Source organism: Staurois parvus, unplaced genomic scaffold, assembly GCF_062004578.1.
Source record: "Staurois parvus isolate SC_StPar_1 unplaced genomic scaffold, SC_StPar_1.0 ptg000153l, whole genome shotgun sequence".
In the NCBI taxonomy this organism is placed as follows: domain Eukaryota; kingdom Metazoa; phylum Chordata; class Amphibia; order Anura; family Ranidae; genus Staurois; species Staurois parvus.
In genome coordinates this window covers 21,570,740-21,859,097 of record NW_028317949.1, presented here as the reverse complement: position 1 = coordinate 21,859,097, position 288,358 = coordinate 21,570,740, and positions in this window count along the sequence as shown.

Genomic DNA, 288,358 nt, shown 5'->3' with positions numbered 1-288,358 from the left:
TCTTTTTTTGTTGGCGTCCCCGCTGGGCTATTAAACTCACCCAGGTTGCAGGACCGTCTTTGCTCTTTTGCTTCTCCATGTTCTCTGTTCTTCTCCTACTCTTCTGGACTCAATCTAAGTCCTCAGGGCTGTGTTGAGTTGCTTTGTGCCACTATAGGGAACCCTCTGTCCAGGAGCTTGGCTAGTGTGCACCCATACTCCTCCGCTGCTGGCCACGCTCCTCCTGACCTAATATATTTTGACATCTATGTGGATGGGGGAATCATGTCAGTTTTTTTTTTTCATGCAATGACAACATGTTTTGTGCTGAAAGCAGAAGTGATGTAACATTCTTTTGCTTTTGCTGTGTGATGAGACACCAAGCTAACAGGTTGGAAGCCCCACTTTAGTCATTCGCTGTGTGTGCTGCTAGTAATACAGAGTCATGTCAGAGCTTACTGAAAAGTATTGGTGGCAACTTAGCTGGTGCCTCTGTGACAGAAGTTGTCAAGTTATTTGGGGTCTCACGAGGTACAGTATCAAAGGTTATGAAGGCAAATACAGTTTCCAGGAAAACGTCATGTGATAAGCATAAGCACGGTCTACATGGTCAACTGATTGAAAGAGACAAAAAGGGCATTGTGCAGGATTGTGACCTGGAATAAGAAACAACTGCTGCAAAAATTACTGCAGAGCTCAATATCAGTCTTCCAAAGCCACCAAAACTGTACAGAGGGAACTCCATAAGCAAGATATTCATGGGCGAGCTGCAATTGCCAAACCATTAGTGACCGATATTAATGCACAGAAAAGGAGAGAGTGGTGCAACACCCATTAATCATGGACTATCAATCAATGGAAGACTGTAATATGGTCCGATGAATCAAGCTTCACATTGTTTCCAACCACGAGACGTGTTTACGTGTGGTGAACACCATCCCAAGCTTATGACCAGGACCGTCTTGTGCCAACGGTAAAGCATACTGGTGGTGCAATCATGGTTTGGGCAGCTGTTTTGGTATTCTGCAGGGCCAATCATCACCAAAGGTAGAGTCACTGCCAGTGACTATGTACAAATTCTAGCCGACCATGTGCACCCCATGGTGCAGACATTGTTTCCAGAAGACAGCACCATTTACCAAGACTATAATGCTCCAATTCACACAACCGATGTTATCAAATTGGGGTTTGAAAAGCATACACACAAAGTCTTGCACTGCACTGCAGTCCCCGGACCTCAATATCATGGAGCCATTATGGTCAATTTTGGAAAACAAGGTTCAGGCTCATTTTCAGCATCTCTGTGAGAACTGGAATTATTTTTTCTTGAGGAGAGGTGTCAGATTCCATTATCCACAATCCAAGACTTACATTTGTCAATTTCCAGGAGAATTCATGATTTCTTTGGTACCAAAGGAGATCCAATACCATATTAGCTAACAATGGTTTCAAAATGTTGTCAAACCCCATTTCTCCACAGTGCCTGCAGGTACAGAAATGAGTAAGAGCTTATGTTACCCTGTCCTTACTGCAGCTCCATCCTGTATTTGTTGGCAATTCCCAGCTGTAACAATGACCACCTGTGGTTTCTGTGTAATTATACTTGTTTTTAGAGGAGCTGCTGCTAAAAGCATACATTTTTTGCACAGTATTTTTAAGCACTGTTCAGATGTGGGATAGAGATAAAATGTAAACTTGCCAGTGTAATGTCAGTTACAACTCTCTACTAACCCTTGTGATTACTCAGATAAGACCTGCACTATGTGAGAAATTCTGTTATGAAAATACGTTTGAAAATAGAAAAAAACCAGCTGCCGCTCTGCGTGCATCCTTTTTTGCGCTGTAGTGACTAAAAAAGAACTAAAACAGAGCAGTACTTGACCTTGTAGCCTCTTAATATAACACAAGTACATATCCAAAGTGCTCTGTGCAGTAAATGTTATAAATACCTGGTGACAACCATATGAATATATACAAACATTAACATATATAAAATGTACCACAATTTATCACTTCAGCTCTGGAAGGTTTTACCCCCTTCATGACAAGGCCATTATTTGCTATTTGGCACTGTGCTACTTTAACTGACAATTGCACGGTCATGCAATGCTGTACCCATACAAAATTTATTTCACATTTTTTCTACACAAATAGAGCTTTTTTCGGTGGTATTTATATCACAAAAAATAAAAACCCCAGTGGTGATTAAACAAAAAATAACTTTTATTATACGTATCCAATAAAAAAAATTTACAAATTTAATTTCTTTATAAATTTTGGCCAACATCCATTCTGCTACATGGCATAGTATTACACTCACATATGGAGTGCCTTCCCCTGCCACCTGAAATGACTAGCCAACCAGATTTTAGGAAACTGCAATAACACAGAGCCAGCGTGTAATCCAGCCAGTGGAAGTGATGTCATCAACTGGCTGTCCTGCTTATACGCATTTCTTCAGTTTCCTGATGTTTAGGTAGTTCTACTGTATTAACCATTAGCTTATATTTTGTTTGTTTCTTTTTTCCAATCATTAATATTTATTACATAAAATATGTTTTGTTCAGTTATTGTCTTAGTGTCACATAAAAAAAATCAAATTGAAATAAGTTTAGAAATAACTGTGCAACGCTTTGTACCAGAATCATTTAGGTTGCATTTTAAAACGGGACAAATGGATAAAATGGATATGAAAAAATATACTTTTTATCTAAAGTAACACCATTTTTTAAAAAAACACTAATGATCAAAGTAAAGAGTCAGAAACAGAACTCTCTTATAGGAGAACAAATAAAAAATTAGAAAAGCTACAATTTCTTGGGAAATTGTGTGAAGTGTTCTTGCCTCCACCAGTAGTCTACAACTGGAGTGGGCAGAGTAACTGGGTGGAGTGGCTTGAGTAACTAGCTTTTGTCACTCTGCTGCCTGCTCACACACCTGGGTTCTTATGGCAACTCACTCTACAGCAAGGGCAGAGAAGAGCGGTTAAAAACAAACTGCTCCAACTTGCTCACTTCACTGGCGGTTGCCATCTTCAAACGGTTGTAGTTTAAAAATTATAAATCCTACACTGAAGAGCTTTATATTGTGAGAATCACAAGACCCAGACCTACATTTTGATGCATAGTCTGTCTCTCAAATATTAAAAATGAAGGCACAGTCGCTGTTTAGAAATTGTTCTTCAAATTTAAAAGGTGGCTAGAGTGGAGTTTCAATGAATGTCAATGGCCGGTGTGAGTTGCAATCAAATGGTCATATTGTGAAAACTATCAGGACTATGGCTTAGCCGTGGACAATTTTAGTGGCAGCAGGGATAGCTGAATGTTTTGATATAAGATTTGTGTTGGTGGGCTTGAAAATGAGGGAGTGATGGCAGTTTAGAAGTTGTGTCCTGATTTTTCAGCTCACACTCTAGCTTTTGTCAGCTCCCACTCTAGTTTTGAACATTCCGCCATTCATTCCTATGGGACCAATTTCACCACAAAAACGCCGATATTTCGTGAACCTTTCTACGAAACATTCCACAAAGTAATAGCACACCAATCGGGAACAATCCGCACGTTTCGGTATATTACTTGTCTATGTAGTTTAAAAACTGTGGGAGGAGTTAGGGTGGTAAAATTGGCTATAATAATAAGGATATATATGTGAGATAACAGTAAGTGGTCTTGCTATGCAAGAACACTTAAAAAATATATATTTTAAAAAATTTGCAAAGTTTTAAAACTTCCAAACATTCATATTTGCTTTTTTTGCTTAAAAACAAATAAATAAATGCAAGGAGGTATGTACCAGCCCAATAACTATATAAACCACAGAATTGATTCAAAAGCTATGATAAAAAGCTTAAAACACTGAAAAATATATTCGATATTCATAGTGTAATCATAATACATTTCCACAAAAAAGTACCATCAAAAGTTAAATTTACCATCATAAACAGATGTTGTAAACAGCTGTGCAATCTGTTGCCACAATATAAATTCTGTATTATAATAATAATATTATTATTATTAGTAGTAGTAGTAGTAGTAGTATTTTTATTATTATTATTATTAATAATAATAATAATAACATATATTCTTTCAGTTAATTTTAAAAAGTGACCAAAAATATAGTTTTAAATATAGGGTCTATTTATAAACATTTTCCACAAGAATTGCACCCAGGATTCATATGTTTTCAATTGAATTAAATTAGAAAATTATGTGAATTCTGGGTAAAAGTTGTGAAAAATGTGCAAAACTATAAATAGACGTCCAGAAATGTTGAAATCCATTTTTACAAAGTAGGGAGTTGAACTGTTTCTAATATGATCACGGTCATTAAAATTAAGAAACCTGAAAAATCTTAATGGTTTGCAACAGGTTGTTTTAAAAACATTCTATTTGGTGACAGGAAAAATTCAAATTAGTCCTTTTTTGGCCATAGTTTATATGGGACCTAACACAGTTTTACCATATACATGGTAATTCTCAGTATTTATTATAAATTGAAAATACATATTGACTGAAGCTTTTTAATACCAAAATAACTAGTATTATTTATTGACATCTCCAAAGTTTTAATTTTTACTTTAATACCAGTATAAATGTGTGATATAAAACCAAAAGCAAGGCAAAGACATACTTTTTTTATGTTTTGTCTCTGTGAATTTTCATGGACTGCTGCCTGTATGCCTAAAGATGCTATCAGCTTCACAGAATTGATTATCTTCAATGGGTTGCTGCCATTAAGTGGACTCATAAAGAAGTCCTTTGAACTCCTTACCAATCCACTGCTGTTTTATGCTTCAAGTCTCTCAAAACTGATTAGAGGATGGGCCTCTGGTTGACTCCCTTACCAGTCCTCTTAAGAAGGGAGGGCAATCTGTATGCAGGAAATAAATTGGTAAGGGATACTTTATTTGTAAGGGGTACGCTTGTTTACCAGTTTAAAAGTGAATTGATTAACCCAGTAGAGTGAATCATGGCTTCATGGCAAACATCTGATTACTGCAGACTAGTTAGGTTAATACTAAATCCAAGTTTAGACAAAAATGTTTCAGATCACTAAATATGGCAGAGATTTCAGAGGAGGGAATGACTCCAATTGATGACTGTCAGCAAAACAGGTGTTTATGCAAAATAAGTTTAAAATATCGCCGGTATTGTTTTCTAAATTGTTTGTTTGGCTCAAATAAAAGTGAGTAAATATGATTGTGAATCCGTCAAGTGCCTGGTATGTTGTCTTAACTATCTATGTCTTTAATTACTTAATTTTCCCATGTGTAGGTCTTCTGTAAGTGCTTTATCGGTACTTATTCAAGGTTTCACACTGAAAAAATACTGGACGGTCAAAAACAGAATCTCCAAGGCTGCCCAATTAATGTTTAGTTTATTCTCTGTGTGCTATTTCACTGGGGAAATCACAGTTAATAGTGACATAAAGCTTGTTTCCCTGCATTTATTAATCCCCCCATGGACTAGTGCAAGGTCAGAGACACAGACTACTAAGCATTATTTGACAAAATAACAGGGTAATAAGAATTTACAGTTATGAGATCAGGAAATGACATACAAATGTACCGTACACAAGGAAAGAATAAATAATAACAATAGTTTGCAAAGGGATTATTTTCTAAGAAAAGATTAGTGGGCATGACCTTTAGAGCACAGGAGTAACATAATACTAATTGTAGCTTTATATAATACCTGTGAGAAGCAAGAAAACCCAGAAAATCAAAGGTGAACTCTGAAGTTAGAGGTGATATACATAAAATTGAAATACGAAAGTGGTATTGCATCCAGTATCATCTATTTAGCTCTCATTGTTCTGGAGCAGGTTAGGAAATAAAAGAACACTTCACTGGTTCTATAGTGAGCATTGTCACTTTCATCATTTTCATAGTGCACACCAATTTAATAGTTAACACAGAGGTAGGAGAGGTTCCAGTCTTGGGTGCTGTGTAGAGTTGGAAGGCAGCTAAAGAGGAAGCATATAAAATTATAATATAAGAACGAGCGCTGGAATTGTGTGCAAGGAGAGCTGACATGAAAGGTAAAACCCCTGAACCTTCTAAAAGACATATAGATACAACATGCAGTGCTAAAAAAGATTTGTAACACAGTAGTAAAAAATGTCAGGGTGACACTAGTGGTGTATCATAAAAACATCATTGTCTCTGGGGTGGATAACCCAAAATTATGTAGTAAGTACTGTATATATATATATATATATATATATATATATGTATATATATAAATATGATATTAAGCAGCACAAAAGCAGATTCATACCGGTGTATATCGTGAAGTGACAGTCAATAATAAATCATTAGTTGGCAGCAGTGACTTCGGTGGTATGGTGAGTAAATGTAGATTGTACTAACCAGATAGCGCATACAAAAGCGCATTTGAGTGTTTAGACCAACTCCTGGTCATCTGCGTCTAGACATCTGGAACTCAGGATCATCTGGTGGGCATCAACAGGAATTACAGTGCACCATAGGGACTTCCAGATAACCGGAGTGCAATCAAAAAACACCAAGGAAAGCCAACGCTTAAAGCTGTCATCAATGGTATCCTTGAAAGGAAAGGCTCATAACAAAATGAGCCCAAGCACAAAGATTTCCATTTTGTTATGAGCCCTTCCTTTCAAGGATACCATTGATGACAGTTTTAAGCGTTGACTTTCCATGGTGTTTATTTATTGCACTCTGGTTATCTGGAAGTCCCTATGGTGCGCTGTAACTCCTGTTGATACCCACCAGATGATCCTGAGTTCCAGATGCCTAGACGCAGATGACCAGGAGTTGGTGTAAACACTCAAATGCGCTTTTGTATGCACTACCTGGTTAGTGCAATCTACATTTACTCACCATACCACCAAAGAGGAAGCATCTTTTGCTAATTTTCAGCTGCCTGTCTTCTGCACTCTTCTGGATCTGAGTCTAACTCTACAGATTACACTAGGAGAGAAAGTCTCCTCTTTTAGCATGATAGCCAGTACCACTTTATTCCATATACTGTATGCTGACAGGGCTTAACACACAGAGGATTGTCTGTCATAGATGCTCTCCTGGTGTAACTTGAAAGTATGGACTGTCAACGTGACAGCCAAATGATTATATTTATTCATTAATGGAGATGGAAGAACACATTTTGGATATTTTGAAATTTTAATAAAAATCTGGTTCTGTTTCACTGTGCTCATTATGACTAAATCACATTGGTTTGACAACCCCCCAACATGTTCCCCTATTTTGTTTGGTCTTACATGGTCTTTCATTATGAGATGTAATTTACACCATTAGTTTAGGGTTGGGGGGCATTTCAGAATCTGATTATTTTTGATGTAGGTGACACTTTCCCTTTTCTCCTGTCAGCTGCTACTTGGCAAACTTGCCAAGTTTGTGTAAATAGGCTTTCAGGCATGAGCGGAATTTCTGTTATATGCCCTCTTTGCTTTCCTTCCATCAGAGTATACAAGTAGGGTCACATACTGAGTAATTTTGACCTCATACAGTTACATAAAGACCATCTTTATTTAAAGGTTTTGCATACAGATAGAAATGTTACTCAGACAAGCTCAGGGTAAGACAAGTATGCTGCAATATAACAGACTAGACAAAGCAATAATCTTTCCTGAACAATGAATTTCTGACTTATCTGTCAAGTCAGGATTAGATGACGAGTTGAAGAAAGATATGCATCATATCTGTGCATTTTAAGAAAATAATGCCACAGAAGCTAGATTCTTAAAAGAAGCAAGTGAGAAAGAAAGAGGGGTAGGGAGAAAGAAAAAAAAAAGGGGTGACTTTAGGGGAAGAAGGGAGGGGACAAGAAGCAAAGCCATTATATTTCCCATTGAATAAACTTCATTAATTTTATTCATCCACATAGAGAGAGATGGGGGTGGGGGGTTTCAGGTTTCCAGAGAGGTGGTTTGCAAGCCTGAGCAGCATATACAAGGTGAACCAACATGGAATTTTTATGCCATTTCCTAGAATGTTCGAAGTAGTATGGTAGATACCTGGCTAGATCATCTCCCATGTCAAAATCTGTCAAACATTTAATAACTTCCCCAACCCCGGACCAAAAGTTGGTCAGCTTTCTACAAGACCAGAAAATATGGAGGATAGTGCCCTTTTCTGCTTTGCAGCACCAGCAGGTGTTTGTCGCTTCTGGGTAGAGCTTTCGTAGTAGGACCGGAACTCTATACCAATGGGTGAGCACTTGGTAGCCCAACTCCTGATATTTTCTTGTGACAGAAGAATTATGGGTGAAGTACATGATGTATTCCCATTGTTCAGATGAAAACTTAACCAAGTCTCTCTACCATTTAAGCAGGTATAGAGGCACGAACGATTTGGCAGGTCAGCTTAATAACTTATAGGCATCTGAGACTGTGTGGGAAGTGGGTTCTGGGATTAGACAAAGATCCTCAAAGGGAGTATTAGGGTGCATGTTAATCCCCCAATGGGATAAGGTCCTTTGAAAGTGGATAAGTTGTTGTAGCTGCCAGTCATCTGAAGGTGGGGAGAACGTCCCCCATATAGCCAACTGAGTTTTTATCTCCCTTTCTGACATAACATTTACATAGATGAAAAGTGCCATGGGATAAATGTTGTTTGAATCTCACATCTAACAGCCCCAGCAGAAAAGAAGGGTTATATATCACTGGGTATAATCGAGTGATGGTAGAAGCTGACAAGCCAGTTCCCTTGCAGCGATGCAGGACCCCCAAAGTGGCTCATATGAGCGGGTAACCTTTGATGATATGCATATTGATGGGTTTAAGCCAAGGTACACATTGTAGGCGGACATCGGTGGAACATTGTTCAAGACCAAGCCATTGTTTGAGGCCTTTGTCTGTGCAACAAGATAGTGGTCTGGAAAGGTGGTTTGCATAAAAATAGCAAAAAGGGTCTGGGAAGGCCATGCCTTCATGACTCTTCGGCAAGGATAGGTATATATAAGAGAGGCAAGGGTGGGATTTCACCAATATGAAGAGGATTACTTTTTTAAGGAAGGACATGGGAATCACGACAGGGAGAGACTAAAAGAGGTAGAGGAGTTGGGGCATGATGTTCATCTTAAGAATGGCATTTCTGTCTATCTAGAAGTGAGAGTTTTTGGCCCAATTGCACAGATCCTCCAGAAAATGGCACAATATGGGAGGGAAATTGGCTTAAAAAATCTTGTTGAGGGTGGGAGGGATTTTAGTTCCCAAATAAGTGACAGAAGAAGTAGCCCACTGAAACTGGAAAGAAGAATGAAGGACCTGAGATCTGGTCAAGGATAAAGAAATATGATTTATCGGTGTTGATTTTAACGTTTGATAGGGTGCCATATCATTGGCATTCCTCTAGGGGGTTCAGAAGAGTAGTGGAGACATCCTCAGCATCATTTTCTTGAAAACTTTGTGACAGGGCATGGGCGAATTCACGCTGTGTAGTGCCTTCTTGCACTAGGTTTTCATGACCACGCTTTAGGGCGTATCCGTCCCAATTATAAGTCTAGAATGACTGGTGCACGATCCAATATACAGTAGTTTGAGTGTCCCTTGTGGCATGACTAACCTAAGGGAGCAATGACTGGGAGATTAGGAGTCTATCCTGGAATAGCTATTGTGGGATAGAGAACAGGAAGTATAATCCCAATTATTTAGGTGAAATATACACCCTGCATCTACTAGTCTGAGGGACAACAGTGCTTTTTTTTATATCTTCTATTACATTTTACTTTATACATACAAAAAAAACCAGCCATATATCTTATCACAACATATACATCCACTTTAACACCCTACCCACCCCCCCTATACCCTCCCCTCCCTGTCCAATTGAATCTTACCATCTCTTTCCCCTTCCTGTTTATCAACCCGCATCTGTAAACTTATTTTCTCTAATCTAGTTATCTAATTTAACCAACTAAATTCTCCTTCTCTACTACTAGGGGCCCCCTCATTTTCAGATATTTTTCCAATGTTTTAAATTCATACCAACTACTCCATTCTTTTCTACGTTTATCCATTTTATCTTCCTCTATATGGCATTGCTCCTCCATCCTATTAATATAGTCAATTCTAACTATCCAGTCCTTCATTGCTGGGGGGTCCTGGGCCTGCCAAAACTTAGGAATCAAACTCTTTGCCGCACTGATCAGATGGTATAATATACTATTTTTATATTACTTCACTGACATCTCAGTCTTATGAAAAAGACATATCCACGGATCTTTCTGAACAGATATCTCCCAAATCTCCTGTATGTATTGGATTATATCCTGCCAAAACACCTGTATTTTTGGACAATCCCACCACATGTGGGCCATTGTCCCTATTTCCCCACATCCCCTCCAACACAATGGTGATATTTCTCCTTGTTTGTGTGCCACACTCGGTGTACAATACCATCTAGACAAACATTTATTATTAATTTCGACTGTGTTCATATTCATCACTCCGTGCACTAGCTTAAACATTTTAATCTTCTGTTCAGTTATTTTTGTACACAATTCTCTTTCCCATTTATCCAGGAACGATGGAGAATCAGTTCCCATCAGTTTGTTTAGGATCTTTTAAGTCCTAGAAGTGATATGTTTACATGCTGTCTTGGAACTCAACATTTTTTCAAAAGGAAGCATATCCTCCGCCGTCCTTAATTTGTCAGAAGTGCATAACTTCCCTCTATCCACTATATCTCCCAAATGTGTGTCCCTATCTTTAAACCATTTACTCAAGAAATTCCCTCTCCCTGGGTGGGAAAAAAAATCTGTATCCAGCACCTGCAACAATAATCAGTTATACTTCCACCCCATAGACTTGTGCAAACCATCCCAAATTCTCAACACTTCCCGTGTCAGTGTATTACTATTTTCATCTAAACCCCAAAACTTATGTGGAATCCAAATGATCCTCTCTAATTGTGAATTACTTAATATAGCTTCCATTTTAACCCAACTTTTCTCTTGGGAGTTGTATGTCCAATCAACCACCCGTGATAATAACACTGACATGTAATACTTCTTCATACTTGGCAGGTTTAATCCTCCTTTCTCTTTGTTGTGACATAAAGTTTCATATCCAATTCTTGGTTTCTTATTAGCCCATATGAACCTCGATATCAGTTTTCCTATTATTCAAAAAAAAGATCCAGGTAATTTTATTGAAAGCATTTGAAACTTCTATAGAATTTTTGGGACTATTACCATCTTGACCAGATTTATACGCCCGATCCATGAGATGCACAATGCACTGTGAGAGCCATGATTGGCCAAAGTCACAGTGACTTTGGCCAATCATGGCTCATTGCCCCACACTATATAAGGCTGCTTCCACTGCAGCCTTATGCAGTGTGTTGCTGAACACTTCCGAAGACAGAAGAGAAAATACTCTCCCCCCCAAAAAAAATTAAAATAAATAAATAACAATAATTAAATATATAATATAAAAATAAAACAAAAAATACATTTAAAAAAAGAAACAGCTTGGGTCCCCCCTAATCCTTACCAGGCCCTTTAGGTCTGGTAGGAAGGTTTGGAAGGACCCTACAGTAAAAATTTTATAGAGAAAGTGCATAGGGTTCCCCCTAAAAGCCCTACCAGGCCCTTTAGGCCCTGATTCTAATGAGCCTCCCTGCCCACAGACCCCCACAACCATTGGGCCAGGGTTATCGGGAAGAGTCCCTTGTCCCCATTGGCATGGGGACACTGTCCCCATGCTGAGGGCACGTGGCCTGGTAAGCTGCAAGGAGGGGGGCTGCTCGATCGTCCCCCCCTTTCTTGCCCTGCGAGGCTTGTGCTCGGATCAAGGGTCTGGTAGGAATTTGGGGGACCCCACGTTTTTTGCCTCCATTTTTGGGGGTTGGGATTCCTCTTAAAAGTCCTACCAGGCCTAAAGGGTCTGGTATGGCTTTTACGGGGAACCCCACACACTTTTAAATTATTTTTTTTTTTACTGTGGGATCCCTCCTAACCTTCCTATCAGACCTAACGGGTTTGGTAAGGATTGGGGGAGGGACCCCATGCTGTCTTTTTTTTTTTAAATAAAAAAATGTCATTTGAAAAAAAAATGTCAGCCCTTCTGCAGCAGATTCTATACACTGTACTTTACAGGCAGCTTAAGGGGACTCCCCCCCGAACATATTTAAAGTAAGTTTTCAAGTTTTTTTTTTACTTTAGGCAATAAAAAATGACAAGTAGTGCAGTGTCATAAATAAATACATAAATAATAATATAAAAAAAAATTAAATGAAATTTTTTGTTTTAAATTATAATTTTTGTTTATAAACTAATTTGGGTTATTTTTTTTACTAAAAATATAACCAAATAAATTTTGGCCAAGATTTATAAAGAACGATTATTTATTTGCAGAATTTTCTAAGAAAAATACTTTTTTTCCAAATTTTTTAACTTTTTCATTTATATAGCAAAAAAATAAAACTCCCAGTTGTGAATAAATACCACCAAAATAAAGTTTCATCTGTCTCAAAAAAGTGCTAAAACAGTCATATTGGTACAGTGTTGCATGACCGCGCAATTGTCATTCAAAGTGTGATAGCACTGAAAGCTGTAAATTGGCCTGGACAGGAAGGGGGTAAAAGTGTCCGGACTTGAAGTGGTTAAAACAGTACTTTTTTATTTTTTTATTTTTCCACTGATTCATGTCCCTCAGGGCAGTACCAGAGTCCCCATACCCCTTTTATGGCCAATACCTTGCTTATAAGCCTTCAAAATGGGCACTTTTGAATTTACAAGTTCAAGTCCCATAGACTTTCATTGAGTTCGAAGTTCACGGTTGAACTTTCATTAGGTTTGAACGTTCGACCGCAAACCGAACACTGGGGTGTCTGACCCATCACTAGTTTTCATACACTCATTAATTGTAGGACAGAAGAAAATACTTCAAGGCAAACATAAAACTGCGTGCATGACTTACACAGCTTACTTGTAGTGTTTCTTGCAACCAGCCAGGGGCGGACTGACCATTTGGAAACTCGGGCACTGCCCGAGGGCCCAGGGTCAGTAGGGGGCCTCATGAGATGTCCCTGGTACCTTTTTCATAGGCTTTTTTGAGTTTGGGCAACGACACAGGGGCCCCATGATCCCCTATTGCCCGGGGGCCCCATGAGTTGTCAGTCCGCCCCTGCAACCAACCTTAGACTTCTAGAATATACAGTATGCTTGAGGTATAAGTGAGCAGCATTGATGTAGCAAATAAACAGTTTGGTGAAAATCACTCAAGTAACACGGCTAGAAGAGTAGATGTCTACTTACAAGATAAAAAGAACAAAAGAACATGCCAGTCCTTGTAATATACCTCTTTAATTGATTTTTCTTTACAAGAAACTTCAGCATTATTTTTTAAAACACTTTTTTTTCAAGGGTGCATTATTATTTTTTACTGTTATTATTTAAAAAAGAGCAGAATGTTGCACCTAAACCTTGTGTTTCTCGTTTGTATGATCGAGCAAAAGGTTAAACTGCTCTCTGGGGGGAACTAAGAGGTATGTAATTAGCACAGCAGGTCCACTTCTGAACAGAAATGCTTTAAAATGATTGTTGCAGTACAGACATCAATGTTCTCTTAGAACCTCTTTGCATTATTTTAGAAATAGTAGGTATTAAATATTGATTTTAAAACCGTATTCCAGGTTTTTCAGGTATAGAAAAAATATGCTTCTTAAAACGTGTTTAGTGTAACATTTTTCTCTAATCTGTTATCCTATATTGATACATATATGAAATAAAAAAAAAATGATCCCATTGTGCAGTTTAAGATACATTTTAAAAAGTCTGATTGATAAAGAGAAATGAAAGAAAGCTATCAAAAAGGGAGTACTTGAAACACTCAGGAGGGAAAATATTATTTACAAGAATAAAGATCAACCATTTTGGAGACCAATAGTTAATGGTACCGAGTCCTTATATTCATGTTTTGGAGAATATCTAGTCATTTTTTTTCAACCTATTGTTGAAGTGAAAAACTTGAAGGATACAAACCATCTACTTATTTATTAATTGTATGGATGCCCATGTAGTCTTGGCCTTTTCACAAAAGTATTCATTTCCTTTAGTATAAAATGGTTAAGTGGGGAAGCTGTAGAATTTGCAGTTAGCCACAATTATTTTTGATCTGAAATTTTTTTTACATTCAGATGACAGGGATGGTGGTGGGAGTCAAGCCTCGCTAATATAATTATGAAAGGGAAGAAGAGATCATCTTTAACCAGATAAATACCAACATGAAAAAAACCTTCTTTTCCAGGACAATATTTTCCAGTTTGAATAGTTGTGATAGTTTGACTGACAATTACGTGGTCATGCAACATTGTCCCCAGATTATTTTTCTAACATTTTTTATACAGATAGAGTTTTCTTTTGATACATAATAACCACTGGATATTTATTTATTTATTTTTTACTATTTAAGGGGGAAAAAAACTAAACATTTAAAAAAAAACAGTCTCCCTTACTTTCTATTATAAATCATATCCAGTAGAAATTATATCACACCTCCCCCCCCCAAATGCCACCTTTTGGGAAGTGGGCACCCCTTAGCCTTTAAAAGTTGCTTTCTGAAGCCAAGTGCAAGCCTTCCATTATTGGTGGAAGAATGTTCTCTGCATGATAAAATTGCATTGCACTGAGATTACATTAGGTGCAATTACTGGATGTTATAGATACACCCGAAAAACTTTACACCACCTCAAGTCAATCCCACAAGTATCTAGAAACAAGCGCCCCAAAACAAGCGCACAGTCATTGGTGGTGAGTGTTAGTGGCTGTTTAAACTCCCCATCATTGGCAATCAGTGATAATATAAACCCCTAAAACAATTCCCAATCATTGGTAGTCAGTGGCATTTTAGAAAAGGTGGTTGTGAGAATTGCATTTCTCTCCCAAAACAATTCCAAAACATTGGTTGGTTAGTGGCAGGTTAAAGTGGTTGTAAAGGCTGATTATATGCATGAAGGTGAAAAAACCTTTTGTGTGCTACTCCCCCCAAAACCCTCTTCATACTTACCTGAGCCCCCTCTTGATCCAGCAATGTGTAAAGGAGGCTCAGCTGTCCCGGGTCTCTCTTTCGTCGTTTGCTGAGACACAGCAGCGGGAGCCATTAGCTCCCACTGCTGTCAATCACAGCCATTGAGGAGAGATTGGGGGTGGGGCCGAGCCATGGCTCCATGCGTCTTATGGTAGTATAGATTTGGGCTCGGGAGTGAGCACACACCAGTGCCCCCATAAAAAGCAACTTGATGTTGGGGGCACTGGTCAAGGGGGGAGCCAGGAGAGGATGATTAGGGCTGCTCTATGCAAAACCACTGCAAAGAGCAGGTAAATATGAGATGTTTGTTTTGAAAAAAAGAACAATTAATACCACTTTAACCCCTGTCCCACAACCTAAACTTGAATTTCAGGCTTCTCTTATGCAGCCTGGACAATTTATTGAATGGATTTAATAATTCATCCCTTCCCTCCTTACCCAGCTACAAACATGAGCAGCCAGGAATCTTCTTCCCATCTTCTAGATTATAGGAAAAAATATGAAATGACATATGACATGAATATCCTAAATTAGCACAGATTTTTCAGGGGAGAGGTGAGGAATTCACAAAAGAGACTATGCAGGTAAACACCAGATGCACAGGTGTTGGCACAGGGCACTGGGACTAAAAACCATCCCCAAGAAATTACCGCTGGAATGAGACAAGCAACTGCACTGATTGGATATCCTAAATTAGCATGCCCTGGTCAATGGCATCACAAGGGGCTGTCAATCAGTGGGAGCCAAGCATCAGGTGAAGACCAGGCTTTTTTTTCATGCCAGATGGTGGCTATCATTCATCGTGATTGACACTGGATTAACTTCAGGGAACATTTTCTTTTTTCTTTTTTGTATCTATGTTTTTATTTACTTTGCCCATTTTTTGGGTGAATGAGTAGAGGTACTGTGTACCCCACACTCATTTGCATAGAAGGGGGTCTGGATATGGGGACCTCCTTGTTAAAGGGGGCTTCTAGATTCTGATAAGTCACCCCCTACACCCACACTGGGCTAGGGTTGTAAGGAAGAAGTCTTTGCCCTTATCAACATGGGAACAAGGTGCTTTGAGGGGGAAGTCCCCCCAAAGCCTCCCCCCATGTTAAGGGGGTGTGACCTGGCATTGTTCAGGAGGGGCAGGGCACCCACTTTAAAAAAAATTGAGCTGTTTTTTCCTTTGTTTACATTCTGCTGTCAGCGGGGAATCTAAATGACAGCAGAGGAGTCATGGTTGTTAAGGACATGGCGGGTGCGGGCTCCTTAACAAGCAGCTATTCCTTGGTAGTTAAGAATGCTGGAAGATGCCGGTGTTAAAATGCTGCATTTGTTCACTACTAAAATACCACATCTCTTCAAGAAATAGTGCATGAGGTATTTTAGTAGCATTTTTTGTGAATTTTGTGAGTTGTGAATTGCAAAAAAAAATTTAAACACTATGAGCTATTTTACTGAGGAATGTGATTAGGTAGATAAGACATGGACGTAGCTAAGCAGTATAATTGTAACATAAGTGCTCCAGGAGGTTTTGTAATGTTCTTGAAACACCTTGCAGCATGAATAACTGCTAAGGTGTAGGACAAGAATCCTCTCCAGGTATGCACCATACAATATGACATGTATGGATAATTTGTGAAGTAACAAGTTCAGCTTAGAGCAGGGGTGGGCAAATTGTGACCTGCGGGCCACATGCGGCCCACCACAGAGTTTTTTGTGGCCCGCCAAAACAGTCAGAAAAATCCACCTTGAACCAAGATTTCCTTCCTGTGCGCGACCGAAGATCCGTCTCCTATTTTCCACTAGGTCGGCTACATCAATACACATGCACATGCGCAGTGTAGATATGTGCTTTTCCAGTTGATCTGGTTCATTTCAATTTTGTCTTTTCAACAGTAAATCTATAAATTTCCAACTTTAGTGAAACCATGAACCCTCCGAAAAAACGTATATTATTATTATATTATTATACAGTATTTATAAAGCGCCAATAGTTCGCTCGGCGCTGTACATTACAAAGGGGGACAGAACATGTGACAGAACAATACCAATACAATGCAAAACACAAGGGGATCGAGGGCCCTGCTCTTTCGAGCTTACAATCTAGGAGGGAGGGGGTGGTGGCACAGGAGGAGATAGCTGTGGGGGATGGAGTGGTAGGAAGAGTGGAGGAGGTCGGCAAGTTAGCAGGGGGTGGGGTAGGCTTCCCTGAAGAGATGGGTTTTCAGGGTGCGCCTAAAGGAGAGGAGAGTAGGTGATAATCTGATGGGTTGGGGCAGGGAGTTCCAGAGGATGGGTGACACCCTGGAGAAGTCCTGGAGGCGTGCATGGGAGGAGGAGACCAGGGAACTAGAGAGAAGGAGGTCTTGTGAGGAGCGGAGTGTGCGTGCTGGTCGGTACTTGGATATTAGGTCAGTGATGTAGTTTGGGGCAGTATGGTGGACAGCTTTGTACGTCAGCGTTAGGATTTTGAATTTGATCCGTTGCGCAATCGGAAGCCAGTGGAGGGATTGGCAGAGGGGGGTGGCGGAGACAGAGCGGTTGGAAAGGCGAATGAGTCTAGCAGCCGTATTCAGGATCGACTGAAGCGGGGATAGCCAGCGGTGAGGCAGGCCAGTGAGGAGGGAGTTGCAGTAGTCGAGTCATGATATGATGAGGGAGTGGATGAGCTGTTTAGTGGTTTCTGGGGTTAGGAACGTGCGGATTTTGGCGATGTTGCGGAGGTGGAGTCTGCACGAGTTTGTTAAAGATTGGACTTGGGGCTGGAAGGATAGGTTGGAGTCCAGAATGACACCCAGTACTCTGGCCTGCGGGGCGGGTTTGATGGTAGCGTTGTTGGACGTGACGGAGAAATCAATGGGGGGTGGTGTCCGGGCTGGGGGGAAGATAAGAAACTCGGTTTTGGAGAGGTTCAATTTAAGGAAGTGGAGCGACATCCAGTCTGATATGTCGCTCAGTAGGTGTGTGATTCGGGCTGAGACCAAGGGGGTGAGGTGGGGGGTTGAGAGATAGATTTGTGTGTCGTCGGCATAGAGGTGGTAGTTGAAGCCGTGAGAGTGTATGAGTTGGCCAAGGGAGGAGATATAGATGGAGAAGAGAAGGGGCCCGAGGACAGAGCCTTGAGGGACCCCAACAGAGAGGGGGAGTGAGGGGGAGGTGGTAGCATTATAGGTAACGCTGAAGGAGCGTTGTGACAGGTAGGATGAGAGCCAGGAGAGAGAAGAATCTCTGAGGCCGAGGGAGTGTAGTTTTTTGAGGAGGAGGGGGTGGTCGACTGTGTTGAAGGCCGCAGAGAGGTCAAGGAGTAGGAGCACTGAATAGTGGCCATTAGCTTTGGCGGTTAGCAGGTCGTTGGAGAGTTTGAGTAAGGCAGTTTCGGTGGAGTGTAGGGGACGGAAGCCGGACTGTAGGGGATCGAGGAGGTTGTTGTCGTTGAGGTGAGAGCATAATATATATATATATATATGATATAGATATAATATAGATGCTCTTTGACAAACATTAACTTGCAGGCTGTGATGAGAATCTCAACGAGCAATCTCACTCCTGATTTTAAAAAAATTGTAGAAAAGTGTGTACATTTGTCTAATTAAACTGATTCTAAAATTAAATGTGCTTTCAGCTACAGATGATATGAAATTAGCACAATATATAAACTGAATAAAACTACCACTGTTTTGTTTAATTTATATTTATTGATTTTTATGATACAATGTATACCTTTTCTGAAATGCAAAGTTAACTAATGAATGCAATCATTTTAAAAGCTGTGGCCCTCTGCGAACCTTCGCTCCCACAAAGTGGCCCCCGAACCAAAACAATTGCTCACCCCTGGCTTAGAGAATGTAGATGGCTGAAGAAGTAAAGTTGAGTCATGAAAGGGGGACACCTCTGGTATCTTGAGATCAATGCTCCCAGTTTTTACGAAATGTTGTAAGTTGCCACTGAGCATTCGCGAATGCAATTCCATGAGGTACTGGTTGCCAACTTACATTATTATTTGTTTAGATAGATAGAGCTTTCCGTGAGGACGTCCTTGGTGACGAAACGCGTAGGGTGTGGCCTGCTGGATGCTGACGTCTGGGAACAGCTCTGGGTCTGTGAGCTGGAGATCCGCGGTGAACGATGGTGTGCCTACTTACCCTTGCCTGAGTCTATGCCTGTGATACTGGTGTCGGTGTAGACACCTTAAATTGTGAGTGTTATTCATACATTAAAGCGGTTAATGATTTTGAAACTTGCTGCACCATGATCTCTTTCTTTTGCCTTTGAATATGGTTCCAATTAGAGATGAGCGAAGTATTCAAAAATTCGATTCGACTGATTCGGCGAATTCGTGGAAAAATTTTGATTCGAGTCGAATATATTCGCTGTGAATTTAACTTAAAAAAGGGTGTTTCTAGGCTTCAGAGAGACTTAATATTAGTGCAGAACACTGTACCTTTAATTTAAATGCCCTTGGAGTCTGCTGGGGAAGAGAAATAATACTGTCAGTCAGTATGACATGCAGATGAGTGCCGTCGATCTTAGAATCACCGCACACTTCACTCATTTGGGCAGTCACGGGGCCAAAACCAGAGTGTGGAGCCACAGTGTGGCGGTGGAGGCAGCAGCAATGGGAGACCATACAGCACCCTATGACAAAAATGGAAACCACCAGCAGTGTGAGGAGACCTGAAAGTGGCACATGGCAGAGTGTGGCGATAGAGACAGCAGCAATGGGAGGCCGTACAGGGACCCATGACACACTCTGGACCTGGCAGCAGCATGAGGAGGCGGTACAGGGGCCCATGACAGATTACGGGCCTGGCAGCAGCATGAGGAGTCGGTACGGGGGCCCATGGCAGATTACGGGCCTGGCAGCAGCAATGGGAGGCCGTACAGGGACCCATGACACACTCTGGACCTGGCAGCAGCATGGGGAGGCGGTACAGGGGCCCATGACAGATTACGGGCCTGGCAGCAGCATGAGGAGTCGGTACGGGGGCCCATGACACACTCTGGACCTGGCAGCAGCATGAGGAGGCGGTACAGGGGCGCATGACAGATTACGAGCCTGGCAGCAGCAACTTGGACAGGAGGACGTTCAGCTTCTGCACCGTCGGGTGCGTGCTCGCAAACTGTTGTCTCTTGGAAACGGATTCCAAGAAAGACTGCTGACGGAATCCGTGAAGAGGAGTAGCAGGAGAAGGAGCATCTGAACGAGCGGAATATGCCAACAAGCGACAACAGGGGCCCATGACAGATTACGGGCCTGGCAGCAGCATGAGGAGTCGATACGGGGGCCCATGGCAGATTAGGGGCCTGGCAGCAGCTATGGGAGGCCCGTAATCTGCCAGCACCCTATGACAAAAAATGGAACACACCAGCAGTGTGAGGAGACCTGAAAGTGGCACATGGCAGAGTGTGGCGATGGAGACAGCAGCAATGGGAGGCCGTACAGGGACCCATGAGAGACTCTGGACCTGGCAGCAGCATGAGGAGGCGGTATAGGGGCCCATGGCAGATTAGGGGCCTGGCAGCAGCTATGGGAGGCCCGTAATCTGCCAGCACCCTATGACAAAAAATGGAACACACCAGCAGTGTGAGGAGACCTGAAAGTGGCACATGGCAGAGTGTGGCGATGGAGACAGCAGCAATGGGAGGCCGTACAGGGACCCATGAGAGACTCTGGACCTGGCAGCAGCATGAGGAGGTGGTATAGGGGCCCATGGCAGATTAGGGGCCTGGCAGCAGCTATGGGAGGCCCGTAATCTGCCAGCACCCTATGACAAAAAATGGAACACACCAGCAGTGTGAGGAGACCTGAAAGTGGCACATGGCAGAGTGTGGCGATGGAGACAGCAGCAATGGGAGGCCGTACAGGGACCCATGAGAGACTCTGGACCTGGCAGCAGCATGAGGAGGCGGTATAGGGGCCCATGGCAGATTAGGGGCCTGGCAGCAGCTATGGGAGGCCCGTAATCTGCCAGCACCCTATGACAAATAATGGAACACACCAGCAGTGTGAGGAGACCTGAAAGTGGCACATGGCAGAGTGTGGCGATGGAGACAGCAGCAATGGGAGGCCGTACAGGGACCCATGAGAGACTCTGGACTTGGCAGCAGCATGAGGAGGCGGTATAGGGGCCCATGGCAGATTAGGGGCCTGGCAGCAGCTATGGGAGGCCCGTAATCTGCCAGCACCCTATGACAAAAAATGGAACACACCAGCAGTGTGAGGAGACCTGAAAGTGGCACATGTTTGGGGCATGATTCATGGCGGATTTAGTCAGTTGTGTCAGGAACTGGTGGTTTGAAATCCAGACTAATCCACGCCTGATTCATTTTCACAAACGTCAGTCTCTCCACACTTTGGGTGGACAGTCGTGTCCTCCGCGGAGTTGCAATACCTCCTGCCGCACTAAACACGCGCTCCGATGCCACGCTACTGGCCGGGCATGACAGCCTTTCAAGGGCAAATTCAGCTAGTTGGGGCCAAAGGTCAAGTTTCGTTGCCCAGTAGTCAAGGGGATTGTCTACCTCGGTTGGCAGGGTGCTGTCCAAGTAGGCCTAAGCCTGTTGTTTGAGGTCCTGCTCCAGGTCCACCTGATGCTGCTGCTGCTGCGGCTGGTTAGTAGTTTCCTCACTGCGCTGGTGAAGAAAGCTACTCATCATCGACTGCAGACTGAGGCAGCCGCTGCTGGTGGAGCTGCCACTGCTCCTACCACCCCACCCCTCCCCTGCTGCCATGGCAGCGGAACGCGAGCGCACAGGGCCCACAGTGTCTGAGGATGGACGTTGGCGCAGACAGGCAGAGACCAGCTGACTACATAGGTGGTTTTTATAGTACGTTATTTTGGCCTCCCTCTCAGCAGGTGTGAAAAAGGCCACCATTTTTGAACGGTAGCGAGGGTACAACAAGGTGGACAGCCAAAAGTCATCCCTCTGTCTGATGGTTATTATTCGGCTGTCGCTACGCAAGCAAGCGAGCATGCTATGGGCCATTTGTGCCAAGGAATGCGAGGGACTCCCTGCCTCCATCTCCACAGCATACTGCCACGGTGCGTCTGGGTCCTCTGTCTCCTCTTCCTCCTCCTCTACCAGATGCTCCTGCTCCTCCACTCCTGTCCGCTGAGTGGAAAAACCACCCATTTCACTCAATAATTCCTGAGCACCAATGTCCTCCTCTACCTCCTCCTCTTCTTCCTGTCCTGCCCCCACAGGGGTCATGTGGCGTTGAGATCTGTGCGCCACGTCTACCGCACCCTGACCAGCCATTGTTAACAGCATTTGTTCCAGGACGTGCAACAGAGGAATGACGTCGTTCATCCCATAGTCCTGCCGACTCACGAATAGCGTGGCCTCCTCAAAGGGCCTGAGCAAGCGCAGGTGTCACGCATGAGCTGCCAATGGCTGACATCTAAGTTACACAGGGAGTACCTTTATCCGCTTTTAACATCAGGAAATCTGTGATGGCCTTTTGCTGTTCGTAAAGGCGGTCTAACATATGTAGGGTTGAATTCCACCTTGTTGCAACGTCACAGCATGAGGAGTCAGTATAGGGGCCCATGGCAGATTAGGGGCCTGGCAGCAGCTATGGGAGGCCCGTAATCTGCCAGCACCCTATGTCAAAAAATTCAACACACCAGCAGTGTGAGGAGACCTGAAAGTGGCACATGGCAGAGTGTGGCGATGGAGACAGCAGCAATGGGAGGCCGTACAGGGACCCATGAGAGACTCTAGACCTGGCAGCAGCATGAGGAGGCGGTATATAGGGGCCTATGGCAGATTAGGGGCCTGGCAGCAGCTATGGGAGGCCCGTAATCTGCCAGCACCCTATGTCAAAAAATTCAACACACCAGCAGTGTGAGGAGACCTGAAAGTGGCACATGGCAGAGTGTGGCGATGGAGACAGCAGCAATGGGAGGCCGTACAGGGACCCATGAGAGACTCTGGACCTGGCAGCAGCATGAGGAGGCGGTATATAGGGGCCTATGGCAGATTAGGGGCCTGGCAGCAGCTATAGGAGGCCCGTAATCTGCCAGCACCCTATGTCAAAAAATTCAACACACCAGCAGTGTGAGGAGACCTGAAAGTGGCACATGGCAGAGTGTGGCGAAGGAGACAGCAGCAATGGGAGGCCGTACAGGGACCCATGAGAGACTCTGGACTTGGCAGCAGCATGAGGAGGAGGTATATAGGGGACTATGGCAGATTAGGGGCCTGGCAGCAGCTATAGGAGGCCCGTAATCTGCAGCACCCTATGTCAAAAAATTCAACACACCAGCAGTGTGAGGAGACCTGAAAGTGGCACATGGCAGAGTGTGGCGATGGAGACAGCAGCAATGGGAGGCCGTACAGGGACCCATGAGAGACTCTGGACTTGGCAGCAGCATGAGGAGGCGGTATATAGGGGCCTATGGCAGATTAGGGGCCTGGCAGCAGCTATAGGAGGCCCGTAATCTGCCAGCACCCTATGTCAAAAAATTCAACACACCAGCAGTGTGAGGAGACCTGAAAGTGGCACATGGCAGAGTGTGGCGATGGAGACAGCAGCAATGGGAGGCCGTACAGGGACCCATGAGAGACTCTGGACTTGGCAGCAGCATGAGGAGGCGGTATATAGGGGCCTATGGCAGATTAGGGGCCTGGCAGCAGCTATGGGAGGCTCGTAATCTGCCAGCACCCTATGTCAAAAAATTCAACACACCAGCAGTGTGAGGAGACCTGAAAGTGGCGCATGGCAGAGTGTGGCGATGGAGACAGCAGCAATGGGAGGCCGTACAGGGACCCATGAGAGACTCTGGACCTGGCAGCAACATGAGGAGGCGGTATATAGGGGCCTATGGCAGATTAGGGGCCTGGCAGCAGCTATAGGAGGCCCGTAATCTGCCAGCACCCTATGTCAAAAAATTCAACACACCAGCAGTGTGTGAGGAGACCTGAAAGTGGCACATGGCAGAGTGTGGCGATGGAGACAGCAGCAATGGGAGGCCGTACAGGGACCCATGAGAGACTCTGGACCTGGCAGCAGCATGAGGAGGCGGTATATAGGGGCCTATGGCAGATTAGGGGCCTGGCAGCAGCTATAGGAGGCCCGTAATCTGCCAGCACCCTATGTCAAAAAATTTAACACACCAGCAGTGTGTGAGGAGACCTGAAAGTGGCACATGGCAGAGTGTGGCGATGGAGACAGCAGCAATGGGAGGCCGTACAGGGACCCATGAGAGACTCTGGACCTGGCAGCAGCATGAGGAGGCGGTATATAGGGGCCTATGGCAGATTAGGGGCCTGGCAGCAGCTATAGGAGGCCCGTAATCTGCCAGCACCCTATGTCAAAAAATTCAACACACCAGCAGTGTGTGAGGAGACCTGAAAGTGGCACATGTTTGAGGCATGATTCATGGCGGATTTAGTCAGTTGTGTCAGGAACTGGTGGTTTGAAATCCAGACTAATCCACGCCTGATTCATTTTCACAAACGTGAGTCTCTCCACACTTTGGGTGGACAGTCGTGTCCTCCGCGGAGTTACAATACCTCCTGCCGCACTAAACACGCGCTCCGATGCCACGCTACTGGCCGGGCATGACAGCCTTTCAAGGGCAAATTCAGCTAGTTGGGGCCAAAGGTCAAGTTTCGTTGCCCAGTTGTCAAGGGGATTGTCTACCTCGGTTGGCAGGGTGCTGTCCAAGTAGGCCCAAGCCTGTTGTTTGAGGTCCTGCTCCAGGTCCACCTGATGCTGCTGCTGCTGCTGCTGCGGCTGGTTAGTAGTTTCCTCACTGCGCTGGTGAAGAAAGCTACTCATCATCGACTGCAGACTGAGGCAGCCGCTGCTGGTGGAGCTGCCACTGCTCCTAACACCCCACCCCTCCCCTGCTGCCATGGCAGCGGAACGCGAGCGCACAGGGCCCACAGTGTCTGAGGATGGACGTTGGCGCACAAAGGCAGAGACCAACTGACTACATAGGTTGTTTTTATAGTACGTTATTTTGGCCTCCCTCTCAGCAGGTGTGAAAAAGGCCACCATTTTTGAACGGTAGCGAGGGTCCAACAAGGTGGACAGCCAAAAGTCATCCCTCTGTCTGATGGTTATTATTCGGCTGTCGCTACGCAAGCAACCGAGCATGCTATGGGCCATTTGTGCCAAGGAATGCGAGGGACTCCCTGCCTCCATCTCCACAGCATACTGCCACGGTGCGTCTGGGTCTTCTGTCTCCTCCTCCTCCTCCTCCTCTACCAGATGCTCCTGCTCCTCCACTCCTGTCCGCTGAGTGGAAAAACCACCCATTTCACTCAATAATTCCTGAGCACAAATGTCCTGCTCTACCTCCTCCTCTTCTTCCTGTCCTGCCCCCACAGGGGTCATGTGGCGTTGAGATCTGTGCGCCACGTCTACCGCACCCTGACCAGCCATTGTTAACAGCATTTGTTCCAGGACGTGCAACAGAGGAATGACGTCGTTCATCCCATAGTCCTGCCGACTCACGAATAGCGTGGCCTCCTCAAAGGGCCTGAGCAAGCGGCAGGTGTCACGCATGAGCTGCCAATGGCTGACATCAAAGTTACACAGGGGAGTACCTTTATCCGCTTGTAACATCAGGAAATCAGTGATGGCCTTTCGCTGTTCGTAAAGGCGGTCTAACATGTGTAGGGTTGAATTCCACCTTGTTGCAACGTCGCAGATCATGCGATGCTGTGCAATTCCGATCTGCCGCTGCAGCTCAAGGAGGGTGTGCTTTGCGGTGTAGGAATGGCTGAAATGCATGCAAAGTTTACGTGACATTTTAAGGATGTCTTGCAGTGGGATGGTGGATTTTAGGAACCGCTTGACAACCAGATTGAACACGTGAGCCATGCATGGCGCATGGCACAACCTTCCTTGACGCAGAGCAGACAACATGTTCTTTCCGTTGTCGGTCAACATGGTTCCGATTTTGAGTTTGCGCGGAGACAGCCATCTGTCGATTTCTCTGTTCATTACACTGAGAAGTTCCTCCCCTGTGTGACTACGTTCGCCAAGGCATACCAGGTGCAGCACAGCGTGACACCGTTGCGCCCTGCACATGTGATATGCCGGTCGGGTAATGGGACTTGGCACGGGGGTGGCGGCTGAGGACACGGCGGAAGAAGAGGTGGTAGAGGCGGACATCTTTGCCCGACCAAGGACGTGCAAACGTGGAGGCAAAAGCGGCGTGACCTGTCCAAGTTGCTGGTGCGGCTGTGACGGCACCACGTTCACCCAGTGGGCCGTAAATGACATGTACTGTCCCTGACCGTAGTTACAGCTCCACACGTCGGCGCTGCCGTGCACTTTGGCAGAGACCGACATGCTCAAAGACTGGCCCACCATCTCTTCTACATGTGAATGCAGGGCTGGCACTGCCTTTTTGGCGAAGAAATGACGGCTTGGCACTCTCCACCGCGGCGCGGCACAAGCCATCATTTCTCGGAAAGGTGCTGAGTCCACCACTTGGAAAGGGAGGGACTGCAGCACCAGCAACTTGGACAGGAGGACGTTCAGCTTTTGCACCGTCGGGTGCGTGCTCGCAAACTGTTGTCTCTTGGAAACAGATTCCAAGAAAGACTGCTGACGGAATCCGTGAAGAGGAGTAGCAGGAGAAGGAGCATCTGAACGAGCGGAAGATGCCAACGAGCGACAACTCCCCTCAGCAGAGGTGTTGGAGCCTTGACTGGCTGATGGAGGGCGATTGACGTCAGGTGACGGAGCAAGTAACGGAGCGGGTGATGGAGCGGGGGCTGGGGCAGGCAGAACCGCCGTATCTTTATCACGGTTTTCCCAGGCCACCAAATGGCGATGCTGCATATGCTGCCGCAACGCTGTAGTCCCAACATGGGCCCCCTGGCCACGCTTGACTTTCTGGCCACATAGTCGACATACGGCTACGTTTACTTCCTCGGGCGGCTTGACAAAAAATTGCCACACCGCCGAGTAGGAAACTTTGCCCCCGATACTCCTCACTGGCTGACTGCTGCTTCCTCCGTGCACACCGGCACCACTACTGGCCGTGGTGGTAGGCTGCAGTGGAGCTGGTGCTCTACTCCGTGGCCGTTTGGCTCCACTGACACTGCTGCGACCCTGCTGCTGTCTCCTGGGCAACCCACCAACTGTTTTGCTCGCTGCCAAGCTGCCACCCTCTTCTCCTGATGATGCGGAAGCAATAGCCTGATGACGACGAGGCTGCCAAGTGCGATCAGCCTCATCATCATCAATTAGGGTCTCCGCCTCACTACTAGCCCCCTCGGCTGCGTCTGGGTCAGGAGACAGACCTGTCTCTAGACCGGCTACCGAGCCACTCTCCTCGCCACTACTTCTTCGCCTGGCTGCTGAAAAGGCGGATGTCTCCCCCCGTTCCTGAGCTCTGTTAGCTCTTCCTCACTGTACAGTGGGGCTGAGCCCACAGCATGCGATACTTCGCTTGGTGAGGGAACACCAAAGGACAGGGGCAGGTAGAGGACACGTGATTTCAGTGGGCTTGGTCCCGGGCCATGCCAACTAACGGTTGTGTCTGACGTACCCACCGACCGTTGGCTGTAGGTGTCAGAGGTGACCTGGGAAGAGGAAGACGACCGAGCCAACCAATCGACGACGGCAGGGTTGTCGGTGGAGACACGACTGCTGGATGACACCGGGAGCACTGGCCTCTGGCTGCGAATAGTGCTGCCTCGACCCCTTCCTCTGCTGCCACGTCTGCTCGCTCCTAAAACATTGCCTCCTCTGCCACTCCTCTGCATGTTGTCTGACATACTCTTTAATTCAACGATTCTGTGTCCCTGAGTAACAATTCTGTGTCCCTGAGTAACAATTCTGTGTCTGTCCCTGAGTAACAATTCTGTGGCCCTAAGTAACGGTTCTGTGGCCCTCAGTAACAATTCTGTGTCCCTCAGTAACAATTCTGTGTCTGTCCCTGAGTAACAATTATGTGGCCCTAAGTAACGGTTCTGTGGCCCTCAGTAACAATTCTGTGTCCCTGATTAACGTTTATGTGGCCCTAAGTAACGGTTCTGTGGCCCTCAGTAACAATTCTGTGTCCCTGAGTAACAATTCTGTGTCTGTCCGAGTAACAATTCTGTGGCCCTAAGTAACAGTTCTGTGGCCCTCAGTAACAATTCTGTGTCCCTGAGTAACAATTCTGTGGCCCTAAGTAACAGTTCTGTGGCCCTCAGTAACAATTCTGTGTCCCTGAGTAACAATTCTGTGGCCCTAAGTAACGGTTCTGTGGCCCTCAGTAACAATTCTGTATCCCTGAGTAACAATTCTGTGTCTGTCCGAGTAACAATTCTGTGGCCCTAAGTAACAGTTCTGTGGCCCTCAGTAACAATTCTGTGTCCCTAAGTACCAAATCTGTGGCCCTAAGTAACGGTTCTGTTGCCCTCAGTAACAATTCTGTGTCCCTAAGTAACAATTCTGTGGCCCTAAGTAACGGTTCTGTGGCCCTCAGTAACAATTCTGTGTCCCTAAGTAACAATTCTGTGGCCCTAAGTAACGGTTCTGTGGCCCTCAGTAACAATTCTGTGTCCCTCAGTAACAATTCTGTGTCCCTCAGTAACAATTATGTGTCTGTCCCTGATTAACGTTTACGTGGCCCTAAGTAACGGTTCTGTGGCCCTCAGTAACAATTCTGTGGCCCTGATTAACGTTTATGTGGCCCTAAGTAACGGTTCTGTGGCCCTCAGTAACAATTCTGTGTCCCTGAGTAACAATTATGTGTCTGTCCGAGTAACAATTCTGTGGCCCTAAGTAACAGTTCTGTGGCCCTCAGTAACAATTCTGTGTCCCTGAGTAACCTTTCTGTGGCCCTAAGTAACAGTTCTGTGTCCCTCAATAACAATTCTGTGTCCCTGAGTAACAATTCTGTGGCCCTAAGTAACAGTTCTGTGGCCCTCAGTAACAATTCTGTGTCCCTGAGTAACAATTCTGTGGCCCTAAGTAACGGTTCTGTGGCCCTCAGTAACAATTCTGTATCCCTGAGTAACAATTCTGTGTCTGTCCGAGTAACAATTCTGTGGCCCTAAGTAACAGTTCTGTGGCCCTCAGTAACAATTCTGTGTCCCTAAGTAACAAATCTGTGGCCCTAAGTAACGGTTCTGTGGCCCTCAGTAACAATTCTGTGTCCCTAAGTATCAAATCTGTGGCCCTAAGTAACGGTTCTTTGGCCCTCAGTAACAATTCTGTGTCCCTAAATAACAATTCTGTGGCCCTAAGTAACGGTTCTGTGGCCCTCAGTAACAGTTCTGTGTCCCTCAGTAACAATTCTGTGTCCCTCAGTAACAATTCTGTTTCTGTCCCTGATTAACGTTTACGTGGCCCTAAGTAACGGTTCTGTGGCCCTCAGTAACAATTCTGTGTCCCTGATTAACGTTTCTGTGGCCCTAAGTAACGGTTCTGTGGCCCTCAGTAACAATTCTGTGTCCCTCAAGAAACAATTCTGTGTCTGTTCGTGAGTAACAATTCTGTGGCCCTAAGTAACGGTTCTGTGGCCCTCAGTAACAATTCTGTGTCCCTGATTAACGTTTATGTGGCCCTAAGTAACGGTTCTGTGGCCCTCAGTAACAATTCTGTGTCCCTCAGTAACAATTCTGTGTCTGTCCCTGAGTAACAATTCTGTGGCCCTAAGTAACGGTTCTGTGGCCCTCAGTAACAATTCTGTGTCCCTGATTAACTTTTATGTGGCCCTAAGTAACGGTTCTGTGGCCCTCAGTAACAATTCTGTGTCCCTGATTAACGTTTCTGTGGCCCTCAGTAACAATTCTGTGTCCCTCAGTAACAATTCTGTGTCTGTCCCTGAGTAACAATTCTGTGGCCCTAAGTAACGGTTCTGTGGCCCTCAGTAACAATTCTGTGTCCCTAAGTAACAAATCTGTGGTCCTAAGTAACGGTTCTGTGGCCCTCAGTAACAATTCTGTGTCCCTAAGTAACAATTCTGTGGCCCTAAGTAACGGTTCTGTGGCCCTCAGTAACAATTCTGTGTCCCTAAGTAACAATTCTGTGGCCCTAAGTAACGGTTCTGTGGCCCTCAGTAACAATTCTGTGTCCCTCAGTAACAATTCTGTGTCTGTCCCTGAGTAACAATTCTGTGGCCCTAAGTAACGGTTCTGTGGCCCTCAGTAACAATTCTGTGTCCCTGATTAACTTTTATGTGGCCCTAAGTAACGGTTCTGTGGCCCTCAGTAACAATTCTGTGTCCCTGATTAACTTTTCTGTGGCCCTCAGTAACAATTCTGTGTCCCTAAGTAACAATTCTGTGGCCCTAAGTAACGGTTCTGTGGCCCTCAGTAACAATTCTGTGTCCCTCAGTAACAATTCTGTGTCCCTCAGTAACAATTCTGTGTCCCTGATTAACGTTTATGTGGCCCTAAGTAACAGTTCTGTGGCCCTCAGTAACAATTCTGTGTCCCTGAGTAACAATTCTGTGGCCCTAAGTAACGGTTCTGTGGCCCTCAGTAACAATTCTGTATCCCTGAGTAACAATTCTGTGTCTGTCCGAGTAACAATTCATTCTTCTTTTCATTCTTCTTATTCTTTTCATTCTTCTCATTCTTCTTTTCATTCTTCTTTTCATTCTTCTCATTCTTCTTTTCATTCTTCTCATTCTTCTTCTCATTCTTCTTTTCATTCTTCTTCTCATTCTTCTTTTCATTCTTCTTCTTCTTTTCATTCTTCTTTTCATTCTTCTCATTCTTCTTTTCATTCTTCTTTTCATTCTTCTTCTTCTTCTTTTCATTCTTCTTTTCATTCTTCTTCGTCTTTTCATTCTTCTCATTCTTCTTTTCATTCTTCTTCTTCTTCTTTTCATTCTTCTTCTTTTCATTCTTCTTTTAATTCTTCTTCTTCTTCTTTTCATTCTTCTCACTCTTCTTTTCATTCTTCTTTTCATTCTTCTTCTTCTTCTTTTCATTCTTCTTCTTCTTCTTTTCATTCTTCTTTTCATTCTTCTTCTTCTTTTCATTCTTCTTCTTCTTCTTTTCATTCTTCTCATTCTTCTTTTCATTCTTCTCATTCTTCTTCTCATTCTTCTTTTCATTCTTCTTTTCATTCTTCTTCTTCTTTTCATTCTTCTTTTCATTCTTCTCATTCTTCTTTTCATTCTTCTTTTCATTCTTCTTCTTCTTCTTTTCATTCTTCTTCTTCTTTTCATTCTTCTTTTCATTCTTCTTCTTCTTCTTCTTTTCATTCTTCTCATTCTTCTTTTCATTCTTCTTCTTCTTCTTCTTTTCATTCTTCTTCTTCTTCTTTTCATTCTTCTTCTTCTTCTTCTTTTCATTCTTCTCATTCTTCTTTTCATTCTTCTTTTCATTCTTCTTCTTTTCATTCTTCTTCTTCTTCTTTTCATTCTTCTTCTTCTTTTCATTCTTCTTCTTCTTTTCATTCTTCTTTTCATTCTTCTCATTCTTCTTTTCATTCTTCTCATTCTTCGTCTCATTCTTCTTTTCATTCTTCTTCTCATTCTTCTTTTCATTCTTCTTCTTCGTTTCATTCTTCTTTTCATTCTTCTCATTCTTCTTTTCATTCTTCTTTTCATTCTTCTTCTTCTTCTTTTCATTCTTCTCATTCTTCTTTTCATTCTTCTTCTTCTTCTTTTCATTCTCCTTCTTCTTCTTTTCATTCTTCTTCTTCTTCTTCTTCTGGCAACTCCACCACGCAGCTCATTTTTGTTCCAGTATTACTGTATTTTGCTCCTTCAAAATCCTGAAACTTTCTTTTGGCAGGTGTACAGACTCAGGTACTCAGTGCAGGAATGGTGGAAATCCCTCACAATGGACACAGCAGGTGTACATATAGACCCAGGAATTCAACACAGGGACAGTGGGAACCCCTAATAATGGGTAAAGCAGGTGGGCAGACCCGGAATCTCAGCACATGGATGGTAGGAACCCCTCATAATGGGCACAGCAGGTGTGCATACCCAGAACCTCAGCACAGGGATGGTGGGAACCCCTAGTAATGGGCGCAGCAGGTGTGCAGACCTGGGACCTCAGCACAGGGATGGTAGAAACCCCTCATAATGGGAACAGCAGGTGTACAGACCCAGGAATTTAGCACAGGGGTGGTGGGAACTCCTCCTAATGGGCAGAGCAGGTGTACAGACCCAGGAACTCAGCACATGGATGGTGGGACCTTCTCATAATGGGCGCAGCAGGTGTGCAGACCTGGAACCTCAGCACAGGGATGGTGGGAACCCCTCATAATGGGCACAGCAGGTGTGCATACCCAGAACCTCAGCACAGGGATGGTGGGAACCCCTCATAATGGGCACAGCAGGTGTTAGGGGGTTTAACTCTCCAGCATCCATTAGAGACTGATATAGTAATATCATAAGTCAAAAAATGTAGCGCTACAAAAACACAAATATACCAATGAAGACAGATAGGTGATTCACATGAGTAAATGTCTAAATAAATAAATATGACAGTTCATAAAAGGGGTGACTTTTAGTGATTTCTTCTCTGTCCTGCACTGCTGGTGCTCAGGCGTTGTGCAAAATAGTGCTGAGAGAATGCACACTCACCAGAACACCCAGGAAAATGAGCGTTTAGTAATTATATATTCCCCTTTAGAGACATCAGCCGGTCAGGATAGGATAGTGTACTAGCCTCCCTCACGAGCTCCTGGAGGATTCTGTGTGGTCCCTTGATAGGTAGCCTGTGGACTTCTCCCTGAGGACCGCATACGTTCCTTACCCAGTGATGGCTGCAAATGAATACTCCCCAAGGGAGTCAAAACAAGGACGCCTCCATAGTGTAGTAGGTGATAACAGAGGTTTTATTACATCTAGCATCGAAAGTACACAGCGGTGTATACAAAAACGGACTGACCGTCCAGTGGTAAAGATGGCCGCCGGAGCTCCACGATGCTCCGGCGGCGTGACGTCACGGCGTTCCTGGCTCCTCCAAAGGAGGAGCCAGGAACGCCGTGACGTCACGCCGCCGGAGCATCGTGGAGCTCCGGCGGCCATCTTTACCACTGGACGGTCAGTCCGTTTTTGTATACACCGCTGTGTACTTTCGATGCTAGATGTAATAAAACCTCTGTTATCACCTACTACACTATGGAGGCGTCCTTGTTTTGACTCCCTTGGGGAGTATTCATTTGCAGCCATCACTGGGTAAGGAACGTATGCGGTCCTCAGGGAGAAGTCCACAGGCTACCTATCAAGGGACCACACAGAATCCTCCAGGAGCTCGTGAGGGAGGCTAGTACACTATCCTATCCTGACCGGCTGATGTCTCTAAAGGGGAATATATAATTACTAAACGCTCATTTTCCTGGGTGTTCTGGTGAGTGTGCATTCTCTCAGCACTATTTTGCACAACGCCTGAGCACCAGCAGTGCAGGACAGAGAAGAAATCACTAAAAGTCACCCCTTTTATGAACTGTCATATTTATTTATTTAGACATTTACTCATGTGAATCACCTATCTGTCTTCATTGGTATATTTGTGTTTTTGTAGCGCTACATTTTTTGACTTATGGTATTTTCATGGTGTATGGTAACCTGATGTATAGCTGCTGCAATTAGGTGCGCTCGTATACACATTTTTTCTTTATCTGATATAGTAATATAGTTCATTCTTCTTTTCATTCTTCTTCTTCTTCTTTTCATTCTTCTTCTTCTTTTCATTATTATTTTCATTCTTCTTCTTCTTTTCATTCTTCTTCTTCTTCTTCTTTTCATTCTTCTTTTCATTCTTCTTTTCATTCTTCTTTTCATTCTTCTTCTTTTCATTCTTCTTCTTCTTCTTTTCATTCTTCTCATTCTTCTTTTCATTCTTCTCATTCTTCTTCTCATTCTTCTTTTCATTCTTCTTCTCATTCTTCTTTTCATTCTTCTTCTTCTTTTCATTCTTCTTTTCATTCTTCTTCTTCTTCTTTTCATTCTTCTTTTCATTCTTCTCATTCTTCTTTTCATTCTTCTTTTCATTCTTCTTCTTCTTTTCATTCTTCTTTTCATTCTTCTTCTTCTTCTTTTCATTCTTCTTTTCATTCTTCTTCTTCTTCTTTTCATTCTTCTTCTTCTTCTTCTTTTCATTCTTCTTCTTCTTCTTCTTCTTCTTCGTCGTGCCCCGTGACTGCCCAAATGAGTGAAGTGTGCGGTGACTCTAAGATCGACGGCACTCATTCTGCATGTCATACTGACTGACAGTATTATTTCTCTTCCCCAGCAGACTCCAAGGGCATTTAAATTAAAGGTACAGTGTTCTGCACTAATATAAAGGCTCTCTGAAGCCTAGAAACCCTTTTAATTAGTTAAATTGGCAGCGAATAAATTTGCATTGAATCGAATTTCTCCCGCAAATTCGGCGAATCAGCCGAATCGAATTTTTGAATAATTCGCTCATCTCTAATGACAATAGTAATGTGTGTCATGCCTTACTACATTTATGGTGCCTACACAACATCTTTGGTGGGGTTGAGGCCTGTTTCTGTTGAAAGGATAATATCTGGGAAATGTCTCTCATGCAGCCTGCTGACTGCATCAAAATAAAGGTAAATAAGAACTGCTACATTTTCTTCTTGATAGTATAGGAAGGAGTCAGGTCTTTCTGTGGACTCATGACAGATGAGGTAGGAATTGAAAACAGCCACTTAAAACTGGTAGATAAACACTTTTTTTTAACAGTAAAAAACTCTATTTAAAGTTTTAAAAGTACAATACATCAAGTAGTACTAAAGATTAAGTATCATTACAGCAATACAAACAGGGAAATAGAATTCACAGGAACCTCACAGAATGTACATATTAGTAAATGAAGCATGTAGTAAGAGAGTAGTAACATATACCATTTCAATAGAATGGTCTTGAAGGCACATACGTGAAAAGGGAGGAAAAGGGGGAGGAGGGGATATCAAGTAGAGCTCAGCCATGCAGAACATATGTTATCATATGTGGCCGGACAGCTTCTGCTCACTTAGGTCAGGTACATTAATAATTGTGAGAGAGTGGTGTGTAAAGTGTCCATGTTATGGGAATCTCCCTCTTGGCATAGTACAGTGTGTAGAACAACAGCAGTTTAGTATGTTTTGAAATGTGGAGGGAGTTATAGATACCTAACTGCAAAACAATGAAGTTCAGAGCCAGCGATAATTTCAGTATCTTAGCCAACTTAGATGTAACATGTCTCCAATAATTGCATATTAAGGGGGAGCTTCATACCATGATAAAATGGCATTGAAACACTTATTACAGAGCGAGGGGATACAGGAATTGATACGGTGCAATCCCTGAGGTGTATAAAAAACAGTATATTGTGTAGAAATTTCAATTGATTACATGTATCCCTAGAGGACATCATCAGTTTAATATATTGAGCAACCACATCTTCCCACTCCTCTTCATAGAACGTAGACATATCATTTTCCACTTCTCAAACAATAGAGAAGTCTAAGGACTAGTTCACATGCGTGTGGTTTATGAAGAATGAAGCAATGCTCAATAATGCCTCTTTAGATTTGATGTATTTATGATGTTTTTGAGGTGTGGTCAGGTTGTGGTGTGATAGCAGACATTTTTTGTGAATTCTCTGCAAGATAGAATCATATACTTTGATCTCTTTGACACTTGGCTTGGTCCAGCTCATCTTTGGTGAAACAAAAAGCTTTGCCACTGGAAATAATGCTCAATGACTCTTACCTGGCACTGTCAATATTGCTGGCTGGCTTGATGTTTTTGTCCACACACAGAAGTGAAGTGGTGCTACCACATGGCTGCTCTGTAAAAAGAGGAAGTGGCTGGGGCTGCTCAGTCCTAGTTCTCTGTTATTTTCCAGTGCATTCTGGTATACAGGAACCTCCAATATCTCTCCCCCAATGCCCAGCTAACAGTTTATAAATGTTTCACTAACATGTCATAAATGTTCTAGATGCTGTTAAGGTGTGGTTACAGAGCATTACCTTTGAAATCAATGGAGACGGTGTCAATGCCCCATGAAAGTGACATGCTGCTTAACTTTTAACATGACACGCTACTGTTCCTGTGTGAACAGCACTGTGTGGCAAAATTGTAATATTCATGGAAGGCATTATAAGGCATTAAACATGCTTAATAAATGCTGTATAAACATATGGTATTGACACATGTGAACAAGCCCTCAGCATGAAGAGTTATAAAGAAGGCAGAAGAAAGGGGCTTGTCAAAATCAGAGTTCTTTACAAGTAATTCTAATGAGTTCTATTGAAAGATAAGAGACTGGGAGAATTGGGCCCTAATAGCGTGTCGAAAAAGCAGGTACCTGAAAAAGTACCAATTAGGATGGGCAAATACATCTTTCAGTTCTCCTGTTAAGAAGATATGCATAAGAGAGTGAATAACTGCCCTTTTCCAAAGCAGGGGTCCGACACAGTGTTATGATGAGAGAAGATGGGCTTGTCCCAGAGGGGGTATTTGGAAAACAAATCCCAGGAAAAGAGGACTATTTAAGGATCATAGTGCAAAGATTGGAGCAGTTGTGGGGAGCCAACTATAGTCAGGGCTGGGCTCCCATCAGGGAGGGTGAGCCACCAATGCAGGGCAACTAAAATTGAAGCCAAGTAGTAAAAATACAAATTAGTCAGAGCTCAGCTGCTTTTATCTACAGAGAGCTGGAGTTTAGCAATAGTTGATCTAGGTGGTTTGCCTGACGACTGAAAAGACGTGAGGATTTATTATTATTAATTTTGTACAGGATTTATAATGCACCAACAGTTTATGCAATGCTTTACAACATAAGGGCAGACAGTACTTTTACAATACAAATGAATGCAGGAGGATTCAGAGAGCCCTGCTCATTAGAGCTTACAATCTAAGAGGGAGGGTCGAGAGATACAAAAAGGTAATAACTCTGGGGGGATGGGCTGATGGACAAAATACATGTACAGTTGTTAGGTGGGGGCAGGATAGGCCTCTCTCAAGAGATGAATTTTCAGGGGTTGGATTAGGGAAGGGAGTTCCAGAGGATGGGAGCAGCTCTATAGAAGTCCTGAAGGTGAGCATGGGAGGAGGTGACAAGGGAGCTAGAGAGCAAGAGGTCTTGGGAGGAATGAAGAGAACGCTTTGGTTGATATTTTGAGACCAGGTTAGTGATATAACTAAGGCCTGAGTTGTGGATGGCTTTATAAGTTGAGTAGTATAAGATGAAATCTTGTGAGCTTGTATGGTGCCTAATTAACTATTTGTGCCAATCTAAGTGAAAATTAGTAGATCGCTTGCACTGTACACATACCCATACAAATGTGTCGACACTTAACAAATACAAAAATTAGTGCCACTGAAAAAACAAATATGTATATACAAAGCTTCCAAAATCATATAACTCTTTCAAAGTTTATCACAATGTCCATGTCACATCCATGATAGTTTGCTCTTTCACGTGGTGTGAACAAATCAACTGTTGGTTGATTCACCTCTGCTGTATTAGCATAACAACCACTCGTGCACCTTCACCAGTTGTGCTCTCACCTGGTAAATATGACCAAACCATTAAGTGAGGTCATATAAAGCTTGTGTCCCTTATATGGACTGTGGATAGATGGGATTGTTATCCTAAAGGGTCTGGATCCCCTCACTTTTTAATAGTCCTCCAAATACAAAACATAATTAAAACATAATAGAACATGGTTATATAGATATAAAAAAAAGGGATAGTCCCAAAATCCTCAAATTCACACCCATAGTAGTGTGGACACAGCTCTTCACAATGGGGTTAACAAAAAGCATCCACCAGCCTATGGGGGCCTCACAGAGTGCTCAAAGATAAACAAACCCAAAACAAGAGGCATGAAGGCATGCCATATGATAGGCATATACAAGTAGCAGGGTTCCAATATGTTTTAATGAAAACTGGAGCTTACCTAGAATAAAAGGATGCGTGCACTATGATGGTAACTGGAAGGAGTCACAATGGGCTGAAAATATGCTTAACCCCCCTGGCGGTATTCCCGAGTGTAGCTCGGGGTTAATTATCAGTGCCAAAAGCGGTAACCCCGAGCTACACTCTGGAATACCCTGCAGCGTTGCTCTGGGATTCCCTCTTGTCCTTTGCTCCTGTGATGTCCCTCCTGCAGCGTCCCCTGGCCATCTCCTTTGGCCGATGCGGGCATCCGTCTTCCGGGTTCCAGTCTCTGCGAGCGCCGGGATGTACGGGACGTATGGGGGCCGGAACCGGCGGGAAATTTAAAAGTTTTAAAAAGTGACATTCACTCAGTACACTAAAATCACATAGTAAAACATTACTGTATCAAACCATTTCACATACATTTTGTCCCGTGTGCTTTGTCCTGTGCCCTGCCTGCATTTTTACCGTTCTTTCTGCCTTGAAACTGAGAAACGTCCATGGCGTCCAAAAAGCGTCCCTTTAGGTCAAAAGCGGTTTTAGACCAGCTAGAGAACAGCGATAGTAAATCAGAACCACTTGCAGAATTGAGTGATAATAATTCGTGGGGAAATTCGTCATCAGACACTGAAAGCGATTCTGCGACTAAGCTCAGTGATGTGCGGACTTGGCGCTCTATTTCAAATTTCAGTGTTTTTGGTTTGATTATAGTATTGAATTAAATGTATTATTATATTATTATTTTTTATGAATATTTATTATATTATAATTTATGATTTTGTGTTTCAAATTTTAGCATACCCGGGATGTTTACTAGACTCTTGTTCGGACAGATTTCAGTGAGTTATTCCTAAGAATTACAGGCCTTCAATAAAAAAAACATATTTCCATGCAAAAAAATGTACCGCTTTGAGCACAGAAATATTAACATAATCAGACCGCTAGGGAGGTTAAAGGATCTAAAAGTAAAATGCAGTCACCCTAGTTACAAAATATTACCAAATATAGCCTATGAATGAAAAAAAGAAGCTAAGAATAATAAGGGGAGTATCCAACTTGGTAAAGAGGACACATAATACTAAGCCCAGTATCCAAAAACAGTACATGTGAGCATATAGATAATGGATGAAGTTCAGGGAGCAGTAGCATGGCAGCCCACAGGCCATTTAATATGCCAGCAGCTTGGGAGAGAGGGAGAGCACAGGTCACACTCACCACTGTCAGTATGTAAAAATGCATCTGGGAGAGATAGAGACGAGCGATAGGTCACAGCAACAGGGACAGCCCAGTTAGGAGATATTATAGGCTTTTTTTTGTAGAGAGGCAGCAGAGCTTCCAAACTAAGTGTCTTGGGCATGCCCCAGATTGACACTTTTTCATACCAGTGAATGGATCGTCTGGCTGCAAGGTATGTCTGCATTATTTGGTCATTATAATCTACGCCTCCCATGAATTGTCAGAGTGTGATTTGTCACTCCAGAGAACACATCTCCACTGCTCTAGAGTCCAGTGGCGCCTCACTTTACACCACTGCATCGAATGCTTTGCATTGCACTTGGCGATGTAGGGCTTGGATGCAGCTGCTCGGCCATGGAAACCCATTCTATGGAGCTCCCTACACACTGTTGTTGTGCTAGTCTGAAGGCCGCATGAACTTTGGAAGTGTTTAACTATTGACTCTGCAGACAGTTGGCGACTTCTGCATGCGCTGACCTCCCACTTTACATGGCCTACCACTTTGTGGCTGAGTTGTTGTTGTTCCCAGTTGGTTGCTTCCACTTTGTAATAATACCACTAACAGTTAACTGTGGAATATTTAGTATATTGTGAGTGTTCACGGAGAAGCGTATATATAAATACTACACAGAGTGTTTCACTATCACAAGTGTTTTCACGTTTTGTGTGTTTTTGTTCACGAAAATAATGAGTATTTTTTGGGGGGTGATTATTCATGAATTTAATAATTTTTTGAGGATAATACCTTATTGAGTTTTCTTTGTTTTGAGGTACACGGCAATTATTGGAATCATATGGCGAGTGGGTAATGGCAACAGAGTCTGGCAGCACAGCAAACAGGATACAAGTCGGGAGCAACCAAAACACTGAAGCAAGGAGCCATAGCTGAAATGGAATTTAAGTACCCTACCAGCAGGTGAGCCCAGGTGGAGCTGATTGCTGGGAGACACCTGTTGGTGGACACTAAAACTGCAGCTTTCCTCCCAGAGAAGCACAGTGCCACCAGCAGGAGAAACAAGTCGTGACACAAAATGTCTTCATTCCACAAACTTGCTGACCTTTTCAGCTTTGTGGTTCCCAGTCTTCGTGGAAAGCCCTTGCTATTTGGTCACACTGTACCACAAACTACAGTTTGCTACAGATTAAGATGGCAGGTGGGTATAAAAATCGATCACATAGAGGTGGTATCCTGGATAGAACAGGGATGACAAAAGGTCCCACACAATTTTCCCACTGCTGCCGATATAAGTTGGGCACACTGGTACAGATGTTGCTGGCTGTACATATGACACTAGGAGAGGTGTAGTTTGCAATGAGGATACTGTAGTTGGCTTCACTGGAGTGTAACAGTACACTGGTGTGGCTAGCAATCAAGACACTGTAGTTGGCTTCTCTGGTGTGCAAAACTGTTGTTTAACTGTAAAATCACTGTACACTCACAGACCGGCTCTCCTTCCTTTCATGCATGCTCTCTGTATAAGAGGAAGGAGAACAGAGAGCTGTAACATGCAGCCTTTGTTTATGTTTGTGATCGCCATGATTGGTTACAGCTATTATATGGTACAGGGCCAAAGGACACAAGAACCACAGGTTGTGTTGCTGTGCCTCCCTGAGGGCACTCACAAAAGGCCAGAGCTGGAAGATATACCAGTATGTGCTCCTGAATTGACACAGCTCCTATCCGACTGTATATATATACAGTTGTGTTCAAAATATTAGCAGTGTGTTGAAAAAAGTGAATAAAGCTCAAAATCCTTCTAATAGCTTTTATTTCCATACACACAAATGCATTGGGAACACTACACATTCTATTCCAAATCAAAACATGAAGAAAAATAGATCAAATTTGTGTTGTTCCTCTAAAAAAATTTAAGAAAAGTGAATATTAGACTGTTCAAAAAAATAGCAGTGTTTGTATTCTTCTTTACAAACTCAAACATTCACTATATAAACTGAAAAATGTTTGAAGATTTTGCTTTCCTTTGAATCACTTAATTAATATTTAGTTGTAGTCGCACTGTTTCTGAGAACTGCTGTACATCTGTGTTGCATGGAGTCAACCAACTTCTGGCCCCTGTGATCAGGTATTCCAGCCCAGGATGATTGGACTACATTCCACAGTTCTTCTCTATTTCTTGGTTTTGCCTCAGAAACTGCATTTTTGATGTCACCCCACAAATTTTCTATTGGATTAAGATCCGGGGATTGGGCTGGCCACTCCATAACGTCAATCTTGTTGGTCTGGAACCAAGATGTTGCACGTTTACTGGTGTGTTTGGGGTCATTGTCTTGTTGGAACACCCATTTCAAGGGCATTTCCTCTTCAGCATAAGGCAGCATGACCTCTTCAAGTATTCTGATGTATTCAAACTGATTCATGATCCCTGGTATGCGATAAATAGGCCCAACAACGTAGTATTAGAAACATCCCCATATCATGATGCTTGCACAACCATGCTTCACTGTCTTCACAGTGTACTGTGGCTTGAATTCAGTGTTTGGGGGTCGTCTGACACACTGCCTCCGGCCACTAAACCCAAAAAGAACAATCTTACTTTCATCAGTCCACAAAATGTTGCGCCATTTCTCTTTAGGCCAGCCAATGTGCTCTTTGGCAAATTGTAACCTGTTCAGCACATGTCTTTTTTTCAACAGTGGGACTTTGCGGGGGCTTCTTGCAGATAGCTTGGCTTCACATAGGCATCTTCTAATTGTAACAGTACTCACAGGGAACTTTACACCTTCTTTGATCTTCCTGGAGCTGATTGTTGGCTGAGTCCTTGCCATTTTGGCTATTCTTCTATCCATTCGAAAGGTAGTTTTTCGCTTTCTTCCACGTCTTTCAGGTTTTGGTTGCCATTTTAAAGCATTTGCCATCATTTTAGCTGAGCAGCCTATCATTTTCTGCACTTCTTTATATGTTTTCTCTTCTCCAATCAACTTTTTAATCAAGGTACGCTGTTCTTCTGAACAATGTCTGGAACGACCCATTTTCCTCAGAATTTCAGAGAGAAATGCAGTGTAACCAGCATGTACAACATTTGCTGCCTTCCTTCCTTAAATAAGGGCAATAATTGCCACCTGTTTTTCAAAGAATGAATGACCTCACTAATAGAACTCCACACTGCTATTATTTTGAACATGCCCCTTTCAATTAGTGATTCAATTACACAGAATCAGCAGCATGCATGTCATGACCGTTGGGTCTGTTGGATTTCTATTACTCTACTACACCTGCTAGTAAATTATTTGCCATGTAGAAATATCATTAGTGATGTCTAACTGCTAATATTTTGAACACAACTGTATAGATAAATAAATAAATATATTTATTGAATGAATGGACATGAAGTGGTTAACATGTTTATTAATTCTACTTTTACTAAAGGTGACCAACCATTGGACATCAGAATACGTGAGCAAAAAAATATCTATTTTTAGGGTGTATACTATTAATGGGACAATTCCTAAAAACTAGTGCTGCCCTTAACTATGTAAACTTATACACAGCTAGAGGGCAGTATATAGGCTTCAATAAAGATTTCATTTACTGGAAAATATGAGAAACCAAAAATGTATTCAGGACAGGATTTGGATGCCTTTGTAAGAGTATATTTAGGTCCAAACAGCATATACATGTGTGTTAACCCAATATCCTTTAATTATATGGGGGGTTTTATCATATAAAAATGTACACATTCTTTGTGAGAAAATGTGTTATTAGCAATAGATTTGTCACAAAATTAAATACAAAATGGCAAAATGGATTATAGTGTTCCCTTGGCCCCCTTGCCTTTCATTGGAGGCAAAGAGTAGGTTTAAAAAAGAATACTGGTTAATATATTTATTATATACATACGAGTTTCTTTTTATTAAAAGACTTTGTCTTGAGTTTAAGTTGTGAAAACTTAAACAGAAATTCATTAACCCTTACTTAAACCATATAAGTATCAGTTATATGCGTCCAGTAGCAGCCTCAAGCAGATCAAGACATCTGGAAAGTAAACTCCTAGAGTTTTCAGAGAAAACAATTAAAGAGTATGGGGGAAAAAAGCAATCCTAATGAAAATGTTAATGTGTTCATGGTAGACAAAGCTATTATTCAGATAAATTGTTCCAAGCAACATGAAGTAAAATCACAAAGAGAAATCCTTCATAGTCTATGTTCTCGGGGTTTTCAGTATAGCATCCCCTGCAATGTCAATAGCTAAGAGAAAACTCAGCATGAGGCCATATGTTTATTTTTAAACTTATCATTATGCCTGCTGAGCAGCACTCCGTATATATCCAGTGACAAAAGTTCCTGAGACAAAAGCGGAAATATGGCATCATGAGATTGTATAGAAATGTTATCTTGTCTTGTTGAACTCTCTATAGTTGGTAATATTGATATAGCAATAATGTTTCACCTGCAACATTGAAGTTGACAACCAGCATGTTTCATACTCCTCTCTTTTTACTGTTGTCATTCAAGCAATCATCTTTTCATTGGAACTTAAACATACTTATCTCACTCTGCAGTGATCATATTTTGCAATGCAAATTAACACACAGTCTACTGGCATACCATTCATAAACAAAGTTTGGATAAACCAGAATTTGCATTTTTTTAAAAGCATAACACCCGTACATCGAGTTCAACCATAACCGCACTTTGCTTTCTCAGATTCCTAAATTCACAAATTATCAAGAGAAAGACAAAAAAAAATCCATTATCAGGGGAAAAACCCTACCTGATACCAAAGGCAATTGGGCACTACCTGAATCAACATTTTACAAAGTTATATCTTATAAATATTGATAGTCATTTATATTTTTTGACTTTTTGAAACTATATCAGCCCTATATTGAAGCAGTTTACTGTGATGGCTAGAACCAGGTCCAGTGAAAGACTATTACACTTTTTCACAATCCTTACTGTAAATAACCTTTTCTGTATATTGAAGTTAAACCTCTTTTCCTCCAAATATAAAGAGTGTCCTTACATCTTTTATTAAGACTGTGCGGTTCTCCATTCTAAAATAATATGGGTTAGAAAATGTGGTCATCATCCAAGTATATCTAAACCAGAATATTTAAACAAAATATGTTGCCTATATTCCTGTAAAATCCTGCAAAACAATTCCTTTTTATTTCTCTTCATTTTCATTAATTTGACTCTTTTAGTTAATCATTCTGTATTCCAAGGTGTATCCACGTGTACTTTCTTTCCTAGGGTGACAATACTTACTCATTTGAGCGGGAATATTGTCACCTTTTCCTGATCAAGTAAGTAAGGGAAACATAAAAAATACAGTTAATATAAATATTACAATCTTCAACAAAACTACATACTCTGTCATGAGACTGTAGATCTACTTTATAGGTTATAATGTATTCACTAAAAGTCTTCCAGCAGAAAGGTACAGAGCTAGAAGTGTGTATCCTATATCATTGGTTTTCAAACAAACCCTTTCAAGCCCTTTTTTTATAAAGAATACTATTTATAGTCATGAGGTTTGAAAAGATTTTCATATCTTTTAAAAATTTTTTACAATTCAATTCAAATAATTTGTGTAATGAGTTTTGTTAAAATGCAATGTTACATGTGCATGATGCTGACCCCACACGAAAGAATACAATCAAGAATGAGTAAATCTGAGTAAATCATGAGAATGAGTAAATCTTGGCAAATTTGATTATGGGTTTTGCTACACGATTTTCTTGTTCCTAAATCTGACCATTCAAACTGATAAGGTTTGGTTGAATGTTACATAAATGAAAAGGTCTTACAGTCAAAACAGAACCAAAAAAGAGAGTATATTGTGTATGGCCAACTTTTTACATTCACTTAGCCTGTGTTCACATACATGCGGTGCGGTATATTGCATGTGATTCACACAGGAACCGCATCGCATTCCTGTGCAAATCACATGCGATTTGTGTGCGGTGCGATTGGAGCCATACATTTTGTATTGCTCTATTCGCACAACACCCGTACCAAAAAGGTGCAGGATCCTTTTTTTGGTCCGCACTAGAATCGGATCGCATGGGTATTCACACCTATGCGATCTGATTCTGCAGATCGCATCGTGTTTTGCGGGCTGCTTTCGGGGAGTTGTTAACTTACCATACACACCCGCAGTGGTTTGCATGAACGGGGTGCGATTCTGATGCAGTGCGGAATTCGCACTGAAACCGCTGCAAATTCTGCACCGCATCAGTGTGAACAAGGGCTTAATCTGATGAACACAGATCAGTGTTCATACCAGGGGTGGACTAACAACTCATGGGGCCCCCAGGCAATAGGGGATCATGGGGCCCCTGTGTCCTTGCCCAAAATCAAAAAAGCCTATGAAAAAGGTACCAGGGGCATCTCATGGGGCCCCCTACTGACCCCGGGCCCTCAATAGTAGATCATGGGGCCCCTGTGTCCTTGCCCAAACTCAAAAAAGCCTATGAAAAAGGTACCAGGGGCATCTCATGGGGCCCCCTACTGACCCCAGGCCCTCGGGCAGTGCCCGGGTTTCCAAATGGTCAGTCCACCCCTGGTTCATACCATCTCCTCCAATTTTTCATACTGCAATTAATCCACTATGAGCCCACACATATTATTATGCTTAATCTACTGTACAAAAAGATTTTAGTGTGACCAACTTGTAAGTTATAAGCATTACTTTTCTTTGATAATAAAATAGGTGAAACGGCATGCCATCTATGAAAAGAAACTACAGCCTTCACAATTAATATGTGACTGTGCGCATTATAGAACATTTAGATTTGTAAATAATAATCAACATGTCATTTTGCTAAATATTCCTGTAGATTATTAAAGAAAAGTGTCAAAGAAGAATATGTATGATATTACATGTTAGAAATAACATTTCAAAATTTGTTTGTAGATCTTTAACCACTTTTGGTGCAGACTTTGAGAGTAAGTTCATCATAAATTCATAGTTTTTAGCATACGTTTATTTCAAGAATTTAGAGCATAACTTTAATGTTTCTAGGGTGTATTTTATGTGCTGAAGTGGGTTCCCTCCCCCCAGCACCATTATTACCTGTGATTATTGGTTATCAAAATGACATTTGGGAATTACTTTGTATTACACAGTGGTAGTGGCTGTCAAAATGCAGCTGCTCCTGTGTAATATGACATTTGCAGATAGCTTTCAACTGGTATGGAGCAAATACAATGTATTGTCTTTAGCATTTAATTTATATGTAGATTAAAAGTGTGGCCTTTGTTCTATATATGACATCTCTCAAAGAAATCTGAAGCATGGTATACTCATATCCAAATTTGTCAGATTCAGCAGAACTGGCTGAATTTCAGTACATGGGTACCCCTGTTTGTTCAACAGAAGGCAGTCATTAGACCAGCTTCTGTCAAATGGTCCTGCTGGAAAACCAACATTCAATCAGCTGCTGCAGTGAATGGCTGCATCACTGATCAGTGTATTTTGATGGTGAGAGTCCTTATTAAGAGAATACAATAGTGCAGCAGGGGAGATCCCTGCATCCACATCAATTGTATGGATGTTGGGATTTGTCAGTTTTCTTTTTTTTTTTCATTTAACCCTCTGGTTAAATGCCAAAAAAAAACCTGTCTCTGTATACTCTGCTTTACAAGTAAAATAAGAATGTTAAAATAAAACGTATTCGTATTTAACGGTATTATTAATAGTAAATCAGCCCTAATTAACCCCTTCTTCCTCTTTTCAACTTTTTTTTTTTGCTGATTTGCTTTTTATTTTTACTTTAGTACCATTTTAATGTTTTATTAAGTTAACATTTTTTGCAGAACTGGAAAAAATACTTTTATAATGTGCAAATAACTATTCTTTGTATCAGAAACGTAATTTTAGTGTCACTTTAAATAGGAAACATTATATATATATTTTTTCAGAATGTAGAGGCCCTGGAGAATTAAATGGTGGTTGTTGAAATGTTTGTGTCATAGGATAATTGTGCAGCTGTTTGTTATGTGCAATAATTTTAATTTTAGTGCACACAAATACAAAATAATACCTATTTTTAGATAAAATATATAAGATGAGGTTGTTTCGAGTAAATAGATACCAAAAATGGCATGTCTCAAACCTGTGCATGCCCGTGAAATGGTGACAAACTGCAGTACCTAAAATTTTTCATGGGTGATGCTTTAGTTTAGTAGTTTGTTGTAAATAGTGGCCCTAGAATTATTGCAGTCGCTCCTCACATGTGTGGTGCAATGGCTGTTTACATATCCCACATTTGCATTTGAGTGTATACATGTGGAGGACAGTGATGCTTTCACGTTTGAAATTATTTTTATATATTTTATTAAAAATTAGTTTTTTTAAACTTTTTTTTTTCCATTAACTTTATTGGTATCAAAAAGGAGCTAACACGCCCCCTATGTTATAGCTTTCAGCAAGTGTCAAACAACCCTTTATGGAGACATCAGGGGTCTGATAGACACCAAATATTTCCCTTGTCCACCAATGCAGCCAATCAAGTACAGATTGTGCTTGATTAGCTGCTTACCAGGCTGTATCAACCAGGGAATGTGAGCTCTGAAATCGGCAGTGATGAAATTATATTTGCTCCTGGGTTCTTTAGCAACTGAGGAATTCAGGGAATGAACCTCTCTTGATTTTCTTTGCAGCTTGCTATTCTGGCCATTTATCAGGGACCTGGGCTCCCTGGAATAACTGTAGAGTCTGGGAACCACTGCGAGCAGTGATGCGAGGGGGGGGGGGACCCTTTTCACTACAGTAAAAGTGATTGGGTGGCTATAGAGCTTCTTTGATCACTTCTTCTGAACAGCTCACTGGCTGTAAAAAAAAACATACCAAGCACAGGGCTGCAGCCATGAGCTTGTTATAACCATAATTGTACAACATAAAGGTTAAATATTCTGTAGGCCAAGATAAGAACTAGAAGGGCTTTTTAAGAAAACACAGGAAACATGCAAAGGACACAGGATAGATCTCACATTGACTATACATTAATCAAAATTTTAATCAGTGTGTGGATTCCCACTGTAGCAGAGTGTCTTGTAGGGAGCCTGGAAAAGTCCTGTTCAGGATGTACATATCTCCCAGACTCCTCTCATACACTTTTAGAAACCTCTGATCCTCTGTCCAATTTGGGTTTTGCAACTCTCCCTATGTAATTTAGACTCACCTGGGGCACACAGTCTGTGCTCTAGAGCCTGGGGAACAGACAGATCATGTCTGTGAAATCTGAAAGGTTGGTGAGAGCTGGAAAACTGTGTACATGGAGGCTGAAAAGTAATAGGTTCGGGCAACTCAATAGTCAGGATTCGGATTGTGAAAGTCGTGCTGGGACACAGCTATATTTTAGGTTTTGGACGTTTTTAAAACTCTTTCTATTAGGAGCACTGTTTAGTACCTGTAAATAGCCTACATAAACACACCACTGTTTGCCACTGTATCATTGGACTGACATGTGTGCTCACCCTAGGGAGCATTGTACCTGCTACCTATCCCCAGCTCACACCCCACTTAACAGAAGTCAATTTTTCAAATGACTTCTGTCAAAAGCACATAATGGATAATTTTCTGATGATCACAGGCTGCAGCCAATCGGCTGCAACCACTGATCCATGTATTCCAACAGTGGCACCTGTTTGTTGCTATCAGAATACAGTGCCCCAGCCGGGGAAGGAGATTCTTCATCCAACTCATTTGTGTGACTGAAAAAAACTAACCATCATCAGCTTTAATTTATATCAAAGTTCATCTTATTTTGCACTTATCAAAGACATACAATATAACAAAATGTTTTCAACAGTATATTAAACAGATCAAAATGGAACAAATCATTTAGGTTTGTTGTTAGGGTATATATACACTTTAAGTACTGTATTATTTTACTACAAAAATGAAGATTTTAGACTCACAAATTAAAAAAAAAAAATGAAGTGAATATTCTTTTTTATTTTAGCAATTGAGCAGTGTAAGCAATTGTGCACCTAGATCTGCAGATATTATGGCGCCACAAAATACAGCGTTGGTTTATTTATAAGGAATCATATGTATTGCCCCAAATACAACCCTAAAATGATCAATAAGTTCTTACTAAGGTGTACTAGGATGAGTGACATGTAAAATACCTTTTGTGGTAGTTAAAGCAATAATGTGTTGAAATATATTTTATGTACTGAATACAAATATTATCTACCTATATAAATGAACTTCTTACCAAAGTTTCTTGAGATTCGTATTTTAAATATTATAAATGAGCAAAGAATTTTCTGCTGACTTGAAAATTATTCTTAGAAAAATTCATATCATGTAGGTAATGACTCAAGACTGGAATTGAACATCTGTATACTTTATGTTTTTATATACATACTTATAACATAAATAGTCCCTTTTACCAACATCTTTCAAAATGTATACTTTAGGGAAGTGTTTATTATAGTTTTAGATAATAACTTGGTTTTAAATTTGCTTTGTCCTTTCGTTCACCTTTTATCATGCCCCAATTAGTTTTTTTTTTCTTGTCAGCTTATTTTTGCTTTCTAAAATTGGTGACAACAATTTATAAACTACTTGCACTGTGAAATTCAAGTGTTTTTTTTTTTTCAAAAAAAGAAAAAAAAATGTCAGGCAAATGCCATTTAGTGGCAAATGCATTTTTTTCCCCCAATGTCACCTTTACAGTAAGTAAATCTTACAGATGCTCTACTTCACAGCAGATTTTAAAAAATCCATCAAGCATGATATTTAAAGGAATTGTGCATTTTTAATGTTTCACTTTAAGCTTTGTTATAAGTGACTCCTGCTCAAGTGGTATTTTAAGAACCATTATTTTACTTTGGTACATGTCCCTCCCTGGCGGTTCCCAGCTTCTCGTTAGAGATAAGCAAATGATTCAGTCCGAACCTAGGTTTGGACCAAACTTTAGCTGGTTGACATTAAGATGAAAGCCTGAACTTTAGCATGTTCCACCCCCTGTTCAACAGGAGCAGTGCATCCCCCAGTGTAGAAGGGGTATTTCGCCCCTTGAAGACGTCATTCATGACGAAACTAGTAGGGCTTGCTGGATGCTGACGTCTGTGGAGAAAATTGAGTCACGAGCGCTGTAGTGAGTGTGCGGGGAACAGGAGACTGTTATACCATTTGCTGTTTTATGCTGTTATACTGGTGTCGGTGAAGACACCCTTTCTGTGAGTGTAAATCTTTATTAAATTGTTGGATACTTTTATAAAAAAAAACTGGCTGCACCATGATTTTCTCTTTCATTCCCAAACATGACCTCGGTGGAGAGATATAAAAAGAGAGAGTGATATAATGCTCCTGGAACCATTATATTGAGTGGTGGATACCTACCTTATGGATGATTGTGTAGCTATTGATCATCACACCTGAGAAGTTGATTCATTGCATCTGCTCCCAGAGCAAAAAGCGTTTTTTGCTGACCTAGAGATTGATCAGCATGGAGCTCTGGTGAGTTACCCAACTTTACTTTGGTGGTGGATTTTGGCACAATTTCTTTGAGAGCACCTGAATTTGAGAAGGATTTGTTTGGACATTTGAAGAAATTCAGAATTGGACATTTTTTTATATTCACAAATTTAATTATTTAAATTACTTATGCACTAAAAAATAGTTTTGCACATAATTTTGATATTTTTTTGATATTGATTGAGAATAGATATATATATCTTTTGCACTAATGTTTCTACACTAAATTAGGAATAGTTTGTGGTTTTAGCGCATTCCTTTATTTAAGTTATAGCACTAAGAAATTTATTTGGTTTCTTTGAGGTGGAATTGCTGCTTTAAAGTATTAAGGGTGTGGCGCTTTTATTACACTTGTGATATCTTTGGGGGATGAACTGGTTGGAAGAGTAGTAGATTCCAGTATTAGCTGAGGGCAGGATAGGCTTCCCTGAAAAGATAGGTTTTCAGAGATCGCCTAAAAGTGAGCAGAGTAGGCAATAGTCTGATAAATTGGGGTAGAGAGTTCCAGAGGATGGGGGAAGCTCTGGAGAAGTCCTGGAGATGAGCATGCAAGGAGGAGACAAGGGAGCTAGAGAGTAGGAGGTCTTGTGAGGAGCAGAGAGTATGGTTCAATCGCTTCCTGTAACCATCAATGAGTTTCTTCCACCTCTCTACTGGAATTTTGGACCACTCTTCTTTTGCCGTCTGCTCCAGGTCTCTCAGATTGGAAGGGTTCCTTTTCCCAACTGCTGTTTTGAGATTTCTCCACAGGTGCTCTATGGGACTGAGATTTGGACTTATTGCTGACCAGTTCAGTACTATCCAGGACTCTGTCTTAAACCACTTCTGGGTGCTTTTTGACGTGTGCTTTGAGTCATTGTTCTGCTGTAAGACCCATGACCTCTGACAGAGATCCAACTTTTTGACAATGGACCCTACATTGCATCCCAGAATTTCATAATGCCATGCACACGGTCAAGACATCCAGTGCTTGAAGCAGCAAAGCAACCCCAAAATATCAATGAACCGCTACCATGTTTGACTGTATTCTTTTCTTTAAAGGCCTTATTGCTTTTTTCTGAAAACAGTAGAATGATGAGCTTTACCAAAAAGCTGTAATTTTGTTGGTCTGTCCACAGTACATTCTCCCAAAATGATTTTGGCTTCTTCAGGTACATTTTGGTAAACTCCAGTCTGGCCTTTTTGTTTCTGTGGGTCTCCTACAAGTGTCCCATACTCATTTAAGTTGGAAAGGCTGGTATCTGGGGCCACCCTTATTATTAAAGGGGGCTTCCAGATACTGATAAGCCCTCCTGCCCACAGGCAAGGGAAGAGTTGTAGGGAAGAGGCTCTTGTCCTTATCAACATAGGGACAAGATGCTTTGCCAGGCAACTACCATATTGAGGGCATTTGGCTTGGTGTTGTTGAAAAGGGGAGCACACACTTGTCCCCCACCCATTTCCTAGCCAGCCAGCCAGGCTGCATGTTCAGATTAAGGGTTTTTTAAAGGAAGTGGAAATGTTTTATGTTTCACTTTAAGCGTGTAAATAAATCACTGCTCTTGCAAAATTTATTGTTTAACCTTTTTTTTGGCTTTGGTATAGATGGCAATAAAAATTTTGTGAACGCCTTGGAATTTACTGCTTTGCATTCACTGATAAAAATACAAGACTTCTCCTGAATGGCTGGGAGCATCCATAATAAGGTTGTGTTATGAATTTGGAGTTGTAAGCTTGTAAAAAAAAAACAAAAACAAAGAAATCCAATGTGATTTCTACTCAAAACTCATACCAGAACAATATCCTTGAAAAAGGTTTGGTGTAAATTTAGAGGGAGGACCAGACATAAAAACATGCAAATAAAAACATGCATAAAATGCAGCCTTATTGAGGGACTGGGACCTCACTGGGACTGGGACCATGGGGAGGAATCATTGGAACCTGGACGATTCCTTTAAAATAAGGGGCCCTGAGATATTCTCCCCTGTATTGTCAGTGAAAATGTTAATGTCCTATTTCTGGCAGTTTATGGAGTTAATACACTGGCTAGTATAACCACAGGTCTGCCAGAGGATCTACCACTTGGTCTCATGTCCAGGGCTCCCTGTTTTCAGGGCAGTTAGTAGGCTTCAGTGTGAGGAAAGTGAGAGACACTACTTGCGGACAGATAGATAAGAGCAATCATGTGGTGAGCAAAGTGATGTCATCACAGGGGGCAGAGGTGGGTGAGTTGTATAGAAGCAACTATGGGAAAGGGGTACAAAAGCTAGCTGTGAATGAGGCATGAAGGGGAGAGATGAGCTTATTAGAAAAAAATGAGTGAGGTATGAAATAGGGGAGCAGATGCAAATGGTGGATGGATTGTGCAGAACAGTGTTGTATATGGAAAGTGAAGAGGTGAGTTGTGGATGAAGGTGCAGAGGCAGCCAGTGAAAGAAGTGAGCAATTAAAAAAGCTTGAGGTTATTACGGCTCTCACTTATGCTGGGGATTTATTACTGCACTCACTGACACCAATACTGAGGGTTATTACTGCACCCACTGACACTAATGCTGGGGTTATTCCTGCACCTATTGACACCAATGCTGGGGGTTATTAACGCACCCATTGACACCCATGGTGGGGGGCATTATTGCAGCCAATGCTGAAGGTTATGATTGCATCCACTAACAATCAAGGGCCCTACTTTATTCCTACTTTCTCTTAAGTGCACCCTTAGGCACTATTTTGTCTAAAACATAGCAAAGCAAATGGTACATTACAAGACAAACAGTAAAGTGATACCTACTTTATTGTCCATTGTCACTTTTTGATTAATCTCAAACTGTATATTGTGGGTTAATATGAAAAGGAATGTGGTGGAATCTGAGTCCTTTTTATAAACGCGAGACCAAATAGTACAGGGGGACATTAGTACCCCTTACTGACTCCTGCCCTCTCATCTTTTTCTTTATTTAAAAATGTAAGGCTAACTTTAGATGAGCAGATATCTCAAAAGGAACCATGGGTAGATAAATATCGTATGCTTTCATGAATTACCTTGTAGTACCTCCAGTTGCCTGAAGCACTTGTGCTTTAGTATTAAGGAAATGGTATCATAATTGTGAACTATGTTCAATATTAGAAGCTTTGTTTGCTTTTAACATGTGGTCCATGGCCAGCTTTACATTACAAATTTTGGTGCGAATAAAAACAGTGTGTTCTAAATGCAATCAGATGAAACATTTGTGGAGTCCTTTTGTCCCATGGACTTTATCTTTCACTAATTTAAGAGATGTACTACTTCCCGCATTACATTATAAACATAACTTAAGAATGAATGCATTGTCCTTTGCAACCATTTAAATATGAATGTGGTTACGGGAAGGTCCATACTTATTATTCACAGACGTATGTTTGATTTAGGCAATATATAAATGAAACAGGGTGTTTTTATAGCATTTTTCAAACAGACTTATGGAAGCATGCCATCACATCAATCCAAACCCCAACAGGAAGAGAGGGTGAAGTCAATAGAGAGAACTGCTATTAGAATTATTGATCATTATTATTGCTCTTTCCTTTAGCCAGCTTTTAATAATACGTGATCGTTATTGTATTTTTTAATGTGCTCTGTGATGCTTAATTCTCCACTCTGTGGCATCTGCTGTTGAAAATACTCTATCTGCAATTTCTCTTCAATGGAAAATAAGCCAACACTGCACATTTTCTGCAAGCTAAAAATACTTAGAGAAGAACTTTGCAATATATTCATTTATAATTTTATAGCATCTTTACTAAAAACAACCAATGACAGCAGAAACGCTTGATAAGTGCTTGGCAAATTTTGATTTTGGATAACAAGTCAGATAAAAACAAATACGAATATTATTAATATTGCTATTATGATTACTATTATTAATGTTTCTATGTCAGTTGCCTGTGGTTTAGCCATTGACCCCACAAAATACTTAGTAGGTATTTCCATGCCATGTTATTTTTTCTTAAGCAGGTTTATATTGTTTCCTAGAACAAGCGGCGAGTGGTCGTATCACGATAGTGGTGTGTTAATGATTTCACAATGTCCTGTTCACTACACTAAAATCCATGTAAAGTCCACTAAAACTGTGGCCAATCTATGAGCATTCAAATATGTGCATATTCCCAACATGACACTGTAACCACGCACAGAAGAAGAGAAAGGTATTAGTTCCCTGGTCTCCTCCTCCCATGCCCGCCTCCAGGACTTCTCCAGGGTGTCACCCATCCTCTGGAACTCCCTGCCCCAACCCATCAGATTATCACCTACTCTCCTCTCCTTTAGGCGCACCCTGAAAACCCATCTCTTCAGGGAAGCCTACCCCACCGCCTGCTAACTTGCCAACCTCCTCCACTCTTCCTACCACTCCATCCCCCACAGCTATCTCCTCCTGTACCACTATCCCCTCCCTCCTAGATTGTAAGCTCGAAAGAGCAGGGCCCTCAATCCCCTCATGTTTTGCATTGTATTGTTATTGTTCTGTCACATGTTCTGTCCCCCTTTGTAATGTACAGCGCTGAGCGAACTATTGGCGCTTTATAAATACTGTATAATAATAATAATAATACTTATGTTTCTGTCCCCGTGTCTAAACTCTGCTGTTTTGCTGCTCCCCAGGCGCTACAGGAATTTCACACTTTTGTATGTATCACATACCTGCCCCTTCCCCTGGACTCTGTGGTTCCTCTTGCCAGCTTGTCAGTTACTACAGTGACAAAAAGGAGCATACATGTTCTTCTTTAACAGGTTGAGTTATGTTTATAAGTGACCCTAGGGGGACAATAAAATAAGCCCTCACTAATTATTGTAGTTGTCACTGTGGAGCAATGCTTCTTCAAAGATCACAAGGGAAGCAGTGAAGTAATTTAGGTCAGTTTTCAGTACTTTTCTCTCTCATGTGCATTTACTCTGTTTTAATATTAGAAGGCTGGCAGGCTGCAAATTCACTGTTAGAAAGGAAGAACTGAGCTAGCAAGATAAAGGCTCCATTCACATCAAATCCGATTTTGAAATCATGAGACTTACAGTGAAGATGAGATGCCGATTTCCTTGCGATTTGCAAGACATCTGACACAGATGTCTATGCAAATCGCAACAAAAGTAGTACATGTACTACTTTTGAAATCGGTGCAGCTCCGATCAAGTCAGAAACGCACCGATATGACAGCGGACAATAGGGTGCAACTTGGCATGCAATTTGCAAGTCGCAGGGCAAGCAAATCACATTCCAAGTCACCTCCAGTGTGAACCAGCACAAAGTGAAATTAAAACTGAAAGGCTGCTGCTTCAAATTTTGTGATAAATTAGTTTACAGTGGCTGCAGCTACAGAGATCAGTGAGGGCATATTTCAAAGCTTATTTACTGCATGTTAGGAATACATAAATATTTAAATGTCCATTGCCTGTCCACAGTTTTGCTTTAGATCTGGTCATTTGTTTGCAGAATTCTAATCTCTCATAAATGAAAAAAAATTCCAACAGGAAACTGGTAATGAATGGCATTTTCAGAGTTCACATGAACGGGGTGCAATTGTGATGTGGTGCGGAATTCACACAGAAAACACTGCAAATTCCACACCGCATCAGTGTGATCCCAGGCTGACTGTATATGTCAAGTGAAATCTGGAATGTATGTCCTATTTATGTGACTGGCTTGCCATTCCCAGAACAATGTCAGTAAAGTGCAGTGAAGCTAACTATTGTGTGGGCATTCCATCTTTTGGATATAATGGTCTTTGGCTAGGAATGTCATCTGGAGACCTATTGTGAGGAGCAGAACACAGGATGGCAGAGGGGTTGGCCTCAACAGGTGGTATTGAGTTCTAGCAGGGCTGGAGCAGTGGTAAGGACTTGTCCTAGGTGACAAAATTGGCCAACCAAGAAACTCCTCTTACATACTACCTGATCATCTTGCTAGTGAAAACTCCATAAAATTAAAAAACAAATGCATTTGTAAGTGTAAGAATAAAAAAGATTTTCCCTGTTGCATAGAGGTCATGTGCGGCTATGAGGAAAGATATTTTCTGCTGTCCAATTTCCACTCTCTTTTTATTATTTTTGGGGATTTTGTCTGCATAATAGAAGGTCATTGGTTATTAAGGGCAGCAGTGGAAAAGATCACACCTGAATGTGTGGCTGTTACAGCAACAGTGTTTACTAGTCAGCTGTATTTTTTTAGTATTGGAGGTGTAAGTAAAAGATCCTCCCTAAAGGATGCTAGACCTTTCCGTTTTGCCAATGTAAACCAGGACTTGTTCCACCTCTTTTTGCACATACAGTATTTTTAGCTTTGGGGATGCAGTTTGCTGTCACAAGCTGGTATCTTTGTATATAACTGTCCTGTCTGTCAGGGAACATCCACAGAAAGTATGTGATTAAATTTCAAAACAACATTATAAGGCTTTTGTCAAGATTCACAACTACAACAGTCCTTTGTGTGCAAAAGTAATTTCCCGATATAGTACATTTATTATCCACACCAAGCTTTGTACTGTATCCAGGTCTGCATTCCTTAATCCTCACAAACACAAATGAGGTGGCAGTATCAGGACTGCTGTAGGTGAAATTCTTATTTTTTTGTAGCTTAGACATAACCCAAAAAGTAAGGTGTCTCAGAAATGTTATCCGATATGTTATCCGAACGTAATCCAATTAGGCTCCAAACATATACTTTCATGTATGTGTTCATGTTGCAATATTATTATTATTATTATTATACAGTATTTATAAAGCGCCAATAGTTCACTCAGCGCTGTACATTACAAAGGGGGACAGAACATGTGACAGAACAATACCAATACAATGCAAAACATGAGGGGACTGAGGGCCCTGCTCTTTCGAGTTTACAATCTAGGAATATATAAAGAAAAGTAGAAATCACTGGAATATCATTTTTTGCGGGCTAACCAAAATGATATGTGTAACACAGAATCCTCCATAAATAGCATTTATTAAAATATAAACAGATAAAACTGGCACCAATAATAGTAACCAGATACAATGTTAAGAATAAAACTGAATATACATATAATTACATAGTTCATTAAAATTAGACTGGTACTATTTCATGTTAGATATATAATCTGGCTTTATATTTATCAATATTGCTATTTCTTAGATGTATATTGTATTCTGTAATAGGAAATAAAATTGAAGCACGTGTCCTGTTACACTTAAACAGTATTCATCATTCCATTTTACGCTGCTTGGAATACCAAGGAATTAATTAGCATATTCCAGTGAATGAACTCCATTTATCTGTGAAAGACCCTTGAGATAATCAGTTACAATAATTATATGCAGAGATCAGAATGCTAATGATTTAAAGTAAGCATATAAGTAATGGGATATAGGCAATGTTCTGGATATGTCCCAGCATATGCATGTGTGATATTAAAATCAGTTTCCCTTTATACACACCATTTATTACAACTGCAAAGCATTCCATGCTATAATAGTCATAGTAATAGATATATTTAGACCACCATAATGTGGCCACCTTGTCACTGTCTTCTATGGTGAAGTTTATGCCGTATTAATAATAAGGTGATATAGGACTGTAACTATATACTGTGTGTATATATATATATATATATATATATATATATATAAAAGAAAAATAGAATGCTGCACATAAAAGAACTTTTAATGTTGAAAAATCACCATACAAGAGAGTTTATCAAAAATGGCAAAAATGGACAAAGTCATGGATAATAGTGTGAACACTATTATGCATGGCTTTGTCCATTTTTGATAAACTCTTTTGTATGGTGATTTTTCAACATTAAAAGTTCTTTTATGTGCAGCAATCCATTTTTCTTTTTTCTATATATGGCCTTTTTGCTATGCACTGTGATTGATCATCGTTGTGCACTCCACCTATACCATTGCTATATACAGTTAGGTCCATATCTATTTGGACATAGGCAGAATTTTAGTTTTTTTTTCAGGTATTTACCAGAACATGTTCAAGCTATACTTGTATAATGTATATGGGATAAAGTGCAATTTGAGGGTATGCATATCCACATTGGAGAAAGGGTTTAGGAATTACAGCTCTTAAAAGTAGCCATTCCTCCTTTTTCAAGGGACCAAAAGTAATTGGACAATTGAATCAAAAGCTGTTTCATGGCCATGTGTGGGCTACTCCTTTGTTATTTCTTCATCAATTAAGCAGGTAAAAGTTGATTATAAGTTGTGCACTCCACCTATACCATTGCTATATACAGTTAGGTCCATATCTATTTGGACATAGGCAGAATTTTAGTTTTTTTTTCAGGTATTTACCAGAACATGTTCAAGCTATACTTGTATAATGTATATGGGATAAAGTGCAATTTGAGGGTATGCATATCCACATTGGAGAAAGGGTTTAGGAATTACAGCTCTTAAAAGTAGCCATTCCTCCTTTTTCAAGGGACCAAAAGTAATTGGACAATTGAATCAAAAGCTGTTTCATGGCCATGTGTGGGCTACTCCTTTGTTATTTCTTCATCAATTAAGCAGGTAAAAGTTGATTATAAGTGTGGTATTTGCATTTGGAATCTATTGCTGTGAACCTACATCATGCGTTCAAAGGACCTGTCCGTGCAAGTAAAATAGGCCATTGTAAGGCTTCAAAAATGAAACAAATCCATGAGAGAGATAGCAGCAACATTAGGAGTGGCCAAATCAACAGTTTGGTACATTCAGAGGAAAGAAGAATGCACTTGTGAGCTCAGCAACATAAAAAGTCATGGACGCCCATGGAAGACAACAGTGATGGATGATCTCAGGATCCTCTCTATGGTAAAGAAAAACCCATTCATAACATACAGACAAGTGAAGGACACTCTCCAGGAGGTGGGAGTATCATTGTCAAAGTCTACAATAGACAGAAGACTTCACAAGAGCAAATACAGAGGGTTCACCACAAGGTGCAAACCATTCATAAGCCTGAAGAATAGAAACGCCAGATTGGACTTTGCCAAAAAACATCTAGAAAAGCCAGACCAGTTCTGGAAAAGCATTCTTTGGACAGATGAAACTAAGATTTAATCTGTACCAGAATGAAGGGAAGAAAAAAAGTGTGTAGAAGGCTTGGAACAGCTCATGATCAAAAGCACACAACATCATCTATAAAACATGGTGGAGGCAATGTGATGGCATGGGCATGCATGGCTTCCAGTGGCACTGGGTCTTTAGTGTTTATTGATGATGTGACAGAAGACAGAAGCAGCCGGATGAATTCTGCAGTGTTTAGAGATATACTGTCAGCCCAGATTCAGCCAAATGCAGAAAAGTTGATTGGACCACGCTTAACAGTACAGACAGACAATTATCGAAAACACATTGCAAAAGCAACCCAGGAGCTTCTGAAGGAAAAGAAGTGGAATATTCTGCAATTGCCAAGTCAGTCACCTGATCTCAACCCAATTGAGCATGCATTTCACTTGCTGAAGGCAAAACTAAAGGCAGAAAGACCCACAAAGAACAACTGAAGACAGCTGCAGTTAGAGCCTGGCAAGGCATCAGAAAGGAGGAAACCCAGTCTTTGGTAATGTCCAGGCTTCAGGCAGTCATCGCCAGTAAAGAATTATCAACAAAGTATTAAAAATGAACATTTTATTAATGATTATATTCATTTGTCCAATTACTTTTGGTCCCTTGAAAAAGGGGGGGGGGGGGGCGGCTATAATTGAGAGCTGTAATTCCTAAACCTCCAATTTGGATGTACATACCCTCAAATGAAACCTGAGAGTGTGCACTTTCAGCCCATATCCATAACATAACTATAGCTTGAATATGTTCTGGTAAATACCTGAAAAAGCTAAAAATTGTACGTGTGGCTAAATATATATAGACCTAACTGTGTCTGTATATATATATATATATATATATATATATATATATACAGTGAGGAACAGAAGTATGTGAACACCCTGCGATTTTGCAAGTTCTCCCACTTAGAAATCATGGAGGGGTCTGAAATTCACATTGTAGGTGCATTCCCACTCTGAGAGACAGAATTTACAAAACAAATTCAGGAAATCACATTGTATGATTTTTAAAGAATTTATTTGTCTTGCACTGCTGAACATAAGTATTTGAACACCTGAGAAAATCAGTGTTAATATTTGGTACAGAAGCCTTTGTTTGCAATTACAGAGGTCAAACGTTTCCTGTAGTTCTTGACCAGGTTTGCACACACTGCAACAGGGATTTTGGCCCACTCCTCCACACAGATCTCCTCTAGATCTGTCAGGTTTCGGGGCTGTTGCTGAGCAACACGGAGTTTCAGCTCCCTCCAAAGATGTTCTATTGGATTTAGGTCTGGAGACTGGCTAGGCCACTCTAGAACCTTGATATGCTTCTTACGGAGCCATTCCTTGGTTATCCTGGCTGTGTGCTTCGGGTCGTTGTCATGTTGGAAGACTCAGCCACGACCCATCTTCAATGCTCTGACTGAGGGAAGGAGGTTGTTGCTCAAAATCTCATAATAATTGGCCCCATTCATCCTCTCCTTAATACAGTGCAGTTGTCCTGTCCTCTTCGCAGAAAAGCACCCCCAAAGCATGATGTTACCACCCCCATGCTTCACAGTAGGGATGGTGTTCTTGGGATGCAACTCATCCTTCTTCTTCCTCCAAACACGACGAGTGAAGTTTATACCAAAAAGTTCTACTTTGGTCTCATCTGACCACATGACTTTCTTCCATGCCTCCTCTGGATCATCCAGATGGTCACTGGCAAACTTCAGACGGGCCTGGAAATGTGATGACTTGAGCAGGGCAACCTTCCGTGCAATGCATGATTTGAAACCATGACGGCGTAGTGTTCTACCGACACTGACCTTTGAAACTGTGGTCCCAGCTCTCTTCATGTCATTGACCAGGTCTTCCCTTGTAGTTCTGGGCTGATTCCTCACCTTTCTTATCATCAGTGATACCCATGAGGTGAGATCTTTCATAGAGCCCCAGTCCGAGGGAGACTGACAGTCGTCTTTAGCCTCTTCCATTTTCTAACAATTGCTCCAACAGTTGATCTATTTTCACCAAGCTGCTTGGCAATTGCCTCGTAGCCCTTTCCAGCCTTGTGGAGGTCCACAATTTTGTCTCTGGTGACAGCTTTTTGGTCTTGCCCATGGTAGTAGTTGGCATCTGACTGACTGTGGGGTGGACAGGTGTCTTTAAAGAGGTCAGGCAGGTGCTACTAAGTTAGATTAATGAGTGGAGTAGAGGGGGACTTTTTAAAGGCACAGTAACAGGTCTTTGAGAGCCAGAATTTTTGCTGTTTCTTAGGTGTTCAAATACTTATGTTCAGCAGTGCAAGACAAATAAATTCTTTAAAAATTATACAATGTGATTTCCTGATTTTTTTTTTAATTTTGTCTCTCAGAGTGGGAATGCACCTACAATATGAATTTCAGACCCCTCCATGATTTCTAAGTGGGAGAACTTGCAAAATTGCAGGGTGTTCAAATACCTCTGTTCATCACTGTATATATATATATATACACACACACACACACACATAGTTGTGCTCAAAAGTTTGCATACCCTAGCAGAAATCTTCAAATTTTGGCATCAATATTGAAGATATGTCTGATCATGCCAAAAAACTGTATTTTATTCAAGGATAGTGATCATATGAAGCCATTTATTATCATATAGTTGTCTCGCTCCTTTTTAAATGATAATGATAACAGCAATCACCCACATGGCCTTGATCAAAAGTTTACTTACCCTGGAATATTTGGCCTTGGTGCAGACACACAAAGTGGCACGCACGGGTGAACATGGCAATTAAAGGTTAATTTCCTACATCTTTGGCTTTTTAAATTGCAGTTGGTGTCTGTGTATTGTGACAGTGTGGCAATCTGTCACCCAGGATTCTCAACAAGGCAGGTTGAGGGGCTCCAGGGTAAGTGTTTGATACGGAGGAAAGTGGCTTTTCACTTTCCTCCTTTGTTTGTAAGGTCTGTTTTGGGATCTGGAGCCTGGAGATTTCAAAGAGATCTGGGAGGGATGAAATCTCCAATCCTGGGACCAGGTTTTGGGAATGGCCAGGAGACTGATTGAACAGGTGTGTGCAGGCCTCTAGATAGAGTCAGGACCAGGGTTCTGGGCTCCACCCCGGCAAACGGAGTCAGGAGGGCTCCACCCCGGCAGACGGGAGGTCTCTGCCTTGGAGTCAGGTGGAAGCCAGACTAGCTGTGTGTTAGTGACATATTTTGGGAAGAGTCTGCAGGAGACAGACAATGAACTGTGTACAAGCCAGGAGGCTGAAAACTGTTAATTTGCTTGATGGTGGATACCCCTGCGTGGGAAGCATTTGTTACTTGAACTTTCATTTAAATAAAAGTGGGCTAAAAAAGGCCTTGAAAAATAAGCAAGTAGCTGTGTGCGTTTAAAAGCTCTACCACGTTGAAGCGAGTTCCCACAGTATAAATGGTCAAGGAGTTTTTTAGCTCTCACATGGATGCACTAAGCAGGATAGATACTGATCCGTGGGAGCAGAAAAGAAATGTCAAAAGCACTGTGTAATAAAAGGTTAAAAAGATGTAAAAGGATATAAAAAGTTATCCAAAGACTTGAATATGCAAGGCAGTACTGTTCAATCACTTATTAAGAAACTGAAACTTTAGGGATCTGCTTATATCAAGCCGATGTCAGGTAGACCATTAACGAATGCAACCACAACTGCCAAAATAATTGTTTGGGATACAAAGGAAAACCCACAGGTAACCCCAAGAGAAATACAGGCTGCTCTGGAATAAAAACTGTGTGGTTATTTTAAGGAGCACAATATGTCAATACTTGAACAAACGTAGTACATGGTCAAGTTGCGTGGTCAAGTTGCCAGAAAGAAGCCTGTACTGCACCAATGCCACCAAAAAAACTGGTTACAATATGCCCAACAATGCCTTGTGGGATTGGTGCAGTAAAGGCTTACTTAGAATTACACCTGAAAACCCATTCTGCTACTCCTCCAATGTGAGAGGTCATACCAGTACATCCACCCACATCAATGCTGCTCCTGTCCAGCCATATATATATACATCATCAATCATGTTGTACAGTAGTGCAAATCATGATCATTTGCATTGCTCAATGCCCTCCCAACCCCATGACTTTTTGTGGAGTTTGTTTTATGTAGGTTCCTGATTAAAATTTATACATGACCTGAAGGGCCTGGTATAAACTATTGGGGAACCCAACTCCTTTTTTTTTTTTTTTGTTATCCTGGTCGCTTTGTTTAGATGGTTAGGATTTCACAGCCAGCAAAGGAATGAGTCAGTTGATGTCACTGGTTGTTTAGGGCATGGTGGATGTCAGTACCCACTGATTCTTAAAGAACCATTGACAATAGAAGAAGGAAACTGTCATATATAGTAGTAGCAGCAAAACCTGCAACTGAATATAAAATTTTGATCCTGTCAAACAGGCTAAAATTCCAGAGATTGGACAAACACTAGAAAAAATAAAATTCAGACGAATCTTGAGTTCCGATTGAATTGTGAGCTCATTCCTACTCTTTATATTTTCATCCACTTAGAACTGGCAATATTGTTTTCAGTTAACATCAGAGTACAGAGGTGCATCAAGTCCAAAAGGGATGTCCTTGGTATAACTGCAATAAGGGTACCTGTTATATTAGAAATTAGGATTAAATATATTACACACAGTAGTTATTAAGGTTCAAATTTTCATACACTGAGCACAATTACAAGTACTGGTGACTAATTTCTTCATTAAGAAGATTGTTTAAGCTGGAGAACATGACAGTTGCATGATATCCTCAGCTTGAGAATCTAGATGGTTACAGTGGTGACAAGTTTCTAAAATATTCTCATAAAAAGAACAGACAAATTTTGGAATAATCACCGTAATAAAGGGAGTGTACAGTAAAAGTTGTTACATAATGGAAATTGGAATATGAGCTGCTTACAACCTGATTTGAACTCCAGGTTGCCAGGATCTTACTTTTTTAAAGAGATTTTAAGTGATAAGGTAAATATGTTTTTAAAAATCCCTTTCTAAATTTAAAATCCAAATCTAAGCAATATAATGTCTCAAACGGACCATTTACACCACTGTGCTGCAGTGTTTGGTGTGCTTTGGTGTGCTAAAAACCATTCATTGTGTATGGCACCTTGATGCACCTTCCCAATGAACCTATATTGCCAAGCACAATAACATGTGCTAACACACTACTGTGAATTGTGGTGTGCTACTTGCAAAATTTGATAAAGTGTTTTTGGGTATTTGTGGTAAGTTAGGCACCCCAAAAAAATGAATCCTTCTCTTTTAAGTTTAGGATAGAGTAGCAAGGGTTTGAAACTCTAGGTTACTTGACAGGCAGATGGGAAGTACAAGAAAGGTGTGGGCATCTTTTAAAGCAGTGTTCTCAGTCAGGTATTATTATTATACACCATTTATAAAGCGCCAACAGTTCGCTCAGCGCTGTACATTACAATGGGAGACAGTACATGCGACAGTACAAAACAATACAATGTGATACACGAGGGGATTGAGGGCCCTGCTCTTTCGAAATTACAATCTAGGAGGGAGAGGAAATTGGTACAGGAGGAAATGGCTGTAAGGGATGGAGTGGTAGGAGGGTGGAGGAGGTCGGCAATTACCAGGGGGTGGGGTAGGCTTCCTTGAAGAGGTGGGTTTTCAGCAGGTATTAAGCAGTATTGAGGAAATTATTCTCCTTAGCGATTGTTCAAGATGGGATCTTTTGTATGAAACAGGACTAGATGTGCAAGGAGGAAAAAAGTCAAAACTAGTATTTGGAGTGATCACATTAATTACCTTCAGAATCCCTGCAATTTTATTAATCCAGTCTATACCTTGTACAGCAATACTAAGCCCTGATGAGGGGGATCCCTTGAACCCCCAAAACACAGTAGAATTTTATGATAAAAAATAGTTTGAAAAAAATTGAATATGGACTTTATACATTTTTGATTTTGTTTTTCTCCTCCTTGCACTCCCACATATTTAATGCTGTCTCCAGTGAGGAGGTTCTCCTCACTTCTCTTGTGGTCATCAGTACAGAAGGTGAGGGAAAAATCTGCCTGGCAGAGAGTGATAAAAACCTGATAGAGTTTTGAATTCTTAGCCATTCTTCTAAATTAAATTTAATTGGGGATGACCATACAAAGGTGATAGAAGCCATTGCAGTAGAATAACCTTTGACCTAGTAACATTTAGTAGATAGATATGCAAGGTCAAGTGGATATGCAAGGTCATATGTGGTGTGAATATTAATAAACTCCTTTAAAAAGAGCGGGTCTTACAATGAAGGTTGCATTTGGTTGCATTCATGTTGTTTACCATACCAGTCAGGGCTGATTGTGTTCAAGTGGGCACTACTTACAGTGGGGATTGAAAGTTTGGGCACCCCAGCTAAAAATTTGTATTAATGTGCATAAAGAAGCCAAGGAAAGATGGAAAAATCTCCAAAAGGCATCAAATTACAGATTAGACATTCTTATAATATGTCAACAAAAGTTAGATTTTATTTCCATCATTTACACTTTCAAAATAACAGAAAACAAAAAAATGGCGTCTGCAAAAATTTGGGCACCCTGCAGAGTTAATATGTTGTACTGCCCCCTTTGGCAAGTATCACAGCTTGTAAACGCTTTTTGTAGCCAGCCAAGAGTCTTTCAATTCTTGTTTGAGGTATCTTTGCCCATTCTTCCTTAAAAAGTCTTCTAGTTCTTTGAGATTTCTGGGCTGTCTGTCACTCACTGCTCTAAGGTCTATCCATAGATTTTCAATTATGTTGACGTCAGGAGATTGTGAAGGCCATGGCAAAACCTTCAGTTTACGCCTCTTGATGTAATCCCCCGTGGATTTCAAGGTGTATTTAGGATCATTATCCATTTGCAGAAGCCATCCTCTCTTTAACTTCAGCTTTTTCACAGATGGCATCAAGTTACCATCCAAAATTTGCTGAAATTTTATTGAATCCATTTTTCCTTCTACTCGTGAGATGTTCCCTGTGCCACTGGCTGCAACACAACCCCAAAGCATGATTGATCCAACCCCATGCTTAACAGTTGGACAGAGGTTCTTTTCATTAAATTCTGTGCCCTTCTTCTCCAAACGTACCTTTGCTCATTCCGGCCAAAAAGTTCAATTTTAACCTCATCGGTCCACAGAACTTGTTTCCAAAATGCATCAGGCTTGTCTATATGTTCATTTGCAAAGTTCAAACGATGATTTTTGTGGTGAGGACGTAGAAGAGGTTTTCTTCGGATGACTCTTCCATGAAGACCATATTTGTACAAGTATCTCTTTATAGTGGAATAGTGTACCACAACTCCAGTGTCTGCCAGATCTTTCTGGAGGGATCGTGCAGTCAAACGTGGGTTTTGAATTGTTTTTCTCACAATCCTGTGAGCTGTTCTGTCTGATATTTTTCTTGGTCTTCCAGATCTTGCTTTAACTTCCACTGTTCCTGATGACTGCCATTTCTTAATTACATTCCGAACAGAGGATATTGACATCTGAAAACGCTTTGCTATCTTCTTATAGCCTTCTCCAGCTTTGTGAGCGTCAACTATTTTCAGTTTCAGTTTTCTAGACAACTGCTTAGAAGAACCCATGGTGCTGATTGTTGGGGCAAGGTCAGATGAGTCTGGGCATTTAAAACCTTTGAGATTGACATCACCTGGTCTTCCCAGACGATGATTGAGAACAATCCATGACACTGGCAGGTCTCAGCTTTGCAAAGGGGGCAGTGCATGCTATAAATTCTGCAGGGTGCCCAAACTTTTGCAGACGCCATTTTTTTGTTTTCTGTTATTTTGAAAGTGTAAATGATGGAAATAAAATCTAACTTTTGTTGACATATTATAAGAATGTCTAATCTGTAATTTGATGCCTTTTGGAGATTTTTCCATCTTTCCTTGGCTTCTTTATGCACATTAATACAAATTTTTAGCTGGGGTGCCCAAACTTTCGATCCCCACTGTACTTTTATCGAAGAAAAGTAATGTAAGTATAGTACAGACTGTTTATGATAGTTTTAAAGATGCTCCCTTACTATAGCTATAGTATCACTTTAGTAAGAATATCTTATCTAAATAGTTGAAAGAAATAAACAATGAACTGCTCCAGTGTACATATGATAATCACAAGTTTTTTTGACACATAAATAGCATACAATCTATATGATTCTTTAAAAACACATTCAGACATTTAAAAAAATAACTAGCATTATCAGTAGATAATGACAATGTAAATGTGTTTCTTTGTTATTAAAAGCATTTATTGCAATTAAAGGCACTGAACAAATGCATTTATCTAAATGGATTTACTAAGTAGGCATTGTTATATTTACTAAGCCTTTAAGTGAGCATTATTTGGTATAACACTCTAAATAGCTGTTATGTTGTTTTCTGCTACTGAATTATAATGAAAGTCAAGCACCTGGCTACAAGGTCACATTTACATACATTTATCAAGCTCAAAGGTGGTTTATGATATGAACCAGAAAAAGCTTTTAACTGCATGGCTATCCCGCACATGATTGCCAGTATATTTACACGTTATAAATATTATTTTCAGTTTTAGCATGTCTAGTGCTGCTGAATTTGCAGTATTTTGGAAAACAAAATGCATTGCTGTACTTGAAAATATGATGGTGGAGCTGAAGGGCTATGATGCCAGCTTCATTGTACAATAGAACAAAATTACAAATAGGAATAATCACTTGAATACTGACAAATATGAAATAAAATACAGCCAAATAATATAACGATGTACATTACATCTGCAAGAAGACCATTACAGGACTGAAAATATTCAGCAAAATGATATTATTAACCTAATATTAAAAAAGCATATTAGTTACTAAGAATTATTTTCTTAGACTAGAACTTGCACCAAATAGAGCAATTTACATCAAAACAACTCCCCTTTACTACTAACAGTTTAATGCAAATTAGCATATTATCCACTTGCCCTTCAGAGGATTTACCCCCTTCCTGACCAGGCCATTTTTTGCGATACAGCGCTGTGTTACTTTAACTGACAATTGTGCGGTCATGCAATGCTTCACCCAAATTAAATTTATGTCCTTTTTTTCCCCACAAATAGAGCTTTTTTTCAGTGGTATTCGACTGCCTGTGCATTTTTTTTGTACTGACACTGGGCAGGAAGGGGGTCAACATTTGGGGCGATCAAAGAGTTAACTGTGTGCTGTTTTACTATGTGGGCTGTGTGTATCTCACCGTAAGCACACTTCTTTGTATGGCTCTGCGGAATGGTAGGGCGTGTGCCCGGCACACGTGCCCCCTACATAGAACTTCAAAATCACGTGATTTTGAGCACCTATGCTGCCCTGTATTTCTGCTATAGGGCGGCGCAGAAGCGGTTAAGGCAGAGCTCTAGAAGGAACAGAGGTATATATAACTTTTATTACAGTTTTATCTCCCTCTCTACTTCAGGAACTGGCTAATGAGTGGCTTGCAGTAAATGACAACCAATTATGTGACAGCCATATGCATTTATCATTTTAATCAGCTTTAGTACAAGGTCATCTCATCTCATTTCATTCCCAATGAGAAAGTTATTTATGAAAAGGATAACTTAAATTAGATCAAAGCTCAAATACTAAAATCACATATGACCTTTAACACGTTCATTTCATTTCAAAAGTTGTTTTCAATCTTTTTAAATATGCAGCTTACATTAAAAAATACCAGGTGACACTGCCATATGGGCATTTGCTCAGAACCTTCTTATTATGGGGGTCAGTAAATATATCTCCTAACTGTGCTTCTGCTTTACCACCCTGTCACCCACACTGCTGGTTTTTACTACAAAGAGCATTGCCAAGATTCATTGTGCAGACATGCTCATCATTTAGGAAGCCGGTTGAGAACAATGATTTGCAGTTGATGCTAGTGCAAGCTCATGTAGACAGAAAGTAGCTAAAACAAACCAGAGAACATCAGCAGCACTGAGATGGAAAAAAGATGAAGGTAGTAAAACAGTCACTTGTGGCACATAGTGCTTATGAAAGATAAATGTTATTCACTTAGAATTTAGATTTATTTTAACCCTATCACTGTGATTTTGTAATGTTTTTCACACATGAAATCACACATTTGAGGTCTAAAGATTACCCATCCCCCCCCCAAAAAAAAAGTCATGCAATTTCTAACATAAGAGTCCCTGCACAATAAACTGGTGGAAGTTGCAATTTATTAATCACTTGCCAACCTCTCACAAAAAATATACTGCAAGTAGGCAGCAGGTACAGGCATGATCATGTACATGTATGTGATCAGCCTTTTTCTGATCTGAGTTTGGGGCATGTGCATGTGTTTGGTAGCTGATTACAGCCAATGATTTTGTCTGAAATCAGCTGATTGGCTGTGTCCAATCCTACAAACACACAGAACTTTGTGTACTGTGAACAGTGATCTGGCTATTTCTTCTCCCTGAAAAGCAGAGAAAAAATAGCCAGATAGTAAAGTAACAGCAACACACATTAAAAATTTTTAAGCACACAGTTAACCCTTTGATTGCCACTAGATATTAATCCCTTCTTAGCTAGTGTCATTAGTACAGTGTACAGTATTAGCACTGATCACTGTGTTAGTGTCACTATTGATGTCAGTGTCAGTTAGTGTATTTCAAGCATCAATTAGCGCCAGAATGCTATACTATCAAAATCCCACTATAAGTCACTGATCCCCGCCATTACCAGTATAGAGTCATAGCTGTGTATATATAGATATAAATAGTTTTTAGACACACAAACTTTCACACAAACCAATCAATATTTTTTTTTTTACTAAAGACGTAGCAGAATACATTTTGGCTTAAATTTATGGAGAAATTAGATTTTTGGACATGTTTTATAACAGAAAAGAAGAAAATATTGTTTTTTTATTCCTTGGAATTCCTCCTCAGCACTCTGTTTATGATGACACCATCCAGATTAACTCCGTCCCTCCAGCCCATAACTTCATCAGTCCTCCTGATGAAGTGACATGACCCTGTGACACATTTGTAGGGACAGGGCTAATCTGGATGACATCATCACACATGGAGTGCCAAGGGGGATTGCTGTCTGCGTAAATACAGCAATATAAATTAGAGGAGTTCTATTCAGATATACAGTATATGTATGTGAATACTGGTGCAGTTGTGCACCTATAAATCATGAATTATATTCTGGTGACTCCACCATAAACTGGTTATAACTGGTGTGAATAAACTGGTTATAAGGTGAAATATATGTAGTATTTTTCTTTTGTATGTGGCTGAGTGAAGAATTAAAGGGAGAGAACCAGATATAGCAGAGGTCGGCTTAAAGACAAAGCACTGGGCAATACTGTTGAGGTCCTAATGCTATAATCCAACTTACAAGGTGTTGTCCAGCCAGGAAAAGATTGCTGATGGTAGCACGGAGTGTGTAAAGATCCCATTTAAAGAGCACACAAGCCTTATCTGACCCTTCCTTTACATGTAGATCATATACATCAGGTGAGAGCACATCTGGTGGAAGAGAAGCACTGAGGAGTGGAGGAGTGGTGGTGTGCACTGAAGTGGGGAAAAATAAAGAGAAGCACTATGAGTTTTCCAAGAAAAACGTTTATTTTCAACAAAATGTTTATTATTTACATATTTTGAGATATAAAACACAGAGTGGGACAATATATAAATTGGACAGATAAAAGGGGATACGCGCTACACCGGTTGTTTGTATATACAATGTTTGTTCATTTGTTGCTTTAACCAAGTTTGTACACATAAGAAAAGATTTTAACTAAAATCTCAAGTTATTTAAAAAGCCTTGATCTTTTACGCATACTTTATAAAATGTGTCAAGGTTTTGGATTGCTCATTTAATACATAAAAGAATATCCTTTGCTTTTTTTAAGGAAAACTAATGACTACTAAGCATGATACACCCTCTGCACAGTTTTAATTTAGGCTTTCTCAATATTTTTCATTCTTCTTCACTGATTTTTATCATATTATCTACACAAAAGCCTTGATCTCTTATAAAGCAAGATCTCTAAAGATTATAGGATTATTTTTCACACCACAGTTGAATTTCACTGACATTAAGTGCAGTCGGTAAGAGGTGTGGTGCTATACATATTTAAACACTTGCTAGAAAAGCACAACAAAGTTTTAACAAAGGGATTAAGGTAGTACAAAAGCAGTCATTATAAATGAGGTTGAACTTTGCAAAATGGATGCTTTTAACTTTATTCTAATATTAAATGCAACTTACTATTAACATATAGAAGCTTAGAAAGCAAAAGTTTTCTGCAAGTTCTCATTTTATCTAGAATCTTTTTGGAATTTAGCATGCATCTGTATTTATTAGATTTAATTTGAAGTGGTTTGTAAAGCAAGATGCTTAAAATGAAACTTTAGTCAATTAAAAAATAAAATAAAAGCAGACTCCTGCTGGAGACAATGTGGAGAGGATGGATACCTTTACCATATGTTGTAGTTTTGTAAACCTCTTAGATCTTCTTGAAATAAGATATTTGTTTTAGTTTCTGATCTTGTAGGTAATGTTAATTCCCCTGACCCTTCTCTACCTATCCATGTAGGAATTGACGCCTTCCCACCTTACACTAGAGTAGTACTTATCCATCTCTTCATGGCTACTAAATTGTGTAGAACTAGGCTTTGGAACACCTCTACAAGTCCATGTTTTTTACAGATGTAATATCCACTCTCAAATCTGTTAACCCTTTGAGGACCAAGGGACGTATTTGTCCCATGTTTTTAATTGCGTGTATCATCTGATTAAGAACTTAAAACTCTTTTTTTTTTTTTGGTTTGAGTCAAAATATTAGTTCTTATCAACAAACAACAAATGGATCTAGCTTTTTGCCAATTGTTTCATGAAATGGCTTAGTTACAGCAAATGAAGTGTACGAACTTTAAAAACAAAAAAATTGATTCTTTTGGCGTTCCAAAATCTTATGGTCCTCAAAGGGTTAAAAACCTATCCTGCACACTATTTAGCAAAACCTGGTCGCTTTGGTTCACTAATCCCAACTGTACAGTTAAGGACTGTGTATCCTGTCCAAACAGCGCTATTTTACATATGATTATGATTTAATAGCTTGTGGTGTACTCTTGGAGCTCTGACTGGCTCTGTCTTTCCTTGTTTTGTTCTGGTCACCTGTTTTTCTTGCTATGTCTCCCTTCCCTCTTTCCTTGTATTTCACTGTTTTAAACAGCACTTTTAGGCACTTATATTTAATGTATTACATAGCTATACCTACAAAAGGGGCCAGCAAGAAGTGATAACATAAGATAAGAGCACCCAACCGCTTCATCTTCATGCGCTGCCATCTTGGATAACAGGTGATCTAGCAGGACTTCGTTTTCTGACTAAAATTCAACTTTAATGGTTAAAAAATAAATACATTTAATAATGTTCAGAATTTCTAAACATGTTCAGTATTTTTATTACCTTTCATAAATGTGCCTCAATAATTGTTCGACACAATTACTTGTAATTTTGATTAATATACACTAGGCAGTGAACTGAGCACAGCTTTTGTACAAACAGACATTACAGAAGTTTAGCAAAATATCAGATCTACACAGAAACCTATTTTATAAAAGTGGCTATCAATATTATGCTGAGATCATGCTACTGAAATGAACTGATGTGAATCGATAGATCTGTTTGCACTCGCCAAAAGTTCAGAAAAGCATTAGTCTCTCTAAAGCTGGCACCTGCCTAGCACTGTAGCACAATGTCTACACTCTTTAAAGATTGATGGGCACCCTGTGTTCTTTGCTACTCAGATTGATGGAAACTGCTTTGGATGTATTCCAATGTAAAGCAGCAAAGAAATGAAAATTACTTCTAGCACTTCCCCCATGATGGTTACTGTTAAAAGGCAATAATTAAACTACTTTTTTGATTGCTAGCATTAAGTACAATTGAGAATTTCTAGGCAAACAATTTTCAGCATTTCATATAGTCAAGCTAAACACAAAATGAAACAGCCATTACCGCTTTGGAAAGCTTCATTTTTTTTCTAGTATAAAATTGCATTTGTTAGTGTTCCAAGTTGCAGTCTACCAAAATATCAAAATTCTAACAATATTATAAAGTAACTGTCACAGTAAAAGCATTGCATAAACCTAAAAAGGTTTTTTCAATCTTTGTAGATAATTTTAATTTACAATATTATTATTAAATAGTTTGATAATTACTGTATTTTTATTACTCATAGTAGTAGTAGCAGTAGTACTAGTAGTAATAGTAGTAGTAGTAGCAGTGGTACTAGTAGTATTAGTAGTAGTAGTAGTATATACATAGGAAGAGACTTCACCAAGGAATTGCTAATATTGAGATATAGTTACATAAGCATTGGTTCTCATATCAACGCCAAACAATACATTATTTCATTTTGGTGATGCGATACAGTGTCTGCCTACCCAAAACTGATATTTAAATTAGGTAACTGTTGGAAATTGAAACCACCTGACTGCTTTTTTACATTTCTTGGGGACTCTAAAAGGTGATATATTTATGCTTTAATTCCTGATTTTTAACATCTTCTGTGGCTATCAGGATGAGTTACTTTTCTTTCTCTTGCATGCTTTTATTTATTTTAAATCTTGGAGAATGCAAAAAGGAGGTTTGAAAACAGACAAAGGTGGACAGCAACACCTAAACGTGGGTTAAAAAGAAGAAAAATACTTATGGCACTGTTGGAGTACCCAAGACACATAGGAAGCCATGCCTCAGTCCACTAGGCTTCACCTATGAATAAAATATCTTCTTTAAGTGGACTGGCTCTTTGAGGATTCCCCCCTCCCCCCTTATTCATTTGTCTTTTTCCTATGGAATGATTAGTGAATATTGAATCTAAACACACCTGCACTGCAAGTGTTTCACTATGAGTAGATGCCAGGGGCGGACTGACCATTTGGAAACCCGTGCGCTGCCCAAGGGCCCGGGGTCAGTAGGGGGCTCCATGAGATGCCCCTGGTACCTTTTTCATAGGCTTTTTTGAGTTTGGGCAAGGACACAGGGGCCCCATGATCCCCTATAGCCCGGAGGCCCCATGAGTTGTCAGACCGCCCCTGGTAGATGCAATGTATTTTTTAAATTATACATTTAGGTTGGCTTTATTACAGTAGCAGCACCCCTATAGTATTAATATCAACCAGCTTTTTATGTTGTTTTGCTGTGACACATGATTTTATGTATGTGTGATAATTGTAATAGACCTAAATTGAACCTTGAAGGCAGCAGCCAACGAGGATCCAAAAGCTACAGAAAAGTGTACTCTTAAAAAAATAGAGGTAATGCCCTCAAATTCATAAAAATTGAACTGTGGTAAGATATTTTCATAGCCTTTTTTTTCATTTATTATTTTTTTTTCAAGAAACCACACTGCATTGTCCTAAAACTATATTAAAATGTCAATTCATTAAAAAATTACACTTCCACAATCTCACGTTCACTGAATCCCCTCCCATCGAGGGGCGGACTGACCATTTGGAAACTCGGGCACTGCCCGAGGGCCCGGGGTCAATAGGGGGCCCCATGAGATGCCTCTGGTACCTTTTTCATAGGCTTTTTTGAGTTTGGGCAAGGACACAGGGGCCCCATGATCCCCTATAGCCCGGGGGCCCCATGAGTTGTCAGCCTGCCCCTGCTCCCATCCCTGTATCCTCAATTATTCGATAAATCTTCCATAAATCCATAAATAAATAGATGCCATCAATCTTCTAAATAGAGACTTCAGTTATCTGTTTGTTAGAAATTGGCCAGCACAGGATAGAAAATGAGCACTTGATTAGGCAGCAAATAGAAATATCTCTGTAGTGTGTGCCATTTTTATGTTTCTGATGCTGACAGCAATGTTATGGTCTTCAGCCTTTGCCTGCAGTGTATCAACTGTGTTAAAAGCAACAGAAATGTGGGTACTATATGGTTAAGACATGACTCTGCAGCAAAGAGCTCAGTAAGAGCAGCACATCAATGAGGCAAGCTGTCAGTAAAAGGCACACAGTCCTCCTCCTCAAGGATGAATAGCACTCACTTTCTTTTAGAATGCTGCTACTGAACCATTTTCCACAATTTTTTGGCTTAATAATGACCCCTTTTCTTCTCCTCCTCAAGGCTGCATATTAGCTATTTTTATAAACTCCTAATGCAACCTTTTCTTCCTCCACCTCCTCAAGGGTGTGTATCAGTCAATCTTTTGATGTGCTTCTAATGCACTCTTTCTCACATCAAAGACATATGTCAGCCATTTATATGGACTCCTACTCTCCCTCAACGGCACATAGCAGAAGCACAAACCAGGAAATTAGGAAATACCATTCTTTGGGAGTGAAGCAGCGGATTCAGCTGTGTCAGTGGGCGGTGGATTCTTTATTCCTTCAGCAGGTTGGCGGCCATTGGGCATCATGATTGACATAGATTTGCATCACTGGACAGTGAGGCTGAAGGTGGATTTACATCATGGAACTTTTTTTTTTAATAAAGTGTGTGTGTGTGTGTTCATTTACCATTGACTTTCTGTGAATGAGTATGTTCACTATGAACCCCTTACTTAATCATGTAGGAGGGGCAGAATCTGGGGTCCCCTTATTTTTAATGGGGCTTCCAGATTCAGATAAACCCTTTGCCCTTGACCCTTACAACCACCAATCAGGGTTGTGGGGAAAAAAACCCTTATCCTCATCAACATGGGGACAAGATGTTTTAACAAGGGGTCTTCCCCATATTGAGAGCCTGTGGGCTGGTAAGGTTCACGGGGGGAGTGCACACCCATCCCCCTCCTTTCATGGTCACCCAGGCTGCATGCATGGATAAGGGTCTGGTTTGGATTTTCTTTCATGCTTTTGTGTTTACTTGTACTGTGTATGTTTACTAGCAGTTGCAAATAGATCACATAGCCCTAACAGCCCTGACTGTCCATTCACAATGATTAAAAAGCAATCAGCACTGCAGGCAATGTGATCTATCTACTGGTCATTAGTAAACATACGCAGCACCAACATATAGATCATACAGCCCCCCCAGTGCTGAATGATTTTTTGCTAGTGCTTGTGCTGTGAATGGAGCTGTGCTGAATGACTATGCTCCTCTCCAGAGTGCGCCTGCTGCCAATGATGAGCACTGTTAATCAGCCCTCGTTAGTTACATTTCGAACAGTACTCATACCAGCCAGCTTTTAATAACCCCCCCCCCAAAAAAAAAAAAAATCAACATTAGAGTACATTTATTTCAGTGAGAAGATGCCACCAAAATATTGTAGTGACTACATGCAAAGCATTTCAGGACTTTCACTGGTCCACATTTTGAACAGGACCCAAACCAGCCAGGTTGTAAAAAATCATTAAAAAACAGCAAATTATTGTAGTAACTTCATGCACAGTATATACATACTTTTACTAATTACTAAACCCCCATTCTTTTTTTATCTAACTGAAAGCCAATTGAAAAAAAGGGGGTCCGCAGCTAGACCTCAAATGAACTTGTTTCCTACACACATCTAAAGGTATCTCTACCTACCAACAATGTGTAATCTCTCCCTACCAACAATGTGTAATCTCTCCCTACCAACAATGTGTAATCTCTCCCTATCTGTTCTAACTGCACCCAACACACATTGACTCTACATATAAGAGTTTAAAGTGGTACTGTATAGGATGGCAGAAACTCTCTCTGCACATACTTAGTTTTCTATCTCTATATGCCTCAGGAGTTTACAAAACACAGTGAGTGGGTCTGTGACTCAGTGTAAATATGAGTTTTTACCAGTTACCAGTAGCAACAACTAACTCTCCCTGCAAACACTCTGTGACCTATTCCTAACTACTCCATGTCTCGTTCAACACAAACCAACAAAAGACTGCTGGGAACTCTGATGTCTATAGGAAGGGGACTAGAATATAAGAAAACACCCATGAATGGTCCTTCAAAGCTGCATTAGTTTACTATTTCCTGAAGCCAAAAATGACGTGAATTTGATTTGAACTCATGTTAGACTTGAAATTGAAACTCGTTCTAAATTGTGAACCAGTAAAGTGGTCCACTGGATCCCATACTAGTTCACCTAAGGATTGTATAATGCTTTCTTACTGGGTAAATTACAACACGGGGGCAGGAGTTTATGCCTCACAATCACTTGCCATTTCTGCAACTAAATAAGAGTGTGATTCTTTGTTAACCCTTTTGTGACCTTTAATCATTGATTTCTAGATGCTCAGGCTAAATGTAACAGTAATAACATGCATCAATTGAAATAACAATAACTTTATGACTAATTTGCACAGTCATTAGCAGTTTTTAAAGCCATATAGGGTCTGTATTTGGTGCTCTGTTTAAATAAAAGAAAACCTGCTCTATTATTACCTGCTAGATCACTTCAGACTGGCCCCTTTTGCATGTGTAGTTATGTAATACATTAGAAATACAGTGAGAACCTAAACTGTTTAACATTCTGTAATACACTGTCTCACTCTGCTCTGCGCATACTCAGTGGCTCTCTATTTTTGGCACTGTTAAAAGTCTAGAGGCCAATCTGCTGACAGCCTGCTGACAACTGCTCAAGGACTCTGTGTTTTAGCAAAATGACAACCTCCAGCCAGGGGCAGACTGACAACTCATGGGGCCCCCCGGGCAATAGGGGATCATGGGGCCCCTGTGTCCTTGCCCAAAGCCTATGAAAAAGGTACCAGGGGCATCTCATGGTGCCCCCTACTTACCCCGGGCCCTCGGGCAGTGCCCGAGTCTCCAAATGGTCAGTCCGCCCCTGCGTCCAGTGTGAAGAAACAGACGCATTGCAGGTGGTAATTTACAGCACACACTAATTTTGAAAGAATAATTAATGTGGAATATATGTTCCTTGATAAAGAAGATTATTTTTATCAAGCTAATATCGGTAAAGTTCATCTTTAAATGTATGGCACTGCAGCTGAATATTGCAGCCAGGAAGTTAAAGTATTCATTTGCAGCCTGAATGATTTCATTATTGCCAATGGAGCCTCCAGCCTGCAAGTGATCAATACTGTATGTCAAAGCTGACATGGTGATCACATAATCAAAAACCCTTATAACTGGAAGCCAGCAGTTGTGCTGTGTAACAAGGAACAGTACTTACTATCAATGCAAATTGTCCTTTGGCTAATGGCTGCTTTAGCTGAAACCCAAAGTCCTCTGAACCTCTCTTACCCCAAAAGCTGTAATCTTCTGGTGCTGAAGAGGTTAATAGAACCAATAGAATTGTTGAAGTCAGTCATCATGGTTGACAATTATGCCCGCCCTTTTCACCCAACTGTTTCATTCATAGAAGTTGTACTATAACTTCCATGGATGAAAAATTATCTATGACTGATGGAGGTGGACATTTCATTCATCTGTCTGTCTTCCATTCATAAATAGATAGTTTATATCATTATGGTGCATCAAACCAAGGGGGTGGAATAATGTATAAAGAAAGCATTCAAAATGAATCCAAAAACTCCAGCTTGCTTTGCTATTGGGTGTATTTATCGAAGATTCAACATGAAATTGGTCCAGTATTCAGCTTGCATTTGCCCATTTTTCAACCAAGACTCAATCTTGCACATTTCCTCTATATTGCCTGTTTTCAATCAAGAATCAAGATCACAGTTAAAATAGCATCAAATAAGCCCAGCCAGGTAAAATGATGTCAAACAGGATTCCTTCAGCTGCTGCTTTTTAATGGGAAAGTGTCTTGCTGTACTATTCACCGTATTTATCACAATTAAACATAGATTTATTCTGAAATTTGCCCAAAAATTGCTATTTTTGCTTTGCCTAATATTCAAATTATTTCCTGATTTATAGTGGGGAATGTGTATTTTAATAAAAATCTAACATCCAGCACTCAAGTAAATGTCAGTTCTTTCTGAACACAAATTATATGCCAATCCCCAGTGGTTTAAACAGCCCTGTCCTCCTGGGCAGATAATTGATAGAATAAAAAATACCAGTGCTTGAGGCGATCACTTAAAAAATGAACAAAATTATTATGTGAAGTCCTTATGTCCATAATATAGTGTTCCTAAAAATGTTCACAAGTCCTTGCAGTTATTTCAGCCCACTATTGACTATCATTTCCATGTAGTACACCACATAAAAATTGGTTTCTCACGGATAGCAAGACCCTTAAAAATCAATGGGCTATATTACCCATGATGTAAGAAAAAACACAGTCAGATGTTGCTCCCTTTCTCTTACATTGACCTTCTAAACAACCATTGAGTCCCAGATCTCTCCAGGAAATACTATGAAAAAAGTGAAAGACAAAATCCAAAGAGTAGTAATTAATTGTTACTAAACCCAGGACCTTGCATCAACTATATCTGGTCTCCCGCAGTACACAGAACATGGAAGTGCAATTATTTTAGGAAATATAAACTGCTAAATACCTTTTATCATCAGCAGTTAAAGCAGACTTGTGACTTCTATCAGTGTCCAGCCCAGCACTGGCTAAATCTTGTAGGAGTTTTCTTTCTGCTATAGGAGGATGCAAATCCCCTGACCTCTGTCTGCACAGTGATGATTAGCCCTGTGCTGATCACATGCACTCTCCCAAGGAAAAAAAGACCTCTCTAGCAATACACACTAAACTGAGCATATGCATGCCTATGGTTAAGTCTGGAGATAAGAGATGGTTGCTTGAAAAAGGGAGGAACGGAGAAGAAAGGATCAAACAGCTTTTTTACACAATGCAAACGATTAACCCCTTAGGTTCCACAGTGAGTATAACAAGCTTGCTTTACTGCATATACAGACTGATTTTACTGTTGTGGGTTTAGTAACACTTTAATGAGATTAGAAAAATGAATATATGTTTACATAAAATTGCGGCTCTAATAACCAATGCTATGAAAAATAGTGGAAATAACTTTCCTATTAATCTGCTTTACCACTGTGTAATGGCCAACATGCCAATAGACTCTCACCAGATATTCAGACCCTTGGATCTCAATGGCTCATATCAGGCATGAACTCATGAAACATGACTCCAAGACATCTCTCTCCTTTTCAATATGCTCTCTAACCCACCATCAGCATCTTCAATTGCTCAGGAATGTTTCACAGAAAAAAACAAAAGCAAAGTTCATAGTATAGTATAATAATCACAATAGTTTATTCTTTAAAATATGTTGATGGGAAGTAATAATTGTGACAGTCTCATCAGTGTATAAAATTGGTAACATTACATATGGCAGATAACCAACTTCCAGTTCCATTCCAGCATCTAAGGAAGTGAAGTCAGATGCTGGGTGTTTGAGGAAGTGGAAGCTGGGTATATATATATATTTTGTTTTGCTTATTTCTACTATTGTATATACTGGATTTGGGGTTTAAGTGATAGGACCTATTAGGTTTTACAGCATCAATATATGTGTTGTGCAAAATTTTTTTCATTTTTATTTGGCATACAAAATGAATAATAACAAGTGTTCATGTTCAATCTACCTGCCCCCTCATGGGGGGCACGTAAGTGGTCACCCCCTCCCTGGCAGGCTGGTTTCGGGGATCTTGTGACCCAATATTTAGAATGAATCCAATTCAATATGGACAGTGATGTCATAGGAAGCTGCCTATAATTCCATCACCCATGTAGGCACATATGCTGTAACTTGGAAAGACAAATATTTGTTAAAAATAGAATAATGAAGTGATTTTCTTGGTGTGTTTATTTATATTTTTATCCTACATGCATGCACATGTGGACTAGTTAGGGGTCCACAGGACTCCTAAAACTAGTACACCAGGGAGGGAGAAACCACTTACCCACACACCCCTAGTGAATGGGTAAATTAATCATAATCCTCCCCTTGATGGCACCCCTTCCTGGGGAAAAGGGGGTATTAAAAATCCTAGTGCCAGTCAGCACTTGGCTAGGATGATTTTAAAGAAAATCTGTTTTTTTGGGGGGTGGGAAAGCACTCCCTAAATGCTGGACTGTATGTAGACTTGTATCAGCGTAGCAGGGGGTTATGTTTAACACTTACTTGCTATGGGGACTCCAGTCTGCATGCCTTCTGTAGAAGAGGAACATTTATTTTTTTTTTACATTTTAAAATGTTTTCACTAAGCAAACCTCACAAGTGAATCTTTGATAAATGCACCCAAATAGCTACTTCTATGTTCTCTTAGCTATTAAAACGTGTCAATCCAAATAATTATGGAAGAGGTTATCCATTTGGACACATACAGTTTCATGTTTCTACTAATTTTGTTATCCTCTGTGCCTATAAAGCAAACATGTATGTGTAACTAATTTCTTACTAATTAGTCATTATACTATCCACAAATTATATTAGTCATTTTCCATTACATTTATTACCAAGCACAGCAGATTTAAAACTGCCTTGTCATTGATTAAAGTCTCAATGGACATCTGAATTAATGATCCTAATGATGAAAAGTTACATTCTGCATGCTAAAGACTGTCTATGCAACTGTATAAACAAGCATGGGGATTAAGTCTTTAGCACAATTGATTGCTGCTCATAGAGCAGGATGCTAGAAAGACAGCTTGAATTTCAATTGAACATAGGACTTGAGACTTAGAATGTTGTGCTTTTTTATGTTGTATTAATTCTTTTGTATGAATATAAAAACAATGCCAACTAACAGTTTTGTGGCAACAGAATTCCAAAATATTGTTTACAATATTTGGCATTTACAATGTCTAAATGTAATAATTATACATTCATTCTTCTTACTATATACAGTAAGTACATATAACAGTATACACATCTTATAACTACACTTTTGTAGTATTTTCAGTTTATTTATTTATATCATGAGGTATATGTTTGCATATTTATATCAGGAGGTCTATATTTGTATAAGGTAATTTACATATTATTAACCACTTGCCCTCCTGAGGATTTACCCCCCTTCCTGACCAGGCCTCTTTTTGCTATTCGGCACTGCACTATTTCAAATGGTAATTGCATGGTTATGCAATACTGTACGCAAGCAAAATTTATGTCCTTTTTTTTTGGTGGTATTTGATCACCTGTGCGCTTTTTATTTTTTGTGCTATAAACAAACAAAAACAGAAAATTTTTAAGAAAAACACTATTTTTTACTTTCGGCTATAAAAAGTATATAGTAAACTAAATGGTAGTCATAAATTGAGGCCAACACGTATTCTGCTATATGTTTTTGGTAAAAAAAAATCCCAATAACGGTATATTGATTGCTTTGTGTGAACGTTATAATGTCTACAAACTATGGTATAGATCAGTGGTTCTTAACCTTTTTGGAGGTACTGAACCCCACCAGTTTCATATGTGCATTCACCGAACCCTTCTTAATTGGAAAAATAAAATATGATTTTTAAAATTCAAAACATAGGTATATATTTATACATAGGTGCACAAAATGAACAAAACCATTAAGAACAAAGAACAAAACCATTAAAACATGATTTTCACACAAAAACAAAATAATGAATATTTACCGCAAATCAGTGTGACTTCTGCTGTTGTCTTTCAGAGGCCAGTTCAGAAATGCGCGGCATTACCTTGGCAAGTGCCACTCTCATGTCATTTTCGCAACAAAGTCTGTTCCTTTTCTTCGTCTTTATGTCCAGCATCCTCAAAAAGGATTGCTCGCAAAGATATGCTGTAACAAACGGTATGAAAATTCATCCCCCATAGTAATTCATCCCCCATATAGTAATTCATCCCCCATATAGTAATTCATCCCCCATATAGTAATTCATCCCCCATAGTAATTCATCCCCCATAGTAATTCATCCCCCATATAGTAATTCATCCCCCATATAGTAATTCATCCCCCATATAGTAATTCATCCCCCCATAGTAATTCATCCCCCATAGTAATTCATCCCCCATATAGTAATTCATCCCCCATATAGTAATTCATCCCCAATATAGTAATTCATCCCCCATATAGTAATTCATCCCCCATAGTAATACATCCCCCATATAGTAATTCATCCCCCATATAGTAATTCATCCCCCATATAGTAATTCATCCCCCATAGTAATTCATCCCCCGTATAGTAATTCATCCCCCCTATAGTAATTCATCCCCCATATTAATTCATCCCTTATATAGTAGTAGTAAGTAAGTAGCAAGTAGTAAGCCAAGTCCCCCTGTGTCAATTCACTTACCTTTGCTCTGCGCGTTCCTCTCGCCGTATTCCCGCGCCGTTCTGCTCTTCAGGGCGGACTGTGAGAGGAGCCTAGCTCCTCTCACGTTCGTCACGCTGCCCCGCCTACACACATCCTGACAGCCAATCACTGGCTATCAGGATGTGAGTGGCAGCGAGACTGGCCAATCATTGCATTTGAGCACGCTGCCCTGGCTGTTTTTTTTTTTGGATCACGCAGAGTCCCTGCCGCCCGAGAGGCTTGCCGACCACTGGGCTAAGCGATGTTGCGTGACCACCTGCAGCCAATGATGGACAAGCGGGGCATGTCATCACAAATCATATGAGTCGGGTGTGGGTCACCTCCGCCGAACCCCCGAGACTGACTCACCGAACCCCTGGGGTTCGATCGAACCCAGGTTAAGAACCACTGGTATAGATACTGCAATTTACGCCATTGTTTGCTATATAGTGCTGCACTAGTTTAACTGACAATTGCACGATCATGCAATACTGTACATGAATAAAATGTATGTCCTTATTTTAACACAAATAAAGCTTTCTTTAGGTGGTATTTGATCACCTGTGCACTTTTTATTTTTCACGCTATAAACAAAAAAAGACTGAAAACTGAAAAAAAAAAATTATATTTTCTAATTTCTGTCATAAAAAATATCCAATAAAACTCAAATTTCATCATAAATTTAGGCCAAAATGTATTCTGCTACATGTTTTTTTTAAAAAAAAATCCCAATAAGTGTATATTGATTGCTTTATATGAAAGTTATAGCGTCTACAAACTATGGTATAGATAATGGAATTTACACAGCTTTTACTTTCTGACTGTCTATCACATTTCTTGAGGTGCTAAAATAACAGGACAGTAGAAACACCCCCAAATGACCCCTTTTTGGAAAGTAGACACCCTAAGCTATCTGCTGAGAGGCATATTGAGTCCATGAAAGATTTTTTTTTTCCACAAGTTTTTTGAAAATGACAAAAACATTTTTTTGTTCTTTACACAAAGTTGTCACTTAAATGATATATTGCTCACACAAGCCATGGGTATATGTGGAAATACACCCCAAAATACATTCTGCTACTTCTACCAAGTATGGGGATACCACATTCGTGAGACTTTTTGGGAGCCTAGCCACATACAGGAGCCTGAAATCCAATGACCACTTTGAAGGCCTGAAGGTGCGTAACTTCCTCATTTCACTTCCTGACTACCAATCACAGTTTCAGAGGCCCTGAAATGCCAGGATAGCACCAAACCCCACCAAATGACCTTTTTGGAAAGTAGATACCCCAAGGAATTTAAAAAGAGGTATGGTGAGTATTTTGCAGATCTCAATTTTTCTCGCAAGGTTTTGAAATATAAAAAAGAAAATAAAAAATATATTTTTGTATTCTTTCTTCAAATTCCAAAAACTTGTGGGCCATTTCGGGAGGGGGGTTGGTGCTATCTAGGCATTTCAGGGCCTCTGAAACTGTGATGGGTAGTCAGGAAGTGTAATGAGGAAATAAAGTCCTTTAAAAGCCTGAAGGTGCTTATTGGATTTTGGGATCCTGTACTTGGCTAAACTGCCAAAACGTATCTCACATGTGGTATAACTATAATCAGCAGAAGTAGCAGAATGTATTTTGGGGAATAATTCCACATATACCCATGGCATGTGTGAACAATAAATCATTTAAGTGACAATTTTGTGTAGAAAAAACAACTTGTATAAAAATAATTTTTTTTATTAACTCAACATGTCTCTCAGCAAATAGTTTGGAGTGTCTACTTTCCAAAAAGGGTTCGTTTTGGGGGGTGGGTTTTGTGGGGGGTAATCGTAGGGGCTAAATGCAGGTGCTGACAGATGCTGGGGCTGATCCCACTAATGCTGCAATTTTGGGGACACCATGCTAATGTGAACGCTGGTATAGTGCTGATCTGATCAAAGATATTGATCTGTTTAGACACTATACTGGCAATGGAGATTTATTGTGTACATGAGTGTGTTCCTGGCAATCAAGGGGTTAAATGTGATTGCTGGTGTACTGATGGGCAATCTGACTCTATCTGGGAGGGGCACGAAAACTGCAGGAGAACGAATCACGTATATATACACGTGATTTTGAGCACCGTACTGCCCTGTGCAGTATTTCTACTATAGGGCGGAGCGGAAGCGCTTAAACATGTCCAGTAAAAAAAATGTAAAATAAAATTTCATCATAAATTTAGGCCAAACTTTATTCTGCTACATGTCTTTGCTAAAAAAAAATCTCAATACTTGTAAATGAAATGGTTTACTTGAAAGTTATAGCGTTTACAAATGGTGGTATAGATACTGGAATTTTTTTTTTAGTAATAATGGTGGCAATCAGCGCCTTATAGTGGGACTGCGGTGGGCCTTCTGACACTGGGGGGAACTGACTTGGTGTCACTGACATCCCCAGTGACACCAATACAGTGATCAGTGCTAAAAAAAAAAGCACTGACACTGTACTAATGACACTGAGCAGTAAGGGGTTCATAAGTGGTGATCAAAGGGTTAACTGTGTGCTGGGAGTGTTTTACTAGGGGGTGGGGGAGTGTGCTTCACTGTAAGCACACTGCTCTGGATAGCTGTGCACATACATTCAGACCAGTGTGCCCAAAATGACAGGGAGGAGGACTGTTGGTAAACAAAGCAGCCCTCCTCCCCGTCAGTGATTGTCGGTAATCACTGGGCATTGGTGGGTAATCCCGCCGGTGATTGACAGCTGTGGCCACAAATGGTGGCCCCCTACCCAGAAATGCAAAATCTCACTCACACACACATAAATATACAGTATATATATGTGTGTGATTTTGTGCACCTGTGCCACCCTCTGGCAGTATTTTCGGGAACCGGTTAATGATAACTAGCGTGATGATTACCCACTCTCTATAATTAAATATATGTTTACATACAGGGTGTAAATTGAAGCTTGTGTGCCCCTATACAAAAGTTGACCTGGGGCCCCCCACAGCCACCCACTGCTTCCACCATGCACCAAGATACTCCCACCATGCGCCAAGATACTTCAACTTGCTCCCGGCTGCATGGCACACAAGGTGGGGGCAGGCAGGCCACACTCTATACTGCCGGATGATAGTGGTGGGCTTGTATGTAAAAGAGGAAACTCAGAGGGCCCTCTGATTTTCAGATTGACATGTAAACCCATCTCTTTCACCTGAAAGCTCAGAGTGTGGCATGCCTGCCCCCACCTTGTGCAAGGTTGAGCAAGGCTGAGCAGAACAGGGAGGGGCTATACTGGGCTGGATGGGGGGCTGAGTAGAGAGTGCATGTCTGGGGAAAATGGCTTGCCCTTGTCATGCTGTGTAGGTTAAACCGGAAGGGAGGGTTAACATGTCACTCACCACCAATAATTGTGAGATTTTTTTCATTTTATAGGTGGGGGAATTCAAGTTTGTTACCAGTTCAAAATGAGAGCACACAGCTCGGGGTGTCCAACTGAATGCCAGAAACTAATCTAGCCTCTCTGATGTGGGGGTGCAGGAAAAAATGTCAGGAGGGCAGAGAATAGGGTCAGCGGTTTGAAAGGGAAGTCTATAGAGGCCAGCAAGGCAGAGAATGGAAGGTCAGCATGGAAGTGCACAGGGCTCAGCAAAGCAGGGGACAGGGGTCAGCAGGGTGGAGAACAGGGTTCAGCAGGGAGGTCAACAGGGGCAACAAGGGCAGAGGACAGGGTGTCAGCAGGGTAGTGTACAGGGGATAGCAGTGCAGAGGACAGGGTCAGCAGAGCATAGGACTGCATCTTCAGGGCATAGGATGGGGTCAGGGGGGCATAGGATGGCTTCAGCGGGGCATAGGATGGCGTTAGAAAGGCATAGGATGGGGCCAGTAGAGAAGAGAACATGGGTCAATGTGGCATAAGTTGAGGTCAACAGAGCATAGGATGAGGTCAGCAGGGAAGAGGACAGAGGTCAGCAGGGCATAGGACAGGGGTCAGCAGGGTATAGGATAGGTATCAACAGGGCATAGGATGGGGTCAGGGGAAAGAGGACTGGGTCAGAGGGGCTCAGGATGGGGTCAGCAGGGCATAGGACCAGTGTCAGCAGGACATAAGATGGGGTCAACAGGGCATAGGATGAGGTCAACAGGCAAGAGGACAGAGGTCAGCAGGGCATAGGACAGAGGTCAACAGGGCATGGGATAGATATCAGCAGGGCATAGGATGGGGTCAGGGGGAAATAGGACTGGATCAGCGGAGCTCAGGACGGGGTCAGCAGGGCATAGGACAGGGGTCAGTGGGGCATAGGATAAGTGTCAACAGGGCATAGAATAAGGTCACAGGGGAATAGGATTGGGTCAGTGGGGTTAATGACATGGGTCAGCAGGGCATAGGACAAAGGTAAGAGGAACATAGTACAGGGATCAGTGGGGCTGAGGATGGGGTAGAAGGGCATGGGACAGGGATCAATAGGGCAGAGGATATGGTCACTGTTGGCAGGGCTCTCAGCAGTACTTCTCTTCCACACTACACTCAGCTAAGATTGGAATCTTGTACAGACAATCTGCACAGTGTGTAGCTGGCTGTTGCAGCTCTGCTGCCTTTACAATCTGAGGATTTCATAGCTCAGAACTGCACACAGCTTGTATACAGATTGTCTGTACAAGAATCCAATCTTAGCTGTTTGCAATGCGAGTATTAGTAGCTCTGCTGTTTGTCCTGTGTGAGGCTGAGTGCAGTCTGAGGATGGGGGGGGGGGAACTTACCGATCTCGGCACAGCATCCATGGAGGGAAATGTCCAACCCCTAGATCCAGCCGTCCTCAACACTGCTTGATGAGTGAAGTGGGCAGGAATGGAGGCAGGTGGGACATTCCTGTACAGCAAACCACAAGTCCTGGCCAGCTTGGTTGATGTCCAGCATGATTGTCAGAGGTTGGGGAACCCTGCTGAGTAAATGGAAACCAAAGTAACAGGGAGGCCGCAAGGGCCCCTCAAAGCATGGGTGAGATTGCCATTGCAACTCCTGTGACCCCTGACGCTATATCCATATTTACATATTGACTTTGTCTTATGCCAGACCATATAAACAGTTACATTATACTTAGAGATGAGCGAATCGAACCTGGCGAAGTGGAATTCGTTTCGAATTTCAGGAAAAATTTGATTCGCATCGAATTCGAATTTTAGCAAACTTCGGGTGCACGAATCGAATTTTTCCCGATCAGCCGGCAAAAGTGTCACTGCAGAGAGCTCCGCTATTTCTGACAGTTCATTTACAGCGGTTGAAACATTGTATCTATTTGTTTCCATTTAGGATACAGATGTTTTTATTCGAAAATAAATAGATACAATGTTTCAGCCGCTGTAAATGTGAAGGAACTGTCAGAGAACTGTCAGAAATAGCGGAGCTCTCTATAGATACACTTTTTGCTGTACTGGAATACTTCTTCTTTTCATTCTTCTTCTTCTTTTCATTCTTCTTTTCATTCTTCTTCTTCTTTTCATTCTTCTTCTTCTTTTCATTCTTCTTCTGCTTCTTTTCATTCTTCTTTTCATTCTTCTTCTTCTTCTTTTCATTCTTCTTTTCATTCTTCTTCTTCTTCTTTTCATTCTTCTTTTCATTCTTCTTCTCATTCTTCTTTTCATTCTTCTTCTTCTTCTTTTCATTCTTCTTCTCATTCTTCTTCTTCTTCTTTTCATTCTTCTTCTTCTTTTCATTCTTCTTTTCATTCTTCTCATTCTTCTTTTCATTCTTCTTCTTCTTTTCATTCTTCTTCTTCTTCTTCTTCTTCTTTTCATTCTTCTTCTTCTTCTTTTCATTCTTCTTCTTCTTCTTCTTTTCATTCTTCTTCTTCTTCTTTTCATTCTTCTTCTTCTTCTTCTTCTTCTTCTTTTCATTCTTCTTTTCATTCTTCTTCTTCTTTTCATTCTTCTTCTTCTTCTTTTCATTCTTCTTTTCATTCTTCTTCTTCTTCTTCTTCTTCTTTTCATTCTTCTTTTTCTTCTTTTCATTCTTCTTTTCATTCTTCTTCTTCTTCTTTTCATTCTTCTTTTCATTCTTCTTTTTCTTCTTTTCATTCTTCTTTTCATTCTTCTTCTTCTTCTTTTCATTCTTCTTTTCATTCTTCTTCTTCTTCTTTTCATTCTTCTTCTTCTTCTTTTCATTCTTCTTTTCATTCTTCTTTTCATTCTTCTTCTTCTTTTCATTCTTCTTCTTCTTCTTTTCATTCCTCTTCTTCTTCTTTTCATTCTTCTTCTTCTTCTTCTTCTTTTCATTCTTCTTCTTCTTCTTTTCATTCTTCTTTTCATTCTTCTCATTCTTCTTTTCATTCTTCTTCTTCTTTTCATTCTTCTTCTTCTTCTTATTTTCATTCTTCTTCTTCTTTTCATTCTTCTTCTTCTTCTTTTCATTCTTCTTCTTCTTCTTTTCATTCTTCTTTTCATTCTTCTTCTTCTTCTTTTCATTCTTCTTTTCATTCTTCTTTTCATTCTTCTTCTTCTTCTTCTTCTTCTTTTCATTCTGCTTTTTCTTCTTTTCATTCTTCTTTTCATTCTTCTTCTTCTTCTTTTCATTCTTCTTTTCATTCTTCTTTTCATTCTTCTTTTTCTTCTTTTCATTCTTCTTTTCATTCTTCTTCTTCTTCTTTTCATTCTTCTTCTTCTTCTTTTCATTCTTCTTCTTCTTCTTTTCATTCTTCTTTTCATTCTTCTTTTCATTCTTCTTCTTCTTTTCATTCTTCTTCTTCTTCTTTTCATTCTTCTTCTTCTTTTCATTCTTCTTCTTCTTCTTCTTATTCTTCTTTTCTTTCTTCTTCTTCTTCTTCTTCTTTTCATTCTTCTTCTTTTCATTCTTCTTCTTCTTCTTTTCATTCTTCTTTTCATTCTTCTTTTCATTCTTCTTCTTCTTCTTTTCATTCTTCTTTTCATTCTTCTTCTTCTTCTTTTCATTCTTCTTCTTCTTCTTGTCATTCTTCTTCTTCTTCTTCTTCTTGTCATTCTTTTCATTCTTCTTCTTCTTCTTCTTTTCATTCTTCTTTTCATTCTTCTTCTTCTTCTTTTCATTCTTCTTCTTCTTTTCATTCTTCTTCTTTTCATTCTTCTTCTTCTTCTTTTCATTCTTCTTCTTCTTTTCATTCTTCTTCTTCTTCTTCTTTTCATTCTTCTTCTTCTTTTCATTCTTCTTCTTCTTCTTCTTTTCATTCTTCTTTTCATTCTTCTTCTTCTTTTCATTCTTCTTCTTCTTCTTTTCATTCTTCTTTTCATTCTTCTTCTCATTCTTTTCATTCTTCTTCTCATTCTTTTCATTCTTCTTCTTCTTTTCATTCTTCTTTTCATTCTTCTTCTTCTTTTCATTCTTCTTCTTCTTCTTTTCATTCTTCTTCTTTTCATTCTTCTTCTTCTTCTTTTCATTCTTCTTTTCATTCTTCTTCTTCTTCTTTTCATTCTTCTTTTCAGTCTTCTTCTTTTTCTTCTTTTCATTCTTCTTTTCATTCTTCTTCTTTTCATTCTTCTTTTCATTCTTCTTCTTTTCATTCTTCTTCTTTTCATTCTTCTTCTTCTTTTCATTCTTCTTCTTCTTTTCATTCTTCTTCTGCTTCTTTTCATTCTTCTTCTTCTCATTCTTCTTTTCATTCTTCTTCTGCTTCTTCTTTTCATTCTTCTTCTTCTTTTCATTCTTCTTTTCATTCTTCTTCTGCTTCTTCTTTTCATTCTCTTCTTCTTCTTTTCATTCTTCTTCTTCTTCTTTTCATTCTTCTTCTTTTTCTTTTCATTCTTCTTCTTCTTTTCCTTCTTCTTCTTCTTCTTTTCCTTCTTCTTCTTCTTCTTCTTCTTTTCATTCTTCTTCTCATTCTTTTCATTCTTCTTCTTCTTCTTTTCATTCTTCTTTTCATTCTTCTTCTTCTTTTCATTCTTCTTCTTCTTCTTTTCATTCTTCTTCTTTTCATTCTTCTTCTTCTTTTCATTCTTCTTTTCATTCTTCTTCTTTTCATTCTTCTTTTCATTCTTCTTCTTCTTCTTCTTTTCATTCTTCTTTTCATTCTTCTTCTTTTCATTCTTCTTCTTCTTCTTTTCATTCTTCTTCTGCTTCTTCTTTTCATTCTTCTTCTTCTCATTCTTCTTTTCATTCTTCTTCTGCTTCTTCTTTTCATTCTTCTTCTTCTTTTCATTCTTCTTTTCATTCTTCTTCTGCTTCTTCTTTTCATTCTTCTTCTTCTTCTTCTTTTCATTCTTCTTCTTCTTCTTTTCATTCTTCTTCTTTTTCTTTTCATTCTTCTTCTTCTTCTTCTTCTTCTTCTTTTCCTTCTTCTTCTTCTTCTTTTCCTTCTTCTGCTTCTTCTTCTTCTTCTTCTTCTTCTTTTCCTTCTTCTTCTTCTTCTTCTTCTTTTCCTTCTTCTTTTCCTTCTTCTTCTTCTTCTTTTCCTTCTTCTTCTTCTTCTTCTTCTTCTTTTCCTTCTTCTTTTCCTTCTTCTTCTTCTTCTTCTTCTGTTCCTTCTTCTTCTTCTTCTTCTTCTTCTTCTTCTTCTTCTTCTCATTCTTCTTTTCATTCTTCTTTTCATTCTTCTTCTTTTCATTCTTCTTTTCATTCTTCTTCTTTTCATTCTTCTTCTTCTTCTTTTCATTCTTCTTCTTCTTCTTTTCATTCTTCTTCTTCTTCTTCTTCTTCTTTTCATTCTTCTTCTTCTTCTTCTTTTCATTCTTCTTCTTTTCCTTCTTCTTCTTTTCATTCTTCTTCTTCTTCTTTTCATTCTTCTTCTTCTTCTTTTCATTCTTCTTCTTTTCATTCTTCTTCTTTTCAATCTTCTTCTTCTTCTTTTCATTCTTCTTCTTCTTTTCATTCTTCTTCTTCTTCTTCTTTTCATTCTTCTTCTTTTCATTCTTCTTTTCATTCTTCTTCTTTTCATTCTTCTTTTCATTCTTCTTTTCATTCTTCTTCTTTTCATTCTTCTTCTTCTTCTTTTCATTCTTCTTCTTTTCATTCTTCTTCTTCTTCTTTTCATTCTTCTTCTTTTCATTCTTCTTCTTCTTCTTCTTTTCATTCTTCTTCTTTTCATTCTTCTTTCTTCTTTTCATTCTTCTTCTTTTCATTCTTCTTCTTCTTTTCATTCTTCTTCTTCTTCTTCTTTTCATTCTTCTTCTTCTTCTTTTCATTCTTCTTCTTCTTCTTTTCATTCTTCTTCTTTTCATTCTTCTTCTTCTTTTCATTCTTCTTCTTTTCATTCTTCTTCTTCTTCTTTTCATTCTTCTTCTTTTCATTCTTCTTCTGCTTCTTTTCATTCTTCTTCTTCTTCTTTTCATTCTTCTTTTCATTTTTCTTCTTCTTCTTTTCATTCTTCTTCTTCTTCTTTTCATTCTTCTTTTCATTCTTCTTCTTCTTCTTTTCATTCTTCTTCTTCTTCTTTTCATTCTTCTTTTCATTCTTCTTCTTCTTTTCATTCTTCTTCTTTCTTCTTTTCATTCTTCTTTTCATTCTTCTTCTTCTTCGTCGTGCCCCGTGACTGCCCAAATGAGTGAAGTGTGCGGTGATTCTAAGATCGACGGCACTCATCTGCATGTCATACTGACTGACAGTATTATTTCTCTTCCCCAGCAGACTCCAAGGGCATTTAAATTAAAGGTACAGTGTTCTGCACTAATATAAAGGCTCTCTGAAGCCTAGAAACCCTTTAAATAAGTTAAATTCGCGGCGAATAAATTCGCATCGAATCAAATTTCTCCCGCAAATTCGGCGAATCGGCCGAATCGAATTTTTGAATACTTCGCTCATCTCTAATTATACTCATTAGGACATTTGAAGCGAATCAATCACTTTAAAGTGGATATAAACGCTCAAGGTTTTTTTTCACCATCATGCATCCTATGTATGAAGGTGAAAAACCTTCTATGTGCAGCAGCACCCCCAGCCCCCCTAAAACTTACCTGAGTCCTATCTAGATTAAGCAATGTGCACTAGATGCTTGGATCTATCAGGTCCCTCTCTCCACACTGGTTGAGTCATCAGCGGTAACCATTGGCTGCTGCTACTGTAAATTACAGCCAGTGAACCAATAAGGAAAGAGTGGGGGCAGGTCTGAGCCATGCTCTGTGTTGAATGGACACACAGAGCAGCAGAGAGAGCCTGCTTGGGTGCCCCCATAGCAAGTTGCAAGGCAGGAGGGAGGGGCCTGGATAATCAGTCCTTAATGTGGAAGTCAACAATAACTGCTTTATAAGTGATGTATAGTGGGATAAATATTGATTTATGAGGATTAAAGGTTGAAAATTTTACTCTAGATATTTCTATAGGATTATCATTCTTAATTCAAACATTCAGTGTGTGTGGATTTTCAATTATTTGATTGGGTCGCATTGTTTGCAATCTCTTTTGTTTTTATTTTTCTTATTTTCTTATTTTAATATATGTTTTTATTTTTTTTGTCTAATCTTGTATTACATTATTGTTTATTGTGTATAATAATCATTTAGAAGCTCATATAGATTTTTTAGAGTGGCTGTGTATTTTTTCCATGTCTACATTCATTTTACTGTATTATTAATGGTTATGAGCAATTTATTCTTTGACCACAAGATGATGGACCGGAAGTGATGTTGCTCATGATGATTAATGGGGCACTATTTAAATAACCTTGTCATGCTGTGGGGCCAACTCTTTGATAAAGTCAGGTGACAAAATGCACCAGGGTCGGGCCGCACGACGTCTTCTGTAATGAGACATCCACCTCACATCCCCCGCCGGAAGTGACGTATCGCTCACGAGCAGTGAGGAGGATCGGTGAGAAGCTCTCTCTATGTGATATACTGATACCCCTTGTGGTGGCAGTGGATGTTTGGCATGCTTTAATTTTTCTTATGTGAGTGTATTACTATCTATTTAATAAACAGATTTGGGTTGGTAAAATTCATATAGAGTTGGAATGGTGATTTTCTTTTGGGGCACTTTTAACCTTCTAGTACAAAACTGAATGTCAGCCTGCTGCCTCTTCACTAACTTTATAAACTAATGCATGGAAATAATTCTGTCTGACATCATCATTGTGAAGAGTTGTGTAAGATGATGATGAGGTAGTAAGCCTCTTACTAACTAACTGGTCCTTACAGAGTCCACTGTAGAAGGAGGAATAGCAGTGTGACACACCAAATGTGTCAGGAGTAACTATATTCAATGAAAAGGAGTGGAAACATCCTCCTCTTCTTTCTGATGAGACATACGGTAGTCAGTAACCATCTGCTCATGATCATAGTATAGCTCAAGTGATCAAACAATACATGTATGTAGTCTATTGCACTTACTCCCTCATGAGTGTCTCAATACAGGCAGATTCATTCCACAGGTAGGGACTACAGACTTTCTGTGACACACTGTCGCCATCTTTTGAACAGGACCACTTCTATAGACATTCAGGAGTGTGCTTTTTCCAGACTTTCCAGATCATTATCCATCCTGGAAGAATAGCTAGCTAGCAGTTACATAGTTAGTCTGATTGAAAAAAGACATAATATATATAATATATTCCACATCTAGTGGAGCTGTGAACTTCTAGTTCCCTTTTGGTGGGAGGTTTATTACATAACTTCACAGGTTATCTCTCTTTTCTTAGAGTTTATCCCAACCCAGTATCTCCTGAACCATACATCATTTCCAAAAAGCAAATACTTCAGGTTCTTGGCCATGCACATGATAAATGCAGCTAAGCTTTGTATACCGATTCATTGGCGATCCACGCACATTCTAATGGGAGTGGTTTGTGAGGCTGAATATAACAGAGGAAATGGAAGAACTTGTCCATATTTCTCAGGAGTGCATGCATAAATTTACAGACACCTGGTTTTGCTGGATCCACTTTAAAACCTCCGAGCCTTACTTGGGAAAGAGTTGAGGAACTTTCCCATGTATACCTGCCTTGTAATCTTTTTTGGCCCTCGCTCACACACTAGATGCCATAGGGGTTCTCTCTTCCCTCCTTTTTCGTTTCTCTCTCCCTTCTGTATTTTAATACATTTTTTCCTATCTCAGACTTTGCTGCAATGTCAACTTGCTGTCGTTGCACCCTCATTGTAAACAAGTTAATATATTATACTTCCACTACCAAATATATCCTGTAACACCACGCTTTGGTTTAAAGCCATTTCTTTTGAAACCTTTACTTATGTTACTGAAACTGTTATGGTTTTTTTTGTGATAGACTTTACAAAGACCCTGTTTATTCTAGAGAGAGAGAGAGAGAGAGAGAATCCTATAACCACAGAGGAAGGCAAAAAAAAACCCAGGAAGGCATGATCCAATTTGATTCAGCAGGGAAAAAAATTCCTTCCTGATCCCCCAACAGGCAATCATATATCCCCTGGATCAATTTTCCCTGCAAGTGTTAATATCCATTTTTATTATGTGCATTTAGAAAAGAATTCAGACCTTTTTTAAAGCAATTAACTGAGCTGACCAGAATCAGTTCTTGAAGGAGCCTTTTCCACATTTTCACAGCTCCTAGTGTGAAAACCTTTTGTATTTGGAGATTAAATCTCTTTTCCTCCAGATGTAAAAAGTGCCCTCTAGTCTTCTGTGATGACCTTAAAGTGAATGACCCTTCACCAAGTATCAGTTTGGTTGCCCTTCTCTGCACTTTCTCCGTTTCCCCAATATCCTTTTTGTAAATTGGTGCCCAAAATTGAACTGCATATTCCAGATGAGGTGTTGCCAATGATTTGTACAGGGATAAAAATATATATCTCTTGCTGGAGTCTATACGTCTCTCAATACAAGAAATGATTTTGCTCACTTTGGAAACCGCAGCTAACATTAAATGAAATTGATGTTAGGGTCATTGCTACCCAGATGTTCTTTTATATGAACATTAGTAATAAGATCTGCATGGTTTGAGATTACCAGGTCCAGCAGAGCATCATTCCTATTTGGGTCTTTTAATAGGTTTATACATTTTTGCCCTTTAACTGTTCCTGCAGTGCCATTACTGCAGTCAATTTCTGCGTAGGTAAAATCCCCCATTTTTATCAATGTCCCAGCCCTTGCAGCCCTTTTTTATCTGTGCAAGGAGTCTCCACCTCTTCGTTAACACTTGGTGGCCTATAATAGATTCAATTTCCAGGAGGAAGTACCTATTTACAGCATGCAACAATATGATCTGTGATCACTGTGGATCTCTGATCATGGTACTAAGCCGCTGTGAGCAGCCTGGTACCATGTGATTGCTGTGATCTATCACGGCAGTCACAATTACTGTGATCTATCACAGCAGTCACAATTACTGTAGTAAGCAAAGTGTCATTCATGATGCCTTGCTTACTACTGTGTGATCTCTGTGATTTTTCATATCAATCACATGGCATCAGGGCCAATTACAGCAGTACAGGAACTATGTAATAGCTGTGACCAATCACCACATCACAGTAGCAAACAAAGGTTTCATGAATTAAAAAAATCCTTTGAATAGTGTTACTGACTGCCTATTCAGTAATAATCACTGTAATAAGCAATCAGAGTTTTAAAAAAATCCCTGATCACCCCTTCAGAGTAGTACAATGTCAGTATAGTGATACAGCACTGCTCTGGTGACAATCTGTTAAAAATAAATTGTAAAAAATATCATAATTTCTTTTCTACATATCGTCACCAGAGCATGTGCAGTATCAGTATCGTGACATTGTAACACACGGAAGTAATCATGTACAATGGCTGGCTGCTCTGATATCACTGTATATCATTGTCACCAGTGATCACCACCACAGCAGTACAATGTTACTATACCAGTGTTGCCAATCAGTATCCCCAATCACTACCACACCAGTTAGTGTTCCTAATCCTCGCAGTCCACTTTCTGTGTCCCTAATAACCACCACCCACTCACAATGTCCCTAATTACCATCCCCCACAGATTTCCTTATTATTGCTACCCACTCAGAGTGTCCCTAGTCTTTGCAGTCAACTCACAGTGTCCCTAATAATTGCCACTCCCTCACAGAGTCCCTAATTACCACAGCACCAGTGTCCCTAATCACAGCCATTCACTCAGAGTCCCTGATCACCACTATACCAGTTACTGTGTCTCTGATCACCACCACACCAGTGGAGTGTTGCCTCTGCCTGCTGCCTGTACTAACCCTGGACTGTATATTGAACACTTTTCTTCCTGCTGCCTGAACTGATCCTTTGCCTCTTTGTTGACCATTTCTCTGCCTGCAGTCTGAACTGTACAGAGGTGGCCATTACAGTACACTGGTTTTGACACGATTGATTAGTGTGGCACACAAGATACAATGTCCGGTACATGATCAGTCCAGGCATTAATAAAGACTCATGTGGCATTGACATACTCAGGAGGAGAAGCAGGATGTTGTTTGGTGTGTAATTCTAAGTATGATCAAGTTGTGTGTGAGAAATATCTTATTAAATTGCCAATTTTGTTTAAAAACAATTTTCATTTTCTTTCTGCATTTTCAAAGCTTGCTGCAAAAAAATAAAATCTTCAAAAGACTCACCATGCCTCTAAAAATAGATTGGAATGTTTACTCTCCAAAATGTGATCATTTTGTGGGTGTTTCCACTGTCCAGGTGCTCCAGAGCCTCCAAAAATGTGATAGGTAGTCAGGAAATTAAATGTATAATGTATGTCCCTAGAATGCCGGCCCCTCTATATTTGTAGGCTGTCAAAAAGTACTACACATGTGATATCACCATGATCAGGAGAAACAGCAGAATGTGTTTTGTGGTCTAATTCTAAGTATTCCTATGATTAGAAATATCTTATTAATTGACAACGTTGTATAAAAAAATACATTTTCATTTTCCTTCCTACATTTTCTGAAAACTTGGGGTGAAAAATTCCATTTTAAAAAACAAAAGCACACGATCTTCACCAAATCACCCCTCAAGGAGTAAAGGACTTTCCTGTTGGATGTACAAGGTTGCAGCCTTCAGACACATCTGTGGAGATGACAGCTAACCAGGAATAGAACCAGAACATGGTACACAGTTGACAAGAAATATCAGAAAAAGGGACAGACAACAGGTCAGGTAGGTGGCAAACAAGCATAGTCATAAACAAACTGAAGTCAGTACACAGTGAAAAAGAAAAGTAGAGAATAACATGGACTGTTGCCTGGGGTGCAAAAATAACCTAATGCTCAGATAACAGGTGTAGATCTGACCACAGCTAAATAGAGAGCTTGATTTGAAAAAGACCCTAACTGATAAATTAAATTAAATTTAATGAAAATTAGCTCAGGTGTTGACAAGTGAAGAGCTATCTATCAATCATACGTTGTGGACAGAAAAAAAATTGTGTGTATAGATTTATGCACGCCGGCAAAGCACATAAGAGAATGTACCCCAGCACTGAAAAGAATTTCAAGTATACTTTGTTAAAGAAAATGTAAACTCAAACACTAAAATGTCATATGAGCTTTACAAGCTGGTTATACAGATATAACGATCCTTGTCTGTGCACTTTGTGTTTTGGGACAACAATGCTTTGCCTTGCTTCCTGCCTGTGTGCCATGAAAATACATGACATTTTGCTATCTAAAAGGCTCATAGTGAATGGTTTCACTTTGAGTCTGGTATGGATATTAAGTAGGCTCCATTGAAAAAAAAAGTGAGGTCTCCTAAAGATCCATAGCAAATCTGACCATGCAGCCTGGTTGGCCAGGAAGTGAGGGTTGGGGGTGAGCATGCGTTACCGCCCCCCAACCATAACAGGCCACATACCCTCAACATGGGGAGTGTCATGTTAATGAAGACAAGGCCTATTCCCCACAACCCTGCCTTGGTGGTTTAATAATATGGGGGCCCCCAGGTACTGCCCCACCATATGAATGAGTACCTAGTAGTACATAGTACCCCTACTCATTCACAAAAAAAAAATGTCCCCTAGATTTAAAGGCACCCAAAACATTTGACAAGTCCTTTATTTAAAAAAATGAAAATCCCCCAAAAAATTCCTTTACAAATTCATCATCAATTATGATGTACATCAACACGCCGAAAAAAAAACAGATGACCCACCGCATATGACAGGTCCCAATGCTACACAAAAACAAATTACAGATCTCCAAATTAACACCAGCTATATAAATGAAGGGGCAGGGATAATGGTGACATCATTGGCAAAAATGGCCATGGCCATGTGGCTGGGTATTCCCTGCAATTAAAGTGAATGGGCCGGGTGACGTTAGCAGTCGCTGCTTTTTTTTAGTAATCATTGACAGCTGCAAGCTGTTACCTTTATCTTTAAATCCCTAAGGGCCGGTTCACACTACAGAGACGCAGTCCAGATGAGTTTCGGATGCTTTTTTGCATGCATGTTTTGGTGCGTTTTTTATGTGTTTCTGATGCATTCCAGTTAATTTTTTCCTATCTATTTTTCTGCAAATTAAATAGGGACATGTGCATTCCAGCACGTTCCAGTGCATTTTTTATGCATTTTATCGCATTTCAGTACAGTGCTGTGCAGAAAAAATGCAGCATGTTCCACTTTGTTTTCTGTAAACTATGACATTGACAACCATATAACCTACTTTCTGTGCATTTTGGATGCAGAACAAAAGCAACTGAAACATGTAGTGTGAACTGACCCTGAAGTTTGAGCTGAACACTAAGCTCATCCCTAGCCACTGCTGTTTTAATCAGCAGTTTCTTGGTGATGAATCCACATTTGAGGCTAAATTTTTGTCTATGGGCCAGATTAATCTCCTATATAATGTTATAATGCATTGAAGATCTTTAATGATCCTACATATACAGTATATATTCCAATGCTGGATAGTACGTGGTCACTAGTAGTACAAAGCTTTTTTTTTTATTTCTTTTTATTATGTAGAAGATTTTCCCCTTTGGTCTTAAGTGCAGCATTTATATGTGTATTAATGATTTGTTAGCTATAATTTTTTATATAAAAGGATTTTGCCTATTTTTATGCCTATTTCAGTGTTCCGGGTTAGAGCATATGCAATAATATCTGGTGGAGAAAGTGTAAATAATGACTTGTTAGGTGTGCTGGGGAAGAGAGATAGAGCTCTGGAGATAGTTGCATCCATCTGTCAGTAGGCATGTGCAGTTTCCATCTTTATTGGAGACCATGATGTCTAAGAAGTTAACAGAGGTGCTTACATGGTCTATTTTTGTGGTTCAATTCTTTTTATCGACAAGATACATTATGTAACAACTAAATTTCAGGTTTACACAGGCTTGGAGAAAAAGAATCAACATAACTTGTCGTATAGTAAATTGGAATCTATAGCATTTGAAGACAGGTTGTCAGTGATACAGAAATATAAAGAAATTAATGTATATGTATGCACAGGCAAATGTCCCTGATATAACAAAACTGAAGTGGAGAGGAGAGGACATGAATGAGGGGTTCAAAAAGGGAGAAGAGAGGGGAAGCTATGAAGGTAGGTATTTAGTCCTGAAGGTGGGATAGGGGTAGTGGGTGGTCAGGGCTGTGGACATAGCCTGGTAAAAGAGCTAGCCCAGCATCATTTCTGCCAGGAAAGCATTGTGTAAACCAAGGGTTTGAATAGTCCATTTTTAATTTTATTGATGGATCGAACATATTAAATACAGTATAGGGGAGAACATATTAAATACAGTATAGGGGAGAACATATTAAATACAGTATAGGGGAGAACATATTAAATACAGTATAGGGGAGAACATATTAAATACAGTATAGGGGAGAACATATTGAATACAGTATAGGGGTACTATGCCAAACATGCATGCTATGCATGTGCATGTACAATTGATACTGGTAATGCTGCTTGGCATGAAGGTTCAAATAATAATTGTACATACTGTATGTATTCTGCCTTTTTTTTCTCTGACAGTGCAATTTATTCTTTAGCGAACAATAGTGGGGTTTATTAGCTTTATTTTTGTATAAAACCATTACAGCACCCGTTCCTTATTGTACCATATTGAAACAGAAGGCACAAAAGAAGCATAATTGTGATGTTCATTGTGCACTGAAATCTGAATATGCACTGTATGCATTAAGCATCCGCTTATATTTTTGTTGCATGGATTCAGGGACTGTGTATCTTATGTGTGCATACATCTGTTTGCTCATGTGATCTTGGAATGCAAGAATACCATAACAACGTGGTCCTTTGAGTCGTAAATCCCCTTACTGACTCCTGAAGTGGATTTAAGATATTTAATGAGGTTAATTTTGAATGTTCCTCCTGCTAGCTTGAGACCCTGTGTTTTTCATCTTAGCTTCATAGAAAATGGTTGCCCTCTCTTACCTTATTTGCAACTTTAATGTATTTAAAGGTATCAATAATGCCCCTCCATTCCCTTTTTTCCTCAAGACTCTACATTTTAGGTTACTCCAATTATTCCAATATGTTTTATCCCTCTGACTTTTCCCCAATTGTTTTAACCATGTCTGGACTCATTCTACTTGATCAATATCTTTTTTTATGATTGAAGCTTTAGTACTGAACATAGTATTCTAAAAATCTGGCCCACTTAGTACACCCTTTTCAAATATATTGTGTTGGAAAAAATGTTAACCTTCAGATCCTGACCTGCGTCTGCATCGCTATAGATTATAGAAGTTCTCTCATCATATTGACATTTAAAGGTGATTATAATATATACATATTTAATGTATATATTATATACATTAAATAATATACTATAGTAGCATTAAGTTAAATGCCTTTAGAATGACAAATGGTAAAAAAAAGTTTACACTACACATGAGTAACTATGAAGTCATCAAAGTACATTAGTGAAAAAATGCATTCCCAATGCTTTGGAAGAGCACATTATTTGACCTGCAAGTGCTCTCAAGGCTGCAGGATATCACATTTGCTCACAAGGAACAATAGATAAAGTAAAAGTTCTGGAACTGGAGAGAGTGGGTGGTGATTTACAGTTATCACTTGCCCTTGGACTTCCTGCAGGAGATTAAGATGCCAACACCCACAGTACTGTAAAAGCCCTTTGCAGAGTCTCACAAAAAGTTTTTTGACAGTACAATATTATTGTTAGGGTATTACCAGCAGGGCAGCAATTTGTTTTTTCAAGAAACTATAGATAGATTAAATTAAAGCAACATTAAAAACCTCAAAAATATTGTGTTTATTGACAAATAGGGGTGAACTAATTTATCCTGTTCACCTAGTTAAAGTTACACCCCCCCCTCAATTTTGTCGCCCCATAGCAGTCACCTGTATCCAGTGGTATAGCTACAACTTTAGAAGTCCACAGGGTGGCAATGGGGGTCTCTGTGGTCCAGTCAGAGACTCTATGCATTGAAAAGTCAGGCATACAAACACTCACCATTTTGAGGGTCTTAATGTTCTCCTCTCTTGCTCAAAACTGCTTTGATTTTAAGGAAATCTTCAGCGTAACTGGCTGAAGTACATTGCTTGGAGGAATCACCTTTTTTCTTACAGCTGCTTTGTCACTGCTAGCATGACACCCTGAATATTTCTACAGACAATGCATTTGGAAATTTTAAACAAATAATTTGTGCCACTAAAAAAAACTTTCTCCCATTGGTTTGGTGTATTTATAGTGTGCTGCTGTCCATTTGACAAGTCCCTGATGATGTTAATTTATGACTTAATGCATTGGGTGGAACCAGTGACATATGACATACTGGTTGTCTACAAGAGCTTGCATATTCAATATATGTGAGTGAATTACTTCTAACCACTTCCAGTCTGGACACTTTTACCCCCTTCCTGTCCAGGACAATTTTCAGCTTTCAGTGCTATCACACTTTGAATGACAATTGCGCGGTCATGCAACACTGTACCCATATGAGTTTTTTAGCATTTTTTGAGACAGATAAAGCTTTATTTTGGTGGTATTTATTCACCACTGGGATTTTTATTTTTTTTGCTATGTAAATGAAAAAGTCCACAAATTTTGAAAAAAAGTGTTTTTGTTATAAAATTTTGCAAATAAATAGTATTTCATCATAAATCTTGGCCAAAATTTATTCCGTTATCTTTTTAGTAAAATAAAATAACCCAAATTAGTTTATAGCCAAAAATGTTTTTTTTGTACTTTTTTTATATTATTACCGTATTTTCCTGCGTATAAGGCAACTGGGTGTATAAGACGACCTCCTAATTTTCCAGTTAAAACATAGGTTTTGGGCTATACTCGCCGTAAAAGACTACCCCCCTTCCGAGGCAACACCATTTAAAAACATCAGATTTTTTTATTGAAATGGTTGTGACTTACCATTACTTAAAATCCTTCAAAATCCATGATTGGCCCAGTGTATACTGTATGTAGCCGCAGCTACCGTACATACACGCATCCAGCGGGCTGATTACAGTAGGGACGTACCGGTACGTTTTGAAACCGCTTGGTTCACCGCACATCCAGCGGGCTGACAGATTAATCTGTTATAGGGACATTTGTTTTGAGCCAGCTTGGCTCAGCACGGTATACTGTATGTACAGTATTACCACACATCCAGCCAGCTTGACCCAAACAAACTCAAGGTTCACATTTTATACCCGGCGTATAGGACGACCACCAATTTTTGGGGTATATTTTTAAGTATAAAAAGTAGTCTTATACGCCAGAAAATACTGTATGTATGGGGTTTTTTTTTTACATGCTGTCACCCAAGCAGTACAGTGTCACCATGAATAGCCTTGTACCATGTGACCTCTGTGATCATTCACAGATTTCACATGTAGTAAACAATGATGCTACAAGTAACATCTTGCTTACTACTCTGCATGTGATCATCGATTGGCCAATCAGTGATTACATAATCGGGACCTCGCACAGAGGTCCAGTCCGACGATTGGTGTTCCACTGTGTCCTCCGGACACAGTGGGCACCGGATCGCGGTGCTGCGCGCTCCCAGGGAGCATGCACAAGCAGGTTGCAGGGAGGCCGTTTATTAATGGCCACCCGACACTGCACTGCCACCGTCCGCCCATTTATATACATGGGACGGAAAGGAGTTGGTTAATAAATTATTTATTTTGAACATACTTCACTATGGTTTGTTTTTTTATTCCACATTATCTATATGAGTTTTTTCCTACTACTGCTCCGGAGTGATGTCATCCGGCCACAAAGTACAACCAGTTCTGAGAAGACATACTAATTGGTGGTGACTGATGTGGAGCCAGGTTTTCCATTGAGACATTGGGCTTTTATGACCACTCTATAATTTGAGAATCATATCCATCTGGTAAGCTGCTTGGCTCTATCACCGTTGTGCAGTGTGATAAATTCTCCTCACAGAATTGGTGTTGTGTTCCTACCTTTGGATGAAGATTTTGCATTTATATTTGCATCTATATCTAAGGACTTGTTTTACTTATATAGACTCTAATTGTTACCACTTAAGTGCTGCATCAGATTTTTTATGTTATATTTGTTGATCAAACAAGTTTATGCTGGCTGCTTAGGGGTGGTTTATCTAAGAGCAGTAAATATCTTTATTTTTAATTTGTGCCACTGACCACAAATGTAAGCGGGATGCAGGGGATTTCCTGGCCAAAATGAAGGGAAGGAGTTTTTACTGACCAACAATGTAATGTGAGCTTTCCCTAAGCATTAATGCAAGAGGGACTTTTCAATGACCATCAATGTAAGGGGGCTTTCCACCAATCAACAATGTAAAGGAGTATTTTTTTAAACTTTGGCAAAATAAAGAGGTGCATTTGTCCTGGCAACTTATCAATATTGGTCTTTGCAAAGTCTCCCCTCCTAACTTCCTCAAGCCAGTCATGTTAATTAGCTAGGTTTACAGGTGAAACTCGAAAAATTAGAATATCGTGCAAAAGTTCCTTTTTTTCAGTAATGCAACTTAAAAGGTGAAACTAATATATGAGATTGACTCATTACATGCAAAGCAAGATAGTTCAAGCCGTGATTTGTCATAATTGTGATGATTATGGCTTACAGCTCATGAAAACCCCAAATCCACAATCTCAGAAAATTAGAATATTACATGCAATCAATAATACAAGGATTGTACATAGAACAATATCGGACCTCTGAAAAGTATAAGCATGCATATGTACTCAGTACTTGGTTTGGGCCCTTTTGCAGCAATTACTGCCTCAATGCGGCGTTGCATGGAAGCTATCAGCCTGTGGCACTGCTGAGGTGTTATGGAAGACCAAGATGCTTCAATAGCGGCCTTCAGCTCTTATGCATTGTTCGGTCTCATGTCTCTTATCTTTCTCTTGGCAATGCCCCATAGATTCTCTATGGGGTTCAGGTCAGGCGAGTTTGCTGGCCAATCAAGCACAGTAATCCCACGGTCATTGAACCAGGTTTTGGTGCTTTTGGCAGTGTGGGCAGGTGCCATGTCCTGCTGGAAAATGAAGTCAGCATCCCCATAAAGCTCATCTGCGGAAGGAGGCATGAAGTGCTCCAAAATCTCCTGGTAGATGGCAGCGTTGACCCTGGACTTAATGAAACACAGTGGACCAACACCAGCAGATGACATGGCTCCCCAAATCAACACAGACTGTGGAAACTTCACACTGGACTTCAAGCATCTCGCAGTGTGTGCCTCTCCATTCTTCCTGCACACTCTGGGTCTTTGGTTTCCAAATGAGATGCAAATGATGCTCTCATCAGAAAAGAGGACTTTGGACCACTGAGCAACAGACCAGGTCTGTTTTTCTTTAGCCCAGGTAAGACACTTCTGATGTTGTTGTTTGTTCAGGAGCAGCTTGACAAGAAGAATACGACATTTGAAGCCCATTTCCAGGATCCGTCTGTGTGTGGTGGCTCTTGATGCACTGACTCCAGCCTCAGTCCACTCCTTGTGAAAGTCCCCAACACTTTTGAATGGCCTTTTCCTGACAATCCTCTCCAAACTGCAGTCATCCCTGCTGCTTGTGCACCTTTTTCTTACTCACTTTTCCCTTCCACATAACTTTCTATTAATGTGCTTTGATACAGCACTTTGGGAACATCCAACTTCTTTTGCAATTACCTTTTGAGGCTTTCCCTCCTTATGGAGGGTGTCAATGATGGTTTTCTGCACAACTGTCAGGTCAGCAGTCTTTCCCATGATTGTGATTCCTACTGAACCAGAATGAGAGACCATTTAAAGGCTCAGGAACCCTTTGCAGGTGTTATGGCTTAATTAACTGATTAGAGTGGGACACTTTGAGCCGAGAATATTGCACCTTTTCACAATATTCTAATTTTCTGAGATTGTGGATTTGGGGTTTTCATGAGCTGTAAGCCATAATCATCACAATTATGATAAATCACAGCTTGAACTATCTTGCTTTGCATGTAATGAGTCTATCTCATATATTAGTTTCACCTTTTAAGTTGCATTACTGAAATAAATGAACTTTTGCACGATATTCTAATTTTTCGAGTTTCACCTGTAGATGTAAGAACTCATGTTATACATAGCTAGCTCAGAGGGAGAGGTGAAAAGGGAATGGTTAATGAGCCAGCATTTTTTTAAATAAAATAAACCCTTTTAAGCATGGGCTCCGGAGCCATTTTGAGCACACTAGACAAAGGATTCACCCACACCGACACACTCTCTCACACATACTTAAACACAAAAAAGCACAAATTCTTCTTACAACCAAAGTAACAAACACCTCTAACTTTTTTCTTTTCTTTTATTTTAAGCTACATTTATTTTTGTACATGAAACTGTTATTTTTGTACTGACTTTGTATCTTTTGTGTGATCAAATAAAGTCACACTTATATGTTTGATCATGGGCACTTCTGCCTGGCAGTACTAGGGTCGTTGGTTCAAATCCATGGCACCACCAGCCTGGAGTTTGTATGTTCTCCCTGTGACTGCGTGGGTTTCCTCCGGATACTCCGGTTTCCTCTCACACTCCAAAGACATGCTGGTAGGTTAATTGGCTCCTGTCTAAATTGTCCCTAGTATGAGTATGTATGAATGTGAGTTAGGGACTTTATATTGTACGCCCCTAGAGGGTTAGGGACTGATGTGAATGTACAATATATATGTAAAGCGCTGCGTAAATTGACGGCGCTATATAAGTACCTGAAATAAATAAATAAAAAAATAATATTTCTTAGCTGGCTCTTGAAAAGGATTTATTCCTACAATCACCTAAAGACACAAAAATATTAATAGATTATTTTCATAGTTCTAGAATTCTAACATTTTTTGGCAAGCCAGCCATTATGAACTTTTCCAAACTTTTTGCCTTTTTCCTTGCTTGCTCAGAGGGAAATAAGATGATTCAAGTATATTGATTGATCAAGCTTCGGAAAAAATTGCAGAACCTAGATTGGAAGATGGTGATTTTGGAGAACTGAGGATCCGAGTGGAGACCAAAAGTCCAGAAAGATGGGTCCCTGAGCCAGAACATAAGAGAAAAAACTTGCTAAATTCAGTGATTAACAATAATGGAATGTATTGATTCATTAGCTAATGAAAAAAGTTGGAATTTTAGCTATCTATGCTTCTGATACTGTTTTGTGGAAATCTATGTATGAACAATGTTTGCAGGCTAATGTTGATATTGATAAATCTAGATTTTCATTTCATACGATGAAATGAAAATTGCGTATCAAAATGAAGCTAGTTAGAGTTTTCAATCCTATGGTGTTTGAATTGCCTAAAAAAATGTGGTTTGTGTTGTAAATAAGCAGAAAGTGAAAATGTCTTACAGAGTACAAAAGTGCATGAGAATAGATATGATATTGATTCCAATTTTAGAAACTTTGAAACCTTTTGTAACTATACTGAGCAACTTGAGCAAGAAATTGAAGCTCAAAATGTTGCAATATCAAGAAACACACAAATAGCTATGATCTCCAGGAAAAAAAAACAATCAGAAGCAGCAGAGGCTTCTTATATTCCAGAGTCACCCAGGGCAACAGAGGAACTGAGCCGTGAACCTGCTGTCTGAAAACAGAAGTTGATAGATAGGGTTTCTAACTGAAGTTGCAAATTCAAGATCAGTTAATAAACATTTTGAAGGCTATACCAGCCTATGATATGAAAGCTGACTCATTCTATAATGAAGATGTTTTCTGATCTTTCTGTGATTGATTTAATTTAAATGATGAGCAAATAAATGACATTTTCTGTCTTTGGGTTCCCAATTTTATGGCTCGGCATAATGAGGATGAAGAGGAAATTCATAGCAACACATCAGACTGATTGCATCAGTTGTTGCTATGCACAACTGCAGAGGAAACGCCTTCTCTGGAAATCTTAGACTCCTTAAGAGCTATGATTAATGATAATCCTTTTGATTTTAGAATTTGATTTTATAACGCATACAGGATGGTATTTAATTTAGAGGAAGAGACCCCTGCTATGGTAAAATATTTTGTTAAAAGATTTAAGTATCTAGATCCAGCATCTCTTCTGATTGCTAATGAAAAAAAATCAGTTAGTTGATGCAGCTTATGTTATAGATAAAGTTAGAAGACAATTAAAGCAAGGTAATGTAAAATCTAAGATAGCTGCAATTCAGAATAGCAATCCTAAAAAGGAAAACCAGGCTAAATCTAACACAGGAAACACTGCCCTCTACAGGAATGACAAGGGTCTCAAAGAGAACTACTTACTTGTTATTACTTATATGTTATAAAAGAAAGATCATTTTAAGTGGCATTGCAGAAAATTTTTGAAAGACATTCAGATGGACTTATTCCTCTTGAACTGTCTGCTCCACCTCATTCAGAGGAAGTCAAGTCATCTTCCCCCTACACTCCTCTGATGAAAGAGCTTAGTGAAATGTCAATTGGTAATGGAGTGAATGTGAACAACTCGCATTAATCTAATGCTTAAAGACAGCCATTATTACCTTTACTATGACTGGTGAAAGAAAGGGAATTTAAGCCTTGCTGTCTGTATTATGTTGCTCCAATCTTCTTAGCCAAGTGTGGGTTTCTCTATGCAAAAGCTAATATTAATGGCCAAAAATTTAAATGTCTTTTAGACACAGGAGCTCAAATTAGCTGCACAGGTTTGAAATTACCTATTCTATCAAATTAACTTTGTACAGTTGTTGGGTTCAGTGGGTTGGATGATTCTCATTGTAAAAAATTGTAAAATGTGTCTTTTGAAATTCTAGGTTGTTTGCAAACTGAAATTGACATTTGGTATTGTCAAGGTGCAGAGAACATTATTGGTACATTTTGTCTCAAAGAGGGTGGATACTTGACTTAGTCAATGGCATCGTTTGAAAAGGCCCTGCTAATCGTAAGCCTGTGGTAATTGACCCAGCAGATTTTTGTGAAGTCAGGAGCATCTATTTGACAGTAGCAATTGATGCTAATTATAAATGGTCAGATATGGAAGATAAAATGGAATTGAAACAGCTGGTACAATCACACAAAAAGCTTTAGAGTCAAGGTAAAAATGAAGCAGGACTATTTAAAGATATTGAAGTAGACCTTCAAGGCAGAGACCATCCCCTATGAAAGCAATACAACATACTGCCACAGTGCAATGATTCTGTATCAGTAATCATAAAAGAATAATTGGAGCAAGGAATCATCAGGAAAGCTAATTCAGTGACAAATAATCCTCTATGGGAAGTGGCTAAGGGGGATGACCCTAGTGCATACAGATTACTGATAGACCTAAGAATGCTAAACAAATACACTCCAAGTTGTACGCCTAGCGGAAACTCCAGACATCAAGTCGCAAATAAACGCTAATGCAAAAGTGTTCTCTGTACTTGACATTGCAAATGGATTTTTCAGCAATAAATTGGCTAAGAATTGCCAATACAAATTTGCCTTTGTTTGTAGGAACATCCATTATTGTTTCTAAGACCTTCCTCAAGGCTTCCACCCTTTTCCGTCTATATTTCATCAGGCATTAGCAAATGTTTTATCTAAATTCTCTACACTAGATTGTTTAATCCAATATGTAGATGACATTCTGCTAAAGACTGAAAATCAGATGGAGCACATGATCATTTTGGCAGAACTGTTCACACTTCTGCAAGACGAAGGTCTCAAATTTAATACACGCAAGATTCAGCTCATGAAAAGTGAAGTCAATTTCTAGGAGTTTTGAAATCTAGAAAAAGGCCTTTGAAAATTATTTACTCCTTACATCTTCTTTTTCCTGTAGAGCAAGGTTTTGATAATTGTGTCAGACAACTTGTGGGTGTACATTATGCAGTAAAAGCAACATAGCATATTGTAGGATTCAACAAAATCAATCTAAAAAAAAACCCATAGTACTTTGAAGTTCCTTTTTGAGAAACATGTCCCTGGAGCTTCCAACCAAAGATTTTCTCAATGGATGTTAGCTCTATCAGCTAAGCAAATACAGGTTGAGCATAAAGCCAAGTATGTCCTACCTTAGTCGATGGAATGCAATGAGTTAGAACATAAATGTTTATGTGAAGTTCAAGAGACTTACTCTCCTCTTTTTCATAGAGAGGCAGAGAAAACTGATAAACTTGTATTGTTGATGGTTCAAGATACTGTATGTCTGGTCATTATTACAGTGGGTACTCATTTGGTGCCCATAGCGTAATTATGCCATACAACACAAATTGCCAAAACATTTTTCAGCTCAAAGGGCAGAACTTTTAGCAGTAAAAAATGTGTTGACAATAGACAAGGAAGAGAACAGAACAGATGTCCATTAGTGATCTATAGTGACAGCTCATATATTGTACATTCTCTGATTACCTACCGATTTGGAAACAGAGGTTTTGTAGATGCATGCAATAAGATCTTTATGCATAAAGAGACACTTGAATCAATTTTTGAACTTGCAGAGGAAAATCCTCTTGCCAATGCAATTATTAAAATTCCATCTCATAGAAAGGACAATGATGAGGTGAGTGTGGGCAATCAAACAGCTGATCCTTTAGCAAAAGAAGCAGCTTTACATGGAGAACCAGTGATTGTCTGAACCAGTCTCAGTTAATGTTGTTAGAAAGACAGACACATAGATTCCCTCCTTTGCAGAACAACAGAAAAGGGACCCATCTCTTTCTGCTTCTGAGGTTGATCCAAAATCTCCCTTTTTTTTGTGATAACAGGATTTTGTGTCCGGACTTAAAGGGTTTCTGCGTCCTGTTGTACCGCAGTGTCTACAAGTAGAATTTACAAAATACAATCATGAAAACCTAGGTCACATAGGTAAACAAAGATTAGTTGAAATTCTCAAAGAAGGACTGTCAAATCAATTGCAAAAATGACATTAGACAAAGGAAATACTTGGGTTGATGATGTACCATTTGTTCTGATGAGTGACATCTTGAGCAACACAGTATTTTCCTTTTGAATTAATGACAGGAAGAAAAATGCTGCTTGTTTTTCCCCATAAACCTTTTTTGTCTACATCACAAAGAGAGGCAATGAAAAAAACAATGTGGTTACAAATGTTGTAGAGAATCTGAACACCATTTTACCACATGCAGCTACTTGCATGCAAAAGATGGTTCCTCCAAATTCTTCAACGTTTTAGATAGAAGGACAAGTAATGATAAAAACGTCCAGGAAAACTGGACCATGGCAAAGTAATTGGGAAGGTCCATTTGATATTTTGGATGTTCAAGGAGTAATGGTACAAGTTCAAAGAGCTCTCAATTCAGTGAAAAATGCTCCTAGACAACAAAAAATGTGGGCACATACTGACCAATGTAAATTGTTTATGCTAAGAAAATGATGAAAATGTATTCCTTTTACAGAAATGGGTTTAAAAAATCTGGAAAGGAGGAATCATGGATTCCAAAAGGAAGAAAAAAAGACAACAAATGAATATAAAGAAGAAGAAAAAAGTAATAAGAGAAGACTTATCATCATAGGACTGATCTTTCTTTTTGGCAATTATACCAGTGGTAATATGCATTACAAACTGTTCCAGCAATGCAGAGGTTAACAGGATTGAAGCCCTGCACAAGAGAGACACTACACTTATTAGGAACAAAAGATATTTTCCAAAGAACAGTGACATTAATAAAGCTGAAGACTTGCTAGGATATGTATGCATGGGTCATGGAATTACTTGTTGTATGGAATTGTATTTAATTCATAGTGATGACAATCTTTAAGAATCAGAGAAGGAGAATATGATTTGAGTTTGATGTGTAGTACACATATACCTACCTCAAAATTCACTATTAACTTGGAAGAGAGATTTTCTTAATTAAAAAACTGATATTATTCATAAAAGTATTTTTGTTGATGTGAACTGGGATAATAATACATTTGTGTATCATCAAAACAATGTATCTGTTACTGACACAGGTATATATGAATGCTGTATATCAATAGAAAAGTATCCAATTAAATGTGTAAACACAAATGTAATTTTCACTTCATTAGAAAAACACAGTGCACATAAAAGCAATGTATTTCAGATTGTCCTTTCCAAAATAACCATTTCCAAACCAGACTCCCTTTAAGAGAAGGAAAGTTTGTCATTATATTGCGGAACTTTCATATTTCAAAATGGAACATCTCAACAAGGTTTCCACAATTTCAAGGACATCTGATTAATATGGAACTAGGTATTGAAATATTGTTTGGAACTAATATTAAGAATCCTCACAGGAATAAGCGTGGCATAGTTGATGGTATTTTAGGAGGAGTCAGTACTATTGGAAGCATAACAAATACAGTAGTATGGACATTATTACATTAAAGTCAGATCTCAAGACAGCTAGTTTAGTGGAAAGCTATAGCATTAAAGTGCAAATAAATTTAAATCAAATATTAGAAAACATGATGATTAACCACTTCCTGTCCTGACACTTTTATCCCCTTCCTATCCAGGGCAATTTTCAGCTTTCAGCGCTATCACACTTTGAATGACCATTGCGCGGTCATGCAACACTGTACCCATATTAATTTTTTACCATTTTTTTGAGACAGATAAAACTTTATTTTGGTGGTATTTATTCACCACTGGGATTTTTATTTTTTTTGCTATGTAAATGAAAAAGTCCAAAAATTTTGAAAAAAAAGTGTTTTTCTTATAAAATTTTACAAATAAATAATCTTTCATCATAAATCCTGGCCAAAATTTATTCCATTAGCTTTTTAGTAAAAAAAAAATAAGCCAAATTAGTTTATAACCAAAAATTATAATATTTAAACATTTCATTTACATTTTTATTTTATTTTTTTATATTATTATTGTGGGGGGTGATGAAGATTTTTTTTTGTTTTTTACACTGATTGCTTTTACACCCATATAGGCTGTAAAAGCAATCATTTCTCTTTCTCTCTGTCTGCATTCTTGCAGGCATTGAGAACTACTGAGTGAGCTGTGATTGGTCACAGCTTGTCACGTGGTACAATGCTGTTGTGAATAGCCTTGTACCATGTGACCTCTGTGATTATTCACAGATTTCACACATAGTAAGCAATGATGTCAGAAGTGACATCTTGCTTACTATTTTGCATGTGATCACTGATTGGCCAATCAGCGATCACATGATCGGGACCTCGTACAGAGCTCCCGTCCGACGATAGGTGTTTCACTGTGTCCGGAGGACACAGCGGGCACCGGATGGCGGTGCTGCGCACTCCCAGGGAGCGCACACAAGCAGGGTGCGGGGAGGCCATTTATAAACGGCCAACCGACCCTGCACTGCCACCGTCCAGCCGTTTATATACAACGGCCGGATGGGAGGTGGTTAAAACAGCCAATGTTATGGGTCCATATATTGCATCTACACAATATTACTCTTAATTTGATTACAAGTGAACAGCATTCCCATATAGCAAGAGCATGTTAAGAGATACAGATGTTCCACAAATTTTAAAATAATAGCTCAAGCCTTTTAAAGCGTAATAACTCTTCTTGGTATTTTACAAAATTTACCCAGAGAGTATGTATATACAATAAACCATACAGATCTATGGGTAAACAAATGGATAGGATGTAATTTAAACATATGGTGTAGTTCACAGGTGTCCAACTGGTGGCCCTCCAGCTGTTGCCAAACTACAGGTCCCATGAGGCATTGCAAGATTGATAGCTACAAGCATGACTCCCAAAGGTAGAGACATGATGGGACTTGTAGTTTTGCAACAGCTGGAGGGCTGCAAGTTTGACACCCCTGGCGTAGTTCTTCAATGATTCCTGTAGCAGGAAAAGAACAAATGTTGGTTCCAATTACTGTCTTGAGCTTATCTATTAGCAATACACAGTTAATATATTATCAACTACAATATACAGATTTTGCATTTAAAAGGGATAATTTTGAATTAGAACAATTAGATCTGTCTTCATGTTTAAAATTCAGCCTAAAGTTACTCTGTCTACCTAATCAAAACAAAGGTATATTTCATTCTTGTTATCATAACCATACATTGTGTTCAGCGAGAATCGAAAAAGTTAGGGTTAGTTGTAAAAAGTTGTAGATAAAAAGAAGGTCTGTTTCCAAGTTATGTCAGACTCAGAAAGGGTTAAAACTTTCTTCTCCTCTTGTATGCAGAAAACTGAAGTTGAGGTTTGTGTTTTATAGGAGGAGATATAATAGCAATAAGTGTTAATGAGATGAGAATGAATTTAACAAACATACTTATGAAAAATATAAGTGCTCTTCCCATACAGTACATTATATCTCAGGTGGATGAATTGCCTTGGAGAGATTGGACAAATGTTATACAAAAAGATAAAGTTTTATTGATAGCTTTATCATTTGAACTTCAGAATGCAGAAATATTGTTTAAACTTGAACAAAGGAACTTGCAAGAATTAGAACATGAGTGGTCTGAATTTTCAGGTCACTCTTGGTGGTCAAAATTTAAACGTACTATGTCAATGTGGGGAAAAACTTCAGTTGCTTCTGCAGCAGGAAATATTTTATTACATCCTATAATAATTATATTTAGCATTATTATATTATGCATTGCATTCCAATTATGTTTAATGTTTAAAATGAGAAACTTCTATAAGTGAATTAGAATTGAAATTAGGAAAGGAGATGATTTATTACAAAATATGCTTAAGAGAGAAAAATAATTTCTGGTTTTGCTGACTCAGATACAGATAATGATACATTTGGAACAGGGGCATAGATAAGGGGGGAGTCAGGGGGGGTCTGCATCCCTCGAAATTTCCACTTGCCTGCGAGTGGAAATAAGGTTGGGGCAAGCAGTGCCGGGATTAGGGGTGTGTGCAAGGGGAGGTGGTGGGGACGTTGACAAGCAGTGATCTCCTGTATGGCTTTCAATGAAGCAGCTGGAAACCAAAGAAGGGAGAAGAGGAGAAGTAATTTGCAGCTGCTTCATTGAAAACCATACAAGAGTTCATTGCTTGTCACCACCCCCACTGCTGCACAAAACATACTTGACCTTTCTGATTTCTTTCTGCCCCCGCCCCCTGCTGTGTTCTTCTCAGTGTCTAGCCCCTCCCTCAATTCTCCACACCAATAGGAGAAAAGGGAGATAGGCTGGATCTACTCCACCTCCCCCTGTGCCTGACCACACTCCAGTCCCTGCAGCTTCAGAGGAAGTGTGGGTGGGAAATTGAACACAGAGCAGCCGACAGCTCTGATGCATCTGACTGAGCTTGTGAGTCTGATCTACCTTCATTCCACCCACCCCTTCTTTCCTTCCTTCCTTCCTTCCTTCCTTCCTTCCTTCCTTCCTTCCTTCCTTCCTTCCACCAACCCCTCTCTTCCTTCCTTCCTTCCTTCCTGCCACCCACCCCTCCCTTCTTTCCACCCACTCATCCCTCCCTTCCTTCCATCCACCCCTCCCTCCCTTCCTTCCACCCACTCCTTCCTTCCATCCACACCTTCCTTCCACCCCTCCCTTCCTTCCTTCCTTTAAGGGGGAGACATTGGTGGGGGGAGCGGTAAATATGCTTCTCAGCTGCGAGCTAAACCCCCCCCAGAAAAAAAATTATCTACAGCCTTGATTTGGAATGATTAAATCAAAACCTGTGTGACTGTGATACAAACGATGTGAGAATGATATAAAAAATATGATTATGATAAATTTTTCAGAGGGGAATGTAATATTAATTTTTAATATCTACATTTTTAATTAGGTATTTAGTAGTTATAATATATGCCTGGCCAGAATATATACCCTCTAATTGGATGTCAATGGGAAAGTTTTGAACTTAAGTAATAACAGATGTGAATTAATTGAGTCTGAGTTAGAAAAGAAGTTTTAGACATAATGATTGATGGTTTTAAGTTTATATTTTCTTAAAGTAGTCCTATGTAATGTATACCTTGTTATGATTTCATTCATTAGTTTGAGAGCATATATGTTCATCAATCACATTTGTCTGAACTGATCAATTTTGCTATGTAATACAAGAATCCGCTCGCCCCTCCCCTAGCTGCCTCTAGCCAGTCATGTTAATTAGCTAGGTTTGGATGTAACAACTCATGTTACACGTAGCTAGCTCAGAGAAGGAGATGAAAAGGAGTGGTTAATGAGCCCGTGTTTTTTTAAACAAAATAATTTTTTTAAGCATGGGCTCAGGAGCCATTTTGAGAACACTAGACAAAGAACACATACAGACACACATGCACAAATACTTAAAGACAAAGAAAGCACATATTTCTCTTACATCCAAAGCAACAAACAACTTTTACTTCTCATGTTTATTTTATTTTAAGATACATTTCTTTTTGTATGTGAAACTGTATTTTTCTATTGACTTTGTCTCCTTTGTGTGATTAATTAAAGTTACACTTATTTTTTTTTAGCTGGCTCTTGAAAAGGATTTATTCCTACAATCACCTAAAGACACAAGAATATTATTGGAGTCTTTTCATGACTCTAGAATTCTAACAAATTACTGACTGCATCTGAAAAAACATTTATAATCTAAATGGAATCCAACCTCTGAAAAAAAATATTCTTAAAAGCAAAGGTGGGTGAAAGTGAAATTCCTGAATCCACAAATATATCTATCAGTATGAACATCAAAATAAAAAATGTCATCCAGTGGTGTTTCTTTAACCTCTTCTTGACCACGCTATAGCTGAATGACTGGTACAGTGCGGTCGTCCAGTGCTGAGAAAGTGTCATATGACACCCTCCTAGAACATGCCCCCAGTGTCCTTTGGACACAGCTCATTATATGACTCGGTAAAGGGCCAATCACAGTGACCTTTTACTACATGATTAGCTGTGTCTAATCACAACTGATCACCATGTAAATTCACTTGCCAGTTATCGGCAGTACTGTCACAGCATGAGAAAAGTACTGCCGATAACCGGCAACTGTTAGAGCAGAAATCTACACTGATAATCAGTACACTGAATATGACTGCCCTGGTTATCAGTTCAGCCCCAAAAGTACCCAGCAGTGTTGCTGATCAGTGCCCAACAGTGGTGCCCATCAAAGCCCAACAGTGGTGCCCAGCAGTGCAGCCAGTCAGTGCTGTCAATCAGTGCCACCAATCAATGCCACCAGTCAGTGCCCTTCAGTGCCGCCTATCAGTGCCCATCATTGCTGCCTATCAGTGCCCTCAGTGCCACATATCAGTGCAGCCTCATCAGTGGCTCCTCATCAATGCTCACCAGTGCTGCCTCATCAGTGCAGCCTATCAGTGCCCATCAGTACTGCCCACCAGTGCCACCTCATTAGTGCCCATCAGTGCTGCCTATCAGTGCAGCCTCATCAACGCACATCAGTGAAGGAGAAAAATTATCTGTTTGCAAACTTTTATAATAGAAACAAAGAAAAACCTCTTTTTTTTTCAAAATTTCCTGTTTTTTTAATTTATACTGCAAAAAATAAAACAACCAATGGTGATTAAATACCACCAAAAGAAATCTCTATTTGTGTGAAAAAAAATTATAAAAATTCCACATGGGTACATTGTCTGCATGACTGCACAATTGTCATTCAAAGTGTGCCAGCACTGAAAGCTGAAAATTGGCCTGGGCAGGAAGGGGGTAAAAGTGCCCGGTAGGCAAGTGGTTATTATTTCACTAATTGGCTACTATGTTATGAAAAAATATATTAAACCATCTACTTATATGAAAAATGTATCTGACTTGTTTCTGGAGAGAGAAAACGTAGCTACAGCAGCTGCAAGAATATCAGAAATAGCAACAGAAAGAGATTGATTAATCCTAACCAAACATCTAGAATTGTCAGTTAGATTATTTATTCATTTTCACAAAAACATTGAGAAGATAGTAATATTTGTAACACTCTAACTTGTTTCTGGCTTAGTTTTTCTCCTCTTAAACATATACATGCACTCCTCCAGGCCTCCATTATTGTTAGAGTCACAGTTTTTCTTTCATTTAAAAATCTGAATTAACGTATTTTCCTCAATTTAAGCAAATTAAAGCCCATTTACAGACAAAACAATCTATTTTGTTCTCTTCTTGGTATTGTGTCAAAGATAGGGTGCTCTATCCAAAACAGAAACAAGCTTGGCTTTAGATATACCTTAAATCCAAGCTTTCATGTTAGCCAGTAGCTGATGAAGCATGGTAGAAGGTTTATGTCTTTAACAGGTAAAGAGTATACAAGTTACCCTTAGATGATTCACTGTATGTTGGTGTTGAAACAGAAAAAAGGGTTACTCATCAAAGTAGTACTTTACATGCTTTAGGGCAGTGGTGGGCAACCTTTTTTTTCAACTGAGCCAAATCTCGCCAAAACCACGATTGAAATTTATTTTGAGAGCCACATTTTTAAAACTGAAAATACATAGGATGGTACACTGTTTTTAGTTTCATCCCCCATATAGTAATTCATCCCCCATAGTAATTCATCCCCCATATAGTAATTCATCCCCCATAGTAATTCATCCCCCCTATAGTAATTAATCCCCCATATAGTAATTCATCCCCCATAGTAATTCATCCCCCATATAGTAATTCATCCCCCATAGTAATTCATCCCCCATATAGTAATTCATCCCCGCTATAGTAATTCATCCCCCATATAGTAATTCATCCCCCATATAGTAATTCATCCCCCATATTAATTCATCCCTCCATATAGTAGTAGTAAGTAAGTAGCAAGTAGTAAGCCAAGTCCCCCCTGTGTCAATTCACTTACCTTTGCTCCGCGCGTTCTTCTTGCTGTGTTCCCGCGCCGTTCCGGTCTTCAGGGCGGACTGTGAGAGGAGCCTAGCTCCTCTCACGTTCGTCACGCTGCCCCGCCTACACACATCCTGACAGCCAATCACTGGCTATCAGGATGTGAGTGGCAGCGAGACTGGCCAATCATTGCATTTGAGCGCGCTGCCCTGGCTGTTTTTTTTTTGGATCACGCTCCGCGGGCCGGATTAAAAGGTCCGCCGGGCCGTAGTTTGCCCATTGCTGGGCTAGCTGCAGAGTCCTGACTTTTGGGGCGGCCGCCCGAGAGGAGGGAGAGGAGCGGGCGCCCGGCACACAGAAGAGCCGCATTAAAGTGTGTAAAGAGCCGCATGTGGCTCGCGAGCCACGGCTTGCCGACCACTGCTTTAGGGTATTGTACTATGAATGAGAGGAGATTACTGTGCAATATAACAAGAAATATTATCGATGATACATGACCTATCAACCATTCTTTTCTTTTGTTTTGTGCATTTCTCCAGAGTATATATTATAGACCAATTATGTTACATTTTCTGAATACAACAAGATTCATTTTCAAAATGCACAGTGTTTACTTAGAAAAAAGCTATCTTTGAGATCAGACTTCGCAAATGTAAAAATACCTGTTTGGAGACATTTGCTAATAAATTTATGCTGTAAGGTAAAATGGGTGCTTGAAACTTAAATGACTTTATAATACATGAATACATTCTCACAAAATCCAAAACTTTACATTCTTACTATTGTTCAGCTAAAATAACTAAAATGTGTGTTGATAGCCAGAATGGTAATTTATTTTATAACAAGTGGAAATTCACCAAGAAATGTTATTAGATGTATTACTCTGGCCAAGTTATTAATTAAGACTGAATGCATTAGTGTTATGAAATATTCCCCTTCAAATCACTCTGAATGACATAATCATGTCCAAGGAAACATGCTGTAAATAGTTCTATTTAATGTTGTGAAGTTTATATTGTATTTTGTGTTCACATATACAGTTGCAAGAAAAAGTATGTGAACCCCTTGGGATTACGTGGAGTTTTGCATGAATTGGGCATAAAATGTGCTCTGAACGTCATCTAAGTCACAACAATAGAAGAACACAGTCTGCTGAACATAATACTACACAAACATTAGATGTTGCCATGGTTTAATTGCACATAACATGTAAACATTCGCAGTGCAGGGAGGAAAAAGTATGTGAACCTTTGGACTTAATAACTGGTTGACTCTCCTTTGGCAGCAATAACCTCAACCAAACGTTTCCTGTAGTTGCAGATCAGACCTGCACAACGATCTGGAGTCATTTTGGACCACTCCTCTTCACAAAACTGTTTCAGTGTAGCAATATTCTTGGGATGTCTGGTGTGAATCGCTCTCTTAAGGTCATGCCACAGCATTTCAATGGGGTTGAGGTCAGGACTCTGACTGGGCCACTCCAGAAGGCGTATTCTGTGCTGTTGCAGCCATTGTTTTGTTGAATGACTTGTATGCTTTGGGTCATTGTCCTGTTGCATCACCCATCCTCTGCGGAGCTTCAGTTGGCGGACAGATGGTCGTACGTTTTCCTGCAAAATGTCTTGATAAACTCTGGAATTCATTTTCCCATCAATGACAACAATCCGTCCAGGCCCTGAGGCAGCAAAGCAGCCCCAAACCATGATGCTCCCTCCGCCATGTTTCACAGTGGGGATGAGGTGTTGATGTTGGTGTGCTGGGCCTTTTTTTCTCCTCACATAGTGTTGTGTGTTCTTCCCAAACAACTCAATCTTGGTTTCATCTGTCCACAGTATATTTTGCCAGTAGTGCTGTGGAACATCCAGGTGCTCTTTTGCAAACTTCAAAAGTGCTGCAATCTTCTTTTTGGACAGCAATGGCTTCCTCCGTGGTGTCCTCCCATGTACTCCATTCTTGTTTAATGTTTTCCTTATTGTAGATGTGTCAACAAAAATGTTAGCATGTGCCAGAGATTTCTGTAGGTCTTTAGCTGACACTCTGGGATTCTTCTTTACCTCATGCAGCATTCTGCGCTGTGCTCTTGCAGTCATTTTTACAGGACGACCACGCCTAGGGAGAGTAGCAACAGTGCTAAACTTTCTCCATTTGTAGACAGTCTGTCTTACCGTGGACACATGAACATCAAGGCTCAAGGAGATACTTTTGTAATCCTTTCCAGCTTCATGCAAGTCAACAATTCTTGATCGTAGGTCTTCTGAGAGCTCTTTTCTGCGAGGCATGGTTCACATCAGACAGTGCTTCTTGAAACCAGTAAACCCAAAACAGGTGTGTGTTTTTTAAGGGCAGGACAGCTGTCAGCAACACATACAATATCATCACACTGATTGGAGTCAAGGTTGGCTCACTCCTGGCTCCAATTAGTTCTGGGAGAAGTCATTAAGCTAGGGCCTCACATACTTTTTCCTCCCTGCTCTGTGAATGTTTACATGTTATGTGCAATTAAACCATGGCAACATCTAATGTTTGTGTAGTATTATGTTCAGCAGACTGTGTTCTTCTATTGTTGTGACTTAGATGACGTTCAGAGCACATTTTATGCCCAATTCATGCAAAACTCCATGTAATCCCAAGGGGTTCACATACTTTTTCTTGCAACTGTATGTGATAAATGTATTTAATGAACAATTATCCATGTTACAGTTTGAAGAATAAACATTTTTTAAATGATTTTCAGTTTTTTTGTACTTTTTTTTATTGTACTAATTTTCTAATTTGCTGACTACAGCTCATTGGACATTATGAAGTAATTTATTATAAAAATTATTATTATTATTTATAAAATGGCAACAGGTTAAGAGGTTTCAAAATCAACAAAGGATCATGGTTGTAAACTGCATATAGTATAGTACAATGTAGAAATAGGAATAGATAGGCTGGCCACCGCACACCTCACCCGGCCAAAGTGGTTAGCAGGTAAAAGTAGCCTCAGCCCGATTCATCCAAGCCATGCCCCCAACATATTTAGCCCCAATCAATCGAGCTGATGTTGCTTTTTCCTGCTAACCACTCGGGCCAGATGAGGTGTGCGGCAGCCAGGCTATTTCTTCCTTTTTCTACAGAATGCTTTGGGTCTGCATCAGGGCCAGCAGGGGACCCTAGAAGAGCAAGATTAGGGCTGCTCTGTACAAAAACATGTTAAACCATAACATGTTTATTCTTTAAAAAAATATTAAAGGTTTAGAATCACTTTAAGCTGGACAAAGGCTTTCACAGTTCACAAAAAAACAGGTGCCTGTATCTGAGCATCAATTGTTACCAGGGGCGGACTGACAACTCATGGGGCCCCCGGGCAATAGGGGATCATGGGGCCCCTGTGTCCTTGCCCAAACTCAAAAAAACCTATAAAAAAGGTACCAGGGGCATATCATGGGGCCCCCTACTGACCCCGGGCCCTCGGGCAGTGCCCGAGTTTCCAAATGGTCAGTCCGCCCCTGGTCTGCATGAACCTTTTCCCAGCCCGCACTCTCAAGTCAACGGCATCCAATTCATCGGATCTTGTTAGCCCATTTATTGTTGGTTACTGTAGTACAAATTGCAGACTGACATAAAGGACACATTTTTATTTTCTATCATTCTTTGTTTGACCCATTGTGAAGCAATTATTGATTTGGATATACAAAATCAAAGTACATGTAGTACATATTCCAAATAATTAATTACAATTTTCAGTAACATATTGTTTGAACATTTTTGCACTTAGCAGTTGTTTACCCCCTATGGACCAGCATAATTCCTACATTTCAGCTATGGATGTGTTGATTCAACAATTACATTGTCAATACATGCCAAGCCAAAGCCATGCATTGTTTTATTCTATTTTTGATGAACAATGTTTTTTTTTTACATCCAAGGTTTGTTTAATTTTCTTCATATTGTATTTGTAAGTAAAAAGTAACAAATCTACTGCATGAAGATTTTATTTTGTGATTGATGCTTGTTTATTATGAAGACACTAAATGATGTACCTAGCAGAAATAATGATTAGGTTACTTTCAAAAGTCTTTAAAAAATGCATATGCTTTATACAGGGTGCAATAAATTATATAGTCCACGAGGAGTATTGCTGAAAATGTATGTACTCCACGCTGTTTCACTCTATATGGTGCACACGTTACAGTGCTCATTGGTATACACAGTTGTGCTTTGTATATTCTACTTGCACTTTGCAAAGAAAGTTTTCCCAAAGCTTAGAGAATGTGGCATAGAATACCAATACCATGAAAGGAAAATAAAAAAAGCATTTGTTTGTTTATGATTGGATGGTGGAGGTCAGCAGACCTTCATTTCATTAATTAAGACTACTTTCATGCTGATCCACAGCATATGTGGTTTTTGCCACATTTTTGCTGCACTTTTACCATATTTGCAGTGCATTTTGTAATAGCCATGTGACTCAAAAACCGCACCAAAACGCAACACAGGTGCATTTTTTATACATTTGTTATTGTGACTTTTTCCATTGATTTCCTTAGAAATACATAGTCACACATTTTTTTCTGCTTTTTTTCTTTAACACAAAAGCGGAAGAGAAATGGATCAGTGTGCAAGCATCCTAAGCTCTGCAAATTCCTTTGCAAAGAGAACAGTCTATTTACCTTTAGTAAATCAACCTCATTGTGTACATTTTATACTATACACTGCATACTTGTATACATTGTGCTGTTCATTTTATAGTTTACACTGCTCAGCTCAATTCATAGAACTATACACATTGTACATTATATACTGTGCAGTATTTAATTGTATATATTGTGCTGTGCATTATGTATATTTATTTATTTCAGGTACTTATATAGCACCATCAATGTACACAGCACTTTACATATATATTGTACATTCACATCAGTCCCTAACCCTCAAGGATCATACAACCTACGGTCCCTAACTCACATTCATACATACACATATTAGGGCCAATTTAGACAGGAGCCAATTCACCTACCAGCATGTCTTTGGAGTGTGGGAGGAAGCCGGAGTACCCAGAGAAAACCCACACAGGTACAGGGAGAACATGCAAACTCCAGGCAGGTGGTGCTGTGGTTGGGATTTGAACCAACAACCCCAGTACTGCCAGGCGGAAGGGCTAACCACTCAGCCACTGTGCTGCCCCATGTATGTGATGTATAGTACATGACACTGCTTAGCTCTATACAGGGGCATGCTCTGTATATGCTGCACTCTGTATGAAGGGCTGTATAATGTATAAGCTATACTGCTCAGGTTCAGACTGTACTATATGTTAAATACTTCACTTTACTCAGCTCTATTTACTCTACTGTATATTATATGTTCCACATTGTGTTTTGCTATGTACAATGTACTAAACATTATATATCCCACACTAATCTTTGCATGAACTGTATAAACTAAACTACATTCTATGTACGTTCTAAACAAAAAACTGCATCACTCCAGGTCCTTCCACCCTTCTCAACCCCAGTATTAATGTGTTCCTAAACCCAGGACCCTGCATTCACTATATCTGGTCTCCCACAGTATACACTACATGGAAATGCAAGTATTTTAGTAAATATAAACTGCTAAATACCTTTTCTCATCAGCAGGTAAAGCAGTCTTCTATCAGTGTCCAGCCCAGCACTAGCTAAAGCTTGTAGGAGTTTTCTTTCTGCTCTAGGAGGATGCAAAACCCCTGGTCTCTGTCTGACCAGTGCTGATTGGCCCTGTGCTGATCACATGCACTCTCCAAAGAAAAAAAAAACCTCTCTAGAAATACACACTAAACTGAGCATGTGCAAATGCCTACAGTTCAGTCTGTCTTATCAGGAGATACGAGGTGGTCGCTTTAAAAAGGGGAGGAACAGAGAAAAAGGATGAAATGGCCTTTTTACACAATGCAGAGGATTAACTCCGTAGGTTCCACAGTGAGTATAACGAGCATGCTTTACTACATATATAGGCTGATTTTACTGTTGTGGGATTAGTAACTCTTTAAGTCCAGCTTGTAACTGAGAAATGCATAGAAGACAGATGGATGACCACACTCCAATAAAACACTTGGAGCACAGATAATCTGGAGCAGCGGTGCATATTAATCAGCTTCTAACTTCAGCTTGTTCTATTAAGCTTTGACAATAAAACCTGGAAGCTGATTGGTTACTATGCACAGCTGCACCAAATTCTGTGTGCACTAGTTTTAGTAAATGCCCCCCAGAATTTATCTATACAAAGAAAGCGATACAGCAGAGAGGAAAGAGACTACTGTGTTTCACATTAAACAGCACTAACACCCCAGTCACATCGGGTGCTACTTGCACATCATATGCCAATTTGCACCCTATTGTCCGTAATTACAGCGGTCATATCAGTACGGTTCCAACTTGGTTGGAGCAGCATCGATTTCTAAAGTAGTACATGTACTACTTTTGGTGCGATTTGCATAGAAACATGTGTCAGATGTCTTGTAAATTGCAACTGATATCAGCATGTCCCCCGACTTTGAAATCGTGCAACTTCACTGTAAGCCGCATGATTTCAAAGTCGAGCTTGATGTGACCAGGGTGTAAGGCTCAGATCATACTGCCATGACTTGGGATCTGACTTGTGAGACCCCAAGTCTCATGACATGTGAAATCCCATGTTAGTCAATGAGAGCTGAGAAACAAAATAAAAACTCAGTGCATATAGATTCCCCAAATTCTAATGCCAGGGGACACAGGAGAAGTTCATAATAAAGTCCAATATCATATAATACAATGCAAATGAGTCCATATAGCACTAGAGCAAGCTCCTGTGGTTGTAGCAGATCTGGGTGAAGATACAAAAAGTGAAAAAAAGGCACCTCTAAGTGCAGTATGTGAAGCACTTCTTCATACCAGATAAAGTTAATCACATTCCATGTACATGTTCAGCTCTGGGTGCTTATGCTTGAGAAGGGAGCACGCTTTTGCATTCTAGTGGCCTTGCGCATGCTCCAAAACGCGTTTCATCGCATGCTGGTCTCCCCTATGTCATCACGTTGGCGCTGATGTTGCACTCCAGGGTGCACTCCAAACGCCATCTTCCAAGACTTATACATGCTGACCGGCTTCTCGTGTACATCCAGAGTCTCCTTCAGCACAGACCACGTCTATTACAGCAAGGACTCGGCCATGTCTTCTATTTTATTTTCTGTTTTTTACATTGTTCCTCAATAAATGTTTTACATACTGCACTTAGAGGTGCTATTTTTCTCCTTTTGTATAGTCAATGAGAGCTGTCCTAATTAGCACTACTGATGTCATTCCAACTTTAGAAAAGGTTCCTGTACTACTTCAAGGCGACTTCTATCCGACTTGTGCCCAGAGACTTTAATGGAAGTTGCCTCCAAGTTAGATCCTCATCTATATTGATGTGATTTAGGTCAGACATTACAGGAAGATTACCCAGGCATTCCCTGAATGTTGGTTCAGAGATGCTTCAGAGTAGTACTCAAGTTGCCTGGCAAAGTCGCACTGTAAGTCATGCGACTTTCAGGTCGTAGTAGTATGAACCGACTTTCTGCTCTCCTATCATTTAACCATTAGCCGCCTGGCCTATAGCCATTTGGCGGCGGCAAAAATGCTTTACCTTTCTGGGTGCACGCCATTTGGCATGCTCCCACACATGCGCAGTTCGCGCGGTTGCAGAGCTGGGCAGCGGCGCGATCTGTCACCGGCCGTGTACCTCGGACACGACAGATGACAGATCTGAGTACCGGCCCCCCGTTGCCGGTACCATGTGACCTGCTGTGACCAATCACAGCAGGTCACATGACAGTTGTATACAATGGATGGCTTCATTCATGCCATCCATTGTATACTAGTGCCTAGCTGTGAATGGTCACAGCAGGTCACATGCACATGTCATGTGATTAGCTGTGGCTAAATCACAGCTAAGCACAAAAAAAAAAAACCTGAATGAATCGATTTCATTCAGGTAAATGATTGCTTATAGCAAAGTAATTCTTTGCTATAAGCAAATTGTGTAAAAAAAAAAAAAAACAATACTGATGACTTCCCCAAAGTAGTACAATGTTACTATGGTAACATAGTATTACTTTGGTCATAGTTAAACATAAAAAAAAACCTTAAAAAAAATTAAAAAAAATGTAATACAAAATTAAAAATAATAAACAAATTAAGAAAAAAAAAATATATATTTTTTTTTTCATACTGTCATCAGTCAGTGTCCCTGATCACCGCCATGCCAGTTATATGATGACGCTGTACTGCACTGGTGACAGTATGTAAAAAAAAAATAGTGAAAATAATTTTTTTAATTGTTTAATTTTCCGAAAAATTATGACAAAAAAATACAACTTCAAAAAACTCGCCATGCCTCTTATAAAGTACGTCGGACTGTCTACTTTGCAAAAAAGGGTCATTTGGGGGATATCTGTACTGTTCTGACATTCTTGGACCTCTGGCTCTGGCTGTCAGTACTTCAGGATTGATCAATTTTCAGATCTATCCCATAGTTTGTGAACTCTATAACTTTCCTACAAACTAAAAAATACATCCTAATTTGGGTTATTTTCACCAAAGACATGTAGCAGAATACATCTCGGCCTAAATTTATGAAAAACACTTATTTATTTACAAACTTTTATAACAGAAACAAAGAAAAACGTGTTTTCTTTCAAAATTTTCGGTCTTTTTTTGTTAATTTAGCAAAAAATAAAAACCCCAGCAGTGATTAAATACCACCAAAAGAAAGCTCTAGTTGTGTGAAGAAAATGATAAAATTTTAGTTTGGGTACAATGTTGTATGACCGCGCAATTGTCATTCAAAGTGTGAGAGCGCTGAAACGTGAAAAATGGCCTGGGCAGGAAGGTGTAAAATTGCCCGGTATTGAAATGGTTAAACATGCCTAATTATTTACCATGCTAGCTGCATTGTGTTAATGGGTATTCTGTCCCAAGCATAAACATATAATGATAAAAACACTAACCAAGAATTCACATTAAAATGGACACATTAATTTCACTAAATGACTTAGCACATGAGGAAACAGGATTTTAAATAAATCACAGATCAAATTTTACAAGTTAGAAGATACGCCACTTATTTAATGTTACAATTTATAAAGGATGTAATCTTAAATTCTTCTGAACAAACAATAGATTTAACCATTTCACCTCTCAATATTTAAGCATAACAAGGACATTTATCACTGACATTTCTAGTTGCAAAAAATTGTAACCAATTCCTTTTATAGCAAAAGAACTAGGTGACCGATATTGTCCCAGGGTTGGTAGATACTACCTAAACACCACTTGCCCAAACCTCAGAATAAATATCATTATTATACAATATAAGAAGATGACTCTCAATAATATTACTGTTTTAACTCAAGGATACACCCAGTGAAAAAAACAAGTTTAATATATTGATTGATCAATCACATTTACCTTATCCTGTGAATGTTCAGTGTGTTTTTCATTTTAGCAACCCTATATGCTCTATTTAATACTGTTTCCCTGATCAAGAACCATTTGTATGTGTTCTTGGTTTCTCAAAATTTTCTTCATCGGTACATATCTTCCGTAGCATCAAAAACTGGCCAATTGGTATGCCTCTAACAGTATGGCAGGGATGACCTGAGTCTCCTATAAGATGCTGCTGCCTGATAGAGATTTCCTAAAAAATGTTGTATTCACTTGACCACCCATGGTTTTCAAAATCACATCCAAAAAAAGTAAAAGATTTTCTATTCATCTGTCCAGCTCAATTCAAATTGAATTCCTTTTTATTAATTAAACTAGCATCAAAAATTGGCCAATTGGTATGCCTCTAACAGTATGGCAGGGATGACCTGAGTCTCCTATAAGATGCTGCCTGATAGAGATTTCCTAAAAAATGTTGTATTCACCTGACCACCCATGGTTTTCAAAATCACATCCAAAAAAAGTAAAAGATTTTCTATTCATCTTTCCAGCTCAGTTCAAATTGAATTCCATTTTATTAATTAAACCAAAATTAAACCAAAATATCAAAATGTGAAGTCCAGACAAATAATAGATCATCAATATAGTCCTTTAGTGATATTAATGTGTCCATTTAAATGTGAATTCTTGATTTTTAAAAATTATTATTATTTTACGTTTTAATTATGTTTGAGACAGAATACCCATTAACAACATGCAATTGCAGGATTTAGCATTGCAATCAATTAGGTAAGATTAAATTATGGGACAGCAGCAAGATGGGTATATGTTATGATTAGGAGCTGTTTAATGTGAAACATGTTGGACGTCCAACATGTTTCACATTAAACAGCTCCTAATCATAACATATACCTTTTCCTCCCTGCTATATTGATTTGTTTGTATGAATGCCTTCTAATAAAAAAGCCTATCCCCTGAATCACATATATTCACATCTAGTGCACACCACACCACACCACTCTGTAGTTCCATTAAAAAAAACAAAAGTTAAACCCTGTGTAAACGTTCTGTTCAAAGAAAATGTACTGATCTAGGCATTTCAAGCTGATCTGTAGCTTAACTGACACAGCTGTAAATGTAAGAAATCTTGAGCTACTTTCTACTAAATCTGTTTTGCCTTAACAGGACAAAACTCTGCTTTACTCAGCACTAAAGAAACTTTATCCATGCATGTTAAAGCTCACATCTTCCAATACTCCTCTCTGATGCATGTTGCCAGCAGTTAGGCTTTTATCATGGAGGCCAAGTATGTAAACTCTATGTAAGGTGCTTCCAGAGCTTGCCCAGTAGATTTTGTCACCCCCTCCCTCATGTGACAGTCTTCAGATCTGGTGATTGGCCAATGAGGCCAGATCACTGCATCATGGGAAAGGGATTACATGCTCCCCCATCTCCAGAAGAACCCTTTATTTTGTGAGGAGTCCCATGAAGAGGAGAGAAAGGGCTGTAAAGGTGAGTATAAATGAGTCAGGGTTGTTTTAGCTAGAGACACTTTTGGTAAAAAAAAAAAAAGAGAAAAGGAAAATGATATATACTGAATATTTAACTACTTGACAAATGCATAATGCCTATATGTGGTAGAAAGAAAAGCAGGCTTTAAAGCCCAGCTGCCCCAACTATGCATCCATGGCAGCCTGAGGTTGTGCTCTCAGAGCATCTTCACTGCACGGTCTCAGCATACTGACCAAGTCATCACTGACAGCTCCCAGTCAAGGCTTATGATCAGGTGACAGCAGGATGGGTGCCCAATCATGTGACCACCATGAGAGCCAATCATAGTGGCCACATGATAGATAAGCTGTGCTGCACCCCAGGAATTAAAACCACTTTAAAGGGCCACTGGGAGGCAGCATTAAGGGGTTAAATTACTCAAGAGAGCAATATTTCACTGTTAAGAATGTTGTTTTAAAACTTTTCCATAAGTTATTCTGTTTTGTATTTTTTTACTTAGCTAGTGAATCAAGCTAAAGAAATAAGTTATTCTTGGTACAGAATGATCTTGGCATTCTTATTGGCATGTTGTCAGATAGATAGGTTTAGACAAAATAAATGTGTTATTGTTCCTTGGAAGTCATTGAAGTACTGTTCCAATGCTTAGTGTCTAAATAAATGAGCATTTTCCAATATACACAAGGAGAGGTACATCTGGCCATTTGGTGAACACAATGGATCTATATTATCTCAGTGATAGAGGAATGACAGTTTTCAAAGTACAAAAATAAAGCTCCTGTACTATTTTCAAAACTCTAACATATCTTTACTTGATTTGTTAGTTTAATTGTTTATGTAATCTGTGTTCATGTTTCTGTATTGTTAATAATATGCATATGGTGCTGGAAGGTGCTTGAGTTTGCTGAAGCACCCCTAAAAAAATCATCCATCACCCCTAAAGCACCCCTAAAAATGTACCTGCATAGACCATGCACATTGCCTTGCAAAGTTGCATCAGTTTTAATAAGCTTAATGAAAACTTGTAAAGCAATGTGACTGGGCAGGGACTTGCTCTGCAGCAATATAGCGGGTCAGAGCCACAGGTCCTGATAGTCTTCTTCTAGTTCTGGCTAGCTCAGAGCTGTCACACCAGCAGATTATATGCCTGAGCTGGGCTGCAGTTCTAGCCATGAATCACAAAGAAGCAGCAGACCTTGCATGCAGTGCTACCATTGAGAGGCTATGCAGAGAAGCTGACTGTCACAGAAAAGAGTGAGTGACCCAATTCACTGATCACCATTGTAAAAGGGGGACTAATTATCAGAACACAGGGGACTGACCATAAGTATACAAGAGGACTGAGTACCAGTATATAAAAGAGGACTGACCACTAGTATAAAGGGGAACTGACCTCCAGCAGACAGCAGGACTGACCACCAGTATACAGGGGACTGACTACCAGTATAAAGGAGAACTGACTGCTGACAAGAGAACTGGCCACCAGTATACAATGGAACTGACCAGCTTTATACAGGAGAACTGACCACCAGTATATAGGGGAGATGACCACCAGTATATAGGGGAACTGACCCCCAGTTTACAGGAAAACTGAAAACCAGTGTACAGGGGGACAGGCCACCAGTATACACGGGAAATTACCACAAAGTATGCAGGAGAACTGACCACCAATGTACAGGGGAACTGGCTACCAGTATACAGGAGAACTGACCACCAGTATACAGGAGAACTGACCACCAGTATGCATGGAGGCTGACCACCAGTATACAGGAGAACTGACCACCAGTATGCATGGAGGCTGACCACCAGTATACAGGAGAATTGATCACCAGTACACAGTAGAAATGACCACCAGTATACTGGAGAATTGACCACCATTGTACAAGGTGACTGACCTCTGGTATACAGGTTAACTTACCACAGTATACAGGAGTTCTGACCACCAGTATACAAGAGAACTCACCACCATTTTACATGGGAACCGACCTCCAGTATATGGGGGAAATGACCACCAGTATACAGGTGAATTGACCACCAGCATGCAAGAGAACTGACCATCAATAAACAGGAGCACACTGACCACCAATATACAGGGGGACTGTCCACCACTATGCAGAGAAAATGACCACTAGTATACTTGCGAATTTATCACAAGTTTCCAGGACCACAAATCAACAGTATGCAGGGCCACTGACTATCAGTGCTGTATACAGGAACTAGCTAGCAGTGTACAGGGGACATGCTGACCACTGTTGTAAAGGGGTACACTTCCCACCATTGTACAGGGGGCACACCGACGACCATTGCTCAGGGTGAACACTAACTAACATTGCACAGGGGACACACTAACCACCATTGCGCAGATGCACACTGAACACCGATGTAAGTGGGAAGCTGTATATTGACCATCGATGTGAGAGGGCACACTGAGAAACTAATGTTGTACATAGTCCTGAACCCCACATTCTATAAGCTATAGAGTGCTGACCTCTTCAGTCTATATGCTATGTTATATATTGTAAAATGAAAGGGGTACATTAACTGCTATGCTACTGGGGTTTATTATTGCAGTGCTGTTTTCAGTGCTGTTTTCTTTTATTGTTTATTATTGCAGTGCTGTTTTATTTTATTGTTTATTATTGCAGTGCTGTTTTCTTTTATTGTGCAATGCTGGGGGTTATTTTATTGTTTAGTACTTGAGGTTGATTACTGTGCTGTGCTTATGTTTTATTATTATGCCGTGCTGGAAGTTTATTACTTTGGTTTGCTGAGGATTTATTATTTTCTTGTGCTCAGAGTTTATTATTGCATTGTGTTGGGGTAGTTTTACTGTGTTTTGCTGTGGGTTTTATTATTGTGTCATGCTAGGCATTTATTGTTGTGTTGTACTTGGATGTATTGTTGTTTTGTGCTGGGAGTTAATTACTGTGCCGTGCTAGGGGTTTGTTATTGTGTTTTCCTGGGTGTTTATATTGTTTTGTGGTGGTGGTTTATTACTGTTCTGTGCTGGGGGTTTATAACAAGTTAGGCTGGGGGTTTATTATTTTTCCATGCTGGGGGTTCACTGCAGTACTGCTCTGAAGGTTAATTGCTGTAACATGCTGAGGGTTAATTATGCATTGTTGGGGGTCAATTATTGTGCAGTGCTGGAGTTAATTACTGTGCCATGCTGGGGGTTAATTACTGTGTCCTACCAGGGAGTAATTATTGTGAGGTGTCGGGGGTTAATTATTTTGCTGTGCTGGGGTTATTGCTGTACCTGACACAAGCTTGTAGTTATCATTTATGGCTCCAACTGAGCTTATTTTATTCTCTCACTCTCACCAGTTGGCCCCCAGACCTTATTTGATTTATACAAAAGAAGAAAAGTGTCACAGTACAAGGCATAGAACAAGAATTACCCACTTGATGACAATGCCCTTTTGCTGGCCACACCTACAAGTGCAGCATTATCAACCCTTTTGTACTTCCAGTACTGAAGCTACCCCTGATCATAATTTAAAATTACTGTCCATTCTAGCGATACTTTAATAAAAAAAAGATTTAATATATCTGATAATTATAAACTTGACTGTCCTAATGACAATTTTTTCAAACACCTAAATATAGAATTGTGTTTGTAAACTATATATGCCCAAATCTTAACTGATGGCAGTAAGAAAACCATCTAATTTGGTCTGATGCATGGCATGCAATTAAAGTAATAAATAATTAACATTAAACAACAGTTTTAGAAGTTCTGTGACCCTTTATTAATTCTGTGACAATAGAAACATAGAAAAGTGACGGCAGAAAAAGACCGAGTGTTTTTTTGTTTGTTTTTTTGGGGGGGGGGGGGGGAGGATTGTGTTATCCTGTAATGCACTTATGCATTAATAACTGTATTAAAATTAGTAGTTGTAGGTGTAAATGATTGCAATGCTTAAAATGTAAATTATAATTGTTTTTGTCAGTTTTATTTTTTTTATAAGTTTATAAATCTGTTTATGTAACACATTGTGACTTCTTTTAAAAAAAAAGAAGTCATAGCTGTATCTTTTAGCTTTTGCACTGTCAATCTTGAACTGAAAAAGAGAAACTAGTGAGTCATTTGGCTTTGCAATGTGAGCTTCAGTTATCCATTTTTGAAAACAGCTATTTTTAGTAAATCAGGTCATGTTAACATTCACAACATGTGAAAAGAAACTGAAAAACAACATTTTTGCTGAAATTAATAGATATGTAATATTATTACAATACTTCATATATACAAGAGAAACCCTTTTTAACAAAACTTGTTTAAACATTATACATACCCTTTATTGATGATTGGATTTTTAGCAGTACTTCTTAGGATTCTAGCAGCAGGACCCATGGAGTATTTGCAACACTGCTGCTATGCTGGAAAAATGCCTGTTAGGAAAGAAATGTATAATTTTTTGGGAAAAATTGTGGGGAAAGAGATTATTCCTTTTTAGCAGTAGTATACATTCATAGAGCAAAATTGTAGATTCAGTTATTTCCTATTTTCTACATTAACAAGATTTTTTTTAGAATGTATTTTTGCAAAAATTGAATGTCTGCTTTAATATTTTAGAGCAATACAATTTCTAAAGAAACACAAACAACTTCAGCAGCAGGCGGTTGAAGTAAAGCCTTCAGAGAGCTGTTAAGAGCCATTTTTTGTCTGTGAAATAAAACATGTTTTTGAGTTATGTTATCTGTAGTTATTGATTCAGGAAAAGAAGTTACATTATGTTTGATTTAAATTGCAGACCTAGTACGGCCAAAGTTTGCACAGCCATGCTTTACAAATCTATTTATTTTGTACTAGTGCTGCCTGTTCCTGCTGTGTCCTATTTTGTTTTCACATTGTCACTTTTAACAAAAGCTTCAATTATTGAGATGAAAAAGTTTGAAAGTGAATAAATATAAGCCCTTGATTAAATAAAGAAGTGAATAAAGCTTATATAGGAAAAAACAATGAGCTTCTGCAACTAACATTTTTAATAATATGAATAGTATATAAAAAAAGCTTAGGAAAAATACAAGTAATATATTATTTTTCTAATTAAATTAATATTAGATGACTTATATGCATGAAAACAATAAGTTAAGACTAAACGTTGGGTAGATAAACATACAGTTTAATGCAGTGATAGGTTAATTATAGATTCATTTAAAACATTTTTTTTAAATGTAACTGTTAAAAATAACTGGATTTGATTAACTAACATTCCCATATAGTCCCTTGTACAGCAGAGCTCAGACTGAAGGAGGGAAGAGTAACACTTAGAGCTAATCTGGTGTGTTGCACAGACATGCTCATAAAAAATAGTCTAAAGCAGGCCATATATTATGCAATTTTCTCTCCTGCAACCAGGAAAGAAAATTGCTAGACTCCCCCATCAACACATTCAGTGTTGATGGGGGAATGCCTCCTGCGGAGCTTTTGTGTTCAGACAGTGCAAGGTTTTCTGGCCATCAGAATGCAATGGTCACTGCCAGAGGCTATAGCCACCAGCAGTGATCAAACAAATGAAACTCAGATAGGCTGGTTGTACTGAAATCCATCAAACGATCAACTTACTGTACAACCAGTCTGCCAATACAGGGATAGAAATTCATCTGGTTCCTGTTGAATCAGCTAAATTTTAAACAGTCTATGGCCAGCTTTAGAGAAGGAGAGCTCATAGTGAGAAGAGAGACAAGCCATTATTGTCCAATCACAGGCTAGGGGCAGGAAGATGGCTAGACTTTATTATCTGACTGCAGTATAAAAACAAATCAGTTCACCAACATTACTACTACATCCATTGGGGGCATACATTTCAGGACCAGATTGTGAGAACTGCAAATCCATTAGCAGATAAAATGTGTATTTGGATATTTTCCTTGAAGTCTAGTTTTTAAATAGTTCCCATCCTGTTCATTAAACTTTTTAAACAGGTTTTGTTTTGCATACAGACATACTAAATGGTGATAGCTGATTTATTCTGAATCAAATGTAGTACAAAATTGTCAAGTAGGAAAAGAGTCAGACAGGTCAGAAGTCAGAGCTGACAAACATAGCCAGCAATCAACCTGAAAGCCAATGTTTGTGGCAGGCAGAATTCCAGGAAAGTCTAATTTTATGATGTGAGAAATCCAAAAGCCAGAAAGGTAGCAATACATACCTTTGATCAGTCACTGATTGACTGCTCTGAACTTAATTTAATCACTTCACCTCCAGAATGTTTTATCCCCTTCATGTCCGGAGCACTGCTCTACTTTAACTGGCAATTGCGCAGCCATGTATCACTGTACGCAAATGAATGCATTTACGCACCCTCCAATCTGGAAGAGAGCAGTTGCATATATATATATATATATATATATATATATACCGCACTGCTGCAGTAAATGTACAGCGGTGGGATGGCAAGTGGTTAAGCACTGCTAATTGAAAACAGGAGTAAAGCTGCAAATTATCACACCACGTGCTGAGAAGTGTCCAGCAGATAGTGTAGGTGCACATCTAAATTTTCAACGTGCTGCAGGAGAAATGATGGGAGTAGCTATACTTAATCTGCAAACCCTGTGCAACTGTGGGCAGATCATTAAATGTTCTTTTAGAAGCTTTCAAGGTATATACTGTAGTATTGAAATTACATTCTCACAAAGAAGAAATGCAAATGTGGCTTTATTTATGTCTCCATTGGCTACTGTTTTTTACAGCAGAACTTTCATTCTGCCTCCTGCATTGGTCAGTAAGCAGGAGCCACTGACTCAGTGTGCAACAAGAGCATACTCATGTCATTTACAGTAACATACAGTAAGATGCTTACCTGAAAGTGTAGAATAGACCTCACTCTGGCTTTTGAAAAATTACATCAGTTTTATTAAATGTTTAAAAAATGTGTGTGATGTATACAATATATGTAACAAAGAATTATTGTGTTGGTGCAAAGCTTGGGAAGGAAAGGTTGCCTGAACAGGAATCTTGATTGCAGATAAGTGAGCTTATCACTAAAAAGGATGCATTCAGGCAGCCTTCTTAGAATGGGGATGCTGAAGCACAATGATAGAGGCAAACAGACTTAGACTGTGTGCCAAATATGTCAGTGGATGAAGGGACAGGGGCTTTGGTCAAGAAAGAGAACGTTGGTGAAATGCTGGGGGGTGGGGTTGGATAAGAGGAGAGATGAAGATTGTGGAGACTGAGATGGAGGGGAGAAAGCTACAGCATGTGCATGGCAAAACTTGAAAGTGGGTAAAGAAGAGAGAGAGGGAGCAAGGGCGAGAACACAAGGGAAATACCAACATAAAGAGATAAACTGACTCCAGGTATGCAAAGAGGGCAGGTCCTGTGCATCCATCTGCAGCTTGGTGTGCACCCAGGCAGCATGGCAGCACAAGGGTTGAAGGACAAAGAGCAGGGTGATCCAAATAGTGAGGGGTTTATTTACTAAAGCTGGAGAGTCCAAAATCAGACTCCCTTCTTCATAGAAACCAATCAGCTTCTAACCTCAGCTTGTTCAATGAAGCTTTGGCAATGAAACCTGGAAGCTGATTGGTTTCTATGCAGAAGGGAGGCTGATTTTGGACTCTCCAGCTTTAGTAAATAAACCCCTTAGTGTCCAGCTGAAGTAGTTTGCAGGATCCAAGGAAAGATGGAAGTCCAGGGTGACCTTGTTGCAGCATCATATTCACTGGGTAGTAAGGCAACCCAGAGCAGGGGCGAGAATAAGGAGGGCGGACTGGCACTTGAAAGAGGCTCCTGGGTCAAGGCAGGCAGAGGGAGAGATCCTTGAGGACCAGCTGCAGTCTTGCGACCCGACAGGTTCTGACAGCAAGTGTCTCCTGCAGAAAAGGGTCTACAAAGTGGATAAAAGGGGAGTCCTAGTGTCTGGAAGGTAGTACACAGCCCATATGGAATTGCAATCCTAAGCATATTCTAGTCTTCTCCTAGTGAGTCTTTCAGCCAAATGTTCCACTGTGTTGATCACTGGAGTAAACTGTAAATAATTTGACACTTTTTTCTCAGCACAGGGATGTTAAATAATACTTTGAATTCAGCCGTGACCTCAGCCCCAAACTGCCACTGACAAGGTGTCTGGCTTTATTCTGGAACAGGATACAATAACTTCCATGCTACCTGCTGAGAGGAGCATCATCTCATACCTCTTGTGTGACCTTAGAAACTTACAGATCAATTAGGCAGATACTGTAAGCTGATTTCTTTACATGCTGCCTCTCTATTAGTGGTTGTGGATTTCACAAAAAATCTTATGTTTCTGATATACAATAAAATTCCAGTTTCTTCATTTTTTGCTGTTCTTGCTGTACGGTTTTCAGTGGCTGGATATTATATGTTGATTAGACTGTTTACAATGAATAAGAAATAATCTTGTCTATTTCATTAAAACTCATAACACTTTCATGAGTTTTGGTATTCTGCAAGTTATCCCCAATAACAGAATGAAACATGCCAAAAGGCAATTATTTATATCTGAAGCAATCTCCTCATTAGCCAATATGTACAAATATCAATACTGTTCATCAAAAAAACCTTTTAAGATAATCTTATAGGTAGTGCAGCCTAAGACATAGACACATGGTAAACTGAAATAACATATTCCTATAATACATTTACTTGTATCCAGTCCTACCAGTAAGATGTATCACAATTTGTAGCATAATGGTTGCAGAATTATTGCATAGGTGAAATGCAGAAGATGCAAAGAGCAATGCAAACGGACTTTGGACCTAGTGTATGTGCTTTTGGTAAAGAACTTTTTTTTAACAATTTGGAGTTGCAACCTTTTTAACAGCAAATTAAATTTTAATGTGGCTATACCGCTTATATCCAACTGCTTCTACAATGGCAGCCAATCTATACTATCCCATACATTTGTTAACTTCACCTGCACAAATGAGCTGACAGCAAAGTGCAGACACTGTGGTAACCTATCAAATCTTAACCTGATGAAATATGAAATCCAGTCTTTGTGGATCATTATACTTTCCATAATCAGCCATTGCTTGTTATAGCAGATAGAATAAACCATTTAAAGTGTAGGATTACAATGCACATCTCATGCACTGCCTCATTAAACAAGCATGCACATTTTATGCACATTTGAGTTTATATGAGCAGCTTGCTATGTTCATATTCAACTGTAGGTCATTACAGAATGGCACAATCATCATGACCCCTGTTCAGAAGTCTGCATACCTTTATGTCTTGATATTGTGTATTGCCCGCTTTAACATTATTGACAGCATGCAGTGTTTTGTAATAGTTGTGTATGGGGCCCCAAATTCTTGCAGGTGTTATAACTGCTTATATATAGCTGTCTTGGCAAAATGTCCTCGGGTCATGCAAAGTCTTTGGTAGTCTTACATGAACCGCACATTTGAGATCTCCCCAGAGTGGCTCAATAATATTCAGGTCAGGAGGCTATGATGGCCACTCCAGAACCTTCACCTTGTTCTGCTATAAACATTCGAGGCTCAACTTGGCCTTGTTCTTAGGGTTATTGTCATGCTGGAAAGTCTAAGAGTGTCCCATGCGCAGCCTTCATGCAGAAGAAGGCAAATTGTCTGCTAGTATTTTCTGATAACTTGCTGCATTCATCTTGCCATCAATTTTCAAAAGATTCCCCGTGCCTTTACATCTCACACACCCTCAAAACATCAGTGAGCCATCACAATGCTTCAAAGTGAGAATGGCATTCTTGTTGCTATAGACCTTTTTAACCCCTCTCCAAACATAGTAGTTATGGTTGTGACCATAAAGCTCTATTTTGGTCTCATCCAGGGAAGGACTGACCACTTGGAAACTCGGGCACTGCCCAAGGGCCCGGGGTCAGTAGGGGGCCCCATGAGATGCCCCTGGTACCTTTTTCATAGGCTTTTTTGAGTTTGGGCAAGGACACAGGGGCCCCATGATCCCCTATTGCCCGGGGACCCCATGAGTTGTCAGTCTGCCCCTGGTCTCATCACTTCAGATTGCAGTGTGCCAGAAGCTGTGAGGTGTGTCGAGGTTTCATTGGGCATATTGCAACTGGGCTTTTTGTGGCATTGGTGCAGTAAAGGCTTCTTTCTGGCAACTCAACCATGCAGCTAATGTTTGCTCAAGTTTCATCATATTGTGCTCTTTGAAACAATCACAATGTCTTTTTCCCAAGTAGCCTGAATCCTGAGGTTACCTGTGGGTTTTTCTTTTTATCCTGAACAATTCTTCTAGCATTTGTGGCTGCAATCTTTCTTGGTATACCTGACCTTGGCTTGGGATCAAGAGATCCCCAAATTTTCAACTTCTGAATAAGTGGTTGAACAGTACTGACTGGCATATTCAATTTTTTGGATATCTTTTTATATTCTTTTCCCTCTTTCTATAATTCCATTACTTAGTTACGCAGATCTTTTGACAGTTCTTTTATGCTCCCCATGGCTCCATATTTAGCCTGCTCAGTGTTTCCACATGAGAGCTAACAAACTCATTGCCTATTTATACACAGACACTAATTGCAATTTAAAAAGCCACAGATGTGGGAAACTAACCTTTGACTGCCATTTTAACCTTTGCCTATGTACCAAGGCCAAAGATTCCAGGGTATACAAACTTCTGGGCCATCTAGGTTATTTCTGTTGTCATTATATTAAAAAGGAGCCAAACATCTATGTGATAATAAATGGCTCCATATAATCAATTTCTTTAAATAAAAGATAACATTTTTTGGCATGATCAGTTATAGTTTCAAAACCAATGCTATGATTTCTGCCAGGATGGGCACAACTGTATTTGCAAATTGAAATGTTGCCATTGCACTTTCTTCTCTACTTGGTTGTTCATTCCAAACAGAGAATAGTCATATATTTGGCTATGGGTTACAGCATTTTGCACATTACCATGTGCGTTGCACACTAAATAAGGTAATTCAGGTCCCACACAATCAAAATTAATCCATCACTGGTTATGGGTTATAGTACCTTTCACATTATCATTTTCATTGCACACTGAATAAGGCAGTTCAGGTTCCAGCCAATCGGAATTAATCTCTCATTGACCATGCAGGGATAAGAAATACTGCACATCATTGTTCTTGTGTCATGCATTCCATTAATGTGTAACAATGTTTCCCCTGCAAAGTCAATATCCATGAAAGTAGCCATCAGCCCAGCTGGATGGGCAACATGCTGATCTTTGCACTTACAATGGGGAAAATAATTATTTGATCCCCTGCAGATTTTGTAAGTTTGCCCACTTACAAAGAAATTAATGGTCTATCATTTTTATTATAGGTGTATTTTACATGATAGAGACAGAATATAAACCAAACACCCAGAAAAAAAAAACATGATACAAATATTATAAATTGAGTTGCAGTTCAGTGAGTAAAATAAGTATTTGATTCCCTACCAGCCAACAATAAGTTTGGCTCCCACAGACTGGCTATATGCTCATGTGGTACACAGATTAGTCCTGTCAACTTAACAACAATTTGTTATGTGTATAAAAGACACCTGTCCACAGAATCTCATTCTTCCTCACCATTCTGGGTAAGGCCAAAGAGCTGAGTAGGGGGAGGGAGTGCTAAGATGCATCTACCCAGTGTGCCTTTGGGGATGGACCATCAGAAATGGGGGTTAGTAGAAGGTCCATGTGGAGGTGGTGTCCAAGTCCATCTTTAGTGGGGGGCTTGTAGTAGTGTGGACTTGTCAGAGGAGGCAGGCGGCTGTAAAAGTTTGTAGATACTCCTAATGCAGGTAGAGAAGAGAGACAGCAGCACCACTCTAAGTGTAGATGGGTAAAATCAAGCAGATTTAATGGAAAAGTTGCACTCACATAGGTAGGTAACAGGTAGGCATGTCAAGTGATGGAGGTCCAGTGGGAGCATCAGGTCCTATGACCGCGCTCTGGGTGTTTTCCCGCCACTCTGGTGGTGTCCAGGGCTCGGGGAGTTGCAGAGGGGAACAGGGAGGCTCGCAGGGATGATGTCACCTCATGGACCGGGTTTCCAAGATGGCTCGCATTCGAAGCATGCTCACTCCTTCGTCAGGCCGATCTGGTGGTCATATTAGTGTGGGCTTGTATGGGCAAAGCTGATAGGCTGGGCTGATCAGTCAATTAAGTCACATGGCGAGCGGGGGTGCCGTGATTAGCACTAAGAGCGGCGGATCAGGGCATAACAAAGCTTAAATGACATGCATAAAAGACAATGATACTGTATATACACATGAAACTAAAAAAGGATATGCCAGTAATGCTCACAGCAGAAGTTGATGGCTGGGGGGAAACAGTGAGGGGGAGATAAAGGAAACCTTGTAGAATAAAAACCTTGGAAAAAAAATTAAATATAATGAGACTATATGGATACAGTGGGCAGTGGTATAACACTGGGGGGTGGGGAAACAAATATATACAAAATATAGGAAAATGGGGGGGGGAATGAAAAATAAAAATATTAAAAAAATATAAAAAATAATAAATGAGAAATAAAATAAATATAGGGTAATGAAAGATGGTTGTATCAATGGAAATGGAATAGAAATAAAAATGAAAAATAAACATCAAGAAATAAAGATAACAAAGAGGGTAAAAATAGGATAAAAAAACTATGTGAGAAAAAAAAATATAATACTGTGTGGAAAAGGAGAATATTGTATATAGAAAGAGAGGAAGGTTGCAGGAGGTGAGGGGGGGGGGGGGGATCTAGAGCATGTCATGGTGTGGCAGATTTGTAGAAATGAAAAGGAAGGGTGAAGTGAGGTGTGGAAGATATATGGATGGCGGGATACTTTATTATTGGCCTGCTGGTATAGGTAGATATAGGAGCTGGGTGGAAGGTGGAAGGCTGGGTGAAAGGCCTAAAAAACGCAAACCCCAACCCCCCATCATGACCACTCACCAGACCCCCGCCACTCCCACCTCACCCCCCAATGTCTACCCTACCCCCAATCACACTCCACCTACCACATAAACCCCCACGGTCAGTATGTAAAATACTGTAAATAGCAGGGTGTAGCGCTAAAATAACCACATGAATAATGCAAGGTAAATGAGTAGAATCAATAAAAAACATAAATAATAAATACATGGCACAATAAATGAACAATAAAGTGACTTAGTGGTAGCATTTAAAACGTGTCATTATTGTCAAAACAATATACACATATACACCCCAAATGTAACAGGTTACCAGATGGGTGACCACAGTGATACGGTGTTTGCACATCAATAAATATAACTATATGTCGGATAGTGAGGGAGACCAGACCTGACCAGACCTTAAAGGGATCTCCAGTTCTCAGAGATTGTTATCTCTAAATGCGCGGACTGATTGCGTATCTGGTGAGTGCACAATCTTTACCTGAGATTTATCACCATCTTATTGGATCAGATTACTGGATACTGAAGATCATCACGATCTCCCACGAACTTCATTTTTGGACTAGAGTTTGGCACTTTGCACAACATCAGTCACTATATAGTACATAATACACCACTGTTTCATCGCTTTATTTATTGATGTGCAAACACCGTATCACTGTGGTCACCCATCTGGTAACCTGTTACATTTGGGGTGTATATGTGTATATTGTTTTGACAACAGTGCTGTGGAGAGATGAGCTTAAGATTGAACTCTTTGGCATTTACTCAACTTGCTGTGTTTGGAGGAAGAAAATGCTAACTGTGACCCTAAGAACATCATCCCTACTGTCAAGCACAGAGGTGGAAACATTATGCTTTGGGGCTGTTTCTCTGCTAAAGGTACAGGCTGACTTTGCTGCATTGAGGGGCCAATGGATGGGTCATGTATTGTAAAATCTTGGATGAGAACCTTCCCCCCCCCCCCCAAAACACTGAAGATGGGTCATGGATGGGTCGTCCAGCATGATAATCACCCCAACCATACTGTCAAGGCAACAAAGGAGTGGCTCAAGAAGAATCACTTTAAAGTCATGGCATGGCCTAGCCAGTCTCCAGACCCTAAGGCTATAGAAAATTTATGAAGTTAGCTGAAACTTTGAGCTGCCAAGTGACAGCCAAGAAACCTTAAGGACCAAAATCCCTCCTGAGTTGTGTGCAAACCTGGTAACCAACTACAAGAAATATCTTACTTCTGTGCTTGCCAACAAGGTTTCTTCACCAAGTAATAAGTCATGTTTTGCTTGGGGATCAATCATTGGTGTCAGTGTGGGAGGAATAGTGCCCCATCATTAGTCTCAGTGAGAGGAATAGTGCCCCATCATTGGTGTCAGTGTGGGAGGAATAGTGCCCCATCATTAGTGTCAGTGGGAGGAATAGTGCCCCATCATTGGTGTCAGTGGGAGGAATAGTACCCCATCATTGCTGTCAGTGTGGGAGGAATAGTGCTCCATCATTAGTGTCATTGGGAGGAACAGTGCTCCATCATTGGTGTTAGTAGGAGGAATAGTTCCCCCATTATTGGTATCAGTGGGAGGAATAGTGTCCCATCATTGGTATCAGTGGGAGGAAAAGTGTCCCCTCATTGGTGTTAGTGGGAGGAAAAGTGCCCCATCATTGGTGTTAGTGGGAGGAATAGTGCCCCATCATTGGTGTTAGTGGGAGGAATAGTGCCCCATCATTGGTGTCAGTGGGAGGAATAGTGCCCCATCATTGGTCAGTGAAACCAATGATGGGGCACTATTCCTCTCACTGACATCAATGATGGAGCACTATTCCTCCCACACTGATACTTATGATGGGGCACTATTCCTCCCACTGACACCAATGATGCTTTCATTGCTGTGCTGACCCCTGCTCCAGCCTGGACTCCCTCCCTCTTCCATCCACAGCCAGCATACCTGGCTGCAGCAGCACTATCTGCTTTGCCTATATCCCAGCCGCACAGACACTTACCCTATCGATCAGCTGTCTTCATTCTCCGGCTGCTCTCCTCCTCTTCACCGGCTCCGGATGGTCCCTCACTTGATCTTCTGCGATCTTCACGCTGCCACTTGGCTCCTTCTCTCCAAGCTCCTCCGCCTTGCCGGTGATTGGCCACCTGTGTGCCTTTCCTGAGCTACAGATCCGGTGGCCAATCATCGGCGATTAGGCGGAGCTTGCAGATGGAGGAACAGGCTGCCATAGGCTGCCCAGTGATCCTGGGGGTGTGGCGAGATTAGAGGGGCAGCATTTCATCCCACCACATCGCAATTGAGATCCAGGGAGATGAAGACAAGGCACAGACACACTCTCCACCCATCTGCCAGCAGTGCCTCGTGGACTGGATCAAAGTGGGACCTCGTGGAGACAGGTAAGACACAGCAGCGTCTGTCCCTTTTCCATGGGAAAGTGTTCCCACTGGCAAGTGTCCCTTCCATGGGAAAGTAAGGGGCAACACCGGAGCAGCCCCAACTCCTGAAAAGTGCTGCCCTAGTCAAACGCCTTGTTTGCCTCGCAGCAAATATGCCCCTGTATATAAACCTACATTAGCCCAGAAACATTTTGAATCTCAAACACAAGAAAATTGCTGTTAAAGTGTCTTGCATATGAATATATGAGATTTCATGTTATCCTGCATGCAATGTCAATACTTGAAACATTTCCCTTCCAATATTGAAGATGGCCAGTTTCTGAAGATTTGCACCTCTAAAGGCACCTGCACAGCTTACTATGCAGTTGTAATTAATGTCACAAAATGATATACCTTAGAGAAAATCCAATAAAAAATAACTGTAAAGTGCAGAAAACCACAAAACTTTTTGGGATTTAAATTAAAAAGTGGCAAAAAGTGTAGGAGAAACATTCAAAATAATTATTTCTGTACTTACATTTCTGAAGTTGCTCTTTAGGATATCAACATTGGGGACAGCAGGATTTTGGCTTTGCTAATACTGTTAATGTGTATACCTTTATTATTCACTTGAAAATATTCATGAACATGTTTGTAAAGAATGTTTTGATAACCATTTGGCAAGTCCTTGATGAGAATTCAAATACTTTTGTACTAAATACATAAAAAAGACCTATAACTAGGAAATATAAACATAAAGGGATCGTACAAAGATTGTCACAGATTTTCATTTTCTTCCCATTTTTTCACCACATTTGTTACCAAAGTAAATTTTAAAAGTTTTTAGCTTTTTTTAGAGCTAGATGCAATGCTTTTAGAGATCATACTTGCATGATACTTTGGTTCTTCCTATTGGTATTTATGATGTAGGGGATCTCAGATAGACATGAAAACCACATTCCTACCTTTCTGTCAACTAAGACTACAAATGTATTTTGTGTACATACCGTACTTACTATACCCAGTAACACACATCCTTTTCTTCCCTTTATGATGATGTCTCAGCCAACCCTATTGAGACAATCAATATAAAAATATAAATACTGTAGAGCCAGTAAATAGGAAGAGGCAAAGCTTTGTCACAAAACTGGGTAAGTATAATGTGGGATTATATGAAGTGAGCCACTGGCAATGCCAGGTGACTACCTGGGCTAAGCAACTGTTACAAAATTCTTGGCGGAATAAGTTGGGTTCTTGAACTTTTCGAAAAGACATGTGAACTATCACTAGAGATAAGGAATGACTTCTCTGTAAATAAGCCCAAAACAGTGGAAGATGGAGTAGGACAGAGCTAGGGGGAAAAAGTCACAGAGTTGAAAGTCTGAATTTACCCATAAACTGTACAGGGGGTTGATTACAATCATGATTACAAGGAATATGTTACAAATATAAGAAATGTATTTTTCATCACTTAGGAATGTTTTTAATGTATTGCAAGAAAGGTTTATTTTTTTCATCGGTCTCAGTACAAAAACTACTGATTACCCAGTGAGTTAGTAATCGCTTGCTGTAACTAGTGATTGTATTAATATCAACCTATGTTTTTATTCCTCTGAGGGGGCATCGACATTACTTTCATTCCTGCATTTAGTATACTATTCAGCACTTAGTATTCTATTAAAAAGACTGGTTGAAGATTCCTGATGCAACTGGACTGATGAGTGAGGCAAAGGGATACTGGCTTACTGTGGCAATAACATGGGGCTTGTTTACTTTTGGAAACTTGATTAATGTTATAATGAGATGTGTTTCAAGAATCAATTATACCAAAGTTTACTATATGTATGGTGGCCCCATGCTTTCATCTTTTGTTTCCCCTTTCCCCTTCTTTGAGGGCTTCTTAAAAGTACCAGTTTTTGAGGGTGAATGCGCAGAGGCTGAATATGGCAGTCGCTCATTGACCTTGCTCCACTTCACTGCTCTCTCTTCCAGCTCCTCCGGAGCTAACATCAGCTACTTACAGCAGAAGAGACCAGGTCTCAGCATCTCTTGCAGATCCCCATGGCCAAAATCAGGCATCAGAAATATCCTCCATCTCCCGCCAAGCATTTGTGGCTTATGTATAAATATGTGTCACGAGCCGCATCTCCGGCCTCGAGTGATCACACAATCCCAGCAGCAGAACCTGATAATCCGACAGGTCACGAGGTGGAGGTAACTCATCATACTGCTCTATCTCCCACTTCTCCTATCCCCTATCTTACAGAACACATTCTGGATGATATGTTGCATGGTCTTTTGCAAAGTTTGTCCCATACTATTTCTGCGGCAGTGGGGAAAATAGCACAGGAACTCAGAGGGGAGATAGCATTGGTGGAAGAACGTACAGATCATCTAGAAACCAAATTTGATGATCTGGTGCATTATGTTCATGTACTGGAGGAAGAAAATCATACTTTGAAGCAACAGATGTCTCAGCTACAATCCTTGCAAGAAGATCTGGAGAATAGGGAGCAAAGACAAAATCTCCATATACAAGGCGTTCCTGAATCAATAGGAGATGAAGATCTGCAAGATTATCTGCGGGGTCTGTTCAACACATTGGGCCCAATGGTTATGGACATAGATTGGCGAAAGGATAGGGCCCCCCGCTCTCTTGCCCCAAAACCTCCATTGGGCGCGAGACCAAGAGACATCATTGTCCGGTTTCATTAATATGATAGTAAGGAATCTCTGCTGAATTCTACGGGCAGCACTGCCTCTGTTGATTTTAGAGGGGAAAGAATTTAAGTCTATAGTGATTTGTCCCCTGTCGCACTGTCTAAGAGACGTACACTTCGTCCGCTTACTCTCCACCTTCAGAAGCATTGCATTGTACACAGATGGGGCTTCCCATTCAAATTAACTGTAACCAAAGATGGCGCTCAACACACAATCAGAGATCTTCAAGAAGCAGAGGTGTTTCTGCATAACTTAGGCTTACCCCCTCTCCCGGATGAAGCCTTAGCACTACTCCTACCCAAGCCAAGAGCCGTCAACGCTCCTAACAAGCTGTGGACCCCGGCAAGATCCAGAAACAAGAAGCGTATCCATATTCCTCAGCGGTCTCCTACCTCCAGGTTTTCTTCTGTTACCTGATGACATGCAAAGTGCAGCTAATGCTACTTAAAACTTAATGTCTATAGACATATTTTGCCCATCTATTTTTGATATCCTCTTTAGGATACCTCCGACAACCTATCAGGATCTTCTTAGATGTTGTCATGTTATTTGTTGCTTAACTTGGCAGAGAGGAGTGAAGTTACCACCTGGTTTTCACCCTTCCTATGTCATCCCCAAATATCTACAGCTATTGCTGTAGATACCTGGGCAGCCTTGGCTGCTCAGGCCACCTCCATATCTTGGTATCTTACTACGTCTGCAATTTGTTTTCTTTTTTTGTATTTGTTTACTCTGTCTGCTAGTAATTTTGCGACGCATGAATGCGTCTTCCTTAGTCAATATTTTTTGTGTTATTTTTTGTTAGAAGAGCATGGTCTATTTGTTATACTGCCCTGCATACAACTGCCTCATATTCAGAATACACCAACATGCCTTTACGACTTTACTCATGTAATGTTAAGGGTTTAAATTCAATGAGGAAGAGGTTGATAGCTCTTAGGGAATTCCGTCAGTCTAAAGCTGATATTATTGTTATTCAGGAAACACATTTCGAAAAGGGAAGCTCATTTAACTTTGCCCCCAAATATTTTCCTGCAGCATACTCAGCCATGGATGGCACTGGTAAAGCAGGTGTCGCTATTCTTATCAAGAAAGGTTGCCCTGTCCAGGTGTTGTCTTCCGTACTAGACATCCAGGGCAGATTCATACTACTGCAATGTCAATATGGTGATGCCTATATTTCAATTATTAATGTATATGCTCCTAATACTAATCAATTGGTTTTCTTTAGAGATACTATCTTCCCACTTTTAGCATCTTCACACCCTTTCACGATTATTGGAGGAGACTTTAACTTATCTATATCAGCTGCCCAAGATAAGAGATCCCTTCGGGGCCAACTGCCCTCAAAACATGTTTTGAAACAGTCCACCTCCTTTTGTCAATGGATCAGAGGACATAAGCTGTTTGATATTTGGAGATTACAACACCCGAATGCTAAACAGTTTTCTTTCTCCCCTCCCCCCCCCCCCCGTGCACCACCTCTGCAGCAGACTAGATTACTTTTTGCTTTCAGCACCCCTACTTAAACAGACAATAAGCTTCGATATCGTCCCCAGCTCCTGTTCAGATCATTCTTTTCTGGCTTTAGATCTGTTTGTAGATCGATTAAATTCACGCACATGCCATTAGCACCTGAATGACACACTTTTACGTCAAGCAGGGGTCAACACTTCAATTTCAAAAGCATTTATTAGGGGTAATTTTATAATGGAAAGCTCACGTCTTAAGAAGTCCCAGCTTCATCAGCAAACTGACCTTATGAATCAATTATCTCAAGCAGAAAAAACTAATCGATTCACCCTCCTTACCTAAACGTCGCTTAGTGGTACACCTTAAAGATCAACTTAGGAAACTTGAGGCCAATTCTATAGTGAACAAACTGTTATGGATGAGACAGGAGTTTTATCAATGCGCTAATATACCTCATAGGATGCTGGTTAATAAATTGAAAACACATTCGACTACTCACGCTCCTGACTTTTTGTTTCAAACGGATGGCCCCCAACGGATAGCCCAAGTGTTCAGAGACTTCTACCATAAGCTTTATAACTGATTATCGCCAGACGTACACCCCACTTTCCATAGAGATTCCTTTGACGCTTTTTTTCAGCCTTCCATATCCCTAAACCTAAAAGGGAAGATAGATTAATCGTAAACGCACCCATTTCTATGAAGTAGCTGTGTGCAGTTGTTAAGGAACTACCATGGCACAAAGCGCCGGGCCCAAATGGGTTTTCCTACGCATACTACAAGCAATTTATTATGGATATAAGCCTTGCCCTATTGGAATTTTACTCCTCTCTGCTGAGCGGAGAAGAACCTCATTCGCAATTCCAACATTCTTATATCACAGTCATTCCCAAACCAGGCAAAATCCTTACAACCCCAGCTATTTACAGGTCCATAGCATTACTAAACATGGATTATAACATTTTTACGAAACTCCTAGCTAATCGCTTAGCTCCTTTGCTTCCCAAAATCATACACAATGATCAAGTGGGATTTATCTTGGCGAGACAGGCAGGAGACTACACTAGGCGTATGATCAATTTAAATGATATACTCAATGGCTCATGAACACTGTCTCTATTGTTAAGTTTAGACACTCAGAAAGCATCCCTATGCCACATCTGACACTTTTCCCATGCTTAACGGAACTTAACAGGGATGCCCTCTGTTCCCACTCTTATTTATGTTGTGTCTTGAACCATTGGCAGTGGCGATTAGAGCTCACCTTGACATAGCGGGAGTGACTGTGAGGGCGGAAGGAATATAAACTCTCACTTTTTGCAGATGACGTTCTATTGACTATTACTAAACCACACTTCTCCTTACCTGCTTTGCATAAACTTTGCATAAACTTTTACAAGCTTTTAGTGACCTATCTGGCTATAAAATAAACACTTCAAAGACAGAAGCTATGCCCCTTAATATCCCACCCCAAGACCTTTTACTGCTTCAAAAAAATTACTCATACCACTGGTGTATGTCATCCATTAAATATCTCGGCACTCATATAACTCCAACTAATGCTCATTTGTTCGAGGCTAACTATCCTCCACTGTTTCGGGAAATCTACACTCTCCTAAATCAGTGGAATTCCTATAAGATCTTTTTTGGGCAGGGTAAATGTGTTTAAAATGTCTATCTTGTCAAAGTTACTTTACCTGTGTGAAACTCTCCCTGTTGCAATACCGCAAGCTCAACTGCAAACTTTACAATGAGTGTTTCTTAGATTTATTTGGCATGGCAGAAAGCCTCGAATAGCGAGAACAGTTTTTCTGACTCCTAAAAACAATGGAGGCCTAGGGACACCGGACATTATCAAATACTACTGAGCCACTCATTTGAGGCAAACGCTATCATGGTTCACCCAAAAACCCCAGAACAGATGGACGGAGATTGAATTAGGTTATATTTATCTGATTCACACATGTTCATTGCTATTCCCTTTGCATTATGCATTACCCCTATCCCCCCATGCTTGAATCTATGAAATTCACCCTCAAATATGGTCGGCTTGTGTGAAATCCCAGCAGTTATTGTCCATATGCTCTCCATTGTTGAATGTTTTGTATAATCCAGAGCTCCCAGATAGTCAGTCTGTCTTACCCACAGATGAGCTTGGGCAATTAGTGGGATATTTCAGCTCTGTGATCTGATCAATCCACTTTCATGCAGGATTTGGTCATTTGAGGAGCTTGGGGCGTGGAAATCCATATTACCTGCATCAGTCAGATATACCTATTTGCATTATTTCCATATCTTGTTACCTCTTTACATAAGCTACTCCTCAGTAATGGTTCTCTTGTAGATAACCCCCACCATTATATGAAGAGATGGGAAGACGAACTTCAATGTCCAATCTCTCTGAAATGTTGGCAGATGATTTGGGACTCTGTTACTAAAACCTCCCTTGTGCTGTGTATAAAGAAAATTTATATGAAATATTGATGCATTGGTACAAGACCCCTGTAGTGCTTTATGCGATCAACCTGAATCTGTCTGACAAGTGCTGGAGGTACATGGGAGGTGTAGGCACCTTGGCACACATCTTTTGGTTCTGTCCACAGATTGCAGGTTATTGGACTACTGTTAAAATGGTCTTGGAGGAAGTACTCAATGTTACCCTTCCCCTAGACCTACTACACTATCTTTTGGGGCTACCCTTTAGAGGTATTTCTAAGCAATCTAGACAGGTGATACCATGATTCTGGAAATCAGTTGATGCCCCCTCACTAAATCATCTTTTAAGAGTGATCTCTGAAATCAGAGAAATGGAATATCTTACAGCTCTAGTGGGTGACTACTTGAGTCATTTTCAATCTATTTGGGAACCATGGGATCATTCTCCCTTTGGTAGAATGTCCTCCCTTCCCCCTCTTCCCCCCCCCCCTTTATATAGCTCACATACCTCTTTACTTACCAAGCCTCTGACAACCACTATAACCCAACAATGTGCAGGTTTATGTCGTCTTGTGTTTTTGTATTGTACAGTTTACCATGCTGTCTAATTATGTTTATATTTCTTTTGTTTCTGTTCTTTTTTATATTGAATGTGGATTTTTTTTTTACTGCAATGTTCACACCTAAAGTGTTGTTGTAATTTTGTTCTAAAAAAATGGGCTTTGGCCTTTAATAAAAATTTACAATAAAAAAAAGTACCAGTTTTCCTTCTCACAGTGACCCTTTGTTGTTGATCTACTTGGTATATTTGGGTCTTTTTTTCTCCACGCTATTTTATTATTTATGTTTGATTATTGCTCCTCAGTCTGTTCCTTTTCTGCATGCCAGCCATATACGTATGCTGAAGTTAGCACTGCTATTCGTTTTTTTCCCTTTTTCTTTTAGATAAACTATAAGTACAAAAAATGTTCAAAAAAGAGAAATATTTCCTCCTTTCTTAAAAAATAGCAAAAACAGAAAAGGAACTCAATTCTATATTGTTGGTAAGAAATCAAGGACCTCATATCTTTCCCCTACCTCTTCTTCTATTAACCCATCTTTTAGTAATTACCAAAAAAGGAAGGGAAGGGGAAGAAGAGGGGTAAAAAAGGAAAGGGAGGGTAAAGACCCACACAGGCCTGTGGAACCAGTAAAACCACTGCATTGGGGATCATAATTCCAGCTGAAAGCCCATGAGAAAACTCTATATGAATCTACTGGAACATCTATGAATGCGCCATAGTGCTACCTGGTTTCCTATTCCGGGTACAGCTGAGTTAAAGGTCAACTGTCAGAGTGCATCTGGTCCTGATAGAAAAATTAGCTGTTAACTGCTGCCCAGGTAGACCAAGTATTATAAAATTTTCCTCACGATTGTGAAGGGTAGTGTTTAACTGCTCCATCTTATCAATTTCATCAACTCTAGCATACCACATCTGTATTGAAGGGGGGTGTAGTAGATTTCCAAAGGGCTGGAACACATGCTTAGGATGCTACAAGAAGCTGGGCTGTGAGGGAAAATGTATAGCATTTTACTGTAACTGCATTAATCTGCTAACAAGATAACAAATAGGGTTACTCCCGAGGTCGACTGAAGTAAGTTGATTATTTTATGTACTTCTTCTTAGAATGGGGGAAGTACCAGAAAATCCCCAAAAATATGGGATAACGAGCCCAGGCCTTGCTGACAACACAAGCAGATGTTAGATACCTGTGGAAATAGTTTATGTATAGCAACTGATACCCGGTACAATTGCGTCAGGAGCTTGTAACTGTGTTCCTCAAATCTGTTATACAGCAACACCCGGTGTGAAAGTGAAATACAGTGGTTATAAAAAGTCTACACACCCTGTTAAAATGTCAGGTTTCTGTGATGTAAAAAATTAGACAAAGATAAATAATTTCAGAACTTTTTCCACCTTTTAATGTAACTTATAAACTGTACAACTCAGTTGAACAACAAACTGAAATCTTTTAGGTGGAGGGATGAAAAATAAAAAACTAAAATAATATGGCTGCATAAGTGTGCACATTCTTAAACTAATACTTTGTTGAAGCACCTTTTGATTTTATTACAGCATTCAGTATTTTTGGGTATGAGTCTATCAGCATAGCACATCTAAAATTGGCAATATTTCCCACTTTTCCTTGTAAAAACACCCCAAATCTGTCAGATCGTGAGGGAATCTCCTGTGCACAGCCCTCTTCAGATCACCCCACAGATTTTCAATCGGATTCAGGTCTGGGCTCTGGCTGGGACATTCCAAAACTTTAATCTTCCTCTGGTAAAGCCATTCCTTTGTTGATTTGGATGTATGCTTTGGATTGTTGTCATGCTGAAAGATGTAGTTCCTCTTCATGTTCAGCTTTCTAGCAGAAGCTTGGAGGTTTTGTGCCAATATTGACTGCAATTTGGAACTGTTTATAATTCCCTTTACCTTGACTAAGGCCCCAGTTCCAGCTGAAGAAAAACAGCCCCAAAGCATGATGCTGCCACCACAAAGCTTTACTGTGGGTATGATATTATTTATTTCAGGTACTTATATAGCACTGTCAATTTACGCAGCTCTTTACATATGTATTTTGCATTCACATCAGTCCCTAACTCTTAAGGGGCATATAATCTAAGGTCCCTAACTTACATTCATACATACACATACTAGGGCCAATTTAGACAGGAGCCAATTCGCCTACCAGCATGTCTTTGGAGTGTGGGAGGAAACCGGAGTACCTGGAGGAAACCCACGCAGGCACAGGGAGAACAAGCAAACTCCAGGCAGGTGGTGGTGTTTTTTTGGTGATGTGCAGTGTTGTTTTTGAGCCAAGCATATCTTTTGGAATTATGGCCAAAAAAGTTCAACCTTGGTTTCAACAGACCACAAAACATTTTCCCACATGCTTTTGGGAGACTTCAGATGTGTTTTTGAAAAATTTAGCTGGGCTTGGATGTTTTTCTTCGTAACAAAAGGCTTCCGTCTTGCCACTCTATCCCATAGCCCAGACATATGAAGAATACGTGAGATTGTTGTTACATGTACCACACAGCCAGTACTTGTCAGGTACTCCTTCAGCTCCTTTATTTTTGCTGTAGGCCTCTTGGCAGCCTCCCAGATCAGTTTTCTTCTCGTATTTTCATCACTTTTTGAGGAACGTCTAGTTCTTGGTAACGTCACTGTTGCGCCATATTTTCTCCAATTGATGATGACGGTCTTCACTGTGTTCCATGATATATCTAATGCCTTGGAAATTCGTTTGTACCCTTCTCCTGACTGATACCTTTTAACAATAAGATCCCTCTGATGCATTGGAAGCTCTCTGTGGACCATGGCATTTACTGTAGGATGTGACTAAGAAAATGTCAGGAAAGACCTACTAGAATAGCTGAACTTTATTTGGGGTTAATCAGAGACAATTTAAATGATGGCAGGTGTGTACTGACTCCTATTTAACATGATTTTGAATGTGATTGCTTAATTCTGAACACAGCTACATCCCCAGTTATAAGAGGGTGTGCACACATATGCAACCACCAACCACCAAAAGCATGTGAGAAATAGCTGATGTACTGCTTCACATAGATTGAAAAGGGGAGAGTGGCATCACACATTGATTGGCAGGTAGTAAGGACCTAAGAATGTGCCTAATTTGAAAAGTGGCCAGGGGGTCCAGTGGGGGAGTGAGCATTATTTGGATCTGCTAATGATCCAACCAATATTGATTTAAAATAAAGTGGATCCTATTCTTCCCAGCCTCTAAGAGGCATTGGAGCTGTTTACTATCTCTGCTGGAGGGAAAACCTGGGTGTCCTATAACCGGAGAGAGAGAGAAATGAAAAAGCAGGAGAGATCCCTGGTAGCTCGAAAGTGCTACGTACAGCCTTGAGTGTAGGCCCTATTGTCAGATTGGATTTAAGATTTGTCCAGGCAGAAGATGTTGCCCATGCTAGGATAGAAAGAGGGATAGAGATGCTTTCTAGTTTAACTGAAACCCACTATTTAAGTGTTGATTGAGAACATCAAGTGATCACCCAGGTCAAGTGAGAGGCTGCATCATATTTATCAGTATCAAGAAGACCTATACCACCATCTGTTTTAGAGAGAGATAAAAGAGTGTGACTAATCTGCGGGTGCTGTTTTGCTCACATAAAGGACCTCATCATGGCACACATATGAGTGAAATAAGTAAGTGAATAATAATGGGTAACAGAAGTGTTGGAATAAGCTAAGGTAAGATAAACATTTTGATAGCATTACACCAGTTTGAATACCAGTGCTTAACTGCTGAGCTCTGATTGTGCATAAAAGAGGTTCCAATGTCAAAATGAATAGCTAGGGAGAAGGAAGACATCCATGTCATGTGCCATTTGTAAGAAGGAAATAATCTGAACAAGGTTAATTTATCTTCACTGAAGCCTGAGGTTTTGAATATAAGGCTGAGATCCACAATCTCATACTGTCACCCAAATGTATATGCTGTAGAACATTATGAAAAAATTGCCAATCCACCTGGTCAAATGCCTTTCCAGCATCTGTGGAAAGCAACATTAATGGAAGTCACCTCAACCAGGCAGAGTGTATGAGGTCAATTACTCTTATCATGTTATTCCATGATTCTGGTTGCGCCACAAATCCTACTTGGTCTATATGAATCTATTGAGAAATATAAGGATATAATCTACTTGCAATTATCTTAATGAAAACCTTCAGATCTATGTTGAGAAGGTCAATAGGCTGGTGACTTTCACAATGTCCAGGGTCTTTGTCTGCTTTGGGCAGTACTATAATATATGCATGCAAAGTATCAGGGGTACGTGTAAGGCCTCCTGGGATGGAGGCGAATGCCCTAAAAAAAAAGGGAGAAATAATTTCCACAAATTGGCTATATTAGCTCAAAGGGAGCCTGTCTGAGTCAGGTGCTTTACCTGGCTTGGAAAAGGAAATGGCTGCCTGTAACTCTTCCCTTGTCATAGGGGCTTCAAGTTTGGGAGATCACTGAAAGAACAGAAGTTCTGAGATAGGACTGCATACAGGCCACGCTCGAGGGTGGTGAGGTCTCCTGGGGGTCTCATAGATTGTATAACTGGTAGTAGAAATCATGAAAAATCTCCTTGGAAGTGGTAATTTTCTCAGCATTATAAAAAAGACAGTGAGAAAGTACTTGTTCTGAGATGCTGTTAAGGCCCTAGCCAGTAAGGTACCTGGTTTGCTACTATATTCATAAATGAACCATTTGTATTTCAATAGTTCACAGTTAATAGCATGATATAAAAGCAAGTTCAACAATTCACAAAGAGTTTGTAGTACCTTAAACACTGAGGCCAATGATTTGTTATGGATCTTTTCTAGTTACCTAATCTGGGTAGAGAGAGATGAGCTCAATTTTAAATGTTTTTTTTTAAATTCTTCTGCAATGTTTCAAGATTCTCCGCATCACTACATATTTGTGAGCCTTGCATTTTCGTATTGTTGGACTGAGGTCCAGAGAATCATTGACAAGGAAGTATGCGTCCAGTTCCGAGGAAACCTCCTACATATTGACAGAGTCCTGCAGGAGGGTCTCATTAAGCCTCCAGGAAGAAACTTTGTGAGACACAGTGGTGAGGTGCAAAAGCAGATGCGTGGGAAAAAATGGTCAAAAAATAACATACAGTCAATTTTGGAGCATTCACTTTGTGTCAAATCTTTGTACAAAATGAAGAAATAGTCCAGATGAGAGTAAATAGCATGCGTAGGGGAATAGAACATATAGTCCCTTACTATGGGGTGCACAAAATGCCATGCACCCACCAGATATAGCGAGTGCAATTACTTTTTTAAGATAAGAATAGGCTACATGTGAGTACCCTCTAAAGACATTAATCAAAGTGTCATATGCAAAATGAAGCCTCCTCCTAAGATCAAAGGATCCTCACTGTGTTCCAATACCACAGAAACCAAGTCTTTAAGAAATTGTAGTTGGTTCATATTTGGAAAATAGACAATAAGTAACGTCACTGAAGTATTGCCAATTGAACAAGAATGTATCTGCCATTTTTATCAAGTAGATATGAGGACAGTTTCCATGGATTCGTATGGTAAATAAGAATACTAGGCACTTTAGCCTTAGACAGAGGCAAAGGACAATGATAGGCAACATGTAAGCATTTATTTATTATTTTAGGCACTTTGTCTTTTCTGAAATGGGTTTCTTGTAAAAAATGCTATGTTGCACCCCATTTTGCCAGCATCTGACAGTAGTCTTGAGCTTTTCTCTGCAATGTTGAGTCCTTTCACATTAAAGTTGGTAAATTTAATCAAGGACCTCTGGCCAAAGCCCAAAGGTAAAGGGTCCCCAGCACACATCAGGGAGAAGAAAAAAAAAGTTTTTCAAGAAAAACTGGCTATTCCTTTTGTCCAAACAAGAAACAATAATGAGAAAAAAAGCAAATGTTCCCTCTACACCCCTAGGTGAATGGGAACAACCTAATTGGGGGTAAGAAAAGAAGCCAGAGAGAAACCTGGAGGTTCATCCTCTGAGGGCACAATGAGAAATAGAAGTACTAAGTATAAGCATGGACAGAGCACCAAAACAGCCAAAAGCAAAAGGTAAGTGGCAATATTACAATAACACACGAAAGCCAATATGCCCATGAACCAGAGTGTTTTTTACCTTGCTTCGGGTTTGCAAGAATAATGAATGTGTAAACTGAAATCAGGAAGGTCCCCAGGACTGACACTAGAATGGGGGACCACAGGGAGGAACTGTAGACCCAACAGTGCTGACAGGTAGGTATATTAAAGCTGGACAGAGTCAGCTGTATTCATCGGGGCTGAGGCTGTGAACGAAATGTATCGGTGCAGGCTGGACAGCTTGGAATCCCCCCACATACTTTGTAGGCATACTTTCTCCCTCTTGTTATGGAAAGGCAGAGGAGGTAGGTGGCAATTCCTCCACTGCCACGTTGCCTTACAGGGACCACTAACATCTACCTGTCAGGGGCGGACTGACCATTTGGAAACTCGGGCAATGCCCGAGGGCCCAGGGTCAGTAGGGGGCCCCATGAGATGCTCCTGGTACCTTTTTCATAGGCTTTTTTTAGTTTGGGCAAGGACACAGGGGCCCCATGATCCCCTATTGCCCGGGGGCCCCATGAGTTGTCAGTCTGCCCCTGCTACCCATGTTTTGCTTATAATGCTTTAGATGATATGAAGTAGCAGAGGTCCAGGAGCTAACATCTACCTCTCTTCATTGCTGGACAATGACCCCCCACCAAAAAAAATCCTCATGGCTGCTATTCTTCTTTCAGTCCTGAAGAAGCAGAAATGAGAAAAGCGTTGATGGAAAGTCATCACCACAGCATATTTTTGCTATAATTGGTTAGCATGTTGCATTTGTATATAATAAAAGTGGTGGTAAATTAGTTGCAGTAGTTTTTGTACGTACTAGTTGTTTTTATTTTTAGGTCTTAGCGGTTTTATTTTTTTATTTTTTTTTGTAATACATTTTTTAAAAATATTTTATACACTGTGTTCTTCTACTTGCCTGTAAAGTCCGATTAGTATTGCTATTTTCTTGTGGTAAATTTACACATAAACTTACAGGGGGTTGATTACAATCATGGTTACAAGTGATATGTTACAAATATCAAATGAAAGTTCTAATATATTGCAAGAAAGGTTGCTTTTTTTTCCATTGGTCTCAGTATAAAAATTACTGATTACCAAGTGAGTTAGCAATCACATGCTGTAACTAGTTATTGTATTATTTTATCAACCTATGTTTTTATTCTTCTGAGGGGGCATCGGCATCCCTTTAATTGCTGCATTTAGTATACTATTCAGCACTTAGTATTCTATCAAAGACTGGTTATCTTGATGATTCTTGATGTGGTGCTTGTTCTGGATAGATGAGTGAGTCTCTTTCTTTCTCTCTCTCTTTCTCTCTCTCTCTCTCTCTCTCTCTAGCAATGTTGATCTTCCACTGCTGTAGGGGAATGTGGGAGCAATGGACTGATGAGTTCTACTGCAAATAACAGCCACCAACACATGGGACACACTTCATTTCTGGTAAGTAGTGCCCATAATGCTGTTTAACCCCCCCCCAACTAAACTTCAGCTTTTAAAGACTATAAAAATGCATCCACTGATATTAACACTAGTTACCAGCAGTGTATCCCGTGTGCTGTTGGCTGCTATTTACACTAGAAATCATTAGTCCTCTGTCCCCGAAAAACCCAGCAATGTTGTTCTCCTACTGCTGCAGGGGTGTCTGGGAGCAAAAGATTTAGGATTTCTACTGTAAACGGCAGCCACCAGCACACAGGATACACTGCTGCTAAGTAATGGTAATAGCGGCTGCACCCATGACAATCAGTCATCACAGGTGTAGTCTATGCCCACCCTTTCCACTCCATGCTGCATATATAACACCAGTACTATAGGTCCTCACAATGCAATGCATTTCTTTTCTTTATTTTTCCTTAATACATTTTTATTTGGTACTACAAATATAGTTACAACAACAAAAAAAACAAAAACAAAAATAGGACAGTGAAAAGCTACACACTATCATAGTATAGGTGTTGCTGTAAAGTTTAACAAAAAGAAAAAAAGAGATATTGAATAATTCCTAACAGTCCTACTAGTTCCACGAAATAATCATTTTAGAGTATCCAAAAAAAGGTTAAACATAATAATATCTTAGGTTACAGTTCTGAACCAGTCGGTCCAGGGTTTCCAAGCTTTGTCAATTTTAGTAATTCTATCGCTTAAGTAAGCTAAAGAATTCTCATAGATGAAGTGGGTCTGGACTAGGTCGATTACTTCTTTTAGAGAAGGGGCTAAGTCTTTTTTCGAGTGTCTAGTAATGGTAAGTCTTGATGCTAGAAGAATATGTGTCACTAAGAGTCGATAATGGATTTCATATGTATCTATATTTATATTCAAAATGGCTAGGGTAAGATCTGGTTGTTTTAATATCCCAGTCATTTCCGATATCATGTGGAATACTTTATACCAATAGTTTCTAATATTTTTACAGGTCCATAATGTTTGTAATAGAGTATCAATCTGACCGCAGTTTCTATAGCATTGAGGACTATGTTGTTCTGAGAATTTGGCCATTTGGTAAGGAGTTAGATATTATTATTATTATACAGTATTTATATAGCGCTGTACATTACAATGGGAGACAGTACATGAGACAGTACAATAACAATACAGTGCGATACACGAGGGGTTCGAGGGCACTGCTCCTTGGAGCTTACAATCTAGATCATCTTGTGGAAATGTTGTGTGTTAGCTCCCAAAGGTCAACACATCTAGTAGCTGAAAACACATTCCCAAATGCACATTCCCATTGCTCATTAGAGATTTCAGTCTCTAAGTCTTTTTCCCACTTGATTAAGGGAGTAGTCTTATTAAATTCTGATTTACATTGTAGAAGGTTTTAAAATAGGGTTATACCACCTGATTTAGGAGTAGCGGAGCTATAGAACTGTAAAGATACTTTAGGTGTATATATTGTTTTACTGGATGTTTGGATAGGTTAAATTCTTTCATAAGGAATTCAACATTTTTTATGTTGTTTTTAACCCAAATATTTTGTATTGTGCGTATGCCATTATATTTCCAATTTGAGATATCTATCCAAGGCATTATGACTTCTAAGGCTGTTATAGGTATACGAAGAGGACTTATTCGGAGAGAATCTATAGGCATGGAGCTTAAGGATTTCCAGGCTTCAGTTGAGGCTCGAATAGTTGGTGTTGTTTTTCTAGTGGGAATCCTGTGCCACAAGCTCACTAGTAGTTTGGAACTTAAATCTGTAGTATAGGCTAGAGTTTTTTCAATGTCACCCCATTTTGTATCATCTTCCAGTATAAACCAATGTTTAAGATGGTCTAATAATGATGCTTTGTGCCCTAATGTCAACAAATCCAATTCCTCCTATTTTTTTGTGTTTGATTGATATATTATATGAGCATCTAGGTCTCATATTTCCCCAGACGTATTTTTTAAGTATAGATTGCAGTTTTGTTAAATATGAAGATTTAATTGGGATTGTAATTGATCTAAATAGATATAAAATCTGTGGCAATATGAACATTTTAAATGCGGCCAGTCTGCCAGACCAAGATAGTTCATGTTTAGCCATTTGATTAGGTGGGTTTGAATTTTTGGAATGAATTTAGAATAATTGAGAGTTCCTAGGTCAAAGGTTTTGTTTATCAAACAATATTCCAAGATATGGAATGGCTTCATTTTCCCAGATGCAGGGAAATTTGTTTTGGAAGTGCATTTTTAGAATGTGATCTACACCTAGATTTAGGATATTATATTTGGATGCATATATTTTATAATATAAAATATTACTGACTTGTATGAGAGTTTGTTGAAGTTCTGCTAAAGAAGTAAAGGGATTAATTAGCATTAAAATTATGTCATCAGTAAAGAGCGTTATTTTGTGGTGGTTTTTACCTATATAGAAGCCATGTATATCTGGAATGTTTCTTATAGTTTCAGCAAGAGGTTCAACTGATAAACTTTAAAAATTAGTGACGATAATGGGCATCCTTGTCTGGTACCATTCGTAATTAAGAATGGTTTGGATAGCATGTTAGACACACAGACTTGGACGGAAGGATTTGAGTAAAGTGCTGAAATAGCATTAATAATTGTTCCTGAAAATCCAAATGTATGCAGTACTTGGAACATGTATGTCCAGTGTATCCTATCAAAAGCCTTTTTGGCATCCAGAGCAAGTAATAAGAAGGGAATTTTATGTGAGTCTGCGTAATGAATTATGTTGATTAGTCTCCGGGTTGCGTCAGATGTTTGTCTACATTTAGTAAAGCCATACTACCATTTTGAACCTCACATTGCCTTAACAAATCATTAAATTGATGGGTCAACGCATGTTCTGCGCAACTGCTAAAAGTAGCAGAGGCATGTTTCTTAAGAAAATGTTCAACAACCTCCACTGATATGCTAATTACGTTCACACTGAAAGTTGCTTGACCAGTCTGCACACCAGCAGCTGTTGAGAAAATTAGCACAACACAGACACACACAGCTGTTCCAACCTTAAGGTTAACCAGCTTAAGCTGGCAATTTTAGTCCCACAAAGAGAACCACACTATCAAACTAGTGTTTTAATTTCTCCTTCACCACTGACTGTAACCCTCACACACAGATCCTCACTGGAATTTTGGATCTTAGGCCAAGAGGGATCCTCTGTTGAAGCAGAAAGCTACTGCCCTTTTACATGGATAAAAAACTATAAATATAATCTATATTTCTCCCACTTTCTTCTCAAAGATGTCTGGTTTATCCTATAGACCTACAGGGTACATCAGTTAACCAAGGGTGATCAGCCCTTCACTTGCCGCCACACAACTGAACAGCTAAACAGGCCTAAAACATATGCCTCAACAATACAATAAAACTTAACACATACACATACAGTATATACCAGCCAAAGATACAAATAATTTATACTCACCAGATATACACATCCGCTCACTGATGGAGTTTTTCACAGAACCTTCAGTACCACTCAAGCAGGGCTTCAGACTTCACGAACCAGCGAGAATCTTGTCCACAGCAGAGATGAATGCCTTCTGTTCTGGGTCTCTTGTAGAGTTTTGGACTTCTTAGCTTATAGGGACTCAAAACAATATTACATTAGGGTTTGGGTACTTTGCAGAATTTGTTTCCACACTCCTGCTTCTGGGGTGCCAAATGAAATACAAATTGGGGGGGAGGTTTGGAACCCCCCCATTTATAATGAAATTATGTACTATCTTGTCGGTCCTTATAATTAGTTAGTATATATCTAAGTTCTGACAATATTGATGGATGTGATATATTATAATATTAGCTATAATAACAAGCACAATGCTCAAAGAAGCAAAGTCCTATTTATTTACAAAGGAAGTAAAACACTAACAGGCAAATCTAAACCAATATTACAGAGTATATAGAAATAAAACAAAGATGATATGTTAGGAAAAAAAGAGGGTTTAAGTGAGCGCAATCTATCAGAGTGTGCAGCTGACATACAAGGTAATCCTCAACACCTCCAATAATAAAATAATGAACAGGGTATGCAGCACTATAGAACAAATAGCAAAGAATGATAATGCAATCAACAAAATAGGACTGAATCAGCATGTAACACTCCTACTGTACAGACTCAAGCAGTCAATACTGTGACGGTCAATCAGATATATAAAATATATAATGTGTATAGGAAAAGATAAGTCCATAAAGTAATGGCAGTAAGATATTCGATGTACTCCAAATCCAACTTGACTTTTGGTAAATCTAGTGTGATTATGCGCTTACCAAATAGACATACAAACTGAGCGTTGTATGTAGAGATGAGCGAATCGAACTTGGCGAAGTGGAATTCGTTTCGAAGATTAGGAAAAATTCGATTCGCGCCGAATCCGAAAATTAGCAGACTTCGGATGCGCAAATCGAAATTTTCCAAAAATGGCGGCGACATGTGTGGCGACGGAGCGGGGATCTCTGGGAAGGCGCGCAGACAAGGCGCGCTGACCCATAATGCATTTATTCATGACATGTGATCGCATTAGCCAATCAGCAGCCAGCCAGCACTGTGTAATGGTCGAGCTATAAATTGCGGCCATCTTAGAATTCTCCATTAGCCTCTGGTCATTCAAGAGAGACAGACCTCTCTGTATTAGGGACAGAGTTAGGGCCAAAGAGACTTTAGGGCCACAGAATCGTTACTTAGGGACACAGAATTGTTACTCAGGGACACAGAATTGTTACTCAGGGACACAGAACTGTTACTCAGGGACACAGAATTGTTACTCAGGGACAGACACAGAATTGTTACTGAGGGACACAGAATTGTTACTGAGGGACACAGAACTGTTACTCAGGGACACAGAATTGTTACTCAGGGACACAGAACTGTTACTCAGGGACACAGAATTGTTACTCAGGGACAGACACAGAATTGTTACTGAGGAACACAGAATTGTTACTGAGGGACACAGAATTGTTACTCAGGGACAGACACAGAATTGTTACTGAGGGACACAGAATTGTTACTGAGGGACACAGAATTGTTACTCAGGGACAGACACAGGATTGTTACTGAGGGACACAGAATTTTTACTGAGGGACACAGAATTGTTACTGAGGGACACAGAATTGTTACTCAGGGACAGGCACAGAATTGTTACTGAGGGACACAAAATTGTTACTGAGGGACACAGAATTGTTACTCAGGGACAGACACAGAATTGTTACTGAGGGACACAGAATTGTTACTGAGGGACACAGAATTGTTACTCAGGGACAGACACAGGATTGTTACTGAGGGACACAGAATTTTTACTGAGGGACACAGAATTGTTACTGAGGGACACAGAATTGTTACTCAGGGACAGGCACAGAATTGTTACTGAGGGACACAGAATTGTTACTGAGGGACACAGAATTGTTACTCAGGGACAGACACAGAATTGTTACTGAGGGACACAGAATTGTTACTGAGGGACACAGAATTGTTACTCAGGGACAAGAATTGTTACTCAGGGACACAGAACTGTTACTCAGGGACACAGAATTGTTACTCAGGGACACAGAACTGTTACTCAGGGACACAGAATTGTTACTCAGGGACACAGAACTGTTACTCAGGGACACAGAATTGTTACTGAGGGACACAGAATTGTTACTGAGGGACACAGAATTGTTACTGAGGGACACAGAATTGTTACTCAGGGACAGACACAGAATTGTTACTGAGGGACACAGAATTGTTACTCAGGGACACAGAATTGTTACTCAGGGACACAGAACTGTTACTCAGGGACACAGAATTGTTACTCAGGGACACAGAACTGTTACTCAGGGACACAGAATTGTTACTCAGGGACAGACACAGAATTGTTACTGAGGGACACACAATTGTTACTGAGGGACACAGAATTGTTACTGAGGGACACAGAATTGTTACTCAGGGACAGACACAGAATTGTTACTGAGGGACACAGAATTGTTACTGAGGGACACAGAATTGTTACTCAGGGACACAGAATTGTTACTCAGGGACACAGAATTGTTACTCAGGGACACAAAACTGTTACTCAGGGACACAGAATTGTTACTCAGGGACACAGAACTGTTACTCAGGGACACAGAATTGTTACTCAGGGACAGACACAGAATTGTTACTGAGGGACACAGAATTGTTACTCAGGGACACAGAATTGTTACTGAGGGACACAGAATTGTTACTCAGGGACACAGAATTGTTACTCAGGGACACAGAATTGTTACTCAGAGACACAGAATTGTTACTCAGGGACACAGAACTGTTATTCATTGACACAGAATTGTTACTCAGGGACACAGAACTGTTACTCAGGGACACAGAATTGTTACTCAGGGACAGACACAGAATTGTTACTGAGGGACACAGAATTGTTACTGAGGGACACAGAATTGTTACTGAGGGACACAGAATTGTTACTCAGGGACAGACACAGAATTGTTACTGAGGGACACAGAATTGTTACTGAGGGACACAGAATTGTTACTCAGGGACACAGAATTGTTACTCAGGGACACAGAACTGTTACTCAGGGACACAGAATTGTTACTCAGGGACACAGAACTGTTACTCAGGGACAGACACAGAATTGTTACTGAGAAACACAGAATTGTTACTGAGGGACACAGAATTGTTACTGAGGGACACAGAATTGTTACTCAGGGACAGACACAGAATTGTTACTGAGAGACACAGAATTGTTACTGAGGGACACAGAATTGTTACTCAGGGACAGACACAGAATTGTTACTCAGGGACACAGAATCGTTACTCAGGGACACAGAATCGTTGAATTAAAGAGTATGTCAGACAACACGCAGAGGAGTGGCAGAGGAGGCAATGTTTCAGGAGCGAGCAGACGTGGCAGCAGAGGAAGGGGTCGAGGCAGCACTAGTCGCAGCCAGAGGCCAGTGCTCCCGGTGTCATCCAGCGGTCGTGTCTCCACCGACAACCCTGCCGTCATCGATTGGTTGGCTCGGTCGTCTTCCTCTTCCCAGGTCACCTCTGACACCTGCAGCCAACGGTCGGTGGGTACGTCAGACACAACCGTTAGTTGGCATGGCCCGGGAGCAAGCCCACTGAAATCACGTGTCCTCTACCTGCCCCTGTCCTTTGGTGTTCCCTCACCAAGCGAAGTATCGCATGCTGTGGGCTCAGCCCCACTGTACAGTGAGGAAGAGCTAACAGAGGGCGGTCAGGAACGGGGGGAGACATCCGCCTCTTCAGCAGCCAGGCGAAGAAGTACTGGCGAGGAGAGTGGCTCGGTGGCCGGTCTAGAGACAGGTCTGTCTCCTGACCGACACGCAGCCGAGAGGGCTAGTAGTGAGGCGGAGACCCTAATTGATGATGATGAGGCTGATCGCACTTGGCAGCCTCATCGTCATCTGGCTATTGCTTCCGCATCATCAGGAGAAGAGGGTGCCAGCTTGGCAGCGAGCAAAACAGTCGGTGGGTTGCCCAGGAGGCAGCAGGGTCGCAGCAGTGTCAGTGGAGGCAAAGGGCCACGGAGTAGAGCACCAGCTCCACTGCAGCCTACCACCACGGCCAGTAGTGGTGCCGGTGTGCACGGAGGAAGTAGCAGTCAGCCAGTGAGGAGTAGCGGGGGCAAAGTTTCCTACTCGGCGGTGTGGCAATTTTTCGTCAAGCCGCCCGAGGAAGTAAACGTAGCCGTATGTCGACTATGTGGCCAGAAAGTCAAGCGTGGCCAGGGGGCCCATGTTGGGACTACAGCGTTGCGTCAGCATATGCAGCGTCGCCATTCGGTGGCCTGGGAAAACCATGATAAAGATACGGCGGTTCTGCCTGCCCCAGCCCCCGCTCCATCACCCGCTCCGTTACTTGCTCCGTCACCCGACGTCAATCGCACTCTATCAGCCAGTCAAGGTTCCAACACCTCTGCTGAGGGGAGTTGTCGCTCGTTGGCATCTTCCGCTCGTTCAGATGCTCCTTCTCCTGCTACTCCTCTTCACGGATTCCGTCAGCAGTCTTTCTTGGAATCCGTTTCCAAGAGACAACAGTTTGCGAGCACGCACCCGGCGGTGCAGAAGCTGAACGTCCTCCTGTCCAAGTTGCTGGTGCTGCAGTCCCTCCCTTTCCAAGTGGTGGACTCAGCACCTTTCCGAGAAATGATGGCTTGTGCCGAGCCGCGGTGGAGAGTGCCAAGCCGGCATTTCTTCGCCAAAAAGGCAGTGCCAGCCCTGCGTTCACATGTAGAAGAGATGGTGGGCCAGTCTTTGAGCATGTCAGTCTCTGCCAAAGTGCACGGCAGCGCCGACGTGTGGAGCTGTAACTACGGTCAGGGACAGTACATGTCATTTACGGCCCACTGGGTGAACGTGGTGCCGGCACAGCCGCACCAGCAACTTGGACAGGTCACGCCGCTTTTGCCTCCACGTTTACACGTCCTTGGTCCACAAAAGATGTCCGCCTCTACCACCTCTTCTTCCTTCGTGTCCTCAGCCGCCACCCCCGTGCCAAGTCCCATTTCCCGACCGGCATATCACATGTGCAGGGCGCAACGGTGTCACGCTGTGCTGCACCTGGTATGCCTTGGCGAACGTAGTCACACAGGGAGGAACTTCTGAGTGTAATGAACAGAGAAATCGACAGATGGCTGTCTCCGCGCAAACTGAAAATCGGAACCATGTTGACCGACAACGGAAAGAACATGGTGTCTGCTCTGCGTCAAGGAAGGTTGTGCCATGCGCCATGCATGGCTCACGTGTTCAATCTGGTTGTCAAGCGGTTCCTAAAATCCACCATCCCACTGCAAGACATCCTTAAAATGTCACGTAAACTTTGCATGCATTTCAGCCATTCCTACACCGCAAAGCACACCCTCCTTGAGCTGCAGCGGCAGAATGGAATTCCACAGCATCGCCTGATCTGCGACGTTGCAACAAGGTGGAATTCAACCCTACATATGTTAGACCGCCTTTACGAACAGCGAAAGGCCATCACCGATTTCCTGATGTTACAAGCGGATAAAGGTACTCCCCTGTGTAACTTCGATGTCAGCCATTGGCAGCTCATGCGTGACACCTGCCGCTTGCTCAGGCCCTTTGAGGAGGCCACGCTATTCGTGAGTCGGCAGGACTATGGGATGAACGACGTCATTCCTCTGTTGCACGTCCTGGAACAAATGCTGTTAACAATGGCTGGTCAGGGTGCGGTAGACGTGGCGCACAGATCTCAACGCCACATGACCCCTGTGGGGGCAGGACAGGAAGAAGAGGAGGAGGTAGAGGAGGACATTGGTGCTCAGGAATTATTGAGTGAAATGGGTGGTTTTTCCACTCAGCGGACAGGAGTGGAGGAGCAGGAGCATCTGGTAGAGGAGGAGGAGACAGAGGACCCAGACGCACCGTGGCAGTATGCTGTGGAGATGGAGGCAGGGAGTCCCTCGCATTCCTTGGCACAAATGGCCCATAGCATGCTCGGTTGCTTGCATAGCGACAGCCGAATAATAACCATCAGACAGAGGGATGACTTTTGGCTGTCCACCTTGTTGGACCCTCGCTACCGTTCAAAAATGGTGGCCTTTTTCACACCTGCTGAGAGGGAGGCCAAAATAACGTACTATAAAAACCACCTATGTAGTCAGTTGGTCTCTGCCTTTGTGCGCCAACGTCCATCCTCAGACACTGTGGGCCCTGTGCGCTCGCGTTCCGCTGCCATGGCAGCAGGGGAGGGGTGGGGTGGTAGGAGCAGTGGCAGCTCCACCAGCAGCGGCTGCCTCAGTCTGCAGTCGATGATGAGTAGCTTTCTTCACCAGCGCAGTGAGGAAACTACTAACCAGCCGCAGCAGCATCAGGTGGACCTGGAGCAGGACCTCAAACAACAGGCTTGGGCCTACTTGGACAGCACCCTGCCAACCGAGGTAGACAATCCCTTTGACTACTGGGCAACAAAACTTGACCTTTGGCCCCAACTAGCTGAATTTGCCCTTGAAAGGCTGTCATGCCCGGCCAGTAGCGTGGCATCGGAGCGTGTGTTTAGTGCGGCAGGAGGTATTGTAACTCCGCGGAGGACACGACTGTCCACCCAAAGTGTGGAGAGACTCACGTTTGTGAAAATGAATCAGGCGTGGATTAGTCTGGATTTCAAACCACCAGTTCCTGACACAACTGACTAAATCCGCCATGAATCATGCCCCAAACATGTTATTATTTTTAACATAGGCCTCTGTATGGCCTTCAATTTAAGCTGCTTACGCTTTGCCACTCTGCCATGGGCCCCCGTACCGCCTCCTCTTGCTGCTGCCAGGTCCAGAGTGTGTCATGGGTCCCTGTACGGCCTCCCATTGCTGCTGTCTCCATCGCCACACTCTGCCATGTGCCACTTTCAGGTCTCCTCACACTGCTGGTGGGTTCCATTTTGTCATAGGGTGCTGGCAGATTACGGGCCTCCCATTGCTGCTGCCAGGCCCGTAATCTGCCATGGGCCCCTGTACCACCTCCTCATGCTGCTGCCAGGCTCGTAATCTGTCATGGGTCCCTGTACGGCCTCCCATTGCTGCTGTCTTCATCGCCACACTCTGCCATGTGCCACTTTCAGGTCTCCTCACACTGCTGGTGGGTTCCATTTTGTCATAGGGTGCTGGCAGATTACGGGCCTCCCATTGCTGCTGCCAGGCCCGTAATCTGCCATGGGCCCCCGTACCGACTCCTCATGCTGCTGCCAGGCCCGTAATCTGTCATGGGCCCTTGTACCGCCTCCTCATGCTGCTGCCAGGTCCAGAGTCTCTCATGGGTCCCTGTACGGCCTCCCATTGCTGCTGTCTCCATCGCCACACTCTGCCATGTGCCACTTTCAGGTCTCCTCACACTGCTGGTGGGTTCCATTTTGTCATAGGGTGCTGGCAGATTACGGGCCTCCCATTGCTGCTGCCAGGCCCGTAATCTGCCATGGGCCCCCGTACCGCCTCCTCATGCTGCTGCCAGGTCCAGAGTGTCTCATGGGTCCCTGTACGGCCTCCCATTGCTGCTGTCTCCATCGCCACACTCTGCCATGTGCCACTTTCAGGTCTCCTCACACTGCTGGTGGGTTCCATTTTGTCATAGGGTGCTGGCAGATTACGGGCCTCCCATTGCTGCTGCCAGGCCCGTAATCTGTCATGGGCCCCCGTACCGCCTCCTCATGCTGCTGCCAGGTCCAGAGTGTGTCATGGGTCCCTGTACCGCCTCCTCATGCTGCTGTCTCCATCACCACACTCTGCCATGTGCCACTTTCAGGTCTCCTCACACTGCTGGTGGGTTCCATTTTGTCATAGGGTGCTGGCAGATTACAGGCCTCCCATTGCTGCTGCCAGGCCCGTAATCTGTCATGGGCCCCTGTACCGCCTCCTCATGCTGCTGCCAGGTCCAGAGTGTGTCACGGGTCCCTGTACCGCCTCCTCATGCTGCTGCCAGGTCCAGAGTGTCTCATGGGTCCCTGTACGGCCTCCCATTGCTGCTGTCTCCATCGCCACACTCTGCCATGTGCCACTTTCAGGTCTCCTCACACTGCTGGTGGGTTCCATTTTGTCATAGGGTGCTGGCAGATTACGGGCCTCCCATTGCTGCTGCCAGGCCCGTAATCTGCCATGGGCCCCCGTACCGCCTCCTCATGCTGCTGCCAGGTCCAGAGTGTCTCATGGGTCCCTGTACGGCCTCCCATTGCTGCTGTCTCCATCGCCACACTCTGCCATGTGCCACTTTCAGGTCTCCTCACACTGCTGGTGGGTTCCATTTTGTCATAGGGTGCTGTATGGCCTCCCATTGCTGCTGCCTCCACCGCCACACTGTGGCTCCACACTCTGGTTTTGGCCCCGTGACTGCCCAAATGAGTGAAGTGTGCGGTGATTCTAAGATCGACGGCACTCATCTGCATGTCATACTGACTGACAGTATTATTTCTCTTCCCCAGCAGACTCCAAGGGCATTTAAATTAAAGGTACAGTGTTCTGCACTAATATAAAGGCTCTCTGAAGCCTAGAAACACCCTTTTTATAAGTTAAATTCGCAGCGAATATATTCGTCTCGAATCAAATTTATTCCTCAAATTCGCCGAATCAGCCGAATCGAATTTTTGAATACTTCGCTCATCTCTAGTTGTATGCATAACATCATAGGGCAGACATCAAGGTCTGGCCAGCAGTGTAGACAGCATCCTGTCACCAAGCTCCACCTTGCAAGGCTCATAATTAACGAGCCAGGGGGCAAAATGGTATTGATAGTGAAGTACGTCTTTTATTAAACAAAGTGCAAATAAACAAACAGGGGACTCACATTAGAGTATAAAAACGGCCTCCAGGTCTTAATCCTATGCTTCCTGGTGGCTAGTGGCTCCCTGGTGGCTAATGGCATCAATTGGGTGGATCCCCTGACATGTTTCGAGCAACACGCTCATTTTCAAAGGGTGAATCCTCTCCCAGAGACGCCTATTCAAATAGCCGCGGTTGCGCATGCGCGGTGAACGCCACATGCCGCTCGGGACAATCGTGCATGCGCGAGTGACATCAACTGCTCGCACTCGTGGCAACCAATGCGAGCGCGTCACAAGCAGTGATGCAAATGAAACCACCCTATCTCCACCCACATATAGGTGGGCATAGGGCGGAAAGATGAATGCAAATAGGAGCCACATCTCCATGCTAATGATGCCGCTCCCAGCATCATATACATAAGTGACAATGGCCAAACTCAAATAGACCAGCAGGGAGATGATGAAAGCAACTGCGAGGACAAGGGCAAATTGTCCATTAATCATTAAAGGTACCATAGCCATTAATTATGGTGAATAGGACTCCATCTTGTTGTAGTCCACAGATAAGTCCAGGGGTCCATAGGCATAGACATAAAAGCTAATAAGTTCAAATGTAAAAAACATTGAAAGCGTTAAAAATAAATATACAATAAACATCTAATTAAAATAACATATATTGACCATAATACCCCTATATGGATATCCTATTATGAGATGATATGTTACGTAAGTTCGTCCTCAGAGCTGAGTATCCTTTAACTGGGTCCCAGGTAGAAAGGGGGGACAAAGAAGTATTTTGTCTCCACCAGGGGGCACTGCTATATTGCCAACAATGCTATGACCCAGGTCAGCATTCCAGTCCACATCCGGTTTCTTCCTTTTGGCTAGAAGCCATGTAATCTGTCCTTTTAATCTTCGTGTCACCAGAGAATCTGGGCTGAGGCTCTCTTATCTCCATGCCCCACCGCTAGAGGGTCTGTGTGAACTCCCAGGACAAGGATTTTGGTATGCAGCCTTTTGTTACACATGCCCTGTTGTAAATACTTTCCTAGATGACATTCAACAGGCCAAGTGGTTCTCAGATAATCAGGCAGTGAGAATCCATAAATGACAGATATAGAAACATGTTGCCTTCCAACATCCATTTTTTATGAGAAACAGTGATGGGTCCTTATTCTACAGCAAATAGCTTCCACTTGTCATTTAAGTGGAGATGGACTGTCTATGGCTACCTCAATTCACAATCAGCCCTTTGCAGTAAGGGAGAGAGAAGGTGTAAAGTACAGACGCATCAGTACAACCACATTTGCTTCACAGCTACAGTGGAAAGCATAGTCCAAATAAAGCAACAGTCTTTGTAAACTGTCCTTCTCAGATATTTAGAAGGTGATGACAGCAGAATGTCTTCCTTTACTGTCAGACTCTAGAGGCAATGCACACCCATGAGTTCCTTTTCGGCAGTGTTGACATTTATTCTAAGTACATACAGGTAAGTATCAGGCTCCCTTTTCCTCTAAATTGCACTGTAGCTGAGTGAGATTTTGCTGTTCCATTTATTTCCTGACAATTGAGCACATTCATTTTTTAAAATCAGAGCTATTTGTTTTTAAATTAAAGGCTTTATTTTTTGTTATTTTTTTTAATCACTTGACCTCTGGAAAGGTTTTACCCCCTTAATGAGCAGGGCATATTGTTTTTCAGCACTGTGCTACTTTAACTGGCAAATGCTTGGTCATGCAACATTGTACCCAAATGTATATAATTTTGTTTCACACAAATTGAGCTTTCTTTTAGTGGTATTAGATCACCGCAGTTTTTTTTTTAAAAAAAGTTCTATAAACAAAAAAATACAACCATTTGGAAAGAAAAAATATTTTTTACTTTCTGTTAGAAAACATATCCAATAAAAAAGTAAAAAAATAAATTTTGTTATAATTTGGCCAACATATATTTTGCTACATGGCTTTGGTAAAAAACAAATCCCAACAAGTATAAATTAATTGGTTTGTGTGAAAGTTATCGCATCTACAAACTATGGTATACTGTATATACTGGAGGTTACGCAGCTATAGAGGCTATACTTGTAATGGCGATGATCAGTGACTTATAGTGTGACTGTGATAGTGTGGTGGTGTCAAGGTCCTACCTTTCCTCAGAGTTGGTGCTGCTCCATGTGTTGGCATCCATCTTGGATTTCTGCAGAGCATGGTGGGAGCCTTTTATGCTTTCAGGCCTCTGAGGTCCCTCCTCCAGAGGGGTGTGCTTGATCACATTTAAGCCTGTTGTCTGCACTTGCTCTTTCCATTTGTGTCCTGTATGATTGTGTTGCAGAAAGCTCTGGTTCTACTCTCGTTGTTCTCCTGGAAACCGACTCGGCTTTGACTAAGACTATTCTCTGCCTTATCCCTTTATCTGACCTCCCGTTTCGGAACCCGGCTCGTGACCTGTGTATTCTTGCCTACCGTCTTGTACAGTCTGTCCCGCTGTTATCGACCCGGCCTGTCCGACTACGCAATCATTTCCCATTTGGTTCCCACCAGCTATACGCCACTGGCAGCGGCCATTACCGCAGCTGGGGTTACTCGGGGACTTGGCTGCGTCAAGTCCATCCCCACCATCAGGGGCCCTGGTGAAAGGCATCCTGGGGCTTAGACTCCGCGCCCTGAGGGACTCCGGTCTGTGGGTGGTGGCTGTCGTCAGTCGGTGCGTGACCCTACCATTAGGCCTCCCCGTCCATTCCACCGCTCCTGTCCTGACAGGTGGGCAATTTTGTGCTAACACACACTGGCTGGGAGGGACACTAAATGACACTGACATTGCTAGTGACACTTATTCAGTGATCAGACATAATAATGCACACTGTGCTAATGACCATGGCTGAGAAAATATTAACATCAAGGGCAATCAAGGGGTTAACTGTCTGCCTAACAAGTGCAATGTGTGTAATCTGTGCTGCTTTTATGCACAGAACTGGCTGTTTTTTCCCAGATTTTTACAGGGAGCAGAAACAGCCAGATCGCTGTTCTGTGTACACAGAGTTCTGTGTGTGTTTGTATACACAGAATGCTATGCTGTGCTGTGATTGGATACAGCCGATCAGCAGGTTTCAGCCAAAACTATTGGCTGTAACCTGCTGACAAACTTATGCTTTGTTCAATCACAGCATGGGTCAGCAGTGTGTGCTTGAAAACCCAGAAGCAGGCAGCGACGTACATATATGTTGCCAAGATTGCAGCTGCCGCCCCCTCTTAGTAAATGTGCTGTGAGCAGTTAAATATTACTGCTTTGTGAGAGCAATGAAAGTCTATGAAAATCAGTTTGAAATCTGTTTTGTCATGTTATGAAGGACTTTGAAAGTCATTGACTTGCTTGAAATTGCCAGGATTGAGCTGTCAATTTGACAGCTGAGGCTTAGCTTGTGCTGACCTGTGGATTTGTTTATACAGAAGAACTGACAGCAGCTTTTGTATAACTGAAACCTGTTTTGCAAGCTTAGCTTAAACAGGATCCACTGCCAAAAAAATAACAAGATAAAAAGAACAGCCCATTAAAAGGTAAGATAATAAAGCCAACGTTAACGCTATAATGTGCACCTTCAATTAAAAAGTTTACCTGCAGTACTTTCCTCTGCCACTAAATGTCCTTAAAATGATAGCCAAAGTCATTCAGCCAACTTCCTCTGCATCCAGGAAGTCCTGGACCCGTCTCTGTATGTGACTGAACAGGTTCATCACACTGATTACATTTCCTATCACCATGCTTCTTGTCAGCACATGAAGGGACTGGCTCCTTGTACTCCTTCTTCTTCCCACACTTTAGCTCTAATTCAGAGGGACAGAACCTGTGATAGTGATGAGCAAACTGAGAAAAGTTCTGTTTTCTGCAAGTTTACTGAACCTATTGGGAAGTTTTCAAATACTGAATATAGTACCAAATCCAATGAAAGTCTATGGGAGGAGAATTGTAATTTTTTTTTCTGCTCTTGTTTAAAGTGTGTATTTAAAAATTGCAAGGGTAGCTGAGCACTGCCACATGGGTCACTTACCAATTTACCAATGCAAAAAAAAAAAATTTAATTCCGCAGAGAAAGGGTCTAATAAGATCTAAAGGGCAACATTAACCTCTGACTGTACACATACTGTATATGCGGCCTCATGGAAGTAGTATCCGTGTCAGTTAGTGTCAGTGGGCACAATTCACTAAGCGGTATCTTACTGCATCCGAGTATGCGGTAGGGTACCGCACAGCATTTTTTAAAAAAAAGTTTGATTTCACTAAAAACGCTACTAAAATACTGCATGAGTTATTTTACCAAGTCATGCAGTATTTTAGTAGCGAAAATCATGCGTTAATGTTTCAGCTGTCAGCGGGGTTCCCCACTGACAGCTAAATGTAAAAGAAAGAATTGGCGGCAATAAAAAATAATTTAAACAATGGCAAGGGGTCCCCCCTCCATCCATACCAAGTCCTTCGGGTCTGATATGGATTTTTGGGGGGATACCATGCCCTTTTTTTAAAGATTTGGCGTGGGGGTTCCCCTCAAAATCTATACCAGATCTGAAAGGCTTGATATGGATGGAGTGGGGGACCCCACACCGTTTTTTAAATTATTTTTTAATTGCCGGCAATTTTTTTTTCTTACATTCAGCTGTCATTGGGGAACACCGCGGACAGCTGATGACTCATAGCTTGTTAAGAATTCTGTGGTCACCCATTACTTAATAACACATGACAGCACTGACAGACACCAATACATACCACATGCCCGCACAACTTCTTAATTACCGCATGCATTTAATTATTTATTTCCTTTTGTGAATTGACTTTAAGGTCTTTTATACAGTATTTACTAAGTGTTTTTGGTATTTTTGTCAAATACTGCATACTAGCAATAGTGAATTGACATTTTCAGTATCGCATGCGATATGTGGTCATGTGACTGACTAAACTCATGTGATAAGCTTTAGTGAATTGTGTCCAATGTGTTTTAGGTAGGATAAAAAAAAGCAAAATCTGCACAAATATTTCTGGGCTCTACTACAGGTACAAACAACAAACAAAATCCACATATATGGTATCACTGTGATCATTACGAGCAGGAACATTTATTTTGGGTTGTTCTTTGGTGGTAGGTTATGATAACGGCAGGAAATACACAACTACTTTTTATTTTAAATTGTATTTTTTTGCTATTGCATGCCAGTTGTCCTTTGATTAAAAAAAAAGCAAATCAGAGCATATTACCATTTAACACAAAATGAAAGCCCAATTTGTCCTGAAAAGAAACAAGGTATAATTCATCTGGATACACTAGGTAGTTGCAATGATACAGCATGTACAATTGTACTAACACATGTCAATGTTGCTAAGGCACTAGGATTTGTTCTACCTTACATCATGAAGGGGTTATAAATACACAAATCCTTTAAATTACATACTTTGCAGATGCCTACGCACAGAGGAAGTTGTACTGGATCCTATGAGAATTTTAAAATGCTTAGTAGCACTCTCAAATTCAATATGGGAGTAGAATGCAAAAAAACTATGAATGATCATTCATTCAATTCTCTCAGCTTGTGTACTAGGGCTAAGATGCAGAGTAGATAGGCTGACTCCAAGTTCCAATGCCACTGTTTCTGCTAGTGAGAAACTGTGTTCAAGGCTGGTTGTGCAACAGTTAGAGGATTTTTCCATCATTTTGTCTTCAGGTCTTGGACACCACGATGAATGCAGTATCACAGTCATCCTCGGGGGCCCCATTACCTGAAATTTGCTGAAAAATTCACCTGGAGGGATCTTTAATAATAACTATATACTATATTCCCAAGTGTGTGTGCACACTTCCAACACAACTCTTTTTGGGCCCTTCACTAATAATACTTATTTGTACATAGGATGTATGTACTAATTGTAAACTTTTCTTACATAAAGCTTGTATTGTTTCCATACTGGTGGAATACATCTATATACATATGGTATAAGTTATATGCCAGTTGCAGTATTTCCCAATTACTTTGATTAGATTACTGGTTAGTTTCAAAGGAGGAGAATCCCCTCTGGTCACAGAGCCATCTCCTCGGTGGAGACACTGCCAAATGAATTATTAAACCCACTATTCCATTTTGTGAAGGTATTGGTTCTAATATTTACCTACAGATATCCTGTTTTGGAATGGCCATTTGCTATAAGTCCCCCCTCCCAAAAAAAGGGGTTATAAACATCTGTCATCAAAGTATACAGTATGTGTAATGTGAAAATATATATATATATATATATATATATATATATATATATATATATATATATAAGAGATATGTGTAAAACAATTCCATGTTTCAATGTAAAAAATGTTTTATTTTAATATGAGGACAAACAAATATGTGTATAAATTGCTAATGATAAATTTGTAATACCGTGTGAAAACACAGAAAACTCTATCATCATGTTCAAAGGACATCATGAAGGATGGCAGAGCAAAAATTCTCACAGAATAAACAGAAAATACCAGTGTTGGACAAGGAATAATAAACTCCAAAAGGTTCAAGGAAAAGGACCAGGTCAAGAATGCAGTGGAATGGAAGGAGGAGGAAGAAAAGGAGAAAGGGAGGGGGTGGATATGGAAGGGAAGGAAGGAAAAAAAAGGGAAAGGCAAAAGAGGAAAAAAAAGGCAAAAAGGGAGATGGAGGGAATGGAGAGAAGGAAGAGGAGAAGGGAATGGAGGAGAGGAAAAAGGGGTTTGGAATGAAAAGGAGAAGGGGAAAAAGGAGGGGGGTTTGGGAATAGGGGTGCAATTGTAAAAGTGGTTCACATCCCATTTAAAATTTAGCCCTTTGAGAATATAGGGTTCTAAATTAACATCCAATAAACTTCTCTGTTCCAGAGAATAATGAAGTGATCTCCCTCCTGGGGAGAGTGTCCACTCATTCTATAATCTGAATTTTGAGAGATCAAGTGTCTGAAGCATGAGAGAACCTAAAGTGTTTGGCAATGTTGGTGTCTTTGTTGGTATTGATGTAAAAGATGTTGCCCCATAATCTATCAGAAACACGTCTTGTGGTGTGACCCACATATAGAAAATTACAGTGAGTGCAGGTGATCACATACAACACATACCTGTATCTTGTTTGGCAATTAACTAGCTGTGGTGCCATACAAATGAGACATGATAAAGTGAGGCTCTGCAGTATACCAACAGCTTGAGCATCAAGTTGCATTACATTTAAACAGACAGCCATGTGTAGCCATATCTGTGCTTGTTGTTTAAAAGAAAAATGGCTTTGGGAAATGATATTACCTACTATGCGTGCTTTTCTAGCTACATACTTCACTTCTTTTTACAATATAGCTTTGTACTCTTACTCGCCACATAGAATAGGTAAGTACTGAGAAATAATATGTTTGATGTTAGAAAATTGATTGCTGAAACATGTTGAAATAGAAACTATCAGTAATATCAGTGTCGAATGGGGATCTTGAGTGCTTTTTTTCTTGTAACAGCATTTCCAAGGGTGTATCTGTGACACAAATGCATGCTCGTTTGATTACATATTCATTGTAACCTCATTCCTGAAACATATACTCCATGGTACTAGACTGCTCTTCAAATTCTATGGGGGTAGAACAATTGCGTTTTAATCAAGTGAACTGGCATTTAAGGATAGCCTTTATTACATGCTATGTTGGTTTTTCTCTGTTTCCTTGTATGTTTGTACTGTAACCCTATCTTCTTGAAGAGAACTTGTCAGAGTGATGAATAGATAATTCATTTTGGCAAGTTGTTTTTCCCCAGAGAATTTTAAATGTATTGTATTGTTGTTCATTCTAATTAATTAGAATCGATTAGAAACCCACCTTCCCAAAGGGTTAAATTTTGAATGGGATGCCACCCACTTTTATGAGTAGGAGCACTTTTTATTTTAAATTTTTCATGATTTCTTTCATTTTCTTTATACCCTTATCTTTATTTACATTACATCTTTTTTCATCTCACTGCATATTTTATATACTCTTCTTTTTCCTCTTCCATACATTGCCAGCTGCCTTTATTCAACTTTTATACCTCACCTTTCACTTAATTGTCATCACTTCCCCGCATAATTGCAATTATCTACATATGTTTATCCTTTTGTCTTCATAGCCAATGATGTATAAGTTTTCCTGTCCTGCTTCGGCCCTTAAAGTTGTTGTAAAGGCTAAAGGTTTTTACACTCATGCATTCTATGCATGAAGGTAAAAAACCTACTGTTTACAGCAGTGCCCCCAGCCCCCTCAATACTTACCTGAGCCTCATTGCAATCCAGTGATGTGAACAACAGCCTCGGCTGTCCCAGGTCTCTGCCTCCTCATTGGCTGAGACAACAAGTGGAAGCCATTGGCTCCCGTCGCTGTCAATCACAGCCAGTCAGCCAATGAGGAGAGAGAGTTGGTGGGACCAAGTCACAGCTCCATGTGTGAATGGACACATGGAGCAGCAGGTGCCCCCATAGCAAGTTGCTTGCTGTAGGGGCACCGGACAGGAGGGAGGGGCCAGGAGAGCCTGTACGGGACCCGAGAAGAGGAGGATTGGGGCTGCTCTTTGCAAAACCACCACTGCACACAGCAGGTAAGTATAAACATGTTTGTTATTTTTCGCAAAAAAAAAAGTCCCTTTAAAGCCATTTTAACTTCTATGACTAAGCCCCTGATGGGCAAGACAAAATGCATCAGAGGGTTTGTGGAGCCACCGCATTTATACACTGATACAGATCAGGTCTGGGGAGCGGCAATCCTGGTATTTTAAGATCTCAAGAAATTGGATAGTCAGTACATCAGGATTGATTAATTTTCAAATAAATATACCATAGTTTGCAGACTCTATAACTTTCACATAGACTAAATAATATACACGGATTTGGGTTCTATTTACCAAACAAATGTAGCAGACTACATTTTGGCCTAAATTTATGAAGAAAGATTATTTATTTGCAAAATGTTATAACAGAAACTAAGAAAAACGTGCCTTTTCAAAATTGGTGGTATTTTTAAAATGTATGTAGCAAAAAATTAAAAACCCAGTGGTGATTAACTACTACCAAAATAATGCTTTGAGTGAAAAAGATGATATCAATTTCAATTGGATACATAGTTGCATGACTGAGAAATTGCCAGTTAACGTAGCAAAGGGCAGAATAGCAACAAATGCCCTGGTCATAAGGGGGTTTAATCAATTTCTGCAGAACATGTCCTGCCAGTTCCTGGATACTATTGTTACTATTGTTAATTTACTCACCAATGCAATGAAAGTCCAGATTTTTGGATACATAAAATGCAGTGGAAATGCCACATGCTAAAGGGATCACAATATTGTACAGGTTTCTCCAGATTAAATAAGCATGTATTAAATCTATTCTCTTCTTGAAGTGTGAAAGAGATCTTCGAGCAACTTACACTAATGACTCTGAGAACTCAAGATGAACTATACCTCTTCACATAATGGTAATCTATGGTGTCTGTCTAAAAAATAATACTACCATGGCATCTGACCTTGTGCAGCTTGGCAAATTCCTCTCTACTCCTGCTTTTGCAGAGATTGGATGGAAAGATTTCAGGAAAGTGAGTAACTTGGTCTATATTCTGTGGTCATGAACAGGGGCGGACTGACAACTCATGGGGCCCCCGGGCAATAGGGGATCATGGGGCCCCTGTGTCCTTACCCAAACTCAAAAAAGCCTATGAAAAAGGTACCAGGGGCGTCTCATGGGGCCCCCTACTGACCCCGGGCCCTCGGGCAGTGCCCGAGTATCCAAATGGTCAGTCCGCCCCTGGTCATGAACACACTTACAGTAGGCGAAGCTTAGAAACTATATCTTAAATAAATGGATTCTTCCTGACTCTCTTCCCTCTGCTAAGCATATGGATTGATTTAATCCAGCAGTGGTTTCAAAGTTTGAAGGCAAATATTGGTAAACTACTATGGCCCCTAGCATCTGTAAAGTTGTGCAATGGGCAACTACACTATATCTACAAAAGACTGCTGGGTCCTCCTTAGATTACCTGGTGTAAAAATACTTTTATTGTTCTACTGATAGAAACCAAAAACCCTTTTTATATGTCCATTTGAATTTGGCTCCTTATGGTTTAAGTATCCCCTCTTCTTTAAGCACTCTAACTGAGCCATTTTTTCCCAGTTTTTGCACATATATTAACCACTTTCCATCTGGCCCATGTACATAAACAGCTGGACGGGAGCAATGCAGGAGCAGGTGGCCATTTATAAACTGCTTCTGCATTCACTGCCTGTGTGCGCTCCCTGGGAGCGAGCGGCACCGCGATCTGGTGCCCACTGTGTCCTCCGATTGCTGTACGGGCCCTTTCTGTGAGGTCCTGATTCATGTGATCACTGATTGGCCAATCAGTGATCACAGGAACAGTAGTAAACCAGATGTCACTTCCTGACATCATTGCTTACTATGTGTGAAATCTGTGAATGATCACAGAGGTCACATGGTACAAGGCTATTCACAGCAGCCTTGTACCATGTGACAAGCTGTGACCAATCACAGATCTCACAGTATTTCTCAATGGCTGCAAGAATGCAGCCAGAGAGAAGCAGAAATGATTGCTTTTACAGCCTTTATGGGTGTAAAAGCAATCAGTGTAAAAAAAAAGAAATAAAATCTTCATCAACCCCCACAAGTAGTACAGTGTCATTATGGTGACACTGTACTTCTAGGGTGATGGTATGTTAAAAAAAAACATAAATAATAATATAAATAAAAATGTAAAACAATTTTTTTTTAAATTATAATTTTTGATTATAAACTAATTTGGGTTATTTTTTTTTACAAAAAATATAGATGAATAAATTTTGGCCAAGATTTAAGAAGAAAGATTATTTATTTGCAAAATTTTATAAGAAAAACATTTTTTTTTTCAAAATGTTTGGAATTTTTCATTTATATAGCAAAAAAATTAAAATTGCAATGGTGAATAAATACCACCAAAATAAAGTTTTATCTGTCTCAAAAAAATGCTAAAAAATCATATGGGTACAGTGTTGAATGACCGCACAATTATCATTCAAAGTGTGATAGCATTGAAAGCTGAAAATTGGCCTAGACAGGAAGGGGGTGAACGTGTTTGGACTTCAAGTTGTTAAAATGCACATATTAGCCTGAATATTAGTTATGCATTTCAAACAGTATATATTTTCAGGAAGAAAATACCCTGGAGAATAAAATTATGGTAATTATTTTATGTCACATGTGTTCTGTAAATTTTATAGATAGGCAAATCCAATCCTCATATTGACTAGTGGTCCAATAACTACTGTGGTAGGGAACAGACACAGAAAGATACACTCAGCATCTTTCCAAATAACTGTTCTGATTATTCAGCTCAATTAAAGATTTTATACCCATGATTATGTAGGTATCACATTAGAATTACAATTGTACTTACGTATTCAAAACATTATTAGTGCAGTGTGCACAATGATTGTAGTATGCAATACATAGGCAAAGCAAAGATCATTTTAGTGCACACAAACATAATATATTACCCATTTTTTGTAAAATATAAACAGTGAGGTTGTGATTAGTAAGTAGACAGCTCAGCGTGGGACCAGACTGGAGAGCCTGCAGAACAGGTAAGTATTGTGATTTTTTTCTTCATAGGGCTAGATAGATTAGGCTTGCAATGTGCTGAGAGTAGGTTTAGAATTAGTTAGGTTTTGCTTTTACTTCCACTTTAAACTGTAAAATTTAATATAAATTATTTTGAAAAATATAAAAAAAATTGTGCATGCCCGTGAAATGGTGACAAACTTTGGTACCAAAAATTGACCTAAGACTTAATTTTATGTTTCAATATTTTTATTAAGTTTTTCAGAGATAAACAGGAAAAAAAAAGAGAAAAAAAAGAAACAGGGACAAGAGATATGGTTCATTCATGCATACAATATTGCAATAGACAAATTATAGTTGATTATTTTTGTTGTAGTTCCACCCGTTGGATGGATGAGGTGTTGGTCTTGTTTAGCAATATCATCAGAGGTATTCGTGTGCAATTGATGAACCTTGGTGATGAGTTTGAGGTGTTAAGGGGTTTTTGGTGGAGAGGTAGGGGAGGATAGGATTGAAGGGAGGAGGGATATAACTGGGTATTTGAGGAGATACCAGTCTTGGTATGGGGTGTGATTTCATCTCATGAAATGTCATCAGGGTTGTACTGAGCATTTTGGGTGATTTAGCCATTGGGTCCATTGGATATTGAATTTGTGATAGGAAGAAGTGTTAATTGCGGATAATTATTCCATTTGACATTGAGTGTTAAGGTCTGTAATTAGTGAAGTGATTGAGGGGGTATTGTTTGTGTTCCATAATCTAGTGATGTTAATTTTGGCGGCAAAGAGTATGTGGGTAATAATTGTTTGGGAGTGGGGAGGGAGTTTCTCGATTCCGATGTGCTAATGAGGGGTTCGGGGCTATCGAAATTTTGTTTATTTTGGATATTAATTGAAAAGTAGTATTCCAAAAGGATCGAAGTGACTTGCATGACCACAGAATATGTAGTGTTGAGCCTGGCTCACCACATTGTCTCCAGCATGTAGGAGATAGTTTCGGGTAGTAGATGAAGAGTTTGACCGGGGTCAGGTACCATTGGTGGAGTATTTTTAGATATGACTCCCAGTGGGAGCTACATCGGGTAGCTTTATAGGTAATGTTAAAGGTATTTTCCCAACATTTTAAAGTTATTTGGTCTGATAGGATTTTTTCCCAATTGCTTAGGGAGGTTGTTTGTAGAGTGAATTGTAAGTTTATGAGGTATGTATTGAAGGTGGATATACCTTTACCAGGGTATTAAGGTTTGGTGAAGAAGATGTAGGCTGTAATTGGTATCATAGTGCTGTGGGGTAGGCTAGTTGTTTGTAGACCTAAGACTTAATTTTAAAAGCGTTTCATGTTATCAATATAGAGTTTACTAAGGATTGTTGCTCTCACTCTGACATTCACAGTGATATGTTACATATATAGCCCAATTGTCGTTTTCATATATATGTGCACCCTTCGCATGAGTTTATGTTCCTATATATGGGGGTGGGGGACCTACCTTTTTTTGTGTTTTTTTTATGTTATCCTATTTTTTTAACTTTATCCTTTTAAAATTAACTTTATTGACATCACACAGGGGGGGGGGGGGCAATAGTCCCATATGCAGTATGATGGCACACTGTAATGACAAGTTCTCTTGATAAGACATTATGAGACTATTAGACCCTGATGTCTCCTTTGCCCTCCACAAAAGGTAATAGGTCAATGATCCTGCTCATTAGCTTCTTCCCTGGCCACAGCAGCTTGGAAAATTGACAGCCAAACCCAGAAGTGACGTAATGCATATTGCTTCTGTATACATTCACCTGAGGGGAGACCAGTGAACAGACATGCACTGGTCTCCCTCCATTCCACCCATCGACTCACACCATGCCAATCCTTGGTCTGTAGATAGACAGCAAAATACATGGTATGTGCAGTTGGAAAGTGGTGCAATACCTTCGGTGAGCCGTGGAAGCAATTGGACAGCTTTATAGCTGCCTTGATTGATTCCACATGAAAGTCCATGACCTTCTCTACAAACTGCAACACACTTTCAGCTGCAATAACAACCTGGAGTGTGTTTAAAAGTCCTGGTCTACCAGTTGCTATTTATAAATCCAATTCCCCACCTTTCTCTACTTCATTACTACTTTACAAATTTTTTTACCAGTTTTTTTTGCCAAAGCTTAATCCAACAAGCTGAAGTTAGAAGCTGATTGGCCATGCACAGCTGCACCAGATTTTGCACTCACCAGTCTTAGTAAATCAACCCCTATAACTCCCTGACTGATGTATAAAGTATTTCTTGCTATGCCTGTTTGAAGGATGGCTCTGATAACTGTGCTCATGTCCATTTTACTGTATTATACACAATTTACTTTATCCATGTTACAAAATTCTTTCCATTCCTTTTTGCAAAACTTGCAAAATTTCCATATTGCAAAAAAATAATGTTCAGTGTCAATTAACTAATTTCCCCCAGCATGTCCAGAACCCCCTTCCACCAAGGCTACATCATCAAACCACTCTGGTCTCAAAGACAAATGTAGCAAAAATGGTGTGCTGCTATGTGGTGTTATTTTCTGCAGGATGCAAGACTGGACCCCCAATGGAGAAAGAAAAGGAGTCTTCGTTTTCTCCTTTTCTTTCAAGCCAGTTTGTTAATTGAAAATAACTGAGAACTATAGTGTGGATATTTCACTGGACACCCTGGGAGATGAAAAAACCCAGCATGCATTCAGTTTGTACAAACAACATAGAACACCTACATAGTAAAAATATAAAACCTGAACTCTTTTAACAGGCACAGATAAATCTGCAGTAAAACCAAAATAGTTTTTGAGGTAATTGGCCTTTAAATTTTTAACACTTTCATAGTGTATGTATTGTAAGTTCTTTTATATTAAATAAAGAATACATTTAGGTTGCATGAGATTAACTGGTTCTCTCCATTTTCAGGGCAGTATGAAATCATAAAGAATAAATAAAATACTGAAATATCTTTATGGTAATAAAAACTATTATGGTTAATTTATATATTTAAAAACCAGCGTACAAAGAGTGCAGGCCACTCACTGAAAGTTTTTACCTACCTAAATGTTTGATATATTAATTTTAATAAACACTTTATTTCAGTATTTTTAAACATGAGTTTGTTTAAGTGTATTTTCTTTTTAATCAGAATGTAACAATGCAAAGTGCCTAGTAGTGTTAGAGATATGGCTGTTAAAAAAGACATTTGGGCTGATTTACTAAAGCAGTTGAGAATCTTCAAACAAGAAATGATCCAGTCGAATGCAGATGAAAAGGTTTAACAGGTATTTCCTTTTCCCATGATTGTCTAATTAAAGTGAATCTTCACGCAATTTATTGTGTTAACATTCTGAAATATTTCCACATCTTCCTGGCTCACAGTCTTACTTCTGATTTAAAGTATGTTTCCTGAAGTCCAGTCAGTATTGAGGTATTTATGGATGGGCGTATGACTTTTGTCAAGGGCATCAGTGTGAGATGTATCTGAGATTATTCAGAATTCCTCAGCAGGTGTTTTTGACCTGAAATTGACCCCCTTGTGCTCTGTCTCAATATCACTCCATTAACCCCTTTTTGCTGCCAGGTCTGTACAGCATACAAACCTACAGCATTGCTTCCAGCTGGCCAGGTCCATACACCATATGGACCTGACATTCCTCGCATTCTTGCTTCTGCTATAAGCTCACAGTTACTTTAGTGACTATTCGCTTATTGCAGAAATGTTCAGCTGAACAAAATAATAGCTCTGATTAGTGGCCAACAAGCCACTGATCAGAGCTATTAACTTAAAATATAAAAATATGACCCCCCAACCCATTGCCCCTTCTGTGTCTATCCCCCACTGCCTTCTCCCCTCCACTTCTCCTACTTAGCTCCTAAACTGCAACCCCCCCTTACTGGCCCCTTCCTTCCCCTTATCTGTGTCCCCCAGCACTGATCCCCCCAACCCTCCTTCTACCCCCCCAGCACTGATCCTCTGTGGCTTCCATGCAATTACCAGCTTCCCTCTTCAGCCTCTCCCACCAGCAATTGCATGGGAGCCACCCCACTCTCCATCGTGACAGCTGTCAGCGGGGTGAAGAGGGAGAGCTGCTGCAGCTGCTGACAGATGTGACTCCCTCTGTGGCACACCCCATATCCCCCCCCATGCAGTGCTGCTAGCTGGCTCTCCCTCCCCACCAAACCTGGGGGATGCAGCCACTGACCAGCCCCCCCGCTCTCCATCCTGACAGCGGGGTGAAGAAGGAAAGCCGCTGCAGCTGTTGACAGATGTCACCCCCTGCAGTGCAGACTCCTGCCCTTGATCCTCTGTGGCAGCCCCCGTTCCCCCGAGGCCCCCCATGAAGTTCTGCTAGCACTCTCTCCCTCCTCATTCTCCCACCAGCTGCAGCCATTGACAGCTGTCTCCATCCTGACAGCTGTCAGCAGAGAGAGAAGGGAGAGCTGCTATGGCTTCCTTTCCTGAATGCAGACAGTGATCAGTACAGATCGTTTCTGTATTCATTAATCACTGAAACATAGTAAACTATGTTTATAGTTACTGGAACATAGTAAACTATGTTTACTATGTTCCAGTTTGTGAATGAAACATAATAAACACTGTTTACTATGTTCCATTTTATGAATTAACAGGAGTATATACAGAGCCCTATACATTCATCTAAAGTGCAGCTCAGGCTGCAAAAAAAGGGACTGTCTTCAGGGACTGTCCCTTTCTCTGTCTCAAAAAAGAGACATTAGAGGTCTGTTTAGACCCCTGATGTCTGTCCAAAGCCCCCCAAAAAGAAAATGTAAAAAATATTAAAAATAAATTTTATTTGGTTAACAAAAATAAATTTTTAAACTTGTAAAAAAATTTGAAATAAAAAAATAGTAATGCTAGGTTCACACTAGTACGGGCCATCAGGCTCACGTTTTCACTGGCACAACAGACCATTCAATTAAGTGGGCTTCCATGCTGGTGTTTCACACAAAAAAAGGTCCATGCACCTTTTCCAAAATGCATCTGCAAGGAAACAACATTCCCAATTTTTCTCCCAGGATTTTAGTTCTTTTTTTTGTGAAAATAGTGATTTGATAAACATTTGCACAACTATTGTGGGGCCTAAAAGTAGAATCTTTTTATTCTACTGATCATATGCTTAAGAAAATATATGGTTTGGGGGTCTTTTACAAACTCTGAAATATGTAAGTGAAAAATTAAAACCTCCAGATTTTTTAAAGAAATGTTTGTGTATGTTCAATTTTCACCATTTTGCAAAAAGGCAAAATTTAATATTTACAAATATTTGTTATTTATACATAAACATTTGCGCAAATATTGCCGGGTCTTAAAAATCAGTAGCAACTTATTTTTATTTTACAGGTCACGTGCTTTTACAAAATATACGGTTTGGTGGGTCTTTTACAAACTCTGAAAGCTGTAAGTAAAAACCTCCAGATTTGTAGAGAAATTTGGTTATTTACATTTTTGCGTACATTTGATTTTCACCATTTCGCAAAAAGGCCCAATTTAATATTTACAAATATTTGTTATTTATTAACTCAATACAGATTTAGCTTTTATATGTAGTAGGAATTTAGCAGGAATTTTTGTAAAATTTGCTGTGTTTGTATCTGCTAATAATAATTTTAGCTTATTTTTAGCAAAAGTATTGTTTTGATAAACATTTCACAAATATTGCAGGGTCTTAAAATGAGCAACTTCTTTTTATTCTACTGGTCATGGGCTTTTAGAAAATATATTGTTTGGTGGTATTTTACAAACTCTGAAAGCTGTAAGGGAAAAATAAAAAAGCAATAGAAATATTACAAAAATGGTCTTGCCACCTGAGTTTAAAAGTGGAATGCAGGGCCTGGCAGCAAAGAATGAGATTCAAACCATGTATGGGCAGGCTTAATGTACCTAAGTTGATCGATTGGCTGTTACAGCCACTTGCAATAGACACTGTGTTCTCCCAGTAGGGACAGCATTCCTTACCCCCCATCCTCCCTGCAAAGAGAACACAATGGTATGCAGGAGGAACTCCCCTGTCAATACTCTCTGTGTTGATGAGGGAATTTAACAATTTTCTTTCCTGCAACCCATGGTGCCAAGCTGTGGCTTCATGTGAGTGAATGGACACATGGAGCTGTGGCTTGGGAACATGCCTGCTCAGGTGTCCCCATAGCAAGATGCTTGCTATGGGGGCACCTGACAGAAAGGAAGAGCCAGGAGCATCAGAAGGGGACCCGAGAAGAGGAGGATCCAGGATGCTCTATGAAAAACCACTGCACGGAGCAGGTAAGTATAACATGTTTGTTACCCCCCCTAAAAAAGGGAACTTTTAGTATCGCTTTAATGTAAGCATGAAGCATGGCCAGGAAGGGGGGGTGCACTCCCCTTAACCCAGGCATGTCCAAAGTCCGGCCCGCGGGCCATTTACGGCCCGGGGGTCGGTTTAATACGGCCCTCCAACAGCCCTCCCTGCTCTGTGTAATGTGGCCCTCCCACGGCCCTCCCTTCTATGGCAGACAGTCTTCTGCTTGAGAGCAGAGGGCAGTGCGCATGCCTGACTGCGGCGCGTTCTCCCTGGTCTGTGTAAATGCGGCTGTCGCACGGCCCTCCCTTCTGTGGCAGACAGTCTTCTGCTTGAGAGCAGTGCGTATGCGTGACTGCGCCGCGCTGGGAGCGACAGAGGGCGGTGACGTCAGGGCCGGGCTACCAGCATGAAGTGTGTTTCTCTTCCCCTCCCGGCTGTCGAGCAGAGACTTCAGCTCCAGCTACCTTTTTCACCCTTCACATTAGTGCAGGTAAGTTTCTTTTAAATTTATTTTCAATACATTGTGAAAACTCAGCTGTCAGTCGATCTTAATGTTATGAAATTAAAAGTATGTCGTTTGCAATTAACTTGGCATAACATAATTTATTTGCATTTAATTGTAATGGTTCAAAGAATGTTCGGAAAAATGTTCGGCCCTCCACCATGTTCACTTCATCCAATCTGGCCCTCTTTGAAAAAATTTTGGACACCCCTGCCTTAACCCAACCAGTCCACTAGGCCACAAGCCCTCAATAAAGGGAGTGACCTTACAGGGTGTAGTCCCGCTGACAAAGCACCTTATCAGGTTGTGGTTGTGAGGGTCTGCAGGTTGGGTACTTATCAGAACCTGATAATCTAATAAAAAGGGGACTCATAGATACTGCACCCCTTACATAGTACCCCTACTTATTCATCAAAAAATATGTCACCTAGAAATAAAGATGCCCATATGTTTCACAATTTCTTTATTAAATTCCTTCATTGTAAATCCATCATCAATCACAATGCCCTCTGCATGCTACTGATCCCAGGTGTACACAAAGGCAAATAACAGCTCCCCAAGCTGACATCAGCTACATAGAGGACTGGTCATGGATAGTGGTGACATCATTGCCCAAATATGGCCATATTTAGCAAAGATGTAACCTGCCCAATTCCCCACCCATTTTTTATGAGGGCAGGGATGATATAAATGAATGGGTGGGGTGATAATTGTGGTTGGTAAGGATGCAGTAAGTGTAGGCACCCACTGATCTCTTAACAACCATTGACAGCAGGAAGCTGTTATGTTTATCCATGCTGAATGCCCTAAATGGTCAGTGTTCTGATGAATATCCGAACTACAAGGGTTTGATTCAAACTTACATTCGGGCCAAACAGTTCATCCTTAAAACGATCTGACCACTCTTTGGAACATGAAGCAAAAAATGGTATTGTTATGTTTTTCTTTGATTTTATGACACAATTTAAATGAATCAGGACTATTTGTTTGTTTGTACAAGGGCTAGTATTGAAAAGAACACATTAGACCATTTTTTTTATGCTGCTTCCATCTGTATATAAACACTGTTCCCTGCTGTGGGCCAGCTTATAAAATGTTTCCTTGCACAACTAATGACCATTTATTTTGTTAGAGCACTGAATCTGACAACGGCTGCTATTTCCTGCTTAGAAATAGTTCTTTTAATTTCAAACTCTTACAGTTGAATTGAAGGCAAACTGCTACAAAAGTCAAAATAAATACGTTAGTATGATTAACAGCCAAAAGATTTTGCCATATTGTACAACCAGGCTCTGAATCATCCTGCAGACAATACTGTAGCTAAGCAATACCGGCAGGTCCAAGATCACCCCCAGCCTTTGATTGGGCAATAAAGGGGCAGCACACTGATGAGGTCATCTCTGTGCTCTCACTTCCTAAAAATATGTTCAGTGGGCATTGGAAAAGCAAGAGCTCTCACAGCCCTTTAATAGTCTAAGTTCTGTTGTATAGGGGATTGCAAGAAGCTCCTAAAAGGATTCAGGTATTTATTCTTGTTACATCCAAAAATGCATTGAATATTTTTCCTGAGTACTTATTTGGACTCAGGCATGTGTTTTTATACCTGCCTGGAATTGAGCTTTTAAACAACAGTACAATAAGAATATTGAAATACAAATATAATGAATATAAAACATCTGAAGCCTTGTAGCAAAGGCATGTTTAAAAAAATGGCAACAATCTAATTGCCTTTAACCACCTCAATTCCAGGCACTTTTATTCCCTTCCTGCCCGGACCAATTTTCAGCTTTCAGCACTCTCACACTATGAATGATAATTACTCAGTCATGTAACCCTGTACCCAAATTATATTTTTGAACTTTTTTTTCATACAAATAGAGCTTTCTTTTGGTGGTATTTAATTAACACTGTTTTGTTTTGTTTTTTTGCCCTAAAAATTAAAAAAAAGACCAAAAACTTTGAAAAAAAGTGTTTTTCTTCCTTTCTGTTATAAAATTTTGCAAATAAGTAATTTTTATTCATACATTTGGGCCAAAAAGTATATGCCTACATTGCTTTGGTAAAAATAATCCCAATCAGTGTGTATTATTTTGTCTGTGTGAAAGTTATAGCATCTACAAGCTATGGTACCAATTAGAGATGAGCGAAGAAATGAAAAATTCGATTCGACTGATTCGGCGAATTCGTGGACAATATTCGATTCGAGTCAAATAAATTCGCTGTGAATTTAACTTAAAAAAGGGTGTTTCTAGGCTTCAGAGAGACTTAATATTAGTGCAGAACACTGTACCTTTAATTTAAATGCCCTTGGAGTCTGCTGGGGAAGAGAAATAATACTGTCTGTCAGTATGACATGCAGATGAGTGCCGTCGATCTTAGAATCACTGCACACTTCACTCCTTTGGCCAGTCACGGGGCCAAAACCAGTGTTTGGAGCCACAGTGTGGCGGTGGAGGCAGCAGCAATGGGAGGCCATACAGCAACCTATGACAAAATGGAAACCAGCAGGAGCGTGAGGAGACCTGAAAGTGGCACATGGCAGAGTGGGAGCAATGGGAGGCGGTACAGGGACCCAGGTCACACTATGGGCCCAGCAGCAGCGTGACCAGGCGGTACGGGGGCCCATGGCCGATATGGGGCTTGGTGGCACCTATGGAAGGCCTGTAATCTGCCAGCAACCTATGACAAAATGGACAACCGCAGGAGTGTGAGGAGATTTCAAAGTGGCACATGGCAGAGTGGAAGCAATGGGAGGCCGTACAGGGACCCAGGTCACACTGTGGGACCAGCATCAGCGTGAACAGGCGGTACGGGGGCCCATGGCCGATTTGACCTCATTCATCCCATAGTCCTGCCGACTCACGAATAGCGTGGCCTCCTCAAAGGGCCTGAGCAAGCGCAGGTGTCACACATGAGCTGACAATGGCTGACATCTAAGTTACACAGGGAGTACCTTTATCCGCTTTTAACATCAGGAAATCTGTGATGGCCTTTAGCTGTTCGTAAAGGCGGTCTAACATATGTAGGGTTGAATTACACCTTGTTGCAACGTCACAGCATGAGGAGTCGGTACGGGGGCCCATGGCAGATTACATGTCTGGCAGCAGCTATGTGAGGCCCGTAATCTGCCTGCACCCTATGTCAAAAAATTTAACACACCAGCAGTGTGAAGAGACCTGAAAGTGGCACATGGCAGCAGAGTGTGGCGATGGAGACAGCAGCAATGGGAGGCCGTACAGGGACCCATGAGAGACTCTAGACTTGGCAGCAGCATGAGGAGGCGGTATATAGGGGCCCATGGCAGATTAGGGGCCTGGCAGCAGCTATGTGAGGCCCGTAATCTGCCTGCACCCTATGTCAAAAAATTTAACACACCAGCAGTGTGAAGAGACCTGAAAGTGGCACATGGCAGCAGAGTGTGGCGATGGAGACAGCAGCAATGGGAGGCCATACAGGGACCCATGACAGACTCTGGACTTGGCAGCAGCATGAGGAGGCGGTATATAGGGGCCCATGGCAGATTAGGGGCCTGGCAGCAGCTATGTGAGGCCCGTAATCTGCCTGCACCCTATGTCAAAAAATTTAACACACCAGCAGTGTGAAGAGACCTGAAAGTGGCACATGGCAGCAGAGTGTGGCGATGGAGACAGCAGCAATGGGAGGCCGTACAGGGACCCATGACAGACTCTAGACTTGGCAGCAGCATGAGGAGGCGGTATATAGGGGCCCATGGCAGATTAGGGGCCTGGCAGCAGCTATGTGAGGCCCGTAATCTGCCTGCACCCTATGTCAAAAAATTAAACACACCAGCAGTGTGAAGAGACCTGAAAGTGGCACATGGCAGCAGAGTGTGGCGATGGAGACAGCAGCAATGGGAGGCCATACAGGGACCCATGACAGACTCTGGACTTGGCAGCAGCATGAGGAGGCGGTATATAGGGGCCCATGGCAGATTAGGGGCCTGGCAGCAGCTATGTGAGGCCCGTAATCTGCCTGCACCCTATGTCAAAAAATTTAACACACCAGCAGTGTGAAGAGACCTGAAAGTGGCACATGGCAGCAGAGTGTGGCGATGGAGACAGCAGCAATGGGAGGCCGTACAGGGACCCATGAGAGACTCTAGACTTGGCAGCAGCATGAGGAGGCGGTATATAGGGGCCCATGGCAGATTAGGGCCCTGGCAGCAGCTATGTGAGGCCCGTAATCTGCCTGCACCCTATGTCAAAAAATTTAACACACCAGCAGTGTGAAGAGACCTGAAAGTGGCACATGGCAGCAGAGTGTGGCGATGGAGACAGCAGCAATGGGAGGCCATACAGGGACCCATGACAGACTCTGGACTTGGCAGCAGCATGAGGAGGCGGTATATAGGGGCCCATGGCAGATTAGGGGCCTGGCAGCAGCTATGTGAGGCCCGTAATCTGCCTGCACCCTATGTCAAAAAATTTAACACACCAGCAGTGTGAAGAGACCTGAAAGTGGCACATGGCAGCAGAGTGTGGCGATGGAGACAGCAGCAATGGGAGGCCGTACAGGGACCCATGACAGACTCTAGACTTGGCAGCAGCATGAGGAGGCGGTATATAGGGGCCCATGGCAGATTAGGGGCCTGGCAGCAGCTATGTGAGGCCCGTAATCTGCCTGCACCCTATGTCAAAAAATTTAACACACCAGCAGTGTGAAGAGACCTGAAAGTGGCACATGGCAGCAGAGTGTGGCGATGGAGACAGCAGCAATGGGAGGCCGTACAGGGACCCATGACAGACTCTGGACTTGGCAGCAGCATGAGGAGGCGGTATATAGGGGCCCATGGCAGATTAGGGGCCTGGCAGCAGCTATGTGAGGCCCGTAATCTGCCTGCACCCTATGTCAAAAAATTTAACACACCAGCAGTGTGAAGAGACCTGAAAGTGGCACATGGCAGCAGAGTGTGGCGATGGAGACAGCAGCAATGGGAGGCCGTACAGGGACCCATGACAGACTCTAGACTTGGCAGCAGCATGAGGAGGCGGTATATAGGGGCCCATGGCAGATTAGGGGCCTGGCAGCAGCTATGTGAGGCCCGTAATCTGCCTGCACCCTATGTCAAAAAATTTAACACACCAGCAGTGTGAAGAGACCTGAAAGTGGCACATGGCAGCAGAGTGTGGCGATGGAGACAGCAGCAATGGGAGGCCGTACAGGGACCCATGACAGACTCTGGACTTGGCAGCAGCATGAGGAGGCGGTATATAGGGGCCCATGGCAGATTAGGGGCCTGGCAGCAGCTATGTGAGGCCCGTAATCTGCCTGCACCCTATGTCAAAAAATTTAACACACCAGCAGTGTGAAGAGACCTGAAAGTGGCACATGGCAGCAGAGTGTGGCGATGGAGACAGCAGCAATGGGAGGCCGTACAGGGACCCATGACAGACTCTAGACTTGGCAGCAGCATGAGGAGGCGGTATATAGGGGCCCATGGCAGATTAGGGGCCTGGCAGCAGCTATGTGAGGCCCGTAATCTGCCTGCACCCTATGTCAAAAAATTTAACACACCAGCAGTGTGAAGAGACCTGAAAGTGGCACATGGCAGCAGAGTGTGGCGATGGAGACAGCAGCAATGGGAGGCCGTACAGGGACCCATGACAGACTCTGGACTTGGCAGCAGCATGAGGAGGCGGTATATAGGGGCCCATGGCAGATTAGGGGCCTGGCAGCAGCTATGTGAGGCCCGTAATCTGCCTGCACCCTATGTCAAAAAATTTAACACACCAGCAGTGTGAAGAGACCTGAAAGTGGCACATGGCAGCAGAGTGTGGCGATGGAGACAGCAGCAATGGGAGGCCGTACAGGGACCCATGACAGACTCTAGACTTGGCAGCAGCATGAGGAGGCGGTATATAGGGGCCCATGGCAGATTAGGGGCCTGGCAGCAGCTATGTGAGGCCCGTAATCTGCCTGCACCCTATGTCAAAAAATTTAACACACCAGCAGTGTGAAGAGACCTGAAAGTGGCACATGGCAGCAGAGTGTGGCGATGGAGACAGCAGCAATGGGAGGCCGTACAGGGACCCATGACAGACTCTGGACTTGGCAGCAGCATGAGGAGGCGGTATATAGGGGCCCATGGCAGATTAGGGGCCTGGCAGCAGCTATGTGAGGCCCGTAATCTGCCTGCACCCTATGTCAAAAAATTTAACACACCAGCAGTGTGAAGAGACCTGAAAGTGGCACATGGCAGCAGAGTGTGGCGATGGAGACAGCAGCAATGGGAGGCCGTACAGGGACCCATGACAGACTCTAGACTTGGCAGCAGCATGAGGAGGCGGTATATAGGGGCCCATGGCAGATTAGGGGCCTGGCAGCAGCTATGTGAGGCCCGTAATCTGCCTGCACCCTATGTCAAAAAATTTAACACACCAGCAGTGTGAAGAGACCTGAAAGTGGCACATGGCAGCAGAGTGTGGCGATGGAGACAGCAGCAATGGGAGGCCGTACAGGGACCCATGACAGACTCTGGACTTGGCAGCAGCATGAGGAGGCGGTATATAGGGGCCCATGGCAGATTAGGGGCCTGGCAGCAGCTATGTGAGGCCCGTAATCTGCCTGCACCCTATGTCAAAAAATTTAACACACCAGCAGTGTGAAGAGACCTGAAAGTGGCACATGGCAGCAGAGTGTGGCGATGGAGACAGCAGCAATGGGAGGCCGTACAGGGACCCATGACAGACTCTAGACTTGGCAGCAGCATGAGGAGGCGGTATATAGGGGCCCATGGCAGATTAGGGGCCTGGCAGCAGCTATGTGAGGCCCGTAATCTGCCTGCACCCTATGTCAAAAAATTAAACACACCAGCAGTGTGAAGAGACCTGAAAGTGGCACATGGCAGCAGAGTGTGGCGATGGAGACAGCAGCAATGGGAGGCCTTACAGGGACCCATGACAGACTCTGGACTTGGCAGCAGCATGAGGAGGCGGTATATAGGGGCCCATGGCAGATTAGGGGCCTGGCAGCAGCTATGTGAGGCCCGTAATCTGCCTGCACCCTATGTCAAAAAATTTAACACACCAGCAGTGTGAAGAGACCTGAAAGTGGCACATGGCAGCAGAGTGTGGCGATGGAGACAGCAGCAATGGGAGGCCGTACAGGGACCCATGAGAGACTCTAGACTTGGCAGCAGCATGAGGAGGCGGTATATAGGGGCCCATGGCAGATTAGGGGCCTGGCAGCAGCTATGTGAGGCCCGTAATCTGCCTGCACCCTATGTCAAAAAATTTAACACACCAGCAGTGTGAAGAGACCTGAAAGTGGCACATGGCAGCAGAGTGTGGCGATGGAGACAGCAGCAATGGGAGGCCGTACAGGGACCCATGACAGACTCTAGACTTGGCAGCAGCATGAGGAGGCGGTATATAGGGGCCCATGGCAGATTAGGGGCCTGGCAGCAGCTATGTGAGGCCCGTAATCTGCCTGCACCCTATGTCAAAAAATTAAACACACCAGCAGTGTGAAGAGACCTGAAAGTGGCACATGGCAGCAGAGTGTGGCGATGGAGACAGCAGCAATGGGAGGCCTTACAGGGACCCATGACAGACTCTGGACTTGGCAGCAGCATGAGGAGGCGGTATATAGGGGCCCATGGCAGATTAGGGGCCTGGCAGCAGCTATGTGAGGCCCGTAATCTGCCTGCACCCTATGTCAAAAAATTTAACACACCAGCAGTGTGAAGAGACCTGAAAGTGGCACATGGCAGCAGAGTGTGGCGATGGAGACAGCAGCAATGGGAGGCCGTACAGGGACCCATGAGAGACTCTAGACTTGGCAGCAGCATGAGGAGGCGGTATATAGGGGCCCATGGCAGATTAGGGGCCTGGCAGCAGCTATGTGAGGCCCGTAATCTGCCTGCACCCTATGTCAAAAAATTTAACACACCAGCAGTGTGAAGAGACCTGAAAGTGGCACATGGCAGCAGAGTGTGGCGATGGAGACAGCAGCAATGGGAGGCCGTACAGGGACCCATGACAGACTCTGGACTTGGCAGCAGCATGAGGAGGCGGTATATAGGGGCCCATGGCAGATTAGGGGCCTGGCAGCAGCTATGTGAGGCCCGTAATCTGCCTGCACCCTATGTCAAAAAATTAAACACACCAGCAGTGTGAAGAGACCTGAAAGTGGCACATGGCAGCAGAGTGTGGCGATGGAGACAGCAGCAATGGGAGGCCTTACAGGGACCCATGACAGACTCTGGACTTGGCAGCAGCATGAGGAGGCGGTATATAGGGGCCCATGGCAGATTAGGGGCCTGGCAGCAGCTATGTGAGGCCCGTAATCTGCCTGCACCCTATGTCAAAAAATTTAACACACCAGCAGTGTGAAGAGACCTGAAAGTGGCACATGGCAGCAGAGTGTGGCGATGGAGACAGCAGCAATGGGAGGCCGTACAGGGACCCATGAGAGACTCTAGACTTGGCAGCAGCATGAGGAGGCGGTATATAGGGGCCCATGGCAGATTAGGGGCCTGGCAGCAGCTATGTGAGGCCCGTAATCTGCCTGCACCCTATGTCAAAAAATTTAACACACCAGCAGTGTGAAGAGACCTGAAAGTGGCACATGGCAGCAGAGTGTGGCGATGGAGACAGCAGCAATGGGAGGCCGTACAGGGACCCATGACAGACTCTAGACTTGGCAGCAGCATGAGGAGGCGGTATATAGGGGCCCATGGCAGATTAGGGGCCTGGCAGCAGCTATGTGAGGCCCGTAATCTGCCTGCACCCTATGTCAAAAAATTTAACACACCAGCAGTGTGAAGAGACCTGAAAGTGGCACATGGCAGCAGAGTGTGGCGATGGAGACAGCAGCAATGGGAGGCCGTACAGGGACCCATGACAGACTCTAGACTTGGCAGCAGCATGAGGAGGCGGTATATAGGGGCCCATGGCAGATTAGGGGCCTGGCAGCAGCTATGTGAGGCCCGTAATCTGCCTGCACCCTATGTCAAAAAATTTAACACACCAGCAGTGTGAAGAGACCTGAAAGTGGCACATGGCAGCAGAGTGTGGCGATGGAGACAGCAGCAATGGGAGGCCGTACAGGGACCCATGACAGACTCTGGACTTGGCAGCAGCATGAGGAGGCGGTATATAGGGGCCCATGGCAGATTAGGGGCCTGGCAGCAGCTATGTGAGGCCCGTAATCTGCCTGCACCCTATGTCAAAAAATTTAACACACCAGCAGTGTGAAGAGACCTGAAAGTGGCACATGGCAGCAGAGTGTGGCGATGGAGACAGCAGCAATGGGAGGCCGTACAGGGACCCATGACAGACTCTAGACTTGGCAGCAGCATGAGGAGGCGGTATATAGGGGCCCATGGCAGATTAGGGGCCTGGCAGCAGCTATGTGAGGCCCGTAATCTGCCTGCACCCTATGTCAAAAAATTTAACACACCAGCAGTGTGAAGAGACCTGAAAGTGGCACATGGCAGCAGAGTGTGGCGATGGAGACAGCAGCAATGGGAGGCCTTACAGGGACCCATGACAGACTCTAGACTTGGCAGCAGCATGAGGAGGCGGTATATAGGGGCCCATGGCAGATTAGGGGCCTGGCAGCAGCTATGTGAGGCCCGTAATCTGCCTGCACCCTATGTCAAAAAATTTAACACACCAGCAGTGTGAAGAGACCTGAAAGTGGCACATGGCAGCAGAGTGTGGCGATGGAGACAGCAGCAATGGGAGGCCGTACAGGGACCCATGACAGACTCTAGACTTGGCAGCAGCATGAGGAGGCGGTATATAGGGGCCCATGGCAGATTAGGGGCCTGGCAGCAGCTATGTGAGGCCCGTAATCTGCCTGCACCCTATGTCAAAAAATTTAACACACCAGCAGTGTGAAGAGACCTGAAAGTGGCACATGGCAGCAGAGTGTGGCGATGGAGACAGCAGCAATGGGAGGCCGTACAGGGACCCATGACAGACTCTGGACTTGGCAGCAGCATGAGGAGGCGGTATATAGGGGCCCATGGCAGATTAGGGGCCTGGCAGCAGCTATGTGAGGCCCGTAATCTGCCTGCACCCTATGTCAAAAAATTTAACACACCAGCAGTGTGAAGAGACCTGAAAGTGGCACATGGCAGCAGAGTGTGGCGATGGAGACAGCAGCAATGGGAGGCCGTACAGGGACCCATGACAGACTCTAGACTTGGCAGCAGCATGAGGAGGCGGTATATAGGGGCCCATGGCAGATTAGGGGCCTGGCAGCAGCTATGTGAGGCCCGTAATCTGCCTGCACCCTATGTCAAAAAATTTAACACACCAGCAGTGTGAAGAGACCTGAAAGTGGCACATGGCAGCAGAGTGTGGCGATGGAGACAGCAGCAATGGGAGGCCGTACAGGGACCCATGACAGACTCTAGACTTGGCAGCAGCATGAGGAGGCGGTATATAGGGGCCCATGGCAGATTAGTGGCCTGGCAGCAGCTATGTGAGGCCCGTAATCTGCCTGCACCCTATGTCAAAAAATTAAACACACCAGCAGTGTGAAGAGACCTGAAAGTGGCACATGGCAGCAGAGTGTGGCGATGGAGACAGCAGCAATGGGAGGCCGTACAGGGACCCATGAGAGACTCTGGACTTGGCAGCAGCATGAGGAGGCGGTATATAGGGGCCCATGGCAGATTAGGGGCCTGGCAGCAGCTATGTGAGGCCCGTAATCTGCCTGCACCCTATGTCAAAAAATTAAACACACCAGCAGTGTGAAGAGACCTGAAAGTGGCACATGGCAGCAGAGTGTGGCGATGGAGACAGCAGCAATGGGAGGCCGTACAGGGACCCATGAGAGACTCTGGACTTGGCAGCAGCATGAGGAGGCGGTATATAGGGGCCCATGGCAGATTAGGGGCCTGGCAGCAGCTATGTGAGGCCCGTTATCTTGCAGCACCCTATGTCAAAAAATTAAACACACCAGCAGTGTGAAGAGACCTGAAAGTGGCACATGGCAGCAGAGTGTGGCGATGGAGACAGCAGCAATGGGAGGCCATACAGGGACCCATGACAGACTCTGGACTTGGCAGCAGCATGAGGAGGCGGTATATAGGGGCCCATGGCAGATTAGGGGCCTGGCAGCAGCTATAGGAGGCCCGTAATCTGCCAGCACCCTATGTCAAAAAATTAAACACACCAGCAGTGTGAGGAGACCTGAAAGTGGCACATGTTTGAGGCATGATTCATGGCGGATTTAGTCAGTTGTGTCAGGAACTGGTGGTTTGAAATCCAGACTAATCCACGCCTGATTCATTTTCACAAACGTGAGTCTCTCCACACTTTGGGTGGACAGTCGTGTCCTCCGCGGAGTTACAATACCTCCTGCCGCACTAAACACGCGCTCCGATGCCACGCTACTGGCCGGGCATGACAGCCTTTCAAGGGCAAATTCAGCTAGTTGGGGCCAAAGGTCAAGTTTCGTTGCCCAGTAGTCAAGGGGATTGTCTACCTCGGTTGGCAGGGTGCTGTCCAAGTAGGCCCAAGCCTGTTGTTTGAGCTCCTGCTCCAGGTCCACCTGATGCTGCTGCTGCTGCTGCGGCTGGTTAGTAGTTTCCTCACTGCGCTGGTGAAGAAAGCTACTCATCATCGACTGCAGACTGAGGCAGCCACTGCTGGTGGAGCTGCCACTGCTCCTACCACCCCACCCCTCCCCTGCTGCCATGCCAGCGGAACGCGAGCGCACAGGGCCCACAGTGTCTGAGGATGGACGTTGGCGCACAAAGGCAGAGACCAACTGACTACATAGGTGGTTTTTATAGTACGTAATTTTGGCCTCCCTCTCAGCAGGTGTGAAAAAGGCCACCATTTTGGACCGGTAGCGAGGGTCCAACAAGGTGGACAGCCAAAAGTCATCCCTCTGTCTGATGGTTATTATTCGGCTGTCGCTACGCAAGCAACCGAGCATGCTATGGGCCATTTGTGCCAAGGAATGCGAGGGACTCCCTGCCTCCATCTCCACAGCATACTGCCACGGTGCGTCTGGGTCCTCTGTCTCCTCCTCCTCCTCCTCTACCAGATGCTCCTGCTCCTCCACTCCTGTCCGCTGAGTGGAAAAACCACCCATTTCACTCAATAATTCCTGAGCACAAATGTCCTCCTCTACCTCCTCCTCTTCTTCCTGTCCTGCCCCCACAGGGGTCATGTGGCGTTGAGATCTGTGCGCCACGTCTACCGCACCCTGACCAGCCATTGTTAACAGCATTTGTTCCAGGACGTGCAACAGAGGAATGACGTCGTTCATCCCATAGTCCTGCCGACTCACGAATAGCGTGGCCTCCTCAAAGGGCCTGAGCAAGCGGCAGGTGTCACGCATGAGCTGCCAATGGCTGACATCTAAGTTACACAGGGGAGTACCTTTATCCGCTTGTAACATCAGGAAATCGGTGATGGCCTTTCGCTGCTCGTAAAGGCGGTCTAACATGTGTAGGGTTGAATTCCACCTTGTTGCAACGTCGCAGATCAGGCGATGCTGTGGAATTCCGTTCTGCCGCTGCAGCTCAAGGAGGGTGTTCTTTGCGGTGTAGGAATGGCTGAAATGCATGCACAGTTTACGTGACATTTTAAGGATGTCTTGCAGTGGGATGGTGGATTTTAGGAACCGCTTGACAACCAGATTGAACACGTGAGCCATGCATGGCGCATGGCACAACCTTCCTTGACGCAGAGCAGACACCATGTTCTTTCCGTTGTCAGTCAACATGGTTCCGATTTTTAGTTTGCGCGGAGACAGCCATCTGTCGATTTCTCTGTTCATTACACTCAGCAGTTCCTCCCCTGTGTGACTACGTTCGCCAAGGCATACCAGGTGCAGCACAGCGTGACACCGTTGCGCCCTGCACATGTGATATGCCGGTCGGGTAATGGGACTTGGCACGGGGGTGGCGGCTGAGGACACGGCGGAAAAAGAGGTGGTAGAGGCGGACATGCTTGCTGGACCAAGGACGTGCAAACGTGGAGGCAAAAGCGTCGTGACCTGTCCAAGTTGCTGGTGCGGCTGTGCCGGCACCACGTTCACCCAGTGGGCCGTAAATGACATGTACTGTCCCTGACCGTAGTTACAGCTCCACACGTCGGCGCTGCCGTGCACTTTGGCAGAGACCGACATGCTCAAAGACTGGCCCACCATCTCTTCTACATGTGAATGCAGGGCTGGCACTGCCTTTTGGGCAAAGAAATGACGGCTTGGCACTCTCCACCGCGGCGCGGCACAAGCCATCATTTCTCGGAAAGGTGCTGAGTCCACCAGTTGGAAAGGGAGGGACTGCAGCACCAGCAACTTGGACAGGAGGACGTTCAGCTTTTGCACCGTCGGGTGCGTGCTCGCAAACTGTTGTCTCTTGGATACGGATTCCAAGAAAGACTGTTGACGGAATCCGAGAAGAGGAGTAGCAGGAGAAGGAGCATCTGAACGAGCGGAAGATGCCAATGAGCGACAACTCCCCTCAGCAGAGGTGTTGGAGCCTTGACTGGCTGATAGAGGGCGATTGACGACGTCGGGTGACGGAGCAAGTAACGGAGCGGGTGATGGAGCGGGGGCTGGGGCAGGCAGAACCGCCGTATGTTTATCACGGTTTTCCCAGGCCACCGAATGGTGACGCTGCATATGCTGACGCAACGCTGTAGTCCCAACATGGGCCCCCTGGCCACGCTTGCATTTCTGGCCACATAGTCGACATACGGCTACGTTTACTTCCTCGGGCGGCTTGAGGAAAAATTGCCACACCACCGAGTAGGAAACTTTGCCCCCGCTACTCTTCACTGGCTGACTGCTACTTCCTCCGTGCGCAACGGCACCACTACTGGCCGTGGTGGTAGGCTGCAGTGGAGCTGGTGCTCTACTCCGTGGACGTTTGGCTCCACTGACACTGATGCGACCCTGCTGCTGTCTCCTGGGCAACCCACCGACTGTTTTGCTCGCTGCCAAGCTGCCACCCTCTTCTCCTGATGATGCGGAAGAAATTGCCTGATGACGACGAGGCTGCCAAGTGCGATCAACCTCCTCATCATCAAGTAGGGTCTCCGCCTCACTACTAGCCCCCTCGGCTGCGTCTGGGTCAGGAGACAGACCTGTCTCTAGACCGGCTACCGAGCCACTCTCCTCGCCAGTACTTGTTCGCTTGGCTGCTGAAAAGGCCGATGTCTCCCCCCGTTCCTGACCGCCCTCTGTTAGCTCTTCCTCACTGTACAGTGGGGCTGAGCCCACAGCATGCGATACTTCGCTTGGTGAGGGAACAGCAAAGGACAGGGGCAGGTAGAGGACACGTGATTTCAGTGGGCTTGGTCCCGGGCCATGCCAACTAACGGTTGTGTCTGACGTACCCACCGACCGTTGGCTGTAGGTGTCAGAGGTGACCTGGGAAGAGGAAGACGACCGAGCCAACCAATCAATGACGGCAGGGTTGTCGGTGGAGACACGACCGCTGGATGACACCGGGAGCACTGGCCTCTGGCTGCGAATACTGCTGCCTCGACCCCTTCCTCTGCTGCCACGTCTGCTCGCTCCTAAAACATTGCCTCCTCTGCCACTCCTCTGCATGTTGTCTGACATACTATTTAATTCAACGATTAGGTGTCCCTGAGTAACAATTCTCTGGCACTCAGTAACAATTCTGTCTGTCCCTGAGTATGAATTCTGTGGCCCTGAGTAACAATTATGTGTCTGTGCGAGTAACAATTCTGTGTCTGTGCGAGTAACAATTCTGTGTCTGTGCAAGTAACAATTTTGTGTCTGTGCGAGTAACAATTCTCTGGCACTCAGTAACAATTCTGTCTGTCCCTGAGTAACAATTCTCTGGCACTCAGTAACAATTCTGTCTGTCCCTGAGTATGAATTCTGTGGCCCTGAGTAACAATTCTGTGTCTGTGCGAGTAACAATTCTGTGTCTGTGCAAGTAACAATTTTGTGTCTGTGCGAGTAACAATTCTCTGGCACTCAGTAACAATTCTGTCTGTCCCTGAGTAACAATTCTCTGGCACTCAGTAACAATTCTGTCTGTCCCTGAGTATGAATTCTTTGGCCCTGAGTAACAATTCTGTGTCTGTGCGAGTAACAATTCTGTGTCTGTGCAAGTAACAATTTTGTGTCTGTGCGAGTAACAATTCTCTGGCACTCAGTAACAATTCTGTCTGTCCCTGAGTAACAATTCTCTGGCACTCAGTAACAATTCTGTCTGTCCCTGAGTAACAATTCTCTGGCACTCAGTAACAATTCTGTCTATCCCTGAGTATGAATTCTGTGGCCCTGAGTAACAATTCTGTGTCTGTGCGAGTAACAATTCTGTGTCTGTGCAAGTAACAATTTTGTGTCTGTGCGAGTAACAATTCTCTGGCACTCAGTAACAATTCTGTCTGTCCCTGAGTAACAATTCTCTGGCACTCAGTAACAATTCTGTCTGTCCCTGAGTAACAATTCTCTGGCACTCAGTAACAATTCTGTCTGTCCCTGAGTATGAATTCTGTGGCCCTGAGTAACAATTCTGTGTCTGTGCGAGTAACAATTCTGTGTCTGTGCAAGTAACAATTTTGTGTCTGTGCGAGTAACAATTCTCTGGCACTCAGTAACAATTCTGTCTGTCCCTGAGTAACAATTCTCTGGCACTCAGTAACAATTCTGTCTGTCCCTGAGTAACAATTCTCTGGCACTCAGTAACAATTCTGTCTATCCCTGAGTATGAATTCTGTGGCCCTGAGTAACAATTCTGTGTCTGTGCGAGTAACAATTCTGTGTCTGTGCAAGTAACAATTTTGTGTCTGTGCGAGTAACAATTCTCTGGCACTCAGTAACAATTCTGTCTGTCCCTGAGTAACAATTCTCTGGCACTCAGTAACAATTCTGTCTGTCCCTGAGTAACAATTCTCTGGCACTCAGTAACAATTCTGTCTATCCCTGAGTATGAATTCTGTGGCCCTGAGTAACAATTCTGTGTCTGTGCGAGTAACAATTCTGTGTCTGTGCAAGTAACAATTTTGTGTCTGTGCGAGTAACAATTCTCTGGCACTCAGTAACAATTCTGTCTGTCCCTGAGTAACAATTCTCTGGCACTCAGTAACAATTCTGTCTGTCCCTGAGTAACAATTCTCTGGCACTCAGTAACAATTCTGTCTGTCCCTGAGTAACAATTCTCTGGCACTCAGTAACAATTCTGTCTGTCCCTGAGTAACAATTCTCTGGCACTCAGTAACAATTCTGTCTGTCCCTGAGTATGAATTCTGTGGCCCTGAGTAACAATTCTGTGTCTGTGCGAGTAACAATTCTGTGTCTGTGCAAGTAACAATTTTGTGTCTGTGCGAGTAACAAATCTCTGGCACTCAGTAACAATTCTGTCTGTCCCTGAGTAACAATTCTCTGGCACTCAGTAACAATTCTGTCTGTCCCTGAGTAACAATTCTCTGGCACTCAGTAACAATTCTGTCTGTCCCTGAGTATGAATTCTGTGGCCCTGAGTAACAATTCTGTGTCTGTGCGAGTAACAATTCTGTGTCTGTGCAAGTAACAATTTTGTGTCTGTGCGAGTAACAATTCTCTGGCACTCAGTAACAATTCTGTCTGTCCCTGAGTAACAATTCTCTGGCACTCAGTAACAATTCTGTCTGTCCCTGAGTAACAATTCTCTGGCACTCAGTAACAATTCTGTCTATCCCTGAGTATGAATTCTGTGGCCCTGAGTAACAATTCTGTGTCTGTGCGAGTAACAATTCTGTGTCTGTGCAAGTAACAATTTTGTGTCTGTGCGAGTAACAATTCTCTGGCACTCAGTAACAATTCTGTCTGTCCCTGAGTAACAATTCTCTGGCACTCAGTAACAATTCTGTCTGTCCCTGAGTAACAATTCTCTGGCACTCAGTAACAATTCTGTCTATCCCTGAGTATGAATTCTGTGGCCCTGAGTAACAATTCTGTGTCTGTGCGAGTAACAATTCTGTGTCTGTGCAAGTAACAATTTTGTGTCTGTGCGAGTAACAATTCTCTGGCACTCAGTAACAATTCTGTCTGTCCCTGAGTAACAATTCTCTGGCACTCAGTAACAATTCTGTCTGTCCCTGAGTAACAATTCTCTGGCACTCAGTAACAATTCTGTCTGTCCCTGAGTAACAATTCTCTGGCACTCAGTAACAATTCTGTCTGTCCCTGAGTAACAATTCTCTGGCACTCAGTAACAATTCTGTCTGTCCCTGAGTATGAATTCTGTGGCCCTGAGTAACAATTCTGTGTCTGTGCGAGTAACAATTCTGTGTCTGTGCAAGTAACAATTTTGTGTCTGTGCGAGTAACAAATCTCTGGCACTCAGTAACAATTCTGTCTGTCCCTGAGTAACAATTCTCTGGCACTCAGTAACAATTCTGTCTGTCCCTGAGTAACAATTCTCTGGCACTCAGTAACAATTCTGTCTGTCCCTGAGTATGAATTCTGTGGCCCTGAGTAACAATTCTGTGTCTGTGCGAGTAACAATTCTGTGTCTGTGCAAGTAACAATTTTGTGTCTGTGCGAGTAACAATTCTCTGGCACTCAGTAACAATTCTGTCTGTCCCTGAGTAACAATTCTCTGGCACTCAGTAACAATTCTGTCTGTCCCTGAGTAACAATTCTCTGGCACTCAGTAACAATTCTGTCTATCCCTGAGTATGAATTCTGTGGCCCTGAGTAACAATTCTGTGTCTGTGCGAGTAACAATTCTGTGTCTGTGCAAGTAACAATTTTGTGTCTGTGCGAGTAACAATTCTCTGGCACTCAGTAACAATTCTGTCTGTCCCTGAGTAACAATTCTCTGGCACTCAGTAACAATTCTGTCTGTCCCTGAGTAACAATTCTCTGGCACTCAGTAACAATTCTGTCTGTCCCTGAGTAACAATTCTCTGGCACTCAGTAACAATTCTGTCTGTCCCTGAGTAACAATTCTCTGGCACTCAGTAACAATTCTGTCTGTCCCTGAGTATGAATTCTGTGGCCCTGAGTAACAATTCTGTGTCTGTGCGAGTAACAATTCTGTGTCTGTGCAAGTAACAATTTTGTGTCTGTGCGAGTAACAATTCTCTGGCACTCAGTAACAATTCTGTCTGTCCCTGAGTAACAATTCTCTGGCACTCAGTAACAATTCTGTCTGTCCCTGAGTAACAATTCTCTGGCACTCAGTAACAATTCTGTCTGTCCCTGAGTATGAATTCTGTGGCCCTGAGTAACAATTCTGTGTCTGTGCGAGTAACAATTCTGTGTCTGTGCAAGTAACAATTTTGTGTCTGTGCGAGTAACAATTCTCTGGCACTCAGTAACAATTCTGTCTGTCCCTGAGTAACAATTCTCTGGCACTCAGTAACAATTCTGTCTGTCCCTGAGTAACAATTCTCTGGCACTCAGTAACAATTCTGTCTGTCCCTGAGTAACAATTCTCTGGCACTCAGTAACAATTCTGTCTGTCCCTGAGTAACAATTCTCTGGCACTCAGTAACAATTCTGTCTGTCCCTGAGTAACAATTCTGTCTGTCCCTGAGAATGAATTCTGTGGCCCTGAGTAACAATTCTCTGGCACTCAGTAACAATTCTGTCTGTCCCTGAGTAACAATTCTCTGGCACTCAGTAACAATTCTGTCTGTCCCTGAGTAACAATTCTCTGGCACTCAGTAACAATTCTGTCTGTCCCTGAGTATGAATTCTGTGGCCCTGAGTAACAATTCTGTGTCTGTGCGAGTAACAATTCTGTGTCTGTGCAAGTAACAATTTTGTGTCTGTGCGAGTAACAATTCTCTGGCACTCAGTAACAATTCTGTCTGTCCCTGAGTAACAATTCTCTGGCACTCAGTAACAATTCTGTCTGTCCCTGAGTAACAATTCTCTGGCACTCAGTAACAATTCTGTCTATCCCTGAGTATGAATTCTGTGGCCCTGAGTAACAATTCTGTGTCTGTGCGAGTAACAATTCTGTGTCTGTGCAAGTAACAATTTTGTGTCTGTGCGAGTAACAATTCTCTGGCACTCAGTAACAATTCTGTCTGTCCCTGAGTAACAATTCTCTGGCACTCAGTAACAATTCTGTCTGTCCCTGAGTAACAATTCTCTGGCACTCAGTAACAATTCTGTCTATCCCTGAGTATGAATTCTGTGGCCCTGAGTAACAATTCTGTGTCTGTGCGAGTAACAATTCTGTGTCTGTGCAAGTAACAATTTTGTGTCTGTGCGAGTAACAATTCTCTGGCACTCAGTAACAATTCTGTCTGTCCCTGAGTAACAATTCTCTGGCACTCAGTAACAATTCTGTCTGTCCCTGAGTAACAATTCTCTGGCACTCAGTAACAATTCTGTCTGTCCCTGAGTATGAATTCTGTGGCCCTGAGTAACAATTCTGTGTCTGTGCGAGTAACAATTCTGTGTCTGTGCAAGTAACAATTTTGTGTCTGTGCGAGTAACAATTCTCTGGCACTCAGTAACAATTCTGTCTGTCCCTGAGTAACAATTCTCTGGCACTCAGTAACAATTCTGTCTGTCCCTGAGTAACAATTCTCTGGCACTCAGTAACAATTCTGTCTATCCCTGAGTATGAATTCTGTGGCCCTGAGTAACAATTCTGTGTCTGTGCGAGTAACAATTCTGTGTCTGTGCAAGTAACAATTTTGTGTCTGTGCGAGTAACAATTCTCTGGCACTCAGTAACAATTCTGTCTGTCCCTGAGTAACAATTCTCTGGCACTCAGTAACAATTCTGTCTGTCCCTGAGTAACAATTCTCTGGCACTCAGTAACAATTCTGTCTATCCCTGAGTATGAATTCTGTGGCCCTGAGTAACAATTCTGTGTCTGTGCGAGTAACAATTCTGTGTCTGTGCAAGTAACAATTTTGTGTCTGTGCGAGTAACAATTCTCTGGCACTCAGTAACAATTCTGTCTGTCCCTGAGTAACAATTCTCTGGCACTCAGTAACAATTCTGTCTGTCCCTGAGTAACAATTCTCTGGCACTCAGTAACAATTCTGTCTGTCCCTGAGTAACAATTCTCTGGCACTCAGTAACAATTCTGTCTGTCCCTGAGTAACAATTCTCTGGCACTCAGTAACAATTCTGTCTGTCCCTGAGTATGAATTCTGTGGCCCTGAGTAACAATTCTGTGTCTGTGCGAGTAACAATTCTGTGTCTGTGCAAGTAACAATTTTGTGTCTGTGCGAGTAACAAATCTCTGGCACTCAGTAACAATTCTGTCTGTCCCTGAGTAACAATTCTCTGGCACTCAGTAACAATTCTGTCTGTCCCTGAGTAACAATTCTCTGGCACTCAGTAACAATTCTGTCTGTCCCTGAGTATGAATTCTGTGGCCCTGAGTAACAATTCTGTGTCTGTGCGAGTAACAATTCTGTGTCTGTGCAAGTAACAATTTTGTGTCTGTGCGAGTAACAATTCTCTGGCACTCAGTAACAATTCTGTCTGTCCCTGAGTAACAATTCTCTGGCACTCAGTAACAATTCTGTCTGTCCCTGAGTAACAATTCTCTGGCACTCAGTAACAATTCTGTCTATCCCTGAGTATGAATTCTGTGGCCCTGAGTAACAATTCTGTGTCTGTGCGAGTAACAATTCTGTGTCTGTGCAAGTAACAATTTTGTGTCTGTGCGAGTAACAATTCTCTGGCACTCAGTAACAATTCTGTCTGTCCCTGAGTAACAATTCTCTGGCACTCAGTAACAATTCTGTCTGTCCCTGAGTAACAATTCTCTGGCACTCAGTAACAATTCTGTCTATCCCTGAGTATGAATTCTGTGGCCCTGAGTAACAATTCTGTGTCTGTGCGAGTAACAATTCTGTGTCTGTGCAAGTAACAATTTTGTGTCTGTGCGAGTAACAATTCTCTGGCACTCAGTAACAATTCTGTCTGTCCCTGAGTAACAATTCTCTGGCACTCAGTAACAATTCTGTCTGTCCCTGAGTAACAATTCTCTGGCACTCAGTAACAATTCTGTCTGTCCCTGAGTAACAATTCTCTGGCACTCAGTAACAATTCTGTCTGTCCCTGAGTAACAATTCTCTGGCACTCAGTAACAATTCTGTCTATCCCTGAGTATGAATTCTGTGGCCCTGAGTAACAATTCTGTGTCTGTGCGAGTAACAATTCTGTGTCTGTGCAAGTAACAATTTTGTGTCTGTGCGAGTAACAATTCTCTGGCACTCAGTAACAATTCTGTCTGTCCCTGAGTAACAATTCTCTGGCACTCAGTAACAATTCTGTCTGTCCCTGAGTATGAATTCTGTGGCCCTGAGTAACAATTCTGTGTCTGTGCGAGTAACAATTCTGTGTCTGTGCAAGTAACAATTTTGTGTCTGTGCGAGTAACAAATCTCTGGCACTCAGTAACAATTCTGTCTGTCCCTGAGTAACAATTCTCTGGCACTCAGTAACAATTCTGTCTGTCCCTGAGTAACAATTCTCTGGCACTCAGTAACAATTCTGTCTGTCCCTGAGTATGAATTCTGTGGCCCTGAGTAACAATTCTGTGTCTGTGCGAGTAACAATTCTGTGTCTGTGCAAGTAACAATTTTGTGTCTGTGCGAGTAACAATTCTCTGGCACTCAGTAACAATTCTGTCTGTCCCTGAGTAACAATTCTCTGGCACTCAGTAACAATTCTGTCTGTCCCTGAGTAACAATTCTCTGGCACTCAGTAACAATTCTGTCTATCCCTGAGTATGAATTCTGTGGCCCTGAGTAACAATTCTGTGTCTGTGCGAGTAACAATTCTGTGTCTGTGCAAGTAACAATTTTGTGTCTGTGCGAGTAACAATTCTCTGGCACTCAGTAACAATTCTGTCTGTCCCTGAGTAACAATTCTCTGGCACTCAGTAACAATTCTGTCTGTCCCTGAGTAACAATTCTCTGGCACTCAGTAACAATTCTGTCTGTCCCTGAGTAACAATTCTCTGGCACTCAGTAACAATTCTGTCTGTCCCTGAGTAACAATTCTCTGGCACTCAGTAACAATTCTGTCTGTCCCTGAGTATGAATTCTGTGGCCCTGAGTAACAATTCTGTGTCTGTGCGAGTAACAATTCTGTGTCTGTGCAAGTAACAATTTTGTGTCTGTGCGAGTAACAATTCTCTGGCACTCAGTAACAATTCTGTCTGTCCCTGAGTAACAATTCTCTGGCACTCAGTAACAATTCTGTCTGTCCCTGAGTAACAATTCTCTGGCACTCAGTAACAATTCTGTCTGTCCCTGAGTATGAATTCTGTGGCCCTGAGTAACAATTCTGTGTCTGTGCGAGTAACAATTCTGTGTCTGTGCAAGTAACAATTTTGTGTCTGTGCGAGTAACAATTCTCTGGCACTCAGTAACAATTCTGTCTGTCCCTGAGTAACAATTCTCTGGCACTCAGTAACAATTCTGTCTGTCCCTGAGTAACAATTCTCTGGCACTCAGTAACAATTCTGTCTGTCCCTGAGTAACAATTCTCTGGCACTCAGTAACAATTCTGTCTGTCCCTGAGTAACAATTCTCTGGCACTCAGTAACAATTCTGTCTGTCCCTGAGTAACAATTCTGTCTGTCCCTGAGAATGAATTCTGTGGCCCTGAGTAACAATTCTCTGGCACTCAGTAACAATTCTGTCTGTCCCTGAGTAACAATTCTCTGGCACTCAGTAACAATTCTGTCTGTCCCTGAGTAAAAATTCTGTGGCCCTAATAACGTTTCTGTGGCCCTAAGTAACAATTCTCTGGCACTGAGTAACAATTCTGTCTGTCCCTGAGTATGAATTCTGTGGCCCTAACTAGCGTTTCTTTGTCCCTAAATAACGATTCTGTGGCCCTCATTAACAAGTCTGTGTCCCTGAGTAATGGTTCTCTGTCCCTAAGTAACTTCTCTCTGTCCCCAATTCTCGTTTCTGTGGCCCTAACTCTGTCCCTGTCCCTAGTACAGAGCGGTCTGCCTCTGTTCAATGACTGCAGGCAAATGAAGATTTCCAAAATGGCCGCTATATATACCTCGACCATTACACAGTGCTGGCTGGCTGGCTGCTGATTGGCTGATGCGATCACATGTCGTTGAGGAATGCATTATGGGGCAGCGCGCCTTGTCTGCGCGCCTTCCCCGACATCCCCGCTCCGTCGCCGCACATGTCAGCCGCCATTTTCGGAAAAATTTCGATTCGCGCGTCCGAATTAGGCTGTTTTTCGGATTCGGCACGAATCGAAATTTTTCCGATATTCGACTCGAATTCCACTTCGGATACTTCGATTCGCTCATCTCTAGTACCAATCATTGAAAATTCTCTTGAGACACTAACAAGCCAGGACAGTACAAATACTCCCCAAATGACCCCTTTTTGGAAAGTAGACATTCCAAGGTATTAAGATGCATGGTGAGTTTTTTTATCCTGTAATTTTTTCCCAAAATTCTTTGAAAAATGAAGAAAGTAAATACAATTAGTTTTTTTTTCACACAACTGTTATATTAACAGGTTATTGCTCTCACACGACATATGCATACTTGCAGCCAGGGGTGTATTTTCCACAAGGCAAACAAGGCCTAGGGCGGCATTTTTCAGGGGGGCAGCACTGCCCCTTGGAAGAAGGGACAGACGAAGGGACAGAAGAAGGGACACACGCGGCATGGGACCTGTTGAGTTCTGATAGAGGCTGCGGGTTTCATGATGGTGTATGCACAGCCCGACTCTCGTTCCTGGGGATGTCCGGAGCTGTGAAGGTGAGTGTCTCTCTCTCACCATGGGAGGATGGTGGCTGGTGTTTGGGGGCAGTGGTAGTGGAAGGCTCTCTCTGGTGGGGGGCAGGGGTGTTGTTGGTCAATTTCAGCCTCTCTCTGCGGGAGGGCACGCAGATTTTCATGTTGCCTAGGGCAGCACAGAACCTAAATACAACACTGCTTGCAGCTTCACCCCAAAACACATTCTGCTGCTCCTCCTGAGTATGGGGACACCAATCGTGTAAGACTTTTCCACAGCCTGGCCACATACACCCAAGAAGCACCTACAGGCGTTCTAGAGGCATAAATTACACATCTCATTTACTGACTACCTTTCACACTTTTTAAGCCCCTGGAGCACCAGGACATAGGAATTACCCACAAAATGACCCCATTTTGGAAAGAAAACACCCCAATGTATATTCTACAAGGCATAATAAGTCTTTTGAGCATGTCAATTTTTTCCACACATTTTCGGAAAATGTGGAAAGAAAATGAAAATGTATTTTTTTTACACAAAGTTGTCCATTTATAAGATATTTCTAACACATAGCATGTACATTCCAAAAGTTACACCCCAAAATACATTCTGCTACTCCTCCTGAGTATGGGGATACCACATGTGTAAGACTTTTGCACAGCCTGGTCACATATAGAGGCCCAATATCACCAGTAGCACCTATAGGCATTTTGAAGGCATAAATTACACATCTCATTTTCTGACTATCTATCATGCTTTTTTTTTTGTTTACAAACTTTTATTAGGTATAAATTGGTGGTACAAAGAAAACACAGTTGTACTGATATATCAAATAGGGTATTCAAATAAAAAGAAAAAAAAAACAAAGATGATCATTCCTTATGAATGCATATAATCAGAGGAAACAAAACAATACCAGTATATAAACAGAGAAGGCCAATTTTAGGAGCAATTTTCTAATACTCCCAAAAAATATGGGTGAATGAACCTAGGGATTGACATCCTCTAAAACACTCTGAAGACACTAATGGAAAGATAGAATGCAATTTTACAGGTGTAAAATACCATCTAGTAAAAACACAATGCATTCTTGCCAATCATCTATAGAGAGAGTTAGGTTACAGTAATGTTTCCCATTTTTGCAAAAAAAAAAGTTTAGCTTGAGGGTCCATTTTTACCAATCTGTTATAAATCTCTGAGATAAGACCTCTTCCTCTTGGGTTTTTTTGACCGATGCATTCATAAAATGATGGGGGTGTACTAACTACTATTTTAAAGTGAGCCATATAAAAGTGTCTGATTTTAAAAAACCTGAAGTGTTCAGTGTGGGGAATATGGACCTATCACAGTTTTTAAGGCCCTAGAGCAAGAGGACAATTGAATTACCCACAAAATTACCCCATTTTGGAAAGCAAACACCCAATGTATATTCTACGAGGCATAATGCGTCTTTTGAACATGTAATTTTTTTCCACAAGTTTTCAGAAAATATCGAAAGAAAAAGTTGTCCATTTATAAGATATTTCAAACTGTTAGGGATCCGGGTATGACCAGAAATGTGTGGACTGACACAGGGAAAAACAGGCTCCAGGTATAGTGTGAATAAGACAATTTATTAAGACTAAACAAAACATAGACGCAGTGCAAGACTAAACAAAAACACAGTGCAAACAAACCAACCCAAACCTCCAACAGATAACAATAGAAACAATACTAAGTGTAGTTGGTAGCAAATGGGCAGGCAGGGCACAAGGAGCAGGCGGAAGAGTAGTTAGGAATAGCCGAGGTCAGGACAGGCGGAGTTCATGCAGAGTCAGGGATCGAAGCAGAATCTGGATCAGGCAGAAAGCAGACAGGATGCAGGTACAGGGGCCCATGGGAAACATACACCAAGGCCCTGATCACAGGCCTGGCCATTCCTTAAATACACCTGTTGTAATCAGCTTCAGGTGATGGCTCATTGCAGGAGTGAGCCTCTGGTTGCTGAGAGCACCCGCTGGCCAGCCCTGGTACTGCAGCCCACAAGGCAGGTGAGTCCCACCACCACTGGCAAGTCCATTCCTGACACAAACATACAGCATGTACCTACCAAACATTACATCCCAAAATGCGTTCTTCTGCTCCTCCTGAGTATGAAGATACCACATGTGTAAGACTTTTCCACATCTTGGCCACATACAGAGGCCCAACATCCAAGTAGCACCTACAGGAGTTATATAGGCATAAATTAAAAATCTAATTTCCTGACTATCGATCACATTTTTGAAGGCCCTGGAGCACCAGGACAATGGAATTTCGCACAAAATAACCCCATTTTGGAAAGCAAACACCACACTGTATAGTCTATGAGGCATAATGAGTCTTTTGAACATGCCATTTTTTTCCACAAGTTTTCAGAAAATGTGGAAAGAAAATGAAAATGTATTTATTTTACAGAAAGTTGTCCATGTATAAGATATTTCTAACACATAGCATGTACATACCAAGAATTACACCTCAAAAATACATTTTGCTGAGCAAAGGGTAAATAAATAAATGACCTGTGGTTTTAATAGTGCAGTTGTCCACAGAGGAGAGCACTGGACCAGGCAGCAAGCAGGGACGTGGTCAGCGACAACAAAAGGAATAGCCCAGGCAGCAGGAAGGAATACTGTTCATAGTCACTACAGGCAGCAGGCAGAGATATTGCCAGCACAGCCAAAGCATTGGTCCAGGAAGACATGTGGTCAGCAATAGCAAAATGAGTTGTCCAGGCAGACACATGGTCAGCACAGCCAAAATATCAGTCGTGGTAGTAGGCAGGAACACAGTCTATAGTACAGGTAGCAGGCAAAGGTGTGGTCAGTTCATGTGGCAGGCAGAAGCATGATGGCAGTAAGTCAGCAGCAGGCAGAAATATCAGGCTTAGGGCCTTGGTCAGGTAAGACCTGGGCACAGGTGTAGAGGCTTCGTCCCACCCAATCTCTTCAAAGCTTCCGGACTAACAGACCCTTTTCCGGGAATTACTAAACCAAGAGAGCCAAAAACTTTATTTTCTCAACTTGGAAAATATATTCTGGATCTCCTCATATACATGAGACTCTTGTTTTGTCTTGAATCAAACTAATAGAGTCAGAGGGCATAGGATCACTTCAGGAGGCAGGCAAAAAGCATGGTCGATTAACAGGCCGAAGTCAATTCACGTGGAAGGCAGAAACGTGGTTGATAATTCAAGCAGCAGGCAGAGGCATCGTCAATAAACAGTCCAAGGTCAGTTCAGGTGGCAAGCAGAGGCATTGTTGATAAACAGTCCAGGTCATACAGGGAAATAGAAGATAGTGGACTCTGGAAAAATATCTTGATTAATAGTGTAGTGATGTGTGAAAGATTTGGAAGCACTTCTTTTCTAAGTGTGTACTTAGAAAAGATGACAAAGGATTGTACAGGGCTAACGGAAACAAGTAGATGACAACCTTTTTATACCAGTAGATTGATCTCCTGATGGCTAAGTACGGCTGTAACATCTGGTTATTCATATACACCACCACCCCCCCTCCCATGAACTGGTTATAGTCGTGTATATATCTTGGTTTCTGTACGGCACCTTGTCTTGTTTGAAATTCCACTGAGGTGTCATCATGAATTGAGGAAAGGATATAGACATCTCTTTTATCCTTCCGCTTTAGGGCTAGGATCTCTTCATTTTTCAAACTGTCTGTTTCATCCCGTTTTAATTTTATAGTGGCCAATCGTTGTGGGAAGCCCTTGCAGTTGGCCCGTGCTGTCCCACAGGTCACAGTTTTCTTCAAATAGAGATGGTGGAATAATGGGAGACTTGTGCAGAAATTATCTACATACAAATGGTAACCCTTCTCGAACAGCAGCTCTATAAACTGCCAAACAATTTTGCCACTTGTCCCCATATAGGTAGGGCATCCAGGGGGGTCTAGCTGGCTGTCCTTACCCTCATAAATCTTGAAGTTGTAGTTACAGTATATCCCGTGGCTCTGTCACATGCCTTGTAGAATTTTACTTCATATTTGGCCCATTTACTGGGGATGTACTGTTTGATGCCAAGCCTTCCAGTAAAGTGGACTAGTGATTCATGCACACAAATATTTTTGTCTGGGGTAAACATTTCCTTAAAGGTACAGCAAAAAAAGTTGATTAGTGGCCGAAATTTGAATAGCTTATCATAATCAGGATGATTTTGAGGAGGGCATGGTTAGTATTATTGAAATGCAAAAACCTCATTATCATCTCATAGCGTGTTCTGGGCATACAAGAAGAATAGACCGGCATATGATGTATAGGTTGGGTAGACCAGTAGGCATGGACTTCATTTTTCTTGTCAGTCCCATATTCAAAGTAAGCCCAAGAAAAACTTTAAATTCTTCCAAGATGAGGGGTTTCCACACAAATGGGGCAGCATATGACCAATTGGGATGCCTGCTCCACAATGTAATTTAGCAGATCATTATTAAAATATAAATGAAAAAAACAAATCTGGGTATCATTTTCTGCTTGTATCTGAGGGCCTGGCTGTGCTGTAAAAGGGGGAATTGTAGGTTCTGCTGAATTATCAGGCAGTCACATGGGATAAAAAAGTACATCTGGGAGGCTAGTATGGGCCCTACCTCATTGTGGAGGAAAACCCTACTACTAGTGCCTGGCATATCATCTGGGAATGTGGCCCTGCTTGTACTCGCCACGGCACCAGAATTTGTAGTGCTATTTGTAGATGCCTGCCTATCTTCTGGGAGTGCTGAGCTGCTTGTACTCACCACTGCACTACTGGCGGATGCCTGCTTCTCCTCAGGTCTTCTGAACCTCTTTGTTTGGACTCTTTCCTCCTCAGAATTTGTTGCTGACCCACTGCTTTCAACTGGCTCACACTCAGAATCTGAGTCTGACAAAGAGAGTTACCCGCTACTCTCATCCATCATACTCAGTATCTGGAAAGCCTCCTCGCTGGTGTATAATTTCTTTAGACATTTTGATGTTCACTGGTACAGATGTTTATCACTAGTACAGATGTTGATTTGACACTTGTACACTGTGACAGATATTGATCACTGGTACAGGTGTGGATTTTGCACTAGTACTGTGTGACAGATACTGAGCACTGGTAAACTGTGACAGATGCGGATTTGACCGTGGTAGGCCATGACAGATGTTGATCACTGGTACAGAAGTGGATGAACACTGGTACACTGTGACAGATGTGGATCACTGGTGCAAATGTGAATTTTACACTGGTACACCGTGACAGATGTGGATCACTGGTACAGATGTGGATCACTGGTACAGACGTGGATGACTACTAGTACACCGTGATGGATGTGGATCACTAATACTGTGTCACAGATGTTGATCACTGGTACTGTGACAGATGTGGATTACTGGCACTGTGACAGGTGTGGATCACAGGTACAGTGACAGATGTGGATCACTGGCACTGTGACAGATGTGGATCACTGGTACTGTGACAAATGTGGATCACTGGCACTGTGACAGATTTGGATCACTGGCACTGTGACAGATGTGGATCACTGGTACTGTGACAAATGTGGATCACTGGCACTGTGACAGATGTGGATCACTGTTACTGTGACAGATGTGGATCACTGGCACTGTGACAGATTTGGATCACAGATGTGGATCACTGGCACTGTGACAGATTTGGATCACAGATGTGGATCACTGGCACTGTGACAGATTTGGATCACAGATGTGGATCACTGGCACTGTGACAGATGTGGATCACAGGTGTGGATCACTGGTACTGTGACAGATGTGGATCACTGGTACTTTGACAGGGTGATGTGTAACTCACAGATCGGCTCTGTGTCTCCTCACTAGCGTGCTCTGTGTGAGGAGAGGCAGAGCTGTTCAACTGAATGGCGGATTTGCTGACATCACATGATGGCTGTGATTGGACACAGCCGTCATGTGATCAGAAGGGCCAATCACAGAGCTCTTCTGCCAAGGGACACAGGCACACCGAGAGCACGCAGCTGCGTGGCCATGTTCTAAGAACGTTCAGGATTGTTCACTCAGAACGGCGAAGCTCCCACCTGGCCGTTTGTTGCAAAAAAATCTTCCCCTCTGGGTGACCTATGCACATTGCAGGAACTTTAACATACTTTGTTGCAGATTCAGATCAGGGGTCTCCAAACTTTCTAAACAAAGGGCCAGTTTATTGGCTTTCAGACTTTAGGGGGGCTGGACTATAGTCATTGGGAGTAGAACTTGCCCTGCATCATTGGGAGTAGACAATGCATCTTTGGCATTAGGGGGGGAATAGTGCCCTATTCTTGGTGTAAGTTGGAGGTATAGTGCCCCACTGTTGGTGTCAGTGGGAAGAACAGTGCCCTGTTGTTGGTGTCAGTGGGAGGAATAGTGCCCCATGGTTTGTTTCTGTGAGAAGAATAGTGACTGTTGTTGATGTCAGTATCAGGAATTATGCTCCCTTGTTGGTGTCAGTGGGGGGAATAGTGTCTTGTATCAGTGGGAGAAAAAGTGCACCAAAGGCCTGATAAGGGCAAGCAAAGGCCCGAATCTAGCCCCCAGGCCATAGTTTGGAGACCATTGAAAAAGATGTTTCTTTGTCTGCATCCAAGTGCAAAGTGAACCTGTATAGGAGTGGGTTAATAATTATCAATCAGCTGCTGCACCTGCAGGACTCTGATCAGTAAACAAGGTCTGCATCCCTTTAGATGTGCTTTCCCATAGGGAGTATCTCACCAAAGCTGATATTTGCGTTGCAGGGGATTTTAAAAAATTTGTATTTTATTGCAGACTTCTTGAAAATCAGCCAATCATTTAACCACTTTACAATTACGCTAAATCTGAAAAACAGCTACAGCATGATTGTCCAGTTCTGAGAGAGCATCATACGACATCCTCCCAGAATGCGCCCTCCTGCACGCCCCCAGTGGTGCGCACCCAGCGCTGTCAGTGATCGCTGTGTCCTACGGAAGCAGCTGATCACATGACTAGGTAAAAGGCCTTTTACCACATGATCAGCTGTGTCCAATGACAGAGCTGATCACAAAGTAAATACAGTTGCCGGTTAACAGCAGCACTTTCCTCACGCTGTCACTGAAAAATTAAAAGTCACCTTTGAAGAAACCTGCACTGAGGAAATATGTAGATTTCAATTACTGGCCCAACTTTCTTGTAATGCTAGTTGCCTGGTTCTCGTGCTGATAGTATAACTTCAATCAAGTTACTGACTAAAATCAAAGATGTATTTCAGTTCACGCTGCAAGTAGCGGCAGCCAAGTAAGTAGTGGTCAAAAATGGCAGCTTACAAGTACAAGTTTTGTATAAAATATATTAATGTTTGATAATTTAATTAGTAAAGTTATTAAGCAAATTATCAGACTAATGGAAGCACTATAGTACATCTTGGAAGGAATTAATTAATTAATGCTATTTATTAATGCTAATTAATTAAATAATGTAATTCCAAAGCTTTTGCTTTAATGTCTAGGACAAGGACTGTCAAAATAAAAACAACACAAAATAATTTATTGATCAAATTTCTTGATGGGAAAAATTAATCCATTTGTAAAAAAAAAAAAAAAAAAAAAAATCTTCAGACTCTAGTGTTGAGAGAATGTCCCTGCATTCTTTTTGCAGGTTGTTAATCAAGCTCATAGTAAATTCCAGAAATTATGACCTTTATACCCAACCCCATGACAATCTGCTGTGGGTGAATTTTGAAAATTAAATATAGCCATTTTAAAAACTAATAGGCATAGGATTATTAAACAACAGTCATAGGAAGCAAGGCGCTACCATAGGGGACATACACCAATGCTAAAAAAAAAAAAAATCAGAGAGGAGAGTATCCTTTTTATGTAGTTTAAAGGATGACATTGGAAAAAACGCATTTCTTTCTTTCTATTCTTTTAGAAATTCAAATTTCAGAAGACGGCTATCTTTCTATTTTATTCTAGTCTATTCTCTTTTTTAGTCTTTTATATTCTATTCTATTTTATTCTGTTTTACTCTATTATTTTCTATTCTATTCTGTTTTATTCTATTCTTTTTGAAATTTGAATTTCAGAAGATGGCAATATTCTTTCTATTTTATTTTATTCTTTTAAAATCTATTCTGTTTGTTTCCTCTTCTATTCTTTTCTGTTCTATTCCTTTTTTTCTCTATTCTTTTACACTCTATTTTATTTTTTTTCTGTTTTATTTTATTCTATTTTTTGCAAAATTTAAATTTTGGAAGACGGCTATATTCTAATACTAATATTCATAGTTTTTGAAGGACGACAGCAATAGTCAGCAATATTTTTATATTTCAAATTTGTTTTTGAATTTGATTTTGGTTTTGAATTTGATTCAAATTCGATTCGAATTTCGGACAAAGTTTAGTTTAGTTATTTTGGATTCATTTAAGTTCATTACTATTGTAATTCAGAAATTTGGAAAGATCCAAATCTCCAAATAACGAAAATTTTGTCCGAATTTCTGTTTGGAGGGAAACAAACAGCACATGTCTACTTAATAGTGATAAACAATCTCATAAGTCACATCTATTTCTGTATGTTAAATTCAGACCTTAGATCTGAGGTAGCAATTTCAATACTCACATATACCACTTCTTCAGAATGTAAAAGATGTCAAATGCATTAATCATACAAACTGAAGTCTCATAAATGAAGTGCCCATAGTCAACCAGTTTAAAGTCCAAATGACACCCTTTAGGTGTGCAATAAATCTATTCACAAAAATTCACAAAGAATTCTTCTTCAATCCACCATGAGAGGACTCAAGAATTGCTCAAACCTCTCCCCTATATGCACTATCACTCCCCAAAACCCAATGGCTCTCAATTAAATGATTGGCACAAAGAGCTCATATGATGTCATCTTAATCCCGTGGTGTTTTTTCCATATATGGTCCTCTTTAAGAAACCACCATGCACTCCACAGCCAAATGAAAGAAGACTCCAATAGTGTATTGTCTTCTAATATTCACATTTATTTAACCCTAATAAAATATACTCACAAAGCAAATAAAAGAATCCCACTCATAGAATAAAACAATGTATCCATTCCGTCAGACTCTCATGCCCTCCACAGTACCGATAATGTGTGTAAACACATTTATTGCACACTTCATGGGTGTCATTTGGACTTTACATTGCTTGATTATGGACACTTTATTTATGTGACTTCAGCTTGTATGATTAATGCACATAGTTTCTTATATTTTGAAGAAGTGGTACATGTGAGTTTGAAATCCCAATCTAACATACAGATATACATGTGACTTTAAAGAATTTACATTCAGCTTGACTTAAACACAGCAGCAGTGCCCCATTCTGATTAACTTCAACTTTAAAACCAAAAAAAAAGTATTTTTAGGTAGTTTTGGTAGCAAAAAATATTTCTATCTTGCAGTATAAGGCCAGATTTTTGTTAAAAAAAATGTAAACCTGATCCCTGCACCCCCAGACTTAGAACGTAGTGTGAACTTTCCTTACCGAAGGCCAAAGAGCAGATTTGTTGTTAGACTTTTCCTAGTATAATATGGTGTAAGAACAGCCATCTCTTGGTCTGCCCCTAAAGAGCTGCCAGAATCTCTGGCCCAGAGTGGCTCCTGTCCTCCAGGCATACCAGCTGAAAAACTGTTAAGCAGGCTCTTAGTCATATGGGTAAAGTGATGCTTGTGATGAATTACTGCATCCACTGCCACCGTCACCATCGCAAGGTGCAACACATGGGGTAGTACCACCAATTCCAGTGGTTTGTCTCAACCTGAATTCTTCCAAACCACAAGAACATGTACCCAGTGCACTGTAAAATGTCCCTGCCCATGCTTGCTGGACAACATGTCTGTGGTCATGTGGACCCTGCCACTGATTGCATGGTCCAGCCACACAGAGACATTACTTTCCACATGCTGGGGGAGGGGAGAAATGGTCTTCTGGGCAAAAAATGGTGACTGTGTACCTAACAATGTGGTGAACAGGCCACAAAGTCAGAGAATGGGACTGACTCCATCATCTGAAAGTGAAATAGCTTTAAAGCCAGCAATTTAGGCAAGCAAGTGTTCAGACACTGAGCATAGGGGTGCTTGGGAATCAATATTTTTCTTATGCCCCATCAGCTGTGGAAGAGACCCGTGTCTGGTCAAGGATGCTGCTGGCATTTTGAGTTAAGAAGTTTACAGAAAGGTTAAAGTCAATCTTTGACCTTACTCTGTGTGGCCCTGGGATTACCCTTTTTCCCATGATGTGATCTAAACTAGGCTCCTCATTTGTCGCTATAGCTTGAGGCTGAAGATGTTGCAGTGAATGCAGATAAAGATTCTTGTTAATGAAAGTGAGGAAAAGGAAGAAAGGGAGGCGTGAGGAGGGCTTTTTTACTTTCTGCTGATTGGTATATTTGTGCTTCTCCCACTGAGCTTTTTGGTGTCCTACTCAGATTTGTGGTGCATGTGGTACCCACATGACTGTTACCTTTATCACACTTGATACCCGGCAGGCAATGGCTGAAAACCACTAGAGTGTTGTGAGCAGATGTGTCATAAAGGCCCAGATTGCTGAACTATGGGAAAAGCACTGACCTATAGTTGCAGGGCAGAACCATCCATGGGAACATAATGGCTGCTCCCTCCACACCTCTGCAAGCTGCCCATGCCTCTTAACCAAATCCTTCTGTACTGTTGTTCTGCCTCTCCCTCAGTTTCCTCCTCTATAATTGGCAGATGCACGATATTTCCTGCCACCTTGCCATGACCACCCTCCTCATCACTTCAGCTCACTTGGCGGTAAGCTGAATCTACACGACAGTCAAAGGTTATTGCTTCTTCCCGCTGATGGTCCCTCCCTCTATGCTCCTTGTGCTCTTTTCCTTAACATCTAGTAAAACTAATTCCTACTGTACATATTCTCCAACAGCATGTTAGTAAGGCTGTCACTGAGCACAATCTCACTTACAGTAAGTCTGGCAAGTGGTTCCTAACACATCCACTGCCAGAAAAAAAAAAACCCATCTGGCCACCACTTTGTCCTGCTGATGCAAAACCCACTTTAGCAATTAGCTGTATCTTCCTCTCCCTTTAGGTACCCAAGACATTGGATTGCCTAATTTTGTTAGCAGTCACGACAATTGGGGATTGAGACTAAATAAATGTGACAAACTCCTGCGCTCCTAAAAAGACCAAATAACATAAATGGTGCCCCAAGTAATCCGATGGGATCAAATAGTGCTCCAAAACAAACAAGTAAGTCACAACAGGACTCAATGTGCTAAAAAAACCTCCCACCAGAACTAAAAATCAGCTCCAACCATATAACACAAAACACAAGTGCATCCTAATAAACGCATAAACTAAAAACTGATCATGCAAACAAACATAAATAAATGAATAAATATATATAAAGTCCCATGAGGTGAAAAACACCTGATAATGTACAAAAAAAATATATAAAGTCCACAGCAATTCTTGGGGAAAAAAATAAATAAAAAAAAAGTTCTGATAAATGTGCAGAGATATCCAAAAATGGCTCACCTCCCTCTTGCGACCCGCACAGGGTCAAAAAGCCTTCAGGATCACTAACACATGGACCCTTAATAGTAGGTAATCCTCCACAGCTCTCCACGCTGACCTCCCCACATGTACAGATTCCAGCACAGGCTCACAGGGCAGCAGATCTCCTCTTCAGGCACATAAGGTGGCTGCAGCCACTTGATCCCTCAGAAAATAGAAGTGAATGCTTGCATAGTGTAAAACTATTTATTCACCAAACAAAGTATCACATATCGAATATTCTCACATTTAAAATCATCTTGTACATCACATGTAAATCAAACCTCAGATCAGATGTACTTGCATGGGTGTCCAATGTAAATAAAGAAGGCATACGACCGGAAGTGCGTCACCGCCAACGCGTATCACCACGCTTAACACATGACTTCATCAGGGCAGGCTGTCACTGAGCACAATCTCACTTACAGTAAGTCTGGCAAGTGGTTCCTAACACATCCACTGCCAGAAAAAAAAAAAGCAAATGTGCCCTGCCTCTCAAAAAACCCATCTGGCCACCGCTTTGCCCTGCTGATGCAAAACCCGCTTTAGCAACTAGCTGTATCTTCCTCTCCCTTTAGGTACCCCAGGCATTGGATTGCCTAATTTTGTTTGCAGTCACGACAATTGAGGATTGAGGATGTGGTGCTTTCGCGAATTTAACTTAATGTGGTATTTTGTTGCACTAAATTGTACTACACTAATACGCAGTAATGTCAGTAACAAGCCCAAATTTATTTATTTTTGTTCTATATTTTTTTCATCCGAAACGTAAAAATTATATAAAAATGTGCAGCAAAATACAATAAAAAAAAACTGTAAGGGGGCCTAACAGCTAAACAGAAATAGAAGTTGTTGCTAACACGTACAAATAGGTAGTCCTAAAAAAGACTATTGGGTCTACATACCATGAATGCATAGGGTGGTATACAATGATATGTAACCCACCACAATGCAATTGACAGTACTGTAATATGGGGGGGTACAGTACCTACTATGCAGCCCACCACACCTAAATTCACTGTACAGTACAGTACCACTGCAATGAACACTGTCTAGCTCTAAATATCAGTATTTATGTCTCCATGAGAACACTGCCCCTATGTAGTCTAAGTCTCCACACACACTGACAAAAAGCTTCTGGCATGAGTAATGTTGGTTTGCCCTACCTTACATGTTAGAGCAGCTTGAACCTCTTTGGATATTATAAATGGGTAGATCTGAATGGTAGACAATTTTACCAATTGGTAAAGCTGTTTAAATGTGGGTATCACATCCTAAAGAAAATTCAAACCCAATGTGATTCTTAGTATCTACTGCATCTGCAAGTAAAGGCATTATACACATTACAGTTGTTAGGTACCTAGAATCTCTTTTTTGGGAAAATCTGAACTTTCATAAAAGCATAACTCTTTTGTGAGAAAGAAAATAAAACAGCGTACATGAAACTTACACAAGTCAATCTTGTAATTGAATGTTAACCACTTACCAACCCACCCACAGCAAATCTACTGCTAGCAGGCGGCAAGTTCAGGCATCACCACATAGCTTTATGTTGTGCGCCTGCTTCTGGGCTTTTGGTGCGTGTGCCCCCTGCCAATCTGTGCTGTGATTGGCCACAGCATAAATCAGTTAACCAGTTACAGCTAATGATTTTGGCTGTATGCCAGCTGATTGGCTGTGGTCAATCACAGAACGGAGTCCTGTGTTTACAAACACACAGGACTATGTACACCGACAGCAATCTGGTTGTTTCTTCTCCCAGCAAAGCAAGGAGAAAAAAAGCCAGGTCTAAAAGTAAAGGCATTATACACATTACAGTTGTTAGGTACACAGTTAACCCCTTGATTGCCCCTCATTGTTAACCCCTTCCTAGCCAGTGTCATTAGTATGGTGACAGTGTACAGTATTATATCTGATTACTGTATTAATGTCACTAGCGACATCAGTGTCAGTCAGTTAGTGTCCTTTCCAGCCAGCATCAGTTAGTGCCTGATTGCCTGCCACACAGTCCCACTAAAAGTTGCTGATCATGGCAATTACTAGTATATCATTATAGATGCATACATTCCAGTATATACTGTATACACCATAGCTTGTAGACACTATAGCTTTCACACAAAACTATTAATATAAACTTATTGAGATTTATTTTACCAAAGACATATAGCAGAATACATTTTAGCCTAAATTTATGAAGAAAGTTTATTTTTTTTATTGTTGTTTTTGCTATGTTTTATAACACAAAGTAAAAACAATCTTTTTTTTCTTAACTCTCTGGCCTTTTTTATTTTTATAATAAAAAATAAAAACCCCAGTGGGGACCAAATACCACCAAAAGAAAGCTCTATTTGTATGAAAAAAAAGATATACATTTTATTTGGGTACAGTGTTGCACAACCAAGCAATTGCCATTTAGAGTAGAGCAGTGCTGAATAGCAAAAAATGTCCTGGTCATTAAGGGGCTAAAAGCTTCCAAAGGTCAAGTGGTTAGTAAATATTACCTTTCCTTTTCAATCTAGAGCATTGTAATTTTCTGTACAATTCAATGCAATATGGCAACCTGGATGTGTTTCATACACCATTATTGTACATATCACCCCCTGAAATGTAATTTCCTGCTTGTGTAATTGGATCAAAGATTTTCCCTGAAGTCTGCACTAAGATTCAGGTCAGATATTAGGCATCCTCTGGACCAAAAAAAACATTGTTTGGGTGAGATACCACCAAAGGGTTCATTACTTCTACAGGAATGCAGACCCTGCAATTTTCCTCATTAGAACACTCCAAGTGCATCATCTAGTTAATAATGAAAAAGTCACTATTCACATTCACTCTGCGGACAAACAGCTTTTATTTCAAAGCAGAAATAGTTAATAATCTGCAACAAAGTTTGCTAAAATCCATGCAGTACACATAGATCACACATAGATTTATTTTTTTTCTCAACAAAAATGGAGTTACTCTTTAAGGTTTCAGAATACATAGCTTTTCATATTGACTAATAAATGGCTTTTGACATGCTAATAGAGTGAAATTAATAGGTCTGAGATATTGATGTAAGAAGTTAAATGCCCTTAAAAGACTGTTTTGCTAATAGCAATACAGTATAGCCCATTTCTCTAAACACTTTCTATTCTATTCCGATAAGCCTAACTTAACCTACTTTAACAGAACTTCTATTTATTCATCCATGAGAACAAAATATTTCTTATATATTCTTCCATAGTAAATCTGGAATACAAGAAGAGGTCACAGAAAATGTGATTTGGGATGTGATCTAGATAGTGAAGCTTGAAAACAAATATGAGTGACCAATTCTTGTATTTCTTAAAAAATGCATTGAAATCATTATACAGATAGTACCTTACACTTGTGCAGTTAGCAAGCCAACAACGTTTCAAAGAAAGGTTTCAGAAGGTAGGTAAGACTGGACATTTTGCCACACTATGTGGCTGCATTCAGAAAATAAAGATTTTTTAAAAATTTTTCCCATCAATATGCATTCCTTCACTGGACCTGAAGATTACACTTTAAATATTGTTGCCTTCAGACTTGAAAAATAAACTATGAAGGTGTTATACAGTTTCTTGTTAGCTGGCTGGTCATTAGTTCCAAATACGGAGTGAAAAATATTTAATTACTCAAACTTCTTTCTTGAAAATATGAGGGCAGTGAATCTCATTTTTAAAGCTCCCAAGTAATATTAATTACCAATGTAATACATAATATGCAATAGTCATACCTTTTGCTTTAGTGTTATTTAATTATTACCTCTCCCTTCATCAGATTTAGTGGAGTTACAACATTTCTTTAGCGGTTTTAATATCTAAATAATTAAAAAAAAAGTATTCGATCTGATAAACACATCATATTTGTAATGCTGTATTTGTGAAATCTATGTAAACATTCTCATTATAAAATAAAGTTTTATGTTAAAACTAGGCAACCTCATTTTATGCCTGAATATAAAAAATGTATTTTCTGATCAATGTTTTTTCCCATGTATACTTATTGCATTCCACCAACAGCTACTATCATTTTATGAAGCGTTCTATTATTAGAGGAAAGATCACATGTTTCGGGAGATAGAAGCTAGGGGCTAGTTATAAAAAAAAAATGGAGAAAATATTCAAACAGAAACAAGGTGGCTGTCCATAGCCACCAGTTATGTTTCTGGTGTGATTCTTACAAACAATAAAAGAAAACACCTGATTGGTTACTATGAGCAGATTATTTTTAAATAACCTCAAGGTGTGTTCTGTTTTATTATGTTTATCTACTGCTCTATGATGTATTTTTTAGTAGGAACATGCAACTTACTACCCTTCCTCTGACTTGACAATACTGTTGATTGGCAATTGGCCACTCAGCCACCCATGGCTGTCACATGAGTGGAAGTCTCATGTAAGCTCTGTATCATGATTTGCAGCTTGCACCGTGTATCCTTTCTTCACTCCCAGAAGCAAAATGGAGTGGAAGGGACATCAAGTAATTTTATGGAGCTGGTGGAGTTGACATTGAAATTGACTTATTGTTTTGTTCTGCTGGACCAAAGAATTTGTTTACTTTAACTATCCCCTTCAATTAGCCTTTAATTAGCCTCACTCTTCTCCTAAAGAACCCTTACAGGTCACATAACTTATAAATTAACTTATTAATTATAAATTAACTTTAACACTTAATTCCCCCCCCCCAGGCATAATGAATAAAGTGAATACTTAAAACCCTTACTACTAAAAAACACTTAAAGCTGAACTCTGAAATAAGCCAATATTGTCTAAATACAATAATATTCTGTATTCTTACTTGACTCTTACAGATATGTGCAGTAATCTAGTGTGAAACTTTGCCTCTGTGCAGGAGCTTCCAGTAATATAGACCAGTCACTTCTGCCCTCTCTCCTTGCACAGGGCAACTGGTCCTATATCAACCCCTCCTATAGTTTTTTTGTGGGCATCCTGTAGTGGGTGGAGCCTGCTGTATCCTTCCATGGCTCTGCTTTCTTCACAGATTATGTATAGGCCAGTGATGATGTCACTGCTACTTTTCTTTCTTACTAATATCTAGGTTTGCAAAGTCATTTAGGGCACACAAAGTGGGTTTATATTTTTTTTGGTCATTGAGGAATACATCTAAATGAAAGTTTTTATGCTTGGAGTTCAGCTTTAATGGGAACCTAAATTCACTTTAGGAATGTGCCCCATATTCTTCCCTTTGCTGTTGGCTATTCAAAGAGAGTAATGAAGCTTCTAAAAAACTATATATGGCACTGTTTTTCTCTATTGTACAGTGGTCAAATCTTTACCAGTTGCTTTACAGCATCAAGAAGGAACTGGAAACAGCTTTTACATGATTAACAGTAAAAAAAAATGTGTCTCTGGTGTTAGGAATAGATCAAATTGTATATGGGTGGTAACAATTGGGATCTTTAGAAGAAGTTGATAGTGTGATAAAACTTTGGGTAATTGGGGAATTTGGATGTGGGGAAGTTACATTTTTCTTATGATTCTGTAAACATTTGTCATATGTATTCCATCAAATCTACAATGTGTCCAGATTTACAGATACTAATGGGAACCCTCGGTGGAAAGCTTTCTTCCCCTTCATAGAAAGTTTGTAAGGTCTTTTGAAGACATCTTTATGCCAATTTAACAATTGTAGCAATTGCACAGGGTATATTATTCTGTTAAAGCTTACCATGTTTAAAAGATCCCTCGTGCACAAGGGACATGATAATGGGTTGATTGGCTCCTTTCTAGATTGACCCTAGTATGTGTATGTATGAATGTGAGTCAGGGACTTTAGATTGTAAGCTCCTTGAGGGCAGGGACGGATGTGAAAGTACAATATATATGTAAAGTGCTGCATAAATTGACAGTGCTATATAAGTACCTGTAATAAATAAATAATGAGATGGGCTTACCCATTACAGCAATTGGAAGTTTTTGTCACTGTTGCAGTTAATTTAGTATGAAGCTGGTAGTGAAGGGTGGTTTAGACTATATAATGACTAGGAATATCTCACAATGTTAATCCCATGGTATACAATACTGGAAAAGGTAATAGAAAACCAATATTAAAAAGCAAAATAGGTGACAGCTTGATGATAGTGAAAAAGTCAGGTTGGATGCATTGATTTTGAATCAATATCATTTCAACCTCATGTGTATAAATATATTGTCTAGAGGCTTCATGCAAAATGTTTTGGCTTCTCTTGACACAGGTCGGCCAGGAGCAAAGACATTATGGTAATTGCCTGAAGTTTATTTGTTTTGTTGTAAAACATTTTGACTTTGTTCTATTTGAAGGCTGTAACACTATATCTGTAGCTGATGTTTATCCTTAATAAAAGTGTGTTTGAATTAAAAAAAAAAAATCCAACTCTAAGATTTCTACAATAATTGTGGATTTTGTCCCTCCAAGTTCTTCAGAAACAGAAACACCTCATTTGCAAATGACACTTGAGTGATTTAGGTTTCCCTTAGTTTTTATTTCTGTAGTTTTGGTTTCTAGATAGCTCTGTTTTGAATTAGGAATAGGTGATATATGTATAAGCCACAGATAAGCCACTGTTGACTGTAAGCTGAAAGTGGAATGAAATGAGGTTGTGTGAAGTTGGGCCCGTGAGATAATGCAGTCAAGATTAAAATGGCAGAGTTGAGGCCAATCTGTTCAAACTAAACTTTCAACATTAGTTACCCAGAGTCATGGTCCAAAAGAGGGATTGTCAAAAATGGGAGCCAAAGGACCTGATCGGTGAGATAGCCCCCAAGCAACAATAAACATATCCAAGAGAAGCAAGAGGTGTTGGGAGAGGTTGAGTGTTGAGAGAAGTCTGGGGTGGACAGTGTGGGAGGGGTAGCCAGGGGAGGGCCCAGGGCCCTGTGATGGAACCAGCCTGATAGCCTGGTCAGAATTGCTGCTCTATGATAAAGGTCAAAGTCCAGAAAGCCTCTGGCAGATTTGGGTATAGTGAGTGCCATTAGTTTCAGTCATGGGTGACAAAATCAAGGATCCATGTCCCTAGTTAGGAAAATAAGGTCTTGGGTGAAATAATGGGAATCACATTGAATATTTAAAGGTGGCGGAGGGAGGACACCTATTTTTAGAGTATGGATGCGTTGAAACCATGAGAAACGAAAAGGCTGCCATCACCCCAGAACTGTGGATATTTCAGTTAATAGTCGAAGGTAATTTAAGAGGTAGAAAGCTGATAGGTCTGCTGGGATATGGATACCTAGATAGGTAATATTGTTACTTTGGACCTTAAAGGGGAAATCTAACTGGAGTCGAGCCCTAAATGAGGGGGAAGAGAAATGTTCAGCATCTCAGACTTGAAGACATGAACCTTGAAATTGCTTAGGCTTCTAAAACACTCAAATTTGGTCATGACATTGGGTAGGCTAATGATCCATTGAATGAGAAAGAGGAGTAGGTCGTCCACGAATAGAACCCTTTTACGGCATTGTTGAATCGCAGGGCTACCGCAAGGTGTTCTATAACAAGAACATATAGCAGGGGAAAGTAGGCAACCCTGGCAAGTACCAAAATAATGGTGAAGGTTTCCAAAAGGATACCATTTGTGTGTATCTTAGACGCGGAGTGCTTAAGAAGAGCCATGATTTTCTGAAGTAAAGTGTCCCCCAGGCCTATTTGATGCAAGGATGCCTCTAGGAACAGAGAGCTCTCCCATCAAAAGCTTTTCCTCATAGACAGTCAGGAGGCATAAGGGCAGTCAGTGTGATTAGGAGTAGCCTATAATATTTAACACTAGAGCAGAATTGTCCCTGGCTTCATGAGCTGTGACAAATCCAATTTGATCCCCATTGATCAGAGAGAGGAGTAAGTGCTGTAAATGATTGGCATGGGTTTCGAGAGGAGCGAGATGAGCCAGTAGCTTCCTCAATTTCTCTGACCTTTCCCTGGTTTGGGAATAATGGTAATCTGAGCCTCAAGCATTTGTGACAGAAATGGACATGGAACTGAAGTGGCATTGAATGACCTTAAAAGGACAGGTAATAGGTGGCCTTGCAGCGACTTGAGGGAGTAACTGTTAGAGCTCCAGACATTTATTCATCTGTAAAGAGAATATGACTTGGGTAAGCTCCTCATCAGAAAAGGGTGCCTCAAGTTCAGTGGTTGTTTCTGAAGGTAGCAGTAGCTGTAATTTAGGAATTGTTACGTGCCAGGAGTTGATCAAAGGGAAGATGGGCATATTTATCTTTAAGATTGTATAATGTGAAATAAATTTCTGAAATACAAAGGACATTTCACTGGGCTTATGTGTAATAGAGGGAGGTGCCCCCCAACTGTCTGGACATACCACTGAGCTGCCCCATGTTCCTGCTATTTAAAATTTGTAAGTGTGTTTTTTTACCATTTGAAATTACTGCTGAAATAAATACAATACTACACTATCAAAGCTTCTGGCCTGTGGCTCTCTTAATTTGGAGGGAGCCCGGGCCTTTTGAAGGTGCTCGGTTCCTCTTGGTCTCCTGTGGGTTGCTGACTGGCTTGCTGGATCATTCCTTCCATTGGCTGATGTATATCTCTGGGATCCCCGTCCTGCTGTCCTGGGAACATGACATCTAGTGGTGAGAGATCAGATGACATCATCTCCTGCAGTGGTTTCCTTTCAGAGTACCAGGAGTAGGTCTTAATTACTCCATGCTCCATGTGCTGAGACATCTGGTTAGTGCAAGCTATTCTCAGTATTTCCAACACAAGAGTCACGAACTTTCCTCTGGTTTCCCAACCTCGGATGCACCACAGAAGTCACGAGTTTAATATGTTTATATATTTTAAACGTTTTATCTTTATCATGAATCTTATTTAATTCATATCTACCATATGCGAACAGGTTATATTCAATATATGTGATCAGGTTAATTTCCAATATATGAGCGCTGCATACATCCATTACATACTATCCGAAGTTTTTTTGAGGTTTACTTTCTATGCTAGCAGCTCAACTAATTATTTTATTAATCCACGTACTCATATTTTTATTTGAATAACTACTAGACACCTAGCGCTGTTGCACTTTATTCCATTTATGTGTAATAACGTTTGAGGGAGTAGGCACAGCAGAAATTAGGTTTTTGGGTGTAACTTCAAAGCCAGCAAAGCACTGCACTTGTCTTCTAACATATAGGAAGTGGGACATAAGTGGTCTCTCATCACCATAAAGGTTGATAAGTTGACAGAGTTGAATCCTGGCATTGGAAAGCCAGAGCAAGAGTAACTTAGAACCAGACCATTTATGGTACAATTCCAGCGAGACAATAAGGTGGTATAGGGAAGTGATCTCAAATGTGGCATGAGAAATAAAGACCCCTCGCAGGACACACTACAGAGCTTTCCATTGCATGGGAAAGGGTGTGCTCTCCTGGGCGTGAACCGCTGTAAATTGAGCTATGGACTGTGTAATGTCATTTGGACAAGATGGATCCTGCAATAGGTTGTCATTCAGTCATCACGATCTGAAACAGTGGGGCATATCTGGAATGGAAATAGAGAAATAGACAAGAGGATGGGCTCTATGTATGCTAAGGGAGAGCAGTCCAAAACAATCAAGGTAGACTAAGATGTAGTCAAGTCTGCTGTACTTTATGTGTTGTGTGGAACTGAGAAGAGACTGTAGCCTTTATCCTTGGGATTCAAGAGGTGCCATACATGACAGAGCCTAGAGTAATGTAGGACCTGTATTAGTCTACTTAAGGTAGAATGGGAGAGAGCTGACCTATCAGCAGAAGAATCGAAGGCAGGATCGAAAACTAAATTCAGGTCACCTCCAATGAAACCATTCCCTGTGGCAAAAGCTCAGTGGTGGAAGAGGGCCAACAATCCAAACAGTATATGACCCTGGGTGGGAAAATAAAAATTAGCAACTGTGTAGATGGCGTTGTACAAAGAACATTTCATCAATAGACTTCTGCCAAATTCATCACCTTGTGTATCAAGGATGGTGCTGGGGAGATTTTTGTGGAAAGCTATTGAAACACAACATATCTTTGAGGCTGGGCTGGGGCAATTATTCCATTGGGAGTAGTATTTATTGTGAAAAGTAGGAAGGGAGGGGTTTTTAAAGTGATTCTTCTGCATAAGCAGGGTGTCCACTCTTCATTTTGGGCTTGGTATAAGATTTTCAAGTGCTTTTCAGGTTGATTAAATCCTTTCATATTAAAATACACATTTTCAAAGGGGTCATAGTCGGAGACGGGTAACAAAACGTGGGAAATAGGGAAATTTAAGTAAGGTAGTAAAGATAACTAAGAAAAACTATGGATAGCTGCTCACTAGGAGAGCAAAAGGTCTAATGCTTGGAGGCCAAAGCCTTAATTTGCCTAAGCTCAACACTGTGTATAGCATGAGATATTAGGGAACACCATGATGGGCGTATTATTGAAGTAAATTTTGTCTTGGAACCTAGTGGACAAAATTATGGATTCTGTAACTTTTATATAGTGTACTCGGCACAAGACAACCCTTGGGCAATTTCCATCAGGCTATCCAGAACTGCAGGTACAATGAGCCCTGTCCTGCACCAGAGGAGTATCTCTAGGTTGCTTTAAGAGCTGATTGGAAATTGAAGTCAGGGCTGAACGGAGATCTTTAGGGAGTATGGGATCAGGTACACTCTGTATGTGGACTCAGGTATGTTGTTTTGTCTATTCCAGTTTTCAAGATCAGCCAGGTGATAGAAAAGATCCTGGTGTTGTATAATTTGATTTCGGAGCACTTGATCATGGAGTTCCCCTTTTTGTTGGAGAAACTGAACTGTGGAGGTAAGCTCTTGCACTTTTGAGTCCACTTGGTTTTGATAAAGCTCACTTCCTGTTTATAAGTGAGCATTATAAAAAACATTCTGTTTGTACCCATGTATCTTGTAAGTGCATTTTTGTTATTTTATTAAACTTTCCACTTAAAATACTACACTATGTTGGAATCCTTTGTATTTTAATCCCGTCCATGGAGTGAGCTCATTTGGGAGAGGAGAGTTTGCTATTTCTGGGACCAGCTTCTATGTGGCTGCAGAGCAGCAAGGCATTCTGTGATCTCTGTGTGAGATCTAATGGTCTGGTAAGGAGCTTATTAATTGTAATATATCAAGCTGCGCTATAACTTATTCAAACAAAATTTATTCCAAGTGCATAAAACTTTAGTGTCAAAAAGTGAATGACAAATATACAGTATATACTAATAAATTTGCTTATTCAATATATTAGCAAAGTAAAGATTGCCAAAAATTATATTACGCCAACATGCATAAGGTTCACTGTTTCCAAGTGTTCATGAGTACGAAAGTCTGTCACCATTGGGATCAAAAAGGGATGTGATGTGAAGACCGGCACCTAAGTAGTAAAAATGCATGCTTACCAGCTGTAAATGACCTTCTATTTAAAGAAAGGTCATAAAGGCTTGTAGGTATCAACTCTAGTAGAGATTACCACACCACTAGGGATGCTCAGCAATGGAAACCAATATCTTTATGATGGCACTCCACATATCTCCATCCCTTCCACAGTCACATAAAAACATAGGGACAAATACTCCCATTATGTAAAATTTTCTCACACCATTTATTAAATTTAGAAGCACACTTTCAATGTTTAAGCAAGAAAACATAGAGACAAAAAAATCTTCTCACACCGTAGCTTGATATATTACAATAACAATAGACTGTGAAAAATATCTCATAGTAGAGCCACTGTATATTGGTAATTTTTTTTAGCACTTTTTATTCATTTTTTGTTTTTTGCATGAGCACAGTTTCTTTGATTTTTTATTTTAACAAGCTTATTAACTCTTTGTGGTGGAGTGGCTCTGTGGCACAATCCTTTTCCTTGGTGGTGTTTCTTGCTTAAGAATTTCACACAAGAGTTGAAGAATGTGGTGGATTATACATATGCACTTGATCTAGACTTTTTTCATCAATGAAACCCTCATCTGATTTTTATTATAAATATGAAATGTATTAACTTATGCATTTGTATTTATTAAGCACCATACTGGAAAAGTATTTTCATTAATTGATTATTAACTACTTGCCTACCAGCCACAGTATATATACTGCGCCAGGGTGGCACCGCTGTGCAGAATCACGTTTTAAAACGTCATTTTGCAAAACAGGTAGAGGGCGCGCGCTAGGTGCGCAACCGCCCTACCCGCGCTGCCAATCGGTGCCACGGGTGTCAATCACCGGGTCCCGGCCAGTCATTACCCGCGGGGTCCCGGCGATTGCTGGCAAACAGTGACACAGAGCACAGCTTCATTGTTTTCTGTCAGTTCTGAACACACTGTCACGGAGAGCAGGGATTAGCTTTCTGGGACAGCGTGCAAAAGTGAAGCCCACACCCCCGCCCCCTAGTAAAACACTCCCCTCACACAGTTAACCCTTTGATTGCCTAAAAAGGTTAACCCCTTCCTCCCCAGTGCCATTAGTACAGTGTCAGTGTTTTTTTTTTGCACTGATCACTGTATTGGTGTCACTGGGGATGTCAGTGACCCCAAGTCAGTTCCCCCAGTGTCAGAATGTCCACCGCAGTCCCACAGTCCTGCCATAAGTTCGCTGATCGCTGCCATAAGTCACTGATCGCTGCTATTATTAGTATACAAAAATTTTTTAAATCCAGTATCTATAACGCCATTTGTAGATGCTATAACTTTCACGTAAACCAATTAATTTACACATATTAGGATTTTTTTTAGCAAAGACATGTCACAGAATACATTTTGACGAGGAGCCTGGTCATGGCAGTGAGAGAGAGCGCGATGTAAGCGCTGTTCGCAAGGCAGCTGCCTGTCCCTCATTGTGCCCTGTAATGCAGGTAGATGAGCCCGTAAAGCCCTACCTGTGAGTGGGGAGTGCTGGGACTGCGGAGCAGGTCGGTCGGAGAGGAGGATGTGGTGGCTGAGGACTGCTGCAGCAGGATGGCTGGAGCCTTCTGTCTGGGGCAGCTTGGAGCACGGAGGACGTGAAGCGGCCACGTGACCTCCCGCAAGGGAGTACTGGGAGGAGGAGAAGCCGGCCGGCGTTCCCAGGCAGAGGGAGACGCCGGCTCTCCCATCGACAATTCTGAACGCAGACCTACAGTAAAGGGACCCTGTAGGGGAATCTCCCCTTTAAAAAAAATAATAAATCAAAGGTGCAATACAGATGGAGGGGCTGGAGAGAATCACAGCTCACAGCCCACGGAAGGAAAAGTTGGAAGTCACCCCATATGGAGTAGAGGACGGCAGGAGGGTATGTGAGAGAGCTGATGGTGTAATGAAATGTATTGCATGAAATAAACTATACTTAAAGTGTATGCATAGGGGGAGATTACCCAGGGGAGTAGAAGAAAGGAAGAAAAAGTAATAAGAGCCTGGTGGTAGAGAATTTAAAGTGATATATGGGACTGTATAATAACTAACCCTCCACACAGAGTTTGGATAAGTGAAGCAAATTTCTGACGGCATAAAAAATAAGATAGCCAAAGGAGGTGGACCCAAGAGTTCCCAAACAGGTACAATTAAAAAATATATACCCTCACAGGGGAATCTGACCCCAGAAAGACAACAAGGACTAAGTGAAAAGAGTGTGTTGGAAATCAGTATGGAAGAAAATCCTAGACCAGGGGTCCTCAAACTATGGCCCACAGGCCACATGCGGCCCGCCGAGGACATTTGTCCAGCCCGCCGGGCAGGGGCATATCTGCCGCGGTCGGGAGAGCTCGGCAGGGCTCAGGCGGGAGGCAGGAGGGCGGGATCAACAATTCTAGAACAGGGGAAGGTGGGCTTGGCTTATGGACCCGCACCACTCACCTGGCCTCTCTGCAGCCAGCCGGCCATCTATTCTGATCAGTGCATGCAACCGTCACAGCCGGAGGGCGGAGCCTAGAGCTGACCATGAAGAGGGGGAGCAAGAGAGGAGACTCCATCGCTGCATGTCGGGTATCACGGCCACGGATCCTAGATAAGTGCAATAGATGATCGATCTCCTCCCTCTCTCTTTCCTCCCTCTCTCCCTCCCCCTCCCCTTCCTCTATCTCTCTCTCCCCCCTCCTCTCTCTCTCTCCTCCCCTCCTCTCTCTCCCCCCCTCTCTCCCCCCCTCCTCTCTCTCTCCCCTTCCCCTCTCTCTCCCCCTCCTCTCTAACTCCCCCCTCCTCTCACTCCCCCCTCCTCTCTCTCCCCCTCCTCTCTTCTCTCTCTCCACCCCCTTTCTCTCTCCCCCCTCCCCTTTCTCTCCCCCCTCTCCCCCCCTCCTCTCTCTCTCTCCCCCCTTCTCCCCCCCTCTCTCTCTCTCCCCCTCCTCTCTCTCCCCTCCTTATCTCTCCCCCACTCTCTCTCTCTCTTTACATTGTACATAGATCTGACCCAACAAGGTGTGCTGCATTTACCGTATATTTCGCTCCATAAGACACACTTGGGGGGAAATATCTATGCATCTTATTGAACAGCTGGCCCAGTATTCCCGCCACCATTGTATGTCCGCAGTCTCTGGTCATCTCATGTACTATGTCCACAGTCTCTGGTCATCTCCTGTACTGTGTCCGCACTTGTTCATAGTTTTATTTTTAAACTATAGTCCGGCCCTCCAATGGTCTGAAGGACAGTGAACTGGCCCCTTGTTTAAAAAGTTTGAGGACCTCTGTCCTAGACTATCCCTGGAAATGGCAGTAGAACAGGAAAAGGAACTACAAATGCCAAACAAAAGAGAAATAGCAGAAATGTTTCAAAGCCTTGAAAAATCAATAAAACAAGAGATGGCAATAATACAGAAAGATCTGGGGCAAATGATAGCAAGAGTGGAAGAAACAGAGGGAAAAGTGGAAGAACAGGCCCAAACTATTTTGAAACTAGAAAAGCGGACGATATAAATGAGAAAAGAACAAAGAAAGCTGCTATATAGGATAGAGGATCAAGAAAATGGGGATAGGAGATGTAATCTAAGGATAAGAGGAGTACCTGAGATTTCACACGGTGAAGACCTAATGGGAATAATATGTAAAATCCTGAATACTATAATGGACAGATATATATCAGAGATGCTTAAATTGGACAGTGTGTATAGAATAAGAAAGCTCCAACAAGAATGGGGTAAAGAAAAATCAATTGTGCGATTCCATAATCTTGGGGATAAAGAGATATGGAAGAAAATAAAAGGAAGAGCATCTATTAAGTATGGAGAAATAAATATTCAGATTTTTTCAGACCTAGCTGTAGAGACACTGACAAGAAGGAGATCTCTGAGACCATTATTAGAGCAGATGAAGAAGCAAATATAGATGGGGCTTCCCGGCGTGTTTAATCAGATGGAAAAATGGACGGACAGCAAGACTAAGATTTCCTGAAGATATGAGTGACTTTTGAGAGAGACTTGAATTAGAGAAAATGGTGATACCTGGGTGGGAAGAGGAGGAAGGAGAGATAGGGGCTACGGGAAAAGAAAATTGGCAGGTAGTTGGAAGGAGGAATAGAGAATAGAGAGGAGGAGGAGGGGAGAGGGTTTTTTTTTTTTAAATTGAATCAAGGGTGATATAGGGACCACAAATGATTTGTATGCAAAAAGGTAGCCTAAGGGATGGGGAGGGTGGTGGGAGGAGAGGGAAGGGGAAATTGAGGGTGGGGGGGAGGGTAAAGGGATAAGGGCAAAACTCAACAAAAAAAAAGGAGATAAAAGAATTAGGGAGAATCCTGGGGAAAGAAAGAATGGAAAATATATATAGTAATGGAGGAGGTTAATTTTATGACTTACAATGTAATAGGGCTAAATAGTTGGGAGAAAAGATTTAAGGTACTTAGAGAAATACAAAAAAGATTTATTGAGGTAGTGTTTATATAGGAAACTCATCTAATACAAGAAACAAATGTGAAATTACATTCTAAGCACTACCCATTATGGTATTATGTAGACTTCCCAATCAAGCTTGCTAAGGGGTGGAAATTGGGTTTGCGAAAAATGTAAGGTTGTGTTTGGAAGATAAAATGGAGGATCTGGAGGGGAGATTTTTATTCTTAAAGGGGAAATTGCAAGAGGTAGAATGTACATTGGCAAATATATATTGCCCCAATAAAAAAATCAGAGGCCTACCTAAAGAACATACTGAAGAAGCTATTAGATTTAAAAAAGGTAAACTAATTGTGGCAGGAGATTTTAATTGTTGCATGGAACCACAGCTTGATTCGACGTCTCATGTGTTGAGAGAAGGTAACAATCATTTGAAAGAATTAAGGAAAACAATACAATATTGTCAGTTGGTGGATAGTTGGAGAATTAAAAATCTAAGGGACAGAGATTATACATTCTATTCTCACGCACATGAGACATATTCAAAATTGGATTATATATTGCTAGATCATAGACTTATAGGGGTTTATTTACTAAACCTGGTTGACTCAGAATCTTGGGCACCTGTGCATGGTAGCCAATCAGCTTCTAACCTCAGCATGTTCAGTTAAGCTTCAGCAATAAAACCTGGAAGCTGATTGGTTTTTATGCAGAAGTGGACAAGATTCTGAGTCAACCAGGTTTAGTAAATAAACCCCATAGAGTCTTTGGTGAAAGCAAAGATAGAAACTATAATGCTATCAGATCAACCTGTCACAATAAGGTTAAAATGGGGAAGAGAACAAAAAAAGGTAAATACGTGGAGGTTAAATGAGACACTTCTTCAGGGTCAGGAGATAGAACAGATAATTAAAAGAGAAATAGAACTATATTCTAGAAATGAGACTGAGGAGGTGTCGGTGGCGTCTGTATGGGAAGCCCACAAGGCATATATTAGAGGAATCTTAATAGCGATTGGGGTAAAAAAGAAAAAAGAAAGGAAAGAGAGAATTAATAGGCTAAATAGAGAATTATTTGAATTAGAACAGGTGCATAAAAAGAATATAACAAAAAAGAATAAGCAGAAGGTATTGGAAAAAACAAAAAGAACTAAATAAATTAATGGAGGAAGAAAAAAGGAGAGTGTTTAACAAGATGAGTAGTGAAAGATATCGGTGGGGAGATATACCAGGAAAATTCCTAATGAGAGCGCAAAGAAAAAAGAAAGGTAGGAACTACTGTATATAGAGAAAATAAGAGATAACAAAGGAGAACTAAAATATTCCACCAAAAATATTGCAAAAGTGTTTAAAGATTATTATAGTAAATTATATAATATCAATTCCCAACAGTCCATAAGAGATGAGGAAGAAAGAAGTAAAAAAAGACAGACATACCTAGAAAAGGCAGGGTTACCGAAATTGAGAGAAGAGCAGTTAATAACCCTAGAGAGATCAATAACAGAAGAAGAAATCTATAGTGCATTGAAGAGTACTATGGCAGGGAAAAGTCCAGGACTGGATGGGTATACTGTGAGATACTATAAGAAATTTAAAAATCAATTGATACCTAAATTAAACTACATACATGAACGCATTGGGAGGGGAGATGGAAATGAGGGAGGAATCCCTCCAAGCCCATATCACAATAATACCAAAAGAAGGGAAAGATAGTACACAGTGTTCTAGTTATATGCCGATATCCCTACTAAACATAGATACCAAACTGTATGCAAAAGTGCTGGCAAGTAGATTGAAGGAGCTAATGCCGGAGTGGATCCATATGTATCAAGTGGGGTTTGTCCCTGGGAGAGAGGGTAGGGATAATCGATTAAGATCAATAATGTTCATACAAAAAAGTAAAATAGAAAAATTCCCTGTATTGTTACTGTCTGTAGACGCTGAAAAAGCGTTTGACAGAGTAGACTGGGGGTATATGTTGGATACACTGAAAGTCCTGGGGATGGGCCCTAGAATGAGAATATGGATAGGGAAATTGTACAGTCAACCATCAGCTGCAATAAAGGTTAACGGGGAAATATCAGAGAGTTTTAAGATGTATAGTGGGACATGTCAGGGATGCCCTTTGTCACCGCTGCTGTTTGTCCTGTCCTTAGAATTCCTTTTAGAGAAAATTAGGAAAAATACAGATATCAAGGGAATTAGGATAGGAGGGGCAGAGCATAAAGTTGCGGCGTATGCCGATGACATTCTCTTCTATGTAGGTAACCCAAGGATAACATTACCCAATTTAATGAAAACACTGAAGGAATATGGGGAGTTGTCTAACTTGAAAATTAACCCAACTAAAACAGAAATCTTGAATATACAGTCATGGCCGAAATTGTTGGCACCCTTGATATTTTTCCTGAAAATCAAGTATTTCACACAAAAAAGGTATTGCATTAACACATGTTTTGCTATACACATGTTTATTCCCTTTGTATGTATTGGAACAAATATAAAACAGAGGCAGAAAAGCAAATATGACATAATGTCACACAAAACCCCAAAAATGGGCTGGACAAAAGTATTGGCACCCTTAACTTAATATTTGGTTGCACACCCTTTGGAAAACATAACTGAAATCAGTCGCTTCCTATAACCATCAATAAGCTTCTGACACCTCTCACCCGGAATTTTGGACCACTCTTCCTTTGCAAACAGCTCCAGGTCTCTCTTATTGGAAGGACACCTTTTCCCAACAGCAATTTTAAGATCTCTCCACAGGTGTTCAATGGGATTTAGATCTGGGCTCATTGCTGGCCACTTCAGAACTCTCCAGCGCTTCTTTGCCATCCATTTCTGAGTGCTTTTTGACGTATGTTTGGGGTCATTGTCCTGCTGGAAGACCCAGGATCTTGGACGCAAACCCAGCTTTCTGACACTGGGCCCTACAGTGCGACCCAAAATCCTTTGGTAATCCTCAGATTTCATGATGCCTTGCACACAGTCAAGGCACCCAGTGCCAGAGGCAGCAAAACAACCCCAAAACATCATTGAACCTCCACCATATTTTACCGTAGGTACTGTGTTTTGTTCTTTGTAGGCCTCATTCCGTTTTCGGTAAACAGTAGAATGATGTGCTTTACCGAAAAGCTCTATCTTGGTCTCATCTGTCCACAAGACGTTTTCCCAGAAGGCTTTTGGCTTACTCAAGTACATTTTGGCAAACTGTAGTCTTGCTTTTTTATGTCTCTGTGTCAGCAGTGGGGTCCTCCTGGGTCTCCTGCCATAGCGTTTCATTTCATTTAAATGTCGACGGATAGTTCGCGCTGACACTGATGCTCCCTGAGCCTGCAGGACAGCTTGAATGTCTTTGGAACATGTTTGGGGCTGCTTATCCACCATCCGGACTATTCTGCGTTGCAATCTTTCATCAATTTTCCTCATCCGTCCACGACCAGGGAGATTAGCTACAGTGCCATGGGTTGCAAACTTCTTGATAATGTTGCGCACTGTGGACAAAGGCAAATCTAGTTCTCTGGAGATGGACTTGTAACCTTGAGATTGTTGATATTTTGCCACAATTTTGGTTTTCAGGTCCTCAGACAGTTCTCGTCTCCTCTTTCTGTTGTCCATGCTTAGTGTGGCACAGACAGACACACAATGCAAAGGTTAAGTGAACGTCTCTCCTTTTTATCTGCTTTCAGGTGTGATTTCTATATTGCCCACACCTGTTACTTGCCCCAGGTGAGTTTACAGGAGCATCACATGCTTGTAACATTCTTATTTATCCGCAGTTGTGAAAGGGTGCCAATACTTTTGTCCAGCCCATTTTTGGAGGTTTGTGTGACATTATGTCGAATTTGCTTTCTTTCCTCCCTTTTTTTGTTTTGTCCCAATACACACAAAGGGAATAAACATGTGTATAGCAAAACATGTGTTAATGCAATACGTTTCGTGAGAAATACATGATTTCCTGGAGAAATATCAAGGGTGCCAACAATTTCGGCCATGACTGTAAATATTTCAAGAGGAGAGAGAAGGGCCTTGCAAAGAGAATTTTCTTTATCTCGGAAGGAAAAAGAACTGAAATATTTAGGAATAAATTTAGCTGTCTCCTTGAAGAATCTATACATAGTAAATATATTCCTTTATTAAATGAAATTAAAGATGAAATGAGAAAATTTGGTATAGGTGGTATATCATGGTGTCAGGGAGCGAGGAGCCAGAAACACAAGGAGGTGCAATTAAAGGTAGGTTTATTGTACAAAAACAAGACAGAGTCTATGCAAGTCCAACAGCAACAGCGGATGACTTGGTAGGACAGAAGCCAGGAAGGATGGTCGCCAGAGCCGGGGTCAGAAGCTAGGAAGGATGATCGCCAGAGCTGGGGTCAGAAGCCAGGAAGGATGGTCGCCAGAGCCGGGGTCAGAAGCCAGGAAGGATGGTCGCCAGAGCCGGGGTCAGAAGCCAGGAAGGATGGTCGCCAGAGCCGGGGTCAGAAGCCAGGAAGGATGGTCGCCAGAGCCGGGGTCAGAAGCCAGGAAGGAGTCTTGCCAAAGCCGAGTCGGTATCCAGGATCCAGGAGAGCAATGAGAACTAAACAGGAGCTTGCTGCTGTGCAACAGACAGGACACGAATGCAATGGACAGCTACAAACAGCAGACTTATATGTGATAAGCCCCCACCTCCTGGAGGAGGAGCCACAGAGGCTGAAAGCATAAAGGATTCCACAATGCTTTGCAGACACCTAAAATGGATGCCAGCACATGGACCAGCACAAGCCCTGAGAAAAGGTAGGACCTTGACACGTGGATAGGACGAATAAATTTAATTAAAATGGTAATCTTCCTAAAAATTTTATATAAATTCCAGATGATCCCAATAAAGCTGCCAGGACTGTATTTTAGGATAATGAAAAAAATTATGCTAAAGTTCATATGGAGAAATAAAAATACCTAGAATATGTTATGAAGTTCTAACTAGAGACAAAGAAAAAAGAGGTTTAGGTGTACCTGATTTCAGAAGATATTATAATGCAGTATTGATAGCATGAATTTTTGATTGGACACATAATTCACTGGGGAAAAGTTGGATAAATATAGAAACACTCTAAGTAAAACACATTTGGATAGTATAATATGGTTGCCACCTCACTTTCGTGGAGTGATAGAAAGTACAAGTGTATTTACGAGAATTGTTTTAAGAGCGTGGGACACAATGCACAAACAGATGGGATGGGAATTTAACTCTATGTTGATGCCTATTGTGTTTTTTTTTCACCGGGGATTGAAAAGATTGCAGGGAGATGGATAAGGAAGGGAGATGCTCAAGTAAGAGACCTAATGAAAGGCAAGGAAATGTTCCCCTTAGTAGAATTGAAGAAGAGGGAGTTGTTCATTAACCTCCCTAACGGTATTCCCAAGTGTAGCTCGGGGTAAAATGTCTGTACCAAAAGCGGTAACCCCGAGCTACACTCGGGCTTACCATGCAGCGCTGCATAGGGAGTCCCTGCAGCACTTACCTTGTCCTTCGCTCTGGCGGTGTGTCCCCTGCAGCGTCCCCGGCCATCTCCTCCGGCAGATGCCGGCATCCGGCTGCTGTGTTCCAGTCCCTGTGACGTCGGGACGTACGGGCGCCGGCGGCGGCGGGAAATTTGAAAATTAAAAAAAAAGTCATTTTTTTCAAAATGATTTTTCATAGTAAAACATTGCTGTTTCAACCCATTTCACATACATTTTGTCCCTAGTGCTCTGTCCTGTCCCCTGTCTGCATTTTGAATGTTCTTTCTGCCTGGAAACTTAGAAAAGTCCACGGCATCCAAAAAGTGTCCCTTTAGGTCAAAAGCGGGTTTAGATCAGCTAGAGAACAGCGATAGTAAATCAGAACCACTTGCAGAATTGAATGATAATGATTCGTGGAGAAATTCGTCATCAGACACTGAAAACAATTTTGCGACTTTGCTCAGCAATGTGCGAACTTGGCGCTATATTTCAAATTTCAGTGTTTTTGGTTTGATTATATTATTGAATTAAATGTAATATTATTATTTTTTATGATTATTTATTAAATTATAATTTATGATTTTGTGTTTCAAATTTTATCATACCCGGGATGTTTAATAGACTCTTGTTTGGACAGATTTCAGTGAGTTATTCCTAAATATTACAGGCCTACAATAAAAAAATGACATATTTCCATGCAGAATAATGGTACCGCTTTCAGCACCAAAAATCGGAAATAATCATACTGCTAGGGAGGTTAAAGTAGATGAGTGGCGGTATCTACAAATAAAACATTTCATAGAAAAACTTCCTAGGCCCCTAAGGAAGAAAGAACAATGGAACCCATTTGAAAATTTGTTTAGTACATGGGGAGATGGGAAACATGGAATTTCGAAAATATATAAAATTCTTACTAAGTTAACAACAAAAACGGTACCGGCATATATGGAGTGAGGGGGAGAGGGAATTAGGAATAAAAATAGAGGAGGATAAACAAAAAAAGATTTACAAGTTAACACACGTAATGTGAGCATGAAAGAGGTAGAGATGAACTATAAATGTTTGGTGAGGTGGTATATGACACCAAATATAGTACACAAACAAAATAGGGATAAATCACCTTTATGTTGGAGGGGTTGTGGGGAACAGGGCACAGTAGGTCACATTTGGTGGGAATGTCACAAAATTAGGGAGGGGGGAAGGGGGAGTTTGAATTTTTTATATGTTGGGTGAAAATAATGGAATAAATTATGGTGACATTTTAATTGATGGAAGAGCTAAAATGTAAAACTTAATAAAATATTAATAAGAAAAAAAAGAATACATTTTGGCTGAAATTTATGATGAAATTTGATTTTTAAATTTTTTTACTGGACATGTTTTATAGCAAAAAATATTGTTTTTTTTCTCAAATTTGTCAGACTTTTTTTTTTATAGTGCAAAAAATAAAAAACGCACAGGTGATCAAATACCATGGAAAGAAAGCTCAATGTGTGGGAAAAAGGACATACATTTAATTTGGGTGCAGTGGTGCATGACCGTGCAATTGTCAGTTAAAGAAAAGCAGTGACGTAACACAAACTGCTTCTGTAACAGCTTCCTGATTGCCCTATAGCAGAAATACTGCTACAGGGCGGCATGGGTGCACAAAATCACATATATATACACGTGATTCACGCTCCTGCGGTCTCCCAGATAGCGCCAGATTGCCCGTCAGTACACCAGTCATTACATTTAACCCCTTGATTGCCAGGAACACGCTCATGCACAATAAACCTCCATTGCTAGTATAGTGTCTGAACGGATCAATATCTTTGATCAGATCAGCACTATACAAGCGTTCACATTAGTATAGCGTCCCCAAAAACGCAGCATTAGCGGGATCAGCCAAAGAACCTGCCAGCACCTGCGTTTAGCCCCTACACTTACCCCTTCTTCTCCCCCAGCAAGCACAGTGTCAGTAGGTCACTGTCACTTGATACATTGCACACCAAACCACAGTGTTGGCAGAATAAGGCCTGATCTCTGTTAGAACTTGTCAGTAAATTTTGATGAGAAGAGTGCCAGTACTAGTTACACTCTATCTTTTGGTGAACTGGTGAGTACTAGTGGCCTAGTACATCCTGGTTTTTCTCATATCTCTTAGATTGTTAGCTCCCAGGATCAGTCCCTCCTAACCCTCTTGTATTGAACTGTATTGTTATGTATTGTCTCCCGTTATATTGTAGCACTGAGCAAACTGTTGGCGCTATATAAATCCTGTATAATAATAATAATAATACCAGCACTGCAGTATGACTTGGCAACGTGGTGAGTCCCATAAGTCCAGTACAAGCTGGTGCGGTGGTGAGCACAAGTATTGTCCGGCAACCACCAAGAATTCGCACACAGGCCTGTAGAGCCCCTAGTATCCTTCCGGATGTGCTTGCAAATCCCGATTGACAGCCCACAAATTCTGCAGCACCCGTACCATTTACTGCCCAACTCAGAATTCAGGTGGAAATAGCAAATTTAACTCCTCCCCTTGATTTTTTGAGCTGTTTTTCAAGGAATATCTGTATGCATTGATTGTGGATCAAAGCAATTTATATGCACAACAATTTATTGCCGCCAACCCAAATTCAATCCTTGCCAGACCAGTTGCATGGAAACTCATTACGGTTTTCGAATTTACATTTTTTTTGGGCCTAACCCTCAACATAGGCATTACTAAAAATAATGAATTCTGGTTGTATTGGTCCACAGACCTGATTCATCATATGCCATGTTCTCTGCTGCCATGGCCAGGCATAGATATGAGAGTATAATGTGTTTTATGCATTTCAACAACAATACACTCTGTCATCCTTGGGGTAACCCTGAATTTGACCGGCTCCACAAAATTCAGCCCCTCACAAACCACCTTAACCAAAAATTTGCAGATGTCTATACTCCCCAGCAAAAAATCTGCGTTGATGAGTCCCTGATTAATTTTTCTGGCGGCCTTGCATTCAAACAATTTCTCCCCAGCAAGCGTGCCAGATATGGGATCAAGATGTAGAAGACCTTATTAGAGGACAACAGGCTATACTTATAAGTTTCGGATTTATACGAGGGAGAAGATAGTTACGTGGAGCCCCCCGGATGCCCAGACTACATGGGGAACAGTGGCAAGATAGTTTGGGACTTGGTGTCATCCTTTTTCCAAATGGGGTACCACTTATGCGTGGACAATTTTTATTCAAGCGTGCCACTATTTAGACATTTGTCCAATCTTGGAAGTGGCGCTTGTGGTAAAGTGTGACCTAATGTGTGGCCACCATTAGATGTGGGTGGATGCAGGGCGGTATATTCTAATGGTGGGCATACCACATACTTTTTCTGGCAGATATTTCTTCTCTTTTTTTCATTTATTTCACAGGCTGCATAAAAAAAAAAGAACATAGCATATATAACCAACAAGGATCAGCGATGTACTGGTACATCACTGGACTTTGAATGGTTATACCAGGATGATGCCTACAGCTGCAGGCATCATCCTGCAGGGGCGGACTGACCATTTGGAAACTCGGGCACTGCCCGAGGGCCCGGGGTCAGTAGGGGCCCCATGAGATGCCCCTGGTACCTTTTTCATAGGCTTTTTTGAGTTTGGGCAAGGACACAGGGGCCCCATGATCCCCTATTGCCCGGGGGCCCCATGAGTTGTCAGTCCGCCCCTGTCATCCTGGTATCATTTTTTTCAGCCAGCAATTGGCTTTCATGCAAAAGCAATCCTAGTGGCTAATTAGCTGCAGGATTGCTTTAACAAGCATCTGGAGATGATGCCCCCCTCCCCCGCTGCCTTCCACGGCCTTCTCGGGCAGTCCCGTGCCATCGGGGGAACCTGAGAATGCAGCCGTTGTTTCTGCCAGCTGGCCATAGAGCTGATTAGAGACTGGAATGGTGCCAATCATCTCTATAGTCTAAGAATTTGGAAGCTACGAGCATTTAATCACTTCAGTTTTGCAGGATATTTGCAGCGCCATTTGTAAATTGGGAAAGCATCTGATCACACCGATTTTGGTTTGATTAGATAATGTAAGGGCAGAGGAAATATTCAGTCTGATAGACCCCAGATTTCTCAAAAAAGATTATATGACAATGCCCATTGAAGTTATAGGGGATATTTGCATTCCCTGTGATAACATTAAAAGTGATAAAAAAAATGAAAGGTACAATGTAAAAATAATAAAAAAAAATCAAAGTAACTTAAAAAAAAACAAAACAAAAAAACTTGCTCCTCCCATGCGCGCACACCTGTGCGCAAAAGCGTTGACCCTGTACCGGTATGTAAACAGCAGTTGCACCATGCATGTGAGCTATCGCCATAAACGTCAGATCAAGGGCAGTAATTCTAACACTAGACCTCCTCTGTAAATCTAAAATGGTAGCTTTTAAAGGCTTTTAAAGCGTTGCCTATGGATATTAAAAATATATGCAGTTTGTCGCCATTGCACGGGGCATGCGCAGTTTTAAAGCATGTCATGTTTGGTATCTATTTACTCGGCATACCATTATTTTTTATATTTTACTAAATAATTGGCTAATATATTGTGTTTTTGTGCATTAAAAGTAAAAAAAGTGTATTTCTTATTTAAAATTTGCTTTCGAAAAATCACTGCGTGAGTACTATGTGCTATACAATATTGTAGTACCCACCATTTTATTCACTAGGGTGTCTGCTTTAAAAAAATATATAATGTTTGGGGGTTTAAATCAATTTACTAGCAAAAAATACAGTTTTTTTCCTGTGAACAAAAAGTGTCAGAAAATGCTTGATCTTTAGGTGGTTAGAAGAGTGAGTGATGTGTGGCATAAACTTCTAATGCTGGGCATAAAATGCCCCCACCCCCCAAAACGAAACCTTTTTGGAAAGTAGACACCCAAAACTATTTGCTGAGAGGCATGTTGAATCAATAGAAGAATTTATTTTTTTACCACAAGTTTTTGGAAAATGACAAAAACTAATTTTTTTTTTTTTTTTTTTTACACAAATGATTTATTGCTCACACATGCCATGGGTATATGTGGAATTATTCCCCAAAATACATTATGCTACTTCTCCCGAGTATGGGGGTACCACATGTGAGAGACGTTTTGGCAGTCTAGCCAAGTGCAGGACCCCAAAATCCAATAAGCACCTTCAGGCTTTTAAAGGGCTCTATTTCCTCATTACACTTCCAGACTACCTATCACAATTTCGGAGGCCCTGAAATGCCAGAATAGCACATAACCCCCCCCAAATGACCCCTTTTTGGAAAGTATAAATTTGATGAGAAGCATGGTAAGTAATTTGCAGATCTCATTTGTTGCCACAAGTTTTTGGAAATTTTTTTTTTATATTTCAAAACCTTGTGAGAAAAAATGAGATCTGCAAAATACTCACCATGCCTCTTTTTAAATTCCTTAGGGTGGGGGGCGCATGCGCGGCCGGCTCTGATGGTGGACGCGCCTTGAAAGCAGTGCCGTCCACCCGCCAGTATACGAGCGGCTCACACCGGCCCTGGGACTCCACACAGGCTCTGCTGCACTGATATACAGTGCCCGCACCTCCCCAACTATGCCGTGGAGGAAAATAACCTCCGCTCAGCCCGGGAAACTCACCCAATTCTTCCCGGCCGTCGGGCCGAAAATCCAAGATGGCGCCCACGGCTGCAAGCAGGGGGACATCAGCAACGCCCAGCAGGAGGACTACATGGCCCAGCAAAATGATTCCAGGCTGCAACACTCGCTCTACCCTGGGGACCCTGGTGAGTTTTCACCCCCACTGTCCCCTACATCACTCAGCCCAGCTAAATCCAGGCCACGGCTAGATCAGGACCCCAGTACAGCATATCAGGCCTCAAATCCTATATTACAACCTTCTCATACAGCCATGCCTGACATAGATGCATTCCCTGCGTCTGACATACCCTTGACGGAGATATGCATGAAAAGTATGCTTACATCTCTGCGCCAATCTTTACACAACGATATTTTTACGTCACTCAACCAGCTATCAACTATAGTACAAAAACAAGACCACAGAATAAGCCACATTGAAAATAACATGGGAGACATAATCACGGCGCACAACAACTTGATTGACGCACATACAGAACACTCAACCGATATTGAGCAAATCAACCAAAAATTAGCCGACTTGGAGGACAGATCACGCCGCGACAACATTAAGTTCAGAGGCATCCCTGAATCTATTACCAATGGCGACTTACTACCATACATACAGCACTACATCAAAATTCTACTTCCGTCAATCTCTGACATAGAGATCGCAATTGACCGTGCGCACCGTCTACCAAAACCCTCCTTCCTACCAGCAACCATCCCGAGAGATGTATTAGCCCGCATCCATTTCTACCATGTAAAAGACAAAATTATGTCGGCGGCCCGAAATCCACCGCCACTCCCGCCATCTTATGCAAATCTCCGCCTATATGCTGATTTATCTAAAGCTACCCTCCTCAACAGAAAAAGAATGGTGTCCATCACCAAGGCCCTCAGGAATCATGGTATAGCCTACAAATGGGGGTTTCCCACCAAATTAACGGTGCGGCAACATGGTAGGATCTTTACTATTTAAACACTAGAGGCAGGCCTGGATTTGCTAAAAACCTGGAATATCCTCCCTGCAGAATCACAAGAACCCGCGCATAGTTCTATGGAAGCAACATAGTCTTTACAAGACGTACCTTATATTGAAACATGCTCACACTTTTTCCCAGGAGCCATTTCTTAATTCGATATCTCTGGCGTTCGGCCCAGACCCTTTGAAGTTCGTACTACGTATTTACTACGTATTTACAATTGGCTTGACTCCCTCAGGCGGTCAAGCCCATCCGCATCCCCCAATGTTGGCTACTCAACATACTTGCATTTTTTGCAAGTGTTTTTTTACTGTTCTCTCTATCCTTCCATTTCCCTCCCCTTGGCACCACTGGACTCCTACTCAAGACCCAAGTGTTACTTACCTCGACTCCTCATGGAATACTTTCCTCAACGCTCCGATTGATTGTCCATCCTATCACCCCCACCTGAATACCTATTTTCTTGGAAAACACAATACCTTATGCTACTCTCAAATAACACACCAGATTACGGAAAAGCTGGAAACCATACTTCCTAATGATTAATATTACATCTTTAAATGTATGTGGCCTAAATTCACCATATAAACGATCACTACTATCCAAGGAAGCAAGGAAGTTGCGAGCGGACATACTCTTCATACAGGAAACACACTTCGCTACCCAAAAGACACCCAAACTGTACCTTCATCGTTTTTCTCAGCTGTTCATGGCAACTAACCCCAAAAAGAAAAATGGAGTGATTACGGCCATTAATGACTCTCTCTCATTCAGTATCCTATCACAGACGGCGGACCCACAAGGCCGCTACCATATATTGGTGTGTAAAATAAACGACAAGACTCATACTTTAGTGAATGTCTATGGCCCGAACTGCAAACAACTACGTTTCTACCGTAAACTCTACAAAGTCATCTCCCCACTTAAACAAGGGAAACTCATCATTGGTGGAGACTTCAACATTGTAGGTAACTTGGACATAGACTCGTCTTCCACCTCAAAATCCACAAAACCGACCCTTAACCAATTTCTTCATGACAATGACTTATATGATATCTGGAGATGTCAACACGGATCTGAAAGAGACTATACCTACTACTCTCCCCCACATCTCTCGTACTCACGAATAGACATGTTTATAACGGACAAATGGACATTACAACATGTGACGTCATCCAAAATAGAGACTATAACCTGGTCCGACCATGCTCCAATCCAAATATCACTAGATGATGATCAAAATATGGCGATACCACCTATCTGGAGACTCAACTCCTCAATCCTGACCTCACCAGAGAATCAGAAGCATATTCATGACGCTCACAAACTCTTTTTTGATACCAATGTCACCCCTGATATATCCATCACCACACTCTGGCCGGCTTACAAGGCCTACATGAGAGGTATCCTCATACAATTAAATTCCCGCATTAAGAGACAACGATCTCAACAAGTCGACTAACTCATGACCTCCATTCGTCTAAATGAACAACTCAATAAACAACATCCTACTCCCACCACAACCGCGACACTAAACTCCGATAGAAACAAATTACGCAACATTTTACTACATACATATGACGCCAACCTGCAAAGATCGAAAGCCAAATTCTATGCACTCGGTAACACAGCAAACTCGCTTCTTAGCAAGATCATTAAACAAAAACGACTTAAAACCAAAATAACTATCATTCGACACCCTATTTCGCACGTCACCTTGACAAACCCCCGAGATATAGCCAATGCCTTCGCGGCCTACTATCAGACACTATATAACTTAAAAGATGACATTAATACAACCCAGCCAACAACGCATTTAATAGAACAATTTTTACATAACACTAATCTCCCACGCATAACTCCCTCTCAACTTGAATCTATATCCGTACCGATTTCTCCTGATGAGGTTGAGAGAATCATTCGTGCCCTCCCTTTAAACAAATCACCAGGAAATGATGGTTTCACAAATGAATACTACAAAACATTTGCCCCCAATCTTAACTCACATTTATCTGTCCTATATAACCATGTCGCCTCCTCCGGGGAATTCCCCCAAGAAATGCTACAGTCAATAATTACTACTATACCGAAACCTGGCAAAGACCCCCAACTAGTACAAAATTACAGACCAATCTTGCTTCTTAACACGGATATAAAAATATACGCTAAGATATTCACCCTTAGACTACTCCCCCACCTACCGACCCTAATTCACCCAGACCAAGTGGGATTTATTCCTGGTAGACAGGCGCTTGATGCCACTAGACGTATCATATCCCTACTACACCACCTTGAATCAGGTACCCAACCTTCGCTTCTACTATCGCTCGATGCAGAAAAAGCATTTGACCGAATCCATTGGCAGTTTATGTCGCATACACTCCAAAAATTTGGAATATCTGATTGGATGTTATCAGCTATTCTGTCCCTTTACTCTAAACCTTCAGCCAGAGTTCTAACCAATGGCACACTATCTCAACCCTTCTACATCTCCAACGGAACTAGGCAAGGATGCCCATTGTCCCCTATAATTTTCGCCCTACTCATTGAACCACTAGCAACCAACCTCAGAAACGACCCTAATTTCACGGGAATCAAATTCCTAAATTCCGAACACAAGATCAGCCTATTTGCAGATGACATTATCCTAATGGTCACTAATCCATACAATTCCCTCAAATCGATACGAATGCGTATCCAAGATTACGCATCCGTATCTTACTACAAGCTCAATGAATCTAAATCATCTATATTGAACTTACACACGCCTGAAATCACCCAAAGTCTACTCTATAAAAACACTTCCCTTTTACTTGGGAAAAACTTAGCATCCCATATTTGGGAATTAAACTTACTGCAAGGACAAACCAACTCTATAATGCTAATTTTAAACCACTACTTGAATCTATCCCGCAAGAAATTAAAGGATTACGCACCACTACCCTCTCGACATTAGGTAGAATGGTGACAGTTAAAATGTCTATACTACCCAAGATACTCTACATATTTCGCACTCTCCCTATCCCAGCCCCTCACACTTTCTTCACGAAACTCCAGGCAATATTGAACAAATTCCTTTGGAACTCGAAAAAGCCCAGGTGTGCCACAAACCTTCTAATTCGCCCACCCTCCAGAGGCGGAGCGAGTCTCCCACATGTGAAATCATACTACCATGCCGCTCTACTTGATCAGCTCTTCTTTTGGAGGCAGCCCACAATAAGCAAAACCTGGACTATGATGGAAACTTCCCTATTCCTACCGCACACCTTGTCAGACTTATTATTTTTACCCCGTGGAGCACACCCTACAAATATACACGACCACCCTTGTATACAAGCTTCCTTAATAGCTTGGTATGACTTTATTGCCCATAATCAATTACGCAAAGATAACCTTCAAATTCCCACTCCGCTTTCATCCCTACATTTTCTTTCCCCCCACTTAAACCTAACTTTATGGATAGACCATGGAATACTGAATATACAAGACTTATACACTAAAAATACATTAGATTCCTTTCAGACTATTCGAGGAAAATACCAAATCCCGGCCACTGAACATTTCACCTATATACGTATAACCCATATCTTGTACAAGGTACATGTACCACTCCACATAAAAATCCCAGCAACAGCACAACAATTCTTCCAAAGGACAATTTACCCAAAAAAAGGTATATCTACTTTTTACACAGCTCTAGTTGAAGCACAATTTACTACATACACATCCTCCCTTGCGAACTGGGAAAAGGTAATCTCCCAGCCCATATCTCCCAATACGTGGGAGAAAACTTTCACCATCACGTTCAAAGCCTCAAAATGCAGCTCCCATTGGGAAGCATATTTGAAAATAATTCACCAATGGTACTTAACTCCCGTTAAACTGTCCTTATTCTACCCTCAACATTCCCAATCTTGCTGGAGACATTGTGGTGAAACAGGCTCACTTCTCCATCTATTGTGGACGTGTAAATCTCTCACCTCCTACTGGAACCAAGTTTTCCAGATAATCTCCTCCATCACAAAGACATCAGTTTCTCCAAACCCTGCTCTAGCGCTCCTACATATTGGCATAGACAAATTACCACTATCTTCACGCACTATTACCATACACATCTTGTCAGCTGCAAAGCTCAACATCACCAGGTTATGGCGATCTATCACCACTCCCTCCTTACACCGATTACTAACTGACCTTAACTTTCTGTGTGAGATGGAGAGAAGAACAGCCCTCCACAATTCCTCCTATCATAAATTTGAGACTCATTGGACTCGCTGGCTACAGAACCCCAATTGTGTAATAAAATGATATTATAACATCCAAATTGCATGATCCCGATTTTTAAGGTGCCTTCACTTCCCCCCCCTTTCCCTCCCTTTGCCCCTTCTAATTTCCCCATATAAATATCTACCAAGGTTCACAATATTGGAGCATACCTCTCATGTAACCAAGCGGAGACTTTAATATCTACCCCGGCCAGTTGGCGGGGTACCTCCACTCCATCCTTTCCTATCAATATAATTTCTATATTAATAGTGAACCTTGTTTACTGTTGTTTTCTGCTCTCTGTTATGTTGTATATTTCAAAATTTTTCAATAAAAACATTTAAATATAAATTCCTTAGGGTGTCTATTTTCCAGAAAGGGGTCATTTGGGGGGGGGGGGGGGTTGGTGCTATCCTGGCATGTCAGGGCCTTCAAAACTGTGATAGGTAGTGAAGAAGTGAAATGAGGAAGTTACGCACCTTCAGGCTTTCAAAGTGGTCATTGGATTTCAGGCTCCTGTATGTGGCTAGGCTCCCAAAAAGTCTCACACATGTGGTATCCTCATACTCTGTAGAAGTAGCAGAATGTATTTTGGGGTGTAATTCCACATATACCCATGGTTTGTGCGAGAAATAAATGATTTAAATGACAACTTTGTGTAAAAAAAAAAATGTTTTTATAATTTTCCAGAAACTTGTGGAAAAATAATCTTCCATGGACTCAATATGCCTCTCAGCAGATAGCTTAGGGTGTCTACTTTCCGAAAAGGGGTCATTTGAGGGTGTTTGTACTATCCTGGTATTTTAGCACCTCAAGAAATGTGATGGGCAGTCAGAAAGTAAAAGCAATAAATATACACTTACTGGGATTTTTTTAACCAAAAACATGTAGCAGAATACATTTTGGCCTAAATTTATGACAAAATTTTAGTTTTTTTGGATATTTTTTATGACCGAAAGAGAAAATATTGTTTTTGTCAAAAACATTTTGTTTCGTCCAAATTTTTTCTGTTTATAGCGCCAAAAATAAAAAGTGCACAGGTGAAAGGTGGTCAAATACCACCAAAAGAAAGCTCTATTTGTGTGAAAAAAAGGACATAAAGTTCATTTATGTACCGTATTGCATGACCGTGCAATTATCAGTTAAACTAGTGCAGTGCTGTATAGCAAAAAAATGGCATAAATTGCAGTATCTCTCCCATAGTTTGTAGACGCTATAACTTCCACACAAAGCAATCAATATACACTTATTGGGATTATTTTTACCAAAAACATGGAGCAGAATACATTTTGGCCTAAATTTATAACTAACTTTGAGTTTACTATATATTTTTTATAGCTGAAAGTAAAAAATATTGTTTTTCTTTAAAATTGTTGGTCTTTTTTTGTTTATAGCATAAAAAATAAAAAGCACACAGGTGATCAAATACCACCGAAAGAAAGTTCTATTTGTGTGAAAAAAATGACATAAATTTCATTTGGGTGCAGCATAGTATGACCGCGCAATTATCAGATGAATTAGTGCAGCGCAGAGTAGCAAAAAGAGGCCTGGTCATTAAGGGGGGTAAATCCTCAGGAAGGCAAGTGGTTAATGTGCTTATTATTATTTATTTAAAGGGACAGTGCACTTTATTATTTGTTTTAATGGTTTGCGGTGATTGCAGAGCGTTACCATAGACTTGAATGGGAGACGTTGAAAGGCTTCAAACTCCTTCAGACTCGACATGAAGGTTCAATTTTGAAGAAAAGTGACACAACATGATGCTTCATGTTTTGATAATGTGAACAGCACTGTGTGCTGTCCATAGTATCATTTGCATAGGCATTTGAGGAGCATTAAAAATGCCCCTCAAACTTCTGCTTTCAATGACAGTGTGAATGTAGCCTTACTGCACTTTGTGATCACACATCATTACATGAATGCCACATAGAGCAGCAGTAATAACTGTCTCCTGAGCAGAAGGGGGACAGAGATTTGAGAAAAAAACTAGATTCTGCTTTATCTATTTACATTTGGAAATACATTGGAAATTCCTTTAAAAAATATTAGAAAATGTTATTTCACAAACTCCTACATACAGTGGGGATCGAAAGTTTGGGCACCCCAGCTAAAAATTTGTATTAATGTGCATAAAGAAGCCAAGGAAAGATGGAAAAATCTCCAAAAGGCATCAAATTACAGATTAGACATTCTTATAATATGTCAACAAAAGTTAGATTTTATTTCCATCATTTACACTTTCAAAATAACAGAAAACAAAAAAATGGCGTCTGCAAAAGTTTGGGCACCCTGCAGAGTTAATATCTTGTACTGCCCCCTTTGGCAAGTATCACAGCTTGTAAACGCTTTTTGTAGCCAGCCAAGAGTCTTTCAATTCTTGTTTGAGATATCTTTGCCCATTCTTCCTTACAAAAGTCTTCCAGTTCTTTGAGATTTCTGGGCTGTCTGTCACGCACTGCTCTTTTAAGGTCTATCCATAGATTTTCAATTATGTTGAGGTCAGGAGATTGTGAAGGCCATGGCAAAACCTTCAGTTTACGCCTCTTGATGTAATCCCCCGTGGATTTCGAGGTGCGTTTAGGATCATTATCCATTTGTAGAAGTCATCCTCTCTTTAACTTCAGCTTTTTCACAGATGGCATCAAGTTACCATCCAAAATTTGCTGAAATTTTATTGAATCCATTTTTCCTTCTACTCGTGAGATGTTCCCTGTGCCACTGGCTGCAACACAACCCCAAAGCATGATTGATCCAACCCCATGCTTAACAGTTGGACAGAGGTTCTTTTCATTAAATTCCGTGCCCCTTCTTCTCCAAACGTACCTTTGCTCATTCCGGCCAAAAAGTTCAATTTTAACCTCATCGGTCCACAGAACTTGTTTCCAAAATGCATCAGGCTTGTCTATATGTTCATTTGCAAAGTTCAAACGATGATTTTTGTGGTGAGGACGTAGAAGAGGTTTTCTTCTGATGACTCTTCCATGAAGACCATATTTGTACAAGTATCTCTTTATAGTGGAATAGTGTACCACAACTCCAGTGTCTGCCAGATCTTTCTGGAGGGATCGTGCAGTCAAACGTGGGTTTTTAATTGTTTTTCTCACAATCCTGCAAGCTGTTCTGTCTGATATTTTTCTTGGTCTTCCAGATCTTGCTTTAACTTCCACTGTTCATGATGACTGCCATTTCTTAATTACATTCCGAACAGAGGATATTGACATCTGAAAGTGCTTTGCTGGCTACAAAAAGCGTTTACAAGCTGTGATACTTGCCAAAGGGGGCAGTACAAGATATTAACTCTGCAGGGTGCCCAAACTTTTGCAGACGCCATTTTTTTGTTTTCTGTTATTTTGAAAGTGTAAATGATGGAAATAAAATCTAACTTTTGTTGACATATTATAAGAATGTCTAATCTGTAATTTGATGCCTTTTGGAGATTTTTCCATCTTTCCTTGGCTTCCTTATGCACATTAATACAAATTTTTAGCTGGGGTGCCCAAACTTTCGATCCCCACTGTAGGTTAAAAGATCATTTCAATATTTAACATGTCATCCCTTTAATTATGGTTGTGGGCTTCTAACAGGAACTAAAATGTGTTGCTTTTTCTCCTCCTGTTTGTTTGATAATTACAAACCAAACTTTATATTTGTTAAAACTGATAAAATGTTTTTAAAAGTTTAATGTAGTTAAAATATTATTATTATTATTATTATTATTATACAGGATTTATATAGTGCCAACAGTTTGCTCAGCATAAATATATATATTACCTAAAATATTATTTTGCAATGAAAAATTTCATTCAAATGTGGTTTTAAACAAACTCTGGAAGCATATTATAGTATTTTAGTAATTGGTTTACTTTATGCAAGATGTACAATCTTTCAAGTGCATTTTTTATTTTGTGTGAAAGGAAAGGTAAACAACTACAGTGAATACTGTGGTATTATACTTCACTATATTATACCTAACTATGCCATCATCTAAATCATAATCTTGTTCATGATATGTATATGTATTAAATAGTTTTATTGATATTGTGATATTAAATCCAATACAATTGTTTTTATTATTATTTTTAGTGCACATGTGCTACTTTTTATCTGCTTTTTCATTTTAGCGAAGAATAAGCTTTGCATTAAATGCATGCCATTTTTGTAATTTAATTACATTATACTATACAGACTTGCCTCAGACCTGGTTGGTGGTATTGCTGTTTTAAACCAATGGTTGCACAGTATGATGTTCCGAGGTCCTATTTATTTTAAAGGGTAAACACAAGCATCAGTGCAGAAGCTGTGAGCCATTCTGAGAAGCCTATTTAATTACATTCTCATGCAGCATACTTTACAAAACAGATCATTATGTTAGATAAGGATCACAAAGTCAGCAAAGGCTTTTTTAATAAATATGTGAATAAATAAAACACATTTCATTCTTGTATGAAGAAATTTATAAAATAATAAAACTGGAAGACAAAAAAAATCAAGAAAAGGGTCACTGTAGGTTGTCAAAGTTAAAAAAAACTTAGGACAGCAGAAAAAAGAGGTTCGTTTAAGCACGGTAATTTAAAAACAGACACACCAGGAGACAATCTATATTATCTTTTATTTGCTGAATCTTTTTGGTTTTACTACTGTCATTTCCACCCCCACTGTTTAGGCCTGGCAGCTACACTTTGGTTGTCTCTCAGGAGTATTGAAAAAAGAAAACAGAAAAGAAAAGCACAGAAAAACAAAAATAAACAGTTACATTAAACATGGCATAGTTGTTTACATATAATTTTTAGAGGTGTTCCCAACAAACCATTTTAGTGGAATATGTATAAAGGCATATACATAATAACTAACATTTTTTTTTGGCCAAGAAAGTATATTCCAGCGCCATACAAAACAGTGATTATGTACAATTTGTGGATCTCTTACTGTATGTCAGACTAGAGGAAGATTAACTTGATTGGATTCTTGGATTTAGTGCATTGTGTTTTGCTCTACAGTGGGCATAGCAGTTGATGTATTTTAAGTGTATATTTTTAGTTTTTAAGTGCATGTACACATAAGACTGACATGAATTTATTCCATCTCAAATAGATTACAAAAATCTTACCAACAAAGTCTTCATTTTACTTTCTCACCAGAAGATTTGGGGACCAGGTGAGCCTGTTTAGCACAATGTCAAAGATAGAATGAATGTAACAGCTGAAGCTGGTATTTAACTACTGCTGGAGATTTTAGTTATTTACATTTTTGTATCCAAGCTGGATTTTGGTTTTAGGAATCTGAATATTAAACGACAACCATACACTACTGCTTTCACCAGTCCATAACATAAGAAATGGAAGCCTTCACCTGTGAGCTGTGTTTTATATATAGGGAGTACCTATGCACTCCACCCTTACTGACTGGCTGCTGGTCCAATTGGAAAAGCTTATTCAAGGCTTAGAGGGATGCCATGGGGAAGCCTACCTGTTAAAAAAATGCACCTATAACTACAAAATGGTATAAAGAGTAGTGACATGAGTGACTGTAAGTATTCACTTAAAATACAAGATGTAGATCAGTTATGCCTTCCCTATCATTTAGGTGGAGCCACAAGCAAATAATGTTTTTTTTTAATTATGGATAGCACCAACAGAAGTTAATAATAGACACTTCAGCATTATTGAATTATATCTTTGGTACTTGAATATGGAGCTCCCATAAGTGTATATTTCTGAATACTGTATATAAATAAATACCGTAAATAAACTCACCAGTAAGGAATATCAGAGTTCTGTCCTGTTCCCTGTTTATGTTATCTCTGGAGTCTTTAATAAGTAAACCAACATGCTTTTTCCAAACAAAAAAAAACTGTTATAAAAATGTATTAAACTATTTTAAAAAGTACTAAATAACTAAAATCGCATAAAACAACAAATAAAGTGATTTGGTTCCAGTTGCATGACTATGTAACACAAATTGTATAATACCCTAATTTCCATCCTCAATAAACTATTGCTCAGCTAGTCACTACCATATCAAATCAATCATAAATGATGGAGATTAGTGACATAATCCCATTTAATAAAGCTGCTCCACGCAATTGCAGTCTGGTTCAGCAGGAAATATGCAGAGGTATATCTACCATATTACAAACGTAAGTATTATTATATACATAATTCAGTGTGTACAATAGTGAGGTGCCGAACACCCCCTGTTTTGTTTGTGGTTGAACATGTAAACCTAATCAAAGTTCAACAGTGAACTTCAAACCCAAGGGACAATTCACTGGGTGGTATCTTGTCGCGTTTGAGTATGCGGTAAGATACCGCACAGCATTTTTCCAAAAAAAGTTGTCATTCACTAAAAAATGCTACTAAAAATTCATGCAGTATTTTAGTAGTAGTGAAAACATGTGTTAATGTTTCAGCTGTCAGCGGAGTTTCCCACTGACAGCTGAATGTAAAAAGAATTGCCCCATCTATACCAAGCCCTTCGGGTCTGGAATGGATTTTTCGTAAATGGCGTGGGGTGCCCCACCAAAAATCTATACCAAACGCTTATCTGAGTATGCCGGCCGGCAGGTCAGGAAAAGGAGGAGACAAGCAAACGCCCCCCCACTCCTGAACCATAGCAGGTCACATACCCTCAACATGGGGGGTGTGCTTTGGGGCAGGGTGGACTCCCTCTCAAAGCACCTTGTCCCCATGTTGATGGGGACAAGGGCTTCTTCCCCACAACCCTGGCCTGTGGTTGTGGGGGTGTGCGGGCAGGGTGCTTATCGGAATCTGGAAGCGTGAATGAGTATGGGGTACATGGTGCCGCTACTCATTCACAAAAAAAAAAGTGTAGTGTAAAAAATGACAGTAGACAGCCTTTAACAAGTCCTTTATTAAAACAACAAAAATGTTTAAAATTTCCCCCGAAGTAGAATGAACATCAATTACAATGCCCGCTGCCACTGCTGACCTGAAAAAAAGATAAGAAAGGCTCTGCTCTTGATAAATATCTAAGGGTAGGTGCCACCCAGTGACATCAACTGGTTGACCCCCCCCCTCTTGTGACATCATAGACCCAACATGTTCCTTTAACAAGGGGGCCCCCAGATTCTGCCCCCCTCCCTTGTGAATGAGTATAGGGTATTATAGTACCCCTAGCCATTCACCACAAAAGTGTACAATGTGAATAAAAACACAACAGTTTTCGTCAAGCCCTTTAATTTAATAAAAGCCCAAAAAATGATTCCATTGATGTAATCCATCATCAATCACAGTGTCCACTGTTGTCACGATGACGCCAACTCATCAAAAAAAAAAAACCCTTGCATACCCATCCGCACTCGCTGAGCAGTCTCCGCTATCTGATATTTGCCAGTCAGATGTAAACTATTGGGCAGAGCTAGCGGTGACATCACCACAAGCTCCACCCAATTGCTCTGTGATTGACCAAAACATTGCACCTGACCTGTGAGCTCTGAGAGTGCATTGTGGGGCGCGACGGGCGAACAGCATGCCGAAAGTCCTAATTGTTTGTTTGTTCGCAGAACACACAAACACCCGATGTTTGAGTCAAACTTATGTTCGACGTGAACATCAAGGACATCCCTAGTGTGAAAATGTGCTTTATGCACGTTCTTAAAGTGGATCTAAAGCCTTTTTGTACCTTAATGAATTATTTTCCTTAAGGTAAAAAACCTTCTGTGTCCGGGATCTCTTACTTAAACGCCCCCCTCTTCCTTTTATACTTACCTGAGCCCAATCTCAATCCAGCACTGTGTAGTGGCTCTCTCCCCCCTCATAGGGCAGACCAATAGCAGTGGAAACCATGGGCTCCTGTTGCTGTCAATCAAATCCTATAACAAGGGAGTGCAAGGTTAGACAAATTCCAGCTGTCTCTGTCAATGGACACAATGGACAATGGACACAAGCTGCAGGAGTGAGCCCGCATAAGTACCCCATTTTGTAAGTGGTTTTAATGGCACCCGACCACCTTACCAACACGTCTATGTTGCAACACACCACAATGCAGGTAATGCATTGTGGCGCAGTGCTTTAAGATAAAATGATGCATGCATTTTTTTTTTGTATTTTGGTGCATTAGACAACTCGTGCAAATGGATTTGGGACCTGTTAAGATGTACTTTGACTTGTTTATATTTTACATACGGAAGTACTGATTTTACTGATTGATTATCTTGATGAGCCTGTACAGTCAAACAAGCTTTGAAGTAGTGAAATGTATGATTTGTTTTTTTTTATGTATAAAATGAATTGAACATCCACTGTATCTGTGGCAGAATGTTTCTTTGTCATAATCCACATTAGTCTGTTTAATTATATCTGCTGTCATCATGCATCCAGAACATGGATTAGGAACATGAATCTGTTGGCTATTTTAATAAGGAAAAATATTTGTTTGCATATTAGTGTGTGGCACTGCTGTTGCTGGTACAACTGAGTGCTTTGATGAGCCAAGTCAGCACCTGAGATGTGATTTTGGAGTGTGAAGCCTGACCTTGTCTGGAGCAGCATGTGAAATATTTGACATTCAAAACAGTTCTTTGCTAAATTGAATTCCTTCTATCAAGTTCGTATTTTAGAGCCTCTTTTGATGAGTTTCTTAATTACATTAATTCCAACACCACAATTCTCAGACTATTTTGGTGTTAAAAAAGTAGACTTTCTAATTAGGTGTAATGAGGATAAGTATGAAGGGTCAGTTATTGAGTACCATGGATATGAAACAGGCTATAATTTATTTAAATAGTTATCTTCACTATGGAGAGTTTCTTAGGGAAGACAAAAGTGGAGATTGTTTATTATGATAAGAATACAATTTAGATTTAATTGTAAACACTTTATCAATAAATGAGGGAGCCATGTCAAGAAACTGTTGAAAATAAGAAAAATAGTAAGTATAGGATTGTGAATTTTATTTTTACGTTGGATTTTTCTCCATATATGACTGGTACTTCATAATCACCGTTCTGCTTTACAAAGTGATAACAAGAACTGAGACAGAGCTAAAATGTGACTTTAATATCTTTCTGTCAGTATAATGGTTTGAGGAATGACCTGGTTACCAGGGAATACAAAGGTGAAACTCGCTAGCAAGAATGAAACCCTTAGGGATAGTACAATGGAAGTTAGTAATATGTGAACATTTATAATAAAAGGAAGGAAATTTAAATTTGGTGAGCCTAATGGTAAAATATGGTATTATGCACAAAAGTTATTTGAGAAATATAGAAGTGAGGTATATGTTGTTTATGTGAAAATTTCTACTTATGTCAAAAGGTATAAAGATAGAGTAGTATAAGTATTAGAACATAATAATCATAAGCATTGCAATGAGCTTAGATGAGTCAAGTATGTTCCAGCAAGTCATCATCATCAATATCATTGCCATTGCCCCAAACAAATGCATAATAGACAAGAGGAGTTAAATCAGCATGAGGAGACTGTAATGGACGAGCTGGCATGTGCAAATCTGCTCTAGATTAGTGCCCCTCCTCCGCTTATCTGGAAACAGAACCAGCAAACCAGATAGTTTCCTGAAGGGAGTATATCTTGCTTTACAATTTAAGAAAAAAGCCTGCAGGATGAGTTAGCCTGGACATGGGCTTTAAGTCAAAAGGAATATATAGACCCTAAACAAGTTATATGTGCAGTTAATGTTCCCTTATATAGAAAATACATTAGAGTTTATTAAGGATAGTGGAGGGATTGATCCAGACAAAACTATACACTAAACATACTATTTTGCCAAAAGTATTGGAACACCCCTCCAAATCATTGGATTCAGGTGTTCCAATCACCTCCATGGCCACATATGTATAAAGTCAAGCACCTAATCATGAAGACTGCTTCTAGAAACATTTGTGAAATAATGGGTTGCTCTCAGGAACTCAGTGAATTCAAGGTACCATGATAGGTTGCCATTTGTGCAATAGGTCCATCTGTGAAATTTCCTTACCCCTAAATAGTCCATGGTCAACTGTTAGTGGTATTATAACAAAGTGGAAGCAACTGGCAGCAACAGCAACTCAGTCACAAAGTGGTAGGCCACGTAAAATGACAGAGCGGGGTCAGCGCATGCTGAAGTGCTTAAAACACCAAATGCAATGCAAAGTGTCGGATGCAGTGGTGTAAAGCACACCACCACTGGACTAGAGCAGTGGACACGTGTTCTCTGGAGTGACAAATCATGCTTCTCTGTCTGGCAATCTGATGGACGTGTCTGGGTTTGGCGGTTGCCAGGAGAACGGTACTTGCCTGATTGCATTGTGCCAAGTGTAAAGTTTGGTAGAGGGAGGGATTATGGGGTGGGGCTGATTTTAAGGGGTTGGGCTAGCCCCTTAATTCCAGTTCAGGAAACTCTTAAGGTGTCAGCATAACAAGACATTTTGGACAATTTCATGTTCCCAAATTTGTGGGAACAGTTTTTGGATTGCCCCTTCCTGTTCCAACATGACTGCACACCAGTGTACAAAGCAAAGTCTATAAAGACATGGATGAGAGAGTTTGAGGTGGAGGAACTTGACTGGCCTGCACAGAGTCCTGACCTCAACCCGATAGAACACCTTTAGGATAAATTAGAGAAGAGACTGTGAGCTAGGCCTTCTTGTCCAATATCAGTGCCCCCTTCACAAATGCGCTTTTGAAAGAATGGTCAAACATTCCCATAGACACACTCATAAACCTTGTGGACAGCCTTCCCAGAAGAGTTGAAGCTGTTATAGCTGCAAAGGATGGGCCAACTCAATATTGAACAAAGACAGTAAGAAAATATCAAGGGCAAATCTACTACTTGTAAATAAATGTACCAACTCTGTAAGGTCATGGGTTAAGAATAAAAGATAGGAAACACTATAGATGTCGTGTGACCACAAATGGTCACAAACTAACAAGGAATAGCACGGTTAGTAGGTGATCATACTATAAGTAGATACATGGTACAGCAATTAATGTTCAATAGTATGGTAAATATACAGTCCATTCACTTCTGGCAGCTTTGTTTGGATATGAAGCTTGTTCCATGGGTACATGTGAAGACAAAGAATTGAAGGCGCCTCTAAGTGTAGATTGTACAAGTAAATTTATTGCACATGATTAAAAGCCATTTACAGGAAAACAGATAAATGAGGCTCGTGTAGCCCGACAATGGAAATTGCCACGGTGTGCTGGCCCTGTCACCGTGTGAAGCAACCAGATCCTCTATCTCTATTCCAGGCTGAGCTGGCAAGATGGTGAAACCCAGAAGTGGGGACTGGAGCTCTTGTGGAGCATATGTCAGCATGATGACATTACCGGGCATCGTGATGCGACACATTTCGTGAGCATGCACACTGGAGAACTTGTCCTTTGTCAAACTGATGGAGGGAAAGTGTAAGGTATGTAAATGTAGTCTTAAATAGTCCACACACTTTCCCTCCATCAGCTTGGAAAAGGAGTGCGCCTGTGATGAGTTCTCCAGTGCACATACCCTTAAAACACATCGCATCCCGACACGCAGTGACATTATCACGCCGACGTGCGCTCCACAAGCGATCCAGCCCTAACTTCTGGGTTTCACAATCTTTCCAGCTCAGCCTGGAATAGAGATAGAGGATCTGGATGCTTCACACGTCGGTGACAGGACCATGACACAGTGGCGTTTTCCATTAATGAACTAGACATGCCTCATTTATCTGCTTTCCTATATGTGGCTTTTAATTGTGTACAATAAATTTACTTGTACAGTCTACACTTAGAGGCACCTTCTCTTCTTTGTTAACTCAATATTGAACCCTATTGACTAAGACTGGGATGCCATTAAAGTTCATATGTGTGTAAAGGCAGGCGTCCAAATACTTTTAGCAATAGAGTGTATATAATACAATACATTTTCATTGTTTAATAACAAGGGTAAACAGGGATGGTATGCTTGTAAGATCTTCACATTAAGAGTCAGTAGCATGTACTACAGAGGTATTTACTCATATACAAGATATGTCTAAGGTGAATCATAAACTTGTAGTAGTCATAACAATATAGTAATGATTTGATATTGGAATGGATGCTACTGTCTTAATTTTTTACTTATTGTTTTGACTCTTTCTGTCCATATGGCCCATTTTTTGTGAAGATTACACATGCCAGGGAGTTAATCGCTAGGAGGTGCTCATAAGTGTAGTTTTGTTGGACTAGAGCCGTCACAATACATTTTTCTTGTTCAAACATTTTTATTAACAAGAGAGAAAACTTTGACAACACAATCAGGGAGACTTAGTTGATATACATTAGACATTGAAGAGGCAGTAGGACATTAAAGAAAAATGAATGAGGATCACATTACGAATGTCTATACAATTCTAGCAAAAGCAGGAATATAAAAGTCGGCAATAGATGACATTATCGTCCCAGCCAATCAAGGTAGCGTCTCCTATGTACATTTAAGAAATAGGGAGAAGTTTGGAGGGGGATCAGACGGAGGAGGAAGGGAGGGTATGGGAAAAGGAACAACAACAATGACTCCATGAGCATTCAACAAGCTTACAGCGAGCTCTACGTGCCGTCTACGAAGGACCATTGACAGTATCCTAGGCATACAGAACTGAAATCATGGGAGAAGGAGTGATTCATCAAAGTTAGGTGGGAGGAAGCGCTCTACCCAGGGGCTCCATATGTGTAAAAATTTAGGGATCGTGTCTAGAATTGTGGCTTCCACCTTCGCATGTATCATGGCTTGTGTTATTCTAGTTTTGACGGCAGCAACACTTAGGGTGGGGGATTTCCAGGATTTCGCTATAACCTGCTTAGCCGCTGTTGTAACTTGCATAAGGAGCTTGAATTGTGAGTTGGAGACGCCAGGGGGGCACTGATTAAGTAGGGCTGTTGTTGGATCAGGTCGTAGAGTGATAGTGCTAAGTGTAGATATCATGGTGAAGATTTCATCCCAAAAGGCTCGGGCCACTGGGCGTTCCCACCACACATGGTAGTGTGTTCCTAAGTCTGTACAGCCTCTAAAACAGTTGGGCGAGTAATTAGGGGTAAATTTTGCGATTCTCGCTGGGACCAAGTACCAGCGGGTTAAAACTTTATAATTCGTTTCCAATGCTACAATGTTCTGCGAAGACGATTTCGTGTTAGACCAGATGTGGTCCCAATCAGAAGGGTCGAGTTTCTTACCTAAATCCACTTCCCACTTATGGGTATACAAAGGGGGGGTCGTGGCAACCGAAGTAGTGAAGAGTGAATATAAGCAAGAAATAAGCCCACGTCTATGGGGGTCTTTGTAACATGCTCGTTCGAAGAAAGACATAGCGTCCGGCCTATTAGTTGTTGTAGCGTAAGAGCGTAAAAGTGTTGTAGCTGTAAGTACCTGAATATCTCGGAAGCTGGGAGGCCATGTGTTTCCTGTAGCGAGGCAAAGGATTTAAACTTATTCCTCTGTAGGAAATGATGCGTGCGGAGAAAATTAGAAGAGGACCAGGCTTTGAATAAAAGGGGCGTCTGCCAGGCCGGGGGAAAAGCTGGGTTTCGTAAAAACGAGAGCAGAGGATTATGTAGTGATTGGAGGGGATATCGGGTTTTCTGTTTATCCCATAAGGATAAAAAGTGAGAAGTGATGGGGTTGGTTATAGAACGGCGGTCTATAGGCCTCAACCAGAGTAAGTTAGCTGTAGATAAGGGGTCACATTCTATCGATTCAAGTGCAACCCATTGAGGGATTTCAAAGGTTGCATGGTACTTGGGTAATTGGGCTAAATGCGCTGCTTGATAGTATTTGCTGATGTCAGGTAAGCCTAGACCACCATTGAGCTTAGGACGGTATAGGGTGGAGCGAGGTATACGAGGACGAGTATTGCCCCATACATAGGAGAAAATGCGACGTTGTAGTGTGCGGAGGTAGTGAGGAGGGACTGGAACTGGGAGGACTCTAAATAGATATAGAATTTTTGGGAGGATTGACATCTTGATAACTGCTATTCTGCCTAGCCATGTGAGGGGTAAGGAAGACCATTTAGTCAAGAGGGCAGAAAGATGGTTTAGCATCGGAAGATAGTTAGCTACGTAAAGGTCCGATAACTTAGGGGTCAGTTTAATACCCAAGAAAGGGATATGACAGAGCGACCAAGGGAATGGTAGAATCTGCTTTAGGTGCGTCAACTCTAAGTGGGGGAGAGAGATGTTGAGCGCTGTTGATTTATTTGGGTTTATTATCAAACCAGAGAGCGAGCCAAACGCCTCGAGGAGCCGGAGTAGAGAAGGAGTGGAAGTCAATGGAGATGTAAGAAAAAGCAATACGTCATCCGCGAAGAGACATAACTTATGATGCGTGCCTCCTATCTCAAGTCCCCTGATATCCGGGTTAGCTCTAATTAAGAGGGCCAGAGGCTCTATAGCCAGGGCAAAGAGCAGAGGGGACAGAGGGCAGCCTTGTCTCGTGCCTCTGGAGATCGGGAACTGAGCCGACCTGTGCCCCTGATACCTAATTCTGGCCGAGGGCTCTCGATATAGCGAGAAGATCCAGGTTAAAAAATGTGAGCCGAAACCCCAGCGACGCAATATATAGCTGAGGTATGGCCATGAGACTGTATCAAATGCTTTCCGGATATCTAGGGACAGGAAACAGCAGGAATATTGCGAGACCTAGCTAAGTTAGCCAGAAGGGATGCACGTCTGATGTTATCTCCCGCTTGCCTAGTTGGGATAAAGCCCACTTGGTCATTATGAATTAGAGAGCCAATACATAGGTTAAGGCGTGAAGAGAAGATTTTAGCTAACAGTTTGACGTCAATGTTGAGGAGAGAGATTGGCCTATAACTGGACCACTGCGTATCGTCAGAATTCGGCTTTGGGATCATTGAAATGTTCGCTTGCAGTGTATCATGGTTAAAAATTTGGCCAGACAGTAGAGCGTTAAAGGCATTAGTGAGGATAGGTGTAAGGAGATGAGCAAATTTTTTGTAATAAGTGGCCGAGAAGCCATCTGGTCCTGGGCGCTTACGTAGTTTTAAATTTTTAACAGCATCTAAGGTTTCGGCTAGGGAGATAGGTCGCTCAAGTGCCTCTAACTGGCACTCTGAAAGTTTCGGGAAGGAAATGGGGGTTAGAAGGGTATCTACTTGTGTGGGGTCAAAAGGTGTAGAAGAGGAATAAAGTTGTGACAGGTGTTTATGGAAAATCTGTAGAATGTGTTCTGGGTTACTAGTGAGGTTGCCAGAAGAGGTGCGTATCCGGATAGGCCTAGTGAGCTAGTCAAGCCTACGAAGTGAGAGGGCGAGGAATGTATTGGGTTTATTCGCCTTGGTGTAATATTTGTGTCTAGATCTACAGAGCGAGAGTTCAGCTTGATCTGTGAGAAAAAGATCTAGAGCCAATCTAGATCGCTCCAGGGTTTCACGATTGGCAGGCGTAGGAACCGCCTGGAAGGCTTGATGGGAACGATCATAGGTTTGCTCTAGTGTGAGACGTTGCTGTCTTTTGCTTTTATTTAGGAAGGATGCTTTGCTAATGCAAAACCCTCGCAAAACCGGTTTATGCGCTTCCCATAACAGGAGAGGAGAAATATCAGGCGATAAGGGCTGCTTCGATCTCTAAACAGTGAGATGGGTTTGCAAGCAGGTTATCGTTAATAATCCAAGAGGGTTCAGCAGAGGATGGGGCCAGGGAGGTCAGAGCCGTAAATACGGCGCAATGATCGGACCAAGGTATTGGAATTATTTCTGAAGTCAGGAGTCGGGGAGTAGAGGCGGTGGTAAGGAAAATATGATCTATCCTGGAGAATGACTGGTGGGGGTGAGAATAGAAGGTGTATTGGCATTTCGCCGGGTTGAGTTCTCGCCATGTATCTACCAAGGAGTAATGATGCAGAATGGTTTGGAAAGTTTGTTTAGAGGCCGGGGCAGGGGATGGTTGAGGGGATATATCGAGGAAGGGATATACTACACTATTAGAGTCTCCGCTAACAATTAAAGTTCCGCGCTTATGGTGGTCTATAACCGAGAGTATGTGGGAAAGGAATGGTAAAGGGTCTTGGTTTGGGGCATAGTATGCAGCAATGGTGACATCTACATCCAGGAGTTGTCCTACTAACAGGAGGTAACGACCCTCCGGGTCTTTGATGTCAGTGCCTAGCGTAAAAGGTGTTGTGCGATGAAAGGCTATCAGTACCCCCCTGCGTTTGGTGGCGGCAGAGGCCGTATAGATCTGAGGATATCAAGGGCCAAAAAACTTAGGAGTGGAGTTGGGAGTGAAGTGAATTTCCTGTAGACAAACCACATGAGCTTTAAGCGTAGCAAAGGTTCGGAAAGCCTTATTACGTTTCTGTGGAATATTGAGGCCCTGGACATTCAGAGTAAGGATATTTAACGAACCCATGGGGAAAGTGCATAGTGGTTAGGATGGCATGTGGCTACCTCCCAAGGTGGAGCCTGACGGGGGATGAGGGCACTGTGGAGCGTGTTGTGCAGAGTCTTGAAGTCATGTTGGAGGGAGGGAGGAGGGGTACGATATGGGAGAGGTAACAGGAAAGAAGGGGCGTAAGAGGCCATTGAAGGCCTAAAAGATGGGTTCCCAGGGACACCCTGAATCAGGGTGGGCTAGGGAACAAAAGTAGCCCAAGCGTTATTAAATAACCAATAACACAGGGGCTAGGTTGGAGTGTGCAGGTACACGGTCCGTGAGGATGACAGCAACTTGATTGATAAAAAGTGGCGATGTCCCGGTAGAAAAAAAACAAAAAAAAAAACAGGTACATAAAGGAAATACATACATGATGATCACGCTATCCCAAACTCAGACGGCATTAGCAGTGTCAGTGAGACATCACAGGGGAAGGGGCGTAGCATCGCATGCCGCCAGAGCCTAGGCTGTCAAACAAACTAAACTAAAATGGGGCCCTGAGGGGGGAGCCAAACAATTCCCAGGTAATGGGGCAACCAGAATTTAACAGGTAGAGGGAGAGAGGATATCAACGGTATTAACCGCAATGACAGTAATGACAGCCCACGGGGTACACCGTTTGGTGTGTGTGGCTAAAATAATGTGGAAAGAAGAAGGATAAACATGAGACACAGTTCAGTCCATGGTATCTTGTGAAGATAGACCCGGAGATGAAAAGCGGCCCGTTTGTGGAGGTTGAGTGGGCCTGCTGTGGCACGCGTGAGGAGGGACTTCCGTGGCGAGCAGGATGTGGACCTCCGCTTGGCGCTTTCTGAAGGTGTCGCTGAGGAATGGAGTTGTAAGATCCGCAGGGTGTCTAGTAGGTCTTCTGGAGTCTTGCAGGTGTAATCCCGGGATTGGAATCGGAATCGCACTGCAAAGGGGAAGCTCCACCTATACGGTATAGCGTGTTGTTGAAGTGCTTGTAGGTGAGGTTTCATAGCCCTGCGCTTGGTGATTGTTGTGGGGCTTAGATCCTGGAATAATTGGTATGAATGACCCTGGAACTGTAGAGATTCTGCGTTACGGGCAGCTTGTAGGAGTTGCTCCTTGGTGCGGAAAAAGTGGAGCTTGGCTATAATGTCACGTGGTGGACCATCCGTGCGTCGTTGCGCTAACGCCCTGTGTACTCTATCCAATTCTAATCTTTCGATTGGGATAGCTGGGGCAAGCTCTTGGAACAGAGCTGTTACTGTCGATTGGAGATCGACAATCGTTTCCAGAAGGCCACGGATGCGCAGATTTGAGCATCGTGCCCGGTTTTCAAAGTCCTCCAGTCGTGTCAATAATGTTGCGTTTTTGTCACGCAGGAGGTCAAGGTCATCCGTATGTGTTTGAAGCGTGGTATCAAGACCATCTACCCTCTGCTCTAGGTCTGCAGTGCGTTGCCCTAGTTCACGGATTTCCCTAGATAGCGTGGCAGTGATGCGGTCCAAGGTTTGCTTCAAGGCTTTGTGTAGCATTTTTTCAAAGCGGGTCAACAGGTCAGGGGTTGCAAGGTCAGGCATCAGGGCTTGTGCAGGGACATCTGTTTCAGTGTCAAACTCACCCTCAGACGTGCAGGGATGGCTGGGCTGCGGATCCTGTAGGGCTGCATGTGTACCTGTCATCTTCTTGCCTCCATGTGGCCATCTTTGTGGAGGCCTTTGCCAGGGCTTCCTTGATTGATTTGGTAGAAGGGGGGACCTGGTGCTGGGGTGCCCCCTTAACCATTCTGCCGCTTGTCAGTCGGGGGGGCTGTTATGAAGTTCTCAGCCCCCCTTTTCTCTCTCTCCTCTGCCTAGGGTTTAGTGTAGGCTGTGGTGGGCGGGCCTTGTGCGGAGCTCGCCGCAGGGACACGTGTCCCGTCGGATTTCTCCGACCTGCTGCAGGGGATTTGCCGCAGACCAGGGCGGATCGGACCCTGGGAGGGTTGCTGCCAGGATCGGGTCCCCCTGGGATAGATTGCGGGCCGGGACCCGCTGCTTCGTGGCGCTGTCACCCGACGGGGAGACGGAGCCTCAAAGAGACATGTCCGTCCCGCCGGCCGCGCATGCGCACTCTCGTCACAATACATTTTTAAATGCCTATTAAAATATGCATAAACACAGAAGAACAGTATGCCTCACTACAAACTAACATAACATAAAAAGAACACATTGTATCTCAGTAATAAATTGCACGATGCTGTATGCAGATAGTTCAGACTGTGTATATAGACCCTGAACTGAGCTTCTCAACCCTTAAATGGTAGTAGCCTATGAGCCCTGTAAGAGTGAGTATCCTAAATTGCAGAATCCAATAAGTGGATAATGAATACCATGAAAATGATATTTTCACTGCTGAGTATCTCAAGTTAGCCTAGTTAGAACATTTGTATAAACAAGTGACTTTATATTTAACATGCTATCATAGATCATTTCCTTTAAAATAAGATGGGTAACTCAAATACATAAAAGAACACCTGGACCCTATATGACTCGGGGAAAAAAGGTTTAAAAGGAACAATGGGCTCAATTCATGAAGAGTTTTTTTCCTCTTTAGGATATGACAAAAAATAGCTTTTCAAACTTTTTTTGCAATTCACAAAAAAATGCTACTATAATAAAGCATGAGTTATTTCAATGAAATGTGAGGTATTTATCTCAATAACTAATTTGGTATTTTATCTCATGATGTGATATCCAGTGGGATGGAAACAGTGGAGACCTCCTGCCAGTTTTTATTGCTGGCTGTGCCATCATTAGAGAGATTCCCAATCTCTATTGTTACCGGTTCTTCTTGTCAATGAAAGTGAAAGGAAAAGAAATCCCCATATTTTGGGTTAACATCACAACAATAATATTGGGGAAATCCCCAATTGGACACAGATGGCAGGAAAAAACTGTCAGGGGTTCCAACCCTCCATTACTTCATCCCAAATAAATAGAACGTTTTGCCTTTAGTTAAACATTAAGTAATTTTGATGTGATATTTGGCGAAGTCATTGCTAGATCTTTGGACAGGTCTGTTAGAGGTCTGTTGTCTTGTTAGAGAAAAGCCATTGACATTCTCTGATGTTCTTGGAAGTGTCACTCTGGTATTCATCTGTCAAATCTTCAAATTGATAACACCTCTCTTCTAACAACTCAAGTTCCACACCTTTTTAAGAATGCTTTTATATTCCTAATCCGATTCTGCCTTGAGAATATTTGAGCCAAATATATCTCTAAAAGTAATTGTGAAAAGTCTGTCCACTACAAATGACATGTGTTCTAACAAGGAATTAGACCATTGTGATATGCATGTACATTGTATTATGTTTGTAGTGATTGGAAGGTTTATGCAGGAAATAATATACTGCATAAGCTTTATATACACAAAAAATCTGACAAAATGACAGGAGAAAACAGATATAGATCACTACATTTAATGTGGTGGATTTACTAAAGGCAAATAGATTGAGCACATTGTAAGTGCAGTTGCTTCAGACTTTAGTAAATGAGGGAGAGCTCTGTTGAGTTCCACCCTACAATCATGTGCAAATGCAGTTTTTTTTAATTGTCTTTGCATGTGATTGGGTATTCATTGTAAAGTGAAGTGTTACTTCATTTACTAAGCTCTGGAGCAACTTGCAAACTTCACAGTCTACTCCAAATTATATGTTTTTCTTTTTTTAAATACTGCATGCCTGGACCACTACTTATTTAACACATGCATTTATTTATTTCCTTTAGTGAATTGCCTTAAACATCGTTTAACCTCCCTGGCGGTATGATTATTTCAGATTTTTGGTGCTGAAAGCGGTACCATTTTTTTGCATGGAAATATGTTTTTTTTTTTTGTAGGGCTGTAATTTTTAGGAATAACTCACTGAAATCTGTCCAAACAAGAGTGTAGTAAACATCCCGGGTATGTTAAAATTTGAAACACTAAATCATAAATTATAATTTAATAAACAATCATAAAAATAATAATATAATAATAATAAATTTAATTTAATAATATAATCAAACCAAAAACACTTAAATTTGAAATAGAGCGCCAAGTTCGCACATCGCTGAGCAAAGTCGCAAAATCGTTTTCATTGTTTGATGACGAATTTCCCCACAAATCATTATCACTCAATTCTGCAAGTGGTTCTGATTTACTATCGCTGTTCTCTAGCTGGTCTAAAACCGCTTTTGACCTAAAGGGATGCTTTTTGGACGCCATGGACATTTCTCAGTTTCCAGGCAATAAGAACAGTAAAAATGCAGGCAGGGCACAGGACAAAGCACTCGGGACAAAATGTATGTGAAATGGTTTGATACAGTAATGTTTTACTATGTGATTTTAGTGATTTTAGTGAATGTCACTTTTTGTCATTTTTGAATTTCCCGCCGTTCCGTCCCCCGTACGTCCCGACGCTCACAGGGGACGGAACCCAGATGACAGATGCTGGCATCCGCCGGATTACATTGTCGGGGACACTGCAGGAGGGACATCGTGGGAGCGCAGGACAAGGTAAGTGATACAGGGATCGTGGAGCAGCGCCGCATGGTATTCCCGAGTGTAGCTCGGGGTTACCGCTTGTGGTACTGAAACCTTACCCCGAGCTACACTCGGGAATACCGCCAGGGAGGTTAATGAGGTATTTACCAATGTTTTTTGCTTTTTGAGGTAAATACCTCATAAAGGGATAGTAAATTGACATTTTCATTATCTCATGAGATATTTGTGAAACGTGTCATATTGCCTAAATACCTCATAAGATATGCTTTAGTGAATGGAGCCCAATAACCCTTAGCAGCTACTACAAAAGTGTATCACTACAAAACACACTAAATGCAACTATAATGAAAGCTTGGCTCTCAGATATTAAAAAAAACATGTATATGTATATCAAGAAACATCAAATAAATTAAAGTGTATCAATAAAACTAAAGTACCAAAGTCCATAAAAAAGAGCAAATCCTTCAAGTCTCTTATTACTGTGCAAAGGACAAAAATAAAGTGTTTATAAAAAAGTGTGATGAGTCTTTTCTTTATATCTTCTTTTGTGACACCAAATATCGTGTACTCTGCACGCAACCTGCAAACTGGAGTGCAATTGTGGCCTCCAGTACATAGGTAGAACCACTAAATAACTGTCAGTGATTATCAATGAGTATATAACTAATATCACTAAAGGCTTTAGGAAACATAGTGTGCCCAATCATTTTAGGCTGGTTCATGACAAAGACCTGAGGGGTTTGATCTTTATGAAATTGATAAAATTAATAAATATTAGAGAGGTAGTAATGAAAAGAAATTAATTTCACAGAATGAAACTCGCTGGATCTTTGAATTAGACAAGTCAAACTCATCAGGATTAAATACTGACATAGAGCTGAACTGTTTTATTTCCAATTTTTAATGTGAGTTTTATCTGTAAATTTGATTTGCATTTATATTTTGTTAGTCTCAGGATATATAGTGTTTTTATCATCTCCTTTTGTATTGATTACAAAGTCTAACATATATATTGGTGCTTAAAATGTTAGACTTGTTCTTGGGTATATTTGATCTGCTGATTTCAAAAATGGCACCAATTTTTCCCTTTCAGCTCTAGTTTTTTATATACAGCATAAATGCCATATACAACTTTTTACTCTGGTTGTGCATCAAAAAGCAGGATATTTTAATGTAGTGTTTTTTTTCATGTCCTTGTAGCATGCAAGAAACAAATAAACAAGTAGCCATAACCTCTATGGGGTTAGCTCTTCAAAAATGAAACAATAGGAGTGACAATATACACACATCTCCTATATGATCATAACTAAAAAACAGTTAATAACTTACACTTTAGAATCCAAAGTTTCCAATGTCAAATTACAGTTAGAAGTACATAAATACTCTGACTTTAGCTGCTAACTTGTGCACAAAAACACAAACTAGGTAATAGAAGAACAAGTTGATCACCAAGAAACTAGAGCTGATGTACAGTAATCTAGCCAAAACAATTTTTTGAATAAGCGCTCCAAATAATCCCATGAACAGGTCTAAAAAAACAAGACACCAATAAAAAAAGATTTTTTTTTTTGTTCGGCTGTGTATAAATATCTGTATATAATAATATGCTTTACTTTGGATTTGTAACTTACTGTATATCTGTATATGTGTATTATAATATGCCTTCTCACATTTATTTGAAGGATATTGGACACATAGAAAATGTTTTAACTAGATAGTAATATATATATATATATAATATTTATTTTTAAACCATTGCCATGTCTTATTTAAGCTGAGACTACTATTAGTTTAATGAAATTTACTGATTCTGTACTGCAAGTAACAGTGTGACTAGTTTAGAATATTCCATGAAAAAGTTAAAACTAAGGTATCTAGATGGAGAATGACATCACTGCAGTAACACCTCCTGAGGACATCTTGTTGGACAAAATGTGTTGGGGCTTGGTTACTGCACGTGGCATCACTTATGGCTTCTGGGTTCCAAGTATTTGTTGCTTTTGCCAAGACTGTGTATCACTTTGCAATGTGAGTTTTGTATTTTTGATGAGTTGTTTTTTTTTTTTTTTTCAATAATTTTTTATTGAAAGAGCAATATAGCATACGGAGACCAAATGAGCATCAGTCAAAGAGTATAATATCATGACATTAAGAGAAAGTCATGATATCATAACATATAAATGACATTCCTTTTTCAAGTTTTAACAGTGTCATGAAATCCCCTCAAAACAGAGAGATCATGGGTTTTTATTGTTGGAAAGGAAAGAAATAGGAAGGCAACGTGAACAGTGGGGAGAAAAAAGGGGAAGTGGAGAGGAAAAAAGGGGGGGGGGAGGCAGACGGATGACCTTTTGCTACAGTAATGTCCAAAAAACAGAGATACCACCATATGAAGATTAATTACCACTTTTTCTAAAGACAGGCATTAGAAACCTGGCATAGTATCTAAATATAAAGTAGTTTTGAACTCAAGCCAACAGGCCCATATTCTAGCGTGTCTATTATAATAATTATTAGACCCCAGGGCCAAATGTGTCAGCAAGATTAGATTGCAAGCTTCGCTCCCAGCAATCCATATAATCCAGATAAGATAGGCCTTGAAGAGATAAAAGAGCCTTATAGAATTGTGATACTCAATGTAATGGAGGATCCTTAGGCCACAAAATAGATTCAATGGGGGTTAAGTCTTGCAAATGGGTTGTGCAAAACATTTCAGAAACTGAGATAATTGGGCATGTCTCCATTGGTTTAAAAAAGGAAGGTCGGTTTCAGCAAGCGCAGATTCCAATGACACCTACAGTTTGGAACCCCAGCATACTTCCAGTCTGCAATGCATATTAAAGCTATTGCTTGATAGTACAGCTTAAAATTTGGTAATGCAAGGCCACCAGATCATTTGGTGCAGTGTAGGATGTCATGGGAGATTCTGGCATGTTTTCCTTTACAGATGTAATGTGAAATAAGAGATTGTAATACAGAAAAGAAACCTAGTGGGACCCCCATAGGAATCATCTGAAAAAGGAATAAAATACAGAGGAGTGTATATATACCAACCCACGAGTAACTAATAGAAGATCAACTTCGTAAATCTGATTTTACAGTATTAAGTAAAGGGAGATAATTAGGTCTAAATAGCTCAGAGGATCGGACTGTAAGAAAAATGCTTAGATATTTCAGGGCCATTGGCTGCCAAGCAAAAGGGAATAGAAGTTCGAGTGTTGAGGCTTCTGCAGTTGGGGTAGAGATATTAATGATCTCAGATTTTGACATATTAATTTTAAAGTTAGATATTGCCTGAAACACCTGTATGGATGCCATCCAAATAGGGAGTGTGAGACGTGTCCTATGGACAAAAAAATTAATATTATTCATGTATGCTGCCAGTTTGTGTTCCTTCCCTTTAACAGTCACCCCATGGTTATCTGGATTTTGTCTAATAGTACATAATAAGAGTTCTAGGAAAATAGCAAATAACAGGGGGGACAATGGACACCTCTGTCGGGTACCATTATGGTGTGTAAAGGATTAATTCAAAGCACCATTGACCCATATATTGGCAATTGAAGAAGTATATAATGATGCAATACAATGGAGTATTGTAATACAATGGAGCCCATAAACCAAAAGGTCATCATTAGATAATCTCCACCCTGTCAAATACTTTTTCTGTGTCAGTGGACAACAACAGGGTGGGCTGGGAAAATCTCCTAACAAAGGATATAATAGATAAAGTCCATAAACAGTTGTTCCTGGCTTCCCTACGAGGAACAAAATATGTCTGGTCAGGAGAAATCCAACATGGGAGCAATGGGAGAAGTCTAGTTGCCAGTATATTTGTACAATTGCAATTGCAGGTCTACATTAAGTAGAGAGATAGGGTGATAGCTCCAAGAACAAGATGGGCCCTTTCACAGTTTAGGTAGGACCAAGATATGTACAATAAGTGATTCAGGATGAAAACCCACTGCTCCCACTATGGAATTAGTATAAGAGGTCAGGTATGGGATAAAAGTGTGTTTAAATTTTTTACAATATGAGGTAGTACACCTATCTGGCCCAGATGCCTTACCTATGGGCATTGATTCCAATGCCTTATAAAATTCTTCCTCAGAGAAGTGAGCCTCTAACTTTTTAAAAGCCCAAATAGAGAGCTTGGGTAATCCCGCCCACCACAAATATTGCAAACTTTTTGCATTCTTTTCACTAATAGGAAATGCATGTAATTCACCACAAATGTTGTATATCTCGATATAAAAATCACAAAAGGCGTTCGCAGTTTGGGAAGTAGTGTGTAGTAAGGTGCCTATGGAGAATTTAATTTTAGCTAGCATCACCCCACTCATGAATTCTGTGAGAAACAAATTGGAAATGTTTCTTAAGGTCTAAGTCAAGTAAAGTTTTAAGCTCTTTCTGTTTCTGTGTTAGTTTGTGCAAAACTACCCTCTGTAGTGAGAGTTTATGGGACTTTCCAAGATTAGCCACCAATCTCACTAATGTCTCCAGTTGTAATCTATGTTCTTAACTTCGATTAACTTCCCCCTCCTTATAGCTTTATGAGCCTCCCATAGCACTGATACAGAGAGGTCCAAAGAGGATTTCTCCACAAAAAAATTGGGTTAAGGATGATGAGAGGCCTGCAAAGTCGACTGGATCAGAAAGAAGAAAATCATTAAACTTCCAACTACAGTACACTGATGCATCGGGAGAGTGGGAATAGTTAGGGAATTTTAAACAGGTGCATGATCTGAGAAAGAATTTTAAGAGTGGAAGGTGGTGATGATCAATTCATAAAGCATCTATCCTGGAACAGGATTATGAGTCTTAGAAGAGTATGAAAAATCATATGTCTTAGGGTGAAGTACCCTCCATGCATCCATCAATTGTGTAGCTTGGAGATTCTTTTTAACCTGAGATAGACACTTGCAAGGAATTAGAGGTATGAACTTATAAGGTGTTCAATAGTGGATCAAGGGGAATATTAACTGAAATGTTCGTCAGCCTAGATAAGACATGAATATAGAAGAAAGTTTGGTTAAAGTTAGGGCAATAAATATACAACAAAGTACATGGCGTATTACCAAGCTTCCCTTTTACAAAGTAAGCATCTCCCTGTAATTGTCAGACAGCAATTGATCAAGAGTAAAAGAAACATTCTTATGTATTCCTATAGTAAAACCCTTACCTTTATTAGTATCAGAGAGGCTATAATACCAAGTGGGATAATATGGAGAGTTAAGTCTAGTTGGGGAAGTATGAGTCAAATGAGCTTCTTGTAAAAATACTATGAATAGGCCGAGCATCTCAGTTCTCTGTATAACTGATGACATTTACCAGAAGTGTCCAGGTTTCTAACATTAGAGATTAGGTCTAACGTTGCCATGGCAATACAGGAGTATTTCCCTTAATCACAACTAGTTTAGGCCATCTATAAAAAAAGGGGGATGAAAGTGGAGGAAAAATAGAAAAGATAGAAAGATATGAGACAGCATGTATGAAGAGCATTTACAAAATGCCAGGGGAGTATAACGTAAAACTGCAGTAGACCCTTCAGAGGTCAGGGGTCTGTAATACCTGGGTGAAAGCCATAAAAGCAAACCCAAGAAAGAGTGTGCCATACAGGCCCGAGAGCCCCAAATTGGAGGGGGGTAATCCTAAGATCAGGTCCAGAAATCAGCCCTGGTCGTGTTAAAGCCATAACACATCAACAAACTTTTGAAAATTACAAATACCACCTGTGTAAGTTAATAAAATGCAGGTTAGTAGAGTAACTCATGAGAACAGGTTCTAGCATATTGGGAACATAAAGTCAGTAGTAAGACTCAATCAAAAGATGATGTTCCATTAAAGGTAATGGGGTCAAATACTAGAAAAAAGAATGTCAATAGTGAACTTGAGGAAAACTAAAAAATGGGTCTGAGGCCCTCAAATGGACATATAAGGAGAAACAGAAAACATTGAGATGGATCTCATCCATTTTTCTTTGAGGAACCAAGGGTATCCTGTCACTTTCTCTTAGATGGTGTCCTCTTTTAAGAGGGATCCAAGATGGAGGAGTGGCTCAAGAAGAAGCACATTAAGGTTCTGGAGTGGCCTGGCCAGTCTACATACCTTAATCCGATTGAAAATCTGTGGAGGTAGCTGAAAGTTCGAGTTGCCAAATGTCAGCCACCAAATCTTAATGACTTGGAGAGGATCTGCCAAAAGGAGTGGGACAAAATTCCTCCTTAGATGTGTGCAAACCTGGTGGCCAACTACAGGAAACGTCTGACCTCTGTGATTGCCTACAAAGGATTTGCCACCAAGTACTAAGTCATACTAGGGGATCAAATACTTCTTTCCCTCATGAACATGCAAATCAGTGTATAATTTGTTAGACATGCATTTCTTTTGAATTTTGTGCTGCTATTCTTTCTCTCACTGTTACAATACACCCACCATTCAATTTTTAGACTGATCATTTCTTTGAGAGTGGGCAAACATTCAAAATCAGCAGGGGATCAAATATTTATTTCCTTCACTGTATATATACATATATATATATACTATATACAGTATATTGTAATTTCTGCATGCCAATCTTTTAATAACTCAAATGTACATGTCTCATTTGGGGATATTGATTCAGAAGTGAGCATTCAACTGTTAATAACAACAATAATGTGTACAGATTGCTCAATTGTAGTCCAAGCTGGTGGGTGATGTGCTTTCACTAATATTCAAATAAATAATGCTGCTTGTAGATATAATTTGAATGGTGCTCATTATCCAGCTACTGGATTTTGAGAATTGAATATATTCAGTATGCTTCTCCTGCATGACACATGGATTCATTCCAATTTAGAATGGTGAGGCCTGATTCAGGACCTAAATATTCAGTTTGAATCATCTATAGTATTGAGTCATTTATTTTCAAGATACAGTATATAGAGCTGGCTGCTCTGGTATTCCTGGCATTGGAGAACCTGATCCACTTGAGAATACAGCTTTGTTTGTGGCCAAGGTTTGAATGAATTGATGACCACATTTTATTTGGATGATGTCCGCAATATGTTATGTTGGATGTAATTATGCTCCAGTTTGCCTTCCCACCTCCACATTTACGCACACAGAAGCCTTATTAACATTTACTTCATGCTTTACTCCTAAGGAAGTAGAAGTGGTCTATGAAACACCTAGAGCTTTACATATTAAATCTACCTTCCCCATACAATGTGTTCATATTATGGATGCCAAGACTGGATATCTAGCAACAAAACAGGTATGAAAATGCTACTATTATTATTATTATTATGATTATTATTATACAGGATGTCTTTGGAGGAGTGGAGAGATTAATTGGGCAATATCTGGAGATGAGGATGGTGATGTAGCTGGGGGGCAGTGTTGTAGATGGCTTTGTATATTGTGATTAGTATTTTGAATTGTATACATTGAGCTTGTGGAAGCCAGTGAAGGAATTGGCAAAGAGGCACAGTAGCCACTGGTCAGTTAGTAAGGTGTGTAGCACTACCCCCTTAGGGACCTCTGAGGTTTTGGTCCTCCGAAGCTCTGCAAAGCCAGGTAACACTCATGTTCTTCTACACTTTGCACACAGGAGTCATTAAACAGTCCTTGAACTTGGTTTTTGTGATTTTATTAAGGGGTTTAGAACTTGGATGAAGTGTAGGGATATATGGGATACCTGAGGAACTGCAGACCTTTGAGGACAAACTCCTTAGCATTTATGTACAAAAATGTGGATTAAGCAGCTAAACAGTCTCTCCTTTAAGAACACAAAAGCCTCTCTGGTATACCTCCTCAGAACCCAGATGAATTGTCCATAGAACCCAGTTGCCTGAAGGTATCCCTGGGCAAGGGGGTCCAAAAACTTAAAATTTAAAACAGTCCTGGATAAGAAGCTATCCTCTCCCCTTATCCAGACCAGGGGGTGTAAGAGTGCTCACACTGTCCTCTCCTGATAGCCTAATGGGTTGGTGGCTGCTTCAGGCCTTTTGCTGGGCTGGCTGCTTCCCTGCTGTACAGGCTGTCCTCCCATGGAGATGTTGAGGCAGTGGAAATCCTCCCGTCCAGCACCAGTTTGTATGTAGGCCCCCCCTCTCCTTCACAGGGCCCCTCCGAAGCTCCACACTCCAGTCCTCCTCAGTCCATCTTCCATCCAACACTGACTACTATTGCGCAGGCTCTCTCATATTTGAGGGTTGCCCTGCTCACCATGCCCAGCTTTCTGCCAGGGGATTTGCCAAGGTCCTTCAAACATGCAGATCTAGGCTTCTTCCCCTTCCCCCCCCCCCCGTCCCAGAAAGATCTCCGGTTTTTGGAAAGGTGGGAGGGCTCCAGAAGCCCTGATCTGTTAGAGCCTTCTGCCTGTCCTGAGGTAACATCTCTACCTCACTCCCAGGCAGACTCATCCCAGGCTGCTAACAAAAACTACCTTCCATATCAATTGCACTACCATAGGCATAATTTTTCTCATGACCTGCATATGTGGCACCTTCTACGTGGGTAAAACCAAATGCCCATTTCACAAACATATGCATGACCACATCTTTTTGCATGCCCATAATCAAACACCCCCCCCCCCATTGGGTGACATGTAGGTCTTGTACATAATTATTTTGTTACAGTAATGCAATTCATATCATTGGACAAGGTAATGGAAGGCCCGAAAGGAGGGGACTTCAATAAATGAGTGTTACAACAAGAAAATAGGTAGATTCAATGCCTCAAAGTTACAGTTAAACCAGGCTTAAATTATGTTTTGAGCTTTACTTATTTTTTGTAAAAGATTAGAATATTGTGGAGCAGACTCTCTCAACTATTCCCTTTTGATATAATGAATGTGTCAGTACACATATTCCTTATGTGTCAATCTCCTTTTGCTTGATGTTCTTGTCATGGGTAGGGGAACTGGAGTTGTCATTATATGTTATGAACTGTTTTTTATGTCATGTGCACATCTGCACCATCTTACCAATAGAGGAGACCTCATGGACCTGGGGACTGGAAACCCTGGCATGCCTGAGGAGAGTGGCAAGGCCAGCTCA